The 283,981-nt window shown below is 52.2% G+C and overlaps 2 protein-coding genes across 2 annotated transcripts; one reads left to right on the top strand and one right to left on the bottom strand.

Annotated features, from left to right (window-relative positions):
- Positions 1-247,405: 247,405 nt before the first annotated feature.
- Positions 247,406-248,402, top strand: LOC136304098 (olfactory receptor 6F1-like; the record flags this gene model as incomplete). Its single annotated transcript, XM_066207758.1, is given in 4 exon segments — positions 247,406-247,818; positions 247,820-247,922; positions 247,924-247,954; positions 247,957-248,402. Coding segments are annotated over 4 exon segments (993 nt in total), but the record flags the coding sequence as incomplete, so codon positions are not given.
- Positions 248,403-263,657: 15,255 nt separating this feature from the next.
- Positions 263,658-264,799, bottom strand: LOC136304106 (olfactory receptor 14J1-like). Its single transcript, XM_066207766.1, has one exon. The coding sequence runs from the start codon at positions 264,797-264,799 to the stop codon at positions 263,843-263,845; it is 957 nt and encodes a 318-aa protein (XP_066063863.1). The 3' UTR covers positions 263,658-263,842.
- Between the last annotated feature and the right edge of the window lie 19,182 nt (positions 264,800-283,981).

Here is a 283,981-nt window from a genome sequence, read left to right as displayed (position 1 = left end):
GTCAGGATGCCGGCCAAGAGAGGTCCTGGAAGCTGAGGGAACCGATTTGAAGCTTGCGCGGGTGCCTACAGGTCAAGGCCAAGGGCGTTCCCTCAGGATAGAGCAGTCCTGAGAGGTCTCTACAATTCAAAGAAATCAGCAGACAAATGCATTGTCCACCAAAAGCTCTTTGATTGGCAGGAGGTTAGGGCTCTGCACCCCACCACAAGGCTTCTTTGCCACGTCCAAACTGCAGTGGCTTTCTGTAGGAATTCTATCAAAAATACCTTCCGTCTTTAGACTGCTGAGGTGATTCCATAGGCAGGGGCTTAGAAAGAAACACATTGCGTCAGAATCCTAGACTTGAAGCTAATGTCCACCTGCTGGCCAGGAGGAGTCTCAGCGCACCAAAGCAGCTCATCTTCCTCACCCCTTCCCTGCACAGGGCTGATTCTGTAGCCGCCCTTAGGTCTTTCCCAAGGCTATGTCTAAAGCTTTTTGTCAAGTCACTCTCTTGCCAAGTTAGCCTTCCAGGTTTTTCTTACATTAACTGTGCTAAGTACTTCTGGATATCTGTGCTAAGTACTCTTTCCTTCTGTCAATTGCCTGTGCTTCCTTACATCAAACAAAGGCCTTGTTTCCTTCCTAAATGTGCCTGATGCTGGCCCAAGTCTTTTGGCACTGCTTGCTTTCCTGTGGCATGTTCTACCTCCCCCGATAGTAAGGACGGAGCTGGAGAAGGAGCTTGCCAGGCTGCTCTCCATCCTTTACCAGCAGTCCTGCTTAAGCGGACAAGTCCGAGCTGAGTGCAAATGGAACAGCCGAGCACGGGAAGGGTGGGTGGGAAGGATGATCCAGGAACCGTAGGCCTGGCAGCCTGAGCTTGCTGCCGGGGAAGGCCTTGGAGCACATCCTCCTGAGTGCCATGCCACGGCACGTGCAGGGAACCAGGGGGTGGGAAAGCTCTGCGGAGGGATGGGGACAGCTGTGGGTCTTGGCAGGGCGTTGAGCTGGGGTTGGTGTTGCTGGGCGTGTTGGGGAAGGAGTCGTCTGGAAGAGGAGAGGTCTAGGCTGGAACTGGAGTCACTTTGAAGGCACCACCTGTGGTATGGCACAGCTTTGGTTATGGAGGACAGAAGGAATAGCTGAGACTTATCAAAAGCCTGATGTCTCTGTGGAAGTGAAGAACGACTCGAGAAAAATGCAGAACACTTCCACAAGCCAAACACAGGTCCCAAATGGGAAAACAAACAAACAAAACCTTGTGACCTCCAGAAGGAGCCCATGCACCCTTGGGCTAGAGCGCTGCAGAAGCCAAGACATAGAGCTTCACTGAGCCAGATGCTCACCTGGAGCACCAGCCCTTTGGTGCCTCAACACAGCAGATCAAAGCCCATTTCCCAGCTGGCACTGGCTGGGGCAAATGCTAGGTCCTGGCAGGATTGCAGCACTCAGGATCTTTAGCCAGCAGCAGCAAGTGCTGGCTGGGCAGAAACTTGCACCTCTGCCTTGCACTAAAGACAGCACCCTCCAGAACTGGCATTTACTATCTCAGGAAAATCTGACTCTGCTGTCACCACAGCTGTAGGGCTGTGGGAACTTTGCTCATTTTGCTCCTCTTTGGCCTCTTCTCCAGCAGAAGAGAGAGCCATCAGCACTGCAGGTGGCTGAGGAGCTACCACTAACTGTAGCAATGTATCTGCAGCAATGTATCTGCATAACTTGGAATACAAAGTGCTCAAGCCCAACTACCACCTAGAGATATTAGTTACAAGTAGCAGCTCTTTGGGAATATATCAAGGCCACAGAGACACAAACTGGTCTAAAAAGAAGAGGAGCCTGGGAAATTGAATACCAGGACAAGAAGAATGAGCTAGAGGCCATGAAGGCTCGGAATTATAGCCAATCAAATTGCCTAAGGGACGTGTCCTGAGCAAACAAAGCAGACAAACCAATCAAGAAAGGCATGAAGGTGTGAACAGTGGTCTTACAATCTATAAACATAGTGTAATGTAAATATGAAATGGCTTCTGCAGAAATCCTATCGGTTCTGTCATTCAGAGGTACCGAGCTCCCACAAGTATCATTCAGATGTGTTTTCTGGCAGCCAGAAATGAAAATTCAGGACTCAAGCTGTAGCCCGAAAGAGCAGGGAGATGCTCGAGGAGGCGCCACCTTTGTTTTAGCAATTCAGCAAGTGAGCGAGTCCTTCTGTGAAAGGAACCACTACCCTCCTTGCCTTCCTTCTGGCACCTGAGAAGGACAAAGACTGTCCCAAATGCAATTTGCAGGCTGCCACAAGTCTGTGCTTCTTGTGTCTTTTCAACACAGCTCTACCCAAAGCTGCAGCCACAGCTGACACCGGAGAGGAAAGCCCCTGAGAGCAGCAGAGTCTGTGTGGGCTGTTGGCATTTATCTCTCCTCCTGTGGCAGTGTTGAGTGCTTTACAAACCTCTCCAAAAGTCTGAGAAACAAAAGAGCCACAAAGAAAGGAGAAAGTGTTGTGATCGTGGAGTGCAAGCCAGCCCAGACTGGTGATCTCTGCTGGAAATGCCTAAAACCTGCAGGATGCAGAAGGGCTCTGTCAGAAGGCAGATGAGGCATTTTGCTCTCAAGTGCATGGCCACTGGGCCTGAAGCATTGAGGATTACTGCCTCAGCTCAGAAAGAGAGTTTCTTCTTTCTTCTTCGGTTTCAGTCTCTAAATTATGCAGTTCTAATCCTGACCATGGAGTATTTCCTTCAGCAAACTCTTGGAAAGAAATCTATGATAGGGGGTAGGTTTCTCTTTCAGGCAAGCAGGATTCTTCTCCCTCTGCACGTGTGGCCAGCTGATTATAGCTATACAAAAATGCAGAGGAAATTAACACACCCCTGTCCCACACTTGAGAGACCAGGAGATCTATCAGGTCCTGTTGCCTACTGCAGGCAAGACCTTGGCAGTGTGACAATTTCACAGTTTGACAAAGCCTTCTGGCCACGCTTACAAATTCTGACTGGTACTGAGAGATGGGACAATCTATCCTCAGTGTCTGAACATTTTTGCAGCTTGCCTGACTTCAGACTTGATAGATATTCTACCAGGAAAACACCTGGCCCATGGTTTTGTGGTTGGACTCACCCGCTGCCGATGTTTTGGACTTTGATGTATTTTGTCATGGGATTTTCCATGCTCACAATTGTCCCTGAGGACAACAAAATTCAAGAGACTCGCTTTGAAGCAGAGATCCCAGCTTCCAGGAGGCACAAAAAGGCAGCCCCATTGCTGGGGCTCTGAACACTTTGTGGTCAGCTGGGTAACAACAACAAAACAACCAGACAGACAGCTCTGAATCAGAAATGGCCAGCAGAGACTGATTTTCTAGAGAAGTTCTTCTGGGGAATCCTAAATGTCCCTGTGATATCAAACTGAGGAGGAACATTTGGTCCAGCTACGCTGCCACGTGCACACAATACGCTATCCTCCAGACAACAAATACACAAGACGTACTCAGTAGCTCCAGGGAGTCCTCCTCGATCTGCTGTTGCTGAGCAGCAGCTGTGTCAGCGCAGGAGATGAACCGACTGCCCGGGATCACCATCTCAGCTTGGGGAGCAAAGGCTCCTTGACACAATGCTCCTGCTGCAGCTGGTTTGGTGCAAGAGCCTGTGTAGATCTGGGAGAAGAAATGAGTTTGGTTCAGAAAGGTGGCTGGCAGGGATGACCCTGAGATGCCGTTCCAAATGCCAGCCCTTAGGAAGATGCTGTCAGCATGCCACATGCAGGGCTCTTCAAATGGATTTTTTGCACGTCCACTTCCCTTTGACTGGATGGCTCATAGCCAAAGACTGGTTTTACTGGAGTTCATGGCCAGATTCATCTTCCATTTTCATAGATTTTCTGAAGGAGGACTGCCACAAGGACCATATTCCACTTCCTCCCAAGGGCTCTTTTCCCCCTCCAAGGGCTGCAGACACTCTTGCAGTTCCTTGTTCAAATGTTCTACCTCCTCCCACGGAGTGCTCTTGTCCTCCACCACGTTCAGGTCATGCTCAACCGGCAGCACTTCTGGTGGAGACAGTTCCTGCGCCTCATGCTGACCTTGGGGCTCCTTCTTGCCAGTTATTTGCTGGAAGCCTTTGCAGGCTGCCTGGCGAGACGTCAACTCTTCCACCTCGAGTCAAACAGAAGAAAGCAGTCAGAGACTACAGCTCGTCCCTGTCAGCCAAGAGTCATCAGCTGTGAGCAAAGGGAAAGAAGAGATTTACAAGGGCTACAGACAGCTTGTTTCCATCCTTCGTCTTGGACACAAGGTTCCACTTTTAAAACACCTCAAGAAACAAGGAGAGCAGGAAGAGGCCAGCAGGAATCAGTTTGGATGACTGCTGGCCAAAAGGCCAAAGGACTACTTCCATTGTCCAGGGCAGCAGTTGAGATTCAAGATACCAAGAAATGTCCTTCAGAACGGCTGTGACAGACACGACAGAAGGATGGCCCTCAGAGGCATCACCCCAATCCCCTGCACATAGTTTCATATATTAAATCACTTCCACAAAATTAATTGCATCAGAATAGAGGTCGCTTTAAAAGTCTCTGGTGGTCATTTGGGAAAGATCTCATGCCTCAAATTCTCCTTTGATGGTCAAGAGCCTCTGAAAACAAATTTCTTCCCCTTAAATACATTGAAGCTATCTTTCCAGCAGGCCCACTCTCTTTATTCTCCCACCTAAGAAAACCACTTGCACTGCTAGGAGGGAATACAGGACTAACAACTGTCTGGTAAAGCTTAAGGAATTCACAGTTTGTTATAGTCAAACATTTTCCCAACATTTTCCACTGCACTCTCTTGCCAGCAGACATCACCAACCTGTTCCATTCCTCTTGCAGAACCCTGTACCTGCTATCCATGGGCAGCCACGAGGAGAGGCAGTCACAGAGGAGACGTAGCTGCCACACCAGGCAGCAACCAAAACCCTCTCGAGTCACAGCTGCAGGCCTGTAACTGCACAGAATGCTCTGGCTGCCCCACTCCTTCTGGCCTTTTGGCTGGAAGTGCATTTTCTGCCTCATGTAGAAGTACCACAGCTGTGCAAACAAGGGCAGATGGGCCATATTCCAAAGGCACCGCAGTGTGGAGGAAGTGGTGCCCTAATGACTGAAAAATAAAACAACACACTTTTGCGACATTACTGTAGCAGGTAATGTCAAATCTGGCCTTTAACTGGAGGCCTCCAGGGGCAGATATGGAAAAACACCCGCCCCACATAGGGCAAATGTGGTTTTACAAGTGTGGAACATTAGCGTAATTGACAAGAATTCCCAATTAGAAGCACAAATATTGAGGAAATATCCCTGCTTTGCTCCCACCTCCTCTGGAGCCCCTCTTTCTTGCTCCTAGCTGTACTGCCTATCAGTACTGCTGTTTCAACCTTGGCTCCCAGAGGAGGCAAGATAAGACAGGAGCCTTTGGAACGTGTTTTGTCTTTCTGCCTATCAGAGGAGGAAAAGTACTGAAGTTACCTAGGAACTATATAACTATACAACAGTAGTCTACAGAGCTAGGAATATATATGAAGGAAATAGAGAAGCAGAAATCATGTTGGCATTAGAAGGAGACCATTCCCCAATTCCTAACCATACCAAAATCACCATCAGCAGGATTTTCCATCTTGAAAAAACAATGGACAATTCAGAAAGGTAATGTAGATTTTATGCACAGGGTGACAAGGAAGGGAATCTTCCAATGGAGTTGAGGTTTGATAGAGTGTTTATTCTGACTCCCACTCAGGGCTTGAACTGGAGAGAGTCATCCTGAAATGGTCGTCACCACCTCCTGAACTGCCTGCATTGCTTCACTGCAATGATCAATGATGCCCATCTGGAGAGAGGCTCGGCTGGCATCAAATAGGGTTGCAGCACAAAGGGAAAACAACAATAACAACAGCAACAGCAACAACAACAGCAATAATGGAACCATTACTTTGCAAACTCAGTGCCTCAGAGGATCAAGAGAGATTCCCTGGTTTCCAGAAATATGCTGAAATAGGACTGGCAGGACACTCTGCACCTCTGCCTTCATGTCCAGGACCTTGCTATCACAGGCTCATATGGCCCACAATCCCACTAATCCATTCATCGAGGTGTCTTCAGCAGCAGCAGTGGCACAGCTGAAAAACGTCAGGCAGCAGTTCCCATTCCCTGTGCATGCATGGCAGTGGGGCCAGCACTGCCAGGGCCAGGGCCAGGGCCAGGGCAGAGAGCACAGGCAGCACCAATGCCGAGGAGCCACTGCTCTGACACTGCCAGTGGGACTTCCACTGAGATGAGGCATCTGGGCGTGCCATGAGCACTGAGATGGTTTTTGCAGTGCGGCGAGGCAGCTCAGGTGCCTACCTGAGCCTTGAGTAGGCAGCAGCTAGCTCTGCCAGCAGCACCATATGGCCAGAGAGCTGCTGTGTTTCAGACTCACAGCAAAGCCCACCCAGCAGGACAGTTTCCATGTCAGAACTGCAGAAGCGCTTTCCTCTTGTTACCTTGGTGCATCCCAGAGCAGAAGTTTGGACTCCATGACAGAGAATCTGCTCACCCAAGAGACTGACGACTCCGCTCACAAGGAGCTCAGCACAACCAGAGTGTTGGCAATCCCTGTGGGACCAGCTGAAGATGCCATTGCAGCCGAGGGGACAGCACCACTGCCTGGAAAAGGACAATTCTGGTGAAGTACTAAGGACTCAACAACAGGCCCTAAGTCAAACCTAACCTCCAGACGACCCTTCCAACCAAACATTGTATTTGTATTGGCTCATAAACAAAACAGGCATGACCATTACCGGTATGACAGATGAATCCGGTTGGTAGTGCAACAGGTGTTTACCTTTCCACACTTAGAAGCCAGACAAGGCCACGGAATCAGATCTGTGTGGTCTTGTTTGAAGATCTATGGTCAAAGCAGACTGCCTTGGTTCCTCTCTGAGCCCGGGCCGAGAGAAGGATGAAATCAGATGTTCCTGCACTAGAAGTTTTGGCAGCTTGTTTATTCAACAGAATAAAATCTGGGGCCTCTAACAGCAAAGTCTGCGGCCTGGCCTGTGGGTGGGCGAGCTGCATAGGAATCCCTGGTTCCTGGGAGTGCATTTCCAATCCTTTGGTGTGACAGGGGCTCGCCAGCTGACGAGTGTGTCAGGAGGATGACAAAGCATATGGGTAACTGGCGATGTACCTTTCTTAATCCCTACAGGCAGTCTTCTGCTGTAACAATCAGGTGCATTGCTTAGCTTATCCTTTGGTACTCCTTTGCTGCTTTGCACTCCAGCAAAAGCCGCTTATTCCTTACGCCGGTGTTGGCGTCTCTGGTGCTGACTGCTGGCAAAACAGCGACACGTTTGCTTCAGAGTTGGACTAGGTGGATGCACAAGATGGCAGCCAGGGCTGAGGCAGCCAAGAACAACATGGCGGCCAGGGCTGGAGCAGCCACGCCCAAGATGGCGGCCAGAGAGCAGAGGCAGCCACGCACAAGATGGCGGCTGGGGCAGGCCGAGCCCTCAGCCGTCTGTTGAAATGGACATTAACAGACACCCGGGAAACGGAGACGGCGTGGCGCCTCTGCTCTGCGCACACCGACATAGACCAGCCACTTTGGAACGTCGGCTGGCAGTATTTTGATGTCGAGGCAATTCAAATAGGTGAACAGAGGAAGAAACTCCAGGGTTTGAATGTTTTGAAATAAAAACTTTTCTTTTCTTTCCAGAAGAGGGCCAAAAGCATTTCCTGTGCAGATGGACTTGGTTTAGCATCAAGAAGCATCACAAGTGGTTTCGTCCAGGCAGGAGTCACAGTGACTGTGAGGCGATGAAAACGGAGATGGGATCCGCTTGAGGCGGATGGTGCAGTGGCTGCTCACCTGCCATGTGTATCCCTCGCGGTACCTCTTTACTTAGAACACTGTGAAGACCCTACAGAATAGAAATGCAAATCAAAACTGCAGCAGGAAGTGCAGTGCAGCTGAGGTTGTTCTTAATGGGATTCTTCAAGCTGAGCAGAGACATTCTGTTCAGCAGACGCACAGGCAGGGGCTTCTTGGACCGCTGCTGTGGCGCCCATTATTTGGAGTAGGGGATGGCTTTGGGGACAGTGGTGAGGATGGAGCCCAGGTCGGTGAGGGCCAGGTTGAGCAGGAAGAAGAACATGGGGCTGTGCAGGTGGTGGCCGCAGGCTACGGCGCTGATGACGAGGCCGTTGCCCAGGAGGGCAGCCAGGGAGATGCCCAGGAAGAGGCAGAAGTGCAGGAGCTGCAGCTGCCGCGTGTCTGCCAATGCCAGCAGGAGGAAGTGGCTGATGGAGCGGCTGTTGGACATTTCTTCACTCTGGGCATGGTGGACTGTTGAAAGAAGACATTGAGAAGCTGTGACAGATTTCCTTGATTCAATCCTATGTCTTATTAGGAATTCCCTCAAAAGTATTTCTGTTGTTTTGCAGAAAATTCAGTAAAGTTTTATTTTTGAGTTCATTTTTGTGCTGCTTAGTTACTGCCACATCTTCAGCATTGCTCTCAGCCTGAACACTGGGGAGCCCAGAGGGAAAACAGAGCCTGTGCCCCAGTGCAATCAGACCAGCTGGTCCTGCACAGGTACCCTTTGCTCATTACACCTCCCTCTACTTCACGGTGATTGGACTTAAACCTTTCTTGAAAAATAAAGTGGACTATCTGTAAGCTGCAATTTCAAAATTAATTTCCCTACACTTTTCTCTCCCTTTTTTTTCTGTGTTGTTGTATAGGAAGGGATATCCAGGGCTTGTCTTGCTCTCTACTACCTGGAGTTGTGCCTACTGGGAGCTGTTTCTCTCTATCCAAGCCTTGTCCCTGCCAGTGCTCCCAGAGCCCAGCCCAGCCCTGGGGGCTGAGCTCTGCCCTGCACACCCCTCCCAGCCCAGGCCACTGCCCAGGGGCATCTCCCTGGCAGCAGGGCCTTAAGGGCAGCTCAGACCAACAGAGATGCTGCAAGCCAAGGTGCTGCTGCTGCTGTCTGTAGGTAGAGGAGGGCGAGGAGGCACTTTCTGAGGGAGATCTGAGACAGATCTGCTGATGCCCAGGGTGACAGTGCAGGAGTCTCAGTGACACAGACAAAGCTGACAGCCCTTTCCCTTTCCTTTAGGACAAAGCTGAGAGCAGTCCTGGCCATGCAGCACCCTTTCCACAGCAGGAGGAGTCTGCCCTGCTGGGGTCACTCCTTCCACCTCCAACTTCACCCCACGGTCCATGAGGATCTCCAGGCAGGCTGAGAGCTGCCCTTGGCAGGTGGGAGATCCCCTGGCCTGGCCAAGAGCCCTCAGGGCTGCAGCACCTGCTCTGCACAACAACCATATTCCTAAGGAACCAGCAGCCCATCCCGATGAACAGGGTGAGTTACACTGATGGTTGTCAGCTCCATTTCCTGCCTAGAAATCCTGAAACTGCTTCTGAATTCTGCTCCCCTCAACTCTTGGACACCGAACCTCACAGAGCTGGGAAAAAAATCCCCTGGCCACTGGCTTACAAGTGAGTTATGTCAAAGTTAGAGCTCTGTAGGAAATCTCTATCCATCCCTATCCTTTTAAAATATCTGTATGTGGGGGTGTGCATAGATGTGTCTTGTATGGAAAGGAAGGAGTGCACAAGCAACATGACTGACACCTTCACTCTGTGTTCATTCCATAGCCAAGGGAACAAAGATGTTATGGAAACCCTTGTATAGATAGACCCTTCTGTCCATGGGTACAGAGACATCCCAGAGCCCCTGGCACACACAGACCCTTCTGTCCATGGGTACAGAGACATCCCAGAGCCCCTGGCACACACAGACCCTTCTGTCCATGGGTACAGAGACATCCCAGAGCCCCTGGCACACACAGACCCTTCTGTCCATGGGTACAGAGACATCCCAGAGCCCCTGGCACACACAGACCCTTCTGTCCATGGGTACAGAGACATCCCAGAGCCCCTGGCACACACAGACCCTTCTGTCCATGGGTACAGAGACATCCCAGAGCCCCTGGCACACACAGACCCTTCTGTCCATGGGCACAGAGACATCCCAGAGCCCCTGGCACACACAGACCCTTCTGTCCATGGGCACAGAGACATCCCAGAGCCCCTGGCACACACAGACCCTTCTGTCCATGGGCACAGAGACATCCCAGAGCCCCTGGCACACACAGACCCTTCTGTCCATGGGTACAGAGACATCCCAGAGCCCCTGGCACACACAGACCCTTCTGTCCCTGTAGGACGGAGCGCGGCGGGTGGGGGCGGTTGGTGAGCAGCGAGTCCCACACAGCAGGCGAGACCCGGCTCCAGCCCTGCCAGGCCCTGCCAAGGCTCAGTGCCGGCTCCTCTGGAATGGGAAAGCCCTTCAGCCTTGTCCCTGCACAGAGGGGCACTGCTGGCCTGGTAACACTCGTTGTCTTCCCCATGAGCTGCAGGAGATGAGAACACAACACTTGCAAACACTGACTGCAAGCCACAGCTCTGGCTGCTCCCCATGAACCTCAGCTCTGGCACCACTGTCTGCCCCAGGCTCCAGGGGATGCAGTGGGAGCCCGGCTGGGCTCTGCCCTGGGGCCATCCTGCAGGGACAGCTGCAAACAGGGAGCATTTGGCTGCCACAAACAGCCAAGCCAGGGGTGGAGGGCAGCTGGTCCAGCCCGGACTGCACTGCTGTGTGCTGTGCTCTGGGCTCCCCGCAGAGGCTACTGCACTGGTGTGCCAGAGGAGACAAAGAAGCTTCAGCTTCAGCCTAACTGAGGTGGGTGGGTGGGCCGGGAAGAGTGGGGTGGCTCACGGGACTTCACAGAGCTCATCCTGCTGGAAGGATGAGGAAAAGGGAGTGGGAACTCAGCAGTGAGGAGAGCTGAGGGCAAGAGAGCAGCTCTGAATGACACTAAAATGCCACCAGACCTCTGAGGCATTGCTGCCCCTCAGCCAGTGACAGGATGAGTCCCTAAACCTGGGGCTCGGTCTTCCTCATGGTGACGGGCACCAAGGATGGCAGTAGTGTGATGGAGACTGCAATCAGCTGGGCACTCACTGGGGGAAAATAGGGAGCAGTTGTGAAGGAAAATGCAGGTGGGGGACAGAACTGTTCAGAGAAGGGCTGAGCTACAGCTTGAGCAAGCTGAAAAATGTCATTTGGCATCACCCCAGATTGATTTCATTTCAGAAGGTATTAAACAAGTTTATTTTGGGGGGGTGTCATGTTATCCCTTGGAGATGCACCCTCTGCAAACTTGAGCTGCATTGCCGAAATGCTCAAGGCAAGTCTGCTGCAGGTCACACCGTTTCTTCTTTGGCTGATCCCGGCCCGGTGCTGAGCTCCAGCAGAGCCCGGGCAGAGCCCAGAGCAGCCTCAGCATCCGCAGAGCCCGGCTGCAAGGACAGAAACCAGAAACCGCCCGTCAGCTGAAGGCTCCTGTGCCCTTGTCCCAGCCGCCCGCGGTGCCCAGGCCATGCTGGCCGTGCTCAGAGCGGGGCCCAAAGCTGCCCATCATTGCTGCCTTTGGCGGCAGAGCAGGAGGGCAGGACACGTGCCCAGCCTGCAGCCAGTCAGGCCAGATCCACCTCCCCAGCAGCTGCCCAGAGCAGGATGCTCCTGTGCTGGCTGCCATCTCCCAAAAGCTCTTACCCTACCCGTGCCAACAAGACGGGGACACACCTCACGCCATCCGCCGCGCAAAGAAAAGCTGCTCCCAAACCACGTCCTCAGCCTTCTCCTTCATCCACTCCACAGCTGGTCCCAAGCACTTCCCAGTCAAGACTGGACACCACCTAGAAGGCTTCCTTTAGAAAAACAAACATCAAATTAACAAAAAGAGATTACAGACAAAAAAGGGAAAAAAGGGAAAAGGTAAAAGATCCTATCTCTGTCAGAGGTTGAGGAAGCCCCCATGCCCTGCATGCTAGGGAAAAACCCACCCACCAGTGAGGGAAGCCCATGCTTTCACTCTTCCCCCCCTACACTGCCCCCCAAACTAATGGTGATCCCAAAGAAAACAAAGGGAGTGGAGCAGCCCAAGTCCTTCCTTGCCGGCAAAGCAAAGCAGCCGAGCACAGGTTCTGGAGTCCCACCTCTGCTCCCACCTTGGGGCTTTGTTTGGGTCGGGCTGGCTGCCCCAGCCCCAGCCCAGGGCATGGTGGGGGGTGGCGGCTGTTGGCAGGGCCAGGAGCCGACTCCCATTTCAGAACCACCCCAGCCCATGCCCCCAGCCCTGCCAAAAAGCAGCTTGGCAGCCCACTGAACAATCAGTTGCATCAGCCCCAGTAAAGGGGGGAACCTTTGGTTCCCGGCCAGGCTGTGCAATGCCCAAATCTGGGAGCATCCCCCTGTGTGCGAACTCATCTGCAAATTGGCTGTGGAGCCTGACTTTGAAGAAGGTGCCAGAATTGAAGTTCATCACCTTCAATTGCTGGTGGCCAGGTTCAGGAAGAGGTTGTCATCCTTGTTGTCGTCCTCGCTGTCTCCAGCAGCAGCAGCCCCACCTGGTCCAGCTTCTCCAGGGGCTCCTTCTCCTTCCCTGGGGGGGAGACCAGGCTGTCAGTGTTCTGCCCAGGGCCCCAGCTGTCAGTGAACCAGCACATGCCAAAACAACTCGCACGGCAGCCACCAGTGGTGGGCAGAGCAGCTCAGCTCCAGCACAAGGGCTGCCTGTGCCCACCTGATGACCCCTGTGCAGTGACACAGGCAGCACAAAAAGTCTGGCTTTCTTTCCTTCTGATTGCCAAGGCATGTGTGCAGCTGGAACTTACCAGGGCCCTGCATCAAAATGAGCCTCTGGCTCTCTCCCTTCTTCTACTCCAGATGAATCTCCTGCATCCAAGGATCACCAAAAAGGTCTTCTAATGAAGGCCTTTCCATGTCATCCACGGCTAAATAGCACCTGATGAGATCCTTGCACTCTGGGAAGAGAAACCAGAAACTGCCAGTCAGTTGGAGAAGGCCCCTGGCTGCTTTGCCCCATATTCCCATGCCCAGGCCATGCTGGATGTGCTCAGAGCTGGGCCTAAACTTTCCCATCAATTCCCTGTTTTGGAGGAGAGCAGGAGAGCAGGACATGTGCCACCTCCTCAGCAGCTGCCAGAGCAGGACGCTCACGAGCCAACTGCTGTCTCCCAGCACTGGTATTCCCCCCGTGCCCAGAGATGAGGATCCACCTTGAGAGAGCCGTTGTGGCAGCGGGAGCTGGCCCCAGCTGATGTTCCAGCCGCTCCTGAAAGGGTGCTGCCCGCAGACCATCTGGTGCAGGAGCATGCCCAGGGACCAGATGGTAGCTGGCTCGCCATAGTACCAGCCAAAGTCGGTCCATTCTGGGGGGCTGTATGCTGGTGTTCCTGTGGAATACAGATGGAGTTCATCAGGGGGATGCTGCTGCTCCCAGAGCCTGGCCCCAGCATCCCTGGGCATGTGGGGACTGCCCCAGTAGCACATGGTGTGACCCGTTGCCCTCCCACCAGGATCTGGGCCTTGTGTGAAAAATTGCCATTGGAAAAGAAACCACTGGTGTAGGAAAAGGGCAGCAGAAGCCCTGGAAAGGCCTGACCAGAACAAGAAAAAACCCACTCAGAGCAGGAGGAAAACCATGCCTTCCTTCTCCCTGCCTGCATTGCCCCAAATAACATTATGAACACAAGGCAAAGAAGGCCAGAGGAGCAGTCCAAGCCCTTTCTCACCTGCACACCAAACTGGCTGGTGCACAGGTTCTGACTCCACGCTCTCTGACAGCCCCACCCACGGGTGTTTCTGTCGGGCTGGCTGCCCCAGCCCCAGTCCTGGGCAGAGTGGCTGGCAAAGGCTGCCAGCAGGGCTGGAAGCTGGGCCCCAACCCACCCCTGCTCAAAAGCAACTCAGCTGAAGTCTCAGTGCCATGACTGGCAGCAAAAGGGAGAATCCCCACTGCCACACCCAGGCTGGGCTGTGAGATGTTGGGCCATGAGATGTCAGGAGCTGGGAGCACATCCTTGCGTGGGCTCACCTGCAAACTGCGTGTATGCCGTGTCTTGAAGGTAGGTGCCACAGCCAAAATCGATCAATTTGGCCTGCCCGGTGGCCAGGTCAACCAGGATGTTCTCTGGTTTGATGTCTCTGTGCAGGACCCCGCAGCTGGTGCAGTGCCGCACGGCCTCCAGCACCTGGCGGAACAGCTCCCGCGCCACCTCCTCGGACAGGAACCTCCGTGCCCGAATGAAATGCTGGAGGTCCTGACACCGCTGCGGGCGCTCCAGCACCATCACGATTTCACTGGGGTGCTCAAGCCACTCCAGCAGCTGGACGACACCAGGGAAGCCAGTGTCCAGCAGCACGATCTCCAGCGGTGCGCTGGTGCCGTTGGGCTGTGGGATGACCACGATGCCGTCAGTGGGGCTGAGGCCGTGCCAGGGGTGGGGAAGCCCTCACCCAGCCTGGGATGTTCTGCACCCTCCGCTGGCCCCACGCCCGCTCTCCCTCGAGGCGTCCTGGCGCCTTCCACCCTGCCGGGCCTCGGCTCGTCCCCGCCCGGCACGCCCCGGCTTCTCCCGCTGGCCCCCGCTCACTCACCAGCTCTCCCCAGTGCCGGACGCGGTTCCGTGGCACCCTTTTGATGGCCACCTGCAAGCCAAGGGGAGCAGCGGGCTGAGCTCGCTGCCCACGCTGCCCACGCTGCCCAGCCCCATGCTCTTCCTCCTCCGCCCTCCTCCTCCTCCTCCTGCGCCCGCCGCCAGCCCCGCCGCTCACCGGTGCGCCGTCCGAGAGCCGCGTCCCTGCGAAGACTCTTCCGAAGCCACCGCGCCCCAGCAGCGAACCCAGCCGGTACTGCTCCTGGAGGCCCTGCTGCGCCTTCCCTGCCGGCGAGACGTGGCTGTCAGTGCTCGGCCCGGGGCCAGCAACGGCCCCCGAGCGCCCCTCAACCGCCCCGGGCCGGGAATCCCCAGGCGTTCGCTCCTGGCAAGGCGACAGCGGCAGCTCGGGGCCGGCGGCCACGCTGCCGAGCGGCGGAGCTCGGGCCGGGGAAGCCGCGGCGGAGGCCGCGGGAGTGGCCGCGCCACCTGTGTCCTCCGCGGGGCCCGGGAGGGGCCGGGGCCGGGGCCGGGGCCGGGGCCGGGGCCGGGGCCGGGGCCGGGGCCGGGCTCGGCACAGGCGGAGGCAAATGGCGGCGATGCCGCCGCAGCCCCAGGCACTGATCCTCGTCCGCCACCGCCATCGCCAGGACAGCCAGAGCCCGGCGGAGGCGAGACCGCGGCGGGAGGCCCGGGGCCGGGGGCGGTGACGGGGCAGCCCCAACCGGGGCCGGGGGCGGGCCGGGGCCATGGCCCGGCCCTGCAGGGGAGAGGGAGACTGCGAGAGGACGGGGACACCGGGACAGGGAGATCGGGAGAGGGTGCGGGACTAAGGGAGAGGGTGCGGGCCTGCGCGAGAGGGAGAGGAAAGGCAGGAGGAAGTCGACAAAAGTCGCTTTTTCTGCTGCTGCTGCTGCTGCTGCTGCCGCTGCTGCCGCTGCTGCTGTAGCAACTGAAGCCCCGGGGCCGTTTTTCCCCAGGTCCGTTTGTCCGTTGCCCGCTCAGCCCCACGCCGAGCCCCGCGCTCCCCGGGGGCAGCCCCGAGCCTGTCCAAACACGGGAACTTTGCCCACAGGAGCCAAGACCCAGAGTCTTGACTCCTGCACTGTGGCAGAGCATTCCCCTTGGTTGCTGCTGTGCATTGTCCCTGCTGAGGGTCAGACACTGTCAGAGCACGTTCCCTGAATGCAGAATTCGTACCTGGCCCAAGCACTGCACTTTTGTCTCCAGCATTGCTTTCCAAGAAAAACAGGGGAAGGCAAATTGTGTGTAGCTCATGGTATTTTACAGCATCTCAAACTTGCCAAATCATGGATCTTAAAGGTGAGATCCATTTGTAGTTCATGGGATGGAGAAGTAGTGCAAGATGGAAAAGGGGAGCATCAAAATCATTTGACAAGGACATCTTTGATTGCTTCTTTACATTTCCATTTCATTTCTTAAAAGATCCTTCAGTTTTCCCAGAATCTTCTCCACACTCCTGTCTGCTCTTTCCAAGAACACTTCCTGGAGAACGAGGTGCAGCTTCTGTCACAAGACGTGCCACCAACTGCAGCTTCCCTTGGCTTTCTACACTGTGTGTGCAGTAGGAGTCTTGCAGCAAAGCAGGACAAATATTTGAAGAACTTGACAGCTTGTCTGTTCTTTTCCTTGTGGACTTGGGAGTTGTGCCCTTGGTAAGGTTTTCATTGTTACCGTTGTACCCTAAGAAAACAGGACGGGGTACCGGGGGAACCTGCTGGGAGTCTGTTATCATCCACCCAGCCAGGAAGATGAGGTGGACAACTTAATCTATAAGCAGCTGGAGAATGTTTCAGGATCACCAGCCCTTGTTCTTGTAGGTGACTTTAAGCTGCCAGATATCTGCTGGGAACTTAATACAGCAGGAAAGAGGCAGTCCAGGAAGGTTTTGGAGTGTATGGAGGACAACTTTTTGTTGCAGCTGGTGAGTGAGCCCCACCAGGGGAGGGCTTATGTTCGACCTGATGTTTGCAAATAGAGAAGGGCTGGTGGGAGATGTGGTGGTTGGAGGCTCCTTGGGACACAGTGATGATGAAATTATAGAGTTCTCGATATTTGGTGAAATCAGGAAGAACATCAAGAAGACTTTTACACTGGACTTCCAATCAGCAGACTTTGGCCTATTTACGAGACTTTTTCAGGGAGTTGCTAGGGAAGCAGCCCTTAAAAACAAAGGAGTCCAGGGAAGGTGGGCGTGCTTCAAAGCAGAGATCTTGAGGGCAGAGGAACAGGCTTTCCCTGTGTGCCAAAAGATGAGCTGACGAGGCAAACGTCCAGCCTGGATGGGCAAGGAGGTTTTGAAGGAACTTAGGAATAAAAAGAGGATGTATCATCTTTGGAAGGAGGGTCAGGTCAAGGAGTATTTAAGGGGATTGCTAAGGCATGTAGGAAAAGTGTTTGGGAGTCCAAAGCTCAATTCAAACTTAATTTGGCAATTTTGTACAGGATATTAAAAAAAGTTTTTCAAATATATTAACTGCAATAGGAAGGCCAACTGCAATGGTTGGAGGACTTTCACGGACTTACACACACTGCGACTCGTGACCACGTTTCCCCGCTTGTGTTTTTCCCGAGACAGGTGCGAGGTGCTCCCCATCACTCCCCGTCCCCCGCAGCCCAACTTCCCTGCCTTGCCTGCTCCAGATGCCCTCGGCCCTCATGCCAGACCCTGCCAAGTCTGCCGCTGCAGCCCTTACACCTCGGCTCACGGGTCTCTGAGGGGACCCAGCTGGGACCTACGCCTGACAGGATCTCTGGATGAGGGATTTCAGTGGGCAAACAGCACTGACTCTTCCAGGCTGCAAAAGGACCTTCTCTCTTTCCTCACACCGGTGACACCACCTTACCTCATCCCCGCAGCGTTCCGACTCCAGCGGGTCTTGAGTTTGAAGTGTGTAGGCTTGGCTTAAAACCTTCACTGCAAAGTGGGGAAACATCTTGAAGTTACTTTGAGAGAGTTCAAGTTGTTCCCTGTAATCTTTTGTGATACAGAAAAGTGAACCGGTGAGAAGTTCAAGCAAATTGTCATTACTACCTGCGAAACTACCTTCAAATGTAATTTGGTGCTTCTTTTAAGGTATGAGGGACTCAAGGGGATAAATCAGGACACTCATTTCCCAGTTCTTGTAAGAGCTGTCCTCAGGAAAGAGAGCTTAGAACCAACTCTGAAAATGGGGAATGAAAGCATCTTTTCTTCCTGGGGCTGTGCTGTGGTATACAGTGGGTAAACATGAATATCCAACTGTTTACATTATGCTATGCATGTTCACACTGATCTTTCTCCTGAAAAAAAAAAAACAAAACCAAAACCCCATGAGTGAGTAGGTGAAAGACGATGGAACCAAACTAATTGTGTTAAAACTATTCCTCTCCTCCTGTTCCAGCTGAAGTTGGAATGCATCCAGATTTGAATTTCCAAAGTCTGGCACCTCTTTTCAGAGGTTACACTGAACTTTGACCAACTTGGTCTTCACGTTTGAATCTGAATCCACTTTTGTTCCTCACCTTGTCCCTCTTCACACCCAGAAAAACAACTGGGTATCACATATATCAGATTATTCCTCCTTAGTCTTGGGCAGATAAGAGCAAAACAGGTTTCACATGAACCTGTCTGAGGTCAGGGACATTCCATCAAGTGTTACTGAACTCAAATGGGATCAAAGATTCCCAAATAACAGTATAAAATCACTCTGAAACATCTGCAACTGCAAACACAGATGGGCAGAGAAAACAGTAGGTCTGCAGGTGAAACCCTTGCCTCAGATAAGGACAGTGTTTGCCTTTGAACTCAGTCAGTTACCCTCTGCCTTCCACCTGGGGAGCTGGAAGGAGACTTGTGGTAGTCTCCCCCTACTCTCCTTCTTTTTCCCCAGGACCTTGCCTTCAGGGTGATCATTCAGTTGGACACTTCCTGCACTTGCTGTCTCAGGTCAGTCCTGCCAAAGGCAGAAATGAATGCTGGGATGTGGCAATACACAAGACAAAGAGGAAGACACATTTAATTAGCACAGCTGGTTTGATAACCGGGATGCCATGGCAGGGACAAGCAGAATTTTGAGATTATGAGAAGATGAGATCAAACTTGCCTAGGGGAAGAGGATGCGCTGTATCGCATCTCAGCATCCCACATGTCAACACAAAGTGACTCTGCAAGGCAAAGACTGAATTTTAACAGGTCTCATTGATACTAGGCAAGCCTGATTGTTATCTCAAAAAGCCATTGGCCTAATGATTGGCCGTTAATGCCCGTCTCCCAGGCTCTTTCAGGGGTGGGTGGAAATAGTCAAAGCCTGCAAAGGACACTTAATGCAAATGGCTACAGTCAAACCTTTTGTACTGTCTGTCCCCCAGTTTTGTAGGGGAAGAATCTCTTAACACAGTGGGGTTTTAAAATTCAAACAAATTTTGTAGGAGGTCATTGAAGCTCAACCAATGCAGAAGAATGTAGACAGCATCAAAAATAACTGGGAAGTATCCCGTACTTGTGCTTGAAAGGCTTTGAATCAGAAGGTCTGCCAGGGCTGTTGCCTGATGAGTATTTGTGAATCTTCCCAGTGAGATAACGTAACTTCTTCTAGCCTGGTGATGCTGTAGGCAAAAGACCATCCCAAAGTGCAGGAATGAGCCTGGTATGCTTTTGGCACTGTGCAAGTATAACCCAAAGGCCAAGGCAGTTTCCAAGTGGAATGACTGAACTGGGAGAGGTTTGAAATGTAGGTAACCTCCAGAGAGGTGAAGCGGGGAGGGCTGAACGACAGCGCAAGAGGCAGCTGGGTGCTCCGGCTTGTACACATCTTCCAGGGAAGCCTTCCTGTGGAGAAGGAAAACTCACGGACACTGTGGCTGACAGGAACTGAAGACATGCTTTCAGTGGAATGGCACTGAGATATATATATACACTTTTTTTTCTTTTCCCGCTGAATGGGGGCTACTTTGCTATTCAACATTAACCTAAAAACCAACTACCCTAAAATATAGAAAGTATTTTTGCGAATCTCTGCTATCCCCTGTGATGGGTAGTGTGTGAATAGAAAACTTGGAGACAGTAGTGTAAAACACAAAGGCAGGAAGGGAGTGTTTATCATGATGTGCAGAATGCACCTCTTTGCTACAGCCTTGAAAGCTGCTTCTACAAGCTGGCAACATTCAGTTGCTGGAAGACAATATAACTAATCCAGACATGTTCAGCATGTAGAATTACAGTATCTCAGCCTTGTCCTTCCCTCACGAGCAACAGGAATTGGATTCATTTTTTCCCCAAAGAAAAAAAATCACTTGAAAGTCCAGAAGTTAGAATCCAAGAGAAATATCACATCTGCTTCAGAGAGTTTCTCTCTTTTGAACTTGGGGAGGAATTATTTTACTGTGCCAGAAATGCAGGAATTGTGTTGTTACATGGAAGCTTTAAAAAAGCAAAGCCAAAATTTGAGCACTTAACTTCTTTTTCTCCTTGTTATTCATTTTCCCCTGAATTTCAGCCAAACTGCCAATTCAAAACTCATATCATTGCTTAGTGTATGGAAATTCCGATAAAATTAGTGTGTCAGTTAAGAAGTAAACAATGTGAAATAAAGAAAGTGAATGTGAAAATAGTAATTGGAAATAAAATACTTCAGTTAGATGGCCTAAAATCTTCTATTAGTGAAAAAAAAAAATCACTAGATCTAATGTAGAATAACAAGAGTTGTCAGAAAAATATCTCAGAAATACTTTTTCACACACACACACACACACACACACACACACACACACACTCTCTCACTCTTCTGTGTGTGTGTACACTTCTCCCCATCCTACTGCTTTTTCTTCCTGCTTTCTCCCCTGTAATTTTTTAAGAGCTGATATTTGTCATTTTCATTCTATTCTCCCAGAATAAAATTTCCAAGAAGTTCCCTAATGTTCTTTTTGGCTTTTGAGGATTAAAACAAAACAAAACAAAACAAAACAAAAAAAAAAAATTAAGAGCAAAACCCCAGGCCTTTCCCACATTTTTAAAAGCTTTATATTTCTGCATTCTGACACAGACAGAATCCACAGGACAGTTCAAACAAGTGGGCTGTTATCCTCTCTCTGTTTCTATGGAAATGAGTGTCAGACCACTTAAAACAAAGCACATACTTTACAGTAATCACTGCATTTTCATTATTTGAAATAATAGAGCGCATTTTCCCCAATCCAACCTCTATTCCTATGGATACAAGCTGAAAATCGTTGTAGAGAAGCCTGTTCCATAGTTTTTTCCAATTCTGAATGTGTTTAGGATGCTGTTAAGTTCTCACAAGGTGCTATGGATGATACGATCTAACAAGAGCTTCAAGTGTGCTGTAATTTGAACTGGAGAGGACCAATTCTGTGAGCCAGAGTAAGGAAACACTCTTGTGTGTGTAAATAGAAATTGGAATGAATTCTGAGTGAAGTACTCCACCCAGCAGGTTTAGAAGGAGGGGAATGATTTGCTGTTTTCTGCTATTTTTTGACTTGCTTCAGAGAGAGTGAGCTGAGCTAAGCAAGTTCTGAGTTTGGTGATCATGAGCTGCTCCTTGGCCAAACTAGCCATAACACCATAGAGACCCCCACCACTTCACGAGACAGAAGATGTGACCCATGAAGTTTGCAAAGCCAATCACCTCACGTTTCATTTGGAATGAAACCTCACTCCATTTCCTCAGGAGAGGCAGCAGAACGTCCCCGCGCCTCACCCCCCTGAATGCTGCCAGTCTTGCTGGCACTTCTCCTGTACGCAGATTATTTTTTCTAGCAGTGCACCTGGCACTTGTATAGACATGAAGTAAGAGGCATGTCCCATCTCAGAGAGCTTACGCTGCAAACAAGAGAATGTCCCTGGTCACTTCCCGACATGATGTTTCAAAGACACCCTGGGAAAGACTGTGTGTCCTGCCCCTCAGATAGGAAGGACATTAGGCCACAGTTACTGGGTGGAGCACGGTCAGGGAAATCACCCTCTTTGTCAAAGTGCTTTACTACGGTTTTATGAGCCTGCCTCTGATGGGTCGTTATCATGACACTGTTCCCCTTCCGTAAGTATTTAAGACAAGATTTTCCAAAATGACCAATGACTACGTACTTGAAATTCAAGACAGAAGCTTTTTAAAGCCACAGAATCAATGTCAAAACACTGAAAAAACTGTGGCTTTTCCAAGAGCCTTGAAAAAATCGGGCTTCCAGATCTCTCAAGTTAGGTATGCAAAGGCATGCAAAACTGGTGGTGTTTCAGAAAAGAATAGCCCATATCAATATCTAATCAGTGAGAGTTAATAGTTTTGAGAACCAGACCTCAGGCTAATTCGACCTGAGCACAGTGAAATTAGAAGCATATAACAAAAATTTAAAACGATATTGCAGTGCTTGTAAGTGCCTGCTTTTCCCGTCAAGACTGTAAGGGCTCCCTGGTAAATTCTGTGACTCAGTGACTATGTCAAACTCAGACTGGATGATGCTTGAAGATTATTCCATGTGTATAAGGTGGGAAGGATTTCAGTACACTGAAATACCCGAGAATCGCAGTAGATACTCAGAGGTGCTCTCAGCAAATGCCTCCTCTGGCTCTGCACAGCCTGCTCATTGACACTTTTCTGTCCTCTTCCCTTTTTTTCTGGTCTTTCCACCCATCTTCAGCACCTGGGCATGCAGCCCAGTTCCAGAGTCTCACCATGCTCTGACTCAAACCCCTGATGCTCATAATGCCTGGTCAGCAGATCCTTCCATATCGACAGGCTCTAATATTCCTCGTGGGAGGAAGATAAATTGCCATTAGTCAGGCTTAAAATGCACTCCTTGCACTCCAGCTGAAATAACTACGGGATTGGAGGAGGAGGAAGAAGAGGAGGAGAGATGATTTTGTTTTACAGCATCTAGAATAAAAAAAGTTGTGGTTTTACCTCAGCCATGCCAGCCCACTCGTCTCCTGGGTCCATACACGGACCTTGCACATACCCTGGACTCCTCGATGCCAAATTCCTGGAATTCAAGCTCTGCAATGAATGTGTCCAAGTGTGTGAGCTGGCACTGGGCTGATCCCAGCAAGGATCATGGAGGTGCAGGGCACAGGGCATTTGGACATGTGATGACAAAGAAGTGATAGTGTTGGGAGCATTCCCTTCTTGGGAGGCCGTGCCGAGGAGGTGGTCCTGTCAGCCCATCTCTGGGCAGCGTCACCCTCTCTCCTTCTGTCATCCCATGCCTCAGGGTGCCAAAGGCTGGAAAGCAGGAAGATTTGACAAAGCGCTCTATATCACACTTGAAATTTGGGGAAAAACTGAAGGAAACTTTTCTGTGTAATAGTTGTGTAAACTGAGAGCGAACATTGAGAGCTACAGTTTTAAGGTGTGATTTTGGATTAAATGTATTCCCTCTGAATGCTTTCTATACTTAATTTATACATAAAATGAAACATTTATTTTAAGACACTAATGCATTTCTTACCAAAGGAGTGAAGGGTGGGAGATTGCAACTCACAGATGAAGTGAAGTGAAACCACCACAGGGGTTACTGTAACTGTAAGTGGGGTATCCCAACAGCAGGACAGGTTTGGGCTGGGATTAGCATGGGCTGTATAGCTGGGGTCATGCAAAGGTCTGTCTGCAGCCCTTCTCACAGTCCCTCATCTGCAGGGAGAGGCTGTAGGCCTGGAGATCAGGCTGAGTTTGGGAAGGGTCAGGAGGACACCGTCACGGAGTGATGTAAATGCGTATCAAGAGACTTGAGGGGTGGCAATGTCAGCTAGAGAACAGCAAGGATCCATGTCTAACGGCTGGAGATAGGGGCTTCCTGAGAAGGACAGGAGTGCTTAAGGCTGAAATCAGAAGAGAAACCTCGGTGAAGCTTTTGTGTTAGAAATGGTCTCATCTGCCCAATCAGATACTTGTCTTCAGGATTGCACGAGTAAGGAATCCCACAGCAAAGAAAAAGGTTCAGGTTTGGGAGCAAAGGCAAGTTGGGCAGGACTGCGGGGCTGGGGCTTGGCTGTTTACATTCTGTTCAGGACAGTAAAGGCCTCCGAGGTCGTAACTGAGGCAGGAAAGGGTCGCTTGGCTCAGTTAGTCTTGTATCTAGAACTGTTCCTTGAACAAGGGGGGGAGCTGAGGTTCATGCAAGGGACCAGGAATTGTTTTTTAGCCTTGAAAATGCCAGAGGGGTGTGTGTAACTTGGATATGATGATAAGTTCATCTGGCAAGAATCACAGAATATTTTGATTTACTGAAAAACCGGGCAGCTCAGAAGTTACTACTCAACTCATTGCTGCTCCCATCTGTTGCACACGTAAGCACAGCAGAACAGATGATTTTTTTCTGAGCCTGAGGTCTTCGACTGACCCTCCATAAATGCATCTTGCCAAAAAGCAGACTTGGGGGAGGAAAGTTGTCAGATATAATAGAGAAAGAAAAGGACACAGGCTTCAAAGTCCACTCCAGCAGAACATGGAAGTGACCTGGCTGGAAATGAAACCCGTAGTCTGCTTCCCCAGCCTCCTGGAAGCCTCTAACAGCTCCACAGGCAGTGAGGGGAGAGAATAATTGAACTTCAAGTTGAAATAAAAATAATTTTCAGTAGCATTCTGCAGTACTTTTAAAATACTAGAACCATGAAATATGATGTGATGATAACTATCAGGCTTGTAAGCCTGGTAACTAGGACTTTTACCTTGAAGATTTCAGTATGGGTACTTTAAGCCTTTTAAAACAGAGTTAAATCAATTTTTTTTCCCCCTAGTTCTGCTAGCACTAGCCTTTCTTTTCACCCCCTCAAAAGCAGAGCAACTCCCTCTTGAGAATGTTATTTACTTTCCATATTATGTGCTTACCAATTTCTGGAATTGCCAATGTATTTGGATACCTGCATAAATTTAAGTTTCAAGAAAACTGTAAGGCTGAAACAAAAGAGAGAGACTGCTGCAGATGGGATACTGGGAAGGAATTCTCGTCTGTGAGGGTGCTGAGGCCCTGGCACAGGGCCCAGAGAAGCTGTGGCTGCCCCGGGTCCCTGTGGCCTGACTGAACTAGAGGTAAAGCCGCCTGGGTGTCCTGCCCACGGCAGGGGGTGGGAAGGGATGGTGGAACGAGATTGAGGTGAATGTTTTGAGATTAATTTGTGAGTTTTTTATAATATACTTTATAAGCCTGTGTAGTAGATATTTTAGAGTTAGTTTGTGCTTTACTGGATAACATCACTTTCTTAAGCGTAAAGGAATGCGGGGTTCCCGGAAGACATTCCTCTGCCGAGAGGGAAGATCATCATCCATCGCGGAGAGAAAGGAGGGTGTGACCCCTGGCTGATGGAGCTGAGCACCGCCATCAGCCACCGTCAGCCGAGTGCTCAGCGCCCCACAGCCATCATCCCGACTCTCACAAGGACATACATCTCAATACCTGGTTCCGGCAAACCCGGACAAAAGCTTCTGTCTCCCCGGAAAAAACTATTCACCTGACTTGCAACCGTAAAAGACCCTAGATGAATATGAATCAAGAATCATACACACAAAGAACCGATGATGTAATCGGTTGCCCAAGCCCAAAAACTGTATAAAAACGGGCTCTGCACACTCTGAATTTGTGAACCAGAGGGGGATTCTGTGCCGTTCCATGGTAATTATTTTTAACTCTTGTTGCTCACCTGAGCCCCGGTCGCTGGGCAGGCCCGACAACTCGGCCGGGGCGGGACCGCAGGAGCACCACCCTGCCCGGGCCGCGATATCCCCGGGCCGCTGCCGCTCCCGCTCCGCCCGCCCCTGCCTGCGGGAGCAGCGGCGATTCCGGGGTGCCGCCGTGCCGGCTCCGAACCGGGCATGGCCGGGAAGCGGAGCGGGGAGCCTGCGGCCCGCGGGACGAGGAGTTCGATGGCGCCCGCCTCACGGCGCTGCTGCGGGACCCCGCGGCCGCCGCCAAAGGTGAGGGGCTCTGCGTGGCGGGGGAGGCGCGCCCTGAGGCGGCCGCGCTGGACAAAGGCGGCCGCGCCGTCCCGGGCTGAGGCGGCCGCGCCGTCCCGGGCTGAGGCGGCCGTCCCGTCCCGGGCTGAGGCGGCCGCGCCGTCCCGGGTGCATCGGGCTGAGGCGGCTGTCCCGGGGCACGTCGCAGGGGGTGGGTGGCACCGGCGCTGCTGCTGGCGGGGCCGGCGCACATGGCACCGCTCGGCCCCTCAGGGTCGCGGCCGGGCCGGAGCGGGCCCTGCACGGGGCGCCGGTGCCCCGGGTTGACGCTGCGCCTTTGCAGGGCTGGAGACGTTCGTGCCCGTTGCCAGGACGCTGCCATCGGCCCAAGTGTACGATGTCGTGGAGAGATACGTGAAAATTTCCATGGACTGTGCTGAGATATTCAAGCTTCTCAATGGAGAAAGGAGGCCTGAAAGTGAAGTAAGTTGGACAGGGGGCTTGTAATTCAGGGACTGGCGGCTGCAGTCCCAACAATCCCACCCTGGAGAAGAAGCGACAAAAGGTTGCCAGAAAATGGTCGCAGTGGCCAAGGCTGCCAGAGCTCCAGGAAGGTTTGGACAGCGCTGTCAGGCGTGGGACTGTTGGGGTGGCTGTGCAGGACCAGGAGTTGGACTGGATGATCCTTGTGGGTCCAGCTCAAGATATTCTGTGGTTCTGTGACTAAATGCTTTGTGGTGTATGTTATAGAGGAAATTTTGCACGGAATAGTCTGACACCGTTGCTTGTCCCAATCAAGGATTTTATTAATTACAGCAAGCGTAACAATAAGGTAATGCAGCGCTGGGCGACAGGGGGACCATTGTCCCGCCACTGCCGCGCCAGTCAGGGTTTTAGTTCTTCCTCTTATACAGTCCGGTTTCCGGCGTGCGTGACTTCCTGGAATAGTACTCTGCGCATGTGCGTCTCCGTTGCTGGGGTCTGCTCTTCCCCTGCCGCGTTTCAAGACTCAGAATCGCTGACTTCCTGGAAAATATTGCTTACAACCGCAAATTATGTGAGACTACCTTTATCACTTAACTTGTCACCCACATCCTGGATTTAATGAACAAACATATCAGTAACAATATCCCCCCTTTGTCTTTAGGTTAATTTATGTTGTGCATTAAATCGCTTAAGCTCTTGTCTGCTCCATTCCAATCCATCTCCCGTTTCTCCCTTTCTATTTTCTAAGTCCTCATATTTTGCTTGTACCAGCAGCAAGTGGGCAGCTTCCAGTCGCGCTTTTACTATTGTAATAAGTTTGTTAAAAATACAGGGACCAAAAGTTAATACAAGAACTAGTAAAAATATTGGTCCAGCTATGGTGGACAGTAAGGTAGTCAACCATGGGGAATGATTGAACCAACTCTCATACCAACTCTGATGGGATTCTCTTTCTCTTTCCCTTTTTTTTTCTAGTTGTTTTCTTAGTTCTCCTAGGGTGTCAAAGACTATTCCCGTTTGATCTATATAGGTGCAACACTCTTCTTTTAAGGCTACACAAAGTCCTCCCTGTTGCCAAAATAATAAATCCAGGCCCCGTCTGTTTTGTAAAACTACTTCTGATAATGAGCGTACTGACTTAGTTATGCAAGGGTGCTTTCTGCTGACTGGATATGGTTAGTGGGGAGGCTGTAGCCTCAGGGTGATTTGTAACCGGTGTTAGCTCTTCATCCTCCTCTAAAACTCTATTCGGTCCCATACCATAGGTATCAGCTGGGGCGGGTTCTTTCTTTATCACTATTAGGTTCCCTCTATCACGCCCAGGTTCCCAATGTCTAATTCCCCAATATTTTCCTAATACCCAGTCAGGGCTCTCTGGATCTGTAACATTTATATACACATATTCACAAGTTCCTAAGTAAGAAATTTCTCCAGATGGTCCTAACCAATGCTTTGCACACCCTGTGGGACCAAATCCTGCTCTAATAAATTGATCTGCACCTCCCCCTGGAGTCCAATCGGAAGCAATAGTCTCACAGCCCCAATACCCACAGTAATACTCCCCTGGGTAATTATAGTAGCTCTTTCCAGGATTTGAGGCCGGACACATATAAAACCCAGTTAAATTCAAAACTCTCCCGCACTATTCTATGTTTGTCATGTTGCATAACCCAGCCTTAAAGGCTGGGGTCTGACTGGTCACAAGGGAGTCTAAAATTTTGTAGTCATTCATACGAATCAAGGACCATTTGAAAGGCTGGTGTGTTTGACCTCTTGTCTGCCTTACCCATAGGGATAATAATAGTAGTGACAGTAACAGTTGTCTACAGGTGGCTTTTTCATTGTAACAGTGGCTTGTTCCCATCTCCTTTTCTTCTTCCCTGATTTTAGTCCCAGTCCTTGGGCATTTCATTTTCCATGACCTCCTGGTTCCACCTATCCCAGGGCGACTTCCTCCGCAGTTTTCTCTCCCTCTGCCTCGCCCGTCGACTCGGTTGCTGCGAGCCACGGGGAGACCCATCTTTTCGGCAGCAGGGATATTCTTCAGGAGGGGACTTTCGCCCTTTCTTTAAGGATCTCTGGATATAGGTGTTCCAGTTGTGGTCTTTAACCTGAGGAGCGTCACACCTTACTTCTTTTATCCGACGGCGACACACTCCAGCTATTATTTGTGCCACAAAAAGGACTGGTTCATTGGAATGGTAACAATATAGTTCGGGATTTATGCCTTCTGCAAATATGTCCCACCACTCTTTAGAGTCTACTTGTAATTCCCCTTGAGCTACTTTCTGAGCCAATACCAAATCAGTAAGCTCCCGCTGAATTTCTAGACAGAGGCAGCAAACACCTCTCGGGGGCCTGCCTCTGTGACAATGGGTCCACCACCTGTTTTCACAAACTAAACATTGGTAACATACAAAGGGGTAACAATTCCCATTACAATAAGAATCATTACATTTAATACAAACACAATCAGCATATATATTTCCCTTATGATCTCTTTCAAGCTCTAGTTGATATTCTATCCTAAAAGTTTTATACCAATATTTTCTATTCATCAAGAATGTCCTTTCTTAATTTCCTGTTGCAGTTCCCCGAGTGAGTTTCAACTTTAAGTCTCCGGCTGGGCAGATGACCTTCCACCTAGGCTCGGGCACTGGTCCTTTTATACGACTGGCGTGAGTCCATCCCCGCTCTGCTGTCCGTACTGCTGTATTTGTTGTGAGGAGCACCAGATATGGACCATCCCAATGGGGCTGGAGAGTAGTTTCTTTCTGAGTTTGGATTAAGACCCAGTCTCCCGGTTGCGCCTGATGTAGAGTAATATTTAAGGGTGGTCTCTGCAATATCTGCCCTTTTTCCCATAACTTCTTCCTAAAGGCCATCATCTCCGTTATAAATGCTTTCATTTGCTTATCTATTATTCCGGGATGGTCTCGAGGCATACCTGCATCATACGGCATCCCATACAGCATTTCAAAAGGAGATATCCCCACATCAGATCGGGGCAGAGTTCTGAGATTTAACAAGGCCAGGGGGAGACACTTAATCCAATTAAGTTTGGTTTCTAAAGTTAACTTCGTTAGCTGTTTCTTTAATTCTCCATTAACTCTCTCTACTAACCCCGAACTTTGAGGATGCCACGGGGTATGTTCTTCCCATCTTATTCCAAGGGCTTCTGACAAGGCCTTAATAACTTTTGATACAAAGTGTGGCCCTTGGTCTGAGTCTATACTTTCAGCTACTCCATACCTGGGCACAATTTGTTCTAGTAACACTTTGGCCACCGTGTGTGCAGTGGCCCTTGCGGTTGGAAATGCCTCTACGAAGTGGGTGAGGTGGTCTCTTAGTACTAACACATACTTCTATCTTCCCACCTTGGGAAGTTCAGTGAAATTTTTTAAGAGCCCGCAAGATGGCGTATAATTCACATGCTTGGGCTGACCATGACGGACTCAAGGGTCCTGCTTCTAATACCTCATAATCCTTCCCTGCTACTAGTGCATACCCTGATCTACGTCTTCCATCCACTATCCGGGATGAGCCATCCACAAAAATTACTTCTCCCTCTGAGAGCTCCTCCTCCTCTAAATCGGGCCTAATCTTAGTCTGTTCCTCAATAGTTCGGAGGCAATCGTGGGCCAGTTCTTCTGATGGTTTTGGTTCCCCAAATAAAAACTGAGCAGGGTTTTGTAAAGATGTAGTTTCTAATGTTAAATTCGGGGCCTCCAGCAAGATTCCCTCATATTTTAATAATCTGGAATCAGAGATCCATTTTTCAGCTTTTTGCTGCAAAACACTCCTCACATTGTGGGGGGATAATACCTTAATGGTACTATTGAAGGTTATTTTTCGAGCCTCCTCTGTCATTAAGGCACATCCAACAATGGCCTGTAAACATGTGGGCCAGCCCCTACTCACAGGGTCTAATAATTTAGACAAGTATCCTATGGGCTTCTTTTTCCCTGCCCAATCTTGGGTTAATACTCCATATGCTGTCCCATTCTCTATGTTGGCGAATAGATAAAATGATCGATTTAAGTCTGGCAAACTTAAAACTGGTGCATTTGCCAATTCTCTCCTTAATGCCCAGAGTTGCTCTTCATCTGTCTTTCCCCAGCTTATATGATTAGACTCGGTGAGCTTGGCATATAAAAATTTAACTTTACTACTGTAGTTTTCAATCCATAAGCGGCAATATCCCAATAGTCCTAACCATTGTCTAACCTGTTTTTTACTTGCTGGAGGGGGTAAAGATAAAATTCCCTGTACCCGTTCCGGGTCAATTGTCTTCTCTCCCTTCTCAATGTAGTGTCCTAAATACTTTACCTTTTCTTCTACAAATTGTAATTTAGATTTTGATACCTTCAGCCCCTTAAGCCCCAGAAAATTTAAAAGTTTTATGCTTTCTTTTCTGACTTGATTTTCCATTTTTCCTGCTATCAATAGGTCATCCACATACTGAATCAGAGTAATTTCTGGGTCTGGGGTAAAATCTTGAAGAATCTGTTCTAGGGCTTGTCCAAACAAATTAGGGCTTTCTGTAAACCCCTGTGGAAGCACGGTCCACCTCAATTGTTGTTTGTGCCCTGTGTCAGGGTCTTCCCATTCAAATGCAAAATAGTCTCTACAGCTTTCGTCTAAAGGGCAAGCCCAAAAAGCATCCTTTAAGTCTATTACACTGTACCACAAATTTTCTGGCCCCAATTTACTCAAAAGGGTATAGGGGTTTGCTACTACTGGGAATCTGGACATAGTGCGCTTATTGATTTCTCTTAAATCGTGCACTAGTCGATAAGTGCCATTGGGTTTCTTTACTGGTAAAATTGGGGTATTAAATGGGGACATACACGGTTCTAATAGTCCCTGAGATATTAATCTCTCAACTTCGGGTTTCAACCCCTTCCGCCCTTCTATAGACATAGAATATTGCTTAATTTGGACGGGGTTCTCCGGGTTCTTGAGGGTTACTTTAAATGGCGAGATGTTTAGTCTGCCCACGGTCTCAGGGGTATACCAGACTTCGGGATTAATTTCTTGTTCGTCTTCAACCCTAAGGGCACATATTTTAATTCCCAGCTCCCCTTTTTTAACTTCCAAACCTATTTCTAATTCTACCATCAAATCCCTTCCCAAAAGATTAAAATCGGCTTCTGGGACTAAGGGAAAATTTCCCATACCTAATTTAGATTCTGTTTCTATTAAAACTTGTTGTATAATCCCTACCTTGAAGGGTTCTCCCTTTGCTCCAACCACATGGGCAGTATCTTTAGATAATTTGCACCCAGGGGGTATTTGCTGGAGGGCAGACCTCTCAGCTCCTGAGTCTACCAAAAATTCTACCTCCTGTGACTGGGGACCTAGTTTCAGTTTTATCAAGGGCTCTTTGTTCGTACGGGTCCCCAATACATAGAGCCCCTGACCCCCCCCTAATCTTCTTTGAATGCCGCCTCATCCTTTATCCTCTGTCTGCAGTCTCTTTTCATATGTCCTTTCTCCTGCAGTAAACAAAATCCTCAAAATAGACTGTATTTCTTAACAGTATTTGAGTTCAAAGGGACAGATACAAATCCTAGTGGTGGCTGGGCTCCTCCTATTGGCACTTCCCTTAAGGGGAGTAACTCATGTTTTCTTTACTCCCTTCTCCTCCTTCTGACTGCGGCTCCGATACCTTCATCTCCAGGGGAGGGAGGGGGTGTAGGAGGAGGTAATATCTGAGGCGCCGGTGGTAATGGGGGAAGTGCATACGGGGGTGGTATTAGGGGAGCATCCTCCTCCTCCTGCAATTTTTTCAGTCTTTTTATCTTTATGCCCAAACTCCATTTGGGAGAGATTGAATATTGCTACTCCCTGGTCCCCTGGGCGGGTGACCCATACTGCAGCATAATCAGCCTCTTCCTGATTAAAGGGGACCTACCTAAGTAACCACTGATTCAAAAATCTCTGAACCCATAATTCTGATGACCCAAACCTGGGCCACCAAACTGCCTTGGAGATTTGTCCTCCCCAGACTTCTACACAAAAGTGTATCATCTTAACTTTGTCCTTGTCCCCCGTGGTGGGATAATATTTCCAATTCTCTAACATAAACCCCAGCGGTGAATCCCTAGGAATCGAAGGGGGTCTCATGGGTGGAGGGGGCTTGCTTTTCCCCTGTCCCATCTTCTGGAATACCCTCTTTCAGCCGTGTGTGTACTCACTCACTTCCCCTTTTTCGTGGCCCAGTCCCTCGCGGGCGATGGGAAACGCACTACTTAAGGGTCCGCACTCACTTGGAGAATCTGGCTGCCAGTTCTCCTCTCACTCACACGTACACACGTTGTATTCCAGGATCCCAACCCAGCCCGGACGGATTCCCCTGCACAATGGGCAGTTACTTACGCGTCTCCTGCGTCTTCGTCCGGACCTCGAGTGCACCGAGCTTATAGGGTTTTCCTTACCTTATTGTTACAAATTTGGGTTCGTCGGTAAGAGCAAGATCCCGACTTCAGAACCAGAGGCCGCCTGTACAGGCGGGGCGCCTCCCCTAGTCCCTCTGTCGGATCCGTATTCTTATCCGAGTCACGGCACCAAATTGTTATAGAGAAAATTTTGCACGGAATAGTTTGACACCGCTGCTTGTCCCAATCAAGGATTTTATTAATTACAGCAAGCGTAACAATAAGGTAATGCAGCGCTGGGCGACAGGGGGACCATTGTCCTGCCACTGCCGCGCCAGTCAGGGTTTTAGTTCTTCCTCTTATACAGTCCAGTTTCCGGCGTGCGTGACTTCCTTGAATAGTACTCTGCGCATGTGCGTCTCTGTTGCTGGGGTCTTGCTCTTCCCCTGCCGCGTTTCAAGACTCAGAATCGTTGACTTCCTGGAAAATATTGCTTACAACCGCAAATTATGCGAGACTACCTTTATCACTCAACTTGTCACCCACATCCTGGATTTAATGAACAAACATATCAGTAACATTTTGATTTACTGAAAAACCGGGCAGCTCAGAAGTTACTACTTGACTCATTGCTGCTCCCATCTGTTGCACACATAAGCACAGCAGAACAGATGGTTTTTTTCTGAGCCTGAGGTCTTCGACTGACCCTCCATAAATGCGTCTTGCCAAAAAGCAGACTTGGGGGAGGAAAGTTGTCAGATATAATAGAGAAAGAAAAGGACACAGGCTTCAAAGTCCACTCCAGCAGAACATGGAAGTGACCTGGCTGGAAATGAAACCCGTAGTCTGCTTCCCCAGCCTCCTGGAAGCCTCTAACAGCTCCACAGGCAGTGAGGGGAGAGAATAATTGAACTTCAAGTTGAAATAAAAATAATTTTCAGTAGCATTCTGCAGTACTTTTAAAATACTAGAACCATGAAATATGGTGTGATGATAACTATCAGGCTTGTAAGCCTGGTAACTAGGACTTTTACCTTGAAGATTTCAGTATGGGTACTTTAAGCCTTTTAAAACAGAGTTAAATCAATTTTTTTTCCCCCTAGTTCTGCTAGCACTAGCCTTTCTTTTCACCCCCTCAAAAGCAGAGCAACTCCCTCTTGAGAATGTTATTTACTTTCCATATTATGTGCTTACCAATTTCTGGAATTGCCAATGTATTTGGATACCTGCATAAATTTAAGTTTCAAGAAAACTGTAAGGCTGAAACAAAAGAGAGAGACTGCTGCAGATGGGATATTGGGAAGGAATTCTCGTCTGTGAGGGTGCTGAGGCCCTGGCACAGGGCCCAGAGAAGCTGTGGCTGCCCCGGATCCCTGTGGCCTGACTGAACTAGAGGTAAAGCCGCCTGGGTGTCCTGCCCACGGCAGGGGGTGGGAAGGGATGGTGGAACGAGATTGAGGTGAATGTTTTGAGATTAATTTGTGGGTTTTTTATAATATACTTTATAAGCCTGTGTAGTAGATATTTTAGAGTTAGTTTGTGCTTTACTGGATAACATCACTTTCTTAAGCGTAAAGGAATGCGGGGTTCCCGGAAGACATTCCTCTGCCGAGAGGGAAGATCATCATCCATCGCGGAGAGAAAGGAGGGTGTGACCCCTGGCTGATGGAGCTGAGCACCGCCATCAGCCACCGTCAGCCGAGTGCTCAGCGCCCCACAGCCATCATCCCGACTCTCACAAGGACATACATCTCAATACCTGGTTCCAGTAAACCTGGACAAAAGCTTCTGTCTCCCCAGAAAAAACTATTCACCTGACTTGCAACCGTAAAAGACCCTAGATGAATATGAATCAAGAATCATACACACAAAGAACCGATGACGTAATCGGTTGCCCAAGTCCAAAAACTGTATAAAAACGGGCTCTGCACACTCTGAATTTGTGAACCGGAGGGGGATTCTGTGCCGTTCCATGGTAATTATTTTTAACTCTTGTTGCTCACCTGAGCACCGGTCGCTGGGCAGGCCCGACAACTCGCAGGAGCAGCACCCTGCCCGGGCCGCGATATCCCCGGGCCGCTGCCGCTCCCGCTCCGCCCGCCCCTGCCTGCGGGAGCAGCGGCGATTCCGGGGTGCCGCCGTGCCGGCTCCGAACCGGGCATGGCCGGGAAGCGGAGCGGGGAGCCTGCGGCCCGCGGGACGAGGAGTTCGATGGCGCCCGCCTCACGGCGCTGCTGCGGGACCCCGCGGCCGCCGCCAAAGGTGAGGGGCTCTGCGTGGCGGGAGAGGCGCGCCCTGAGGCGGCCGCGCTGGGCAAAGGCGGCCGCGCCGTCCCGGGCTGAGGCGGCCGCGCCGTCCCGGGCTGAGGCGGCCGCGCCGTCCCGGGCTGAGGCGGCCGCGCCGTCCCGGGCTGAGGCGGCCGTCCCGTCCCGGGCTGAGGCGGCCGTCCCGTCCCGGGCTGAGGCGGCCGCGCTGGACAAAGGCGGCCGCGCCGTCCCGGGCTGAGGCGGCCGCGCCGTCCCGGGCTGAGGCGGCCGCGCCGTCCCGGGCTGAGGCGGCCGCGCCGTCCCGGGCTGAGGCGGCCGCGCCGTCCCGGGCGCATCGGGCTGAGGCGGCTGTCCCGGGGCACGTCGCAGGGGGTGGGTGGCACCGGCGCTGCTGCTGGCGGGGCTGGCGCACATGGCACCGCTCGGCCCCTCAGGGTCGCGGCCGGGCCGGAGCGGGCCCTGCACGGGGCGCCGGTGCCCCGGGTTGACGCTGCGCCTTTGCAGGGCTGGAGACGTTCGTGCCCGTCGCCAGGACGCTGCCATCGGCCCAAGTGTACGATGTCGTGGAGGGATACGTGAAAATTTCCATGGAGTGTGCTGAGATATTCAAGCTTCTCGATGGAGAAAGGAGGCCTGAAAGTGAAGTAAGTTGGACAGGGGGCTTGTAATTCAGGGACTGGCGGCAGCAGTCCCAACAATCCCGCCCTGGAGAAGAAGCGACAAAAGGTTGCCAGAAAATGGTCGCAGTGGCCAAGGCTGCCAGAGCTCCAGGAAGGTTTGGACAGCGCTGTCAGGCGTGGGACTGTTGGGGTGGCTGTGCAGGACCAGGAGTTGGACTGGATGATCCTTGTGGGTCCAGCTCAAGATAGTCTGTGGTTCTGTGAATAAATGCTTTGTGGTGTAGATAACTCTGATAATTGAATATGGCTTTGGTTTGGTTTTTTTCTTTTTTTCTGGAAGTAGCAGTGGCAGAAGCACCTACCGAGTGGGAGATGCTCTTTTCAGTTCATAGATGTTCCTGGATTTAATGACACACACAGCCAATAGTCCCGTCCAAATCAAGCTGTTAAAGTTCTTTAAATGTTATCAAAAGATCTTTTAGGAAATAAGGGGATCAATAAAAGCAGTTAAGTAAGCAAAACAATAGTCTGGTGAAAGTAAGTGTTTTTAGGTATCTCCCTGATATATCAGTATTTCTAGGAAGCCGCTGGTAAAGTTGACCTCATTTTTCTTATTTTAGCTGGACACAATTTATCCTCATCGGAATATGACGAATGAACAAAGAGTTCAGTAATTTTTCACTGTGAATGCTGGTGCAGCATTGCTGACTGCTTACAACATAGTACTGTATTGTGTGGCTTTTTAACCATCGCCTGCTATTCTTTGTCTTCCAGTATCATTTTTATCTGTGTCGTGTTCAGTGACAGCCTTCCCTCAATATCCCATTGCTCACAGGGGCTGGTGTTTGTAATGGGCGCAGCCCAGTGCTGTGTGGTTTCTGGATTCCTCTGTAGGGAAATAATTGCAAGACCGGAACAGCCCCAGTGTTTTTCTCCAGCGCATTTTGTTTTTTGTCGTCCACTTAGGAGCAGCCGTCTCTTGAAGCACTGATTCCTTGAAACTACATGCTCTCCAAAGTGATCTTTTCAGAGAGGAAGCATTAATTTGGGAGAGAATCTAGAAGTTAATGTCACTTTCATGTGTGGAAGCTTTCCTCTTGGGGTGGGGTTACCCTTTATTGATGGTGGTTATTACTATTTGCTCAGCTAATAATTTCAAGTCTTACCTGATCATTGTCAGATGCTAACATACTTTTTTATCCTGCAGATGCTGTTAGTCTTTCAAGCCCTAGAAGCCATTTTACTGAGGACAGCCAGCGACCGCTCACATTTGTGGGAATGAACATCGTCAGAAAGTTGATTCATTCCTATATGAGACTGGTCTATGCTGCTTTGTATTCTGAAAATCACAAGTAAGTCTTCTTGGTGCTCTGCTGGAGAATCTCTGTCAGTTGATCTGGAGGGACTGTACTGGACGTTGCAAAATTCATTTTGAGTTATTGCTAATAATCCACCTTTATTTAATAATCCTTTTCCACTTGTCATAAAATAATTGCCTGTGGAAGTCTTTGCAAAGTGAAAGCTCTGATGCATCATACAATCCAGTGCTGTAGGATAATTTCCTGAAGGTGTAGTTTTCATCGGTTGGGCCTGCCCTAGTGACAGCTAACACAGGTGGTACCTTGAGTCCTCTTACTTTATTGCTGCTTGATTTGTGGGGTGGAATGTACTGCGTGGAACAGGGCTGGGCAGTCTTCCTGTGACAGCAAAAAGAGCTGCTCTTGAGTTCTTTGTTTCCCTGTATTTTTTGGAGTCAGGTTGCCATGTTTATAATGGATTTTTCTCTTTCAGACTGGCTTTGCTTCTGTAATTTTTTCAGTCTCTTAAAACTGAGGTCATTTTAGGTTGTTCAATAACTGTTGTTATTTAGTCCAGACCAAACAATTTCTCGTGCTCCTGTGGATGGGGAAAAAAGTTGCAAATTCCAGAGACATTTCGGTACAAACCTGGGAGGAAGAGGGAAGTAGAGAAAAAAAACAGACTGAAATTGACTTGTCTGAGGCAAATGTCTCATCTTTCAGTCTTTGAGCAGAACTGGAAAACCTTTTCTCTGCTTGCCTAGTTCATAGGCACAGCTGTGCTTCCTGAGCTGTGCAGTTGATCTTATTGCAGCAGGCTTTTTAACCTGACAAAGAATCTCAAATCTGTATACGGGAAACAAATTTTGAGGCTGTGCAAGATGTGCGCTTCTGATAAAATGTTTAAAGATTGCAGGTTCTGGAGGAATCCTTCTAGAACCTGCACAGAGGGGGCTGTAGATTTCTGGTGGGAGATGCTCTGCATTTTCTGTGCAACCTCTTTGCTGTGCAGAGGGATTTTCTTTATTGCATGTCTAGATAGAATCTCTGCTTGAACCACACGGCTTTTTACAGATTGTCCATGACAGATGCACGATGGACAGGTTACAAATCTGTTCATGGTGGTGGCTGTTCAGATGATGGAGGTCTGCTGTCCTCTTACATATTCCTGTTGAAATAAATGGCAGACCTCTATGAATTTAGGAGTTCATAGAATCATAATTAAGGCTTGCGTAGTCCAGCCCCACTGCCATGTACGGGTCATCTTAGAGTTGGTCATTTTGGCACTTTCACCCTTTAAAACTATTTTATAAAGGGATTATCCAGCCTCACCTTATGGCTTAATTTTGGGGAAGAATATAAAAAGGCATTTCCTTCTCCCTTCTTGCCTCACCCCTCTTTCCCAGCTGCTGTTATTAGTGCCTAAAATAATTACTTTGATTATTTAACTTCCCTTCTATTTTTTCTCTAAGTTTTAATCTGTTGGTTTGGTGATTAGTATAACCATGATCCTGGAAATAACCTGCAGGTTTTCCCTCTGCTTTGTCTTTTTAGGGTGAGCCAGGGGTGCCTTACACTGCTGTCAGCAATGGTGGCTCTGGGCCCGGGTTCAGCAAGGGATGTATATAGTCATTTCGATATCAATGACAAATACCTGCCTGGATTGTTGGAAAGAAGATGCAAGAAGGTAAATTAAGGTCCTGCATGCAATGAAATGCTATGCCATGGCTCCACCAGCATTTTTAGCTAACTGTTGGGAACAAAGCTGTTGCCAATGTTTGTTGTATTTTCATCTGCAAGAACTTAACTCTCCCTTCCTGTCCTGTGTCAGGCTGAAGTCCTTGACTGTGCCTAACTGGGCACATGAAAATGCCTTACGTGTTGCCAACGAGCTGTGGAGAAACATAAATGTGCAGTTTCTGTGAACTGTCCTTCTGGTGTTTTAAACAGAGTGAAAGTGATAGTACACTCCTGAAAACTAGTCAGTCATTTTGCAGTTTGGTCCCACTGAAATAAATGGAAACTGGAGAGGGGATATTGCTCAGTACTAATACAGGGTAATTGTGTTTGAAAGCATAAACAGAATAATCCAAATTATCTCTAACTGGAAATCCTTAAGAGGAATATGTGAATGAGGGGAAGAAGTCACTCCTTTTTTCCTGAAGAAACTATCTCTTGTTTCCTCCCTGTTTGCTAAAAATAGTCAGGATTGATCCAAATCAGAACAAGAATATCTAAGTGTCATTCCAAATGCAAGTATAAAATAAATCCAGTGTTGGTTGCAATCTTGGTATATTGTTTCTAGATTTTAAAGATTACTTGCAGGGTGAATGTGTAAGTTTGTGTTAGGTTTGTGCCATCTGAGGTGAAAATTCAGACGTTTTCTTTATTAAGCAGTCAAAGGGAAGGCAAAAAACCAAACATCCCTTTTTCCCTGGAACCACCTTTTATAGTTCTGGAGCTGTCAGATTCCACAAGTTTTGACCTCACTGCAGGAGTTGTCTGCAGGAGTACCTCCACCCTTAATTTTAAATGCTTGGGTGCAGTCTTTTGACCGCAAGCTGCTCAAGTACTCCAGTAAGGTACAAGGAAAAAAGCATCCCAAAGGTCTTACTCTTGTACAGCTTTCAATGAAATCGTGTCACAGCTGGTTATCAGAGGTGAGTTTTTAACACAAAAATACCAGGCCCAAAGCTTCCAGCAAAATTTCGTTTGTTTCTCTTTATTTCTTCTTTCAGCCTTTTCATGAGTCCCTGCTGCCTTATCTTTTGCCTGCTCAGAATCATCTTTACATGCAGATTATTTTGCACAGCAGGTTTATAAAAAATTGTAAATCATGGGGGGACTCTGTCAGGGAGTGTAGTGAGTGGGCGAGGGATGAGGGTTTTTTTAAAAGAGGGTGTATTTACATAGGATATTGGGGGGAGATTCTTGGCCATGAGGGTGGTGAGACGCTGTCCAGCACAGGTTGCCCAGAGAAGCTGTCACTGCCCTGTCCCTGGAAGTGTCCAAGGTCAGGTTGGACAGGGCTTGGAGCACCCTGGGATAGTGGAAGCCATCTCTGCCCATGGCAGGAGGTGAATGAGGTGATCCTTAGGGTCCTTGCCAACTCGAACCGTTCCGTGATCTGTTGTTCATATCCTGTGGTGCTGTTACAGGTCAGGGTGTCGCTGCTTCCAGTGTGCCTGAGTTGGTAGTTTTATACTTGCCCCTTTTAATGGGCATTTTTGTGACCTGACCAAGCAGGGCACAAGGGAGGAAGTTCAGTGATGCAGGGTTTGGCATGAAACTGCTGTTAATGCTTCCTTTTTCTTTAGATCTGTGGCCTGGTCTCATATCTCCGGAATTGAAGAGCACGTGAACTAGCACATTTTCCTTTTTAGGTAAAAGTGATCTGCTTCATGCCAGAAGTGTTTTAGCTGAATACACTGTGGATGTATTGCATGTAAATGTGGGTCTGTGGCTGCATGCAGCATGTTTACAGAAGTTGTTTCATTTGCCCATTTGTGGCACTGGTACAGGTAATCAGCAGTTGCAGTATTGATTCTGCAGTTGGGTACAGCCTGTGTGCTGACAACTTTTTTTTTTTAATTTTATATTTACATTTTTATGTTTCCAGGGGAGAACAGATGCCCGCATGGCCTGTATTCAGTTTGCGCTCTCCTTTCTCATTGCTGGCGGCAATGCAGTCTTGGCACAGGTGCTGGAATTAAAAGGTACTTCATAATTGCATTTCGGTTTTTGTTTTCTAAGGCACGGTCATTTGCATGACCTAATTAAAATGCAAACCAGGTCGAGAGCACTGATGAGAAGCAAAATATATATATTTTCTTCTTATTACCTGAAAAGCTTTAAACTTCTTTGGTAGTTTAATAAATAAGTCTCCTGCTGGAGAGCAATACGCTAACTGCTAGAACTTTGCAAAAATAGAAAGTCTTTGGTGACGCAGATTAAAAAAAAAGTAAATCTAATGTAAAACTTTGAGGTCATAGAGTCAATAAACATAAAACAAATCATGGCCTCCAGTCTTGCTCATCAGACAGTAACAGTGGATATATTGCATTAATTTTCTATTGAAAAGTGTGTGCTTCAGTTGCCTTTCTGCCCTGTGAATTGTGACCCTTGGTAAAGTTATGGGAGAATTCAGGAGGGATGTAGAAATATTGCTTAAAAAAAAGGTCCTTCAGCCATTAGCTGGCAGCAGGTTATTTCTCCTGAGGCGGGGAACTGAGAACTGGCTGCAGTTGTCCTGGGCTGCTGATTTTCTTTAGGTGCTGGCAATTGTTCAGTTCTTTCAGGCTGGGGATTGCACACCCCGGCCCAGTCAGTACAGCTGGCTTTCATTCCCCTGTGAGAGCCCTGAGTTCTCTCTAAACTGAAGTTGTCTAACTTTGGGGTGCACAGGTGAGCCAAAGGATGATACATGTGGTTGGAGATGGAATCTCCAAACATTTGAGAATCACTCAGTGAAACAATTACAAGTGCTTCATTGGGAAGAATATGAATTTAGGTACGGCATTTCAGGGCCCAAAATGTGTTTAAAGTTGACAGATGCTGTAGCAGTGTTAATCAGCAAGTGGGCAAATTAGCCAGTCAAGATGAGAGTAGGTTTGGCAGCTTCAGTTGCTCATCACCGTAGTCAGACACATCATCCTTCTGAGCTCTGCTTGCTGTCTTTAGGTTCATCCTGGAATGTAACAGCAGGGTAAATAATGTGAGAACGAAGAGGAATGGCTGTGAATTCCCTGAAGCATTTTAGTATGAAAAGAGCTTTCACATTCTGACTTAACATTTGAAATGTCCTCTTAGATTTCATTCCAGATATTCTTCGCTCTGAAATAAAGGAAGACAGAGTTTCTACTGTCAATCTGTTACTTTCCACCCTGAGAACTAAGGTATGATACACCCTTGAAACTGTGTTGCCTCATGTTTTCTATTTTCCTCACAACAGGAAACAGTTTTGCAGTGATTTCTCTCAGTGTTCAGTTCTCAGGGCTGCTGGCAGTGTGCCGCTGCAGTGTCTGTGACTGGCAATATGTGTTGGGGGTTGGTAGCTTGGCTATATTACTGTCTCAGGGTTGAAAACAGGGAAGCAGGAATTGCTGAAGGGTGTGAGAGTTGGTTTAGTGGTGGCTGCCTTTCCTGTGCTCTGTCACCTTCTGAGCGTGGCCCTGCCTATTCCCTCGGATGCACTTGTTGCTTGTAGAGCAGCTGCACCTGAGATGTATTTTATTTCTTTAAAGATGTTTTTAGCTCCAGTATCTATGTTTTCTTAAAATACCTGTTCTGAACTGCTGTAGCAATGTTGCAGAAGCTGTTGGGTGAACATTTGGGGGAATGAAGAAGAAATAGTTTCAAATTTAGAGTGTAGCCACAAGAGCCTGTCTCAGACTTGGGCTTTTCACAACTGACCAATTAAAGCCAAAAATGTTCTTTCATTTTGCTGTTGCAATAACATGAAAAAGAAGGAGAATAAAAAAAGCTACCATTTAAATGTAAAATAAACCTCCTCGAAAACTTTGTTTTTCAAATGAAGCTTTTCCTGTATGGGAATCATGGGCCATTAGGTTATTGGTGGACCCTAGCACACTGTATGACTCTTTCAGCCTAGCAAGAAAAATCAGAATTAAAGCAATGCCAGCAGTAAAACACAGTAGAAGAACTTTTGAGGAACTTCTTTGGCTGTGTATTCCCTTTCATTCAAACTTCCTTTGTAGTAGCCTCTACCATGTCTGCTCCCAGGTTCCCGTGGTTGTAGTCTGTGGCTGTGATGCTGTAAACATGATCTGTGCTCCTCAGCCAAACGTGGACATCTGTCCTGTCCAGCGTGTGCAGGGCTTGCCGAGGTTGGTGTAGGGTCCAAGTGGAGCAGGAGCATGTCAGAGAAGTGTTGACAGGACAGGCAGACCCTTTCTTCTGCCCTGGTGAGGAAAGCCAGCTCTGTGTGTGCTAGAAGAATGAAGTGTTTTGTTATTTTGCCATGATTTTGTCATAACTTGCAATAACTAGAAGAGTTTGCTTTTTTCTCATTTTTTGGTAGTTCATAATAAAAGTATCAGTAAAAGGCGGAAGGTGCGTTTTTTCACAGTGGAAGTGTTGCTTCACATCGCTTCACTGTACTGTTGAAATGGGATTACTGATGTCAGCCCTGAGGATTTAAGGGTCTGTCATTATTTCTTTGTTACTCCTAGTCCTTCTGCTGCCTGTTTTTTACCCTGCCTCTTGCAGCCCACAGCTTTTGGAACAGCTCCCAATGGCTCTGAGCTTGATGAGTTCAAAAAGAGGAATCTACTGAGCCTGTTTAAAAAGAATCTCCCAAATTTCTGCTGCTTCTCGCTGGGTTTTGGCTACAGATCTTTTTACTCTTGTGTCTGCTCTCGTGTATTCCTCTACTAGATGCTTATGACTCCGCCACTCCCATCCTGATACACCGTAAACACCCTTTGGAGGAGATCTGTTTCTAGTAGGGGTCTGCTTGGAGCTGTGCAAATCTCTGACCCCATTCATAAGCATGCATTTCAGTTCTGAATAAGATTAAGTTGTTACAGTTCCTGGCAGTCCCTGTACGTCATGTGATTCGGGATTTCCCAGCCACACTTGTCAAGAGTCTCCTCATCCATAGGCATCTTGAGTTGTTCCAGATTTAGAAGGTTAATGGAATTTAGAATCACAGAATGGTTTGGGTTGGAAGGGACCTTCAGGTCCTGAAGCTTCTCTTCTTAATCTGAACAGAAGCCAAACTTTCTTTTAGTATTTCCCTAAGAGGAGCCATATGAAATGTAGAGTGCAGTTGATACCTGTGATGTCAAATCTCATATGCCTTTTTTACTCCTTTTTGGTTTTTAAAGGTGGCTCAAGGTTCTGAGGAAGTGGGAAAGGCAATGGTATGAGAGCTTGTGCATAGTTTCCTAATGGACCTCTGCTACTCTCTGAAACGTGGCATAACCTTCTATGATCCGAGTCTTGGAACTTCTGGCAAGTAAGTCACTGTGCGGCTGGGAGTGGGCATGGAATTTTTGCTAGAAGCAGAAGAGACCTCACTGGTTATCGTGTTTGCCCTAAAATGTGTGGTAGTAATTCACTGTTTGTCATGCAGAAAACGTGGAGGTAAATTAATTTCTTACTTCTCTGAGCGTAAACTCAGAAATTATGCCAGGAGGGTGAGAGATCTTGCCTTCAATTAACAGTTAGAGAAGCTGCAGAGTTCACATCCCATATAAAGTATCAAAATAAGGATTTCTTATTCAAAATAAATTTTTTGTCTTCAACAGGGGAGGAAATCTGGTACTTCTGCACTTCCTGCTTGGTTTAAAAACGACTACAGAAGATGAAATGGTTGCTGACCTCATGGTGAATATTTTCAAAGTATGCCCAGATTTACTGAATAGATACTTGTAGGAGACCCACTATTCCTTCGTTCCTAGAGCGATGTCTGCTTGGATGGACAACATGAAGTTACTCAAGAAGGTAAGAGTATGGATGATGGTAAAAAACCATGCTCAGAGCAGGAGGCTCTATAAACACTTCAACTGAACTGAGAAAGAAGGAATTTTGGTGTAAGAAACAGTGGAAAACATCACATCAGTGATGTATTTTTTGAGGCAGCAGCATCAAAGCTCAGCTAAAAGAACGTTCTGTCGTTTCCGAGTGTTCCGCTGCCTATTTGTTTAGATGAAAATGATCAAGTAGGATCTGGAATCTCTTGAAAAGGGATGGCCTTTAGCAGGGATGCTGGTTGCATACAGAGAGTGCATTTAGTTGAGTAGGACTCTGGAGGATGCTCTAGCATATTTGCCTAAAAATTGATATTTAATGATGCTGTTACTTCAGACAAGTCAAAATCCTTCTGTATAATGCTCCCCAGAAGAAGGAAGCTGTCATCTCTGGGAATGTACCAATGAGGCATAAATTTTATTTCTTTTCTTTCTTTTCTTTCAGATCTATGAGGCTCAACCAGAGATCTCCAAGTCTTCTAAGACTTCAGAATTTCTTCCTCTCCCCAGATTGCTTTCGATGGTGATGGTAACAACAGTCCCTGCAGTGTGCAATAAAATAATGTTCACCCAGGGGTTAAATGTAAGAGCAGTCTGTGGTATTTCAGTGACTTTTCTCTCCCAGTTAGTACTGTTTGATTTTGCTGTGGGATCATTGAAGAAATTTCTTCAGTTGGTTAATTACCTGTGTTTTGTATTGTCCGCCCCAGCAGAAATCTGGCTTGGGAAAGCACTGGAAAATGAATGAAAACCGCTGATAGTGATTCCAGGTGCCTTTCACAAGCACCAGTTCTTCCGCTGTCCGGTGGTAGTTTAGGCTGGGAATCTGAAAACCTATGGATTCTTTACTGCTAGCCAAGACCTAGAAAATAATTAATTCATTGACCAGTTTTAACACATTCAAAGTACAGGTTCTGTGCAAAGCATAACAGGAATCACTGAAATGTCTCTAACTGACTTCTTCTTTTATTTGCCCAGCACAGTGGTGAAGCACAGCATCCTGTCACTGGAATCCATGGTGCCGAGAAGAGCCCTGAGGAACACTGAGCACTGTTTGTCTGGAGGAACCTGGCAAAGGTCACAAATCTACACGCTGCCAACAATGCAGGAGTTGGTGCGGCTCTACAGAGAAGCTGTGAGCAAGGTAGAAAGAAAGAGACAACTGGGGGCTGACAGGAGGCATTTTGCAGGCGGCTGACAACTGCTTTCCTCTGTACTTTCTCCTCAAGTAGTTGAACCCTAGGAGCCAGGAGATGGTATCCTGGGGGAGGCTGTGGATGAAATGGTGCGGTAGGAGCTTGCGTTTCCTGACACATCTGTCTGACAGGAATGCAAATAAAATTCTGTGGTGAGATGATCTGTAACATTAATGACTCTTGAGCTGCAAATGCCTTTCAAGGCCAGGAAGCAAGTTCTCTTCCTGGTTCAAGTCAATGTAGCCCGCAGAGGTTACTCAGAACTTACTAAACAAAGGAGCACTTGAGTTGGAAATATACCATGAGAAGGAAGAACCAAACAAAATTTTCACGGGAAACCTTTTCAGTAAAATGTTCTTTCCAGTACTTTTGTTCTACAGAAGTGGAACTGCTTGATTTCAGGTCATTCCCTGATTGCACACAAGGTCAATTCTTACCTTTGTGAAGAGCAGCAGATCTTCCTGTTGGGTGTTTGGGGATGTATTTGTCGCAGGAGCTTTGTCTTACAAAGGAGAGCTGTTGCAATTTACCCGTTTTGCTTTTAGGTTTTACCGGACGTGAGTAGTATCATGGCTGTCTGGCAGTCTCTCCTGAAGGAAGAGAGACAACACAGCGACAGCCCAGCAGAGAAAAAAGGAAGGTGATGTCTCCACTGTGTGAGGGCAATGACCGAGACGGAAGTTGCTGAGCAGCATGGTAGGCAAAGCAGGTGGAGTTACAGCTTCCTATCTGTGTGGGAATGGGTGTTGTGAAATCCTCATTCCACCCTTCACTTCAGCAGAATCCAGATCTCACTTGTGTATTTACTGCTCACCCTTTCTTTGTTCATTTCTTCAGGGCATTAGAATTGCCTGAAAACACAGTTGAATGTGTAGGCTGCCACTGTTACTGGAAGGTTAAGCAGTTTGACTTTGCTGTCCTAGGATCACAGAGTGGTTGAGGCTGGAAGGCATCTCTGCAAATCATCTTGCCTGATACCTCTGCCTAATCCTGGTGGTTACCCAGGTCCATGTTCACACAGCTTTTGAACATCTCCAAAGATGGAGACCCCAGGACCTCTTTAGGCAACTTGTGTGGGTGCTCGATCGCCTTCATAGTCAGAGAGTGTTTCCTGGTGCTCAGAGTGTTCCTGTGTTTCACTTTGTGCCCAGTGTCTCTGCTCCTGTGCTGGGTGCTTCTGGGAGGAGCTTTGCAGCCTCACTTCAGGTGTTCATACATATTGATGAGGTGGCCCTGAGCCTTCTCTTCAGCCTGAACAGTCCTGGCTCTCCCAGCCGTTTCTCACAGGAGAGATGTTCCAGTCCCTTCAGCATTTTTGTGAGCCTTTGCCTGACTCCCTCCAGTGTCTTCATGTTCTGGGGAGTCCAGGCCTGAACACAGCACTCCTGGTTTGGCCTCCCCAGCGCTGAGAGGAGGGGAAGGAGATGCTCCCTGACGTCAGGACACCAGGGCCTTCAGATCCTTCCCTGGCAACCTGCTCTCCACTTGCACTGTGGAATGGGTCTGTTCCTTCTCAGGTGCAGGGCTCTGCTCTTCCTCCTGTTGAACTCAGCCCTCCTGCCCTTGACCTTTCCATGCTGGTGGCTGTTTCGCAGCCACAAAGGAAAACTCGCAGGGACACTCATATGCCTGAAAAATAATTTTTTGAGAGGTTTTTGTTTGTCCAGGGTATTTTACCAGGAGGTCATATTTGTTTTTTAGCAGTTAGGTACTGTGGCTACACAAATGCTTGTCTTGACGTAATACAGGAGTGGAATTGTGAGCGTTGGAAGAGGGATGTAGTGAAGGCTTCAGTTTTCCTCTCTCAAGCTCAGCATCCCTCCAGAAGGGCTTGCTTCCACAGTCCCACTGCTTCCCACAGCAGGGGATGGGAAGTTTCAGGATTGTCTGCATCTTGGCCACTGGCCTGTGAAGTTTTCCTTGTAGGCTGGAGATAAATCTGAAACCAGTTTCACCCTTCAGAGGGCATATTCCACAGAGACACTTCCTGGAGCAAAAGGTTTTTCAGTGGACGTCCTTCTGTGCCTCCCATTGGGCAGCAAAATGTCAGCACTGACAGTCCAAGGCTTGGAAACCAGTGGGGCAGCTGGGTTCTGTAGGACTGCAGCTGTAGTTCCTCAGCATTCTGTGGTCATGATGCTGTCGCTTACTCCCAGTTCACCTTTAACAGCTTTATTTGCATTGTGGCCTCTAGAGAATTCCTTTCTAATGGGAGCTGAGACTCAGGCAAACAAAGTTTATCCATGGCATTCATCCAGTTCTTTCTAGCTCCCCGCGGGAGATGAAGTTAACAGGGAAAAGTTAGGTGTTGATTGTTTTGGTCCATGTGCTTTGCTTGCTTTCATTAATGGCTGGATAACAGGTAGCTTTTATGCCTCCTCATGTTACAACTGAAACCTGAGATGGCTTTTCCTAGGAAGTGAACAGTTGCATTAAGTGCTACTGCTGTTTCTCTCGGACAGGTATTTGTTGTCTGCCTCTTGCCAAAAGCTTACGCTGACAAGCCTTATTTTGAAAGGGGAAAGGGAAAGAGAGAAATTTTTAAGTGAAATAATAAATTTGCCACAAACTGTAGTGTACTGTCTCGTGCACTTCCCCAGCCAAACCTACCTGACATTAGCTAAAAGTAGCGCGCCCAGAAATCAGCAGCATGACCATATCCTTTCCTTCGCTTTTTCCTGTTGTTCAGCCCTGCACTGAACAGCAGTGGGACTGGTGGGGTTCTTACAGTGAGTATTCAGATGTTCAGGTTGTGTTTTACATGTGTGAGCACTTGTGAGTCAAATTAGAAACGGCAGCTCTCGATCTAAGCACCGAATAAGTGGATTTAGTTTTGAAAGTATTCATACAGGAATGTGTGGGGAAGGAAACTGGGGATTCCGTGGGTGTTTTTCCCATTCCTGTTGGGAAGATGGCAGGTCATTTCCTAGGCAAGTCTGCTGGAAATAAAGTTGGTAATGCTCGTGCTGGGTAATGGAGGTGTGACACTTCACTCTTGCTGTGAAGGAAGGAGAAGCCAATTATGGTAATATTTTGTTTAGGTTCAGATGATGCTGAGATGCTGCTTCTGAAAGCTGCACTGCTTCAGGTCATGTCTTCATCAGAAGGTTGTGCCCCACTTGGTAGCACAGAGCAACTTTGATTTTAGCAAGCTGCTAAAAGGTATGTGATGGGGGTTTGTATTTCCTCCAGTGTTTTCTCTGGCTGTTTACAAAGTCCACAGCAGAAAGGAAGGTTTGCTTTTCTGTGGAGATAAAGGAACTGTTTTCTAAAAGTAGCCCATTTTAGTTTCTCTGTTATGTTTTTATTATTTATTAAGTTTTTGTTGTTTGGTCTTACTGTTGGATTGCCTTGGTGGTGACTTTTTAAAATGTGATGTTGTTTCTCGAATGAGGGCCACAAAGATCCTACACAGGCTCCGAGAGGCTCAGACACCAGTGCTTTGTGCTGCTGATGTCAGGTCAGATGGGGGCAGCTCAGGTTCTGATTGCACTGCGACAGCTCCCTGACCTGTCACAAGAATAAGTGAGGTTATTCATGAGCTGGTGATAGCAGGGATGCAGGGAGAGACATGAGTGTGAAGTTCCATTGTCTGGAGCAAGTATTGTCGTGGTACAAGCATTTGTTGAGTTAAATTCTGTATTTTGCTCTCCAGTTTGTCCATCCTTTGTCCTGCCTGTAGGTCACAGCTTTTCAAGGTTGCTGAGACTGACAGAAGAGATTTTATATTTCCATGCACGACCAGTGCTTTGTGCTGGGGTTAGCTGATGAAATCTCCCTCCGAGGGCTGGATTCCCACCTTGGGTTGGCCAGCCTTCGCTGCAGTGTGTCTGGGGATCCCATGACATGAAGATCTCTGAATTGCCAGCTTGTCTCACAGTTGTGTTCTAAACCCTAAAACAGGAGTGTTCTGAAGTCTCAGGCAGAGGAACCGAAGTGAAGTTTGTTTCTTGCGTTCACACCTCAGGTATCGTCACTGGAAAGGGCCTGCAGGAGGAGGTCCCTCCTCTTCTGCAGCACCATATCCTGAAAGTGGCTTTAGAACTTCCTGCCAGCAAGTTTGCCTGGTTCAGAGGACAGGTAAGAGGCTGGTGCAAAATTATGTTTGCTTGCTCTGTTGTCCTCAAATGTTTTCCTCTGGCATCGCCTAGTTTTAAATTAGTCCAGCCATTTTAGGGGTGACCCTTTTGTAAAGCAGCAGGAATTACAGTCTTAGCAGTAGTGAAAACTCCCTTCTGAGCTGGAAGGTTTTTTACAGGAAAAACATTTTTTGCCTCCCTGATGAACGGAGGAGAAGGTTGCTGTAGCTCTTTGTGTCTCTGGAGATGTTCCCTCACAAGAAAGAGTGTGCTGGTTTCCACTTGTCTGGAAAGCCTGAGCTGCAGACCAGGGAAATGAGCTACTGATGGGAGCCGTCCCACCTCTTCCCAAGGAGGATTCCAACATTTTTTAATGCTCTCCATAATTGGTGGAAACCATCAGGGCCCCAGCTCTATTTTACTGCAGGCTTGTCAAATAAGTACTCTGTCAAGACTTGGCTTGTCATGTCAGGAGAAAGGAGTGGACCTGGCTTTGAGGAGGTAGCAGGGATAGACATGGAATGATTAGGGAATGAAATATGATTGATGAGGGAAGTTGCTTTGTCTTGGGCCCTTTCAATAGTTGGGGGTTTCCGTTACTACGGTCTTCTTCCACTTTTCAGGAAAACATTTTGCAAATGAATGCAACGATGCTGGCTCATTGACTGCAAAGTAGTGTAAATGATCCCACTGGTTTCTGGCCTTGGGACTTTTGGGCAGGTCTGTAAAGTAACACGCTTACCTTGCGTATCATTATCAGTGCAACATAGTCCTATACAGTGTTGCTGTAGCAGAGGAATTCTAATACATTTTTCTTGCAGGACATCTCTGAAACAGAGAAGCTATCTGGTGAAAAATCAGTCTTCTATTTACTGATGAAAATGTTTGTTACAAGTACCCACTCTCATCTGAAAACTTCCAGCAAACAATTAATCATCAAGGTACATATTTGAATTGAAATATCGGGATATTCACTATATCCCACTGGTCTGAAATGCCAGGATGGTAAAATTTTTTCTTGAAGCAGCAGATACCTTTACTGCATGGTTGTGTGGTCGACACCTGATTCAGGTTTAATTTAGCGATGATTTTCTTTGTTAGATCAGTAGTTTTCTAAACTGTCCTACAGGCTGTTGTTAAGGCACACTTTTTTTCTGCCTGTGATGACATGAAGATGTACAACCCTCTGAAAGCAGTATAGCCTGCTTTCCAGAAATTATAGAGGTAAGGTTTTTAGTGTCCACTGTGCAGTTGACAAGTCCCACTAGTGAGTGGAAAGAAAAGGCCTCTTGAGTTGAGGGGGTGAGGAGAGTGGCAGGTACTTCTTTTCATCGACCTGCTCTTCCTCTTTTCTTTCCCAAAAGAAGGAATCATGAAGTTACTGTACAAAAAGATCTGCATCTCCTGGAGTTTTGTATTTGAGGTGCTTTGAGGTTTATTTACGCACCTCCCCCTTTGTTTCCTGGACAGGTTTTACGTGACAGTGGAGTGTTTGAGTACACATGGAAGGGAACTTTCAGTTTGGCTGGAACATTTGGATAATGCAACAGAAGACCAGAAGGAAGCAGTGATTCAGCTTTTGGAAAGGGTAACAGTGTTCAAATTAGCTGGATAAACAATGCAAAGAATAATGTTGGTGGGAGCTAGAGATTTTGTTCTTTTGTTGAGAAACCTGTCGAAGACCAGTGAATGGATTCTCAGAAAAGCATTGTTTGGGGTTCTTTATACAGAGGTGGCATCATTCTTGACTCGAATGGGAGGACAGGAAAATTATTTGCAGGAAAATGCAATCCAAAAGGATCAGTTATTATTACAGCATTGTTGGTATAAGTGTAGAGAGCCATATGTGTGGTATCTTTGATCTCCTCTTTAGGTGCCAAAATTATCAGACCTCAGTGAATTGTGATCTTTTACAAGGAAAGCTGACACTTGCTGTTACTCTTCAGGATGTTGAATGCCCAGTGCTTCATTTCCAGTGCGGTCTCCCCAGGGACTCAGTCTGTGGTAGCAATCTAGATGCCAAATTGCAGTGGACCTTTCTTTTTTCCGCTCCCATGCAGAGCAGGAACCGTAGACAGAATGCTGCAGAAGTGATATGGAAGTTGTCCTTCTGAAACCTGCCCATCTTCCAACACCTTTTTGCACACGGTCTTTCTTAGCAGCATATGCTTCCCCTGCGCTTGACAGCCAGCGCACTTACCTTCCTCTCCACCTTTGCTGACAGATCCTGCTGAAGCTGGTGCCAGAGCCCTGCCCCTGCACAGACAAGGCAGCAGACCTGGTTCAGGAAGCCAGCATGCTCCAGGTCGCCGTGTTTAATTAAACAGGACTCTGATAAACTCAGCATCCCCGTCTCTCACATTACTGGTATGTGGTGACGCCTCAAACACAATTCCACGACTTGGGGCTACATTTTCTAGCCCCAGTAAGCAAACTGGGGATGGATAACTATAGAAATCCTGTTAAGTAAGGACCTCCAGGACTCAGCCCTCCATGTGAACTTGGTATCAGAAGTAGAAGTTGGAGTTGCAGTTACCACTTTAACCCCCAAAAGTAATTTCTGATGTGGCTGTGCCACTTTAACGGTATTTGAAGTCTCTATTCATGCTCTTGCAGCAGCATTTTTGAACTAAAATGGAAATTTAGTCCTTCTGCCTGGGGCTGTTCATAGAATCGTGGAATCCCAGAATGGTTTGGATGGGGAGGCACCTTAAAGCTTGTCAGTTCCACCCCCTGCTATGGGCAGGGAGACCTTTCAGTAGCCCAGGGTGCTCCAAGCCCCATCCAGCCTGGCTTTGGGCACTGCCGTGGATCCGGGGGCAGCGACAGCTTCTCTGGGCAGCCTGTGCTGGACAGCAGCATTGACAGGCAGAGTGAAGTTCAGCTGTGATTTTTGTGTTGCACTTAACAATGTATTGCGTGACAAATGGGGCTTTCATCCTTTCTTTGACTTTTTTTTTTTTTTTTTTTGGAGGAATTGAATTTAAAAAAATTGCCTTGTATTTCTGGAGTGTTGCATTCTGCCTCTGTTGGTTTTCCAGTTAGTCTGGATCCTCTGCTTAGATTTTTTTCTTCACTTAGATGTCCTGATTATATGGTGGATGTCCTGATCGAGGGCAGTGATGGCTTAGATGAAGAAATCGGGTTCTCTTTAAATGAAGATGTGATTGTCCAAACATTTCCTTTCAGTGCTGTTGTCCCTGCTGTGTTAGAAGCCAAGAATATGCTGTTGCTTCAGTCTGAAACTGGAACAGGTTTTTTGGTTTAATGGGTCATTTCTACCAGTGGAGTGAGAAGTGGCATCATTTTTACCCATTTTTAATAATTTTTTTGCCATTTATCGTTTTTTAGCTTAAGACATGACGTTATCTTCCCTGCAAGCAGAAGGAGATTCAAATCCATGGTGTTTCTTGCTCAAGAGAGGCATTGAAGCTCTGTAGGTGCTTCTGCCATTTTTCCCTGACCTGAAGAGAAGAGACAGTGTCCCTGCATGGACAGTCTGGATCTGGAGGTAGTTGGCTTCAGTATCACAGTGTTTTAAAGGACAGAGTGTGGAGACCAGGAGAGGAAAGCGGTTTCCATGGCTGTAGGCAGCTCTTCCGAGATCAGGGAGAGAGGACTGCGCTGTTAAATAGGAAATGGATGCATTTTCCAAAGAAAACTATTTCAGAAATGAAGCTCTGGTGGCAAAGTTCTGCCACCTCCTTGAAGAAAGCGCTGGAGTCACAGGGGCATCAGGTGGGCTTGGAGCAGGACTTGCCAACTCCACAGCACCTCACTGCGTTCTCAGTGTGTATTTGGCGATCGAGTAGCACCGGGGGTGGACTGAAAGGGGGGTGCACATTGGCAGGCACTCTGTCAGGAAAGTGTAGCAGTGAACAGGAGACCCGGTGATCCATTGCAGGGCGTAACTATGGAGGAACTAATGGGGCTTGGTAATTTTTTGAGAACAGAAGCACAGGCAACTCTTGGTCCTTTTAAGTGTTGTGAAGTGATGCACCTGGTGCGGCAGGCATTAGACAGAATTAAAGAGCCAGGTGGGATCCCTGCATATATGGGAATAAAGCAAGGAAGGGATGAGGCTTTTGGACCATTTATAGATAAAGTAACTAATGCAATTAACCAAGCAGGAGTTCCTGAGTTTATGAAAGGTACACTATTAAAACAGTGTGCGCTGCAAAATAGCAATCAGGCTACAAAGAATGTACTAAATACTCTAGGGGCCAGTTGGTCTATAGAGGAAGCTCTGGAGCGAATGTCCAACATGCCCACGGGGAGTCAGGCTTTGGTAGTTGATGCTTTGAGAGAAATTGGAATAGGGTTGAAAAAACAAGCAGAGGCTACAACACAGCAGGTACTTGCCGCTCTTGCACCTTTACAAGCAACGGTAACCAGCACACCGCGTCCAACCACTAGTGGCGGGATGCGGTGCTATCGATGTGGAGGAGCTGGTCACATACGGCGAAACTGCCAGGCAAACAATGTCTGGTGCCAAAACTGCCGATCGGACACACACAGTCTCAGAGTCTGACGACGTCACTCGGGAAACAGGAAGACCGGCACGCCCCCCAGCCACCACACTCTGACACAAGTAGCTGCTGCGACCAACAACATGCAACAACCCTCCAGCCAGTCACCCCAGGAAGCCTCGGCTTGGACCTGGCAGCCGCAGTAAGGATAACTTTACTGACTATCCAACCGGCAAAAATACCAATGGGAATAAAAGGACCTATAGTAATAAAAGGACAAGCCATGGGAGCCCTATTATTGGGTCACTCATCTGCTACAATGATGGGACTGTTCGTTCTACCTGGAGTAATAGACGCTGATTATACAGGGGAAATCTGTATCATGGACACACTAATACTCCCCCAATTCAAATTGAGAAGGGGCAACGTATAGCTCAGCTGGTACCTTTGCCACAACTTACTAAGGCTTTACCTCCACACCACATGCTCAATCAAGAGGTGACCAAGGCTTTGGCTCCTCTGGAGGACTTACCCTGCTGACTATGGGCCTACACGATTGGCCAAGGCGTACGGTATCCATAGAATACCAAGGGGAGCAGAAAAGACTTGAAGGTCTTTTGGATACCAGTGCAGACACTAGCATAATTGCTCCAGAATATTGGCCGCAACATTGGCCACTGCAGTCGAGTACATCCAGTTACAGGGGTCGGTGTATTGACATTGGCACAAAAATTGCCATTACTATTGGTAAAGCTAGATAAAAAATTGGTGCAAACTGTGTTCTCAATTGTTGCTTTGCCTCCCACTGTGCAGTGTCTTATTGGCCATGATGTTCTGGCCCAGCTGGGAGTGGTGTTGACTAACGAGTACAAACAGGGTTAAGTTTGGATGGCTGGCTAAAATTATTGGGTTTGAGTGCATGGCTATGTTCTATTGTCAAATTTGCTATAATAGTTAGTATCGTGATTTTTTTTTTAGCTGTATTGATTTTACCATGTTGTTGTTTGTGCTTACAAAAAAATGATGCAAAAAATGGTGGATACTGCATTTAATACCACCCTTCTTGTCCAACAGAAAAACGGGGGAAGTGTGGAGAGTGTGATTGATAACTGGCTAGCTGCAAAAGGTCACGCAGACATGAGAGAGCTTTGCTGAGCACACAGGCACTCTCATGAGAACCAGCAAGGCAGTAAGCTTCGCATGTCCTTGAGCACAGCTGGGATACGATAACAAGGCCTTGTAGCTGAAAGATATGAGGGAGAAGCACGGTAAAACTAAAACTTACTCAAACTATGTAACCACAAAGAAATGTAGAAAGAGGCGTGGCTGACTTTTAGTCTGAGCACCAATCCTGAGCTTAACTTTTGCAATATGCATGAGCTTATTAGTGTTATTATAAAAGCATTGTGTGAATTAACAATAAACGAGATTTGCCGATCACGTATATTGAGTGCACATTTCTCCCGCCGCGGATTTCCCACAGTGTCACAATGTTCTTCTCCCTTCTGAGGTGTCACAATGGCCTCTGGCTTCCATGAGGCCCAGCAGGGTCACAGTGGCCCTTTGGTTCTGTGGGGCCCTGCAGTGTCACCATGGTCTCCATGATTCCATGTGGCCTTGCAATGTCACAATGGTCTCCATGGATCCACAGTGCCCTGCAGGATCACAATGGTTCACCTTTGGTTCCACCAGGCCCTGTAATGCAACAACGGCCTCTTGGTTCCACAAAGCCCTGCTGCTTCACACTGGCCCCTTGGTCCCATGGGGCCCAGCAGTGCCACAATGATCCCACTGGTTCCATGAGACCCTTAGGTGTCACAATGGCCCCTGGGATCCCTGGTACCCTGCAATGTCACTGTGGCCCCTTGGTTCCATGGGGTCCCCATCGTGTCACAATGGTCTCCATAGGAATGAAACAACCGAGCCCCAGTATCTCAGGGGCAGATGAGCAGCAGTCACCAGAGGCCAAGGGCAGCCAGATGAGATGGTGCTGGCACATTTTGTCTGGGAGCAATCCTTGGATATAGGGAACTTTATAGGCGGAATACCAGTTTTGTACATTACCACCTAGAGGAGAAGGATGGCTCTTTTCCATAGGAAGGAAAGCATGGAACACCAATGTTTCAGGGGCAGATGAAAGGCGGCCACCAGAGGCCAAGGCCAGCCAGACCTCTCTGTCCTGGTAGCTTTTGTCTGAAAGCAACCCTTGGATATAGGGAATTTTGGAGGTGGAATCCCACATTCGGACATTTCTGCGTTGATAAGTGGGATGGTTCTTTTCCACTGGAAGGAAAGCACAGAGCACAAGTGTTTCAAAGGCAGAAGAGGAGAGAGGTGGATCCTGGGATGCCAAGACAGCCAGAGCTGTTCGTCCTGGCAGCTTTTTCCTGGGAGGAATTCTTGGACATACAGAATTTGAGAAGAGGAATCTCAATTTTAGCCATGGACACCTTGACAAGAATGATGGTTCTTTTCCACTGGATGGAAAGCACTGAGCCCCAGTGTTTCAGAAGCAGGTGAGAAGCAGCCCCCAAGAGGCCAAGGGCAGCCTGACCTGTCTGTTGTGGCAGCTTTCCCTTGGGAGCAATCCTTGGATGTACGGAGTTTTGGAGGTGGAATCCCAGTTTCGGCCATGGGTGCCTGGTGGAAATGGATGGTTTTATCTGTAGGAAGGAAAAGCACGAAGTCCAAGTGTTTTGGAAGAAAGTGACAGGTGGCCACCCATAGGTCAGGCCAGTCAGACTTGTCTCCCCTTGGCACGTTTTGTCTTTTTGTCACCTTTTTGGGGCAATCCTTGGACATGGGAATTTTGGAGGTGGAATCTCAATTTTGGCCATAGCTGCTGGGGCAGGAAGAAGAGTACTTTATATTAGGAAGGAAAGCACAGAGCCCCAGTATTTCAAAGGCAGATGAGAACCACATCTGTGGAAGCCAAGGCCAGCCAGACTTGTCTCTCCTGGCAGCTCTGGTCTGGGAGCTATCCTTGGATATAGGGAATTCTGGAGGTGGATCCCCAACTTTGGCCATGGGCACCTTGAAGGGAAAGGTGCATTTTTCCCATAGAAAAAAGAAGCACATGGTCCCAGTGCTTGAATGGCAGATGTGAGATGGACCCCAGGTTTCCAGGCCAGCCAGATCAGTCTCTCCTGGCAGATGTCATCTGGGAACAATCTTTCCATTTAAGGAAATTTGGAGGAGGAATCGCAAATTTAGCCACAGGCCCTTGGAGGAGAAGGACAGCTCTTTTCCACAGAAGGAGAACACAGAGCCCCAGAGCTTCCGGGGCAGATGAGCAGCAGCCCTCAACATGCCAAGGTCAGCCAGACCTGTCCAGCAGCCCCCGGGAGGCCAAACCAGCCAGGCCTATTCCACGTTCCCTTGCTTCCATGGGGCCCCTGAGTTTCACAATGGTCTCCTTGATTCCATGAGGCACCACAGTGTCCCCATGGCCCCTCGGTTCTGTAGGGTTCTGTACTGTCAGCAATGGTCTCCTTGGCTCTGCAGTGTCACAGTGGCCACACAAAGGCCCAGGAGCTTAAAAGACGGATCACAAGCTCAGCCCATGGTGTGGACCCTCCTTCTCCTGGGGTTTGTGTCTCACCCACACTGGAACCCAAGCAGTTGCTAGCTATATGTGTGTCTTTGGATATAGATCTTCTGTCTTTCTCAATCTCTCCTTTTCTTCTCCTTCTAATCCTCTTTACCTGAAACATTTTTGGGAAATTTAACATCTTTATTGTTTAACGGTTTCCAGGTTATAAGGGTGTCTTGGTTTGGAAAAGACAGGTGTTTACTAGGGAGGGGCAGGGCCTCCCTTGGAATGGAGAACTCAAATCCCCTCCCTCCAAATTATTATAATTTTGAATTTTGAGGGGGCTCTTAGGCAAAGATATGGGGATAGGATAAACAGTTCTTTTCTAGTATGTATAACAAGGCAAACAAACAACAAGAACAACAGCATTAACAACAAAACAGAACCAGGAACCTTGAGCGTCTTTGTTTCAGAAAGCTTGGGGCAGTCTGATTTTGGTGCCCCTGCGGGACTCTGAGAGCACCAAGCTGAACAGTGAAAAATCCTGGGCTGGTGGGTAAGGTATATCAGAAGCTCCACGGTGGTAGCTGCATTGGCAGGGACGTCCCGGCAGGACAGGGGAGTGCAGGCCCACAGAGTAGCAAAAAGGGCTGTGCCGAAGAAGGGGCAGTGGTGAGACAGGGCCGGCCCAGCTCCAGCAGGGCAGGAGGAGGCAGCCCTGAATTCCTGGGAACACGAGGAGAGGGTAGATTTCCCAGGACCGGACTTGGTAGTGTCAGTGGATTCCTCCCACAGCATGCAGCAGCCTGGCCGTGTCCTCTCTCCTAAATACGAGGGCAAGAGACAGCGTAGCTGCCCCCAGCCCCATCCTCTACCTGCCCCCAAAACTCAGATTATCTTCCCCCTCCGAGGGAAACTCCCAGAGACAAAAGAAGTGTAGTCCAATGCTACACTTACTCTCCTGACTTTTGGCTACTGCTTAGTTTTAGTCAAGCACCCACAAGTACCCAGCAGTTAGTCTCCTGGCAACTTATCGGACAAAATTCTGTAAGCAAAAAAGAAACAAATCTAACCCCCAACGATATCCACCCCAATATTTTTCCCCATACCAACATATTACATTGAATTTAAACCTTTAAATAATATACATACATTCGCTACCTTAATTATATACATATATACATGCCAACATGGATACAGACACAGTGTCACGGGTAGTTCTCCCTAAAACAAGGGTCCCTTGAGGTATGCATCGGATCTCTCCATCCTTTTGCATCACCCACCAGCTGCAACTTTGTCCCTGAGCAAAGACAACCCCACGGATGGGATTGTCTTTGCTGAAGGCAGAATTAATCCAGTTTTTCCCAGCATATCTCTCATGTGTGCCACTGGAACCTTATCTCCATCTATTGTTCTCAGGGGCTCAGATTGGGCAGGGCTGCTCTGTTGGTGGAACCTCAAGAGTTCACCAACCAGGTGGCCTTTGCTAATTAATCTCCCAGTTCTTCAAAGTCTCCCCATCCAGTGCCTTCAAGATGGTTTTAAGCAGGTCATTGCACCATTCAACTTTCCCGGCCACAGGCGCGTGATAAGGAATATGGTACACCCACTCCATGCCATGTTCTCTAGCCCAGGTGTTGGTAAGGCTGTTCTTGAAATGAGTCCCATTGTCAGACTCGATTCTCTCAGGGGTGCCATGTCTCCACAGGACTTGTTTTTCCAGGCCCAGGATGGTGTTCTGGGCAGTAGCGTGAGGCACAGGGTGGGTCTCCAACCAGCCAGTGGTGGCTTCCACCATGGCCAGCACATAGCACTTTCCTTGGAGGGTTTGGGGAAGGGTGATGTAGTCAATCTGCCAGGCCTCCCCATGCTTATATTTGGACCACCGCCCACCATACCATAGGGGCTTCACCCACATGGCTTGTTTGACTGCAGCACACGTCTCACAGTCATGGATAACCTGAGAAATACTGTCCATGGTTAAATTCACCCCTCAGTCTCGTGCCCGCTTACAGGTGGCATCTCTGCCCTGATCACCTGAGGCATCATGGGCCCATCGAGCTAGGAACAACTCTCCCTTGTTTTGCCAATCTAAATCTATCTTTGACACCTCTATCTTTGCAGCCTGATCTCCCTGCTCCTCATTAGCCCGACTCTTGGGGACATGGGCATCTACATGGCGGACTTTCATAGGTAGCTTCTCTACCCAAGAAACATCTCACTGTTCTCTAGTGGCAATGTCTTTCCATTCATCAGCAGCCCAGATTGGTTTTCCCCTCTGCTGCCAGCTGGCCTTTTTCCACCTTTCCAGCCAGCCCCACAGAGCATTGGCTGCCATCCACAAATCAGTGTAGAGGTAGAGCTTCTCTCTTTCAGCAATGTCCAGGGCCAATTGAACAGCTTTCAGTTCAGCAAGTTGACTCGATCCACCTTCTCCTTCAGTAGCTTCAGCGGCCTGTCTCCATACTCCCCTGCCTGGGGCTCCACACAGCTGCCTTCCACCTCCAGTTCATCCCTACGATGCGACAGGAGCTGTCAGTGAAAAGAGCGTAGAGTGTTTCTTCTGCTGGCAGTTGGTTGGACAGAGGAGCTTCTTCAGCCTTTGTCACTTGTTTCTGCTCCTCTTCATCAGTGAGACCAAAGTTTTCACCTTCTGGTCAGCTTGTAATTTTCTGTGAGTTGGCTATAGAAACCTCATTAGGTAACACCATGTTGTCTAGCTTACCCTGGTTTGGATGGCACATGGTTGTGGCTGTATTCCTCCCATTTGCAGGCCCTTATCAAAACAGGGGCCCTATAACTAAGGCTACTGGGTCTGTTATCTAGTTTGTTTTATGGGTTGATAATGTCGGAGTCCAGGGCATTCCTCTGGATGCCCTGGGAGGCCACAGACCTGAGCAAGAGGGTTTGAGATCTGTACAGGGGGGTTTTGGAGCTGTACAGGGAGGTTGGAGACCCTGGCACGGAGCTCCGGAAGACACTGTCTTTGACTTCAGTCCATGGGAACGGCTTCCAACATTGAGGGAAGAATTCAAAACCACAAAGATGTGAAAAAAGTAGTTTAGTTTGGTATAGGATGAGAAATGATGTAGGTTTGAGTTTTTAGAATATAGGTACATTCGGGAAACAAGATGGAGGACTTAGGGTGTTGCCCTTAGTTCTTCCTTCTTCTCCCCTGGCCTCCATCTTTTGGTGACGGTGGCACAAAGTAGTTTAAGGAGATTGGATTAGAGTAAAGTTAACCGTTTTACTATAGGTGATAGGTATTGGAATATAAGTGTAAACAGGTGATCCGTAACTTTCTGTATAAAGGGACTGCGACGTCCCACTGTGGGGGGAGGCGCCTCGTGTCCCAGCTGCTGTTCAGATCTCAGCTGGGCACGGAGAACATTTTAAGATATGAAACAATAAACAACACGAAATATCAAGAGAACAAGACCTTGAGGACTCCGCTTCTTTCTTGCGACCCGGCTCGGGGCTTTCAGAGGGAAAAAAGGCTTTTTACCATCTTCAAGCTCAGGTCAGGAGACCAAACCCAACAGATAAGGTGAGGAATTCATGGATTTTTAACTTCTGCTTGAAGTTAAAGCACATAGATACATGGCTATCACACTCTAAGTGTATGTTTTTGGAGTTACTTTAAGAATGGTACTTTCTGTGAGGAAATGACAGCAGGGGAAGTTTCCTCCCAGCCCTTCAACCAGTTCTTTGTGCCTACCCCACCAGCTTCTGAAGGGCTCTGTCAGCCCCTGGAGTGGACACACAGGCTGAGCCAGAGGTGAGAATGGAAGAAGAGGCTGAGCTGAGAGGGACCCAGAGGAATGATGGAGTGCAGGCAATGGCAGCCTGGGCATCCCTGGGAGGGGTGTCCAAAGGCTCCTGGAGCTGCAGCAGCCTCGGGGCTGTGATCATTCCCCGGGAGCCTGGTCAGTGTCCCAGCCCCCTGTAGGGGAAGGAGCTTTTGCTGCTCTCTGGCCCGGAGCCAGCCTGGCCCAGCCCCAGCCGTTCCCTGGGCTGCTGTCCCTGCTCCCCCGGGGCCCAGGTGGAGCTGCCCCAGCGCCGGCCCTGGCAAGGAGCCGCAGCCCCCGGGGAGCTCCGAGCTGCGTCTGCTGGGCTGCGGCCGAAGGGAGGCAGCGGCCGCAGAGCTGCGGGGAAAGGTCCTGGCCCTGGCTCTGGGCCGGGGCCACGGGGAGAAAATCAACTTGCAGCTTGTGACCCACAGCAGGGAGGAGCAGTAATTGCTGGCTGAGAGAGACTCTTGCCAAGGGTCTGCAAGGAGAGGCCACAGGGAAGGGCTTTGTGCTGCCGGGGCCAGGCCGAGATGGGATGTGGGCATGGACTTGTACCCTGGGAGGGCGGTCGGGCCGTGGCCCAGGTTGGCCCGAGAGGCTGCGGCTGCCCCCGAATCCCTGGAAGGTTTTAAGTCCTGGTTGGAAGGGACTTCCTGCCCCGAAGTCATGGGATGGGATGGGATGGGATGGGATGGGATGGGATGGGATGGGATGGGATGGGATGGTGTAGGGTACCGTGGGGTAGGGTGGTGTGGAGCGGTGAAATGTGGGGATTGCACTGTGGGGGTGGTAAGGAACTTGGCAGGTGTAGGGATTGCAATGAGGTATTGGGTAGTTTTTGCTCTTGGAGTAGTGGGTCTAGAGGAAGGGAAAGCAAGAGGCACTTTTTGGAGGCTCCTGTTGCTTGTAGCAATTTTGGGGCCTAGAAGTGCATTCTGGGAGATCACAGTGAAATTGGGAAGGCAGAGGTAAAGGTCCCAAGCTGTGCAGGGCTGAGGTTACGTGGCAGTGATTTGGGGAGGATAAGGGCACCACATTACAGAAAGGGAGGAAGGAAGAAAGGAGGGAAGGAAGGAGAGAGAGAGAGAGAGAAAAAGAAAGAAAGGAAAGAAAGGAAGATTAAATAAAAGGGACGGCGGGACTACTCCCCAAGAAACTACTGGGTAAGATAATATTGGGCAAGAAACTAATCCCCAAGAAACTATTGGGCAGGAAACTACTCCTCTAAAAAGTACTGGGCAACAAAGTGTTTGAAGTGCAATCACTGTGCTGTATGGCAAGACTGCAGGAAAAAAGAAAGAAGCAGAGAAGGAAGGATAGAAATGTTTGTCTAGACTGTGAAACTATCACCCTTGTTTTTGCCATGTTCCTGTCTCAGCACGAAGAGCTGGAATTCTGCACCAGAAAATGCAACAGCAGTTACTGAGTTCATCCTAGAGGGTTTCCCAGAGCATGATCCAAGACTGCGGATGTTTTTATCTCAGGTCCTTCTGCTCATGTACCTGACAACAGTGATGGGGAGTGAAACCATCCTTTTCCTCCTGTGTGTGGATCACCACCTGCAAACCCCCATGGACGTTTTCATCTGCAGCCTGGCCTTCCCGGAAATCTGGTTTACATCCTCCACAAGCATCAAATGGTTTGTGATGCTGAGTTCTGGTCAGAACACTCTCTCACTCGGCAGCTGCTTTGCCCAAAACTATTTTTATTTTGCCCTGGGCTGCACAGAGTTTTTCCCTGGTTGTCATGTCCTTTGACCGCTGTGTTGCCATCTGCCACCCTTTGCTCTATGCTGACATCACAAAGCCTCAGCTCTGTGTCCACCTGGGTGTTGCTGCTTGGGTCCTCGGCTTTGTCCTGCTGAGCTACTGCTGCTCTTCCTCTCTGAGCTGTCTTTCTGTGGCTCCAAGATCCCCCATTTCCTCTGGGACAACTCCCCCTTGTTCAAACTGTCCTGCTCTGACACCAGCCTGCTCTGGGAAACAGACTCTGTCTTCTTACCGTGTGTCGTGCTGGGCTCCTTATGTTTGACTCTGGCATTTGACATCTGCGTCCTTTTCTGTGTTCTGCATCTTCCAGCAGCCTCTGGGAGGAAGAAAGCTTTGACCACGTGTTCTTCCCATCCCATCACCTTATCCATTGCCCGTGGGAGCTGTATTGCTCTCTACACGTGTCCTGCAGAAGATGTTTCCTTGAGGACCAACAGAACTGGAGCTCTGCTGAACACAGTCCTGAGCGATGGACACCTTGTCCCAGCTCCTTTCCTGGGACAGCCATCAGCCCTGCTTTGAAACCCCAAAGTTTGAAACCCCAAAGTCACCCTCCCAGTAAAGAAAGACTTTCTCCTGTGCAGTCTAAACCCTCCCTGGTACAGCTTTGAACCATTCTCACACGTTCCATCCCAGGATATCAGGGAGAAGAGAAAGGGAAATGCAGGGCAGAGCCAGGGGGGCAGCGAGATGGGAGTGTGCAGCCTGCAGGGACACAGCAGCAGCTGTGGGACAGCGCAGGACAAGCTGTGCTGGACGTGGCCAAGGGCCCGGCAGGGCTGGCAGTGCCCAGGAGAAGCCAAGTCTTGGTGCCCTGGGGCACAGCAGGGTCTGTGCCACCAAGGGCTGGGAGGGGACACCTTGTCCTGAGGCCCTGGGGCCTCCTGGCACAGCCCCAGCAAGGCTGGGCACTGTCACCCCCTTGTCCTGCCCTCAGCATCCCCCCACATCCCAGTGGCCCCAGGGATCTGCGGGGACCAGTCCCTGGGAACCTTGGTCAGGAATGGCCCTGGGGGGCTCCTCAGTGCTCCCAGGGACTGCAGGTTTTTCAGAGCACTTTGGGTTTTGCTTTTGCCTGGGAGTCTCTGAGGGGTTTGTGCAATCACGGCCTCCAATTGTCTGCTGTAATTAGTCCCTTGAGATGTTTTGTCACTAACAACACTCAGTGGGGCTCATTAATGCCTCAAGTTACTCAAGAGTCATTAAAGTACTACTTTTTGACACTGAATCACTCTGAGAGGTTTGTGCAGTCATGGCCTCCAATTATCTGCTGTAATTAGTCCCTAGAGAGGCTTTGTACTGACACTCCGTGGGGCTCATTAATGCTCTGAGATACTCAATGTCTTTTAAGGTACTTTGGGTTTTCCTTCCCACACTCCGTCTCTGAGAGGTTTCTGGGCACTCTTGGCCTCCAGTTCTCTCCTCCAAGGAGTCCATGAGGAGCCTGTGTTGGGGATGGACCTCAGTGGGACCCAGGAATGCTTTGAGACACGTTGGGTTTTTCCTCTGACTTGGACTCCTGGAAAGGTTTGTGCCATCTCCTCTCAGGCCCTGAGGGCTCAGCACCAAATGCACCACGGGGCTCTTTGGGATCAAGCAAGTCCTGACAAACCACGGCTCTGCCTTGACTTCCCTCTGCTCTGGTGCAGTTCATTAGGAAGGTTTTGTACTGCAGTTATGGAGAAAGATTTCAAAGAGCTTCTAAGAAATTCACATTCCTGTTATAAAGGGTGTGTTTTATTACTGTTCTCTTTGGAGCAGAGGTGATTGCAGCATTCTGTGATTGATGTCGATCCATGGTCCCTCCTTAGGTCTGGCCTGCTCAGAGAAGCTGTGCCTTGAGGTCTGACCCAGTGTGGACAACCTTGTTCCACATTCCCCAAGCCCATCCTGCCTGTCCTCACTCACCTGGGACCTGCTTTGCTCAGAGAGCTGCCTGCACTCAGGCAAAAAGGGCTTTTCTATTTTTGAAGCAACGTAAAACTCGTAATTTTCCCCACTGAAAACAGACACACTCCTCAAGTGTGTGCCAGTCCAAGGGGCCACCAAAACCACTCCAGCCCTGCCCTGGGCCGGCTGTGAGGGTGGATCAGCATCCCAACCTGCCCTGGGCCACTGCAAGGGGCTGTGGCCACGGACACTGCACTGACCCCACTGCTGGGTTTGGGAGCCACGGCAACCGGGAGCAGTTCAAATGTCCTTGGAAACACTGGGGAGGACTGGGACATACTGGGGGACACTGGGAACACTTTGGGAGACACTGGGACATATTTTGAGTGATACTGGGGGATACTGGGACAAACTGGGGACAATGGCAACACTGTGGGGAAGACTGGGGAATACTGGGGCGTTCCATGAAAGATATGGGGGGAAATTGGAAGGGAATGGGAATGAACTCAGGTGTATTGGGAGGGACTGGGCTGTACTGGTGATGAAATGGGCTGTAAAGGGGGGGACTGAAGGGGCACTGGGGTACAACTGGGCTGTACTGGGGATGAACTGGGCTGTACTGGGGATGAACTGGGCTGTACTGGGAAGGACTAGAGGGGTTGAATCGGCTGTTCCCGCCTCCGCAAACTCCCATTTGCCGAGGCTCCCGCCCGTCACCGCCAGCACCCAATCAGTGCCAGGAAACCGGGGCCTCGGGGCGGTGCCTGGTGTCGGTGCCACGTTTCGGTTTTGCCTTCAACTCCCGTCATGCACCGCGGCCCAATTGAGCCCCATTGCACCCCGGACTACAATGCCCGTCACGCCCCGCGCTCCACAGAACCCCGCCCCCGTATCCCCCCTCCCCCCCATGTGTACCCTACCTTTCCCCCAGACCCTCCAGGATCCCGAAGTGCCCCCTCAGTATTTATTTGGAACCCCCCAAAATCGTCCCCGACTCCCCTGAATGCTCCCAACCCCAGAGATGCCCGTTAGAGCCACTTCTGGGAATTCATCTCCGATCATCCCCCGTGCTCTCAGAGCTCTGCCCAACACAGTCTCGCGCCGAAAATTCCTGCTGTGCCCCGTGTCCTAAAGCGCCCGGTTCGAGCTCCCCAAGTTCCCCCCAATTTCCCCCAGAAATGTCTCCGTGGACCCCAAAGTGGCCCCTTTTACCCTGTCTGAGAAAACGATAAAGAAGATGACAAAAGGAGTAAAAGTAGGACTAATTAGCATAAAGAGGGAGGAATCAATAGCCAGATGTTGTCAATGAATTAATGAAGGGACTTGTGTTACTTAGAACCAATGACCAATAATTTTTTGCGTTGCTAAAATTGTATCAATTTTTTAAAATACATGTAAAACGTAGGTTAAAACATATATAATAACATTTTATATATTTATAAGTATTAATATAATTTCCTTATATTTTTTTAAAAAAAGAAAAATTCATAATTTACAAAAATTATTTCAGATGTCAGTTTTTGGTGGATGATTTCAGACACGGTGAGGTTGGGGTGAGGAGCAGGTTGTCCAAACAGGGTCAGCCTGCAAGGGGCTCATTCTCCATGCCCAGACCTCCTAAGGAGACACTCAGCATTAAGATCACTTGGGGAATGTTTCTTTCACCTCTTCAATGGACTGAAAAAAAAAAAAAAATGCAGCCTTGATTAGAAAAACAAATCAGGAGATGCACTATGAAATCTTCCTCCATAAGAGAACTCCAAACTGGCTCCAAGCAGCTGCACAAGCCCTGGAGACGAAGACAAGTGAAGGAAGAAAAGGAGGTCGTGACTGCTTTCTGGATTTGAATCAGCCCCATTCTGGATTTGGGGCTGAGTCCAGAAGCTCCAGGCACTGAGAGAAGGTTGAAGAAGCTGCTCAAGGAGGCAGAAGCAAAACTCCAAGTCCCTTGGAGCATCCCTGGGCCCCACTGAGGGCAGGGAGTGCCAAAGGCTCCCCAGGGACTGCTGAGAGCAGATCCTTGAGGCCAGGATTGCAGGGAGCCGCAGGCTGTGAGCAGGGAACTGCAATGCTGAGCAAGGCCTGGGCTGGTTGGAGGCAGCAGAAAGGCCAAGCCCTGAGCCCAGGCCTGGCACAGCAGGGCCTGTCCCTCCCGGGTGGCTCGGGGCTGCTTGTGGGGCAGTGGGATGGGAGGGGCAGCGAGGACAAATGGCACAAAGCTGTGTGACACTCCCGATCCTCATGGCACTGCGGGCCAGTGTGACACAGCAGGGCCTCATGGAAACAAGAGGCCGTAATGAGCCTGCGGGGCTGTAACACCCCAGAACACTGAAATAATGGGGGTACCCAAAGGTTCTCTTACTCGAGTTTGGTGCACAAGGAGAAATGCCAACCAGATAGTCTCAGGATGAACAGATGCACAGAATATTCTTATTTGCAAGGAACAGTCAAGGATCATAAGTCCAATTCTGAAGTTAATGGCCCATAGAGGGATGGAACCCTAAACCTCGGTGATATTAGCACCATATTTTAACCAACTGAGCTAAGAGGTCAAAGCAACACACAGCTCTACTGGCAAAATGGAGAAAATCAAGGAACTTGGAAAACCATTTAATGGTTTTTTTTGTGGAGCAGGCCCAGCTGAGACACTCTGAGAGGAGCCCAGCGCTCCTTGCCCCTCTCCGCAGACACGTCAGCGTTGTCTGCTTTCGGGATGACCCCGGCTGTGTCAGGGGGTGCTGCTACGTGGACACGAGACAGCCGGTCCTGTCCTGCTGGGTGCCAGCAGTGCCTCGCAGCAGTCCTGCATCCCCATCAGGATACCGGCCAAGAGAGGTCCTGGAAGCTGAGGGAGCCGATTTGAAGCTTGCGCGGGTGCCTACAGGTCAAGGCCAAGGGCGTTCCCTCAGGATAGAGCAGTCCTGAGAGGTCTCTAGAATTCAAAGAAATCAGCAGACAAATGCATTGTCCACCAAAAGCTCTTTGATTGGCAGGAGGTTAGGGCTCTGCACCCCACCACAAGGCTTCTTTGCCACGTCCAAATTGCAGCGGGTTTCTGTAGGAATTCTATCAAAAATACCTTCCGTCTTTAGACTGCTGAGATGATTCCATAGGCAGGGGCTTAGAAAGAAACACATTGCATCAGAATCCTAGACTTGAAGCTAATGTCCACCTGCTGGCCAGGAGGAGTCTCAGCGCACCAAAGCAGCTCATCTTCCTCACCCCTTCCCTGCACAGGGCTGATTCTGTAGCCGCCCTTAGGTCTTCCCCAAGGCTATGTCTAAAGCTTTTTGTCAAGTCACTCTCTTGCCAAGTTAGGCTTCCAGGTTTTTCTTATGTTAACTGGTGCTAAGTACTTCTGGATATGTGTGCTAAGTACTCTTTCCTTCTGTCAATTGCCTGTGCTTCCTTACATCAAACAAAGGCCTTGTTTGGTTCCTAAATGTGCCTGATGCTGGCCCAAGTCTTTTGGCACTGCTTGCTCTCCTGTGGCATGCTCTATCTCCCCCGAGAGTAAAGAGGGAGCTGGAGAAGGAGCTTGCCAGGCTGCTCTCCATCCTTTACCAGCAGTCCTGCTTAAGCGGACAAGTCCGAGCTGAGTGCAAATGGAACAGCCGAGCACGGGAAGGGTGGGTGGGAAGGATGATCCAGGAACCGTAGGCCTGGCAGCCTGAGCTTGCTGCCGGGGAAGGCCTTGGAGCACATCCTCCTGAGTGCCATGCCACGGCACGTGCAGGGAACCAGGGAGTGGGAAAGCTCTCCGGAGGGATGGGGACAGCTGCGGGTCTTGGCAGGGTGTTGAGCTGGGGTTGGTGTTGCTGGGCGTGTTGGGGAAGGAGTCGTCTGGAAGAGGAGAGGTCTAGGCTGGAACTGGAGTCACTTTGAAGGCACCACCTGTGGTATGGCACAGCTTTGGTTATGGAGGACAGAAGGAATAGCTGGGACTTTTTCTCTTAGTCATCCTGCTTCTCCTGCAGGGAAGAGGAGGGGAGAGCTGTGCTTTCTTGGCCACTTAGATATCTGTAGCAGGGGCAGGATTAGCCCTTTTGTAATCTAGTCATTTGTTTGGGCTGCTTTTGTAACACTGAGTGGACTTTCATTCGTGGAGAGCTTTTATTCCTTAAGAGAATTAGGCTCTTAACATGCCTTCCTAGAAAAATGTTTGAAAGCAAAGCAAGGCCTTTATTTTGCCTCTGTGTGGTCTTATGATTTGTAAAGTGACATTCAGTGGATGACCTTAAGGCAAATGTGTTACTACTTTGAGGTGGGAAGGAAACTTGCAAATCTATCAGGTTCTCAGGCCATTGCTATGAATTTAGGAAGTTTGCAACTTTTTGGAACTATTTGAGTTGAGTAATGGGAAGAAAAGCTTTCCTGAACTGAAGATTCTTAAATGCCAGATCCTTCTCAGCCTTTGCTGCCAGGGTGATTTTGTGCTTCAGGAAATGGCTCCAAGTAGAAAACAATTTCAGCATGGAGTAACAGCTTCTGACAGAGCGCAACAGTTGCCAGCACTTGCTCCAGGTGCTCCTGCCCACATGCCCTGTAGGAAGGAGCACGGCCCCCAGCACACGTTGGCTTTGGCTGCCCTGTGGCAGAGAAGCGCCCCGGGGCACAAGTCTCTGGGGCAGGAGATGACACCAGCACTGCCAGGGCTCGGGGGGCGGCAGCTCTGCTTGGGCGGGGGCTCTGTCACAGCTGCCGGTTTCAGCGCTCCCCTGGCCCCAGGGCTCAGAGCAGCATCCGTGCCCTGGCCCACACGTTCCTCGTCTGCGTCACACCCGCGGGTTTAGGACGGCCAGCGGATGGGGTCGTGTCCCAGGGAGGCCGTGCCAGCTTCTGTGCAAGGCCCCGTGGCCTTCCCGCTGCGGCCGCGTCGGCAGCCCTGGGGGCTCCTTCTGCTGCCCTGGGCCCGCAGAGCCGGGCAGCGTTTGCTCACGGTTTGAGCCGCTCCGAAAAATGCTGTCTCAGGGCTGTCTTTGACACTTGGGGTGAGGGATTCCTTCCAACCTGGGCCACCTTGGCTGGGCTGGGGGTGGCCCCAGGGCAGGTGGCAGTGTGTGCATTGGCCCTTTGTGACACGGTGCAGCAGCGGGGTCACCATGGCATGGAACGGGACAGGGTGTCAAAGGACCCTTTGTGACCCGTGGCGACATAGGTGCTGGCGGTGACACAGCCAGGCCACAGTGCTCGGAGCAGGCGACGGGACAGGACGGGATAGAGCGGTGTCGTGAGGAGCCCCCCCAAGGCACACTCATTCCCGTCTGGTCCGGAGCTTTTCCGAGGCGTTATTCCTACAGGTGACCTCGAAGCCAGACCACAGGACTTGGTGACCTGTGGCCTACCCGAGGCTTCTCTTCTGCACGTACCATCGAGGACTTGTTGACTCGGAGCTCTTCTGAGCCACCTCTCTAGAAGGCGCCCTCAACACCACACTCAGGCATGGCGGGCAGATTTCTTGGCCTCTTCAAAGTCTTCAGGGGGGAAAGAAAGCAAGGCCGTGGAGCACAACAGCCTGAAGAGCCAGAGCAGCTCCAGCCAGTGCAGGACGGTGAGTGGCAGAACTGGGCCACAGGGCTGATGGCTGCAGCCAGCTTGGCTCCGTCCTCTCCCACCTGTTGTGGACATGCCCAGGGACAGGACGGAAGAGGGGCTGGGGCTGAACCTGGCAGTGCCCAAACTCCATCCCCTGGGGCATCCCGGGGCAGTCCCAGCCCGGGGAGGACAGGGCTGGGCTGTGTTCTCCGGCCTCTCCCGCAGCCCCTCAGCTCTGCCTGCTCTCGCTCTTTGCCAGATGCAGCCACGGACGGCACACAAGAGCACAGGCCTGCCAGTGGCCGCTTCCGCAGGACACTGAAGGTACCTGCAGCCCTCCCCACCTGGGCTGGGCCTGCTGTCACTGCTCGGCCGAGCACCGCGCTTGGAGCGCTCCACGGAACATCCCTGGCTTTGTTCCCCTGCAGATGTTCCCGAAATTCCTGCGCATTCGGCGTAGGAACACCAGCAGCACTGCAACTGCAGGTACAGCCAAGCTAAACTCCAGGCTGACCAGCTGCCAGGAAGAGCCTGATGTCAGCACAAATTTGACTGCACACTCAGAAAATTTTGTCACTGCAGAGAATGATCTCCGGGCGAAGGCTGTCGTCATGGAAATGACCGAGGGCACGAGCATCACAGACACTGCCACCAGCATGACTCAAGGCCTCCCAAATACTGACAGCACCCCCACTCCCACCATGACTCATGCTCCCACCGTGGATTTTTTCAAGGAGCGTTCTGTTTCTCCTCAGCAGCGGGTAAGCAGCCTGGGGCCAGGGCTGGAGGCCTCCCAGGATTGTGTGTCCCCTCATGCCACTGGGTCCTCTCAGCCTCTGAAGCCATTAGAGTACTGTGGGAAGGGAAGCTGGAGAAGTTGCTCCCTTAGACAGTGCTCCAAGTCTTCCCCATGCCTCCTCCAGGTACCAGCCATTGTTAGGAATATTCACCAGAGACTAGCATCCCATGCTACTGTGGATGCCAGGATGCAAACTGACATTGTGAGGCTGGCTGAAGAACACCCAGCGGACGTGGTGCTGACCCTCCTGCGCTGTGCCCCAACATGTGACAGGTATGGGCTCACCTGCCTTGAGAGCTCAGGGCTCACCGGCCTTTAGGGCCGTGGCCCTGCATGGCCTGTGCAATGGGCTCTGCCAGACAGGCAGACAGGTCCAGGACCCTCAGGCCCCTCTGTTTCCCGAGCCTGCTGCCATGCTCCCTCCCTGCCCTTCAGGGCACCGGGGCTCTGTCCCCTGGCCCCCAGACCCGCACAGGGCATGGTAGTGTGGCTGAGATGTCCCTCTGACAAAGAGCTCTGATCCCACAGAGCTGCTGCCATGATGTGGAGAACCATAGGCTCATCGAGTTCCACGGTGGAGAAGGTGCTGCCAACACTCCTCAATGTGATGGAGGACTGGCCTCTGTCTCGCATGTTCACCTCTGATGGGGACAACGAGGACGTCTTTGCTCTGGCTGTGAGTTTCTGGGCATTTGCTCACCCCCAGGTCACCTCTCCAGCAGCTCTCCATCCTCTCCCTGCCTCAGGCCCTGGGCTGAAACCTGGGCCAAGGGCAGGCTCAGGGGGCACCAGGCCCGCTGCTCCCCCTGCGTCTCCCCGGGGGCCCTGCCACATGGACACCTCAGCACTGAGTGCTCTCCTTGGCAACTTCTTTTGCAGGCGACTCTGGTGGTGTGGGTGATTGTCCAGGTGCCTGAGTGCCACGAGGCACTGATCCTTTATTCCTCCCGCCTCTTTGTGGCTCTGCTTTTCCATGTTGTCATCACCACACAGCAGATGCCACCACAGGAAATCGATCGCTTCTGGAGAGCATGCCGAGAGGAACACCGCCTTCCCAGCGACCCCAACAGGTCTCCGCCCTCCTGTCCTTCCCATGTCCTTGTGGCCAGTGCCAGTGCTCCCAGTGTGACCCGGGCTTTGCTCTGCACACAGGTTTGCAGTGCAGGCCATGAAGTCCCTGCTCTGCCGGCTGGAGTGCGACAATGAGGTGATCGCTGTGGAGTCCAAGCATGGCTGGGACACGCTGCCCTGTGCTGACACCCAGCACTATGCTATGGCTCTGCTGGCCAGGTGAGACCCCCTTCTCCCTGTTGTCCCTGGAATTTGTGCCCTGTGCCCGGGCTGCCCCACACAGTCCCTGTGGTCGTGGGCCAGAGGGCCTCGTCACTTTAGGGATGGCCGAGCAGACTGGAAAAGGCTGGGAGAGGAGGGTGCACAGGAGTGGCCGCCTCCCAAAGCACCCACGTCCCCTGCAGGGATGCTGGGGAAAGACTGCCCCTCTATGAGTCAGTCCTGAGAAAAGTGTGCTCCCCCACCTAAGGCTCTTTGTTCCTTTTTGCCCCTGACAGGGAGATGCGCCATGTCTCAGTCCCTTTGTCTTCCTGCATTGCAACCCACTTGCTCCGGCTGCTCAGCACTGAGAAGCCAGGCTGCGATCTGCCTCTCCTGGCATTCCTTGTGGAGGTGAGCCTGAAGGCCAGCGCGGCCTCGCTGAGCTGCCTCCCAGCTCTCTGCCCTCTCGCAGCCGCATCCCTGGCCTGGTATGGCACCAGGGCCCTGTGCTGCTGCCTGGGGCTGGCCCTGTGCACTTCTGGGCTCCTGCCAGCCGGGCCCTGTGCCACTGCCCTCTGCCTTTCAGGTCCTGGAGTGCCTGGACTTTACTAAATGTGGTGGCTGGGTCCTGATAGTCGTGTCGAGTTACCTGCGGATCGAGTGCAGGCAGATGTGTCGCCTGGCGCTCAGAGGCCTCCTGGTGCTCAGCAAGGATCCCCTGATGGTGAGAAAGGGGCAGCAGCTGAAGCTGCACTGGGGAGAGCAGCCCCATGGGCTGGCTGGGCTTCAGGAGCTGAGGCAGCTGCTCCCAGCTCTCCTGCCTCAGCTGCCCGAGTGCTTTGGGATGGGCCTTTGGTCTCTGGGCCCTGCGGCAGCAGGCTGGGCTTGCAGTGCCAGGGCGCTGTCGCTGGTGCAGCTGCTGACGGCTTCACAGCGCAGCCTTGTGTTCCACACAGGCCAGAAGAATGTGCTGTCTGTCTCGAAGCTTTGTGGATCTGCTGGGTGATGAAGATGGAGTGGTGGTTGCCCTGACCCTGCGCGTGCTTACTAATATGCTGAAGAACGAAGACATCCTGATATCCAGCACCACCGCCCCAAAGCTGGCTGAGGCACTCCTGGCGCTCTTTAACAATGTAAGGTTCGGCAACTGAAGCCACAGGCATTGGGTGCTGCCCAGAAACTTTGTGCTGTCTGCATTTTCAGGCCTTTGCCTAGGTGGGCCTGGAGTAATTGGTGTAATCGGTGCTTAGGTTTTTTCCTTTCCTCTAGGAAAATAGCTTCATGCAACTGCTCTCCATTGACCTCTTCCGTAAGGTGATGGAGGTGGTAGTGGATGAGGGAAAAGAACCCCTGAAGACAATTGTCAACAAGAGCCTGCACCTCCTTTTAATCTACTGCCGTGATGAGAACCGGCGTGTGGCAAATGTGAGGTTTTGGGCATCCCTGGGAGGGGGCTCAGCCACCTCCTGCCCTGGTGCCACGCAGGCTGCGTCCTCCTCCAGGCCTTGGCACAGGGATGCGGGTCCTTGTGCCCTGGGCTGTGGTGCCATCTCTGCATCTCTGCTGCTCTTCAGGCCTCTCGGGAAACCGTGCATTGTGCGGCCAAGTTCCTGGAGAGGAGGGATCTGGAGGAGCTAGTGAGGAAGGAATATCCCTTGAATATCGATGAGTGTAAGGTAAGGATGGCTTGGAGAAGTGCCAGCCTCAGCCTGGAGAAGATCCGTGGCCGCGGGGCTGGCAGCCGTGGCCCCTGCCCAGCGCTGCACCCAGGGGCTCCGGCCTGCGCCCCACACGCCGCTCCCTTCCCTGGGCCCCGCGGGCTCTTCTCCAGGCTCCTGCGGCCCCGAGCCGGGTGCCCGTGGAGTCCCGGCCCAGCGGGGCTGCGGGGCGGGGCGGCAGCGCCGCTCCCCGGGCAGCAGCCGGCCCTCTGCCCCCTCCAGAGCCCGGCACCAGCGGCTGCTGGCCGCGCCTCAGGGCCGTGCGGGCAGGGGAGGCCGGGGCTGGGCGCGGCCAGAGCCCGGCCCAGGGGCTGAGCCCGCGCCCACCCTTCCCTCCTGTCGCTCTCTCCAGCTGGCAGACGACAGGAGCCGAGCGGCCGAGCACCTGCAGAACCCACAGCAGTCCCTGCTGGAGGCGGCCTTGCGGTTCATCGGTAAGCCACGAGCCCGGGCTCCCTCCCCGGCCCGCCGCAGCTCGGCCCCGGCCCCGGCTGCTGCCCCGGCTGCAGCGGCATCCGGGCCCGGCGCCGTGGAGCCCCGCCTGCCCTCGGGGCTGCTGCCGCCCTCTGGCAGCCGTGCCCTGGGGCGGCAGCAGGCGGCAAGGGCCCGGGCTGAGCCCTGCCGGGGCAGGAGGCCGTGTGGCCACAGGGCTGGCAGCGGCGCTGGCAGGGTGCCGTGCCTCTGGGGCCGTGACACGCTCTGTCTTCACAGGCATGGCCGTGCGGTTGATGAGGGTGTAGCAGGGAGAGCTCCAGCTCATCGCCAGGGGTGAGTGAGGGCAGCGGGTTGTCAGCGGCTCTGTCTGGCAGGGGAAGCTGCACTGCCTGGGCCGAGAGCTGCAGTCCCCGGCTGGGGAGGGCTTTGCTCCTTGTGTGGACGAGGGCTGGAGAGGGCACAACACACAGAGATTTCAGGGGCACGTGGGGGATTCGTGGCAAGCACCTTCTGGCTGATCCCAATGTCTCCTGCTTCCTTCTGGGTGGGATGGCCCTGGCCGGAAGATCTCCTAGGATTCCCACAGATCCCGGCTCTGACCATGGCTCTGTTCTTCTCTCTTCCAGTCCTTCAAACCCAGAGGCAAGACAACAGCCCGTCATGCTCTAAGCTGCAAGATGAAGCCCGGTTTCCTCAAAAAGCTCAACAACTGGGGACGTCTTCTGAAACCAGTGAACCAGTGTCCCAAGAACACACCAAAAGACACTGAAGAGGACACCATCTCTCAGTGCTGCTGGAGCTCCACGCACAGCTGAGGCTGAGCACAATTCCCATGGCTTCAGACCTTTCCCTGTTTGTAGTTAGCTCCCTCCCTCCAGCCCTCAGACCCTGCCCATGCCCTTTTTTTCCCTCCACTCTCCAACTCTTTTGACAGCTCTTTCCATCCCAGCCCTCAAACCCTGCCCATTCCCCCTTATTCCCTCCCAGCTCATCCCTTTCCTTCGACTTTCATTAATAAACACTTTGGCTTCTTCACTTCACCTGCATCTCTGTGGAGCTGAAGCGGCGTAAAAACCTGAGCCCTGGCACACACAGGCCCCTGCTGCCGTCCTCTTCCGCGCCGTGTTTTGTGCAGAGACACAGAGGAGCGAGGCCGCGTCAGGCTGGAAAGGTGCCTGTGCTGAAGGTCCAGTTCCACAACACTGTGGAGTTTAAGGTCCTACTGAGAAGCCTGAAGCTCCTGGATTTTGGAAGAGTCAACCTGAGTATGCTCTGGGCCCAGCTGTGAGGGATTCCATGGCAAGCATCTACAGAAGGCAAAGGAGCTTGGAATGCTGAAAGCTTTAAGAATAGCTTCCTGAAAGCACAGCAGTGCTCCATCCTTGCACAGGGTCAGGGAGAGGGCAGAAGCAGAGACCATCAGGCCTTAACAGGGAGCTTTGGGTGTGCCTAAGGGCAAGTGAAGCAGCAGCAGCATGGTGGCTGAGACTCAGACGCGTGACCGAGTCCATGGCCCCAGCGCCGTCAGGCAGTGCGGGGATCACAGCTGCGGTTCTGGTCCCCAGAGCTGAGGAATCGCAGCCCCTGCCTCAGAGCCTGTCAGAAAGCCAAGCAAGTGAGAGCAGAGGGAGGGCGGCCTTCCAGTCTCTCCTGGGCATGGCCACAAAGCAGCCCCTGCTTCTCCTTCCTCCACCTGCGTTTGGGGTGTGCTGATGGCAGCGCCAGCCAGGCTGTGCTCTGTGTACAAAGGCTGTGGAGAGCGGGCATGAAAAGTGCTGTGTGCACAGCGGAGAGTCCTGGAAGAAGCTGGCAGGAGCGTCCTGCGGGAACAGGGCTCTGGTCTCTGGCCAGGAAGAGCCTGGTTTTGCTGCTGTGAGCGCAGGCAGGCGTCGAGGCAGGTGAAGAGGCAGTGGGCAGCTTGTATTTGTAGAGGGCCTGGGGCTGCATGTGCGAACCTCCACCTGGAATCACACTGGGGGAAATCCCAGCTAGAGCTGGAGCGCCTGTCCAGAAAGCACCAGAAGGAATTCAGCCTTGCCAGGGTTTCTTAAGAGTGTGTTGGTGTTCCCCAGGAAAGGTAGACATTTGGGGAAACGCCTCTGGGGGAAAGGGGCTTGCTGCGGAAGGAAAGCGCTTTCCTAGGAGCTCCCGGTGCTGTCGGAGCAACTGTCCCCCTTTGGCTCTCTGTGGTCCTATCAGTCCTTGAGGCCCGTTGCATTTGGCAGATGGACAAGGGAAGGGAGAAGGCTGTGAAGAGCGGGTTTGGAATCCACCTGGACCTGCGGAGACCAAGGCCAGCACCTGCACCGGGGTGTGTTCCCCCCCTTTGGACACAGGTGTGAGCAGGAGCATCTCTGTCCAGCTGCCAGCCCCAAAGCTGTCTTTGAGAGCTGTGAATTCAAAGGCCTTCACGCACATACCTCTCACATCTTACCTGTCTGCTGTGTTTCAACTCTTGGCAATATGCATTTGCCTCTTGCTTGCTGGAAGCTGCTGCGGCCCAGAGGGTCCGCACCGAGCTGGGCTGTGTGGGCCAAGTGGCACGGAGAGTCTTGGCTGATCTTGGGGTGTCCGTGGCCTCAGAAAAGGCTTGGAAGGTTTTCCTCCCAAGGCGCCATGCTCACTGGCTCTCCCTGTGCACCTTGAAGAGAACAAGGCAGGCATTTCTGGCAGCTGGGCATTAGCAGGCCTTCAAACGGGGGCGTGTTGTGGAGCAGGCCCAGCTGAGACACCCTGAGAGGAGCCCAGCGCTCCTTGCCCCTCTCCGCAGACACGTCAGCGTTGTCTGCTGTCGGGATGACCCCGGCTGTGTCAGGGGGTGCTGCTACGTGGACACGAGACAGCCGGTCCTGTCCTGCTGGGTGCCAGCAGTGCATCGCAGCAGTCCTGCATTCCCGTCAGGATGCCGGCCAAGAGAGGTTCTGGAAGCTGATTTGAAGCTTGCGCGGGTGCCTACAGGTCAAGGCCAAGGGCGTTCTCTCAGGATAGAGCAGTCCTGAGAGGTGTCTAGAATTCAAAGAAATCAGCAGACAAATGCATTGTCCACCAAAAGCTCTTTGATTGGCAGGAGGTTAGGGCTCTGCACCCCACCACAAGGCTTCTTTGCCACGTCCAAATTGCAGCGGGTTTCTGTAGGAATTCTATCAAAAATACCTTCCGTCTTTAGACTGCTGAGATGATTCCATAGGCAGGGGCTTAGAAAGAAACACATTGCATCAGAATCCTAGACTTGAAGCTAATATCCACCTGCTGGCCAGGAGGAGTCTCAGCGCACCAAAGCAGCTCATCTTCCTCACCCCTTCCCTGCACAGGGCTGATTCTGTAGCCGCCCTTAGGTCTTCCCCAAGGCTATGTCTAAAGCTTTTTGTCAAGTCACTCTCTTGCCAAGTTAGGCTTCCAGGTTTTTCTTATGTTAACTGGTGCTAAGTACTTCTGGATATGTGTGCTAAGTACTCTTTCCTTCTGTCAATTGCCTGTGCTTCCTTACATCAAACAAAGGCCTTGTTTGGTTCCTAAATGTGCCTGATGCTGGCCCAAGTCTTTTGGCACTGCTTGCTCTCCTGTGGCATGCTCTATCTCCCCCGAGAGTAAAGAGGGAGCTGGAGAAGGAGCTTGCCAGGCTGCTCTCCATCCTTTACCAGCAGTCCTGCTTAAGCGGACAAGTCCGAGCTGAGCGCAAATGGAACAGCCGAGCACGGGAAGGGTGGGTGGGAAGGATGATCCAGGAACCGTAGGCCTGGCAGCCTGAGCTTGCTGCCGGGGAAGGCCTTGGAGCACATCCTCCTGAGTGCCATGCCACGGCACATGCAGGGAACCAGGGGGTGGGAAAGCTCTCCGGAGGGATGGGGACAGCTGCGGGTCTTGGCAGGGTGTTGAGCTGGGGTTGGTGTTGCTGGGCGTGTTGGGGAAGGAGTCGTCTGGAAGAGGAGAGGTCTAGGCTGGAACTGGAGTCACTTTGAAGGCACCACCTGTGGTATGGCACAGCTTTGGTTATGGAGGACAGAAGGAATAGCTGGGACTTTTTCTCTTAGTCATCCTGCTTCTCCTGCAGGGAAGAGGAGGGGAGAGCTGTGCTTTCTTGGCCACTTAGATATCTGTAGCAGGGGCAGGATTAGCCCTTTTGTAATCTAGTCATTTGTTTGGGCTGCTTTTGTAACACTGAGTGGACTTTCATTCGTGGAGAGCTTTTATTCCTTAAGAGAATTAGGCTCTTAACATGCCTTCCTAGAAAAATGTTTGAAACCAAAGCAAGGCCTTTATTTTGCCTCTGTGTGGTCTTATGATTTGTAAAGTGACATTCAGTGGATGACCTTAAGGCAAATGTGTTACTACTTTGAGGTGGGAAGGAAACTTGCAAATCTATCAGGTTCTCAGGCCATTGCTATGAATTTAGGAAGTTTGCAACTTTTTGGAACTATTTGAGTTGAGTAATGGGAAGAAAAGCTTTCCTGAACTGAAGATTCTTAAATGCCAGATCCTTCTCAGCCTTTGCTGCCAGGGTGATTTTGTGCTTCAGGAAATGGCTCCAAGTAGAAAACAATTTCAGCATGGAGTAACAGCTTCTGACAGAGCGCAACAGTTTCCAGCACTTGCTCCAGGTGCTCCTGCCCACATGCCCTGTAGGAAGGAGCATGGCCTCCAGTGCACATTGGCTTTGGCTGCCCTGTGGCAGAGAAGCGCCCCGGGGCACAGGTCTCTGGGGCAGGAGATGACACCAGCACTGCCAGGGCTCGGGGGGCGGCAGCTGTGCTTGGGCGGGGGCACCGTCACACCTGCCGATTTCAGCGCTCCCCTGGCCCCAGGGCTCAGAGCAGCATCCGTGCCCTGGCCCACACGTTCCTCGTCTGCGTCACACCCGCGGGTTTAGGACGGCCAGCGGATGGGGACGTGTCCCAGGGAGGCCGTGCCAGCTTCTGTGCAAGGCCCCGTGGCCTTCCCGCTGCGGCCGCGTCGGCAGCCCTGGGGGCTCCTTCTGCTGCCCTGGGCCCGCAGAGCCGGGCAGCGTTTGCCCACGGTTTGAGCCGCTCCGAAAAATGCTGTCTCAGGGCTGTCTTTGACACTTGGGGTGAGGGATTCCTTCCAACCTGGGCCACCTTGGCTGGGCTGGGGGTGGCCCCAGGGCAGGTGGCAGTGTGTGCATTGGCCCTTTGTGACACGGTGCAGCAGCGGGGTCACCGTGGCATGGAACGAGACGGGGTGTCAAAGGACCCTTTGTGACCCGTGGCGACATAGGTGCTGGCGGTGACACAGCCAGGCCACAGTGCTCGGAGCAGGCGACGGGACAGGACGGGATAGAGCGGTGTCGTGAGGAGCCCCCCCAAGGCACACTCATTCCCGTCTGGTCCGGAGCTTTTCCGAGGCGTTATTCCTACAGGTGACCTCGAAGCCAGACCACAGGACTTGGTGACCTGTGGCCTACCCGAGGCTTCTCTTCTGCACGTACCATCGAGGACTTGTTGACTCGGAGCTCTTCTGAGCCACCTCTCTAGAAGGCGCCCTCAACACCACACTCAGGCATGGCGGGCAGATTTCTTGGCCTCTTCAAAGTCTTCAGGGGGGAAAGAAAGCAAGGCCGTGGAGCACAACAGCCTGAAGAGCCAGAGCAGCTCCAGCCAGTGCAGGACGGTGAGTGGCAGAACTGGGCCACAGGGCTGATGGCTGCAGCCAGCTTGGCTCCGTCCTCTCCCACCTGTTGTGGACATGCCCAGGGACAGGATGGAAGAGGGGCTGGGGCTGAACCTGGCAGTGCCCAATCTCCATCCCCTGGGGCATCCCGGGGCAGTCCCAGCCCGGGGAGGACAGGGCTGGGCTGTGTTCTTCGGCCTCTCCCACAGCCCCTCAGCACTGCCTGCTCTCGCTCTTTGCCAGATGCAGCCACGGACGGCGCACAAGAGCACAGGCCTGCCAGTGGCCGCTTCCGCAGGACACTGAAGGTACCTGCAGCCCTCCCCACCTGGGCTGGGCCTGCTGTCACTGCTCGGCGGAGCACCGCGCTTGGAGCGCTCCACGGAACATCCCTGGCTTTGTTCCCCTGCAGATGTTCCCGAAATTCCTGCGCATTCGGCGTAGGAACACCAGCAGCACTGCAACTGCAGGTACAGCCAAGCTAAACTCCAGGCTGACCAGCTGCCAGGAAGAGCCTGATGTCAGCACAAATTTGACTGCACACTCAGAAAATTTTGTCACTGCAGAGAATGATCTCCGGGCGAAGGCTGTCGTCATGGAAATGACCGAGGGCACGAGCATCACAGACACTGCCACCAGAATGACTCAAGGCCTCCCAAATACTGACAGCACCCCCACTCCCACCATGACTCATGCTCCCACCGTGGATTTTTTCAAGGAGCGTTCTGTTTCTCCTCAGCAGCGGGTAAGCAGCCTGGGGCCAGGGCTGGAGGCCTCCCAGGATTGTGTGTCCCCTCATGCCACTGGGTCCTCTCAGCCTCTGAAGCCATTAGAGTACTGTGGGAAGGGAAGCTGGAGAAGTTGCTCCCTTAGACAGTGCTCCAAGTCTTCCCCATGCCTCCTCCAGGTACCAGCCATTGTTAGGAATATTCACCAGAGACTAGCATCCCATGCTACTGTGGATGCCGGGATGCAAACTGACATTGTGAGGCTGGCTGAAGAACACCCAGCGGACGTGGTGCTGACCCTCCTGCGCTGTGCCCCAACCTGTGACAGGTATGGGCCCACCTGCCTTGAGAGCTCAGGGCTCACCGACCTTTAGGGCCGTGGCCCTGCACGGCCTGTGCAATGGGCTCTGCCAGACAGGCAGACAGGTCCAGGACCCTCAGGCCCCTCTGTTTCCCAAGCCTGCTGCCATGCTCCCTCCCTGCCCTTCAGGGCACCGGGGCTCTGTCCCCTGGCCCCCAGACCCGCACAGGGCATGGTAGTGTGGCTGAGATGTCCCTCTGACAAAGAGCTCTGATCCCACAGAGCTGCTGCCATGATGTGGAGAACCATAGGCTCATCGAGTTCCACGGTGGAGAAGGTGCTGCCAACACTGCTCTGTGTGATGGAGGACTGGCCTCTGTCTCGCATGTTCACCTCTGATGGGGACAACGAGGACGTCTTTGCTCTGGCTGTGAGTTTCTGGGCATTTGCTCACCCCCAGGTCACCTCTCCAGCAGCTCTCCATCCTCTCCCTGCCTCAGGCCCTGGGCTGAAACCTGGGCCAAGGGCAGGCTCAGGGGGCACCAGGCCCGCTGCTCCCCCTGCGTCTCCCCGGGGGCCCTGCCACATGGACACCTCAGCACTGAGCGCTCTCCTTGGCAACTTCTTTTGCAGGCAACTCTGGTGGTGTGGGTGATTGTCCAGGTGCCTGAGTGCCACGAGGCACTGATCCTTTATTCCTCCCGCCTCTTTGTGGCTCTGCTTTTCCATGTTGTCATCACCACACAGCAGATGCCACCACAGGAAATCGATCGCTTCTGGAGAGCATGCCGAGAGGAACACCGCCTTCCCAGCGACCCCAACAGGTCTCCGCCCTCCTGTCCTTCCCATGTCCTTGTGGCCAGTGCCAGTGCTCCCAGTGTGACCCAGGCTTTGCTCTGCACACAGGTTTGCAGTGCAGGCCATGAAGTCCCTGCTCTGCCGGCTGGAGTGCGACAATGAGGTGATCGCTGTGGAGTCCAAGCATGGCTGGGACACCATGCTCTGCGCTCATACCCAGTACTATGCTGTGGCTCTGCTGGCCAGGTGAGACCCCCTTCTCCCTGCTGTCCCTGGAATTTGTGCCCTGTGCCCGGGCTGCCCCACACAGTCCCTGTGGTCGTGGGCCAGAGGGCCTCGTCACTTTAGGGATGGCCGAGCAGACTGGAAAAGGCTGGGAGAGGAGGGTGCACAGGAGTGGCCGCCTCCCAAAGCACCCACGTCCCCTGCAGGGATGCTGGGGAAAGACTGCACCTCTATGAGTCAGTCCTGAGAAAAGTGTGCTCCCCCACCTAAGGCTCTTTGTTCCTTTTTGCCCCTGACAGGGAGATGCGCCATGTCTCAATCCCTTTGTCTTCCTGCATTGCAACCCACTTGCTCCGGCTGCTCAGCATTGAGAAGCCAGGCTGCGATCTGCCTCTCCTGGCATTCCTTGTGGAGGTGAGCCTGAAGGCCAGCGCGGCCTCGCTGAGCTGCCTCCCAGCTCTCTGCCCTCTCGCAGTCGCATCCCTGGCCTGGTATGGCACCAGGGCCCTGTGCTGCTGCCTGGGGCTGGCCCTGTGCACTTCTGGGCTCCTGCCAGCCGGGCCCTGTGCCACTGCCCTCTGCCTTTCAGGTCCTGGAGTGCCTGGACTTTACTAAATGTGGTGGCTGGGTCCTGATAGTCGTGTCGAGTTACCTGCGGATCGAGTGCAGGCAGATGTGTCGCCTGGCGCTCAGAGGCCTCCTGGTGCTCAGCAAGGATCCCCTGATGGTGAGAAAGGGGCAGCAGCTGAAGCTGCACTGGGGAGAGCAGCCCCATGGGCTGGCTGGGCTTCAGGAGCTGAGGCAGCTGCTCCCAGCTCTCCTGCCTCAGCTGCCCGAGTGCTTTGGGATGGGCCTTTGGTCTCTGGGCCCTGCGGCAGCAGGCTGGGCTTGCAGTGCCAGGGCGCTGTCGCTGGTGCAGCTGCTGACGGCTTCACAGCGCAGCCTTGTGTTCCACACAGGCCAGAAAAATGTGCTGTGTGTCTGAAAGCTTTGTGGATCTGCTGGGCGATGAAGATGGAGTGGTGGTTGCCCTGACCCTCCGTGTGCTTACTGATATGCTGAAGAATGAAGACATCCTGATATCCAGCACCACCGCCCCAAAGCTGGCTGAGGCACTCCTGGCGCTCTTTAACAATGTAAGGTTCGGCAACTCAAGCCACAGGCATTGGATGCTGCCCAGAAACTTTGCGCTGTCTGCATTTTCAGGCCTTTGCCTAGGTGGGCCTGGAGTAATTGGTGTAATCGGTGCTTAGGTTTTTTCCTTTCCTCTAGGAAAATAGCTTCATGCAACTGCTCTCCATTGACCTCTTCCGTAAGGTGATGGAGGTGGTAGTGGATGAGGGAAAAGAACCCCTGAAGACAATTGTCAACAAGAGCCTGCACCTCCTTTTAATCTACTGCCGTGATGAGAACCGGCGTGTGGCAAATGTGAGGTTTTGGGCATCCGTGGGAGGGGGCTCAGCCACCTCCTGCCCTGGTGCCACACAGACTGCGTCCTCCTCCAGGCCTTGGCACAGGGATGCGGGTCCTTGTGCCCTGGGCTGTGGTGCCATCTCTGCATCTCTGCTGCTCTTCAGGCCTCTCGGGAAACCGTGCATTGTGCGGCCAAGTTCCTGGAGAGGAGGGATCTGGAGGAGCTAGTGAGGAAGGAATATCCCTTGAATATCGATGAGTGTAAGGTAAGGATGGCTTGGAGAAGTGCCAGCCTCAGCCTGGAGAAGATCCGTGGCCGCGGGGCTGGCAGCCGTGGCCCCTGCCCAGCGCTGCACCCAGGGGCTCCGGCCTGCGCCCCACACGCCGCTCCCTTCCCTGGGCCCCGCGGGCTCTTCTCCAGGCTCCTGCGGCCCCGAGCCGGGTGCCCGTGGAGTCCCGGCCCAGCGGGGCTGCGGGGCGGGGCGGCAGCGCCGCTCCCCGGGCAGCAGCCGGCCCTCTGCCCCCTCCAGAGCCCGGCACCAGCGGCTGCTGGCCGGGCCTCAGGGCCGTGCGGGCAGGGGAGGCCGGGGCTGGGCGCGGCCAGAGCCCGGCCCAGGGGCTGAGCCCGCGCCAACCCTTCCCTCCTGTCGCTCTCTCCAGCTGGCAGACGACAGGAGCCGAGCGGCCGAGCACCTGCAGAACCCACAGGAGTCCCTGCGAGAGGCGGCCTTGCGGTTCATCGGTAAGCCACGAGCCCGGGCTCCCTCCCCGGCCCGCCGCAGCTCGGCCCCGGCCCCGGCTGCTGCCCCGGCTGCAGCGGCATCCGGGCCCGGCGCCGTGGAGCCCCGCCTGCCCTCGGGGCTGCTGCCGCCCTCTGGCAGCCGTGCCCTGGGGCGGCAGCAGGCGGCAAGGGCCCGGGCTGAGCCCTGCCGGGGCAGGAGGCCGTGTGGCCACAGGGCTGGCAGCGGCGCTGGCAGGGTGCCGTGCCTCTGGGGCCGTGACACGCTCTGTCTTCACAGGCATGGCCGTGCGGTTGATGAGGGTGTAGCAGGGAGAGCTCCAGCTCATCGCCAGGGGTGAGTGAGGGCAGCGGGTTGTCAGCGGCTCTGTCTGGCAGGGGAAGCTGCACTGCCTGGGCCGAGAGCTGCAGTCCCCGGCTGGGGAGGGCTTTGCTCCTTGTGTGGACGAGGGCTGGAGAGGGCACAACACACAGAGATTTCAGGGGCACGTGGGGGATTCGTGGCAAGCACCTTCTGGCTGATCCCAATGTCTCCTGCTTCCTTCTGGGTGGGATGGCCCTGGCCGGAAGATCTCCTAGGATTCCCACAGATCCCGGCTCTGACCATGGCTCTGTTCTTCTCTCTTCCAGTCCTTCAAACCCAGAGGCAAGACAACAGCCCGTCATGCTCTAAGCTGCAAGATGAAGCCCGGTTTCCTCAAAAAGCTCAACAACTGGGGACGTCTTCTGAAACCAGTGAACCAGTGTCCCAAGAACACACCAAAAGACACTGAAGAGGACACCATCTCTCAGTGCTGCTGGAGCTCCACGCACAGCTGAGGCTGAGCACAATTCCCATGGCTTCAGACCTTTCCCTGTTTGTAGTTAGCTCCCTCCCTCCAGCCCTCAGACCCTGCCCATGCCCTTTTTTTCCCTCCACTCTCCAACTCTTTTGACAGCTCTTTCCATCCCAGCCCTCAAACCCTGCCCATTCCCCCTTATTCCCTCCCAGCTCATCCCTTTCCTTCGACTTTCATTAATAAACACTTTGGCTTCTTCACTTCACCTGCATCTCTGTGGAGCTGAAGCGGCGTAAAAACCTGAGCCCTGGCACACACAGGCCCCTGCTGCCGTCCTCTTCCGCGCCGTGTTTTGTGCAGAGACACAGAGGAGCGAGGCCGCGTCAGGCTGGAAAGGTGCCTGTGCTGAAGGTCCAGTTCCACAACACTGTGGAGTTTAAGGTCCTACTGAGAAGCCTGAAGCTCCTGGATTTTGGAAGAGTCAACCTGAGTATGCTCTGGGCCCAGCTGTGAGGGATTCCATGGCAAGCATCTACAGAAGGCAAAGGAGCTTGGAATGCTGAAAGCTTTAAGAATAGCTTCCTGAAAGCACAGCAGTGCTCCATCCTTGCACAGGGTCAGGGAGAGGGCAGAAGCAGAGACCATCAGGCCTTAACAGGGAGCTTTGGGTGTGCCTAAGGGCAAGTGAAGCAGCAGCAGCATGGTGGCTGAGACTCAGACGCGTGACCGAGTCCATGGCCCCAGCGCCGTCAGGCAGTGCGGGGATCACAGCTGCGGTTCTGGTCCCCAGAGCTGAGGAATCGCAGCCCCTGCCTCAGAGCCTGTCAGAAAGCCAAGCAAGTGAGAGCAGAGGGAGGGCGGCCTTCCAGTCTCTCCTGGGCATGGCCACAAAGCAGCCCCTGCTTCTCCTTCCTCCACCTGCGTTTGGGGTGTGCTGATGGCAGCGCCAGCCAGGCTGTGCTCTGTGTACAAAGGCTGTGGAGAGCGGGCATGAAAAGTGCTGTGTGCACAGCGGAGAGTCCTGGAAGAAGCTGGCAGGAGCGTCCTGCGGGAACAGGGCTCTGGTCTCTGGCCAGGAAGAGCCTGGTTTTGCTGCTGTGAGCGCAGGCAGGCGTCGAGGCAGGTGAAGAGGCAGTGGGCAGCTTGTATTTGTAGAGGGCCTGGGGCTGCATGTGCGAACCTCCACCTGGAATCACACTGGGGGAAATCCCAGCTAGAGCTGGAGCGCCTGTCCAGAAAGCACCAGAAGGAATTCAGCCTTGCCAGGGTTTCTTAAGAGTGTGTTGGTGTTCCCCAGGAAAGGTAGACATTTGGGGAAACGCCTCTGGGGGAAAGGGGCTTGCTGCGGAAGGAAAGCGCTTTCCTAGGAGCTCCCGGTGCTGTCGGAGCAACTGTCCCCCTTTGGCTCTCTGTGGTCCTATCAGTCCTTGAGGCCCGTTGCATTTGGCAGATGGACAAGGGAAGGGAGAAGGCTGTGAAGAGCGGGTTTGGAATCCACCTGGACCTGCGGAGACCAAGGCCAGCACCTGCACCGGGGTGTGTTCCCCCCCTTTGGACACAGGTGTGAGCAGGAGCATCTCTGTCCAGCTGCCAGCCCCAAAGCTGTCTTTGAGAGCTGTGAATTCAAAGGCCTTCACGCACATACCTCTCACATCTTACCTGTCTGCTGTGTTTCAACTCTTGGCAATATGCATTTGCCTCTTGCTTGCTGGAAGCTGCTGCGGCCCAGAGGGTCCGCACCGAGCTGGGCTGTGTGGGCCAAGTGGCACGGAGAGTCTTGGCTGATCTTGGGGTGTCCGTGGCCTCAGAAAAGGCTTGGAAGGTTTTCCTCCCAAGGCGCCATGCTCACTGGCTCTCCCTGTGCACCTTGAAGAGAACAAGGCAGGCATTTCTGGCAGCTGGGCATTAGCAGGCCTTCAAACGGGGGCGTGTTGTGGAGCAGGCCCAGCTGAGACACCCTGAGAGGAGCCCAGCGCTCCTTGCCCCTCTCCGCAGACACGTCAGCGTTGTCTGCTGTCGGGATGACCCCGGCTGTGTCAGGGGGTGCTGCTACGTGGACACGAGACAGCCGGTCCTGTCCTGCTGGGTGCCAGCAGTGCATCGCAGCAGTCCTGCATTCCCGTCAGGATGCCGGCCAAGAGAGGTTCTGGAAGCTGATTTGAAGCTTGCGCGGGTGCCTACAGGTCAAGGCCAAGGGCGTTCTCTCAGGATAGAGCAGTCCTGAGAGGTCTCTAGAATTCAAAGAAATCAGCAGACAAATGCATTGTCCACCAAAAGCTCTTTGATTGGCAGGAGGTTAGGGCTCTGCACCCCACCACAAGGCTTCTTTGCCACGTCCAAATTGCAGCGGGTTTCTGTAGGAATTCTATCAAAAATACCTTCCGTCTTTAGACTGCTGAGATGATTCCATAGGCAGGGGCTTAGAAAGAAACACATTGCATCAGAATCCTAGACTTGAAGCTAATGTCCACCTGCTGGCCAAGAGGAGTCTCAGCGCACCAAAGCAGCTCATCTTCCTCACCCCTTCCCTGCACAGGGCTGATTCTGTAGCCGCCCTTAGGTCTTCCCCAAGGCTATGTCTAAAGCTTTTTGTCAAGTCACTCTCTTGCCAAGTTAGGCTTCCAGGTTTTTCTTATGTTAACTGGTGCTAAGTACTTCTGGATATCTGTGCTAAGTACTCTTTCCTTCTGTCAATTGCCTGTGCTTCCTTACATCAAACAAAGGCCTTGTTTGGTTCCTAAATGTGCCTGATGCTGGCCCAAGTCTTTTGGCACTGCTTGCTCTCCTGTGGCATGCTCTATCTCCCCCGAGAGTAAAGAGGGAGCTGGAGAAGGAGCTTGCCAGGCTGCTCTCCATCCTTTACCAGCAGTCCTGCTTAAGCGGACAAGTCCGAGCTGAGCGCAAATGGAACAGCCGAGCACGGGAAGGGTGGGTGGGAAGGATGATCCAGGAACCGTAGGCCTGGCAGCCTGAGCTTGCTGCCGGGGAAGGCCTTGGAGCACATCCTCCTGAGTGCCATGCCACGGCACGTGCAGGGAACCAGGGGGTGGGAAAGCTCTGCGGAGGGATGGGGACAGCTGCGGGTCTTGGCAGGGTGTTGAGCTGGGGTTGGTGTTGCTGGGCGTGTTGGGGAAGGAGTCGTCTGGAAGAGGAGAGGTCTAGGCTGGAACTGGAGTCACTTTGAAGGCACCACCTGTGGTATGGCACAGCTTTGGTTATGGAGGACAGAAGGAATAGCTGGGACTTTTTCTCTTAGTCATCCTGCTTCTCCTGCAGGGAAGAGGAGGGGAGAGCTGTGCTTTCTTGGCCACTTAGATATCTGTAGCAGGGGCAGGATTAGCCCTTTTGTAATCTAGTCATTTGTTTGGGCTGCTTTTGTAACACTGAGTGGACTTTCATTCGTGGAGAGCTTTTATTCCTTAAGAGAATTAGGCTCTTAACATGCCTTCCTAGAAAAATGTTTGAAACCAAAGCAAGGCCTTTATTTTGCCTCTGTGTGGTCTTATGATTTGTAAAGTGACATTCAGTGGATGACCTTAAGGCAAATGTGTTACTACTTTGAGGTGGGAAGGAAACTTGCAAATCTATCAGGTTCTCAGGCCATTGCTATGAATTTAGGAAGTTTGCAACTTTTTGGAACTATTTGAGTTGAGTAATGGGAAGAAAAGCTTTCCTGAACTGAAGATTCTTAAATGCCAGATCCTTCTCAGCCTTTGCTGCCAGGGTGATTTTGTGCTTCAGGAAATGGCTCCAAGTAGAAAACAATTTCAGCATGGAGTAACAGCTTCTGACAGAGCGCAACAGTTTCCAGCACTTGCTCCAGGTGCTCCTGCCCACATGCCCTGTAGGAAGGAGCACGGCCCCCAGCGCACATTGGCTTTGGCTGCCCTGTGGCAGAGAAGCGCCCCGGGGCACAGGTCTCTGGGGCAGGAGATGACACCAGCACTGCCAGGGCTCGGGGGGCGGCAGCTGTGCTTGGGCGGGGGCACCGTCACACCTGCCGATTTCAGCGCTCCCCTGGCCCCAGGGCTCAGAGCAGCATCCGTGCCCTGGCCCACACGTTCCTCGTCTGCGTCACACCCGCGGGTTTAGGACGGCCAGCGGATGGGGTCGTGTCCCAGGGAGGCCGTGCCAGCTTCTGTGCAAGGCCCCGTGGCCTTCCCGCTGCGGCCGCGTCGGCAGCCCTGGGGGCTCCTTCTGCTGCCCTGGGCCCGCAGAGCCGGGCAGCGTTTGCCCACGGTTTGAGCCACTCCGAAAAATGCTGTCTCAGGGCTGTCTTTGACACTTGGGGTGAGGGATTCCTTCCAACCTGGGCCACCTTGGCTGGGCTGGGGGTGGCCCCAGGGCAGGTGGCAGTGTGTGCATTGGCCCTTTGTGACACGGTGCAGCAGCGGGGTCACCGTGGCATGGAACGAGACGGGGTGTCAAAGGACCCTTTGTGACCCGTGGCGACATAGGTGCTGGCGGTGACACAGCCAGGCCACAGTGCTCGGAGCAGGCGACGGGACAGGACGGGATAGAGCGGTGTCGTGAGGAGCCCCCCCAAGGCACACTCATTCCCGTCTGGTCCGGAGCTTTTCTGAGGCGGTATTTCTAGAGGTGACCTCGAGGCCAGACCACAGGACCTGGTGACCTGTGGCCTACCCGAGGCTTCTCTTTTGCAGGTACCATCGAGGACTTGTTAACTCAGAGCTCTTCTGAGCCATCTCTCTAGAAGGCGCCCTCAACACCACACTCTGGCATGGCGGGCAGATTTCTTGGCCTCTTCAAAGTCTTCAGGGGGGAAAGAAAGCAAGCCCGTGGAGCACAACGGCCTGAAGAGCCAGAGCAGCTCCAGCCAGTGCAGGACGGTGAGTGGCAGAACTGGGCCACAGGGCTGATGGCTGCAGCCAGCTTGGCTCCGTCCTCTCCCACCTGTTGTGGACATGCCCAAGGACAGGACGGAAGAGGGGCTGGGGCTGAACCTGGCAGCGCCCATGCTCCATCCCCTGGGGCATCCCGGGGCAGTCCCAGCCCGGGGAGGACAGGGCTGGGCTGTGTTCTTCGGCCTCTCCCACAGCCCCTCAGCACTGCCTGCTCTCGCTCTTTGCCAGATGCAGCCACGGACGGCGCACAAGAGCACAGGCCTGCCAGTGGCTGCTTCCGCAGGACACTGAAGGTACCTGCAGCCCTCCCCACCTGGGCTGGGCCTGCTGTCACTGCTCAGCGGAGCACCGCGCTTGGAGCGCTCCACGGAACATCCCTGGCTTTGTTCCCCTGCAGATGTTCCCGAAATTCCTGCGCATTCGGCGTAGGAACACCAGCAGCACTGCAACTGCAGGTACAGCCAAGCTAAACTCCAGGCTGACCAGCTGCCAGGAAGAGCCTGATGTCAGCACAAATTTGACTGCACGCTCAGAAAATTTTGTCACTGCAGAGAATGATCTCCGGGCGAAGGCTGTCGTCATGGAAATGACCGAGGGCACGAGCATCACAGACACTGCCACCAGAATGACTCAAGGCCTCCCAAATACTGACAGCACCCCCACTCCCACCATGACTCATGCTCCCACCGTGGATTTTTTCAAGGAGCGTTCTGTTTCTCCTCAGCAGCGGGTAAGCAGCCTGGGGCCAGGGCTGGAGGCCTCCCAGGATTGTGTGTCCCCTCATGCCACTGGGTCCTCTCAGCCTCTGAAGCCATTAGAGTACTGTGGGAAGGGAAGCTGGAGAAGTTGCTCCCTTAGACAGTGCTCCAAGTCTTCCCCATGCCTCCTCCAGGTACCAGCCATTGTTAGGAATATTCACCAGAGACTAGCATCCCATGCTACTGTGGATGCCGGGATGCAAACTGACATTGTGAGGCTGGCTGAAGAACACCCAGCGGACGTGGTGCTGACCCTCCTGCGCTGTGCCCCAACCTGTGACAGGTATGGGCCCACCTGCCTTGAGAGCTCAGGGCTCACCGACCTTTAGGGCCGTGGCCCTGCACGGCCTGTGCAATGGGCTCTGCCAGACAGGCAGACAGGTCCAGGACCCTCAGGCCCCTCTGTTTCCCAAGCCTGCTGCCATGCTCCCTCCCTGCCCTTCAGGGCACCGGGGCTCTGTCCCCTGGCCCCCAGACCCGCACAGGGCATGGTAGTGTGGCTGAGATGTCCCTCTGACAAAGAGCTCTGATCCCACAGAGCTGCTGCCATGATGTGGAGAGCCATAGGCTCATCGAGTTCCACGGTGGAGAAGGTGCTGCCAACACTGCTCTGTGTGATGGAGGACTGGCCTCTGTGTCGCATGTTCACCTCTGATGGGGACAACGAGGACGTCTTTGCTCTGGCTGTGAGTTTCTGGGCATTTGCTCACCCCCAGGTCACCTCTCCAGCAGCTCTCCATCCTCTCCCTGCCTCAGGCCCTGGGCTGAAACCTGGGCCAAGGGCAGGCTCAGGGGGCACCAGGCCCGCTGCTCCCCCTGCGTCTCCCCGGGGGCCCTGCCACATGGACACCTCAGCACTGAGCGCTCTCCTTGGCAACTTCTTTTGCAGGCAACTCTGGTGGTGTGGGTGATTGTCCAGGTGCCTGAGTGCCACGAGGCACTGATCCTTTATTCCTCCCGCCTCTTTGTGGCTCTGCTTTTCCATGTTGTCATCACCACACAGCAGATGCCACCGCAGGAAATCGATCGCTTCTGGAGAGCATGCCGAGAGGAACACCGCCTTCCCAGCGACCCCAACAGGTCTCCGCCCTCCTGTCCTTCCCATGTCCTTGTGGCCAGTGCCAGTGCTCCCAGTGTGACCCAGGCTTTGCTCTGCACACGGGTTTGCAGTGCAGGCCGTGAAGTCCCTGCTCTGCCGGCTGGAGTGCGACAATGAGGTGATCGCTGTGGAGTCCAAGCATGGCTGGGACACCATGCTCTGCGCTCATACCCAGTACTATGCTGTGGCTCTGCTGGCCAGGTGAGACCCCCTTCTCCCTGCTGTCCCTGGAATTTGTGCCCTGTGCCCGGGCTGCCCCACACAGTCCCTGTGGTCGTGGGCCAGAGGGCCTCGTCACTTTAGGGATGGCCGAGCAGACTGGAAAAGGCTGGGAGAGGAGGGTGCACAGGAGTGGCCGCCTCCCAAAGCACCCACGTCCCCTGCAGGGATGCTGGGGAAAGACTGCCCCTCTATGAGTCAGTCCTGAGAAAAGTGTGCTCCCCCACCTAAGGCTCTTTGTTCCTTTTTGCCCCTGACAGGGAGATGCGCCATGTCTCAATCCCTTTGTCTTCCTGCATTGCAACCCACTTGCTCCGGCTGCTCAGCATTGAGAAGCCAGGCTGCGATCTGCCTCTCCTGGCATTCCTTGTGGAGGTGAGCCTGAAGGCCAGCGCGGCCTCGCTGAGCTGCCTCCCAGCTCTCTGCCCTCTCGCAGCCGCATCCCTGGCCTGGTATGGCACCAGGGCCCTGTGCTGCTGCCTGGGGCTGGCCCTGTGCACTTCCGGGCTCCTGCCAGCCGGGCCCTGTGCCACTGCCCTCTGCCTTTCAGGTCCTGGAGTGCCTGGACTTTACTAAATGTGGTGGCTGGGTCCTGATAGTCGTGTCGAGTTACCTGCGGATCGAGTGCAGGCAGATGTGTCGCCTGGCGCTCAGAGGCCTCCTGGTGCTCAGCAAGGATCCCCTGATGGTGAGAAAGGGGCAGCAGCTGAAGCTGCACTGGGGAGAGCAGCCCCATGGGCTGGCTGGGCTTCAGGAGCTGAGGCAGCTGCTCCCAGCTCTCCTGCCTCAGCTGCCCGAGTGCTTTGGGATGGGCCTTTGGTCTCTGGGCCCTGCGGCAGCAGGCTGGGCTTGCAGTGCCAGGGCGCTGTCGCTGGTGCAGCTGCTGACGGCTTCACAGCGCAGCCTTGTGTTCCACACAGGCCAGAAAAATGTGCTGTCTGTCTGAAAGCTTTGTGGATCTGCTGGGCGATGAAGATGGAGTGGTGGTTGCCCTGACCCTCCGTGTGCTTACTGATATGCTGAAGAATGAAGACATCCTGATATCCAGCACCACCGCCCCAAAGCTGGCTGAGGCACTCCTGGCGCTCTTTAACAATGTAAGGTTCGGCAACTCAAGCCACAGGCATTGGATGCTGCCCAGAAACTTTGCGCTGTCTGCATTTTCAGGCCTTTGCCTAGGTGGGCCTGGAGTAATTGGTGTAATCGGTGCTTAGGTTTTTTCCTTTCCTCTAGGAAAATAGCTTCATGCAACTGCTCTCCATTGACCTCTTCCGTAAGGTGATGGAGGTGGTAGTGGATGAGGGAAAAGAACCCCTGAAGACAATTGTCAACAAGAGCCTGCACCTCCTTTTAATCTACTGCCGTGATGAGAACCGGCGTGTGGCAAATGTGAGGTTTTGGGCATCCGTGGGAGGGGGCTCAGCCACCTCCTGCCCTGGTGCCACACAGACTGCGTCCTCCTCCAGGCCTTGGCACAGGGATGCGGGTCCTTGTGCCCTGGGCTGTGGTGCCATCTCTGCATCTCTGCTGCTCTTCAGGCCTCTCGGGAAACCGTGCATTGTGCGGCCAAGTTCCTGGAGAGGAGGGATCTGGAGGAGCTAGTGAGGAAGGAATATCCCTTGAATATCGATGAGTGTAAGGTAAGGATGGCTTGGAGAAGTGCCAGCCTCAGCCTGGAGAAGATCCGTGGCCGCGGGGCTGGCAGCCGTGGCCCCTGCCCAGCGCTGCACCCAGGGGCTCCGGCCTGCGCCCCACACGCCGCTCCCTTCCCTGGGCCCCGCGGGCTCTTCTCCAGGCTCCTGCGGCCCCGAGCCGGGTGCCCGTGGAGTCCCGGCCCAGCGGGGCTGCGGGGCGGGGCGGCAGCGCTGCTCCCCGGGCAGCAGCCGGCCCTCTGCCCCCTCCAGAGCCCGGCACCAGCGGCTGCTGGCCGCGCCTCAGGGCCGTGCGGGCAGGGGAGGCCGGGGCTGGGCGCGGCCAGAGCCCGGCCCAGGGGCTGAGCCCGCGCCAACCCTTCCCTCCTGTCGCTCTCTCCAGCTGGCAGACGACAGGAGCCGAGCGGCCGAGCACCTGCAGAACCCACAGCAGTCCCTGCTGGAGGCGGCCTTGCGGTTCATCGGTAAGCCACGAGCCCGGGCTCCCTCCCCGGCCCGCCGCAGCTCGGCCCCGGCCCCGGCTGCTGCCCCGGCTGCAGCGGCATCCGGGCCCGGCGCCGTGGAGCCCCGCCTGCCCTCGGGGCTGCTGCCGCCCTCTGGCAGCCGTGCCCTGGGGCGGCAGCAGGCGGCAAGGGCCCGGGCTGAGCCCTGCCGGGGCAGGAGGCCGTGTGGCCACAGGGCTGGCAGCGGCGCTGGCAGGGAGCCGTGCCGCTGGGGCCGTGACACGCTCTGTCTTCACAGGCATGGCCGTGCGGTTGATGAGGGTGTAGCAGGGAGAGCTCCAGCTCATCGCCAGGGGTGAGTGAGGGCAGCGGGTTGTCAGCGGCTCTGTCTGGCAGGGGAAGCTGCACTGCCTGGGCCGAGAGCTGCAGTCCCCGGCTGGGGAGGGCTTTGCTCCTTGTGTGGACCAGGGCTGGAGAGGGCACAACACACAGAGATTTCAGGGGCACGTGGGGGATTCGTGGCAAGCACCTTCTGGCTGATCCCAATGTCTCCTGCTTCCTTCTGGGTGGGATGGCCCTGGCCGGAAGATCTCCTAGGATTCCCACAGATCCCGGCTCTGACCATGGCTCTGTTCTTCTCTCTTCCAGTCCTTCAAACCCAGAGGCAAGACAACAGCCCGTCATGCTCTAAGCTGCAAGATGAAGCCCGGTTTCCTCAAAAAGCTCAACAACTGGGGACGTCTTCTGAAACCAGTGAACCAGTGTCCCAAGAACACACCAAAAGACACTGAAGAGGACACCATCTCTCAGTGCTGCTGGAGCTCCACGCACAGCTGAGGCTGAGCACAATTCCCATGGCTTCAGACCTTTCCCTGTTTGTAGTTAGCTCCCTCCCTCCAGCCCTCAGACCCTGCCCATGCCCTTTTTTTCCCTCCACTCTCCAACTCTTTTGACAGCTCTTTCCATCCCAGCCCTCAAACCCTGCCCATCCCCCCTTATTCCCTCCCAGCTCATCCCTTTGCTTCGACTTTCATTAATAAACACTTTGGCTTCTTCACTTCACCTGCATCTCTGTGGAGCTGAAGCGGCGTAAAAACCTGAGCCCTGGCACACACAGGCCCCTGCTGCCATCCTCTTCCGCACCGTGTTTTGTGCAGAGACACAGAGGAGCGAGGCCGCGTCAGGCTGGAAAGGTGCCTGTGCTGAAGGTCCAGTTCCACAACACTGTGGAGTTTAAGGTCCTACTGAGAAGCCTGAAGCTCCTGGATTTTGGAAGAGCCAACCTGAGTATGCTCTGAACCCAGCTGTGAGGGATTCCATGGCAAGCATCTACAGAAGGCAAAGGAGCTTGGAATGCTGGAAGCTTTCAAGAATAGCTTCCTGAAAGCACAGCAGTGCTCCATCCTTGCACAGGGTCAGGGAGAGGGCAGAAGCAGAGACCATCAGGCCTTAACAGGGAGCTTTGGGTGTGCCTAAGGGCAAGTGAAGCAGCAGCAGCATGGTGGCTGAGACTCGGACGCGTGACCGAGCCAATGGCCCAAGCGCCGTCAGGCAGTGCGGGCATCACAGCTGCGGTTCTGGTCCCCAGAGCTGAGGAATCGCAGCCCCTGCCTCAGAGCCTGTCAGAAAGCCAAGCAAGTGAGAGCAGAGGGAGGGCGGCCTTCCAGTCTCTCCTGGGCATGGCCACAAAGCAGCCCCTGCTTCTCCTTCCTCCACCTGCGTTTGGGGTGTGCTGATGGCAGCGCCAGCCAGGCTGTGCTCTGTGTTCCAAAGGCTGTGGAGAGCGGGCATGAAAAGTGCTGTGTGCACAGCGGAGAGTCCTGGAAGAAGCTGGCAGGAGCGTCCTGCGGGAACAGGGCTCTAGTCTCTGGCCGGGAAGAGCCTGGTTTTGCTGCTGTGAGCGCAGGCAGGCGTCGAGGCAGGTGAAGAGGCAGCGGGCAGCTTGTATTTGTAGAGGGCCTGGGGCTGCATGTGCGAACCTCCACCTGGAATCACACTGGGGGAAATCCCAGCTAGAGCTGGAGCGCCTGTCCAGAAAGCACCAGAAGGAATTCAGCCTTGCCAGGGTTTCTTAAGAGTGTGTTGGTGTTCCCCAGGAAAGGTAGACATTTGGGGAAACGCCTCTGGGGGAAAGGGGCTTGCTGCGGAAGGAAAGCGCTTTCCTAGGAGCTCCCGGTGCTGTCGGAGCAACTGTCCCCCTTTGGCTCTCTGTGGTCCTATCAGTCCTTGAGGCCCGTTGCATTTGGCAGATGGACAAGGGAAGGGAGAAGGCTGTGAAGAGCGGGTTTGGAATCCACCTGGACCTGCGGAGACCAAGGCCAGCACCTGCACCGGGGTGTGTTCCCCCCCTTTGGACACAGGTGTGAGCAGGAGCATCTCTGTCCAGCTGCCAGCCCCAAAGCTGTCTTTGAGAGCTGTGAATTCAAAGGCCTTCACGCACACACCTCTCACATCTTACCTGTCTGCTGTGTTTCAACTCTTGGCAATATGCATTTGCCTCTTGCTTGCTGGAAGCTGCTGCGGCCCAGAGGGCCCGCACCAAGCTGGGCTGTGTGGGCCAGGCGGCACGGAGAGTCTTGGCTGATCTTGGGGTGTCCGTGGCCTCAGAAAAGGCTTGGAAGGTTTGCCTCCCAAGGCGCCCTGCTCACTGGCTCTTCCTGTGCATCTTGGAGAGAACAAGGCAGGCATTTCTGGCAGCTGGGCATTAGCAGGCCTTCAAATGGGGGCGTGTTGTGGAGCAGGCCCAGCTGAGACACCCTGAGAGGAGCCCAGCGCTCCTTGCCCCTCTCCGCAGACACGTGAGCCTTGTCTGCTTTCGGGATGACCCCGGCTGTGTCAGGGGGTGCTGCTACGTCGACACGAGGCAGCTGGTCCTGTCCTGCTGGGTGCCAGCAGTGCCTCGCAGCAGTCCTGCATCCCCATCAGGATGCCGGCCATGAGAGGTCCTGGAAGCTGAGGGAGCTGATTTGAAGCTTGCGCGGGTGCCTACAGGTCAAGGCCAAGGGCGTTCTCTCAGGATAGAGCAGTCCTGAGAGGTCTCTAGAATTCAAAGAAATCAGCAGACAAATGCATTGTCCACCAAAAGCTCTTTGATTGGCAGGAGGTTAGGGCTCTGCACCCCACCACAAGGCTTCTTTGCCACGTCCAGATTTCAGTGGCTTTCTGTAGGAATTCTATCAAAAATACCTTCCGTCTTTAGACTGCTGAGGTGATTCCATAGGCAGGGGCTTAGAAAGAAACACATTGCGCCAGAATCCTAGACTTGAAGCTAATGTCCACCTGCTGGCCAGGAGGAGTCTCAACGCACCAAAGCAGCTCATCTTCCTCACCCCTTCCCTGCACAGGGCTGATTCTGTAGCCGCCCTTAGGTCTTCCCCAAGGCTATGTCTAAAGCTTTTTGTCAAGTCACTCTCTTGCCAAGTTAGGCTTCCAGGTTTTTCTTATGTTAACTGGTGCTAAGTACTTCTGGATATCTGTGCTAAGTACTCTTTCCTTCTGTCAATTGCCTGTGCTTCCTTACATCAAACAAAGGCCCTGTTTGGTTCCTAAATGTGCCTGATGCTGGCCCAAGTCTTTTGGCACTGCTTGCTTTCCTGTGGCATGCTCTACCTCCCCTGAGAGTAAAGAGGGAGCTGGAGAAGGAGCTTGCCAGGCTGCTCTCCATCCTTTACCAGCAGTCCTGCTTAAGCGGACAAGTCCGAGCTGAGCGCAAATGGAACAGCCGAGCACGGGAAGGGTGGGTGGGAAGGATGATCCAGGAACCGTAGGCCTGGCAGCCTGAGCTTGCTGCCGGGGAAGGCCTTGGAGCACATCCTCCTGAGTGCCATCCCACGGCACGTGCAGGGAACCAGGGGGTGGGAAAGCTCTGCGGAGGGATGGGGACAGCTGCGGGTCTTGGCAGGGCGTTGAGCTGGGGTTGGTGTTGCTGGGCGTGTTGGGGAAGGAGTCGTCTGGAAGAGGAGAGGTCTAGGCTGGAACTGGAGTCACTTTGAAGGCACCACCTGTGGTATGGCACAGCTTTGGTTATGGAGGACAGAAGGAATAGCTGGGACTTTTTCTCTTAGTCATCCTGCTTCTCCTGCAGAGAAGAGGAGGGGAGAGCTGTGCTTTCTTGGCCACTTAGATATCTGTAGCAGGGGCAGGATTAGGCCTTTTGCAATCTACTCCTTTGTTTGGGCTGCTTTTGTAACACTGAGTGGACTTTCATTCGTGAAGAGCTTTTATTCCTTAAGAGAATTAGGCTCTTAACATGCCTTCCTAGAAAAATGTTTGAAACCAAAGCAAGGCCTTTATTTTGCCTCTGTGTGGTCTTCTGCTTTGTAAAGTGACATTCAGTGGATGACCTTAAGGCAAATGTGTTGCTGCTTTGAGGTGGGAAGGAAACTTCCAAATCTATCAGGTTCTCAGGCCATTGCTATTAATTTAGGAAGTTTGCAACTTTTTGGAACTACTTGAGTTGAGTAATGGGAAGAAAAGCTTTCCTGAACTGAAGATTCTTAAATGCCAGATCCTTCTCTGCCTTTGCTGCCAGGGTGATTTTGTGCTTCAGGAAATGGCTCCAAGTAGAAAACAATTTCAGCATGGAGTAACAGCTTCTGACAGAGCGCAACAGTTGCCAGCACTTGCTCCAGGTGCTCCTGCCCACATGCCCTGTAGGAAGGAGCACGGCCCCCAGCGCACATTGGCTTTGGCTGCCCTGTGGCAGAGAAGCGCCCCGGGGCACAGGTCTCTGGGGCAGGAGATGACACCAGCACTGCCAGGGCTCGGGGGGCAGCAGCTCTGCTTGGGCGGGGGCTCCGTCACACCTGCCGGTTTCAGCGCTCCCCTGGCCCCAGGGCTCAGAGCAGCATCCGTGCCCTGGCCCACACGTTCCTCGTCTGCGTCACACCCGCGGGTTTAGGACGGCCAGCGGATGGGGACGTGTCCCAGGGAGGCCATGCCAGCTTCTGTGCAAGGCCCCGTGGCCTTCCCGCTGCGCCTGCGTCGGCAGCCCTGGGGGCTCCTTCTGCTGCCCTGGGCCCGCAGAGCCGGACAGCGTTTGCCCACGGTTTGAGCCGCTCCGAAAGATGCTGTCTCAGGGCTGTCTTCGACACTTGGGGTGAGGGATTCCTTCCAACCTGGGCCACCTTGGCTGGGCTGGGGGTGGCCCCAGGGCAGGTGGCAGTGTGTGCATTGGCCCTTTGTGACACGGTGCAGCAGCGGGGTCACCGTGGCATGGAACGGGACAGGGTGTCAAAGGACCCTTTGTGACCCGTGGTGACATAGGTGCTGGCGGTGACTCAGCCAGGCCACAGTGCTCGGAGCAGGCGACGGGACAGGACGGGATAGAGCGGTGTCGTGAGGAGCCCCCCCAAGGCACACTCATTCCCGTCTGATCCGGAGCTTTTCTGAGGCGGTATTTCTAGAGGTGACCTCGAGGCCAGACCACAGGACCTGGTGACCTGTGGCCTACCCGAGGCTTCTCTTTTGCAGGTACCATCGAGGACTTGTTAACTCAGAGCTCTTCTGAGCCATCTCTCTAGAAGGCACCCTCAACACCACACTCTGGCATGGCGGGCAGATTTCTTGGCCTCTTCAAAGTCTTCAGGGGGAAAAGAAAGCAAGCCCGTGGAGCACAACGGCCTGAAGAGCCAGAGCAGCTCCAGCCAGTGCAGGACGGTGAGTGGCAGAACTGGGCCACAGGGCTGATGGCTGCAGCCAGCTTGGCTCCGTCCTCTCCCACCTGTTGTGGACATGCCCAGGGACAGGACGGAAGAGGGGCTGGGGCTGAACCTGGCAGTGCCCAATCTCCATCCCCTGGGGCATCCCGGGGCAGTCCCAGCCCGGGGAGGACAGGGCTGGGCTGTGTTCTCCGGCCTCTCCCGCAGCCCCTCAGCTCTGCCTGCTCTCGCTCTTTGCCAGATGCAGCCACGGACGGCACACAAGAGCACAGGCCTGCCAGTGGCCGCTTCCGCAGGACACTGAAGGTACCTGCAGCCCTCCCCACCTGGGCTGGGCCTGCTGTCACTGCTCGGCGGAGCACCGCGCTTGGAGCGCTCCACGGAACATCCCTGGCTTTGTTCCCCTGCAGATGTTCCCGAAATTCCTGCGCATTCGGCGTAGGAACACCAGCAGCACTGCAACTGCAGGTACAGCCAAGCTAAACTCCAGGCTGACCAGCTGCCAGGAAGAGCCTGATGTCAGCACAAATTTGACTGCACGCTCAGAAAATTTTGTCACTGCAGAGAATGATCTCCGGGCGAAGGCTGTCGTCATGGAAATGACCAAGGGCAGGAGCATCACAGACACTGCCACCAGAATGACTCAAGGCCTCCCAAATACTGACAGCACCCCCACTCCCACCATGACTCATGCTCCCACCGTGGATTTTTTCGAGGAGCGTTCTGTTTCTCCTCAGCAGCGGGTAAGCAGCCTGGGGCCAGGGCTGGAGGCCTCCCAGGATTGTGTGTCCCCTCAAGCCGCTGGGTCTTCTCAGCCTCTGAAGCCATTAGAGTACTGTGGGAAGGGAAGCTGGAGAAGTTGCTCCCTTAGACAGTGCTCCAAGTCTTCCCCATGCCTCCTCCAGGTACCAGCCATTGTAAGGAATATTCACCAGAGACTAGCATCCCATGCCACTGTGGATGCCGGGATGCAAACTGACATTGTGAGGCTGGCTGACGAACACCCAGCGGACGTGGTGCTGACCCTCCTGCGCTGTGCCCCAACATGTGACAGGTATGGGCTCACCTGCCTTGAGAGCTCAGGGCTCACCGGCCTTTAGGGCCGTGGCCCTGCACGGCCTGTGCAATGGGCTCTGCCAGACAGGCAGACAGGTCCAGGACCCTCAGGCCCCTCTGTTTCCCAAGCCTGCTGCCATGCTCCCTCCCTGCCCTTCAGGGCACCGGGGCTCTGTCCCCTGGCCCCCAGACCCGCACAGGGCATGGTAGTGTGGCTGAGATGTCCCTCTGACAAAGAGCTCTGATCCCACAGAGCTGCTGCCATGATGTGGAGAACCATAGGCTCATCGAGTTCCACGGTGGAGAAGGTGCTGCCAACACTCCTCAGTGTGATGGAGGACTGGCCTCTGTCTCGCATGTTCACCTCTGATGGGGACAACGAGGACGTCTTTGCTCTGGCTGTGAGTTCCTGGGCATTTGCTCACCCCCAGGTCGCCTCTCCAGCAGCTCTCCATCCTCTCCCTGCCTCAGGCCCTGGGCTGAAACCTGGGCCAAGGGCAGGCTCAGGGGGCACCAGGCCTGCTGCTCCCCCTGCGTCTCCCCGGGGGCCCTGCCACATGGACACCTCAGCACTGAGCGCTCTCCTCGGCAACTTCTTTTGCAGGCAACTCTGGTGGTGTGGGTGATTGTCCAGGTGCCTGAGTGCCACGAGGCACTGATCCTTTATTCCTCCCGCCTCTTTGTGGCTCTGCTTTTCCATGTTGTCATCACCACGCAGCAGATGCCATCACAGGAAGTCCATCACTTCTGGAGAGCATGCCGAGAGGAACACCGCCTTCCCAGCGACACCAACAGGTCTCCGTCCTACTGTCCTTCCCATGTCCTTGTGGCCAGTGCCAGTGCTCCCAGTGTGACCCGGGCTTTGCTCTGCACACAGGTTTGCAGTGCAGGCCGTGAAGTCCCTGCTCTGCCGGCTGGAGTGCGACAATGAGGTGATCGCTGTGGAGTCCAAGCATGGCTGGGACACGCTGCCCTGTGCTGACACCCAGCACTATGCTATGGCTCTGCTGGCCAGGTGAGACCCCCTTCTCCCTGTTATCCCTGGAATTTGTGCCCTGTGCCCGGGCTGCCCCACACAGTCCCTGTGGTCGTGGGCCAGAGGGCCTCGTCACTTTAGGGATGGCCGAGCAGACTGGAAAAGGCTGGGAGAGGAGGGTGCACAGGAGTGGCCGCCTCCCAAAGCACCCACGTCCCCTGCAGGGATGCTGGGGAAAGACTGCACCTCTATGAGTCAGTCCTGAGAAAAGTGTGCCCCCCCACCTAAGGCTCTTTGTTCCTTTTTGCCCCTAACAGGGAGATGCGCCATGTCTCAATCCCTTTGTCTTCCTGCATTGCAACTCACTTGCTCCGGCTGCTCAGCACTGAGAAGCCAGGCTGTGATCTGCCTCTCCTGGCATTCCTAGTGGAGGTGAGCCTGAAGGCCAGCGCGGCCTCGCTGAGCTGCCTCCCAGCTCTCTGCCCTCTCGCAGCCGCATCCCTGGGCTGGGATGGAACCAGGGCCCTGTGCTGCTGCCTGGGGCTGGCCCTGTGCAGTTCTGGGCTCCTGCCAGCCGGGCCCTGTGCCACTGCCCTCTGCCTTTCAGGTCCTGGAGTGCCTGGACTTTACTAAATGTGGTGGCTGGGTCCTGATAGTCGTGTCGAGTTACCTGCGGATCGAGTGCAGGCAGATGTGTCGCCTGGCGCTCAGAGGCCTCCTGGTGCTCAGCAAGGATCCCCTGATGGTGAGAAGGGGACAGCAGCTGAAGCTGCACTGGAGAGAGCAGCCCCATGGGCTGGCTGGGCTTCAGGAGCTGAGGCAGCTGCTCCCAGCTCTCCTGCCTCAGCTGCCCGAGTGCTTTGGGACAGGCCTTTGGTCTCTGGGCCCTGCGGCAGCAGGCTGGGCTTGCAGTGCCAGGGCGCTGTCGCTGGTGCAGCTGCTGACGGCTTCACAGCACAGCCTTGTGTTCCACACAGGCCAGAAAAATGTGCTGTCTGTCTGAAAGCTTTGTGGATCTGCTGGGCGATGAAGATGGAGTGGTGGTTGCCCTGACCCTCCGTGTGCTTACTGATATGCTGAAGAACGAAGACATCCTGATATCCAGCACCACCGCCCCAAAGCTGGCTGAGGCACTCCTGGCGCTCTTTAACAATGTAAGGTTCTGCAACCCGAGCCACAGGCATTGGGTGCTGCCCAGTAACTTTGCACTGTCTGCATTTTCAGGCCTTTGCCTAGGTGGGCCTGGAGTAATTGGTGCTTCGGTTTTTTCCTTTCCTCTAGGAAAATAGCTTCATGCAACTGCTCTCCATTGACCTCTTCCGTAAGGTGATGGAGGTGGTAGTGGATGAGGGAAAAGAACCCCTGAAGACAATTGTCAACAAGAGCCTGCACCTCCTTTTAATCTACTGCCGTGATGAGAACCGGCGTGTGGCAAATGTGAGGTTTTGGGCATGCCTGGGAGGGGGCTCAGCCGCCTCCTGCCCTGGTGCCACGCAGGCTGCGTCCTCCTCCAGGCCTTGGCACAGGGATGCGGGTCCTTGTGCCCTGGGCTGTGGTGCCATCTCTGCATCTCTGCTGCTCTTCAGGCCTCTCGGGAAACCGTGCATTGTGCGGCCAAGTTCCTGGAGAGGAGGGATCTGGAGGAGCTAGTGAGGAAGGAATATCCCTTGAATATCGATGAGTGTAAGGTAAGGATGGCTTGGAGAAGTGCCAGCCTCAGCCTGGAGAAGATCCGTGGCCGCGGGGCTGGCAGCCGTGGCCCCTGCCCAGCGCTGCACCCAGGGGCTCCGGCCTGCGCCCCACACGCCGCTCCCTTCCCTGGGCCCCGCGGGCTCTTCTCCAGGCTCCTGCGGCCCCGAGCCGGGTGCCCGTGGAGTCCCGGCCCAGCGGGGCTGCGGGGCGGGGCGGCAGCGCCGCTCCCCGGGCAGCAGCCGGCCCTCTGCCCCCTCCAGAGCCCGGCACCAGCGGCTGCTGGCCGCGCCTCAGGGCCGTGCGGGCAGGGGAGGCCGGGGCTGGGCGCAGCCAGAGCCCGGCCCAGGGGCTGAGCCCGCGCCAACCCTTCCCTCCTGTCGCTCTCTCCAGCTGGCAGACGACAGGAGCCGAGCGGCCGAGCACCTGCAGAACCCACAGCAGTCCCTGCTGGAGGCGGCCTTGCGGTTCATCGGTGAGCCACGAGCCCGGGCTCCCTCCCCGGCCCGCCGCAGCTCGGCCCCGGCCCCGGCTGCTGCCCCGGCTGCAGCGGCATCCGGGCCCGGCGCCGTGGAGCCCCGCCTGCCCTCGGGGCTGCTGCCGCCCTCTGGCAGCCGTGCCCTGGGGCGGCAGCAGGCGGCAAGGGCCCGGGCTGAGCCCTGCCGGGGCAGGAGGCCGTGTGGCCACAGGGCTGGCAGCGGCGCTGGCAGGGAGCCGTGCCGCTGGGGCCGTGACACGCTCTGTCTTCACAGGCATGGCCGTGCGGTTGATGAGGGTGTAGCAGGGAGAGCTCCAGCTCATCGCCAGGGGTGAGTGAGGGCAGCGGGTTGTCAGCGGCTCTGTCTGGCAGGGGAAGCTGCACTGCCTGGGCCGAGAGCTGCAGTCCCCGGCTGTGGAGGGCTTTGCTCCTTGTGTGGACGAGAGCTGGAGAGGGCATAACACACAGAGATTTCAGGGGCACGTGGGGGATTCGTGGCAAGCACCTTCTGGCTGATCCCAATATCTCCTGCTTCCTTCTGGGTGGGATGGCCCTGGCAGGAAGATCTCCTAGGATTCCCACAGATCCCGGCTCTGACCATGGCTCTGTTCTTCTCTCTTCCAGCCCTTCAAACCCAGAGGCATGACAGCAGCCCGTCATGCTCTAACCTGCAAAATGAAGCCCGGTTTCCCCAAAAAGCTCAACAACTGGGGACGTCTTCTGAATCCAGTGAACCAGTGTCCCAAGAACACACCAAAAGACACTGAAGAGGACACCATCTCTCAGTGCTGCTGGAGCTCCACGCACAGCTGAGGCTGAGCACAATTCCCATGGCTTCAGACCTTTCCCTGTTTGTAGTTAGCTCCCTCCCTCCAGCCCTCAGACCCTGCCCATGCCCTTTTTTTCCCTCCACTCTCCAACCCTTTTGACATCTCTTTCCATCCCAGCCCTCAAACCCTGCCCATCCCCCCTTATTCCCTCCCAGCTCATCCCTTTGCTTCGACTTTCATTAATAAACACTTTGGCTTCTTCACTTCACCTGCATCTCTGTGGAGCTGAAGCGGCGTAAAAACCTGAGCCCTGGCACACACAGGCCCCTGCTGCCATCCTCTTCCGCACCGTGTTTTGTGCAGAGACACAGAGGAGCGAGGCCGCGTCAGGCTGGAAAGGTGCCTGTGCTGAAGGTCCAGTTCCACAACACTGTGGAGTTTAAGGTCCTACTGAGAAGCCTGAAGCTCCTGGATTTTGGAAGAGCCAACCTGAGTATGCTCTGAACCCAGCTGTGAGGGATTCCATGGCAAGCATCTACAGAAGGCAAAGGAGCTTGGAATGCTGGAAGCTTTCAAGAATAGCTTCCTGAAAGCACAGCAGTGCTCCATCCTTGCACAGGGTCAGGGAGAGGGCAGAAGCAGAGACCATCAGGCCTTAACAGGGAGCTTTGGGTGTGCCTAAGGGCAAGTGAAGCAGCAGCAGCATGGTGGCTGAGACTCCGACGCGTGACCGAGCCAATGGCCCAAGCGCCGTCAGGCAGTGCGGGCATCACAGCTGCGGTTCTGGTCCCCAGAGCTGAGGAATCGCAGCCCCTGCCTCAGAGCCTGTCAGAAAGCCAAGCAAGTGAGAGCAGAGGGAGGGCGGCCTTCCAGTCTCTCCTGGGCATGGCCACAAAGCAGCCCCTGCTTCTCCTTCCTCCACCTGCGTTTGGGGTGTGCTGATGGCAGCGCCAGCCAGGCTGTGCTCTGTGTTCCAAAGGCTGTGGAGAGCGGGCATGAAAAGTGCTGTGTGCACAGCGGAGAGTCCTGGAAGAAGCTGGCAGGAGCGTCCTGCGGGAACAGGGCTCTAGTCTCTGGCCGGGAAGAGCCTGGTTTTGCTGCTGTGAGCGCAGGCAGGCGTCGAGGCAGGTGAAGAGGCAGCGGGCAGCTTGTATTTGTAGAGGGCCTGGGGCTGCATGTGCGAACCTCCACCTGGAATCACACTGGGGGAAATCCCAGCTAGAGCTGGAGCGCCTGTCCAGAAAGCACCAGAAGGAATTCAGCCTTGCCAGGGTTTCTTAAGAGTGTGTTGGTGTTCCCCAGGAAAGGTAGACATTTGGGGAAACGCCTCTGGGGGAAAGGGGCTTGCTGCGGAAGGAAAGCGCTTTCCTAGGAGCTCCCGGTGCTGTCGGAGCAACTGTCCCCCTTTGGCTCTCTGTGGTCCTATCAGTCCTTGAGGCCCGTTGCATTTGGCAGATGGACAAGGGAAGGGAGAAGGCTGTGAAGAGCGGGTTTGGAATCCACCTGGACCTGCGGAGACCAAGGCCAGCACCTGCACCGGGGTGTGTTCCCCCCCTTTGGACACAGGTGTGAGCAGGAGCATCTCTGTCCAGCTGCCAGCCCCAAAGCTGTCTTTGAGAGCTGTGAATTCAAAGGCCTTCACGCACACACCTCTCACATCTTACCTGTCTGCTGTGTTTCAACTCTTGGCAATATGCATTTGCCTCTTGCTTGCTGGAAGCTGCTGCGGCCCAGAGGGCCCGCACCAAGCTGGGCTGTGTGGGCCAGGCGGCACGGAGAGTCTTGGCTGATCTTGGGGTGTCCGTGGCCTCAGAAAAGGCTTGGAAGGTTTGCCTCCCAAGGCGCCCTGCTCACTGGCTCTCCCTGTGCATCTTGGAGAGAACAAGGCAGGCATTTCTGGCAGCTGGGCATTAGCAGGCCTTCAAATGGGGGCGTGTTGTGGAGCAGGCCCAGCTGAGACACCCTGAGAGGAGCCCAGCGCTCCTTGCCCCTCTCCGCACACACGTGAGCCTTGTCTGCTGTCGGGATGACCCCGGCTGTGTCAGGGGGTGCTGCTACGTGGACACGAGACAGCCGGTCCTGTCCTGCTGGGTGCCAGCAGTGCATCGCAGCAGTCCTGCATTCCCGTCAGGATGCCGGCCAAGAGAGGTTCTGGAAGCTGATTTGAAGCTTGCGCGGGTGCCTACAGGTCAAGGCCAAGGGCGTTCTCTCAGGATAGAGCAGTCCTGAGAGGTCTCTAGAATTCAAAGAAATCAGCAGACAAATGCATTGTCCACCAAAAGCTCTTTGATTGGCAGGAGGTTAGGGCTCTGCACCCCACCACAAGGCTTCTTTGCCACGTCCAGATTTCAGTGGCTTTCTGTAGGAATTCTATCAAAAATACCTTCCGTCTTTAGACTGCTGAGGTGATTCCATAGGCAGGGGCTTAGAAAGAAACACATTGCGCCAGAATCCTAGACTTGAAGCTAATGTCCACCTGCTGGCCAGGAGGAGTCTCAACGCACCAAAGCAGCTCATCTTCCTCACCCCTTCCCTGCACAGGGCTGATTCTGTAGCCGCCCTTAGGTCTTCCCCAAGGCTATGTCTAAAGCTTTTTGTCAAGTCACTCTCTTGCCAAGTTAGGCTTCCAGGTTTTTCTTATGTTAACTGGTGCTAAGTACTTCTGGATATCTGTGCTAAGTACTCTTTCCTTCTGTCAATTGCCTGTGCTTCCTTACATCAAACAAAGGCCCTGTTTGGTTCCTAAATGTGCCTGATGCTGGCCCAAGTCTTTTGGCACTGCTTGCTTTCCTGTGGCATGCTCTACCTCCCCTGAGAGTAAAGAGGGAGCTGGAGAAGGAGCTTGCCAGGCTGCTCTCCATCCTTTACCAGCAGTCCTGCTTAAGCGGACAAGTCCGAGCTGAGCGCAAATGGAACAGCCGAGCACGGGAAGGGTGGGTGGGAAGGATGATCCAGGAACCGTAGGCCTGGCAGCCTGAGCTTGCTGCCGGGGAAGGCCTTGGAGCACATCCTCCTGAGTGCCATGCCACGGCACGTGCAGGGAACCAGGGGGTGGGAAAGCTCTCCGGAGGGATGGGGACAGCTGCGGGTCTTGGCAGGGCGTTGAGCTGGGGTTGGTGTTGCTGGGCGTGTTGGGGAAGGAGTCGTCTGGAAGAGGAGAGGTCTAGGCTGGAACTGGAGTCACTTTGAAGGCACCACCTGTGGTATGGCACAGCTTTGGTTATGGAGGACAGAAGGAATAGCTGGGACTTTTTCTCTTAGTCATCCTGCTTCTCCTGCAGAGAAGAGGAGGGGAGAGCTGTGCCTTCTTGGCCACTTAGATATCTGTAGCAGGGGCAGGATTAGGCCTTTTGCAATCTACTCCTTTGTTTGGGCTGCTTTTGTAACACTGAGTGGACTTTCATTCGTGAAGAGCTTTTATTCCTTAAGAGAATTAGGCTCTTAACATGCCTTCCTAGAAAAATGTTTGAAACCAAAGCAAGGCCTTTATTTTGCCTCTGTGTGGTCTTCTGCTTTGTAAAGTGACATTCAGTGGATGACCTTAAGGCAAATGTGTTGCTGCTTTGAGGTGGGAAGGAAACTTCCAAATCTATCAGGTTCTCAGGCCATTGCTATTAATTTAGGAAGTTTGCAACTTTTTGGAACTACTTGAGTTGAGTAATGGGAAGAAAAGCTTTCCTGAATTGAAGATTCTTAAATGCCAGATCCTTCTCTGCCTTTGCTGCCAGGGTGATTTTGTGCTTCAGGAAATGGCTCCAAGTAGAAAACAATTTCAGCATGGAGTAACAGCTTCTGACAGAGCGCAACAGTTGCCAGCACTTGCTCCAGGTGCTCCTGCCCACATGCCCTGTAGGAAGGAGCACGGCCCCCAGCGCACATTGGCTTTGGCTGCCCTGTGGCAGAGAAGCGCCCCGGGGCACAGGTCTCTGGGGCAGGAGATGACACCAGCACTGCCAGGGCTCGGGGGGCGGCAGCTCTGCTTGGGCGGGGGCTCCGTCACACCTGCCGGTTTCAGCGCTCCCCTGGCCCCAGGGCTCAGAGCAGCATCCGTGCCCTGGCCCACACGTTCCTCGTCTGCGTCACACCCGCGGGTTTAGGACGGCCAGCGGATGGGGACGTGTCCCAGGGAGGCCATGCCAGCTTCTGTGCAAGGCCCCGTGGCCTTCCCGCTGCGGCCGCGTCGGCAGCCCTGGGGGCTCCTTCTGCTGCCCTGGGCCCGCAGAGCCGGACAGCGTTTGCCCACGGTTTGAGCCGCTCCGAAAGATGCTGTCTCAGGGCTGTCTTCGACACTTGGGGTGAGGGATTCCTTCCAACCTGGGCCACCTTGGCTGGGCTGGGGGTGGCCCCAGGGCAGGTGGCAGTGTGTGCATTGGCCCTTTGTGACACGGTGCAGCAGCGGGGTCACCGTGGCATGGAACGGGACAGGGTGTCAAAGGACCCTTTGTGACCCGTGGTGACATAGGTGCTGGTGGTGACTCAGCCAGGCCACAGTGCTCGGAGCAGGCGACGGGACAGGACGGGATAGAGCGGTGTCGTGAGGAGCCCCCCCAAGGCACACTCATTCCCGTCTGATCCGGAGCTTTTCTGAGGCGGTATTCCTACAGGTGACCTCGAGGCCAGACCACAGGACCTGGTGACCTGTGGCCTACCCGAGGCTTCTCTTTTGCAGGTACCATCGAGGACTTGTTAACTCAGAGCTCTTCTGAGCCATCTCTCTAGAAGGCGCCCTCAACACCACACTCTGGCATGGCGGGCAGATTTCTTGGCCTCTTCAAAGTCTTCAGGGGGGAAAGAAAGCAAGCCCGTGGAGCACAACGGCCTGAAGAGCCAGAGCAGCTCCAGCCAGTGCAGGACGGTGAGTGGCAGAACTGGGCCACAGGGCTGATGGCTGCAGCCAGCTTGGCTCCGTCCTCTCCCACCTGTTGTGGACATGCCCAGGGACAGGACGGAAGAGGGGCTGGGGCTGAACCTGGCAGTGCCCAATCTCCATCCCCTGGGGCATCCCGGGGCAGTCCCAGCCCGGGGAGGACAGGGCTGGGCTGTGTTCTCCGGCCTCTCCCGCAGCCCCTCAGCTCTGCCTGCTCTCGCTCTTTGCCAGATGCAGCCACGGACGGCACACAAGAGCACAGGCCTGCCAGTGGCCGCTTCCGCAGGACACTGAAGGTACCTGCAGCCCTCCCCACCTGGGCTGGGCCTGCTGTCACTGCTCGGCGGAGCACCGCGCTTGGAGCGCTCCACGGAACATCCCTGGCTTTGTTCCCCTGCAGATGTTCCCGAAATTCCTGCGCATTCGGCGTAGGAACACCAGCAGCACTGCAACTGCAGGTACAGCCAAGCTAAACTCCAGGCTGACCAGCTGCCAGGAAGAGCCTGATGTCAGCACAAATTTGACTGCACGCTCAGAAAATTTTGTCACTGCAGTGAATGATCTCCGGGCAAAGGCTGCTGTCATGGAAATGACCGAGGGCACGACCATCACAGACACTGCCACCAGAATGACTCAAGGCCTCCCAAATACTGACAGCACCCCCACTCCCACCATGACTCATGCTCCCACCGTGGATTTTTTCGAGGAGCGTTCTGTTTCTCCTCAGCAGCGGGTAAGCAGCCTGGGGCCAGGGCTGGAGGCCTCCCAGGATTGTGTGTCCCCTCAAGCCGCTGGGTCTTCTCAGCCTCTGAAGCCATTAGAGTACTGTGGGAAGGGAAGCTGGAGAAGTTGCTCCCTTAGACAGTGCTCCAAGTCTTCCCCATGCCTCCTCCAGGTACCAGCCATTGTAAGGAATATTCACCAGAGACTAGCATCCCATGCCACTGTGGATGCCGGGATGCAAACTGACATTGTGAGGCTGGCTGACGAACACCCAGCGGACGTGGTGCTGACCCTCCTGCGCTGTGCCCCAACATGTGACAGGTATGGGCTCACCTGCCTTGAGAGCTCAGGGCTCACCGGCCTTTAGGGCCGTGGCCCTGCACAACCTGTGCAATGGGCTCTGCCAGACAGGCAGACAGGTCCAGGACCCTCAGGCCCCTCTGTTTCCCAAGCCTGCTGCCATGCTCCCTCCCTGCCCTTCAGGGCACCGGGGCTCTGTCCCCTGGCCCCCAGACCCGCACAGGGCATGGTAGTGTGGCTGAGATGTCCCTCTGACAAAGAGCTCTGATCCCACAGAGCTGCTGCCATGATGTGGAGAACCATAGGCTCATCGAGTTCCACGGTGGAGAAGGTGCTGCCAACACTCCTCAGTGTGATGGAGGACTGGCCTCTGTCTCGCATGTTCACCTCTGATGGGGACAACGAGGACGTCTTTGCTCTGGCTGTGAGTTCCTGGGCATTTGCTCACCCCCAGGTCGCCTCTCCAGCAGCTCTCCATCCTCTCCCTGCCTCAGGCCCTGGGCTGAAACCTGGGCCAAGGGCAGGCTCAGGGGGCACCAGGCCTGCTGCTCCCCCTGCGTCTCCCCGGGGGCCCTGCCACATGGACACCTCAGCACTGAGCGCTCTCCTCGGCAACTTCTTTTGCAGGCAACTCTGGTGGTGTGGGTGATTGTCCAGGTGCCTGAGTGCCACGAGGCACTGATCCTTTATTCCTCCCGCCTCTTTGTGGCTCTGCTTTTCCATGTTGTCATCACCACGCAGCAGATGCCATCACAGGAAGTCCATCACTTCTGGAGAGCATGCCGAGAGGAACACCGCCTTCCCAGCGACACCAACAGGTCTCCGTCCTACTGTCCTTCCCATGTCCTTGTGGCCAGTGCCAGTGCTCCCAGTGTGACCCGGGCTTTGCTCTGCACACAGGTTTGCAGTGCAGGCCGTGAAGTCCCTGCTCTGCCGGCTGGAGTGCGACAATGAGGTGATCGCTGTGGAGTCCAAGCATGGCTGGGACACGCTGCCCTGTGCTGACACCCAGCACTATGCTATGGCTCTGCTGGCCAGGTGAGACCCCCTTCTCCCTGTTATCCCTGGAATTTGTGCCCTGTGCCCGGGCTGCCCCACACAGTCCCTGTGGTCGTGGGCCAGAGGGCCTCGTCACTTTAGGGATGGCCGAGCAGACTGGAAAAGGCTGGGAGAGGAGGGTGCACAGGAGTGGCCGCCTCCCAAAGCACCCACGTCCCCTGCAGGGATGCTGGGGAAAGACTGCACCTCTATGAGTCAGTCCTGAGAAAAGTGTGCCCCCCCACCTAAGGCTCTTTGTTCCTTTTTGCCCCTAACAGGGAGATGCGCCATGTCTCAATCCCTTTGTCTTCCTGCATTGCAACTCACTTGCTCCGGCTGCTCAGCACTGAGAAGCCAGGCTGCGATCTGCCTCTCCTGGCATTCCTAGTGGAGGTGAGCCTGAAGGCCAGCGCGGCCTCGCTGAGCTGCCTCCCAGCTCTCTGCCCTCTCGCAGCCGCATCCCTGGGCTGGGATGGAACCAGGGCCCTGTGCTGCTGCCTGGGGCTGGCCCTGTGCAGTTCTGGGCTCCTGCCAGCCGGGCCCTGTGCCACTGCCCTCTGCCTTTCAGGTCCTGGAGTGCCTGGACTTTACTAAATGTGGTGGCTGGGTCCTGATAGTCGTGTCGAGTTACCTGCGGATCGAGTGCAGGCAGATGTGTCGCCTGGCGCTCAGAGGCCTCCTGGTGCTCAGCAAGGATCCCCTGATGGTGAGAAGGGGACAGCAGCTGAAGCTGCACTGGAGAGAGCAGCCCCATGGGCTGGCTGGGCTTCAGGAGCTGAGGCAGCTGCTCCCAGCTCTCCTGCCTCAGCTGCCCGAGTGCTTTGGGACAGGCCTTTGGTCTCTGGGCCCTGCGGCAGCAGGCTGGGCTTGCAGTGCCAGGGCGCTGTCGCTGGTGCAGCTGCTGACGGCTTCACAGCACAGCCTTGTGTTCCACACAGGCCAGAAAAATGTGCTGTCTGTCTGAAAGCTTTGTGGATCTGCTGGGCGATGAAGATGGAGTGGTGGTTGCCCTGACCCTCCGTGTGCTTACTGATATGCTGAAGAACGAAGACATCCTGATATCCAGCACCACCGCCCCAAAGCTGGCTGAGGCACTCCTGGCGCTCTTTAACAATGTAAGGTTCTGCAACCCGAGCCACAGGCATTGGGTGCTGCCCAGTAACTTTGCACTGTCTGCATTTTCAGGCCTTTGCCTAGGTGGGCCTGGAGTAATTGGTGCTTCGGTTTTTTCCTTTCCTCTAGGAAAATAGCTTCATGCAACTGCTCTCCATTGACCTCTTCCGTAAGGTGATGGAGGTGGTAGTGGATGAGGGAAAAGAACCCCTGAAGACAATTGTCAACAAGAGCCTGCACCTCCTTTTAATCTACTGCCGTGATGAGAACCGGCGTGTGGCAAATGTGAGGTTTTGGGCATGCCTGGGAGGGGGCTCAGCCGCCTCCTGCCCTGGTGCCACGCAGGCTGCGTCCTCCTCCAGGCCTTGGCACAGGGATGCGGGTCCTTGTGCCCTGGGCTGTGGTGCCATCTCTGCATCTCTGCTGCTCTTCAGGCCTCTCGGGAAACCGTGCATTGTGCGGCCAAGTTCCTGGAGAGGAGGGATCTGGAGGAGCTAGTGAGGAAGGAATATCCCTTGAATATCGATGAGTGTAAGGTAAGGATGGCTTGGAGAAGTGCCAGCCTCAGCCTGGAGAAGATCCGTGGCCGCGGGGCTGGCAGCCGTGGCCCCTGCCCAGCGCTGCACCCAGGGGCTCCGGCCTGCGCCCCACACGCCGCTCCCTTCCCTGGGCCCCGCGGGCTCTTCTCCAGGCTCCTGCGGCCCCGAGCCGGGTGCCCGTGGAGTCCCGGCCCAGCGGGGCTGCGGGGCGGGGCGGCAGCGCCGCTCCCCGGGCAGCAGCCGGCCCTCTGCCCCCTCCAGAGCCCGGCACCAGCGGCTGCTGGCCGCGCCTCAGGGCCGTGCGGGCAGGGGAGGCCGGGGCTGGGCGCGGCCAGAGCCCGGCCCAGGGGCTGAGCCCGCGCCAACCCTTCCCTCCTGTCGCTCTCTCCAGCTGGCAGACGACAGGAGCCGAGCGGCCGAGCACCTGCAGAACCCACAGCAGTCCCTGCTGGAGGCGGCCTTGCGGTTCATCGGTAAGCCATGAGCCCGGGCTCCCTCCCCGGCCCGCCGCAGCTCGGCCCCGGCCCCGGCTGCTGCCCCGGCTGCAGCGGCATCCGGGCCCGGCGCCGTGGAGCCCCGCCTGCCCTCGGGGCTGCTGCCGCCCTCTGGCAGCCGTGCCCTGGGGCGGCAGCAGGCGGCAAGGGCCCGGGCTGAGCCCTGCCGGGGCAGGAGGCCGTGTGGCCACAGGGCTGGCAGCGGCGCTGGCAGGGAGCCGTGCCGCTGGGGCCGTGACACGCTCTGTCTTCACAGGCATGGCCGTGCGGTTGATGAGGATGTAGCAGGGAGAGCTCCAGCTCATCGCCAGGGGTGAGTGAGGGCAGCGGGTTGTCAGCGGCTCTGTCTGGCAGGGGAAGCTGCACTGCCTGGGCCGAGAGCTGCAGTCCCCGGCTGTGGAGGGCTTTGCTCCTTGTGTGGACGAGAGCTGGAGAGGGCATAACACACAGAGATTTCAGGGGCACGTGGGGGATTCGTGGCAAGCACCTTCTGGCTGATCCCAATATCTCCTGCTTCCTTCTGGGTGGGATGGCCCTGGCAGGAAGATCTCCTAGGATTCCCACAGATCCCGGCTCTGACCATGGCTCTGTTCTTCTCTCTTCCAGCCCTTCAAACCCAGAGGCATGACAGCAGCCCGTCATGCTCTAACCTGCAAAATGAAGCCCGGTTTCCCCAAAAAGCTCAACAACTGGGGACGTCTTCTGAATCCAGTGAACCAGTGTCCCAAGAACACACCAAAAGACACTGAAGAGGACACCATCTCTCAGTGCTGCTGGAGCTCCACGCACAGCTGAGGCTGAGCACAATTCCCATGGCTTCAGACCTTTCCCTGTTTGTAGTTAGCTCCCTCCCTCCAGCCTTCAGACCCTGCCCATGCCCTTTTTTCCCTCCACTCTCCAACCCTTTTGACAGCTCTTTCCATCCCAGCCCTCAAACCCTACCCATCCCCCCTTATTCCCTCCCAGCTCATCCCTTTCCTTCGACTTTCATTAATAAACACTTTGGCTTCTTCACTTTACCTGCGTCTCTGTGGAGCTGAAGCGGCGTAAAAACCTGAGCCCTGGCACACACAGACCCCTGCTGCCGTCCTCTTGCGCGCCGTGTTTTGTGCAGAGACACAGAGGAGCGAGGCCGCATCAGGCTGGAAAGGTGCCTGTGCTGAAGGTCCAGTTCCACAACACTGTGCAGTTTAAGGTCCAACTGAGCAGCCTGAAGCTCCTGGATTTTGGAAGAGCCAACCTGAGTATGCTCTGAACCCAGCTGTGAGGGATTCCACGGCAAGCATCTACAGAGGGCAAAGGAGCTTGGAATGCTGAAAGCTTTCAAGAATAGCTTCCTGAAAGCACTGCAGTGCTCTACCCCTGCACAGGGGCAGGGAGAGGGCAGAAGCAGAGGCCATCAGGCCTTAACAGGGAGCTTTGGGTGTGCCTAAGGGCAAGTGAAGCAGCAGCAGCACGGTGGCCGAGACTCGGATGCGTGACCGAGCCAATGACCCGAGCGCCGTCAGGCAGTGCTGGGATCCCGGCTGTGGTTCTGGTCCCCAGAGCTGAGGAATCGCAGCCCCTGCCTCAGAGCCTGTCAGAAAGCCAAGCAAGAGAGAGCAGAGGGAGGGCAGCCTTCCAGTCTCTCCTGGGCATGGCCACAAAGCAGCCCCTGCTTCTCCTTCCTCCGCCTGCGTTTGGGGTGTGCTGATGGCAGCGCCAGCCAGGCTGTGCTCTGTGTTCCAAAGGCTGTGGAGAGCGGGCATGAAAAGTGCTGGGTGCACAGCAGAGAGTCCTGGAAGGTGCTGGCAGGAGCGTCCTGCGGGAACAGGGCTCTGGTCTCTGGCCAGGAAGAGCCTGGTTTTGCTGCTGTGAGCGCAGGCAGGCGTCGAGGCAGGTGAAGAGGCAGCGGGCAGCTTGTGTTTGTAGAGGGCCTGGGGCTGCATGTGCGAACCTCCACCTGGAATCACACTGGGGGAAATCCCAGCTAGAGCTGGAGCGCCTGTCCAGAAAGCACCAGAAGGAATTCAGCCTTGCCAGGGTTTCTTAAGAGTGTGTTGGTGTTCCCCAGGAAAGGTACACATTTGGGGAAACGCCTCTGGGGGAAAGGGGCTTGCTGCGGAAGGAAAGCGCTTTCCTAGGAGCTCCCGGTGCTGTCGGAGCAACGGTCCCCCTTTGGCTCTCTGTGGTCCTATCAGTCCTTGAGGCCCGTTGCATTTGGCAGATGGACAAGGGAAGGGAGAAGGCTGTGAAGAGCGGGTTTGGAATCCACCTGGACCTGCGGAGACCAAGGCCAACAGCTGCAGCAGGGTGTGTTCCCCCCCTTGGACACAGGTGTGAGCAGGAGCATCTCTGTCCAGATGCCAGCCCCAAAGCTGTCTTTGAGAGCTGTGAATTCAAAGGCCTTCACGCACACACCTCTCACATCTTACCTGTCTGCTGTGTTTCAACTCTTGGCAGTATGCATTTGCCTCTTGCTTGCTGGAAGCTGCTGTGGCCCAGAGGGCCCGCACCGAGCTGGGCTGTGTGGGCCAGGCGGCACGGAGAGTCTTGGCTGATCTTGGGGTGTCCGTGGCCTCAGAAAAGGCTTGGAAGGTTTGCCTCCCAAGGCGCCCTGCTCACTGGCTCTCCCTGTGCATCTTGGAGAGAACAAGGCAGGCATTTCTGGCAGCTGGGCATTAGCAGGCCTTCAAATGGGGGCGTGTTGTGGAGCAGGCCCAGCTGAGACACCCTGAGAGGAGCCCAGCGCTCCTTGCCCCTCTCCGCAGACACGTGAGCCTTGTCTGCTTTCGGGATGACCCCGGCTGTGTCAGGGGGTGCTGCTACGTCGACACGAGGCAGCTGGTCCTGTCCTGCTGGGTGCCAGCAGTGCCTCGCAGCAGTCCTGCATCCCCATCAGGATGCCGGCCATGAGAGGTCCTGGAAGCTGAGGGAGCTGATTTGAAGCTTGCGCGGGTGCCTACAGGTCAAGGCCAAGGGCGTTCCCTCAGGACAGAGCAGTCCTGAGAGGTCTCTAGAATTCAAAGAAATCAGCAGACAAATGCATTGTCCACCAAAAGCTCTTTGATTGGCAGGAGGTTAGGGCTCTGCACCCCACCACAAGGCTTCTTTGCCACGTCCAAATTGCAGTGGCTTTCTGTAGGAATTCTATCAAAAATACCTTCTGTCTTTAGACTGCTGAGGTGATTCCATAGGCAGGGGCTTAGAAAGAAACACATTGCGTCAGAATCCTAGACTTGAAGCTAATATCCACCTGCTGGCCAGGAGGAGTCTCAGCGCACCAAAGCAGCTCATCTTCCTCACCCCTTCCCTGCACAGGGCTGATTCTGTAGCCGCCCTTAGGTCTTCCCCAAGGCTATGTCTAAAGCTTTTTATCAAGTCACTCTCTTGCCAAGTTAGGCTTCCAGGTTTTTCTTATGTTAACTGGTGCTAAGTACTTCTGGATATCTGTGCTAAGTACTCTTTCCTTCTGTCAATTGCCTGTGCTTCCTTACATCAAACAAAGGCCTTGTTTGGTTCCTAAATGTGCCTGATGCTGGCCCAAGTCTTTTGGTACTGCTTGCTCTCCTGTGGCATGCTCTACCTCCCCCGAGAGTAAAGAAGGAGCTGGAGAAGGAGCTTGCCAGGCTGCTCTCCATCCTTTACCAGCAGTCCTGCTTAAGCGGACAAGTCCGAGCTGAGCCCAAATGGAACAGCCGAGCACGGGAAGGGTGGGTGGGAAGGATGATCCAGGAACCGTAGGCCTGGCAGCCTGAGCTTGCTGCCGGGGAAGGCCTTGGAGCACATCCTCCTGAGTGCCATGCCACGGCACGTGCAGGGAACCAGGGGGTGGGAAAGCTCTCCGGAGGGATGGGGACAGCTGCAGGTCTTGGCAGGGCGTTGAGCTGAGGTTGGTGTTGCTGGGCGTGTTGGGGAAGGAGTCGTCTGGAAGAGAAGAGGTCTAGGCTGGAACTGGAGTCACTTTGAAGGCACCACCTGTGGTATGGCACAGCTTTGGTTATGGAGGACAGAAGGAATAGCTGGGACTTATCAAAAGCCTGATGTCTCTGTGGAAGTGAAGAAGGACTCGAGAAAAATGCAGAACACTTCCACAAGCCAAACACAGGTCCCAAATGGGAAAACAAACAAACAAAACCTTGTGACCTCCAGAAGGAGCCCATGCACCCTTGGGCTAGAGCGCTGCAGAAGCCAAGACATAGAGCTTCACCGAGGCAGATGCTCACCTGGAGCACCAGCCCTTTGGTGCCTCAACATGGCAGATCAAAGCCCATTTCCCAGCTGTCACTGGCTGGGGCAAATGCTAGGTCCTGGCAGGATTGCAGCACTCAGCATCTTTAGCCAGCTGCAGCAAGTGCTGGCTGGGCAGAAACTTGCACCTCTGCCTTGCACTAAAGACAGCACCCTCCAGAATTGGCATTTACTATCTCAGGAAAATCTGGCTCTGCTGTCACCACAGCTGTAGGGTTGTGGGAACTTTGCTCATTTTGCTCCTCTTTGGCCTCTTCTCCAGTAGAAGAGAGAGCCATCAGCACTGCAGGTGGCTGAGGAGCTACCACTAACTGTAGCAATGTATCTGCAGCAATGTATCTGCATAACTTGGAATACAAAGTGCTCAAGCCCAACTACCACCTAGAGATATTAGTTACAAGTAGCAGCTCTTTGGGAATATATCAAGGCCACAGAGACACAAACTGGTCTAAAAAGAAGAGGAGCCTGGCAAATTGAATACCAGGACAAGAAGAATGAGCTAGAGGCCATGAAGGCTCGGAATTATAGCCAATCAAATTGCCTAAGGGACGTGTGCTGAGCCAACAAAGCAGACGAACCAATCAAGAAAGGCATGAAGGTGTGAACAGTGGTCTTACAATCTATAAACACAGTGTAATGTAAATATGAAATGGCTTCTGCAGAAATCCTATTGGTTCTGTCGTTCAGAGGTACTGAGCTCCCACAAGTATCATTCAGATGTATTTGCTGGCAGCCAGAAATGAAAATTCAGGACTCAAGCTGTAGCTCTAAAGTGCAGGGAGATGCTCGAGGAGGCACCACCTTTGTTTTAGCAATTCAGCAAGCGAGCGAGTCCTTCTGTGAAAGGAACCACTACCCTCCTTGCCTTCCTTCTGGCACCTGAGAAGGACAAAGACTGCCCCAAATGCAATTTGCAGGCTGCCACAAGTCTGTGCTACTTGTGTCTTTTCAACACAGCTCTACCCAAAGCTGCAGCCACCGCTGACACCGGAGAGGAAAGCCCCTGAGAGCAGCAGAGTCTGTGGGGGCTGTTGGCATTTATCTCTCCTCCTGTGGCAGTGTCGAGTGCTTTATAAACCTCTCCAAAAGTCCGAGAAACAAAAGAGCCACAAAGAAAGGAGAAAGCATTTACATCTTGGAGTGCAAGCCAGCCCAGACTGGAGATCTCTGCTGGAAATGCCTAAAACCTGCAGGATGCAGAAGGGCTCTGTCAGAAGGCCGATGATGCATTTTACTCTCAAGTGCATGGCCACTGGGCCTGAAGCATTGAGGATTACTGCCTCAGCTCAGAAGGAGAGTTTCTTCTTTCTTCTCGGGTTTCAGTCTCTAAATTATGCAGTTCTAATCCTGACCATGGAGTATTTCCTTCAGCAAACTCTTGGAAAGAAAGCTATGATAGGGGGTAGGTTTCTCTTTCAGGCAAGCAAGATTCTTCTCCCTTTGTACGTGTGGCCAGCTGATTATAGCTATACAAAAATGCAGAGGAAATAGACACAGAGATGTCCCATGCTTGAGAGACCAGGAGATCTACCAGGTCATTTTCCTTGCTCCAGACAAGACGTTGGCAGTGTGACCATTTGAGAATTTGACAATGCCTTCTGGCCACGCTTACAAATTCTGACTGGTACTGAGAGATGGGACAGTCTAGCCTCAGTGTCTGAACATTTTTGCAGCTTGCCGGACTTCAGACTTGATAGATATTCTACCAGGAAAACACCTGGCCCATGGTTTGTGGTTGGACTCACCTGCTGCCGATATTTTTGACTTTGATGGATTTTCTCATGGGATTTTCCATGCTCACAATTGTCCCTGAGGAAAACAAAATTCCAGATGCTGACTTTCAAGCAGAGATCCCAGCTTCCAGGAGATACCTAAAAATGCAGCCCCCTTGCTGGGGCTCTGAACCCTTTATGGTCAGCTGGGTAACAGCAACAACAACAAGCAGACAGACAGACAGACAGCTCTGAAGCAGAAATGGCCAGCAGAGACTGATTTTCTCCAGAAGTTCCTCTGGGGAATCCTAAATGTCCCTGTGATATCAAACTGAGGAGGAACATTTGGTCCAGTTACGCTGCCACGTGCGCACAATACGCTATCCTCCAGACAACAAATACACACGACGTACTCAGTAGCTCCAGGGAGTCCTCCTCGATCTGCTGTTGCTGAGCAGCAGCTGTGTCAGTGCAGGAGATGAACCAACTGCCCGGGATCACCTTCTCAGCTTGGGGAGCAAAGGCTCCTTGACACAATGCTCCTGCTGCAGCTGGTTTGGTGCAAGAGCCTGTGTAGATCTGGGAGAAGAAATGAGTTTGGCTTAGAAAGGTGGCTGGCAGAGATGACCCTGAGATGCCATTCCAAATGCCAGCCCTTAGGAAGATGCTGTCAGCCTGCCACACGCAGGGCTCTTCAAATGGATTTTTTGCACGTCCACTTCCCTTTGACTGGATGGGCCAAAGCCAAAGGCTGGTTTTACTGGAGTTCATGGCCAGATTTATGTTCCATTTTTAGGGATTTTCTGAAGGAGGACTGCTACAAGGACCATATTCCACTTCCTCTCAAGGACCATATTTTACTTCCTCCCTCTTTTCCCCCTCCAAGGGCTACAGACACACTTGCAGTTCCTTGTTCAAATGTTCTACCTCCTCCCACGGAGTGCTCTTTTCCTCCACCACGTTCAGGTCATGCTCAACCGGCAGCACTTCTGGTGGAGGCAGTTCCTGTGGCTCACACCGATCCTGGGGCTCCTCCTCCTCAGTCATTTGCAGGAGGCCTTTGCAGGCTGCCTGGCCAGATGTCAACACTTCCACCTCGAGTCAAACAGAACGAAGCAGTCAGAGACTACAGCTCGTCCCTGTCAGCCAAGAGTCATCAGCTGTGAGCAAAGGGAAAGAAGAGATTTACAAGGGCTACAGACAGCTTGTTTCCATCCTCCGTCTTGGGCACCATGTTCCACTGTTAAAAGACCACAGGATCAGGAAGGGCAGAGCCATGGGGGAGGGAAATGCACAGGGACCCCCCCTGGGAGGGACCTCGGGAGGTTTCCAGGCCAGGCCAAAGCACAGTCAGTGGAGAAAGGGACACAGGGAGGGGTTGTCTGTGTGCTCTGCCATGGCAGGATGAGATGCAGAGCTGCACAGACACCCAGACCATGTGGATCGCTGCAGGAGCTGATCTCACTCAGTGGCTCCCAGGCCTCTGCTGCTCTCTGGTTGCTCTGGTTTGATGTTCCCTGGTGGTCACACCCAGCCCCACACACACCAGTGCTGTGTGCACACACACCAGTCTCAACAGTGCCTGGGCCCCAAAGGACACAGGACCTGATGGTTTGTGGTCCCCACGCCAGTATCTGGCACTTGGACATCCCTCAGTACCACGAGCAGAGAGAGCTCCCTTGTCCCAGTGTCCTGGGTTGAAGTATATTCTATCACCATCTTCATGAACTGTTGAAACCAGGTGAGGCAGTGCTCCCTGCCTCCTCCACTCTGGCTTATCTTCTGTTAATGGGCCATCAGCACCTTTGCTACACAGCTCACAGATAACCCCCTCCTGGACTACCTCCTGTTAATGGGCCCATCAGGCCTTATCACATGACGCACCATCCCATTGTGGGATGCTCCGCCCAGAGGGAGGAACCAAGCATTCCAGCCTGGATATGAGCTGAGACTCTGAACACCAGAGGGGCGCTTACCCACTGGATTCCCAGAGGACCCGAGCTACCAGACCTTTCTACAGGATCACTGCTTCAGGAAGACCACCTCATCTGGACTGCTTCCATCACTACGCTCAGGTTGTATTCTGACTCTGTCAGTGGTCTTTTGTATTATTGCATCTATTTTATTTTACTTTCTTTCCTTTTTTCCTATTAAATTGTATCTCTGACTTAGAACCTCTCATTTTTTTTTTGCTTTCAAACCACTACAATTTGTCTGTTGCTTCAAGCTGCTAGAGAAATATAATTATGTGGATTTCATGGTGTCAACATTACTTCCAATAAGAGAAACTCAATTGAGTTGTTCTCACAGAGTTGAATTTTGAACTGCTGCTGGTATCCTACTTCAGAACATTTTTCTTCCCTAGAAAATACCAATCCACAAAATGTTACGGCACAGTGAACAAATGTCTCTTTTAAAACAAACAAACAAACAAATACACCAAGGGGTTTTTTTCCTCATAGTTAAAAGCTAGACAGATGAGAGCAAGAACCCGCGCCTCTAGGCAGTAGAAAGGATACAGACCACAAGTACAAGTCACACTTATAAATAGTAATAATAACTTTTCACTATACGCTCTTCCCTGCTCCCCTTTGCAGTGCATCAAACAGATCCCATGAGGGAGCATCTTTGGGTTGTTACAAGCAAACACTGGGGTCTGGTGATGAACAAATGGGCTTAGGCCGAGGCGGAACTGCTGGCACAATTTAACACTTGCATTAAGGGAACAACAGAGATTACACGGGCAGGTGTTGGAAGCCTCCAGCAGTCTAGGAAGGAACTCTGGAAAGTTGTCAGAATGGTGGGGAGAGGAGGAGAGAGGAAAAGGGTTTAGGCTGTTGGGGTGGAGGCCTCACTGCACTTGGCAGCTGCAAGGCACTTTAAACAGGCCAGGTTTGTGGCCATGTATACTCAGCAGAGTTCAGGAAAATTGAGTTGCTGTTCCTGCCGAGGAAGAGAGCAAATAAGGAAAATCAGCAACTCCACAAACTCCTCTCGAAGCCGCTGTTATGGAGCTTGTAATTCTTTAACAGTGCTAAACAGCCCGGGGATGGCAGTGCGGGGCTCTGTCTCACCTCTGGCAGCTCCTGGTCCACAGCACCTGGTTTTGAAGCAGCTGAACACTTCTCCCTATGCTCTGGATGCATTGTTTAAAAAGGTTATGGTAACGTTTTAGTCTTTTCTGTCATTCTAGACTAGATCTCTAACTTAAAAGTAAAATGTGAGCAGATTTTGTTCTGGCCTGGGAACTTCCCAGTCTGCTGGGAATTCTGGAATCTGCTGTCCTTCTCTACGTCTTATTTACTGATACCTCTGCATATCATGTTTAATACTGATCTCAGGTGTGAGATAACTTTTTTCTCTGGTCATTCTACCTATTTGGAAAGCTCAGTGCACAATGAATACTGAAGAGAGCTGTGCTTTTGAAATTAATCACAGATACCTTTATCTAAATAACATCATTTGAAAAATGAACAGACTTTTATGAGAGGAACTTTCCTACATAAAGGGATAATTTTTAACTCAGTGGCTAGTTGAAAGGGACAATTTGAACATTTGTTTTATGTTATTGTGAAGAACCACCGTGTGATTCCAAAACTAACATCCCAAACCAGCAGTTAAGTAAAAAAACCCAAAGAATGGTACAGCAAGCATTTAAAAGCCTTTTACATGTGAAAGGAATTTAAGATGAGAAATGTAGCTTATCCAAGCACATAATTCTGGTCTTTATATTTTTTGGCTGCTTGCTTAGAAATTTTCATGCTTCTGGAGCCGGACACAATTTAAGAAATTACAAACTGTATTTTTCTCTTACTGAGGAAATATTTTCTACAGAACCATGACCAGCATTTTGAACTGTATCAACACAAACAATTTTAAAGTGCATAACAACACATTTTGGCTATTAATTATATGTTAACTTTTTTCCAGTGCACTCGACTGACTTTTGGGAAGTTCTGCTCTGTTCAATACGGGTCAGGTTTGCTTTCTGCCCTAGAGGCAGTTCCATAAGCTTCCAGCTGCCAGGAATATGCTGTGCTCCCTGTGACACATAGAAACAGCTCTTCTAAATAACTTTCTAACAGCAGTGGGATGTCCTGGAGCACTGGAAAAGGTACAAGAGTGCAGTTTTCACAAAGAATAGAGATTTCTTCCTCATCCTGATGGAAACAAGGATACTTTCCCAGTTCCTGCAGTCACTTCACTTTGCAGTGATGCAGCACCTTCCTAGGGATCACGTCTGTGATTTCTGGGCGAGAGCTGGTGCCTCAGCTCCCTGGGCAGGGACTACCCTCATCCTGGTGCTACGAGGCTTCCCTCCCAGCAGAGCGAAGTGCAGCACTTGTCCGCTCTCCAGGGCCCGACTCCAAGTCTCCAGGAGAAAGTGGGAACCTTTCAAGGGACTTCCACGCACTTTTGGTCAGGGCCTGGCCGATCCACGCCCAGCGTTCCCACCGCGCAACGACCGCTCAGCTCCTCGTGTCCCTTCCCACCCGGCCCCTCTGGAAGCCCTTAACCCTCTCCTCCTTCCTGCCTTTGCGGCGCATTGGAGCCGCGCTCCCCGGGGTGCAGGCCCGGGACACGGCCCCGCAGAGGGGGGACGGAACACGGAGCGCTCCGGCCGGGAGCCCGCGGCCCCTGCCCTGGATGTGGCGGGTCCCCCCGGGGCATTGTGGGGGGCTGACAGCCCCCGCCAGACCCTGCCCGTGCCGTGTCCACCTCTGCCCATGCCTTCAGAGCCCCGCAGCCCCCCGCACCCGGGAGCCCGTCACTCGGTGCCCGCCCCATACCTGAGAAGGCAAGAGCCGCGACCTCCACCCCGCACACAAGGACCGCGCAGGACAGGAGGCGGAGGAGCCGCCCGGGCTCTGCCTGTGCGCGGCGTGGGCGCTGCCCCGCATCCCCGTCCCTCATGGTGCGGGAGAGGGCGGCTCGGGGCGGGGGGCAGCCCCGCCGCTTCACACGGTGCTGCCGATCCCGGCTGGCGATGCATCTCCCCTGGGCCTCCGGGCACCCTCGGGGTTGCCCTTGCCCCGTGCGGGCGGAGGAGGAGAAGGGGCAGAAGGAGGGCGAGGGCGGAGCAGCCCTGCCAGCGGCCGTGGCAGGAGCAGGTCCAGCGGGCGTGGGCGCCCGCGACGCGGGGGCAGTGGGGAAGAGACGTGAAGGGACACGGGTTTCTGGCGGTGCCGTGCCGGGCACTGCCCTCCGCTCACATCGTGCGGCCGGGCTGACTCAGACCTGGCTGCACCTCGCCTGCCCTCTCCGGCTCTCCCCACCCCTCTCCGAGAAGTTTGCGCCTCCCTCTGCTCTAGAGGCTCGATCTCACCGTCTCCCCCATCATTCTTGCTTGGCAATGGTTGGAGGACTTTCACAGACTTACACACACCGCGACTCGTGACCGCGTTTCCCTGCTTGTGTTTTTCCCGAGACAGGTGCGAGGTGCTCCCCATCACTCCCCGTCCCCCGCAGCCCAACTTCCCTGCCTTGCCTGCTCCAGATGCCCTCGGCCCTCATGCCAGACCCTGCCAAGTCTGCTGCTGCAGTCCTTACACCTCGGCTCACGGGTCTCTGAGGGGACCCAGCTGGGACCTACGCCTGGCAGGATCTCTGGATGAGGGATTTCAGTGGGCAAACAGCACTGACTCTTCCAGGCTGCAAAAGGACCTTCTCTCTTTCCTCACACCGGTGACACCACCTTACCTCATCCCCGCAGCGTTCCGACTCCAGCGGGTCTTGAGTTTGAAGTGTGTAGGCTTGGCTTAAAACCTTCACTGCAAAGTGGGGAAACATCTTGAAGTTACTTTGAGAGAGTTCCAAGTTGTTCCCTGTAATCTTTTGTGATACAGAAAAGTGAACCGGTGAGAAGTTCAAGCAAATTGTCATTACTACCTGCTAAACTACCTTCAAATGTAATTTGGTGCTTCTTTTAAGGTATGAGGGACTCAAGGGGATAAATCAGGACACTCATTTCCCAGTTCCTGTAAGAGCTGTCCTCAGGAAAGAGAGCTTAGAACCAACTCTGAAAATGGGAAATGAAAGCATCTTTTCTTCCTGGGGCTGTGCTGTGGTATACAGTGGGTAAACATGAATATCCAACTGTTTACATTATGCTATGCATGTTCACACTGATCTTTCTCCTGAAAAAAAAAACAAAAACAAAACCCCATGAGTGAGTAGGTGAAGGACGATGGAACCAAACTAATTGTGTTAAAACTATTCCTCTCCTCCTGTTCCAACTGAAGTTGGAATGCATCCAGATTTGAATTTCCAAAGTCTGGCACCTCTTTTCAGAGGTTACACTGAACTTTGACCAACTTGGTCTTCACGTTTGAATCTGAATCCACTTTTGTTCCTCACCTTGTCCCTCTTCACACCCAGAAAAACAACTGGGTATCCCATATATCAGACTATTCCTCCTTAGTCTTGGGCAGATAAGAGCAAAACAGGTTTCACATGAACCTGTCTGAGGTCAGGGACATTCCATCAAGTGTTACTGAACTCAAATGGGATCAAAGATTCCCAAATAACAGTATAAAATCACTCTGAAACATCTGCAACTGCAAACACAGATGGGCAGAGAAAACAGTAGGTCTGCAGGTGAAACCCTTGCCTCAGATAAGGACAGTGTTTGCCTTTGAACTCAGTCAGTTACCCTCTGCCTTCCACCTGGGGAGCTGGAAGGAGACTTGTGGTAGTCTCCCCCTACTCTCCTTCTTTTTCCCCTGGACCTTGCCTTCAGGGTGATCATTCAGTTGGACACTTCCTGCACTTGCTGTCTCAGGTCAGTCCTGCCAAAGGCAGAAATGAATGCTGGGATGTGGCAATACACAAGACAAAGAGGAAGACACATTTAATTAGCACAGCTGGTTTGATAACCGGGATGCCATGGCAGGGACAAGCAGAATTTTGAGATTATCAGAAGATGAGATTAAACTTGCCTAGGGGAAGAGGATGCGCTGTATGGCATCTCAGCATCCCACATGTCAACACAAAGTGACTCTGCAAGGCAAAGACTGAATTTTAACAGGTCTCATTGATACTAGGCAAGCCTGATTGTTATCTCAAAAAGCCATTGGCCTAATGATTGGCCGTTAATGCCCGTCTCCCAGGCTCTTTCAGGGGTGGGTGGAAATAGTCAAAGCCTGCAAAGGACACTTAATGCAAATGGCTACAGTCAAACCTTTTGTACTGTCTGTCCCCCAGTTTTGTAGGGGAAGAATCTCTTAACACAGTGGAGTTTTAAAATTCAAACAAATTTTGTGGGAGGTCATTGAAGCTCAACCAATGCAGAAGAATGTAGACGGCATCAAAAATAACTGGGAAGTATCCCATACTTGTGCTTGAAAGGCTTTGAATCAGAAGGTCTGCAGGGGCTGTTGCCTGATGAGTATTTGTGAATCTTCCCAGTGAGGTAATGTAACTTTTTCTAGCCTGGTGATGCTGTAGGCAAAAGACCATCCCAAAGCGCAGGAATGAGCCTGGCATGCTTTTGGCACTGTGCAAGTATAACCCAAAGGCCAAGGCAGTTTCCAAGTGGAATGACTGAACTGGGAGAGGTTTGAAATGTAGGTAACCTCCAGAGAGGTGAAGCGGGGAGGGCTGAACGACAGCGCAAGAGGCAGCTGGGTGCTCCGGCTTGTACACATCTTCCAGGGAAGCCTTCCTGTGGAGAAGGAAAACTCACGGACACTGTGGCTGACAGGAACTGAAGACATGCTTTCAGTGGAATGGCACTGAGATATATATATACACTTTTTTTTTCTTTTCCCGCTGAATGGGGGCTACTTTGCTATTCAACATTAACCTAAAAAACAAGTACCCTAAAATATAGAAAGTATTTTTGTGAATCTCTGCTATCCCCTGTGATGGGTAGTGTGTGAATAGAAAACTTGGAGACAGTAGTGTAAAACACAAAGGCAGGAAGGGAGCAAGTGTTTATCATGATGTGCAGAATGCACCTCTTTGCTACAGCCTTGAAAGCTGCTTCTACAAGCTGGCAACATTCAGTTGCTGGAAGACAATATAACTAATCCAGACATGTTCAGCATGTAGAATTACAGTATCTCAGCCTTGTCCTTCCCTCACGAGCAACAGGAATTGGATTCATTTTTTCCCCAAAGAAAAAAATCACTTGAAAGTCCAGAAGTTAGAATCCAAGAGAAATATCACATCTGCTTCAGAGAGTTTGTCTCTTTTGAACTTGGGGAGGAATTATTTTACTGTGCCAGAAATGCAGGAATTGTGTTGTTACATGGAAGCTTTAAAAAAGCAAAGCCAAAATTTGAGCACTTAACTTCTTTTTCTCCTTGTTATTCATTTTCCCCTGAATTTCAGCCAAACTGCCAATTCAAAACTCATATCATTGCTTAGTGTATGGAAATTCCGATAAAATTAGTGTGTCAGTTAAGAAGTAAACAATGTGAAATAAAGAAAGTGAATGTGAAAATAGTAATTTGAAATAAAATACTTCAGTTAGATGGCCTAAAATCTTCTATTAGTGAAAAAAAAATCACTAGATCTAATGTAGAATAACAAGAGTTGTCAGAAAAATATCTCAGAAATACTTTTTCACACACACACACACACACACTCTCTCACTCTTCTGTGTGTGTGTACACTTCTCCCCATCCTACTGCTTTTTCTTCCTGCTTTCTCCCCTGTAATTTTTTAAGAGCTGATATTTGTCATTTTCATTCTATTCTCCCAGAATAAAATTTCCAAGAAGTTCCCTAATGTTCTTTTTGGCTTTTGAGGATTAAAACAAAACAAAACAAAACAAAACAAAGAAACAAAAAAAATTAAGAGCAAAACCCCAGGCCTTTCCCACATTTTTAAAAGCTTTATATTCCTGCATTCTGACACAGACAGAATCCACAGGACAGTTCAAACAAGGGGGCTGTTATCCTCTCTCTGTTTCTATGGAAATGAGTGTCAGACCACTTAACAAAGCACATACTTTACAGTAATCACTGCATTTTCATTATTTGAAATAACAGAGCGCATTTTCCCCAATCCAACCTCTATTCCTATGGATACAAGCTGAAAATCGTTGTAGAGAAGCCTGTTCCATAGTTTTTTCCAATTCTGAATGTGTTTAGGATGCTGTTAAGTTCTCACAAGGTGCTATGGATGATACGATCTAACAAGAGCTTCAAGTGTGCTGTAATTTGAACTGGAGAGGACCAATTCTGTGAGCCAGAGTAAGGAAACATTCTTGTGTGTGTAAATAGAAATTGGAATGAATTCTGAGTGAAGTACTCCACCCAGCAGGTTTAGAAGGAGGGGAATGATTTGCTGTTTTCTGCTATTTTTTGACTTGCTTCAGAGAGAGTGAGCTGAGCTAAGCAAGTTCTGAGTTTGGTGATCATGAGCTGCTCCTTGGCCAAACTAGCCATAACACCATAGAGACCCCCACCACTTCACGAGACAGAAGATGTGACCCATGAAGTTTGCAAAGCCAATCTCCTCACGTTTCATTTGGAATGAAACCTCACTCCATTTCCTCAGGAGAGGCAGCAGAACGTCCCCGCGCCTCACCCCCCTGAATGCTGCCAGTCTTGCTGGCACTTCTCCTGTACGCAGATTATTTTTTCTAGCAGTGCACCTGGCACTTGTATAGACATGAAGTAAGAGGCATGTCCCATCTCAGAGAGCTTACGCTGCAAACAAGAGAATGTCCCTGGTCACTTCCCGACATGATGTTTCAAAGACACAGTGGGAAAGACTGTGTGTCCTGCCCCTCAGTTAGGAAGGACATTAGGCCACAGTTACTGGGTGGAGCACGGTCAGGGAAATCAACCTCTTTTTCAAAGTGCTTTACTACGGTTTTATGAGCCTGCCTCTGATGGGTCGTTATCATGACACTGTTCCCCTTCCGTAAGTATTTAAGACAAGATTTTCCAAAATGACCAATGACTACGTACTTGAAATTCAAGACAGAAGCTTTTTAAAGCCACAGAATCAATGTCAAAACACTGAAAAAACTGTGGCTTTTCCAAGAGCCTTGAAAAAATCGGGCTTCCAGATGTCTCAAGTTAGGTATGCAAAGGCATGCAAAACTGGTGGTGTTTCAGAAAAGAATAACCCATATCAATATCTAATCAGTGAGAGTTAATAGTTTTGAGAACCAGACCTCAGGCTAATTCGACCTGAGCACAGTGAAATTAGAAGCATATAACAAAAATTTAAAATGATATTGCAGTGCTTGTAAGTGCCTGCTTTTCCCGTCAAGACTGTAAGGGCTCCCTGGTAAATTCTGTGACTCAGTGACTATGTCAAACTCAGACTGGATGATGCTTGAAGATTATTCCATGTGTATAAGGTGGGAAGGATTTCAGTACACAGAAATACCCGAGAATCGCAGTAGATACTCAGAGGTGCTCTCAGCAAATGCCTCCTCTGGCTCTGCACAGCCTGCTCATTGACACTTTTCTGTCCTCTTCCCTTTTTTCCTGGTCTTTCCACCCATCTTCGGCAGCTGGGCATGCAGCCCAGTTCCAGAGTCTCACCATGCTCTGACTCAAACCCCTGATGCTCATAATGCCTGGTCAGCAGATCCCTCCATATCGACAGGCTCTAATATTCCTCGTGGGAGGAAGACAAATTGCCATTAGTCAGGCTTAAAATGCACTCCTTGCACTCCAGCTGAAATAACTACGGGATTGGAGGAGGAGGAAGAAGAGGAGGAGAGATGATTTTGTTTTACAGCATCTAGAATAAAAAAAGTTGTGGTTTTACCTCAGCCATGCCAGCCCACTCGTCTCCTGGGTCCATACACGGACCTTGCACATACCTTGGACTCCTCGATGCCAAACTCCTGGAATTCAAGCTCTGCAATGAATGTGTCCAAGTGTGTGAGCTGGCACTGGGCTGATCCCAGCAAGGATCATGGAGGTGCAGGGCACAGGGCATTTGGACATGTGATGACAAAGAAGTGATAGTGTTGGGAGCATTCCCTTCTTGGGAGGCCGTGCCGAGGAGGTGGTCCTGTCAGCCCATCTCTGGGCAGCGTCACCCTCTCTCCTTCTGTCATCCCATGCCTCAGGGTGCCAAAGGCTGGAAAGCAGGGAGATTTGACAAAGCGCTTTGTATCACACTTGAAATTTGGGGAAAAACTGAAGGAAACTTTTCTGTGTAATAGTTGTGTAAACTGAGAGCGAACATTGAGAGCTACAGTTTTAAGGTGTGATTTTGGATTAAATGTATTCCCTCTGAATGCTTTCTATACTTAATTTATACATAAAATGAAACATTTATTTTAAGACACTAATGCATTTCTTACCAAAGGAGTGAAGGGTGGGAGATTGCAACTCACAGATGAAGTGAAGTGAAACCACCACAGGGGTTACTGTAACTGTAAGTGGGGTATCCCAACAGCAGGACAGGTTTGGGCTGGGATTAGCATGGGCTGTATAACTGGGGTCATGCAAAGGTCTGTCTGCAGCCCTTCTCACAGTCCCTCATCTGCAGGGAGAGGCTGTAGGCCTGGAGATCAGGCTGAGTTTGGGAAGGGTCAGGAGGACACGGTTACGGAGTGATGTAAATGCGTATCAAGAGACTTGAGGGGTGGCAATGTCAGCTAGAGAACAGCAAGGATCCATGGCTAACGGCTGGAGATAGGGGCTGCCTGAGAAGGAAGGAGTGTTTAAGGCTGAAATCAGAAGAGAAACCTCGGTGAAGCTTTTGTGTTAGAAATGGTCTCATCTGCCCAATCACACACTTGTCTTCAGGATTGCACGAGTAAGGAATCCCACAGCAAAGAAAAAGGTTCAGGTTTGGGAGCAAAGGCAAGTTGGGCAGGACTGCGGGGCTGGGGCTTGGCTGTTTACATTCTGTTCAGGACAGTAAAGGCCTCCGAGGTCGTAACTGAGGCAGGAAAGGGTCGCTTGGCTCAGTTAGTCTTGTATCTAGAACTGTTCCTTGAACAAGGGGGGGAGCTGAGGTTCATGCAAGGGACCAGGAATTGGTTTTTTAGCCTTGAAAATGCCAGAGGGGTGTGTGTAACTTGGATATGATGATAAGTTCATCTGGCAAGAATCACAGAATATTTTGATTTACTGAAAAACCAGGCAGCTCAGAAGTTACTACTCGACTCATTGCTGCTCCCATCTGTTGCACACATAAGCACAGCAGAACAGATGATTTTTTTCTGAGCCTGAGGTCTTCGACTGACCCTCCGTAAATGCGTCTTGCCAAAAAGCAGACTTGGGGGAGGAAAGTTGTCAGATATAATAGAGAAAGAAAAGGACACAGGCTTCAAAGTCCACTCCAGCAGAACATGGAAGTGACCTGGCTGGAAATGAAACCCGTAGTCTGCTTCCCCAGCCTCCTGGAAGCCGCTAACAGCTCCACAGGCAGTGAGGGGAGAGAATAATTGAACTTCAAGTTGAAATAAAAATAATTTTCAGTAGCATTCTGCAGACCTTTTAAAATACTAGAACCATGAAATATGGTGTGATGATAACTACCAGGCTTGTAAGCCTGGTAACTAGGACTTTTACCTTGAAGATTTCAGTATGGGTACTTTAAGCCCTTTAAAACAGAGTTAAATCAATTTTTTTTCCCCCTAGTTCTGCTAGCACTAGCCTTTCTTTTCACCCCCTCAAAAGCAGAGCAACTCCCTCTTGAGAATGTTATTTACTTTCCATATTATGTGCTTACCAATTTCTGGAATTGCCAATGTATTTGGATACCTGCATAAATTTAAGTTTCAAGAAAACTGTAAGGCTGAAACAAAAGAGAGAGACTGCTGCAGATGGGATATTGGGAAGGAATTCTCGTCTGTGAGGGTGCTGAGGCCCTGGCACAGGGCCCAGAGAAGCTGTGGCTGCCCCGGATCCCTGTGGCCTGACTGAACTAGAGGTAAAGCCGCCTGGGTGTCCTGCCCACGGCAGGGGGTGGGAAGGGATGGTGGAACGAGATTGAGGTGAATGTTTTGAGATTAATTCGTGGGTATTTTATAATATACTTTATAAGCCTGTGTAGTAGATATTTTAGAGTTAGTTTGTGTTTTACTGGATAACATCACTTTCTTAAGCCTAAAGGAATGCGGGGTTCCCGGAAGACATTCCTCTGCCGAGAGGGAAGATCATCATCCATCGCGGAGAGAAAGGAGGGTGTGACCCCTGGCTGATGGAGCTGAGCACCGCCATCAGCCACCGTCGGCCGAGTGCTCAGCGCCCCACAGCCATCATCCCGACTCTCACAAGGACATACATCTCAATACCTGGTTCCGGCAAACCCGGACAAAAGCTTCTGTCTCCCCGGAAAAAACTATTCACCTGACTTGCAACCGTAAAAGACCCTAGATGAATATGAATCAAGAATCATACACACAAAGAACCGATGACGTAATCGGTTGCCCAAGCCCAAAAATTGTATCAAAACGGGCTCTGCACACTCTGAATTTGTGAACCAGAGGGGGATTCTGTGCCGTTCCATGGTAATTATTTTTAACTCTTGTTGCTCACCTGAGCACCGGTCGCTGGGCAGGCCCGACAACTCGGCCGGGGCGGGACCGCAGGAGCAGCACCCTGCCCGGGCCGCGATATCCCCGGGCCGCTGCCGCTCCCGCTCCGCCCGCCCCTGCCTGCGGGAGCAGCGGCGATTCCGGGGTGCCGCCGTGCCGGCTCCGAACCGGGCATGGCCGGGAAGCGGAGCGGGGAGCCTGCGGCCCGCGGGACGAGGAGTTCGATGGCGCCCGCCTCACGGCGCTGCTGCGGGACCCCGCGGCCGCCGCCAAAGGTGAGGGGCTCTGCGTGGCGGGAGAGGCGCGCCCTGAGGCGGCCGCGCTGGACAAAGGCGGCCGCGCCATCCCGGGCTGAGGCGGCCGCGCCGTCCCGGGCTGAGGCGGCCGCGCCGTCCCGGGCTGAGGCGGCCGCGCCGTCCCGGGCGCATCGGGCTGAGGCGGCTGTCCCGGGGCACGTCGCAGGGGGTGGGTGGCACCGGTGCTGCTGCTGGCGGGGCTGGCGCACATGGCACCGCTCGGCCCCTCAGGGTCGCGGCCGGGCCGGAGCGGGCCCTGCACGGGGCGCCGGTGCCCCGGGTTGACGCTGCGCCTTTGCAGGGCTGGAGACGTTCGTGCCCGTCGCCAGGACGCTGCCATCGGCCCAAGTGTACGATGTCGTGGAGAGATACGTGAAAATTTCCGTGGAGTGTGCTGAGATATTCAAGCTTCTCGATGGAGAAAGGAAGCCTGAAAGTGAAGTAAGTTGGACAGGGGGCTTGTAATTCAGGGACTGGCGGCTGCAGTCCCAACAATCCCACCCTGGAGAAGAAGCGACAAAAGGTTTCCAGAAAATGGTCGCAGTGGCCAAGGCTGCCAGAGCTCCAGGAAGGTTTGGACAGCGCTGTCAGGCGTGGGACTGTTGGGGTGTTTGTGCAGGACCAGGAGTTGGACTGGATGATCCTTGTGGGTCCAGCTCAAGATATTCTGTGGTTCTGTGAATAAATGCTTTGTGGTGTAGATAACTCTGATAATTGAATATGGCTTTGGTTTGGTTTTTTTTCTTTTTTTCTGGAAGTAGCAGTGGCAGAAGCACCTACGGAGTGGGAGATGCTCTTTTCAGTTCATAGATGTTCCTGGATTTAATGACACACACAGCCAATAGTCCCGTCCAAATCAAGCTGTTAAAGTTCTTTAAATGTTATCAAAAGATCTTTTAGGAAATAAGGGGATCAATAAAAGCAGTTAAGTAAGCAAAACAATAGTCTGGTGAAAGTAAGTGTTTTTAGGTATCTCCCTGATATATCAGTATTTCTAGGAAGCCGCTGGTAAAGTTGACCTCATTTTTCTTATTTTAGCTGGACACAATTTATCCTCAGCAGAATATGACGAATGAACAAAGAGTTCAGTAATTTTTCACTGTGAATGCTGGTGCAGCATTGCTGACTGCTTACAACATAGTACTGTATTGTGTGGCTTTTTAACCATCGCTTGCTATTCTTTGTCTTCCAGTATCATTTTTATCTGTGTCGTGTTCAGTGACAGCCTTCCCTCAGTATCCCATTGCTCACAGGGGCTGGTGTTTGCAATGGGCGCAGCCCAGTGCTGTGTGGTTTCCGGATTCCTCTGCAGGGAAATAATTGCAAGACCGGAACAGCCCCAGTGTTTTTCTCCAGCGCATTTTGGTTTTCGTCGTCCACTTAGGAGCAGCCGTCTCTTGAAGCACTGATTCCTTGAAACTACATGCTCTCCAAAGTGATCTTTTCTGAGAGGAAGCATTAATTTGGGAGAGAATCTAGAAGTTAATGTCACTTTCATGTGTGGAAGCTTTCCTCTTGGGGTGGGGTTACCCTTTATTGATGGTGGTTATTACTATTTGCTCAGCTAATAATTTCAAGTCTTACCTGATAATTGTCAGATGCTAACATACTTTTTTATCCTGCAGATGCTGTTAGTCTTTCAAGCCCTAGAAGCCATTTTACTGAGGACAGCCAGCGACCGCTCACATTTGTGGGAATGAACATCGTCAGAAAGTTGATTCATTCCTATATGAGACTGGTCTATGCTGCTTTGTATTCTGAAAATCACAAGTAAGTCTTCTTGGTGCTCTGCTGGAGAATCTCTGTCAGTTGATCTGGAGGGACTGTACTGGACGTTGCAAAATTCATTTTGAGTTATTGCTAATAGTCCACCTTAATTTAATAATCCTTTTCCACTTGTCATAAAATAATTGCCTGTGGAAGTCTTTGCAAAGTGAAAGCTCTGATGCATCATACAATCCAGTGCTGTAGGATAATTTCCTGAAGGTGTAGTTTTCATCGGTTGGGCCTGCCCTAGTGACAGCTAACACAGGTGGTACCTTGAGTCCTCTTACTTTATTGCTGCTTGATTTGTGGGGTGGAATGTACTGCGTGGAACAGGGCTGGGCAGTCTTCCTGTGACAGCAAAAAGAGCTGCTCTTGAGTTCTGTGTTTCCCTGTATTTTTTGGAGTCAGGTTGCCATGTTTATAATGGATTTTTCTCTTTCAGACTGGCTTTGCTTCTGTAATTTTTTCAGTCTCTTAAAACTGAGGTCATTTTAGGTTGTTCAATAACTGTTGTTATTTAGTCCAGACCAAACAATTTCTCGTGCTCCTGTGGATGGGGAAAAAAGTTGCAAATTCCAGAGACATTTCGGTACAAACCTGGGAGGAAGAGGGAAGTAGAGAAAAAAAACAGACTGAAATTGACTTGTCTGAGGCAAATGTCTCATCTTTCAGTCTTTGAGCAGAACTGGAAAACCTTTTCTCTGCTTGCCTAGTTCATAGGCACAGCTGTGCTTCCTGAGCTGTGCAGTTGATCTTATTGCAGCAGGCTTTTTAACCTGACAAAGAATCTCAAATCTGTATACCGGAAACAAATTTTGAGGCTGTGCAAGATGTGCGCTTCTGATAAAATGTTTAAAGATTGCAGGTTCTGGAGGAATCCTTCTAGAACCTGCACAGAGGGGGCTGCAGATTTCTGATGGGAGATGCTCTGCATTTTCTGTGCAACCTCTTTGCTGTGCAGAGGGATTTTCTTTATTGCATGTCTAGATAGAATCTCTGCTTGAACCACACGGCTTTTTACAGATTGTCCATGACAGATGCACGACGGACAGGTTACAAATCTGTTCATGGTAGTGGCTGTTCAGATGATGGAGGTCTGCTGTCCTCTTACATATTCCTGTTGAAATAAATGGCAGACCTCTATGAATTTAGGAGTTCATAGAATCATAATTAAGGCTTGCGTAGTCCAGCCCCACTGCCATGTACGGGTCATCTTAGAGTTGGTCATTTTGGCACTTTCACCCTTTAAAACTATTTCATAAAGGGATTATCCAGCCTCACCTTATGGCTTAATTTTGGGGAAGAATATAAAAAGGCATTTCTTTCTCCCTTCTTCCCTCACCCCTCTTTCCCAGCTGCTGTTATTACTACCTAAAATAATTACTTTGATTATTTAACTTCCCTTCTATTTTCTTTCTAAGTTTTAATCTGTTGGTTTGGTGATTAGTATAACCATGATCCTGGAAATAACCTGCAGGTTTTCCCTCTGCTTTGTCTTTTTAGGGTGAGCCAGGGGTGCCTTACACTGCTGTCAGCAATGGTGGCTCAGGGCCCGGGTTCAGCAAGGGATGTACATAGTCATTTCGATTTCAATGACAAATACCTGCCTGGATTGTTGGAAAGAAGATGCAAGAAGGTAAATTAAGGTCCTGCATGCAATGAAATGCTATGCCATGGCTCCACCAGCATTTTTAGCTAACTGTTGGGAACAAAGCTGTTGCCAATGTTTGTTGTATTTTCATCTGCAAGAACTTAACTCTCCCTTCCTGTCCTGTGTCAGGCTGAAGTCCTTGACTGTGCCTAACTGGGCACATGAAAATGCCTTACGTGTTGCCAACGAGCTGTGGAGAAACATAAATGTGCAGTTTCTGTCAACTGTCCTTCTGGTGTTTTAAACAGAGTGAAAGTGATAGTACACTCCTGAAAACTAGTCAGTCATTTTGCGGTTTGGTCCCCCTGAAATAAATGGAAACTGGAGAGGGGATATTGCTCAGTACTAATACAGGGTAATTGTGTTTGAAAGCATAAACAGAATAATCCAAATTATCTCTAACTGGAAATCCTTAAGAGGAATATGTGAATGAGGGGAAGAAGTCACTCCTTTTTTCCTGAAGAAACTATCTCTTGTTTCCTCCCTGTTTGCTAAAAATAGTCAGGATTGATCCAAACCAGAACAAGAATATCTAAGTGTCATTCCAAATGCAAGTATAAAATAAATCCAGTATTGGTTGCAATCTTGACATATTGTTTCTAGATTTTAAAGATTACTTGCAGAGTGAATGTGTAAGTTTGTGTTAGGTTGGTGCCATCTGAGGTGAAAATTCAGACGTTTTCTTTATTAAGCAGTCAAAGGGAAGGCAAAAAACCAAACATCCCTTTTTCCCTGGAACCACCTTTTATAGTTCTGGAACTGTCAGATTCCACAAGTTTTGACCTCACTGCAGGAGTTGTCCGCAGGAGTACCTCCACCCTTAATTTTAAATGCTTGGGTGCAGTCTTTTGACCGCAAGCTGCTCAAGTACTCCAGTAAGGTACAAGGAAAAAAGCATCCCAAAGGTCTTACTCTTGTACAGCTTTCAATGAAATCGTGTCACAGCTGGTTATCAGAGGTGAGTTTTTAACACAAAAATACCAGGCCCAAAGCTTCCAGCAAAATTTTGTTTGTTTCTCTTTATTTCTTCTTTCAGCCTTTTCATGAGTCCCTGCTGCCTTATCTTTTGCCTACTCAGAATCATCTTTACATGCAGATTATTTTGCACAGCAGGTTTATAAAAAATTGTAAATCATGGGGGGACTCTGTCAGGGAGTGTCGTGATTGGGTGAGGGATGAGGGTTTTTTTAAAAGAGGGTGTATTTACATAGGATATTGGGGGGAGATTCTTGGCCATGAGGGTGGTGAGACGCTGTCCAGCACAGGTTGCCCAGAGAAGCTGTCACTGCCCTGTCCCTGGAAGTGTCCAAGGTCAGGTTGGACAGGGCTTGGAGCACCCTGGGATAGTGGAAGCCATCTCTGCCCATGGCAGGAGGTGAATGAGGTGATCCTTAGGGTCCTTTCCAACTCGAACCGTTCCGTGATCCGTTGTTCATATCCTGTGGTGCTGTTACAGGTCAGGGTGTCGCTGCTTCCAGTGTGCCTGAGTTGGTAGTTTTATACTTGCCCCTTTTAATGGGCATTTTTGTGACCTGACCAAGCAGGGCACAAGGGAGGAAGTTCAGTGATGCAGGGTTTGGCATGAAACTGCTGTTAATGTTTCCTTTTTCTTTAGATCTGTGGCCTGGTCTCATATCTCCGGAATTGAAGAGCACGTGAACTAGCACATTTTCCTTTTTAGGTAAAAGTGATCTGCTTCATGCCAGAATTGTTTTAGCTGAATACACTGTGGATGTATTGCATGTAAATGTGGGTCTGTGGCTGCATGCAGCATGTTTACAGAAGTTGTTTCATTTGCCCATTTGTGGCACTGGTACAGGTAATCAGCAGTTGCAGTATTGATTCTGCAGTTGGGTACAGCCTGTGTGCTGACAACTTTTTTTTTTTAATTTTATATTTACATTTTTATGTTTCCAGGGGAGAACAGATGCCCGCATGGCCTGTATTCAGTTTGCGCTCTCCTTTCTCATTGCTGGCGGCAATGCAGTCTTGGCACAGGTGCTGGAATTAAAAGGTACTTCATAATTGCATTTGGGTTTTTGTTTTCTAAGGCACGGTCATTTACATGACCTAATTAAAATGCAAACCAGGTCGAGAGCACTAATGAGAAGCAAAATATATATATTTTCTTCTTATTACCTGAAAAGCTTTAAACTTCTTTGGTAGTTTAATAAATAAGTCTCCTGCTGGAGAGCAATACGCTAACTGCTAGAACTTTGCAAAAATAGAAAGTCTTTGGTGACGCAGATTAAAAAAAAAGTAAATCTAATGTAAAACTTTGAGGTCATAGAGTCAATAAACATAAAACAAATCATGGCCTCCAGTCTTGCTCATCAGACAGTAACAGTGGATATATTGCATTAATTTTCTATTGAAAAGTGTGTGCTTCAGTTGCCTTTCTGCCCTGTGAATTGTGACCCTTGGTAAAGTTATGGGAGAATTCAGGAGGGATGTAGAAATATTGCTTAAAAAAAAGGTCCTTCAGCCATTAGCTGGCAGCAGGTTATTTCTCCTGAGGCGGGGGACTGAGAACTGGCTGCAGTTGTCCTGGGCTGCTGATTTTCTTTAGGTGCTGGCAGTTGTTCAGTTCTTTCAGGCTGGGGATTGCACACCCCGGCCCAGTCAGTACAGCTGGCTTTCATTCCCCTGTGAGAGCCCTGAGTTCTCTCTAAACTGAAGTTGTCTAACTTTGGGGTGCACAGGTGAGCCAAAGGATGATACATGTGGTTGGAGATGGAATCTCCAAACATTTGAGAATCACTCAGTGAAACAATTACAAGTGCTTCATTGGGAAGAATATGAATTTAGGTACGGCATTTCAGGGCCCAAAATGTGTTTAAAGTTGACAGATGCTGTAGCAGTGTTAATCAGCAAGTGGGCAAATTAGCCAGTCAAGATGAGAGTAGGTTTGGCAGCTTCAGTTGCTCATCACCGTAGTCAGACACATCATCCTTCTGAGCTCTGCTTGCTGCCTTTAGGTTCATCCTGGAATGTAACAGCAGGGTAAATAATGTGAGAAGGAAGAGGAATGGCTGTGAATTCCCTGAAGCATTTTAGTATGAAAAGAGCTTTCACATTCTGACTTAACATTTGAAATGTCCTCTTAGATTTCATTCCAGATATTCTTCGCTCTGAAATAAAGGAAGACAGAGTTTCTACTGTCAATCTGTTACTTTCCACCCTGAGAACTAAGGTATGATACACCCTTGAAACTGTGTTGCCTCATGTTTTCTATTTTCCTGACAACAGGAAACAGTTTTGCAGTGATTTCTCTCAGTGTTCAGTTCTCAGGGCTGCTGGCAGTGTGCCGCTGCAGTGTCTGTGACTGGCAATATGTGTTGGGGGTTGGTAGCTTGGCTATATTACTGTCTCAGGGTTGAAAACAGGGAAGCAGGAATTGCTGAAGGGTGTGAGAGTTGGTTTAGTGGTGGCTGGCTTTCCTGTGCTCTGTCACCTTCTGAGCGTGGCCCTGCCTATTCCCTGGGATGCACTTGTTGCTTGTAGAGCAGCTGCACCTGAGATGTATTTTATTTCTTTAAAGACGTTTTTAGCTCCAGTATCTATGTTTTCTTAAAATACCTGTTCTGAACTGCTGTAGCAATGTTGCAGAAGCTGTTCGGTGAACATTTGAGGGAATGAAGAAGAAATAGTTTCCAATTTAGAGTGTAGCCACAAGAGCCTGCCTCAGACTTGGGCTTTTCACAACTGACCAATTAAAGCCAAAAATGTTCTTTCATTTTGCTGTTGCAATAACATGAAAAAGAAGGAGAATAAAAAAAGCTACCATTTAAATGTAAAATAAACCTCCTCGAAAAATTTGTTTTTCAAATGAAGCTTTTCCTGTATGGGAATCATGGGCCATTAGGTTATTGGTGGACCCTAGCACACTGTATGACTCTTTCAGCCTAGCAAGAAAAATCAGAATTAAAGCAATGCCAGCAGTAAAACACAGTAGAAGAACTTTTGAGGAACTTCTTTGGCTGTGTATTCCCTTTCATTCAAACTTCCTTTGTAGTAGCCTTTACCATGTCTGCTCCCAGGTTCCCGTGGTTGTAGTCTGTGGCTGTGATGCTCTAAACATGATCTGTGCTCCTCAGCCCAACGTGGACATCTGTCCTGTCCAGCGTGTGCAGGGCTTGCCGAGGTTGGTGTAGGGTCCAAGTGGAGCAGGAGCATGTGAGAGAAGTGTTGACAGGACAGGCAGACCCTTTCTTCTGCCCTGGTGAGGAAAGCCAGCTCTGTGTGTGCTAGAAGAATGAAGTGTGTTGTTATTTTGCCATGATTTTGTCATAACTTGCAATAACTAGAAGAGTTTGCTTTTTTCTCATTTTTTGGTGGTTCATAATAAAAGTATCAGTAAAAGGCGGAAGGTGCGTTTTTTCACTGCGGAAGTGTTGCTTCACATCGCTTCACTGTACTGTTGAAATGGGATTACTGATGTCAGCCCTGAGGATTTAAGGGTCTGTCATTATTTCTTTGTTACTCCTAGTACTTCTGCTGCCTGTTTTTTACCCTGCCTCTTGCAGCCCACAGCTTTTGGAACAGCTCCCAATGGCTCTGAGCTTGATGAGTTCAAAAAGAGGAATCTACTGAGCCTATTTAAAAAGAATCTCCCAAATTTCTGCTGCTTCTCGCTGGGTTTTGGCTACAGATCTTTTTACTCTTGTGTCTGCTCTCGTGTATTCCTCTACTAGATGCTTATGACCCCGCCACTCCCATCCTGATACACCGTAAACACCCTTTGGAGGAGATCTGTTTCTAGTAGGGGTCTGCTTGGAGCTGTGCAAATCTCTGACCCCATTCATAAGCATGCATTTCAGTTCTGAATAAGATTGAGTTGTTACAGTTCCTGGCAGTCCCTGTACGTCATGTGATTCGGGATTTCCCAGCCACACTTGTCAGGAGTCTCCTCATCCATAGGCATCTTGAGTTGTTCCAGATTTAGAAGGTTAATGGAATTTAGAATCACAGAATGGTTTGGGTAGGAAGGGACCTTCAGGTCCTGAAGCTTCTCTTCTTAATCTGAACAGAAGCCAAACTTTCTTTTAGTATTTCCCTAAGAGGAGCCATATGAAATGTAGAGTGCAGTTGATACCTGTGATGTCAAATCTCATATGCCTTTTTTACTCCTTTTTGGTTTTTAAAGGTGGCTCAAGGTTCTGAGGAAGTGGGAAAGGCAATGGTATGAAAGCTTGTGCATAGTTTCCCAATGGACCTCTGCTACTCTCTGAAACGTGGCATAACCTTCTATGATCCGAGTCTTGGAACTTCTGGCAAGTAAGTCACTGTGCGGCTGGGAGTGGGCATGGAATTTTTGCTAGAAGCAGAAGAGACCTCACTGGTTATCGTGTTTGCCCTAAAATGTGTGGTAGTAATTCACTGTTTGTCATGCAGAAAACGTGGAGGTAAATTAATTTCTTACTTCTCTGAGCGTAAACTCAGAAATTATGCCAGGAGGGTGAGAGATCTTGCCTTCAATTAACAGTTAGAGAAGCTGCAGAGTTCACATCCCATATAAAGTATCAAAATAAGGATTTCTTATTCAAAATAAATTTTTTGTCTTCAACAGGGGAGGAAATCTGGTACTTCTGCACTTCCTGCTTGGTTTAAAAACGACTACAGAAGATGAAATGGTTGCTGACCTCATGGTGAATATTTTCAAAGTATGCCCAGATTTACTGCATAGATACTTGTAGGAGACTCACTATTCCTTCGTTCCTAGAGCGATGTCTGCTTGGATGGACAACATGAAGTTACTCAAGAAGGTAAGAGTATGGATGATGGTAAAAAACCATGCTCAGAGCAGGAGGCTCTATAAACACTTCAACTGAACTGAGAAAGAAGGAATTTTGGTGTAAGAAACAGTGGAAAACATCACATCAGTGATGTATTTTTTGAGGCAGCAGCATCAAAGCTCAGCTAAAAGAACGTTCTGTCGTTTCCGAGTGTTCCGCTGCCTATTTGTTTAGATGAAAATGATCAAGTAGGATCTGGAATCTCTGGAAAAGGGATGGCCTTTAGCAGGGATGCTGGTTGCATACAGAGAGTGCATTTAGTTGAGTAGGACTCTGGAGGATGCTCTAGCATATTTGCCTAAAAATTGATATTTAATGATGCTGTTACTTCAGACAAGTCAAAATCCTTCTGTATAATGCTCCCCAGAAGAAGGAAGCTGTCATCTCTGGGAATGTACCAATGGGGCATAAATTTTCTTTCTTTTCTTTCTTTTCTTTCAGATCTGTGAGGCTCAACCAGAGATCTCCAAGTCTTCTAAGACTTCAGAATTTCTTCCTCTCCCCAGATTGCTTTCGATGGTGATGGTAACAACAGTCCCTGCAGTGTGCAATAAAATAATGTTCACCCAGGGGTTAAATGTAAGAGCAGTCTGTGGTATTTCAGTGACTTTTCTCTCCCAGTTAGTACTGTTTGATTTTGCTGTGTGATCATTGAAGAAATTTCTTTAGTTGGTTAATTACCTGTGTTTTGTATTGTCCGCCCCAGCAGAAATCTGGCTTGGGAAAGCACTGGAAAATGAATGAAAACCGCTGATATTGATTCCAGGTGCCTTTCACAAGCACCAGTTCTTCCGCTGTCCGGTGGTAGTTTAGGCTGGGAATCTGAAAACCTATGGATTCTTTACTGCTAGCCAAGACCTAGAAAATAATTAATTCATTGACCAGTTTTAACACATTCAAAGTACAGGTTCTGTGCAAAGCATAACAGGAATCCCTGAAATGTCTCTAACTGACTTCTTCATTTATTTGCCCAGCACAGTGGTGAAGCACAGCATCCTGTCACTGGAATCCATGGTGCTGAGAAGAGCCCTGAGGAACACTGAGCACTGTTTGTCTGGAGGAACCTGGCAAAGGTCACAAATCTACACGCTGCCAACAATGCAGGAGTTGGTGCGGCTCTACAGAGAAGCTGTCAGCAAGGTAGAAAGAAAGAGACAACTGGGGGCTGACAGGAGGCATTTTGCAGCCGGCTGACAACTGCTTTCCTCTGTACTTTCTCCTCAAGTAGTTGAACCCTAGGAGCCAGGAGATGGTATCCTGGGGGAGGCTGTGGATGAAATGGTGAGGTAGGAGCTTGCGTTTCCTGACACATCTGTCTGACAGGAATGCAAATAAAATTCTGTGGTGAGATGATCTGTAACATTAATGGCTCTTGAGCTGCAAATGCCTTTCAAGGCCAGGAAGCAAGTTCTCTTCCTGGTTCAAGTCAATGTAGCCCGCAGAGGTTACTCAGAACTTACTAAACAAAGGAGCACTTGAGTTGGAAATATACCATGAGAAGGAAGAACCAAACAAAATTTTCACGGGAAACCTTTTCGGTAAAATGTTCTTTCCAGTACTTTTGTTCTACAGAAGTGGAACTGCTTGATTTCAGGTCATTCCCTGATTGCACACAAGGTCAATTCTTACCTTTGTGAAGAGCAGCAAATCTTCCTGTTGGGTTTGGGGATGTATTTGTCGTAGGAGCTTTGTCTTACAAAGGAGAGCTGTTGCAATTTACCCGTTTTGCTTTTAGGTTTTACCGGACGTGAGTAGTATCGTGGCTGTCTGGCAGTCTCTTCTGAAGGAAGAGAGACAACACAGCGACAGCCCAGCAGAGAAAAAAGGAAGGTGATGTCTCCACTGTGAGGGCAATGACCGAGACGGAAGTTGCTGAGCAGCATGGTAGGCAAAGCAGGTGGAGTTACAGCTTCCTATCTGTGTGGGAATGGGTGTTGTGAAATCCTCATCCCACCCTTCACTTCAGCAGAATCCAGATCTCACTTGTGTATTTACTGCTCACCCTTTCTTTGTTCATTTCTTCAGGGCATTAGAATTGCCTGAAAACACAGTTGAATGTGTAGGCTGCCACTGTTACTGGAAGGTTAAGCAGTTTGACTTTGCTGTCCCAGGATCACAGAATGGTTGAGGCTGGAAGGCATCTCTGCAAATCATCTTGCCTGATACCTCTGCCTAATCCTGGTGGTTACCCAGGTCCATGTTCACACAGCTTCTGAACATCTCCAAAGATGGAGACCCCAGGACCTCTTTAGGCAACTTGTGTGGGTGCTCGATCGCCTTCATAGTCAGAGAGTGTTTCCTGGTGCTCAGAGTGTTCCTGTGTTTCACTTTGTGCCCAGTGTCTCTGCTCCTGCGCTGGGTGCTTCTGGGAGGAGCTTTGCAGCCTCACTTCAGGTGTTCATACATATTGATGAGGTGGCCCTGAGCCTTCTCTTCAGCCTGAACAGTCCCGGCTCTCCCAGCCGTTTCTCACAGGAGAGATGTTCCAGTCCCTTCAGCATTTTTGTGAGCCTTTGCCTGACTCCCTCCAGTGTCTTCATGTTCTGGGGAGTCCAGGCCTGAACACAGCACTCCTGGTTTGGCCTCCCCAGCGCTGAGAGGAGGGGAAGGAGATGCTCCCTGACGTCAGGACACCAGGGCCTTCAGATCCTTCCCTGGCAACCTGCTCTCCACTTGCACTGTGGAATGGGTCTGTTCCTTCTCAGGTGCAGGGCTCTGCTCTTCCTCCTGTTGAACTCAGCCCTCCTGCCCTTGAACTTTCCATGCTGGTGGCTGTTTCGCAGCCACAAAGGAAAACTCGCAGGGACACTTATATGCCTGAAAAATAATTTTTTGAGAGGTTTTTGTTTGTCCAGGTTATTTTACCAGGAGGTCATATTTGTTTTTTAGCAGTTAGGTACTGTGGCGACACAAATGCTTGTCTTGACGTAATACAGGAGTGGAATTGTGAGCGTTGGAAGAGGGATGTAGTGAAGGCTTCAGTTTTCCTCTCTCAAGCTCAGCATCCCTCCAGAAGGGCTTCCTTCCACAGTCCCACTGCTTCCCACAGCAGGGGATGGGAAGTTTCAGGATTGTCTGCATCTTGGCCACTGGCCTGTGAAGTTTTCCTTGTAGGCTGGAGATAAATCTGAAACCAGTTTCACCCTTCAGAGGGCATATTCCACAGAGACACTTCCTGGAGCAAAAGGTTTTTCAGTGGACGTCCTTCTGTGCCTCCCATTGGGCAGCAAAATGTCAGCACTGACAGTCCAAGGCTTGGAAACCAGTGGGGCAGCTGGGTTCTGTAGGACTGCAGCTGTAGTTCCTCAGCATTCTGTGGTCATCATGCTGTCACTTACTCCCAGTTCACCTTTAACAGCTTTATTTGCATTGTGGCCTCTAGAGAATTCCTTTCTAATGGGAGCTGAGACTCAGGCAAACAAAGTTTATCCATGGCATTCATCCAGTTCTTTCTAGCTCCCCGCGGGAGATGAAGTTAACAGGGAAAAGTTAGGTGTTGATTGTTCTGGTCCATGTGCTTTGCTTGCTTTCATTAATGGCTGGATAACAGGTAGCTTTTATGCCTCCTCATGTTACAACTGAAACCTGAGATGGCTTTTCCTAGGAAGTGAACAGTTGCAATAAGTGCTACTGCTGTTTCTCTCGGACAGGTATTTGTTGTCTGCCTCTTGCCAAAAGCTTACGCTGAGAAGCCTTATTTTGAAAGGGGAAAGGGAAAGAGAGAAATTTTTAAGTGAAATAATAAATTTGCCACAAACTGTAGTGTACTGTCTCGTGCACTTCCCCAGCCAAACCTACCTGACATTAGCTAAAAGTAGCGCGCCCAGAAATCAGCAGCATGACCATATCCTTTCCTTCGCTTTTTCCTGTTGTTCAGCCCTGCACTGAACAGCAGTGGGACTGGTGGGGTTCTTACAGTGAGTATTCAGATGTTCAGGTTGTGTTTTACATGTGTGAGCACTTGTGAGTCAAATTAGAAACGACAGCTCTCGATCTAAGCACTGAATAAGTGGATTTAGTTTTGAAAGTGTTCATACAGGAATGTGTGGGGAAGGAAACTGGGGATTCCGTGGGTGTTTTTCCCATTCCTGTTGGGAAGATGGCAGGTCATTTCCTAGGCAAGTCTGCTGGAAATAAAGTTGGTAATGCTTAGTGTTTCTGTGCTGGGTAATGGAGGTGTGACACTTCACTCTTGCTGTGAAGGAAGGAGAAGCCAATTATGGAAATATTTTGTTTAGGTTCAGATGATGCTGAGATGCTGCTTCTGAAAGCTGCACTGCTTCAGGTCATGTCTTCATCAGAAGGTTGTGCCCCACTTGGTGGCACAGAGCAACTTTGATTTTAGCAAGCTGCTAAAAGGTATGTGATGGGGGTTTGTATTTCCTCCAGTGTTTTCTCTGGCTGTTTACAAAGTCCACAGCAGAAAGGAAGGTTTGCTTTTCTATGGAGATAAAGGAACTGTTTTCTAAAAGCCCATTTTAGTTTCTCTGTTATGTTTTTATTATTTTTTAAGTTTTTGTTGTTTGGTCTTACTGTTGGATTGCCTTGGTGGTGACTTTTTAAAATGTGGTGTTGTTTCTCGAATGAGGGCCACAAAGATCCTACACAGGTTCCAAGAGGCTCAGACACCAGTGCTTTGTGCTGCTGATGTCAGGTCAGATGGGGGCAGCTCCGGTTCTGATTGCACTGCGACAGCTCCCTGACTTGTCACAAGAATAAGTGAGGTTATTCATGAGCTGGTGATAGCAGGGATGCAGGGAGAGGCATGAGTGTGAAGTTCCATTGTCTGGAGCAAGTATTGTCGTGGTACAAGCATTTGTTGAGTTAAATTCTGTATTTTGCTCTCCAGTTTGTCCATCCTTTGTCCTGCCTGTAGGTCACAGCTTTTCAAGGTTGCTGAGACTGATAGAAGAGATTTTATATTTCCATGCACGACCAGTGCTTTGTGCTGGGGTTAGCTGATGAAATCTCCCTCCGAGGGCTGGATTCCCACCTTGGGTTGGCCAGCCTTCGCTGCAGCGTGTCTGGGGATCCCATGACATGAAGATCTGTGAATTGCCAGCTTGTCTCACAGTTGTGTTCTAAACCCTAAAACAGGAGTGTTCTGAAGTCTCAGGCAGAGGAACCGAAGTGAAGTTTGTTTCTTGCGTTCACACCTCAGGTATCGTCACTGGAAAGGGCCTGCGGGAGGAGGTCCCTCCTCTTCTGCAGCACCATATCCTGAAAGTGGCTTTAGAACTTCCTGCCAACAAGTTTGCCTGGTTCAGAGGACAGGTAAGAGGCTGGTGCAAAGTTATGTTTGCTTGCTCTGTTGTCCTCAAATGTTTTCCTCTGGCATCGCCTAGTTTTAAATTAGTCCAGCCATTTTAGGGGTGACCCTTTTGTAAAGCAGCAGGAATTACAGTCTTAGCAGTAGTGAAAACTCCCTTCTGAGCTGGAAGGTTTTTTACAAGGAAAACATTTTTTGCCTCCCTGATGAACGGAGGAGAAGGTTGCTGTAGCTCTTTGTGTCTCTGGAGATGTTCCCTCACAAGAAAGAGTGTGCTGGTTTCCACTTGTCTGGAAAGCCTGAGCTGCAGACCAGGGAAATGAGCTACTGATGGGAGCCGTCCCACCCCTTCCCAAGGAGGATTCCAACATTTTTTAATGCTCTCCATAATTGGTGGAAACCATCAGGGCCCCAGCTCTATTTTACTGCAGGCGTGTCAAATAAGTACTCTGTCAAGACTTGGCTTGTCACGTCAGGAGAAAGGATTGGACCTGGCTTTGAGGAGGTAGCAGGGATAGACATGGAATGATTAGGGAATGAAATATGATTGATGAGGGAAGTTGCTTTGTCTTGGGCCCTTGGGCCCTTGGGGGTTTCCGTTACTACGCTCTTCTTCCACTTTTCAGGAAAACATTTTGCAAATGAATGCAACGATGCTGGCTCATTGACTGCAAAGTAGTGTAAATGATCCCACTGGTTTCTGGCCTTGGGACTTTTGGGCAGGTCTGTAAAGTAACACGCTTACCTTGCGTATCATTGTCAGTGCAACATAGTCCTATACAGTGCTGCTGTAGCAGAGGAATTCTAATACATTTTTCTTGCAGGACATCTCTGAAACAGAGAAGCTATCTGGTGAAAAATCAGTCTTCTATTTACTGATGAAAATGTTTGTTACAAGTACCCACTCTCATCTGAAAACTTCCAGCAAACAATTAATCATCAACGTACATATTTGAATTGAAATATCGGGATATTCACTATATCCCACTGGTCTGAAATGCCAGGATGGTAAAATTTTTTCTTGAAGCAGCAGATACCTTTACTGCATGATTGTGTGGTTGACACCTGATTCAGGTTTAATTTAGCGATGATTTTCTTTGTTAGATCAGTAGTTTTCTAAACTGTCCTACAGGCTATTGTTAAGGCGCACTTTTTTTCTGCCTGTGATGACATGAAGATGTACAACCCTCTGAAAGCAGTATAACCTGCTTTCCAGAAATTATAGAGGTAAGGTTTTTAGTGTCCACTGTGCAGTTGACAAGTCCCACTAGTGAGTGGAAAGAAAAGGCCTCTTGAGTTGAGGGGGTGAGGAGAGTGGCAGGTACTTCTTTTCATCGACCTGCTCTTCCTCTTTTCTTTCCCAAAAGAAGGAATCATGAAGTTACTGTACAAAAAGATCTGCATCTCCTGGAGTTTTGTATTTGAGGTGTTTTGAGGTTTATTTACACACCTCCCCCTTTGTTTCCTGGACAGGTTTTACGTGACAGTGGAGTGTTTGAGTACACATGGAAGGGAACTTTCAGTTTGGCTGGAACATTTGGATAATGCAACAGAAGACCAGAAGGAAGCAGTGATTCAGCTTTTGGAAAGGGTAACAGTGTTCAAATTAGCTGGATAAACAATGCAAAGAATAATGTTGGTGGGAGCTAGAGATTTTGTTCTTTTGTTGAGAAACCTGTCGAAGACCAGTGAATGGATTCTCAGAAAAGCATTGTTTGGGGTTCTTTATACAGAGGTGGCATCATTCTTGACTCGAATGGGAGGACAGGAAAATTATTTGCAGGAAAATGCAATCCAAAAGTATCAGTTATTATTACAGCATTGTAGGTATAAGTGTAGAGAGCCATATGTGTGGTATCTTTGATCTCCTCTTTAGGTGCCAAAATTATCAGACCTCAGTGAATTGTGATCTTTTACGAGGAAAGCTGACACTTGCTGTTACTCTTCAGGATGTTGAATGCCCAGTGCTTCATTTCCAGTGCGGTCTCCCCAGGGACTCAGTCTGTGGTAGCAATCTAGATGCCAAATTGCAGTGGACCTTTCTTTTTTCCGCTCCCACGCAGAGCAGGAACCGTAGACAGAATGCTGCAGAAGTGATATGGAAGTTGTCCTTCTAAAACCTGCCCATCTTCCAACACCTTTTTGCACACGGTCTTAGCAGCATATGCTTCCCCTGCGCTTGACAGCCAGTGCACTTACCTTCCTCTCCACCTTTGCTGACAGATCCTGCTGAAGCTGGTGCCAGAGCCCTGCCCCTGCACAGACAAGGCAGCAGACCTGGTTCAGGAAGCCAGCATGCTCCAGGTCGCCATGTTTAATTAAACAGGACTCTGATAAACTCAGCATCCCCGTCTCTCACATTGCTGGTATGTGGTGACTCCTCAAACACAATTCCACGACTTGGGGCTACATTTTCTAGCCCCAGTAAGCAAACTGGGGATGGATAACTATAGAAATCCTGTTAAGTAAGGACCTCCAGGACTCAGCCCTCCATGCGAACTTGGTATCAGAAGTTGGAGTTGCAGTTACCACTTTAACCCCCAAAAGTAATTTCTGATGTGGCGGTGCCACTTTAACAGTATTTGAAGTCTCTATTCATGCTCTTGCAGCAGCATTTTTGAACTAAAATGGAAATTTAGTCCTTCTGCCTGGGGCTGTTCATAGAATCATGGAATCCCAGAATGGTTTGGATGGGGAGGCACCTTAAAGCTTGTCAGTTCCACCCCCTGCTATGGGCAGGGAGACCTTTCGGTAGCCCAGGGTGCTCCAAGCCCCATCCAGCCTGGCTTTGGGCACTGCCGGGGATCCGGGGGCAGCGACAGCTTCTCTGGGCAGCCTGTGCTGGACAGAGGCATTGACAGGCAGAGTGAAGTTCAGCTGTGATTTTTGTGTTGCACTTAACAATGTATTGCGTGACAAATGGGGCTTTCATCCTTTCTTAGACTTTTTTTTTTTTTTTTTGGAGTAATTGAATTAAAAAAAAATGCCTTGTATTTCTGGAGTGTTGCGTTCTGCCTCTGTTGTTTTCCCAGTTAGTCTGGATCCTCTGCTTAGATTTTTTTCTTCACTTAGATGTCCTGATTATATGGTGGATGTCCTGATCGAGGGCAGTGATGGCTTAGATGAAGAAATCGGGTTCTCTTTAAATGAAGATGTGATTGTCCAAACATTTCCTTTCAGTGCTGTTGTTCCTGCTGTGTTAGAAGCCAAGAATATGCTGTTGCTTCAGTCTGAAACTGGAACAGGTACAGATTTTTTGGTTTAGTGGGTCATTTCTACCAGTGGAGTGAGAAGTGGCATCATTTTTACCCATTTTTAATAATTTTTTTGCCATTTATCGGTTTTTAGCTTAAGACATGACATTATCTTCCCTGCAAGCAGAAGGAGATTCAAATCCATGGTGTTTCTTGCTCAAGAGAGGCATTGAAGCTCTGTAGGTGCTTCTGCCATTTTTCCCTGACCTGAAGAGAAGAGACACTGTCCCTGCATGGACAGTCTGGATCTGGAGGTAGTTGGCTTCAGTAACACAGTGTTTTAAAGGACAGAGTGTGGAGACCAGGAGAGGAAAGTGGTTTCCATGGCTGTAGGCAGCTCTTCCGAGATCAGGGAGAGAGGACTGCGCTGTTAAATAGGAAATGGATGCATTTTCCAAAGAAAACTATTTCAGAAATGAAGCTCTGGTGGCAAAGTTCTGCCACCTCCTTGAAGAAAGCGCTGGAGTCACAGGGGCATCAGGCGGGCTTGGAGCAGGACTTGCCAACTCCACAGCACCTCACTGCGTTCTCAGTGTGTATTTGGCGATCGAGTAGCACCGGGGGTGGACTGAAAGGGGGGTGCACATTGGCAGGCACTCTGTCAGGAAAGTGTAGCAGTGAACAGGAGACCCGGTGATCCATTGCAGGGCGTAACTATGGAGGAACTAATGGGGCTTGGTAATTTTTTGAGAACAGAAGCACAGGCAACTCTTGGTCCTTTTAAGTGTTGTGAAGTGATGCGCCTGGTGCGGCAGGCATTAGACAGAATTAAAGAGCCAGGTGGGATCTCTGCATATATGGGAATAAAGCAAGGAAGGGATGAGGCTTTTGGACCATTTATAGATAAAGTAACTAATGCAATTAACCAAGCAGGAGTTCCTGAGTTTATGAAAGGTACACTATTAAAACAGTGTGCGCTGCAAAATAGCAATCAGGCTACAAAGAATGTACTAAATACTCTAGGGGCCAGTTGGTCTGTAGAGGAAGCTCTGGAGCGAATGTCCAACATGCCCACGGGGAGTCAGGCTTTGGTAGTTGATGCTTTGAGAGAAATTGGAATAGGGTTGAAAAAACAGGCAGAGGCTACAACACAGCAGGTACTTGCCGCTCTTGCACCTTTACAAGCAACGGTAACCAGCACGCCGCGTCCAACCACTAGTGGCGGGATGCGGTGCTATCGATGTGGAGGAGCTGGTCACATACGGCGAAACTGCCAGGCAAACAATGTCTGGTGCCAAAACTGCCGATCAGACACACACAGTCTCAGAGTCTGACGACGTCACTCAGGAAACGGGAAGACCGGCACACCCCCCAGCCGCCACGCTCCGACACAAGTAGCTGCTGTGACCAACAACATGCAACAACCCTCCGGCCAGTCACCCCAGGAAGCCTCGGCTTGGACCTGGCAGCCGCAGTAAGGATAACTTTACTGACTACCCAACCGGCAAAAATACCAACGGGAATAAAAGGACCTATAGTAATAAAAGGACAAGCCATGGGAGCCCTATTATTGAGTCGCTCATCTGCTACAATGATGGGACTGTTCGTTCTACCTGGAGTAATAGACGCTGATTATACAGGGGAAATCTGTATCATGGACACACTAATACTCCCCCAATTCAAACTGAGAAGGGGCAACGTATAGCTCAGCTGGTACCTTTGCCACAACTTACTAAGGCTTTACCTCCACACCATGCTCAATCAAGAGGTGGCCAAGGCTTTGGCTCCTCTGGAGGACTTACCCTGCTGACTATGGGCCTACACGATCGGCCAAGGCGTACGGTATCCATAGAATACCAAGGGGAGCAGAAAAGACTTGAAGGTCTTTTGGATACCGGTGCAGACACTAGCATAATTGCTCCAGAATATTGGCCGCAACATTGGCCACTGCAGTCGAGTACATCCAGTTACAGGGGCCGGTGGATTGACATTGGCACAAAAATTGCCATTACTATTGGTAAAGCTAGATAAAAAATTGGTGCAAACTGTGTTCTCAATTGTTGCTTTGCCTCTCACTGTGCAGTGTCTTATTGACATGATGTCCTAGCCCAGCTGGGAGTGGTGTTGACTAACGAGTACAAACAGGGTTAAGTTTGGATCGCTAGCTAAAATTATTGGGTTTGAGTGCATGGCTATGTTCTATTGTCAAATTTGCTATAATAGTTAGTATAGTGATTTTTTTTTAGCTGTATTGATTTTACCATGTTGTTGTTTGTGCTTACAAAGAAATGATGCAAAAAATGGTAGATACTGCATTTAATACCACCCTTCTTGTCCAACAGAAAAACGGGGGAAGTGTGGAGAGTGTGATTGATAACTGGCTAGCTGCAAAAGGTCACGCAGACATGAGAGAGCTTTGCTGAGCACACAGGCACTCTCATGAGAACCAGCAAGGCAGTAAGCTTCGCATGTCCTTGAGCACAGCTGGGATACGATAACAAGACCTTGTAGCTGAAAGATATGAGGGAGAAGCACGGTAAAACTAAAACTTACTCAAACTATGTAACCACAAAGAAATGTAGAAAGAGGCGTAGCTGACTTTTAGTCTGAGCACCAATCCTGAGCTTAACTTTTGCAATATGCATGAGCTTATTAGTGTTATTATAAAAGCATTGTGTGAATTAACAATAAACAAGCTTGGTTGACGACCACCTGGTGTCTGCCTCTCCCTTCTCCAACACAAGCTCTGCTGCCCAGTAGGGTCCTGTAGTGCAGGGGTTTGCAGATGGACACGTAGCGGTCGTAGCACATGATGGTCAGGAGGGAAACCTCTGCTGAAATGAAAAACACAAACAGAAAGAGCTGTGCAGCACATCCTTCATAGGAGATGGTCCTGGTGTCCCAGAGGGAATTGTGCATGGCTTTGGGGACAGTGGTGAGGATGGAGCCCAGGTCGCTGAGGGCCAGGTTGAGCAGGAAGAAGAACATGGGGCTGTGCAGGTGGTGGCCGCAGGCTACGGCGCTGATGACGAGGCCGTTGCCCAGGAGGGCAGCCAGGGAGATGCCCAGGAAGAGGCAGAAGTGCAGGAGCTGCAGCTGCCGCGTGTCTGCCAATGGCAGCAGGAGGAAGTGGCTGATGGAGCTGCTGTTGGACATTTGCTGTGTCTGGCCATGGGGGCCTGTTCAAGGAGAAAAGATCAGTGACAGGTTAGGAGAAAGTTCTTTCAGTAAAATCAAAGCCTTTTCCCACAGACCATTCTTCTGTATCACACTGACAGCCTTTTGATTTTCTAGCAGATTTTCCTTAAACTCCAACTGGGGAGCCCTGGTTGGTGCTGGCTGAGTGGGTCTTCAGGTTCAGGGCAATTACATGCAGGGTTTTTACAATTCAGCCTTGCCGTGCAGACGTGAGAGGGGGACAGGGAACCCGTCCTCGTGTTCCACTTTGAAACCCTGTTGATACAGAAGTCTCTGTCAGCTTGTACTCTCACTGCCAGTGACCAGGAATGGTAAAGTCTGTTTAAATGTTCTAGAGTTTTTTCAACAGCTTTTCTTCATCTCCACTTGACTATTTTTGATGTCAGAAACTCTCAGCATTTCTGCTGCTGCGCTCAGGGAGAACAGAGCAAGTTCTCTGAGGCAAGGTGGTGCATGGAGAATGAGGGGAGAAGGTTTGTCACCCTGTCCTGTTCCAGGATTCTCTGGGCTTTCACCTGTTCCCTACACGGGATGATCACCCTCCCATGTTTCCTTTAAAAACCGTCCTGACACTGCTTAGAGCTGATGGATCCACCACAGTCCACCCAATGTCCATCCTCTTCTCAAGGGCTCAGCCCCACATTTGTACCCAAGGACACACGGGACTCATTCCACCAACCCAACAGCATTTTCTCCATCACAGAACTTGTGTGTCTCACCGTGGGGCTTTCAGATAAGACAAAGATGCTACAGGGCAGGTTTGCATTGTGGAGGGAAGCCGGAAGCTTGGAAGGAAATCTCAGGGAGACTTTCAAGTGTCCTAATGATGGCACTGGATTAAATGAGATGGAGCTCCTTCCCTGGCTGCACTGACAGCATTGCCCACAGCCGGCCACTGGGGACAGAGTCACCCTGAGCCACGTGTGCCCCCTCCCAGAGCCCCCCCGTGCCAGGCAGCTGCTCCCAGCCCTGTGCTCTGCAGAGGGAACTGGGCCCGGGGCTGCAGAGCTGCCCTACACTGGGCTGTACTGGGGATGAACTGGGCTGTACTGGGAAGGACTAGAGGGGTTGAATCGGCTGTTCCCGCCTCCGCAAACTCCCATTTGCCGAGGCTCCCGCCCGTCACCGCCAGCACCCAATCAGTGCCAGGAAACCGGGGCCTCGGGGCGGTGCCTGGTGTCGGTGCCACGTTTCGGTTTTGCCTTCAACTCCCGTCATGCACCGCGGCCCAATTGAGCCCCATTGCACCCCGGACTACAATGCCCGTCATGCCCCGCGCTCCACAGAACCTCGCCCCCGTATCCCCCCTCCCCCCCATGTGTCCCCTACCTTTCCCCCAGACCCTCCAGGATCCCTAAGTGCCCCCTCAGTATTTATTTGGAACCCCCCAAAATCGTCCCCGACTCCCCTGAATGCTCCCAACCCCAGAGATGCCCGTTAGAGCCACTTCTGGGAATTCATCTCCGATCATCCCCCGTGCTCTCAGAGCTCTGCCCAACACAGTCTCGCGCCGAAAATTCCTGCTGTGCCCCGTGTCCTAAAGCGCCCGGTTCGAGCTCCCCAAGTTCCCCCCAATTCCTCCCGAACCGCACACGTTTCCCCCGAGGGCCTCAAGTCGCGACTCGGACGCAGAAGTGTCCGCCAAGCGCCTTCCCGGACCCGCCACAGCTCGGCTTTATGCACTTCCGGGACTACAGCTCCCAGCATGCTCCGCGGCGCACACAGAGCCCTATTCCAGCCGTGACTCCATCTCCCGTCATGCCCCGCGCCCCACCGACAGCCATTGGAGCCGCGCCTCGAACTCCCGTGATGCTCCGCGGCCCCGTTACACCGTGTTCTACCCGCGCCTACAACTCCCATCATCCCCCGCGCCCCAGAGAGTCCCCTCAGGGCCCCCAAGTGCCCGCCCGGACCCCGAAGGGCCCCAGATTCCCCTCCCTGACCTCCAAGTGCCCACCCGCCTCCCCCAGATGTCCTTCAGACCCCAAATTTTCTTCAGATTCCATCCCCAGGTTTAGAACTGCCCCAAATGTGCCCCAGAAATGTCTCCGTGGACCCCAAAGTGGCCCCTTTTACCCTGTCTGAGAAAACGATAAAGAAGATGACAAAAGGAGTAAAAATAGGACTAATTAGCATAAATAGGGAGGAATCAATAGCCAGATGTTGTCAATGAATTAATGAAGGGAATTGTGTAACTTAGAACCAATGACCAATAATTTTTTTGGTTGCTAAAAATGTATCGATTTTTTTAAATAAACGTAAAACTTAGGCAAAAACATATATAATAATATTTTATATATTTAAAAGTATTATTATAATTTCCTTATAATTCTTTTTTTAAAAAGTAAAATTCATAATTTACAAAAATTATTTCGGATGCCAGTTTTTGGTGGATGATTTCAGACACGGTGAGGTTGGGGTGAGGAGCAGGTTGTCCAAACAGGGTCAGCCTGCAAGGGGCTCATTCTCATGCCCAGACCTCCTCAGGAGACACTCAGCATTAAGATCACTTGCGGAATGTTTCTTTCACCTCTTCAATGGACTGAAAAATAAAGAAAAAAATGCAGCCCTGATTAGAAAAACAAATCAGGAGATGGACTTTGAAATTTTCCTCCATAAGAGAACTCCAAACTGGCTCTAAGCAGCTGCACAAGCCCTGGAGATGAAGACAAGTGAAGGAAGAAAAGGAGGTCGTGACTGCTTTCTGGATTTGAATCAGCCCTGTGCAGGGAAGGGGTGAGGAAGATGAGCTGCTTTGGTGCGCTGAGACTCCTCCTGGCCAGCAGGTGGACATTAGCTTCAAGTCTAGGATTCTGACGCAATGCCTTTCTTTCTAAGCCCCTGCCTATGGAATCACCTCAGCAGTCTAAAGACGGAAGGTATTTTTGATAGAATTCCTACAGAAAGCCACTGAAATCTGGACGTGGCAAAGAGGCCTTGTGGTGGGGTGCAGAGCCCTAACCTCCTGCCAATCAAAGAGCTTTTGGTGGACAATGCATTTGTCTGCTGATTTCTTTGAATTCTAGAGACCTCTCAGGACTGCTCTATCCTGAGGGAACGCCCTTGGCCTTGACCTGTAGGCACCCGCGCAAGCTTCAAATCGGCTCCCTCAGCTTCCAGGACCTCTCTTGGCCGGCATCCTGACTGGGATGCAGGACTGCTGCGATGCACTGCTGGCACCCAGCAGGACAGGACCGGCTGTCTCGTGTCCACGTAGCAGCACCCCCTGACACAGCCGGGGTCATCCCGACAGCAGACAAGGCTCACGTGTCTGCGGAGAGGGGCAAGGAGCGCTGGGCTCCTCTCAGGGTGTCTCAGCTGGGCCTGCTCCACAACACGCCCCCATTTGAAGGCCTGCTAATGCCCAGCTGCCAGAAATGCCTGCCTTGTTCTCTCCAAGATGCACAGGGAGAGCCAGTGAGCATGGCGCCTTGGGAGGAAAACCTTCCAAGCCTTTTCTGAGGCCACGGACACCCCAAGATCAGCCAAGACTCTCCGTGCCGCCTGGCCCACACAGCCCAGCTCGGTGCTGGCCCTCTGGGCCGCAGCAGCTTCCAGCAAGCAAGAGGCAAATGCATATTGCCAAGAGTTGAAACACAGCAGACAGGTAAGATGTGAGAGGTGTGTGCGTGAAGGCCTTTGAATTCACAGCTCTCAAAGACAGCTTTGGGGCTGGCATCTGGACAGAGATGCTCCTGCTCACACCTGTGTCCAAAGGGGGGGAACACACCCCGGTGCAGGTGTTGGCCTTGGTCTCCGCAGGTCCAGGTGGATTCCAAACCCGCTCTTCACAGCCTTCTCCCTTCCCTTGTCCATCTGCCAAATGCAACGGGCCTCAAGGACTGATAGGACCACAGAGAGCCAAAGGGGGACAGTTGCTCCGACAGCACCGGGAGCTCCTAGGAAAGCGCTTTCCTTTCGCAGCAAGCCCCTTTCCCCCAGAGGCGTTTCCCCAAATGTCTACCTTTCCTGGGGAACACCAACACACTCTTAAGAAACCCTGGCAAGGCTGAATTCCTTCTGGTGCTTTCTGGACAGGCGCTCCAGCTCTAGCTGGGATTTCCCCCAGTGTGATTCCAGGTGGAGGTTCGCACATGCAGCCCCAGGCCCTCTACAAACACAAGCTGCCCGCTGCCTCTTCACCTGCCTCGACGCCTGCCTGCGCTCACAGCAGCAAAACCAGGCTCTTCCCGGCCAGAGACCAGAGCCCTGTTCCCGCAGGACGCTCCTGCCAGCACCTTCCAGGACTCTCCGCTGTGCACGCAGCACTTTTCATGCCCGCTCTCCACTGCCCTTGGAACACAGAGCACAGCCTGGCTGGCGCTGCCATCAGCACACCCCAAACACAGGCGGAGGAAGGAGAAGCAGGGGCTGCTCTGTGGCCATGCCCAGGAGAGACTGGAAGGCTGCCCTCCCTCTGCTCTCACTTGCTTGGCTTTCTGACAGGCTCTGAGGCAGGGGCTGCGATTCCTCAGCTCTGGGGACCAGAACCACAGCCGGGATCCCGGCACTGCCTGACGGCGCTGGGGCCATGGACTCGGTCACGCGTCCGAGTCTCGGCCACCGTGCTGCTGCTGCTTCACTTGCCCTTAGGCACACCCAAAGCTCCCTCTTAAGGCCTGATGTCCTCTGCTTCTGCCCTCTCCCTGACCCTGTGCAAGGATGGAGCACTGCTGTGCTTTCAGGAAGCTATTCTTGAAAGCTTTCAGCATTCCAAGCTCCTTTGCCCTCTGTAGATGCTTGCCATGGAATCCCTCACAGCTGGGTTCAGAGCATACTCAGGTTGGCTCTTCCAAAATCCAGGAGCTTCAGGCTTCTCAGTAAAACCTTAAACTACACAGTGTTGTGGAACTGGACCTTCAGCACAGACACCTTTCCAGCCTGATGTGGCCTCGCTCCTCTGTGTCTCTGCACAAAACACGGCGCGGAAGAGGATGGCAGCAGGGGCCTGTGTGTGCCAGGGCTCAGGTTTTTACGCCGCTTCAGCTCCACACAGATGCAGGTGAAGTGAAGAAGCCAAAGTGTTTATTAATGAAAGTCGAAGGAAAGGGATGAGCTGGGAGGGAATAAGGGGGGATGGACAGGGTTTGAGGGCTGGGATGGAAAGAGGTGTCAAAAGGGTTGGAGAGTGGAGGGAAAAAAAAGGCATGGGCAGGGTCTGAGGGCTGGAAAGAGGGAGCTAACTACAAACAGGGCGAGGTCTGAAGCCGTGGGAATTGTGCTCAGCCTCAGCTGTGCGTGGAGCTCCAGCAGCACTGAGAGATGGTGTCCTCTTCAGTGTCTCCTGGTGTGTTCTTGGGACACTGGTTCACTGGATTCAGAAGACGTCCCCAGTTGTTGAGCTTTTTGCGGAAACCGGGCTTCATCTTGCAGCTTAGAGCATGACGGGCTGCTGTCATGCCTCTGGGTTTGAAGGGCTGGAAGAGAGAAGAACAGAGCCATAGTCAGAGCCGGGATCTGTGGGAACCCTAGGAGATCTTCCTGCCAGGGCCATCCCACCCAGAAGGAAGCAGGAGACATTGGGATCAGCCAGAAGGTGCTTGCCACGAATCCCCCACGTGCCCCTGAAATCTCTGTGTGTTGTGCCCTCTCCAGCCCTCGTCCACACAAGGAGCAAAGCCCTCCCCAGCTGGGGACTGCAGCTCTCGGCCCAGGCAGTGCAGCTTCCCCCGCCAGACAGAGCCGCTGACAACCCGCTGCCCTCACTCACCCCTGGCGATGAGCTGGAGCTCTCCCTGCTACATCCTCATCAACCGCACGGCCATGCCTGTGAACACAGAGCGTGTCACGGTCCCAGCGGCACGGCTCCCTGCCAGCGCCGCTGCCAGCCCTGTGGCCACACGGCCTCCTGCCCCGGCAGGGCTCAGCCCGGGCCCTTGCCGCCTGCTGCCGCCCCAGGGCACGGCTGCCAGAGGGCGGCAGCAGCCCCGAGGGCAGGCGGGGCTCCACGGCGCCGGGCCCGGATGCCGCTGCAGCCGGGGCAGCAGCCGGGGCCGGGGCCGAGCTGCGGCGGGCCGGGGAGGGACCCCGGGCTCGTGGCTTACCGATGAACCGCAAGGCCGCCTCCAGCAGGGACTCCTGTGGGTTCTGCAGGTGCTCGGCCGCTCGGCTCCTGTCGTCTGCCAGCTGGAGAGAGCGGCAGGAGGGAAGGGTTGGCGCGGGCTCAGCCCCTGGGCCGGGCTCTGGCCGCGCCCAGCCCCGGCCTCCCCTGCCCGCACGGCCCTGAGGCGCGGCCAGCAGCCGCTGGTGCCGGGCTCTGGAGGGGGCAGAGGGCCGGCTGCTGCCCGGGGAGCGGCGCTGCCGCCCCGCCCCGCAGCCCCGCTGGGCCGGGACTCCACGGGCACCCGGCTCGGGGCCGCAGGAGCCTGGAGAAGAGCCCGCGGGGCCCAGGGAAGGGAGCGGCGTGTGGGGCGCAGGCCGGAGCCCCTGGGTGCAGCGCTGGGCAGGGGCCACGGCTGCCAGCCCCGCGGCCACGGATCTTCTCCAGGCTGAGGCTGGCACTTCTCCATGTCATCCTTACCTTACACTCATCGATATTCAAGGGATGTTCCTTCCTCACTAGCTCCTCGAGATCCCTCCTCTCCAGGAACTTGGCCGCACAATGCAGGGTTTTCCGAGAGGCCTGAAGAGCAGCAGAGATGCAGAGATGGCACCACAGCCCAGGGCACAAGGACCCGCATCCCTGTGCCAAGGCCTGGAGGAGGACGCAGCCTGCGTGGCACCAGGGCAGGAGGCGGCTGAGCCCCCTCCCAGGGATGCCCAAAACCTCACATTTGCCACATGCCGGTTCTCATCACGGCAGTAGATTAAAAGTAGCTGCAGGCTCTTGTTGACAATTGTCTTCAGGGGTTCTTTTCCCTCATCCACTACCAACTCCATCACCTTACAGAAGAGGTCAATGGAGAGCAGTTGCATGAAGCTATTTTCCTAGAGGAAAGGAAAAAACCTAAGCACCAATTACCCCAGGCCCACCTAGGCAAAGGCCTGAAAACGCAGACAGCACAAAGTTTCTGAGCAGCACCCAATGCCTGTGGCTCGGGTTGCAGAACCTTACATTGTTAAAGAGCGCCAGGAGTGCCTCAGCCAGCTTTGGGGCGGTGGTGCTGGATATCAGGATGTCTTCATTCTTCAGCATATCAGTAAGCACACGGAGGGTCAGGGCAACCACCACTCCATCTTCATCGCCCAGCAGATCCACAAAGCTTTCAGACAGACAGCACATTTTTCTGGCCTGTGTGGAACACAAGGCTGCACTGTGAAGCCGTCAGCAGCTGCACCAGCGACAGCGCCCTGGCACTGCAAGCCCAGCCTGCTGCCGCAGGGCCCAGAGACCAAAGGCCTGTCCCAAAGCACTCGGGCAGCTGAGGCAGGAGAGCTGGGAGCAGCTGCCTCAGCTCCTGAAGCCCAGCCAGCCCATGGGGCTGCTCTCCCCAGTGCAGCTTCAGCTGCTGCCCCCTTCTCACCATCAGGGGATCCTTGCTGAGCACCAGGAGGCCTCTGAGCGCCAGGCGACACATCTGCCTGCACTCGATCCGCAGGTAACTCGACACGACTATCAGGGCCCAGCCACCACATTTGGTCAAGTCCAGGCACTCCAGGACCTGAAAGGCAGAGGGCAGTGGCACAGGGCCCGGCCGGCAGGAGCCCAGAAGTGCACAGGGCCAGCCCCAGGCAGCAGCACAGGGCGCTGGTTCCATCCCAGGCCAGGGATGCGGCTGCGAGAGGGCAGAGAGCTGGGAGGCAGCTCAGCGAGGCCACGCTGGCCTTCAGGCTCACCTCCACAAGGAATGCCAGGAGAGGCAGATCGCAGCCTGGCTTCTCAGTGCTGAGCAGCCGGAGCAAGTGGGTTGCGACGCAGGAAGACAAAGGGATCGAGACATGGCGCATCTCCCTGTCAGGGGCAAAAAGGAACAAAGAGCCTGAGGTGGGGGGGCACACTTTTCTCAGGACTGACTCATAGAGGGGCAGTCTTTCCCCAGCATCCCTGCAGGGGACGTGGGTGCTTTGGGAGGCGGCCACTCCTGTGCACCCTCCTCTCCCAGCCTTTTCCAGTCTGCTCGGCCATCCCTAAAGTGATGAGGCCCTCTGGCCCATGACCACAGGGACTGTGTGGGGCAGCCCGGGCACAGGGCACAAATTCCAGGGACAGCAGGGAGAAGGGGATCTCACCTGGCCAGCAGAGCCATAGCATAGTGCTGGGTGTCAGCACAGGGCAGCGTGTCCCAGCCATGCTTGGACTCCACAGCAATCACCTCATTGTCGCACTCCAGCCGGCAGAGCAGGGACTTCATGGCCTGCACTGCAAACCTGTGTGCAGAGCAAAGCCCGGGTCACACTGGGAGCACTGGCACTGGCCACAAGGACGTGGGAAGGACAGGAGGATGGAGACCTGTTGGGGTCGCTGGGAAGGCGGTGCTCCTCTCGGCATGCTCTCCAGAAGCGATCGACTTCCTGTGGTGGCATCTGCTGTGTGGTGATGACAACATGGAAAAGCAGAGCCACAAAGAGGCGGGAGGAATGAAGGATCAGTGCCTCGTGGCACTCAGGCACCTGGACAATCACCCACACCACCAGAGTTGCCTGCAAAAGAAGTTGCCAAGGAGAGCGCTCAGTGCCGAGGTGTCCATGTGGCAGGGCCCCAGGGGAGACGCAGGGGGAGCAGCAGGCCTGGTGCCCCCTGAGCCTGCCCTTGGCCCAGGTTTCAGCCCAGGGCCTGAGGCAGGGAGAGGATGGAGAGCTGCTGGAGAGGCGACCTGGAGGTGAGCAAATGCCCAGAAACTCACAGCCAGGGCAAAGACGTCCTCGTTGTCCCCATCAGAGGTGAACATCCGACACAGAGGCCAGTCCTCCATCACACTGAGGAGTGTTGGCAGCACCTTCTCCACTGTGGAACTCGATGAGCCTATGGTTCTCCACATCATTGCAGCAGGTCTGTGGGATCAGAGCTCTGTGTCAGGGATGTCTCAGCCACACTACCATGCCCTGTGCGGGTCTGGGGGCCAGGGGACAGAGCCCCGGTGCCCTGAAGGGCAGGGAGGGAGCATGGCAGCAGGCTCGGGAAACAGAGGGGCCCGAGGGTCCTGGACCTGTCTGCCTGTCTGGCAGAGCCCATTGCACAGGTTATGCAGGGCCACGGCCCTAAAGGCCGGTGAGCCCTGAGCTCTCAAGGCAGGTGAGCCCATACCTGTCACATGTTGGGGCACAGCGCAGGAGGGTCAGCACCACATCCGCTGGGTGTTCTTCAGCCAGCCTCACAATGTCAGTTTGCATCCCGGCATCCACAGTGACATGGGATGCTAGTCTCTGGTGAACATTCCTAACAATGGCTGGTACCTGGAGGAGGCATGGGGAAGACTTGGAGCACTGTCCAAGGCAGCAACTTCTCCAGCTTCCCTTCCCACAGTACTCTAATGGCTTCAGAGGCTGAGAGGACCCAGTGGCTGGAGGGGACACACAATCCTGGGAGGCCTCCAGCCCTGGCCCCAGGCTGCTTACCCGCTGCTGAAGAGGAACAGAACTCTCCTTGAAAAAATGCACGGTGGGAGCATGAGTCATGGTGGGAGTGGGGGTGCTGTCAGTATTTGGGAGGCCTTGAGTAATTCTGGTGGCAGTGTCTGTGATGGTCGTGCCCTCGGTCATTTCCATGACAGCAGCCTTTGCCCGGAGATCATTCACTGCAGTGACAAAATTTTCTGAGCGTGCAGTCAAATTTGTGCTGACATCAGGCTCTGCCTGGCAGTTGGTCAGCCTGGAGTTAAGCTTGGCTGTACCTGCAGTTGCAGTGCTGCTGGTGTTCCTACGCCGAATGCGCAGGAATTTCGGGAACATCTGCAGGGGAACAAAGCCAGGGATGTTCCATGGAGCGCTCCAAGCGCGGTGCTCGGCCGAGCAGTGACAGCAGGCCCAGCCCAGGTGGGGAGGGCTGCAGGTACCTTCAGTGTCCTGCGGAAGCGGCCACTGGCAGGCCTGTGCTCTTGTGTGCCATCCGTGGCTGCATCTGGCAAAGAGCGAGAGCAGGCAGAGCTGAGGGGCTGCGGGAGAGGCCGGAGAACACAGCCCAGCCCTGTCCTCCCCGGGCTGGGACTGCCCCGGGATGCCCCAGGGGATGGAGCATGGGTGCTGCCAGCTTCAGCCCCAGCCCCTCTTCCGTCCTGTCCCTGGGCATGTCCACAACAGGTGGGAGAGGACGGAGCCAAGCTGGCTGCAGCCATCAGCCCTGTGGCCCAGTTCTGCCACTCACCGTCCTGCACTGGCTGGAGCTGCTCTGGCTCTTCAGGCTGTTGTGCTCCACGGCCTTGCCTTCTTTCCCCCCTGAAGACTTTGAAGAGGCCAAGAAATCTGCCCGCCATGCCTGAGTGTGGTGTTGAGGGCGCCTTCTAGAGAGATGGCTCAGAAGAGCTCCGAGTCAACAAGTCCTCGATGGTACGTGCAAAAGAGAAGCCTCGGGTAGGCCACAGGTCACCAAGTCCTGTGGTCTGGCCTCGAGGTCACCTGTAGGAATAACGCCTCGGAAAAGCTCCGGATCAGACGGGAATGAGTGTGCCTTGGGGGGGCTCCTCACGACACCGCTCTATCCCGTCCTGTCCCGTCGCCTGCTCCGAACACTGTGGCCTGGCTGTGTCACCGCCAGCACCTATGTCGCCACGGGTCACAAAGGGTCCTTTGACACCCCGTCCCGTTCCATGCCACGGTGACCCCGGTGCTGCACCGTGTCACAAAGGGCCAATGCACACACTGCCACCTGCCCTGGGGCCACCCCCAGCCCAGCCAAAGTGGCCCAGGTTGGAAGGAATCCCTCATCCCAAGTGTCGAAGACAGCCCTGAGACAGCATCTTTCGGAGCGGCTCAAACCGTGGGCAAACGCTGCCCGGCTCTGCGGGCCCAGGGCAGCAGAAGGAGCCCCCAGGGCTGCCGACGCGGCCGCAGCGGGAAGGGCACGGGGCCTTGCACAGAAGCTGGCACGGCCTCCCTGGGACACGTCCCCATCCGCTGGCCGTCCTAAACCCGCGGGTGTGACGCAGACGAGGAACGTGTGGGCCAGGGCACGGATGCTGCTCTGAGCCCTGGGGCCAGGGGAGCGCTGAAACCGGCAGATGTGACGGAGCCCCCGCCCAAGCAGAGCTGCTGCCCCCCGAGCCCTGGCAGTGCTGGTGTCATCTCCTGCCCCAGAGACTTGTGCCCCGGGGCGCTTCTCTGCCACAGGGCAGCCAAAGCCAACGTGCGCTGGGGGCCGTGCTCCTTCCTACAGGGCATGTGGGCAGGAGCACCTGGAGCAAGTGCTGGCAACTGTTGCGCTCTGTCAGAAGCTGTTACTCCATGCTGAAATTGTTTTCTACTTGGAGCCATTTCCTGAAGCACAAAATCACCCTGGCAGCAAAGGCTGAGAAGGATCTGGCATTTAAGAATCCTCAATTCAGGAAAGCTTTTCTTCCCATTACTCAACTCAAATAGTTCCAAAAAGTTGCAAACTTCCTAAATTAATAGCAATGGCCTGAGAACCTGATAGATTTGGAAGTTTCCTTCCCACCTCAAAGCAGTAACACATTTGCCTTAAGGTCATCCACTGAATGTCACTTTACAAAGCAGAAGACCACACAGAGGCAAAATAAAGGCCTTGCTTTGGTTTCAAACATTTTTCTAGGAAGGCATGTTAAGAGCCTAATTCTCTTAAGGAATAAAAGCTCTCCACGAATGAAAGTCCACTCAGTGTTATAAAAGCAGCCCAAACAAATGAGTAGATTGCAAAAGGGCTAATCCTGCCCCTGCTACAGATATCTAAGTGGCCAAGAAAGCACAGCTCTCCCCTCCTCTTCTCTGCAGGAGAAGCAGGATGACTAAGAGAAAAAGTCCCAGCTATTCCTTCTGTCCTCCATAACCAAAGCTGTGCCATACCACAGGTGGTGCCTTCAAAGTGACTCCAGTTCCAGCCTAGACCTCTCCTCTTCCAGACGACTCCTTCCCCAACACGCCCAGCAACACCAACCCCAGCTCAACGCCCTGCCAAGACCCGCAGCTGTCCCCATCCCTCCGCAGAGCTTTCCCACCCCCTGGTTCCCTGCACGTGCCGTGGCATGGCACTCAGGAGGATGTGCTCCAAGGCCTTCCCCGGCAGCAAGCTCAGGCTGCCAGGCCTACAGTTCCTGGATCATCCTTCCCACCCACCCTTCCCGTGCTCAGCTGTTCCATTTGCGCTCAGCTCAGACTTGTCCGCTTAAGCAGGACTGCTGGTAAAGGATGGAGAGCAGCCTGGCAAGCTCCTTCTCCAGCTCCTTCTTTACTCTCAGGGGAGGTAGAACATGCCACAGGAAAGCAAGCAGTGCCAAAAGACTTGGGCCAGCATCAGGCACATTTAGGAACCAAACAGGGCCTTTGTTTGATGTAAGGAAGCACAGGCAATTGACAGAAGGAAAGAGTACTTAGCACACATATCCAGAAGTACTTAGCACCAGTTAACATAAGAAAAACCTGGAAGCCTAACTTGGCAAGAGAGTGACTTGACAAAAAGCTTTAGACATAGCCTTGGGGAAGACCTAAGGGCGGCTACAGAATCAGCCCTGTGCAGGGAAGGGGTGAGGAAGATGAGCTGCTTTGGTGCGCTGAGACTCCTCCTGGCCAGCAGGTGGACATTAGCTTCAAGTCTAGGATTCTGACGCAATGTGTTTCTTTCTATGGCCCTGCCTATGGAATCACCTCAGCAGTCTAAAGACGGAAGGTATTTTTGATAGAATTCCTACAGAAAGCCACTGAAATCTGGACGTGGCAAAGAGGCCTTGTGGTGGGGTGCAGAGCCCTAACCTCCTGCCAATCAAAGAGCTTTTGGTGGACAATGCATTTGTCTGCTGATTTCTTTGAATTCTAGAGACCTCTCAGGACTGCTCTATCCTGAGAGAACGCCCTTGGCCTTGACCTGTAGGCACCCGTGCAAGCTTCAAATCGGCTCCCTCAGCTTCCAGGACCTCTCTTGGCCGGCATCCTGACGGGGATGCAGGACTGCTGCGATGCACTGCTGGCACCCAGCAGGACAGGACCGGCTGTCTCGTGTCCACGTAGCAGCACCCCCTGACACAGCCGGGGTCATCCCGACAGCAGACAAGGCTCACGTGTCTGCGGAGAGGGGCAAGGAGCGCTGGGCTCCTCTCAGGGTGTCTCAGCTGGGCCTGCTCCACAACACGCCCCCATTTGAAGGCCTGCTAATGCCCAGCTGCCAGAAATGCCTGCCTTGTTCTCTCCAAGATACACAGGGAGAGCCAGTGAGCATGGCGCCTTGGGAGGAAAACCTTCCAAGCCTTTTCTGAGGCCACGGACACCCCAAGATCAGCCAAGACTCTCCGTGCCGCCTGGCCCACACAGCCCAGCTCGGTGCTGGCCCTCTGGGCCGCAGCAGCTTCCAGCAAGCAAGAGGCAAATGCATATTGCCAAGAGTTGAAACACAGCAGACAGGTAAGATGTGAGAGGTGTGTGCGTGAAGGCCTTTGAATTCACAGCTCTCAAAGACAGCTTTGGGGCTGGCATCTGGACAGAGATGCTCCTGCTCACACCTGTGTCCAAAGGGGGGGAACACACCCCGGTGCAGGTGTTGGCCTTGGTCTCCGCAGGTCCAGGTGGATTCCAAACCCGCTCTTCACAGCCTTCTCCCTTCCCTTGTCCATCTGCCAAATGCAACGGGCCTCAAGGACTGATAGGACCACAGAGAGCCAAAGGGGGACAGTTGCTCCGACAGCACCGGGAGCTCCTAGGAAAGCGCTTTCCTTTCGCAGCAAGCCCCTTTCCCCCAGAGGCGTTTCCCCAAATGTCTACCTTTCCTGGGGAACACCAACACACTCTTAAGAAACCCTGGCAAGGCTGAATTCCTTCTGGTGCTTTCTGGACAGGCGCTCCAGCTCTAGCTGGGATTTCCCCCAGTGTGATTCCAGGTGGAGGTTCGCACACGCAGCCCCAGGCCCTCTACAAACACAAGCTGCCCGCTGCCTCTTCACCTGCCTCGACGCCTGCCTGCGCTCACAGCAGCAAAACCAGGCTCTTCCCGGCCAGAGACCAGAGCCCTGTTCCCGCAGGACGCTCCTGCCAGCACCTTCCAGGACTCTCCGCTGTGCACGCAGCACTTTTCATGCCCGCTCTCCACTGCCCTTGGAACACAGAGCACAGCCTGGCTGGCGCTGCCATCAGCACACCCCAAACACAGGCGGAGGAAGGAGAAGCAGGGGCTGCTCTGTGGCCATGCCCAGGAGAGACTGGAAGGCTGCCCTCCCTCTGCTCTCACTTGCTTGGCTTTCTGACAGGCTCTGAGGCAGGGGCTGCGATTCCTCAGCTCTGGGGACCAGAACCGCAGCCGGGATCCCGGCACTGCCTGACGGCGCTGGGGCCATGGACTCGGTCACGCGTCCGAGTCTCGGCCACCGTGCTGCTGCTGCTTCACTTGCCCTTAGGCACACCCAAAGCTCCCTCTTAAGGCCTGATGTCCTCTGCTTCTGCCCTCTCCCTGACCCTGTGCAAGGATGGAGCACTGCTGTGCTTTCAGGAAGCTATTCTTGAAAGCTTTCAGCATTCCAAGCTCCTTTGCCCTCTGTAGATGCTTGCCATGGAATCCCTCACAGCTGGGTTCAGAGCATACTCAGGTTGGCTCTTCCAAAATCCAGGAGCTTCAGGCTTCTCAGTAGGACCTTAAACTACACAGTGTTGTGGAACTGGACCTTCAGCACAGGCACCTTTCCAGCCTGATGTGGCCTCGCTCCTCTGTGTCTCTGCACAAAACACGGCGCGGAAGAGGATGGCAGCAGGGGCCTGTGTGTGCCAGGGCTCAGGTTTTTACGCCGCTTCAGCTCCACACAGATGCAGGTGAAGTGAAGAAGCCAAAGTGTTTATTAATGAAAGTCGAAGGAAAGGGATGAGCTGGGAGGGAATAAGGGGGGATGGACAGGGTTTGAGGGCTGGGATGGAAAGAGGTGTCAAAAGGGTTGGAGAGTGGAGGGAAAAAAAAGGCATGGGCAGGGTCTGAGGGCTGGAAAGAGGGAGCTAACTACAAACAGGGAGAGGTCTGAAGCCGTGGGAATTGTGCTCAGCCTCAGCTGTGCGTGGAGCTCCAGCAGCACTGAGAGATGGTGTCCTCTTCAGTGTCTCCTGGTGTGTTCTTGGGACACTGGTTCACTGGATTCAGAAGACGTCCCCAGTTGTTGAGCTTTTTGGGGAAACCGGGCTTCATTTTGCAGGTTAGAGCATGACGGGCTGCTGTCATGCCTCTGGGTTTGAAGGGCTGGAAGAGAGAAGAACAGAGCCATGGTCAGAGCCGGGATCTGTGGGAACCCTAGGAGATCTTCCTGCCAGGGCCATCCCACCCAGAAGGAAGCAGGAGACATTGGGATCAGCCAGAAGGTGCTTGCCACGAATCCCCCACGTGCCCCTGAAATCTCTGTGTGTTGTGCCCTCTCCAGCCCTCGTCCACACAAGGAGCAAAGCCCTCCCCAGCCGGGGACTGCAGCTCTCGGCCCAGGCAGTGCAGCTTCCCCCGCCAGACAGAGCCGCTGACAACCCGCTGCCCTCACTCACCCCTGGCGATGAGCTGGAGCTCTCCCTGCTACACCCTCATCAACCGCACGGCCATGCCTGTGAACACAGAGCGTGTCACGGTCCCAGCGGCACGGCTCCCTGCCAGCGCCGCTGCCAGCCCTGTGGCCACACGGCCTCCTGCCCCGGCAGGGCTCAGCCCGGGCCCTTGCCGCCTGCTGCCGCCCCAGGGCACGGCTGCCAGAGGGCGGCAGCAGCCCCGAGGGCAGGCGGGGCTCCACGGCGCCGGGCCCGGATGCCGCTGCAGCCGGGGCAGCAGCCGGGGCCGGGGCCGAGCTGCGGCGGGCCGGGGAGGGACCCCGGGCTCGTGGCTTACCGATGAACCGCAAGGCCGCCTCCAGCAGGGACTGCTGTGGGTTCTGCAGGTGCTCGGCCACTCGGCTCCTGTCGTCTGCCAGCTGGAGAGAGCGGCAGGAGGGAAGGGTGGGCGCGGGCTCAGCCCCTGGGCCGGGCTCTGGCCGCGCCCAGCCCCGGCCTCCCCTGCCCGCACGGCCCTGAGGCGCGGCCAGCAGCCGCTGGTGCCGGGCTCTGGAGGGGGCAGAGGGCCGGCTGCTGCCCGGGGAGCGGCGCTGCCGCCCCGCCCCGCAGCCCCGCTGGGCCGGGACTCCATGGGCACCCGGCTCGGGGCCGCAGGAGCCTGGAGAAGAGCCCGCGGGGCCCAGGGAAGGGAGCGGCGTGTGGGGCGCAGGCCGGAGCCCCTGGGTGCAGCGCTGGGCAGGGGCCACGGCTGCCAGCCCCGCGGCCACGGATCTTCTCCAGGCTGAGGCTGGCACTTCTCCATGTCATCCTTACCTTACACTCATCGATATTCAAGGGATGTTCCTTCCTCACTAGCTCCTCGAGATCCCTCCTCTCCAGGAACTTGGCCGCACAATGCAGGGTTTTCCGAGAGGCCTGAAGAGCAGCAGAGATGCAGAGATGGCACCACAGCCCAGGGCACAAGGACCCGCATCCCTGTGCCAAGGCCTGGAGGAGGACGCAGCCTGCGTGGCACCAGGGCAGGAGGCGGCTGAGCCCCCTCCCAGGGATGCCCAAAACCTCACATTTGCCACATGCCGGTTCTCATCACGGCAGTAGATTAAAAGTAGCTGCAGGCTCTTGTTGACAATTGTCTTCAGGGGTTCTTTTCCCTCATCCACTACCAACTCCATCACCTTACAGAAGAGGTCAATGGAGAGCAGTTGCATGAAGCTATTTTCCTAGAGGAAAGGAAAAAACCTAAGCACCAATTACCCCAGGCCCACCTAGGCAAAGGCCTGAAAACGCAGACAGCACAAAGTTTCTGAGCAGCACCCAATGCCTGTGGCTCGGGTTGCAGAACCTTACATTGTTAAAGAGCGCCAGGAGTGCCTCAGCCAGCTTTGGGGCGGTGGTGCTGGATATCAGGATGTCTTCATTCTTCAGCATATCAGTAAGCACACGGAGGGTCAGGGCAACCACCACTCCATCTTCATCGCCCAGCAGATCCACAAAGCTTTCAGACAGACAGCACATTTTTCTGGCCTGTGTGGAACACAAGGCTGCACTGTGAAGCCGTCAGCAGCTGCACCAGCGACAGCGCCCTGGCACTGCAAGCCCAGCCTGCTGCCGCAGGGCCCAGAGACCAAAGGCCTGTCCCAAAGCACTCGGGCAGCTGAGGCAGGAGAGCTGGGAGCAGCTGCCTCAGCTCCTGAAGCCCAGCCAGCCCATGGGGCTGCTCTCCCCAGTGCAGCTTCAGCTGCTGCCCCCTTCTCACCATCAGGGGATCCTTGCTGAGCACCAGGAGGCCTCTGAGCGCCAGGCGACACATCTGCCTGCACTCGATCCGCAGGTAACTCGACACGACTATCAGGGCCCAGCCACCACATTTGGTCAAGTCCAGGCACTCCAGGACCTGAAAGGCAGAGGGCAGTGGCACAGGGCCCGGCCGGCAGGAGCCCAGAAGTGCACAGGGCCAGCCCCAGGCAGCAGCACAGGGCGCTGGTTCCATCCCAGGCCAGGGATGCGGCTGCGAGAGGGCAGAGAGCTGGGAGGCAGCTCAGCGAGGCCACGCTGGCCTTCAGGCTCACCTCCACAAGGAATGCCAGGAGAGGCAGATCGCAGCCTGGCTTCTCAGTGCTGAGCAGCCGGAGCAAGTGGGTTGCGACGCAGGAAGACAAAGGGATCGAGACATGGCGCATCTCCCTGTCAGGGGCAAAAAGGAACAAAGAGCCTGAGGTGGGGGGGCACACTTTTCTCAGGACTGACTCATAGAGGGGCAGTCTTTCCCCAGCATCCCTGCAGGGGACGTGGGTGCTTTGGGAGGCGGCCACTCCTGTGCACCCTCCTCTCCCAGCCTTTTCCAGTCTGCTCGGCCATCCCTAAAGTGATGAGGCCCTCTGGCCCATGACCACAGGGACTGTGTGGGGCAGCCCGGGCACAGGGCACAAATTCCAGGGACAGCAGGGAGAAGGGGATCTCACCTGGCCAGCAGAGCCATAGCATAGTGCTGGGTGTCAGCACAGGGCAGCGTGTCCCAGCCATGCTTGGACTCCACAGCAATCACCTCATTGTCGCACTCCAGCCGGCAGAGCAGGGACTTCATGGCCTGCACTGCAAACCTGTGTGCAGAGCAAAGCCCGGGTCACACTGGGAGCACTGGCACTGGCCACAAGGACGTGGGAAGGACAGGAGGATGGAGACCTGTTGGGGTCGCTGGGAAGGCGGTGCTCCTCTCGGCATGCTCTCCAGAAGCGATCGACTTCCTGTGGTGGCATCTGCTGTGTGGTGATGACAACATGGAAAAGCAGAGCCACAAAGAGGCGGGAGGAATGAAGGATCAGTGCCTCGTGGCACTCAGGCACCTGGACAATCACCCACACCACCAGAGTTGCCTGCAAAAGAAGTTGCCAAGGAGAGCACTCAGTGCCGAGGTGTCCATGTGGCAGGGCCCCAGGGGAGACGCAGGGGGAGCAGCAGGCCTGGTGCCCCCTGAGCCTGCCCTTGGCCCAGGTTTCAGCCCAGGGCCTGAGGCAGGGAGAGGATGGAGAGCTGCTGGAGAGGCGACCTGGAGGTGAGCAAATGCCCAGAAACTCACAGCCAGGGCAAAGACGTCCTCGTTGTCCCCATCAGAGGTGAACATCCGACACAGAGGCCAGTCCTCCATCACACTGAGGAGTGTTGGCAGCACCTTCTCCACTGTGGAACTCGATGAGCCTATGGTTCTCCACATCATTGCAGCAGCTCTGTGGGATCAGAGCTCTGTGTCAGGGATGTCTCAGCCACACTACCATGCCCTGTGCGGGTCTGGGGGCCAGGGGACAGAGCCCCGGTGCCCTGAAGGGCAGGGAGGGAGCATGGCAGCAGGCTCGGGAAACAGAGGGGCCCGAGGGTCCTGGACCTGTCTGCCTGTCTGGCAGAGCCCATTGCACAGGTTATGCAGGGCCACGGCCCTAAAGGCCGGTGAGCCCTGAGCTCTCAAGGCAGGTGAGCCCATACCTGTCACATGTTGGGGCACAGCGCAGGAGGGTCAGCACCACGTCCGCTGGGTGTTCTTCGGCCAGCCTCACAATGTCAGTTTGCATCCCGGCATCCACAGTGACATGGGATGCTAGTCTCTGGTGAACATTCCTAACAATGGCTGGTACCTGGAGGAGGCATGGGGAAGACTTGGAGCACTGTCCAAGGCAGCAACTTCTCCAGCTTCCCTTCCCACAGTACTCTAATGGCTTCAGAGGCTGAGAGGACCCAGTGGCTGGAGGGGACACACAATCCTGGGAGGCCTCCAGCCCTGGCCCCAGGCTGCTTACCCGCTGCTGAAGAGGAACAGGACTCTCCTTGAAAAAATGCACGGTGGGAGCATGAGTCATGGTGGGAGTGGGGGTGCTGTCAGTATTTGGGAGGCCTTGAGTAATTCTGGTGGCAGTGTCTGTGATGGTCGTGCCCTCGGTCATTTCCATGACAGCAGCCTTTGCCCGGAGATCATTCACTGCAGTGACAAAATTTTCTGAGCGTGCAGTCAAATTTGTGCTGACATCAGGCTCTGCCTGGCAGTTGGTCAGCCTGGAGTTAAGCTTGGCTGTACCTGCAGTTGCAGTGCTGCTGGTGTTCCTACGCCGAATGCGCAGGAATTTCGGGAACATCTGCAGGGGAACAAAGCCAGGGATGTTCCATGGAGCGCTCCAAGCGCGGTGCTCGGCCGAGCAGTGACAGCAGGCCCAGCCCAGGTGGGGAGGGCTGCAGGTACCTTCAGTGTCCTGCGGAAGCGGCCTCTGGCAGGCCTGTGCTCTTGTGTGCCGTCCGTGGCTGCATCTGGCAAAGAGCGAGAGCAGGCAGAGCTGAGGGGCTGCGGGAGAGGCCGGAGAACACAGCCCAGCCCTGTCCTCCCCGGGCTGGGACTGCCCCGGGATGCCCCAGGGGATGGAGCATGGGTGCTGCCAGCTTCAGCCCCAGCCCCTCTTCCGTCCTGTCCCTGGGCATGTCCACAACAGGTGGGAGAGGATGGAGCCAAGCTGGCTGCAGCCATCAGCCCTGTGGCCCAGTTCTGCCACTCACCGTCCTGCACTGGCTGGAGCTGCTCTGGCTCTTCAGGCTGTTGTGCTCCACGGCCTTGCCTTCTTTCCCCCCTGAAGACTTTGAAGAGGCCAAGAAATCTGCCCGCCATGCCAGAGTGTGGTGTTGAGGGTGCCTTCTAGAGAGGTGGCTCAGAAGAGCTCCGAGTCAACAAGTCCTCGATGGTACGAGCAAAAGAGAAGCCTCGGGTAGGCCACAGGTCACCAAGTCCTGTGGTCTGGCCTCGAGGTCACCTGTAGGAATAACGCCTCGGAAAAGCTCCGGATCAGACGGGAATGAGTGTGCCTTGGGGGGGCTCCTCACGACACCGCTCTATCCCGTCCTGTCCCGTCGCCTGCTCCGAACACTGTGGCCTGGCTGTGTCACCGCCAGCACCTATGTCGCCACGGGTCACAAAGGGTCCTTTGACACCCCGTCCCGTTCCATGCCACGGTGACCCCGGTGCTGCACCGTGTCACAAAGGGCCAATGCACACACTGCCACCTGCCCTGGGGCCACCCCCAGCCCAGCCAAAGTGGCCCAGGTTGGAAGGAATCCCTCATCTCAAGTGTCGAAGACAGCCCTGAGACAGCATCTCTCGGAGCGGCTCAAACCGTGGGCAAACGCTGCCCGGCTCTGCGGGCCCAGGGCAGCAGAAGGAGCCCCCAGGGCTGCCGACGCAGCCGCAGCGGGAAGGGCACGGGGCCTTGCACAGAAGCTGGCACGGCCTCCCTGGGACACGTCCCCATCCGCTGGCCGTCCTAAACCCGTGGGTGTGACGCAGACGAGGAACGTGTGGGCCAGGGCACGGATGCTGCTCTGAGCCCTGGGGCCAGGGGAGCGCTGAAACCGGCAGATGTGACGGAGCCCCCGCCCAAGCAGAGCTGCTGCCCCCCGAGCCCTGGCAGTGCTGGTGTCATCTCCTGCCCCAGAGACCTGTGCCCCGGGGCGCTTCTCTGCCACAGGGCAGCCAAAGCCAACGTGCGCTGGAGGCCGTGCTCCTTCCTACAGGGCATGTGGGCAGGAGCACCTGGAGCAAGTGCTGGCAACTGTTGCGCTCTGTCAGAAGCTGTTACTCCATGCTGAAATTGTTTTCTACATGGAGTGATTTCCTGAAGCAAAAAATCAACCTGGCAGCAAAGGCATAGAAGGATCTGGCATTTAAGAATCCTCAGTTCAGGAAAGCTTTTCTTCCCATAACTCAAGTAGTTCCAAAAAGTTGCAAACTTCCTAAATTCATAGCAATGGCCTGAGAACCTGATAGATTTGAAAGTTTCCTTCCCACCTCAAAGCAGTAACACATTTGCCTTAAGGTCATCCACTGAATGTCACTTTACAAAACATGAGACCACACAGAGGCAAAATAAAGGCCTTGCTTTGGTTTCAAACATTTTTCTAGGAAGGCATGATAAGAACCTAATTCTCTTAAAGAATAAAAGCTCTCCACGAATGAAAGTCCACTCAGTGTTACAAAAGCAGCCCAAACAAAGGAGTAGATTGCAAAAGGGCTAATCCTGCCCCTGCTACAGATATCTAAGTGGCCAAGAAAGCACAGCTCTCCCCTCCTCTTCTCTGCAGGAGAAGCAGGATGACTAAGAGAAAAAGTCCCAGCTATTCCTTCTGTCCTCCATAACCAAAGCTGTGCCATACCACAGGTGGTGCCTTCAAAGTGACTCCAGTTCCAGCCTAGACCTCTCCTCTTCCAGACGACTCCTTCCCCAACACGCCCAGCAACACCAACCCCAGCTCAACGCCCTGCCAAGACCCGCAGCTGTCCCCATCCCTCCGCAGAGCTTTCCCACCCCCTGGTTCCCTGCACGTGCCGTGGCATGGCACTCAGGAGGATGTGCTCCAAGGCCTTCCCCGGCAGCAAGCTCAGGCTGCCAGGCCTACGGTTCCTGGATCATCCTTCCCACCCACCCTTCCCGTGCTCGGCTGTTCCATTTGCGCTCAGCTCGGACTTGTCCGCTTAAGCAGGACTGCTGGTAAAGGATGGAGAGCAGCCTGGCAAGCTCCTTCTCCAGCTCCCTCTTTACTCTCGGGGGAGATAGAGCATGCCACAGGAAAGCAAGCAGTGCCAAAAACTTGGGCCAGCATCAGGCACATTTAGGAACCAAACAAGGCCTTTGTTTGATGTAAGGAAGCACAGGCAATTGACAGAAGGAAAGAGTACTTAGCACAGATATCCAGAAGTACTTAGCACCAGTTAACATAAGAAAAACCTGGAAGGCTAACTTGGCAAGAGAGTGACTTGATAAAAAGCTTTAGACATAGCCTTGGGGAAGACCTAAGGGCGGCTACAGAATCAGCCCTGTGCAGGGAAGGGGTGAGGAAGATGAGCTGCTTTGGTGCGCTGAGACTCCTCCTGGCCAGCAGGTGGACATTAGCTTCAAGTCTAGGATTCTGATGCAATGTGCTTCTTTCTAAGCCCCTGCCTATGGAATCACCTCAGCAGTCTAAAGACGGAAGGTATTTTTGATAGAATTCCTACAGAAACCCACTGCAATTTGGACGTGGCAAAGAGGCCTTGTGCTGGGGTGCAGATCCCATACCTCCTGCCAATCAAAGAGCTTTTGGTGGACAATGCATTTGTCTGCTGATTTCTTTGAATTCTAGAGACCTCTCAGGACTGCTCAATCCTGAGGGAACGCCCTTGGCCTTGACCTGTAGGCACCCGCGCAAGCTTCAAATCGGCTCCCTCAGCTTCCAGGACCTCTCTTGGCCGGCATCCTGACTGGGATGCAGGACTGCTGCAAGGCACTGCTGGGACCCAGCAGGACAGGACCGGCTGTCTCGTGTCCATGTAGCAGCACCCCCTGACACAGCCGGGGTCATCCCGAAAGCGGACAACTTTCACGTGTCTGCGGAGAGGGGCAAGGAGTGCTGGGCTCCTCTCAGGGTGTCTCAGCTGAGCCTGCTCCTCAACACGCCCCCGTTTGAAGGCCTGCTAATGCCCAGCTGCCAGAAATGCCTGCCTTGTTCTCTCCAAGATGCACAGGGAGAGCCAGTGAGCAGGGCGCCTTGGGAGGCAAACCTTCCAAGCCTTTTCTGAGGCCACGGACACCCCAAGATCAGCCAAGACTCTCCGTGCCGCCTGGCCCACACAGCCCAGCTCGGTGCGGGCCCTCTGGGCCGCAGCAGCGTCCAGCAAGCAAGAGGCAAATGCATATTGCCAAGAGTTGAAACACAGCAGACAGGTAAGATGTGAAAGGTGTGTGCGCGAAGGCCTTTGAATTCACAGCTCTCAAAGACAGCTTTGGGGCTGGCAGCTGGACAGAGATGCTCCTGCTCACACCTGTGTCCAAACGGGGGGGAACACACCCTACTGCAGGTGCTGACCTTGGTCTCCGCAGGTCCGGGTGGATTCCAAACCTGCTCTTCACAGCCTTCTCCCTTCCCTTGTCCATCTGCCAAGTGCAACGGGCCTCAAGGACTGAAAGGACCACAGAGAGCCAAAGGGGGACAGCTGCTCCTACATCACTGGGAGCTCCTAGGAAAGCGCTTTCCTTTCGCAGCAAGCCCCTTTCCCCCAGAGGTGTTTCCCTAAATGTCTACCTTTCCTGGGGAACACCAACACACTCTTAAGAAACCCTGGCAAGGCTGAATTCCTTCTGGTGCTTTCTGGACAGGCGCTCCAGCTCTAGCTGGGATTTCCCCCAGTGTGATTCCAGGTGGAGGTTCGCACATGCAGCCCCAGGCCCTCTACAAACACAAGCTGCCCGCCGCCTCTTCACCTGCCTCGACGCCTGCCTGCGCTCACAGCAGCAAAACCAGGCTCTTCCCGGCCAGAGACCAGAGCCCTGTTCCCGCAGGACGCTCTTGCCAGCACCTTCCAGGACTCTCCGCTGTGCACACAGCACTTTTCGTGCCCGCTCTCCACAGCCTTTGGAACACAGAGCACAGCCTGGCTGGCGCTGCCATCAGCACGCCCCAAACGCAGGCGGAGGAAGGAGAAGCAGGGGCTGCTCTGTGGCCATGCCCAGGAGAGACTGGAAGGCTGCCCTCCCTCTGCTCTCACTTGCTTGGCTTTCTGACAGGCTCTGAGGCAGGGGCTGCGATTCCTCAGCTCTGGGCACCAGAACCGCAGCCGGGATCCCGGCACTGCCTGACGGCGCTCGGGCCATTGGCTCGGTCACGCGTCCGAGTCTCGGCCACCGTGCTGCTGCTGCTTCACTTGCCCTTAGGCACACCCAAAGCTCCCTGTTAAGGCCTGATGGTCTCTGCTTCTGCCCTCTCCCTGCCGCTGTGCAGGGGTGGAGCACTGCTGTGCTTTCAGGAAGCTATTCCTGAAAGCTTTCAGCATTCCAAGCTCCTTTGCTCTCTGTAGATGCTTGCCGTGGAATCCCTCACACCTGGGCCCAGAGCATACTCAGGTTGGCTTTTCCAAAATCCAGGAGCTTCAGGCTGCTCAGTTGGACCTTAAACTCCACAGTGTTGTGGAACTGGACCTTCAGCACAGGCACCTTTCCAGCCTGATGCGGCCTCGCTCCTCTGTGTCTCTGCACAAAACACGGCGCGGAAGAGGACGGCAGCAGGGGCCTGTGTGTCCCAGGGCTCAGGTTTTTATGCCGCTTCAGGTCCACAGAGATGCAGGTAAATTGAAGAAGCCAAAGTGTTTATTAATGAAAGGCAAAGCAAAGGGATGAGCTGGGAGGGAATAAGGGGGGATGGGCAGGGTTTGAGGGCTGGGAGGGAAGGAGCTGTCAAAAGGGGTGGAGAGTGGAGGGAAAAATAGGGCATGGGCAGGGTCTGAGGGCTGGAGGGAGGGAGCTAACTACAAACAGGGAGAGGCCTGAAGCCGTGGGAATTGTGCTCAGCCTCAGCTGTGCGTGGAGCTCCAGCAGCACTGAGAGATGGTGTCCTCTTCAGTGTCTTTTGGTGTGTTCTTGGGACACTGGTTCACTGGATTCAGAAGACGTCCCCAGTTGTTGAGCTTTTTGCGGAAACCGGGCTTCATCTTGCAGCTTAGAGCATGACGGGCTGTTGTCTTGCCTCTGGGTTTGAAGGACTGGAAGAGAGAAGAACAGAGCCATGGTCAGAGCCGGGATCTGTGGGAATCCTAGGAGATCTTCCGGCCAGGGCCATCCCACCCAGAAGGAAGCAGGAGACATTGGGATCAGCCAGAAGGTGCTTGCCACGAATCCCCAATGTGCCCCTGAAATCTCTGTGTGTTGTGCCCTCTCCAGCCCTCGTCCACACAAGGAGCAAAGCCCTCCCCAGCTGGGGACTGCAGCTCTCGGCCCAGGCAGTGCAGCTTCCCCCGCCAGACAGAGCCGCTGACAACCCGCTGCCCTCACTCACCCCTGGCGATGAGCTGGAGCTCTCCCTGCTACACCCTCATCTACCGGCTGGCCATGCCTGTGAAGACAGAGTGTGTCACAGCCCCAGAGGCACGGCTCCCTGCCAGCGCCACTGCCAGCCCTGTGGCCACACGGCCTCCTGCCCCGGCAGGGCTCAGCCCGGGCCCTTGCCGCCTGCTGCCGCCCCAGGGCACGGCTGCCAGAGGGCGGCAGCAGCCCCGAGGGCAGGCGGGGCTCCACGGCGCCGGGCCCGGATGCCGCTGCAGCCGGGGCAGCAGCCGGGGCCGGGGCCGAGCTGCGGCGGGCCGGGGAGGGACCCCGGGCTCGTGGCTCACCGATAAACCCCATGGCCGTCTCTCGCAGGGACTGCTGTGGGTTCTGCAGGTGCTCGGCCGCACGGCTCCTGTCGTCTGCCAGCTGGAGAGAGCGACAGGAGGGAAGGGTTGGCGCGGGCTCAGCCCCTGGGCCGGGCTCTGGCCGCGCCCAGCCCCGGCCTCCCCTGCCCGCACGGCCCTGAGGCGCGGCCAGCAGCCGCTGGTGCCGGGCTCTGGAGGGGGCAGAGGGCCGGCTGCTGCCCGGGGAGCGGCGCTGCCGCCCCGCCCCGCAGCCCCGCTGGGCCGGGACTCCACGGGCACCCGGCTCGGGGCCGCAGGAGCCTGGAGAAGAGCCTGCGGGGCCCAGGGAAGGGAGCGGCGTGTGGGGCGCAGGCCGGAGCCCCTGGGTGCAGCGCTGGGCAGGGGCCACGGCTGCCAGCCCCGCGGCCACGGATCTTCTCCAGGCTGAGGCTGCCACTTCTCCAAGCCATCCTTACCTTACACTCATCGATATTCAAGGGATGTTTCTTCCTCACTAGCTCCTCGAGATCCCTCCACTCCAGGAACTTGGCCGCACAATGCAGGGTTTCCCGAGAGGCCTGAAGAGCAGCAGAGATGCAGAGATGGCACCACAGCCCAGGGCACAAGGACCCGCATCCCTGTGCCAAGGCCTGGAGGAGGACGCAGCCTGCGTGGCACCAGGGCAGGAGGCGGCTCAGCCCCCTTCCCAGGCATGCACAAAACCTCACATTTGCCACACGCCGGTTCTCATCACGGCAGTAGATTAAAAGTAGCTGCAGGCTCTTGTTGACAATTGTCTTCAGGGCCTTTTTTCCCTCATCCACTACCAACTCCATCACCTTACGGAAGAGGTCAATGGAGAGCAGTTGCATGAAGCTATTTTCCTAGAGGAAAGGAAAAAACCTAAGCACCAATTACTCCAGGCCCACCTAGGCAAAGGCCTGAAAATGCAGACAGCACAAAGTTTCTGGGCAGCACCCAGTGCCTGTGGCTCGGGTTGCAGAACCTTACATTGTTAAAGAGCGCCAGGAGTGCCTCAGCCAGCTTTGGGGCGGTGGTGCTGGATACCAGGATGTCTTCATTCTTCAGCATATTAGTAAGCACACGCAGGGTCAGGGCAACCACCACTCCATCTTCATCGCCCAGCAGATCCACAAAGCTTCGAGACAGACAGCACATTTTTCTGGCCTGTGTGGAACACAAGGCTGTGCTGTGAAGCCGTCAGCAGCTGCACCAGCGACAGCGCCCTGGCACTGAAAGCCCAGCCTGCTGCCGCAGGGCCCAGAGACCAAAGGCCTGTCCCAAAGCACTCGGGCAGCTGAGGCAGGAGAGCTGGGAGCAGCTGCCTCAGCTCCTGAAGCCCAGCCAGCCCATGGGGCTGCTCTCCCCAGTGCAGCTTCAGCTGCTGCCCCCTTCTCACCATCAGGGGATCCTTGCTGAGCACCAGGAGGCCTCTGAGCGCCAGGCGACACCTCTGCCTGCACTCGATCTGCAGGTACCTGGACATGATCTCCAGGAGGTTGTCACCGCAGTTAGCCAAGTTCATGTACTGCAGGACCTGAAAGGCAGAGGGCAGTGGCACAGGGCCCGGCTGGCAGGAGCCCAGAAGTGCACAGGGCCAGCCCCAGGCAGCAGCACAGGGCCCTGGTTCCATCCCAGGCCAGGGATGCGGCTGCGAGAGGGCAGAGAGCTGGGAGGCAGCTCAGCGAGGCCGCGCTGGCCTTCAGGCTCACCTCCACTAGGAATGCCAGGAGAGGCAGATCGCAGCCTGGCTTCTCAGTGCTGAGCAGCCGGAGCAAGTGGGTTGCGACGCAGGAAGACAAAGCGATCGAGACATGGCGCATCTCCCTGTCAGGGGCAAAAAGGAACAAAGAGCCTGAGGTGGGGGGGCACACATTTCTCAGGCCTGACTCATAGAGGGGCAGTCTTTCCCCAGCATCCCTGCAGGGGACGTGGGTGCTTTGGGAGGCGGCCACTCCTGTGCACCCTCCTCTCCCAGCCTTTTCCAGTCTGCTCGGCCATCCCTAAAGTGACGAGGCCCTCTGGCCCACGACCACAGGGACTGTGTGGGGCAGCCTGGGCACAGGGCACAAATTCCAGGGACAGCAGGGAGAAGGGGATCTCACCTGGCCAGCAGAGCCATAGCATAGTGCTGGGTGTCAGCACAGGGCAGCGTGTCCCAGCCATGCTTGGACTCCACAGCGATCACCTCATTGTCACACTCCAGCCGGCAGAGCAGGGACCTCACGGCCTGCACTGCAAACCTGTGTGCAGAGCAAAGCCCGGGTCACACTGGGAGCACTGGCACTGGCCACAAGGACATGGGAAGGACAGTAGGACGGAGACCTGTTGGTGTCGCTGGGAAGGCGGTGTTCCTCTCGGCATGCTCTCCAGAAGCGATCGACTTCCTGTGGTGGCATCTGCTGCGTGGTGATGACAACATGGAAAAGCAGAGCCACAAAGAGGCGGGAGGAATAAAGGATCAGTGCCTCGTGGCACTCAGGCACCTGGACAATCACCCACACCACCAGAGTCGCCTGCAAAAGAAGTTGCCGAGGAGAGCGCTCAGTGCCCAGGTGTCCATGTGGCAGGGCCCCAGGGGAGACGCAGGGGGAGCAGCGGGCCTGGTGCCCCCTGAGCCTGCCCTTGGCCCAGGTTTCAGCCCAGGGCCTGAGGCAGGGAGAGGATGGAGAGCTGCTGGAGAGGCGACCTGGGGGTGAGCAAATGCCCAGGAACTCACAGCCAGAGCAAAGACGTCCTCATTGTCCCCATCAGAGGTGGACATGCGAGACAGAGGCCAGTCCTCCATCACACAGAGCAGTGTTGGCAGCACCTTCTCCACCGTGGAACTCGATGAGCCTATGGTTCTCCACATCATGGCAGCAGCTCTGTGGGATCAGAGCTCTGTGTCAGAGGGACATCTCAGCCACACTACCATGCCCTGTGCGGGTCTGGGGGCCAGGTGACAGAGCCCCGGTGCCCTGAAGGGCAGGGAGGGACCATGGCAGCAGGCTCGGGAAACAGAGGGGCCCGAGGGTCCTGGACCTGTCTGGCAGAGCCCATTGCACAGGCCGGGCAGGGCCATGGCCCTAAAGGCCGGTGAGCCCTGAGCTCTCAAGGCAGGTGGGCCCATACCTGTCACATGTTGGGGCACAGCGCAGGAGGGTCAGCACCACGTCCGCTGGGTGTTCGTCAGCCAGCCTCACAATGTCAGTTTCCATTCCGGCATCCACAGTGGCATGGGATGCTAGTGTCTGGTGAATATTCCTAACAATGGCTGGTACCTGGAGGAGGCATGGGGAAGACTTGGAGCACTGTCCAAGGCAGCAACTTCTCCAGCTTCCCTTCCCACAGTACTCTAATGGCTTCAGAGGCTGAGAGGACCCAGTGGCTGGAGGGGACACACAATCCTGGGAGGCCTCCAGCCCTGGCCCCAGGCTGCTTACCCGCTGCTGAGGAGAAAAAGAACTCTCCTTGAAAAAATGCACGGTGGGAGCATGAGTCATGGTGGGAGTGGGGGTGCTGTCAGTATTTGGGAGGCCTTGAGTCATTCTGGTGGCAGGGTTTGTGATGGTCGTGCCCTCGGTCATTTCCATGACAGCAGCCTTTGCCCGGAGATCATTCACTGCAGTGACAAAATTTTCTGAGTGTGCAGTCAAATTTGTGCTGACATCAGGCTCTGCCTGGCAGCTGGTCAGCCTGGAGTTAAGCTTGGCTGTACCTGCAGTTGCAGTGCTGCTGGTGTTCCTACGCCGAATGCGCAGGAATTTCGGGAACATCTGCAGGGGAAAAAAGCCAGGGATGTTCCATGGAACGCTCCAAGCGCGGTGCTCCGCCGAGCAGTGACAGCAGGCCCAGCCCAGGTGGGGAGGGCTGCAGGTACCTTCAGTGTCCTGCGGAAGCGGCCTCTGGCAGGCCTGTGCTCTTGTGTGCCGTCCGTGGCTGCATCTGGCAAAGAGCGAGAGCAGGCAGAGCTGAGGGGCTGCGGGAGAGGCCGGAGAACACAGCCCAGCCCTGTCCTCCCCGGGCTGGGACTGCCCCGGGATGCCCCAGGGGATGGAGCATGGGTGCTGCCAGCTTCAGCCCCAGCCCCTCTTCCGTCCTGTCCCTGGGCATGTCCACAACAGGTGGGAGAGGACGGAGCCAAGCTGGCTGCAGCCATCAGCCCTGTGGCCCAGTTCTGCCACTCACCGTCCTGCACTGGCTGGAGCTGCTCTGGCTCTTCAGGCCGTTGTGCTCCACGGCCTTGCTTTCTTTCCCCCCTGAAGACTTTGAAGAGGCCAAGAAATCTGCCCGCCATGCCAGAGTGTGGTGTTGAGGGCGCCTTCTAGAGAGATGGCTCAGAAGAGCTCCGAGTCAACAAGTCCTCGATGGTACCTGCAAAAGAGAAGCCTCGGGTAGGCCACAGGTCACCAAGTCCTGTGGTCTGGCCTCGAGGTCACCTGTAGGAATACCGCCGCGCAAAAGCTCCGGATCAGACGGGAATGAGTGTGCCTTGGGGGGGCTCCTCACGACACCGCTCTATCCCGTCCTGTCCCGTCGCCTGCTCCGAGCTCTGTGGCCTGGCTGTGTCACCGCCAGCACCTATGTCGCCACGGGTCACAAAGGGTCCTTTGACACCCTGTCCCGTTCCATGCCACGGTGACCCCGCTGCTGCCCCGTGTCACAAAGGGCCAATGCACACACTGCCACCTGCCCTGGGGCCACCCCCAGCCCAGCCAAGGTGGCCCCGGTTGGAAGGAATCCCTCACCCCGAGTGTCGAAGACAGCCCTGAGACAGCATCTTTCGGAGCGGCTCAAACCGTGGGCAAACGCTGCCCGGCTCTGCGGGCCCAGGGCAGCAGAAGGAGCCCCCAGGGCTGCCGACGCGGCCGCAGCGGGAAGGCCACGGGGCCTTGCACAGAAGCTGGCACGGCCTCCCTGGGACACGTCCCACCCGGTGGCCGTCCTAAACCCGTGGGTGTGACACAGACGAGGAACGTGTGGGCCAGGGCACGGATGCTGCTCTGAGCCCTGGGGCCAGGGGAGCGCTGAAATCGGCAGGTGTGACGGAGCCCCCGCCCAAGCAGAGCTGCCGCCCCCCGAGCCCTGGCAGTGCTGGTGTCATCTCCTGCCCCAGAGACCTGTGCCCCGGGGCGCTTCTCTGCCACAGGGCAGCCAAAGCCAACGTGCGCTGGGGGCCGTGCTCCTTCCTACAGGGCATGTGGGCAGGAGCACCTGGAGCAAGTGCTGGAAACTGTTGCGCTCTGTCAGAAGCTGTTACTCCATGCTGAAATTGTTTTCTACTTGGAGCCATTTCCTGAAGCACAAAATCACCCTGGCAGCAAAGGTAGAGAAGGATCTGGCATTTAAGAATCTTCAATTCAGGAAAGCTTTTCTTCCCATTACTCAACTCAAATAGTTCCAAAAAGTTGCAAACTTCCTAAATTCATAACAATGGCCTGAGAACCTGATAGATTTGGAAGTTTCCTTCCCACCTCAAAGCAGCAACACATTTGCCTTAAGGTCATCCACTGAATGTCACTTTACAAAGCAGAAGACCACACAGAGGCAAAATAAAGGCCTTGCTTTGGTTTCAAACATTTTTCTAGGAAGGCATGTTAAGAGCCTAATTCTCTTAAGGAATAAAAGCTCTCCACGAATGAAAGTCCACTCAGTGTTACAAAAGCAGCCCAAACAAAGGAGTAGATTGCAAAAGGCCTAATCCTGCCCCTGCTACAGATATCTAAGTGGCCAAGAAAGCACAGCTCTCCCCTCCTCTTCTCTGCACGAGAAGCAGGATGACTAAGAGAAAAAGTCCCAGCTATTCCTTCTGTCCTCCATAACCAAAGCTGTGCCATACCACAGGTGGTGCCTTCAAAGTGACTCCAGTTCCAGCCTAGACCTCTCCTCTTCCAGACGACTCCTTCCCCAACACGCCCAGCAACACCAACCCCAGCTCAACACCCTGCCAAGACCCGCAGCTGTCCCCATCCCTCCGGAGAGCTTTCCCACCCCCTGGTTCCATGCATGTGCCGTGGGATGGCACTCAGGAGGATGTGCTCCAAGGCCTTCCCCGGCAGCAAGCTCAGGCTGCCAGGCCTACGGTTCCTGGATCATCCTTCCCACCCACCCTTCCCGTGCTCGGCTGTTCCATTTGCGCTCAGCTCAGACTTGTCCGCTTAAGCAGGACTGCTGGTAAAGGATGGAGAGCAGCCTGGCAAGCTCCTTCTCCAGCTCCCTCTTTACTCTCGGGGGATGTAGAGCATGCCACAGGAAAGCAAGCAGTGCCAAAAGACTTGGGCCAGCATCAGGCACATTTAGGAACCAAACAAGGCCTTTGTTTGATGCAAGGAAGCACAGGCAATTGACAGAAGGAAAGAGTACTTAGCACACATATCCAGAAGTACTTAGCACCAGTTAACATAAGAAAAATCTGGAAGCCTAACTTGGCAAGAGAGTGACTTGACAAAAACTTTAGACATAGCCTTGGGGAAGACCTAAGGGCGGCTACAGAATCAGCCCTGTGCAGGGAAGGGGTGAGGAAGATGAGCTGCTTTGGTGCGCTGAGACTCCTCCTGGCCAGCAGGTGGACATTAGCTTCAAGTCTAGGATTCTGACGCAATGTGTTTCTTTCTAAGCCCCTGCCTATGGAATCACCTCAGCAGTCTAAAGACGGAAGGTATTTTTGATAGAATTCCTACAGAAAGCCACTGCAATTTGGACGTGGCAAAGAAGCCTTGTGGTGGGGTGCAGAGCCCTAACCTCCTGCCAATCAAAGAGCTTTTGGTGGACAATGCATTTGTCTGCTGATTTCTTTGAATTCTAGAGACCTCTCAGGACTGCTCTATCCTGAGGGAACGCCCTTGGCCTTGACCTGTAGGCACCCGCGCCGGCTTCAAATCAGCTCCCTCAGCTTCCAGGACCTCTCTTGGCCGGCATCCTGACGGGGATGCAGGACTGCTGCGAGGCACTGCTGGGACCCAGCAGGACAGGACTGGCTGTCTCGTGTCCACGTAGCAGCACCCCCTGACACAGCCGGGGTCATCCCGAAAGCAGACAAGGCTCACGTGTCTGCGGAGAGGGGCAAGGAGTGCTGGGCTCCTCTCAGGGTGTCTCAGCTGGGCCTGCTCCACAAAAAAACTATTAAATGGTTTTCCAAGTTCCTTGATTTTCTATATTTTGCCAGTAGAGCTGTGTGTTGCTTTGACCTCTTAGCTCAGTTGGTTAAAGTATGGTGCTAATATCACCGAGGTTTAGGGTTCCATCCCTCCATGGGCCATTAACTTCAGAATTGGACTTATGATCCTTGACTGTTCCTTGCAAATAAGAATATTCTGTGCATCTGTTCATCCTGAGACTATCTGCTTGGCATTTCTCCTTGTGCACCAAACTCGAGTAAGAGAACCTTTGGGTACCCCCATTATTTCAGTGTTCTGGGGTGTTACAGCCCCGCAGGCTCATTACGGCCTCTTGTTTCCATGAGGCCCTGCTGTGTCACACTGGCCCGCAGTGCCATGAGGATCAGGAGTGTCACACAGCTTTGTGCCATTTGTCCTTGCTGCCCCTCCCATCCCACTGCCCCACAAGCAGCCCCGAGCCACCCGGGAGGGACAGGCCCTGCTGTGCCAGGCCTGGGCTCAGGGCTTGGCCTTTCTGCTGCCTCCAACCAGCCCAGGCCTTGCTCAGCATTGCAGTTCCCTGCTCACAGCCTGCGGCTCCCTGCAATCCTGGCCTCAAGGATCTGCTCTCAGCAGTCCCTGGGGAGCCTTTGGCACTCCCTGCCCTCAGTGGGGCCCAGGGATGCTCCAAGGGACTTGGAGTTTTGCTTCTGCCTCCTTGAGCAGCTTCTTCAACCCTCTCTCCATGCCTAAGCGTCCTGGACTCAGCCACAAATCCAGTGTGGGGCTCATGAAAATACAGAATACCTTCACGAGCTCTTTCTCTCTCTTCAGTTGTCTTCATGTCTCCAATGTAAGAAATAAAATACAAATTTCTAAACGCAGTTAAAGATTTCTACTGTAAGGTGCCTTCTCTCAGTTTAAATACTGGTGACCTTGTTATCTTGTACCTATTGAAAGGTCTCTTTTGTTAAATACCGTTTACCCCATACCTGCCTTCTCTCGTTAAAGGCTACTTATCACAGTATCTCGTACCTATTGAAAGGTCTGCTTTGTTAAATACTGTTTACCCCATACCCATTGTTATTGTAATGCTTTCCCTGGTAAATGCTATTTACCTCAAAGTCTCTTCCTTTAGAACTGTATTCTTCCCCGTCGAGTACCTGTTCCTGCCCTGCCGGCTCCCGCCCTGCTGGCTCCCGCACGGCAACCGGTGACTCCACCCGGTATGTAAATGAAGAAGACGCCCACGGACCTCAGTGCCCAGAAGGAGCGGAAAAAAACCCTAAAAACAATGAGCCGACATGAAACCAAGGGCTAAGACAAACCACTCTGGGTCGGTAGAACCATAGAGAACCTGACAGCAATCAAAGCCAGATTCTGCCTCATCACCATAACTTGAACAGCACTCGACCAGACAGGCATCTCTAGCCCACGAGTTATGAGTGTTTTTCCTGGGGTTCTGTCCAAGGGACTTTCGCGAGGGTGGAAAGCCTGGCTCTGCCCTGTGGCAATGGTGATTAGCATCTTCCCTGCGTTATTCGTCGGGGGCAGTGGCGGTGGGCGCAGCTCTTCGAGCCCCCCACACCCATAGCTGATCTTAGTAAAGGCATTGAGAAGGAGCTGGTCTCCTTGCCCGTCCTTATCATTTAAGGCTTGTGCAGCTGCTTGGAGTCAGTTTGGAGTTCTGTTAAGGAGGAAGATTTCCAAGTGTGCTTTTCTTTATTTCTTGTATTTTTTTTTTTAATCAAGGACACATTTTTTATATTTCAGTTCATTGAAGAAGTGACAGAAGCATTCCCCAAGTGATCTTAATTCGGAATGTCTCCTTAGGAGGTCTGGGCATGGTGAAGAATGAGCCCCTTGCAGGCTGACCTTGTTTGGACAACCTGCTCCTCACCCCAACCTCACCATATCTAACCTCACCCACCACGGACTGACATCCCAAAACATAAAAAAAATTACGTTAAAAAATAAAATGTAATTAATTTTAAAATTATAATTATATTTTCCAGATTTATGTTATTATTGTTCTTTACATACCTAATTTTAGATTTATATTGAAAAAGGTACACATGTTTAGCAACTAAAGACAATATTGGTCATTTGTTATAAGTAACACAATTCCCTTCCTTAATTCATTGACCTCTATTGGCTATTGATTTGTCCCTTCTTATGCTAATTAGTCCTGTTTTTAGTCCTTTTGTAATCGTATTCATCATTTTCTAAGACAGGGTAAAAGGGGCTACTTTGGGGTCCACGGAGACGTTTCTGGGGCACATTTGGGGATGTTTTGGAGCTGGGGAAGGAATTTCTAGAGAACTTAAGGGTCTGGAGGACACATGGGGGAGCCGCGTGGGCCCTTGGCGGGGCACTAAAGGATTCTGTCGGATAATTCGGGGTCCGGGCGGGCACTTGGGGGGCCCTGTGTTTGATGGAGACTGCAATCAGCTGGGAACTCACTGGGGGAAAATAGGGAGCAGTTGTGAAGGAAAATGCAGGTGATGGACAGAACTGTTCAGAGAAGGGTTGAGCTACAGCTTGAGCAAGCTGAAAAATGTCATTTGGCGTCACCCCAGATTGATTTCATTTCAGAAGGTATTAAACAAGTTTATTTTGGGGGGGTGTCATGTTATCCCTTGGAGATGCACCCTCTGCAAACTTGAGCTGCATTGCCGAAATGCTCAAGGTAAATCTGCTGCAGGTCACACCGTTTCTTCTTTGGCTGATCCCGGCCTGATTCTGAGCTCCACAGAGCCCTGGCAGAGCCCAGAGCAGCCTCAGCATCCGCAGAGCCCGGCTGCAAGGACAGAAACCAGAAACCGCCCGTCAGCTGAAGGCTCCTGTGCCCTTGTCCCAGCCGCCCGCGGTGCCCAGGCCATGCTGGCCGTGCTCAGAGCGGGGCCCAAAGCTGCCCATCATTGCTGCCTTTGGCAGCAGAGCAGGAGGGCAGGACACGTGCCCAGCCTGCAGCCAGCCAGGCCAGATCCACCTCCCCAGCAGCTGCCCAGAGCAGGATGCTCCTGTGCTGGCTGCCATCTCCCAAAAGCTCTTACCCCACCCGTGCCAACAAGACGGGGACACACCTCACGCCATCCGCCGCGCAAAGAAAAGCTGCTCCCAAACCACGTCCTCAGCCTTCTCCTTCATCCACTCCACAGCTGGTCCCAAGCACTTCCCAGTCAAGACTGGACACCACCTAGAAGGCTTCCTTTAGAAAAACAAACATCAAATTAACAAAAAGAGATTACAGACAAGAAAGGGAGAAAAGGGAAAAGGTAAAAGATCCTATTTCTGTCAGAGGTTGAGGAAGCCACCATGCCCTGCATGCTAGGGAAAAACCCACCCACCAGTGAGGGAAGCCCATGCTTTCACTCTTCCCCCTCTACACTGCCCCCCAAACTAATGGTGATGCCAAAGAAAACAAAGGGAGTGGAGCAGCCCAAGCCCTTCCTTGCCGGCAAAGCAAAGCAGCCGAGCACAGGTTCTGGAATCCCACCTCTGCTCCCACCTTGGGGGTTGGTTTCTGTCGGGCTGGCTGCCCCAGCCCCAGCCCAGGGCATGGTGGGGGGTGGCGGCTGTTGGCAGGGCCAGGAGCCGACTCCCATTTCAGAACCACCCCAGCCCGTGCCCCCAGCCCTGCCAAAAAGCAGCTTGGCAGCCCACTGAACAATCAGTTGCATCAGCCCCAGGAAAGGGGGGAACCTTTGGTTCCTGGCCAGGCTGTGCAATGCCCAAATCTGGGAGCATCCCCCGCTGTGTGAACTCATCTGCAAATTGGCTGTGGAGCCTGACTTTGAAGAAGGTGCCAGAATTGAAGTCCATCACCTTCAATTGCTGGTGGCCAGGTTCAGGAAGAGGTTGTCATCCTTGTTGTCGTCCTCGCTGTCTCCAGCAGCAGCAGCCCCACCTGGTCCAGCTTCTCCAGGGGCTCTTTCTCCTTCCCTGGGGGTGAGACCAGGCTGTCAGTGTTCTGCCCAGGGCCCCAGCTGTCACTGAACCAGCACATGCCAAAACAACTCACACGGCAGCCACCAGTGGTGGGCAGAGCAGCTCAGCTCCAGCACAAGGGCTGCCTGTGCCCACCTGATGACCCCTGTGCAGTGACACAGGCAGCACAAAAAGTCTGGCTTTCTTTCCTTCTGATTGCCAAGGCATGTGTGCAGCTGGAACTTACCAGGGCCCTGCATCAAAATGAGCCTCTGGCTCTCTCCCTTCTTCTACTCCAGATGAATCTCCTGCATCCAAGGATCACCAAAAAGGTCTTCTAATGAAGGCCTTTCCATGTCATCCACGGCTAAATAGCACCTGATGAGATCCTTGCACTCTGGGAAGAGAAACCAGAAACTGCCAGTCAGTTGGAGAAGGCCCCTGGCTGCTTTGCCCCATATTCCCATGCCCAGGCCATGCTGGATGTGCTCAGAGCTGGGCCTAAACTTTCCCATCAATTCCCTGCTTTGGAGGAGAGCAGGAGAGCAGGACATGTGCCACCTCCTCAGCAGCTGCCAGAGCAGGACGCTCACGAGCCAACTGCTGTCTCCCAGCACTGGTATTCCCCCCGTGCCCAGAGATGAGGATCCACCTTGAGAGAGCCGTTGTGGCAGCGGGAGCTGGCCCCAGCTGATGTTCCAGCCACTCCTGAAAGGGTGCTGCCCGCAGACCATCTGGTGCAGGAGCATGCCCAGGGACCAGATGGTAGCTGGCTCGCCATAGTACCAGCCAAAGTCGGTCCATTCTGGGGGGCTGTATGCTGGTGTTCCTGTGGAATACAGATGGAGTTCATCAGGGGGATGCTGCTGCTCCCAGAGCCTGGCCCCAGCATCCCTGGGCATGTGGGGACTGCCCCAGTAGCACATGGTGTGACCCGTTGCCCTCCCACCAGGATCTGGGCCTTGTGTGAAAAATTGCCATTGGAAAAGAAACCACTGGTGTAGGAAAAGGGCGGCAGAAGCCCTGGACAGGCCTGACCAGAACAAGAAAAAACCCACTCAGAGCAGGAGGAAAACCATGCCTTCCTCCTCCCTGCCTGCATTGCCCCAAATAACATTATGAACACAAGGCAAAGAAGGCCAGAGGAGCAGTCCAAGCCCTTTCTCACCTGCACACCAAACTGGCTGGTGCACAGGTTCTGACTCCACGCTCTCTGACAGCCCCACCCACGGGTGTTTCTGTCGGGCTGGCTGCCCCAGCCCCAGTCCTGGGCAGAGTGGCTGGCAAAGGCTGCCAGCAGGGCTGGAAGCTGGGCCCCAACCCACCCCTGCTCAAAAGCAACTCAGCTGAAGTCTCAGTGCCATGAGTGGCAGCAAAAGGGAGAATCCCCACTGCCACACCCAGGCTGGGCTGTGAGATGTTGGGCCATGAGATGTCAGGAGCTGGGAGCACATCCTTGCGTGGGCTCACCTGCAAACTGCGTGTATGCCGTGTCTTGAAGGTAGGTGCCACAGCCAAAATCGATCAATTTGGCCTGCCCGGTGGCCAGGTCAACCAGGATGTTCTCTGGTTTGATGTCTCTGTGCAGGACCCCGCAGCTGGTGCAGTGCCGCACGGCCTCCAGCACCTGGCGGAACAGCTCCCGCGCCACCTCCTCGGACAGGAACCTCCGTGCCCGAATGAAATGCTGGAGGTCCTGACACCGCTGCGGGCGCTCCAGCACCATCACAATTTCACTGGGGAGCTCAAGCCACTCCAGCAGCTGGACGACACCAGGGAAGCCAGTGGAGACCCTGTCCAGCAGCACGATCTCCAGCGGTGCGCTGGTGCCGTTGGGCTGTGGGAGGACCACGATGCCGTCAGTGGGGCTGAGGCCGTGCCAGGGGTGGGGAAGCCCTCACCCAGCCCGGGATGTTCTGCACCCTCCGCTGGCCCCACGCCCGCTCTCCCTCGAGGCGTCCTGGCGGCTTCCACCCTGCCGGGCCTCGGCTCGTCCCCGCCCGGCACGCCCCGGCTTCTCCCGCTGGCCCCCGCTCACTCACCAGCTCTCCCCAGTGCCGGACGCGGTTCCGTGGCACCCTTTTGATGGCCACCTGCAAGCCAAGGGGAGCAGCGGCCTGAGCTCGCTGCCCACGCTGCCCACGCTGCCCAGCCCCATGCTCTTCCTCCTCCGCCCTCCTCCTCCTCCTCCTGCGCCCGCCGCCAGCCCCGCCGCTCACCGGTGCGCCGTCCGAGAGCCGCGTCCCTGCGAAGACTCTTCCGAAGCCGCCGCGTCCCAGCAGCGAACCCAGCCGGTACTGCTCCTGGAGGCCCTGCTGCGCCTTCCCTGCCGGCGAGACGTGGCTGTCAGTGCTCGGCCCGGGGCCAGCAACGGCCCCCGAGCGCCCCTCAACCGCCCCGGGCCGGGAATCCCCAGGCGTTCGCTCCTGGCAATGCGACAGCGGCAGCTCGGGGCCGGCGGCCACGCTGCCGAGCGGCGGAGCTCGGGCCGGGGAAGCCGCGGCGGAGGCCGCGGGAGCGGCCGCACCGCCTGTGTCCTCCGCGGGGCCCGGGAGGGGCCGGGGCCGGGGCCGGGGCCGGGGCCGGGGCCGGGGCCGGGGCCGGGGCCGGGGCCGGGGCCGGGCTCGGCACAGGCGGAGGCAAAGGGCGGCGATGCCGCTGAAGCCCCAGGCACTGATCCTCGTCCGCCACCGCCATCGCCAGGACAGCCAGAGCCCGGCGGAGGCGAGACCGCGGCGGGAGGCCCGGGGCCGGGGGCGGGGATGGGGAAGCCCTGCCCGGGGCCGGGGGCGGGCCGGGGGCATGGCCCGGCCCTACAGGGGAGAGGGAGACTGCGAGAGGACGGGGACACCGGGACAGGGAGATCGGGAGAGGGTGCGGGACTAAGGGAGAGGGTGCGGGCCTGCGGGAGAGGGAGAGGAAAAGCAGGAGGAAGTCGCCAAAAGTCGCTTTTTCTGCTGCTGCTGCCGCTGCTGCTGCCGCTGCTGCCGCTGCTGCCGCTGCTGCTGTAGCAACTGAAGCCCCGGGGCCGTTTTTCCCCGGGTCCGTTTGTCCGTTGCCCGCTCAGCCCCACGCCGAGCCCCGCGCTCCCCGGGGGCAGCCCCGAGCCTGTCCAAACACGGGAACTTTGCCCACAGGAGCCAAGACCCAGAGTCTTGACTCCTGCACTGTGGCAGAGCATTCCCCTTGGTTGCTGCTGTGCATTGTCCCTGCTGAGGGTCACACACTGTCAGAGCACGTTCCCTGAATGCAGAATTTGTACCTGGCCCAAGCACTGCACTTGTGTCTCCAGCATTGCTTTCCAAGAAAAACAGGGGAAGGCAAATTGTGTGTAGCTCATGGTATTTTACAGCATCTCAAACTTGCCAAATCATGGATCTTAAAGGTGAGATCCATTTGTAGTTCATGGGATGGAGAAGTAGTGCAAGATGGAAAAGGGGAGCATCAAAATCATTTGACAAGGACATCTTTGATTGCTTCTTTACATTTTCATTTCATTTCTTAAAAGATCCTTCAGTTTTCCCAGAATCTTCTCCACACTCCTGTCTGCTCTTTCCAAGAACACTTCCTGGAGAACGAGGTGCAGCTTCTGTCACGAGACGTGCCACCAACTGCAGCTTCCCTTGGCTTTCCACACCGTGTGTGCAGTAGGAGTCTTGCAGCAAAGCAGGACAAATATTTGAAGAACTTGACAGCTTGTCTGTTCTTTTCCTTGTGGACTTGGGAGTTGTGCCCTTGGTAAGGTTTTCATTCTTACCGTTGTACCCTAAGAAAACAGGACGGGGTACCAGGGGAACCTGCTGGGAGTCTGTTATCATCCACCCAGCCAGGAAGAAGAGGTGGACAACTTAATCTATAAGCAGCTGGAGAATGTTTCAAGATCACCAGCCCTTGTTCTTGTAGGTGACTTTAAGCTGCCAGATATCTGCTGGGAACTTAATACAGCAGGAAAGAGGCAGTCCAGGAAGGTTTTGGAGTGTATGGAGGACAACTTTTTGTTGCAGCTGGTGAGTGAGCCCCACCAGGGGAGGGCCTATGTTCGACCTGTTGTTTGCAAATAGAGAAGGGCTGGTGGGAGATGTGGTGGTTGGAGGCTCCTTGGGACACAGTGATGATGAAATTATAGAGTTCTCGATATTTGGTGAAATCAGGAAGAACATCAAGAAGACTTTTACACTGGACTTCTGATCAGCTGACTTTGGCCTATTTACGAGACTTTTTCAGGGAGTTGCTAGGGAAGCAGCCCTTAAAAACAAAGGAGTCCAGGAAAGGTGGGCGTGCTTCAAAGCAGAGATCTTGAGGGCAGAGGAACAGGCTTTCCCTGTGTGCCAAAAGATGAGCTGACGAGGCAAACGTCCAGCCTGGATGGGCAAGGAGGTTTTGAAGGAACTTAGGAATAAAAAGAGGATGTATCATCTTTGGAAGGAGGGTCAGGTCAAGGAGTATTTAAGGGGATTGCTAGGGCATGTAGGAAAAGTGTTTGGGAGTCCAAAGCTCAATTCAAACTTAATTTGGCAATTTTGTACAGGATATTAAAAAAAGATTTTCAAATATATTAACTGCAATAGGAAGGCCAACCTTTGTTCTGTACTGGATGTGGGAGGGAACTTAGTGTCTAGGAGGAAGCAGTCAGAGAACTGCTGAGCTGCTTGGATGTTCATAGATCAATGGGCCCAGGTGGGATCCACCCCAGGGTGATGAGGGAGCTGGCAGATGAGCTTGTGAAGCCGCTCTCCATCATTTACCAACAGTCCTGGCCCACTGGTGAGATTCCAGATGACTGGAAGCTGGGCAATGTGACACCCATTCACAAGAAGGTTGGGAAGGAGGATCCTGGTAATTATAGGCCAGTTAGCCTGACCTCAGTACCTGGTAAAGGTCATGGAGCAGTTTATATTGTGTCATGGCCAGGGTATCAGAGCCAGCCAGCATGGGTTTAGGAGGGGTAGGTCATGTTGACCAGTTTTTATGTCTCCTTTTCTGGCCAGGTGACTTGTGTGGTGGATGTGGGAAAGGCTGTGGATGTTGTCTGTTGGGACTTCAGCAAGGCCTTAGGCACTGTCTCCCACAGCACGCTCCTGGAAAAGCTGGCAGCCCACGGCTTGAACAGGAGCACTCTTTGCTGGGTTAACAACTGGCTGCATGGCCGGGCCCAGAGAGTGGTGGGGAAGGGTGCTGCATCCAGCTGGCAGCCAGTCACCAGGGGTGTTCCTCAGGGGTCTGTGCTGGGGCCAGCTCTGTTCAACATTTGTATTCACGACATGGATGGGGCTATTGAATCTCTTATTAGTCAATTTTTAGATGACACTAAGCTGGGAACATTTGTCAATCTGTTGGCAGGTAGGAGGGCTCTGCAGAGAGACCTGGAACAGTTGGATGGGTGGGCAGAGTGCAACAAGGTGAAGTTTATTAAGTCCAAGTGCTGAGTCCTGCATTTTGGCCACAATAACCCCTGCAGTGCTCTAGGCTGGGGATGGTGTGGCTGGACAGTGCCCAGGCAGAAAGGGCCCTGGGGGTTCTGGTCGACAGGCAACTGAACATGAGGCAGCAGTGTGCCCAGGTGGCCAAGAAGGCCAATGGCACCTGGCCTGGATCAGGAATGGTGTGGCCAGCAGGAGCAGGGAGGTCATTCTTCTCCTGTACTCGGCACTGGTGAGGCCACACCTCGAGTGCTGTGTCCAGTTCTGGGCCCTCAGTTAAGAATAACCTTGAGATGTTTAAATGTGTCCGGAGGAGGCAACAAGGCTGGTGAGGGGCTTGGAACACAACTCCTGTGAGGAATGACTGAGGGAGCTGGGGTTGTTTAGCCTGGAGAAAAAAGGAGACTCAGAGGTGACCTTATCACTCTCTACAACTCCCTGAAAGGTGTTTGTAGTCAGGTGGGGCTTGGTCTCTTTCTCCAGGCAGCCACTGACAGAATGAGAGGACAGAGTTTTAAGGCTGCACAAAGGGAAATATAGGTTGGAAATTAGGAAAAAGATTTTTACGGAAAGGGTGATAAAGTTCTGGAATGATCTGACTGGAGAGGTGGTGGCATCACCATCTCTGGATGTGTTTTAAAAAAGACTGGATGTGGCACTAGGTGCCATGGCTTAGGTGAGGTGTTGGGACATGGGTTGAACTCAATGATCTTGGAGGTCTCTTCCAATTTGGTCATTTTGTCATTCTGTAATTCTGTAAAGGTTTCCAGGTCAAATGGGCTAAGTCAATGAAGCTACTGCTATGATAAGAGTTTTATTTTGAGTTGGATGTTTTATTAAATGGTTTTCCAAGTTCCTTGATTTTCTCTATTTTGCCAGTAGAGCTGTGTGTTGCTTTGACCTCTTAGCTCAGTTGGTTAAAGTATGGTGCTAATATCACCGAGGTTTAGGGTTCCATCCCTCTATGGGCCATTAACTTCAGAATTGGACTTATGATCCTTGACTGTTCTTTGCAAATAAGAATATTCTGTGCATCTGTTCATCCTGAGACTATCTGCTTGGCATTTCTCCTTGTGCACCAAACTCGAGTAAGAGAACCTTTGGGTACCCCCATTATTTCAGTGTTCTGGGGTGTTACAGCCCCGCAGGCTCATTACGGCCTCTTGTTTCCATGAGGCCCTGCTGTGTCACACTGGCCCGCAGTGCCATGAGGATCGGGAGTGTCACACAGCTTTGTGCCATTTGTCCTTGCTGCCCCTCCCATGCCACTGCCCCACAAGCAGCCCCGAGCCACCCGGGAGGGACAGGCCCTGCTGTGCCAGGCCTGGGCTCAGGGCTTGGCCTTTCTGCTGCCTCCAACCAGCCCAGGCCTTGCTCAGCATTGCAGTTCCCTGCTCACAGCCTGCGGCTCCCTGCAATCCTGGCCTCAAGGATCTGCTCTCAGCAGTCCCTGGGGAGCCTTTGGCACTCCCTGCCCTCAGTGGGGCCCAGGGATGCTCCAAGGGACTTGGAGTTTTGCTTCTGCCTCCTTGAGCAGCTTCTTCAACCCTCTCTCCATGCCTAAGCGTCCTGGACTCAGCCCCAAATCCAGTGTGGGGCTCATGAAAATACAGAATACCTTCACGAGCTCTTTCTCTCTCTTCAGTTGTCTTCAAGTCTCCAGGGCTTGTGCAGCTGCTTGGAGTCAGTTTGGAGTTCTGTTGAGGGAGATTTGAAAGTGCATCTCATGATTTTGTTTTCTTGGTTTTTTGTTGGTTTTTTTTTTTTTTTTTTTTTTTTTTTTTTTTTTTTTTTAATCAAGGGCACATTTTTAATATTTCAGTTCATTGAAGCAGTGACAGAAGGATTCCCCAAGTGATCTTAATTTGAATGTCTCCTTAGGAGGTCTGGGCATGGTGAAGAATGAGCCCCTTGCAGGCTGACCTTGTTTGGACAACCTGCTCCTCACCCCAACCTCACCATATCTAACCTCACCCACCAAGGACTGATATCACAAAACATAAAAAAATTATGTTTTTTAAAAAATAAAATGTAATTATTTTTCAAATATAATTATATTTTCCAGATTTATAATGTTATTACTGTTCTTTACATACCTAATTTTAGATTTATATTGAAAAAGGTATACATTTTTAGCAACTAAAAAAATATTGGTCATTTGTTCTAAGTAACACAATTCTCTTCATTAATTCATTGACCTCTATTGTCTATTGATTTGTCCGTTCTTATGCTAATTAGTCCTGGTTTTAGTCCTTTTGTAATCGTGTTCATCATTTTCTCAGACAGGGTAAAAGGGGCTACTTTGGGGTCCACGGAGACGTTTCTGGGGCACATTTGGGGATGTTTTGGAGCTGGGGAAGGAATTTCTAGAGAACTTAAGGGTCTGGAGGACACTTGGGGGAGCCGCGTGGGCCCTTGGCGGGGCACTAAAGGATTCTGTCGGATAATTCGGGGTCCGGGCGGGCACTTAGGGGCCCTGAGGGGACTCTCTGGGGCGCGGGGGATGATGGGAGTTGTAGGCGCGGGTAGAACACGGTGTAACGGGGCCGCGGAGCATCACGGGAGTTCGAGGCGCGGCTCCAATGGCTGTCGGTGGGGCGCGGGGCATGACGGGAGATGGAGTCACGGCTGGAATAGGGCTCTGTGTGCGCCGCGGAGCATGCTGGGAGCTGTAGTCCCGGAAGTGGCTCGAACGGGGCGTTTGGGGTCCGGGAAGGCGCTTGGGGGACACTTTTGTGTCCGAGCCGTGACTTGAGGTCCTCGGGGGAACGTGTACGGTTCGGGAGCACTTGGGGGGAGCTTGGGGAGCTGTAACCGGGCTCTTGAGGCCACGGGGCATGGCAGGAATTTTAGGCGCATATCCGTGTTATGAGGGGCTCCGAGGCCAGGGGGGATGATTGGAGATGAATTCCCTGAAGTCGCTCCAACGGGAATCGGTGGGGTTGGAGCATTCAGGGAATCCAGGGATGCTTTTGGTGGGGGGGGTGTGTGCTAAATGGACGCTGAGGGAACAGTTAGGGATCCTGGAGCGTCTGGGGGACAATTGTTCACTTCAACGTGTTTATTTGCTCGTGAAACATACGTATTGTATTTAAAACTTAATATTCCATAGGCGTAGGTTCCATAGGCATAGACATCAATAGGTCTAAGTTCAAAAGCAAATGTTCCATGTAACAGAATGATGTTCTCTACTGTTAAAAGCAAAATTAACCAAAACAAACAAAAAATAGAGTGTTAACAATTGATGAGAAAGGAACAGAAAAGTTTGTTATGCCACTGTAAACTTTGACTCTGAGTCTACATTTCAAATAACAAAGGTGACCCATCTGAAGGAGGATTTCTCCTCAGGATAAATGTCTTTCTAAAAGTTTTCTTTGTTGCAAGGAGCTGCCTCTGTGGCAGGAGCCCAGGCCAGCTCAGCAGCACAGACACAGCACAAGGACTTTAATGACTCTCCCGTGGATTTGGTGTTTACATTCAACTCTGTCCCTGAGAGAGTGTTCAAAAAACTTGTCAAGTGCTCAGTTAAATTGAAACACTGAAGTTCCTTGAAGTTTTAATGGGACCCACAGAGAGACCAAATGGAGAAAGTGTCCCCAGGTTCCATCACTGCAGGCAGTGATGACAGGTGGGGACAAACAAGGCAAAGGTGTTTCTGATGCTGAGCAAACCTGCATGTATTTCAGGAATGACAGGGGCCAAGGCCCAAACCCATCCTGCCTGTCCTCACTCACCTGGGACCTGCTTTGCTCAGAGAGCTGCCTGCACTCAGACAAAAAGGGCTTTTCTATTTATAAAGCAATGTAAAACTCGTAATTTTCCCCACTGAAAACAGACACACTCCTCAAGTGTGTGCCAGCCCAAGGGGCCACCAAAACCACTCCAGCCCTGCCCTGGGCCGGCTGTGAGGGTGGATCAGCATCCCAACCTGCCCTGGGCCACTGCAAGGGGCTGTGGCCACGGACACACTGGGACAAACTGGGGACAATGGCAACACTGTGGGGAAGACTGGGGAATACAGGGGCGTGCTATGGAAGATACTGGGGGGAAGTGGAAGGGAATGGGAATGAACTCAGGTGTATTGGGAGGGACTGGGCTGTACTGGTGATGAAATGGGCTGTAAAGGGGGGCACTGAAGGGCCACAGGGGTAGAACTGGGCTGTACTGGGGATGAACTGGGCTGTACTGGGAAGGACTAGAGGGGTTGAATCGGCTGTTCCCGCCTCCGCAAACTCCCATTTGCCGAGGCTCCCGCCCGTCACCGCCAGCACCCAATCAGTGCCAGGAAACCGGGGCCTCGGGGCGGTGCCTGGTGTCGGTGCCACGTGTCGGTTTTGCCTTCAACTCCCGTCATGCACCGCGGCCCAATTGAGCCCCATTGCAGCCCGGACTACAATGCCCGTCATGCCCCGCGCTCCACAGAACCCCGCCCCCGTATCCCCCCTCCCCCCCATGTGTACCCTACGTTTCCCCCAGACCCTCCAGGATCCCGAAGTGCCCCCTCAGTATTTATTTGGAACCCCCCAAAATCGTCCCCGACTCCCCTGAATGCTCCCAACCCCAGAGATGCCCGTTAGAGCCACTTCTGGGAATTCATCTCCGATCGTCCCCCGTGCTCTCAGAGCTCTGCCCAACACAGTCTCGCGCCGAAAATTCCTGCTGTGCCCCGTGTCCTAAAGCGCCCGGTTCGAGCTCCCCAAGTTCCCCCCAATTCCTCCCGAACCGCACACGTTTCCCCCGAGGGCCTCAAGTCGCGACTCGGACGCAGAAGTGTCCGCCAAGCGCCTTCCCGGACCCGCCACAGCTCGGCTTTATGCACTTCCGGGACTACAGCTCCCAGCATGCTCCGCGGCGCACACGGAGCCCTATTCCAGCCGTGACTCCATCTCCCGTCATGCCCCGCGCCCCACCGACAGCCATTGGAGCCGCGCCTCGAACTCCCGTGATGCTCCGCGGCCCCGTTACACCGTGTTCTACCCGCGCCTACAACTCCCATCATCCCCCGCGCCCCAGAGAGTCCCCTCAGGGCCCCCAAGTGCCCGCCCGGACCCCGAATTATCCGACAGAATCCTTTAGTGCCCCGCCAAGGGCCCACGCGGCTCCCCCAAGTGTCCTCCAGATCCTTAAGTTCTCTAGAAATTCCTTCCCCAGCTCCAAAACATCCCCAAATGTGCCCCAGAAATGTCTCCGTGGACCCCAAAGTGGCCCCTTTTACCCTGTCTGAGAAAACGATAAAGAAGATGACAAAAGGAGTAAAAGTAGGACTAATTAGCATAAATAGGGAGGAATCAATAGCCAGATGTTGTCAATGAATTAATGAAGGGACTTGTGTTACTTAGAACCAATGACCAATAATTTTTTGCGTTGCTAAAATTGTATCAATTTTTTAAAATACATGTAAAACGTAGGTTAAAACATATATAATAACATTTTATATATTTATAAGTATTAATATAATTTCCTTATATTTTTTTAAAAAAAGAAAAATTCATAATTTACAAAAATTATTTCAGATGTCAGTTTTTGGTGGATGATTTCAGACACGGTGAGGTTGGGGTGAGGAGCAGGTTGTCCAAACAGGGTCAGCCTGCAAGGGGCTCATTCTCCATGCCCAGACCTCCTAAGGAGACACTCAGCATTAAGATCACTTGCGGAATGTTTCTTTCACCTCTTCAATGGACTGAAAAATAAAAAAAAAATGCAGCCTTGATTAGAAAAACAAATCAGGAGATGCACTATGAAATCTTCCTCCATAAGAGAACTCCAAACTGGCTCCAAGCAGCTGCATAAGCCCTGGAGACGAAGACAAGTGAAGGAAGAAAAGGAGGTCGTGACTGCTTTCTGGATTTGAATCAGCCCCATGCTGGATTTGGGGCTGAGTCCAGAAGCTCCAGGCACTGAGAGAAGGTTGAAGAAGCTGCTCAAGGAGGCAGAAGCAAAACTCCAAGTCCCTTGGAGCATCCCTGGGCCCCACTGAGGGCAGGGAGTGCCAAAGGCTCCCCAGGGACTGCTGAGAGCAGATCCTTGAGGCCAGGATTGCAGGGAGCCGCAGGCTGTGAGCAGGGAACTGCAATGCTGAGCAAGGCCTGGGCTGGTTGGAGGCAGCAGAAAGGCCAAGCCCTGAGCCCAGGCCTGGCACAGCAGGGCCTGTCCCTCCCGGGTGGCTCGGGGCTGCTTGTGGGGCAGTGGGATGGGAGGGGCAGCAAGGACAAATGGCACAAAGCTGTGTGACACTCCCGATCCTCATGGCACTGCGGGCCAGTGTGACACAGCAGGGCCTCATGGAAACAAGAGGCCGTAATGAGCCTGCGGGGCTGTAACACCCCAGAACACTGAAATAATGGGGGTACCCAAAGGTTCTCTTACTCGAGTTTGGTGCACAAGGAGAAATGCCAACCAGATAGTCTCAGGATGAACAGATGCACAGAATATTCTTATTTGCAAGGAACAGTCAAGGATCATAAGTCCAACTCTTATGTGAATGGCCCATAGAGGGATGGAACCCTAAACCTCGGTGATATTAGCACCATATTTTAACCAACTGAGCTAAGAGGTCAAAGCAACACACAGCTCTACTGGCAAAATGGAGAAAATCAAGGAACTTGGAAAACCATTTAATGGTTTTTTTGTGGAGCAGGCCCAGCTGAGACACTCTGAGAGGAGCCCAGCGCTCCTTGCCCCTCTCCGCAGACACGTCAGCATTGTCTGCTTTCGGGATGACCCCGGCTGTGTCAGGGGGTACTGCTACGTGGACACCAGACAGCCGGTCCTGTCCTGCTGGGTGCCAGCAGTGCCTCGCAGCAGTCCTGCATCCCCGTCAGGATGCCGGCCAAGAGAGGTCCTGGAAGCTGAGGGAGCCGATTTGAAGCTTGTGCGGGTGCCTACAGGTCAAGGCCAAGGGCGTTCCCTCAGGATCGAGCAGTCCTGAGAGGTCTCTAGAATTCAAAGAAATCAGCAGACAAATGCATTGTCCACCAAAAGCTCTTTGATTGGCCGGAGGTTAGGGCTCTGCACCCCACCACAAGGCTTCTTTGCCACGTCCAAATTGCAGTGGGTTTCTGTAGGAATTCTATCAAAAATACCTTCCGTCTTTAGACTGCTGAGATGATTCCATAGGCAGGGGCTTAGAAAGAAACACATTGCATCAGAATCCTAGACTTGAAGCTAATGTCCACCTGCTGGCCAGGAGGAGTCTCAGCGCACCAAAGCAGCTCATCTTCCTCACCCCTTCCCTGCACAGGGCTGATTCTGTAGCCGCCCTTAGGTCTTCCCCAAGGCTATGTCTAAAGCTTTTTGTCAAGTCACTCTCTTGCCAAGTTAGGCTTCCAGGTTTTTCTTATGTTAACTGGTGCTAAGTACTTCTGGATATGTGTGCTAAGTACTCTTTCCTTCTGTCAATTGCCTGTGCTTCCTTACATCAAACAAAGGCCTTGTTTGGTTCCTAAATGTGCCTGATGCTGGCCCAAGTCTTTTGGCACTGCTTGCTCTCCTGTGGCATGCTCTATCTCCCCCGAGAGTAAAGAGGGAGCTGGAGAAGGAGCTTGCCAGGCTGCTCTCCATCCTTTACCAGCAGTCCTGCTTAAGCGGACAAGTCCGAGCTGAGTGCAAATGGAACAGCCGAGCACGGGAAGGGTGGGTGGGAAGGATGATCCAGGAACCGTAGGCCTGGCAGCCTGAGCTTGCTGCCGGGGAAGGCCTTGGAGCACATCCTCCTGAGTGCCATGCCACGGCACGTGCAGGGAACCAGGGGGTGGGAAAGCTCTGCGGAGGGATGGGGACAGCTGCGGGTCTTGGCAGGGTGTTGAGCTGGGGTTGGTGTTGCTGGGCGTGTTGGGGAAGGAGTCGTCTGGAAGAGGAGAGGTCTAGGCTGGAACTGGAGTCACTTTGAAGGCACCACCTGTGGTATGGCACAGCTTTGGTTATGGAGGACAGAAGGAATAGCTGGGACTTATCAAGAGCCTGATGTCTCTGTGGAAGTGAAGAAGGACTCGAGAAAAATGCAGAACACTTCCACAAGCCAAACACAGGTCCCAAATGGGAAAACAAACAAACAAAACCTTGTGACCTCCAGAAGGAGCCCATGCACCCTTGGGCTAGAGCGCTGCAGAAGCCAAGACACAGAGCTTCACTGAGCCAGATGCTCACCTGGAGCACCAGCCCTTTGGTGCCTCAACATGGCAGATCAAAGCCCATTTCCCAGCTGTCACTGGCTGGGGCAAATGCTAGGTCCTGGCAGGAGTGCAGCACTCAGCATCCTTAGCCAGCAGCAGCAAGTGCTGGCTGGGCAGGAACTTGCACCTCTGCCTTGCACTAAAGACAGCACCCTCCAGAATTGGCATTTACTATCTCAGGAAAATCTGACTCTGCTGTCACCACAGCTGTAGGGTTGTGGGAACTTTGCTCATTTTGCTCCTCTTTGGCCTCTTCTCCAGTAGAAGAGAGAGCCATCAGCACTGCAGGTGGCTGAGGAGCTACCACTAACTGTAGCAATGTATCTGCAGCAATGTATCTGCATAACTTGGAATACAAAGTGCTCAAGCCCAACTACCACCTAGAGATATTAGTTACAAGTAGCAGCTCTTTGGGAATATATCAAGGCCACAGAGACACAAACTGGTCTAAAAAGAAGAGGAGCCTGGGAAATTGAATACCAGGACAAGAAGAACGAGCTAGAGGCCATGAAGGCTCGGGATTATAGCCAATCAAATTGCCTAAGGGACGTGTGCTGAGCCAACAAAGCAGACGAACCAATCAAGAAAGGCATGAAGGTGTGAACAGTGGTCTTACAATCTATAAACATAGTGTAATGTAAATATGAAATGGCTTCTGCAGAAATCCTATCGGTTCTGTCGTTCAGAGGTACCGAGCTCCCAAAAGTATCATTCAGATGTATTTTCTGGCAGCCAGAAATGAAAATTCGGGACTCAAGCTGTAGCCCGAAAGAGCAGGGAGATGCTCGAGGAGGCACCACCTTTGTTTTAGCAATTCAGCAAGCGAGCGAGTCCTTCTGTGAAAGGAACCACTACCCCCCTTGCCTTCCTTCTGGCACCTGAGAAGGACAAAGACTGTCCCAAATGCAATTTGCAGGCTGCCACAAGTCTGTGCTTCTTGTGTCTTTTCAACACAGCTCTACCCAAAGCTGCAGCCACAGATGACACCAGAGAGGAAAGCCCCTGAGAGCAGCAGAGTCTGTGGGGGCTGTTGGCATTTACCTCTCCTCCTGTGGCAGTGTTGAGTGCTTTACAAACCTCTCCAAAAGTCCGAGAAACAAAAAAAAACACAAAGAAAGGAGAAAGCGTTTAGATCTTGGAGTGCAAGCCAGCCCAGACTGGAGATCTCTGCTGGAAATGCCTAAAACCTGCAGGATGCAGAAGGGCTCTGTCAGAAGGCAGATGAGGCATTTTGCTCTCAAGTGCATGGCCACTGGGCCTGAAGCATTGAGGATTACTGCCTCAGCTCAGAAGGAGAGTTTCTTCTTTCTTCTCGGGTATCAGTCTCTAAATTATGCTGTTCTAATCCTGACCATGGAGTATTTCCTTCAGCAAACTCTTGGAAAGAAAGTTATGATAGGGGGTAGGTTTCTCTTTCAGGCAAGCAAGATTCTTCTCCCTCTGTACGTGTGGCCAGCTGATTATAGATATACAAAAATGCAGAGGCAATTAACACACCGCTGTCCCACACTTGAGAGACCAGGAGATCTACCAGGTCCTGTTGCCTACTGCAGGCAAGACCTTGGCAGTGTGACCATTTGACAATGCCTTCTGGCCACGCTTACAAATTCTGACTGGTACTGAGAGATGGGACAGTCTAGCCTCAGTGTCTGAACATTTTTGCAGCTTGCCTGACTTCAGACTTGATAGATATTCCACCAGGAAAACACCTGGCCCATGGTTTTGTGGTCGGACTCACCCGCTGCTGATATTTTTGACTTTGATGGATTTTCTCATGGGATTTTCCATGCTCACAATTGTCCCTGAGGAAAACAAAATTCCAGATGCTGACTTTCAAGCAGAGATCCCAGCTTCCAGGAGATACCTAAAAATGCAGCCCCCTTGCTGGGGCACTGAACCCTTTGTGGTCAGCTGGGTAACAGCAACAACAACAAGCAGACAGACAGACAGACAGCTCTGAAGCAGAAATGGCCAGCAGAGACTGATTTTCTCCAGAAGTTCCTCTGGGGAATCCTAAATGTCCCTGTGATATCAAACTGAGGAGGAACATTTGGTCCAGCTACGCTGCCACGTGCGCACAATACGCTATCCTCCAGACAACAAATACACAAGACGTACTCAGTAGCTCCAGGGAGTCCTCCTCGATCTGCTGTTGCTGAGCAGCAGCTGTGTCAGCGCAGGAGATGAACCGACTGCCCAGGATCACCGTCTCAGCTTGGGGAGCAAAGGCTCCTTGACACAATGCTCCTGCTGCAGCTGGTTTGGTGCAAGAGCCTGTGTAGATCTGGGAGAAGAAATGAGTTTGGTTCAGAAAGGTGGCTGGCAGAGATGACCCTGAGATGCCATTCCAAATGCAAGCCCTTAGGAAGATGCTGTCAGCCTGCCACACGCAGGGCTCTTCAAATGGATTTTTTGCACATCCACTTCCCTTTGACTGGATGGCTCAAAGCCAGAGGCTGGTGTTACTGGAGTTCATGGCCAGATTCATCTTCCATTTTCAGGGATTTTCTGAAGGAGGACTGCCACAAGGACCATATTCCACTTCCTCCCTCTTTTCCCCCTCCAAGGGCTACAGACACACTTGCAACTCCCTGTTCAAATGTTCTACCTCCTCCCACGGAGTGCTCTTGTCCTCCAGCACGTTCAGGTCATGCTCAACCGGCAGCACTTCTGGTGGAGGCAGTTCCTGTGGCTCACACCGACCCTGGGGCTCCTCCTTCTCAGTCATTTGCAGGAGGCCTTTGCAGGCTGCCTGGCCAGATGTCAACACTTTCACCTCGAGTCAAACAGAACAAAGCAGTCAGAGACTGCAGCTTGTCGCTGTCAACCAAGAGTCATCAGCTGTGAGCAAAGGGAAAGAAGAGATTTACAAGGGCTACAGACAGCTTGTTTCCATCCTCCGTCTTGGGCACCATGTTCCACTGTTAAAACACCACAGGATCAGGAAGGGCAGAGCCATGGGGGAGGGAAATGCACAGGGACTCCCCCTGGGAGGGACCTCGGGAGGTTTCCAGGTCAGGCCAAAGCACAGTCAGTGGAGAAAGGGACACAGGGAGGAGCTGTCTGTGTGCTCTGCCATGGCAGGATGAGATGCAGAGCTGCACAGACACCCAGACCATGTGGATCCCTGCAGGAGCTGATCTCACTCAGTGGCTCCCAGGCCTCTGCTGCTCTCTGGTTGCTCTGGTTTGATGTTCCCTGGTGGTCACACCCAGCCCCACACACACCAGTGCTGTGTGCACACACACCAGTCTCAACAGTGCCTGGGCCCCAAAGGACACAGGACCTGATGGTTTGTGGTCCCCACGCCAGTATCTGGCACTTGGACATCCCTCAGTACCACGAGCAGAGAGAGCTCCCTTGTCCCAGTGTCCTGGGTTGAAGTATATTCTATCACCATCTTCATGAACTGTTGAAACCAGGTGAGGCAGTGCTCCCTGCCTCCTCCACTCTGGCTTATCTTCTGTTAATGGGCCATCAGCACCTTTGCTACACAGCTCACAGATAACCCCCTCCTGAACTACCTCCTGTTAATGGGCCCATCAGGCCTTATCACATGACGCACCATCCCATTGTGGGATGCTCCGCCCAGAGGGAGGAACCAAGCATTCCAGCCTGGATATAAGCTGAGACTCTGAACACCAGAGGGGCGCTTACCCACTGGATTCCCAGAGGACCCGAGCTACCAGACCTTTCTACAGGATCACTGCTTCAGGAAGACCACCTCATCTGGACTGCTTCCATCACTACGCTCAGGTTGTATTCTGACTCTGTCAGTGGTCTTTTGTATTATTGCATCTATTTTATTTTACTTTCTTTCCTTTTTTCCTATTAAATTGTATCTCTGACTTAGAACCTCTCATTTTTTTTTGCTTTCAAACCACTACAATTTGTCTGTTGCTTCAAGCTGCTAGAGAAATCTAATTATGTGGATTTCATGGTGTCAACATTACTTCCAATAAGAGAAACTCAATTGAGTTGTTCTCACAGAGTTGAATTTTGAACTGCTGCTGCTGGTGTCCTACTTCAGAACATTTTTCTTCCCTAGAAAATACCAATCCACAAAATGTTACGGCACAGTGAACAAATGTCTCTTTTAAAACAAACAAACAAACAAATACACCAAGGGGTTTTTTTCCTCATAGTTAAAAGCTAGACAGATGAGAGCAAGAACCCGCGCCTCTAGGCAGTAGAAAGGATACAGACCACAAGTACAAGTCACACTTATAAATAGTAATAATAACTTTTCACTGTACGCTCTTCCCTGCTCCCCTTTGCAGTGCATCAAACAGATCCCATGAGGGAGCATCTTTGGGTTGTTACAAGCAAACACTGGGGTCTGGTGATGAACAAATGGGCTTAGGCCGAGGCGGAACTGCTGGCACAATTTAACACTTGCATTAAGGGAACAACAGAGATTACACGGGCAGGTGTTGGAAGCCTCCAGCAGTCTAGGAATGAACTCTGGAAAGTTGTCAGAATGGTGGGGAGAGGAGGAGAGAGGAAAAGGGTTTAGGCTGTTGGGGTGGAGGCCTCACTGCACTTGGCAGCTGCAAGGCGCTTTAAACAGGCCAGGTTTGTGGCCATGTATACTCAGCAGAGTTCAGGAAAATTGAGTTGCTGTTCCTGCCGAGGGAGAGAGCAAATAAGGAAAATCAGCAACTCCACAAACTCCTCTCGAAGCCGCTGTTATGGAGCTTGTAATTCTTTAACAGTGCTAAACAGCCTGGGGATGGCAGTGCGGGGCTCTGTCTCACCTCTGGCAGCTCCTGGTCCACAGCACCTGGTTTTGAAGCAGCTGAACACTTCTCCCTATGCTCTGGATGCATTGTTTAAAAAGGTTATGGTAACGTTTTAGTCTTTTCTGTCATTCTAGACTAGATCTCTAACTTAAAAGTAAAATGTGAGCAGATTTTGTTCTGGCCTGGGAACTTCCCAGTCTGCTGGGAATTCTGGAATCTGCTGTCCTTCTCTATGTCTTATTTACTGATACCTCTGCATATCATGTTTAATACTGATCTCAGGTGTGAGATAACTTTTTTCTCTGGTCATTCTACCTATTTGGAAAGCTCAGTGCACAATGAATACTGAAGAGAGCTGTGCTTTTGAAATTAATCTCAGATAACCTTATCTAAATAACATCATTTGAAAAATGAACAGACTTTTATGAGAGGAACTTTCCTACATAAAGGGATAATTTTTAACTCAGTGGCTAGTTGAAAGGGACAATTTGAACATTTGTTTTATGTTATTGTGGAGAACCACCCTGTGATTCCAAAACTAACATCCCAAACCAGCAGTTAAGTAAAAAAACCCAAAGAATGGTACAGCAAGCATTTAAAAGCCTTTTACATGTGAAAGGAATTTAAGATGAGAAATGTAGCTTATCCAAGCACATAATTCTGGTCTTTATATTTTTTGGCTGCTTGCTTAGAAATTTTCATGCTTCTGGAGCCGGACACAATTTAAGAAATTACAAACTGTATTTTTCTCTTACTGAGGAAATATTTTCTACAGAACCATGACCAGCATTTTGAACTGTATCAACACAAACAATTTTAAAGTGCATAACAACACATTTTGGCTATTAATTATATATTAACTTTCTTCCAGTGCACTTGACTGACTTTTGGGAAGTTCTGCTCTGTTCAATACGGGTCAGGTTTGCTTTCTGCCCTAGAGGCAGTTCCATAAGCTTCCAGCTGCCAGGAATATGCTGTGCTCCCTGTGACACATAGAAACAGCTCTTCTAAATAACTTTCTAACAGCAGTGGGATGTCCTGGAGCACTGGAAAAGGTTCAAGAGTGCAGTTTTCACAAAGAATAGAGATTTCTTCCTCATCCTGATGGAAACAAGGATACTTTCCCAGTTCCTGCAGTCACTTCACTTTGCAGTGATGCAGCACCTTCCTAGGGATCACGTCTGTGATTTCTGGGCGAGAGCTGGTGCCTCAGCTCCCTGGGCAGGGATTCCCCTCATCCTGGTGCTACGAGGCTTCCCTCCCAGCAGAGAGAAGTGCCGCACTTGTCCGCTCCCCAGGGCCCGACTCCAAGTCTCCAGGAGAAAGTGGGAACCTTTCAAGGGACTTCCACGCACTTTTGGTCAGGGCCTGGCCGATCCACACCCAGCGTTCCCACCGCGCAACGACCGCTCAGCTCCTCGTGTCCCTTCCCACCCGGACCCTATGGAAGCCCTTAACCCTCTCCTCCTTCCTGCCTTTGCGGCGCATTGGAGCCGCGCTCCCCGGGGTGCAGGCCCGGGACACGGCCCCGCAGAGCGGGGACGGAACACGGAGCGCTCCGGCCGGGAGCCCGCGGCCCCTGCCCTGGATGTGGCGGGTCCCCCCGGGGCATTGCGGGGGGCTGACAGCCCCCGCCAGACCCTGCCCGTGCCGTGTCCACCTCTGCCCATCCCTTCAGAGCCCCGCAGCCCCCCGCACCCGGGAGCCCGTCACTCGGTGCCCGCCCCATACCTGAGAAGGCAAGAGCCGCGACCTCCACCCCGCACACAAGGACCGCGCAGGACAGGAGGCGGAGGAGCCGCCCGGGCTCTGCCTGTGCGCGGCGTGGGCGCTGCCCCGCATCCCCGTCCCTCATGGTGCGGGAGAGGGCGGCTCGGGGCGGGGGGCAGCCCCGCCGCTTCACACGGTGCTGCCGATCCCGGCTGGCGATGCATCTCCCCTGGGCCTCCGGGCACCCTCGGGGTTGCCCTTGCCCCGTGCGGGCGGAGGAGGAGAAGGGGCAGAAGGAGGGCGAGGGCGGAGCAGCCCTGCCAGCGGCCGTGGCAGGAGCAGGTCCAGCGGGCGTGGGCGCCCGCGACGCGGGGGCGGTGGGGAAGAGACGTGAAGGGACACGGGTTTCTGGCGGTGCCGTGCCGGGCACTGCCCTCCGCTCACATCGTGCGGCCGGGCTGACTCAGACCTGGCTGCACCTCGCCTGCCCTCTCCGGCTCTCCCCACCCCTCTCCGAGAAGTTTGCGCCTCCCTCTGCTCTAGAGGCTCGATCTCACCGTCTCCCCCATCATTCTTGCTTGGCAATGGTTGGAGGACTTTCACAGACTTACACACACTGCGACTCGTGACCGCGTTTCCCCGCTTGTGTTTTTCCCGAGACAGGTGCGAGGTGCTCCCCATCACTCCCCGTCCCCCGCAGCCCAACTTCCCTGCCTTGCCTGCTCCAGATGCCCTCGGCCCTCATGCCAGACCCTGCCAAGTCTGCTGCTGCAGCCCTTACACCTCGGCTCATGGGTCTCTGAGGGGACCCAGCTGGGACCTACGCCTGGCAGGATCTCTGGATGAGGGATTTCAGTGGGCAAACAGCACTGACTCTTCCAGGCTGCAAAAGGACCTTCTCTCTTTCCTCACACCGGTGACACCACCTTACCTCATCCCCGCAGCGTTCCGACTCCAGCGGGTCTTGAGTTTGAAGTGTGTAGGCTTGGCTTAAAACCTTCACTGCAAAGTGGGGAAACATCTTGAAATTACTTTGAGAGAGTTCAAGTTGTTCCCTGTAATCTTTTGTGATACAGAAAAGTGAACCGGTGAGAAGTTCAAGCAAATTGTCATTACTACCTGCGAAACTACCTTCAAATGTAATTTGGTGCTTCTTTTAAGGTATGAGGGACTCAAGGGGATAAATCAGGACACTCAATTCCCAGTTCCTGTAAGAGCTGTCCTCAGGAAAGAGAGCTTAGAACCAACTCTGAAAATGGGGAATGAAAGCATCTTTTCTTCCTGGGGCTGTGCTGTGGTATACAGTGGGTAAACATGAATATCCAACTGTTTACATTATGCTATGCATGTTCACACTGATCTTTCTCCTGAAAAAAAAAACAAAAACAAAACCCCATGAGTGAGTAGGTGAAAGATGATGGAACCAAACTAATTGTGTTGAAACTATTCCTCTCCTCCTGTTCCAACTGAAGGTGGAATGCATCCAGATTTGAATTTCCAAAGTCTGGCACCTCTTTTCAGAGGTTACACTGAACTTTGACCAACTTGGTCTTCACGTTTGAATCTGAATCCACTTTTGTTCCTCACCTTGTCCCTCTTCACACCCAGAAAAACAACTGGGTATCACATATATCAGACTATTACTCCTTAGTCTTGGGCAGATAAGAGCAAAACAGGTTTCATATGAACCTGTCTGAGGTCAGGGACATTCCATCAAGTGTTACTGAACTCAAATGGGATCAAAGATTCCCAAATAACAGTATAAAATCACTCTGAAACATCTGCAACTGCAAACACAGATGGGCAGAGAAAACAGTAGGTCTGCAGGTGAAACCCTTGCCTCAGATAAGGACAGTGTTTGCCTTTGAACTCAGTCAGTTACCCTCTGCCTTCCACCTGGGGAGCTGGAAGGAGACTTGTGGTAGTCTCCCCCTACTCTCCTTCTTTTTCCCCTTGACCTTGCCTTCAGGGTGATCATTCAGTTGGACACTTCCTGCACTTGCTGTCTCAGGTCAGTCCTGCCAAAGGCAGAAATGAATGCTGGGATGTGGCAATACACAAGACAGAGAGGAAGACACATTTAATTAGCACAGCTGGTTTGATAACCGGGATGCCATGGCAGGGACAAGCAGAATTTTGAGATTATGAGAAGATGAGATTAAACTTGCCTAGGGGAAGAGGATGCGCTGTATCGCATCTCAGCATCCCACATGTCAACACAAAGTGACTCTGCAAGGCAAAGACTGAATTTTAACAGGTCTCATTGATACTAGGCAAGCCTGATTGTTATCTCAAAAAGCCATTGCCTAATGATTGGCCGTTAATGCCCCTCTCCCAGGCTCTTTCAGGGGTGGGTGGAAATAGTCAAAGCCTGCAAAGGACACTTAATGCAAATGGCTACAGTCAAACCTTTTGTACTGTCTGTCCCCCAGTTTTGTAGGGGAAGAATCTCTTAACACAGTGGGGTTTTAAAATTCAAACAAATTTTGTAGGAGGTCATTGAAGCTCAACCAATGCAGAAGAATGTAGACAGCATCAAAAATAACTGGGAAGTATCCCGTACTTGTGCTTGAAAGGCTTTGAATCAGAAGGACTGCTCAACCAATGCAGAAGAATGTAGACAGCATCAAAAATAACTGGGAAGTATCCCATACTTGTGCTTGAAAGGCTTTGAATCAGAAGGTCTGCCAGGGCTGTTGCCTGATGAGTATTTGTGAATCTTCCCAGTGAGATAACGTAACTTCTTCTAGCCTGGTGATGCTGTAGGCAAAAGACCATCCCAAAGTGCAGGAATGAGCCTGGCATGCTTTTGGCACTGTGCAAGTATAACCCAAAGGCCAAGGCAGTTTCCAAGTGGAATGACTGAACTGGGAGAGGTTTGAAATGTAGGTAACCTCCAGAGAGGTGAAGCGGGGAGGGCTGAACGACAGCGCAAGAGGCAGCTGGGTGCTCCGGCTTGTACACATCTTCCAGGGAAGCCTTCCTGTGGAGAAGGAAAACTCACGGACACTGTGGCTGACAGGAACTGAAGACATGCTTTCAGTGGAATGGCACTGAGATATATATATACACTTTTTTTTCTTTTCCCGCTGAATGGGGGCTACTTTGCTATTCAACATTAACCTAAAAACCAACTACCCTAAAATATAGAAAGTATTTTTGCGAATCTCTGCTATCCCCTGTGATGGGTAGTGTGTGAATAGAAAACTTGGAGACAGTAGTGTAAAACACAAAGGCAGGAAGGGAGCAAGTGTTTATCATGATGTGCAGAATGCACCTCTTTGCTACAGCCTTGAAAGCTGCTTCTACAAGCTGGCAACATTCAGTTGCTGGAAGACAATATAACTAATCCAGACATGTTCAGCATGTAGAATTACAGTATCTCAGCCTTGTCCTTCCCTCACGAGCAACAGGAATTGGATTCATTTTTTCCCCAAAGAAAAAAATCACTTGAAAGTCCAGAAGTTAGAATCCAAGAGAAATATCACATCTGCTTCAGAGAGTTTCTCTCTTTTGAACTTGGGGAGGAATTATTTTACTGTGCCAGAAATGCAGGAATTGTGTTGTTACATGGAAGCTTTAAAAAAGCAAAGCCAAAATTTGAGCACTTCACTTCTTTTTCTCCTTGTTATTCATTTCCCCCTGAATTTCAGCCAAACTGCCAATTCAAAACTCATATCATTGCTTAGTGTATGGAAATTCCGATAAAATTAGTGTGTCAGTTAAGAAGGAAACAATGTGAAATAAAGAAAGTGAATGTGAAAATAGTAATTTGAAATAAAATACTTCAGTTAGATGGCCTAAAATCTTCTATTAGTGAAAAAAAAAATCACTAGATCTAATGTAGAATAACAAGAGTTGTCAGAAAAATATCTCAGAAATACTTTTTCACACACACACACACACACTCTCTCACTCTTCTGTGTGTGTGTACACTTCTCCCCATCCTACTGCTTTTTCTTCCTGCTTTCTCCCCTGTAATTTTTTAAGAGCTGATATTTGTCATTTTCATTCTATTCTCCCAGAATAAAATTTCCAAGAAGTTCCCTAATGTTCTTTTTGGCTTTTGAGGATTAAAACAAAACAAAACAAAACAATACAAAAATTGAGAGCAAAACCCCAGGCCTTTCCCACATTTTTAAAAGCTTTATATTCCTGCATTCTGACACAGACAGAATCCACAGGACAGTTCAAACAAGGGGGCTGTTATCCTCTCTCTGTTTCTATGGAAATGAGTGTCAGACCACTTAAAACAAAGCACATACTTTACAGTAATCACTGCATTTTCATTATTTGAAATAACAGAGCGCATTTTCCCCAATCCAACCTCTATTCCTATGGATACAAGCTGAAAATCGTTGTAGAGAAGCCTGTTCCATAGTTTTTTCCAATTCTGAATGTGTTTAGGATGCTGTTAAGTTCTCACAAGGTGCTATGGATGATACGATCTAACAAGAGCTTCAAGTGTGCTGTAATTTGAACTGGAGAGGACCAATTCTGTGAGCCAGAGTAAGGAAACATTCTTGTGTGTGTAAATAGAAATTGGAATGAATTCTGAGTGAAGTACTCCACCCAGCAGGTTTAGAAGGAGGGGAATGATTTGCTGTTTTCTGCTATTTTTTGACTTGCTTCAGAGAGAGTGAGCTGAGCTAAGCAAGTTCTGAGTTTGGTGATCATGAGCTGCTCCTTGGCCAAACTAGCCATAACACCATAGAGACCCCCACCACTTCACGAGACAGAAGATGTGACCCATGAAGTTTGCAAAGCCAATCTCCTCACGTTTCATTTGGAATGAAACCTCACTCCATTTCCTCAGGAGAGGCAGCAGAACGTCCCCGCTCCCCACCCCCCTGAATGCTGCCAGTCTTGCTGGCACTTCTCCCGTACGCAGATTATTTTTTCTAGCAGTGCACCTGGCACTTGTATAGACATGAAGTAAGAGGCATGTCCCATCTCAGAGAGCTTACGCTGCAAACAAGAGAATGTCCCTGGTCACTTCCCGACATGATGTTTCAAAGACACACTGGGAAAGACTGTGTGTCCTGCCCCTCAGTTAGGAAGGACATTAGGCCACAGTTACTGGGTGGAGCACGGTCAGGGAAATCACCCTCTTTGTCAAAGTGCTTTACTACGGTTTTATGAGCCTGCCTCTGATGGGTCGTTATCATGACACTGTTCCCCTTCCCTAAGTATTTAAGACAAGATTTTCCAAAATGACCAATGACTACGTACTTGAATTTCAAGACAGAAGCTTTTTAAAGCCACAGAATCAATGTCAAAACACTGAAAAAACTGTGGCTTTTCCAAGAGCCTTGAAAAAATCGGGCTTCCAGATCTCTCAAGTTAGGTATGCAAAGGCATGCAAAACTGGTGGTGTTTCAGAAAAGAATAGCCCGTATCAATATCTAATCAGTGAGAGTTAATAGTTTTGAGAACCAGACCTCAGGCTAATTCGACCGGAGCACAGTGAAATTAGAAGCATATAACAAAAATTTAAAATGATATTGCAGTGCTTGTAAGTGCCTGCTTTTCCCATCAAGACTGTAAGGGCTCCCTGGTAAATTCTGTGACTCAGTGACTATGTCAAACTCAGACTGGATGATGCTTGAAGATTATTCCATGTGTATAAGGTGGGAAGGATTTCAGTACACAGAAATACCCGAGAATCGCAGTAGATACTCAGAGGTGCTCTCAGCAAATGCCTCCTCTGGCTCTGCACAGCCTGCTCATTGACACTTTTCTGTCCTCTTCCCTTTTTTTCTGGTCTTTCCACCCATCTTCAGCACCTGGGCATGCAGCCCAGTTCCAGAGTCTCACCATGCTCTGACTCAAACCCCTGATGCTCATAATGCCTGGTCGGCAGATCCTTCCATATCGACAGGCTCTAATATTCCTCGTGGGAGGAAGATAAATTGCCATTAGTCAGGCTTAAAATGCACTCCTTGCACTCCAGCTGAAATAACTACGGGATTGGAGGAGGAGGAAGAAGAGGAGGAGAGATGATTTTGTTTTACAGCATCTAGAATAAAAAAAGTTGTGGTTTTACCTCAGCCATGCCAGCCCACTCGTCTCCTGGGTCCATACACGGACCTTGCACATACCCTGGACTCCTCGATGCCAAACTCCTGGAATTCAAGCTCTGCAATGAATGTGTCCAAGTGTGTGAGCTGGCACTGGGCTGATCCCAGCAAGGATCATGGAGGTGCAGGGCACAGGGCATTTGGACATGTGATGACAAAGAAGTGATAGTGTTGGGAGCATTCCCTTCTTGGGAGGCCGTGCCGAGGAGGTGGTCCTGTCAGCCCATCTCTGGGCAGCGTCACCCTCTCTCCTTCTGTCATCCCATGCCTCAGGGTGCCAAAGGCTGGAAAGCAGGAAGATTTGACAAAGCGCTCTATATCACACTTGAAATTTGGGGAAAAACTGAAGGAAACTTTTCTGTGTAATAGTTGTGTAAACTGAGAGCGAACATTGAGAGCTACAGTTTTAAGGTGTGATTTTGGATTAAATGTATTCCCTCTGAATGCTTTCTATACTTAATTTATACATAAAATGAAACATTTATTTTAAGACACTAATGCATTTCTTACCAAAGGAGTGAAGGGTGGGAGATTGCAACTCACAGATGAAGTGAAGTGAAACCACCACAGGGGTTACTGTAACTGTAAGTGGGGTATCCCAACAGCAGGACAGGTTTGGGCTGGGATTAGCATGGGCTGTATAGCTGGGGTCATGCAAAGGTCTGTCTGCAGCCCTTCTCACAGTCCCTCATCTGCAGGGAGAGGCTGTAGGCCTGGAGATCAGGCTGAGTTTGGGAAGGGTCAGGAGGACACGGTTACGGAGTGATGTAAATGCGTATCAAGAGACTTGAGGGGTGGCAATGTCAGCTAGAGAACAGCAAGGATCCATGGCTAACGGCTGGAGATAGGGGCTTCCTGAGAAGGACAGGAGTGTTTAAGGCTGAAATCAGAAGAGAAACCTCGGTGAAGCTTTTGTGTTAGAAATGGTCTCATCTGCCCAATCAGATACTTGTCTTCAGGATTGCACGAGTAAGGAATCCCACAGCAAAGAAAAAGGTTCAGGTTTGGGAGCAAAGGCAAGTTGGGCAGGACTGCGGGGCTGGGGCTTGGCTGTTTACATTCTGTTTAGGACAGTAAAGGCCTCCGAGGTCGTAACTGAGGCAGGAAAGGGTCGCTTGGCTCAGTTAGTCTTGTATCTAGAACTGTTCCTTGAACAAGGGGGGGAGCTGAGGTTCATGCAAGGGACCAGGAATTGTTTTTTAGCCTTGAAAATGCCAGAGGGGTGTGTGTAACTTGGATATGATGATAAGTTCATCTGGCAAGAATCACAGAATATTTTGATTTACTGAAAAACCGGGCAGCTCAGAAGTTACTACTTGACTCATTGCTGCTCCCATCTGTTGCACACATAAGCACAGCAGAACAGATGATTTTTTTCTGAGCCTGAGGTCTTCGACTGACCCTCCACAAATGCGTCTTGCCAAAAAGCAGACTTGGGGGAGGAAAGTTGTCAGATATAATAGAGAAAGAAAAGGACACAGGCTTCAAAGTCCACTCCAGCAGAACATGGAAGTGACCTGGCTGGAAATGAAACCCGTAGTCTGCTTCCCCAGCCTCCTGGAAGCCTCTAACAGCTCCACAGGCAGTGAGGGGAGAGAATAATTGAACTTCAAGTTGAAATAAAAATAATTTTCAGTAGCATTCTGCAGTACTTTTAAAATACTAGAACCATGAAATATGGTGTGATGATAACTATCAGGCTTGTAAGCCTGGTAACTAGGACTTTTACCTTGAAGATTTCAGTATGGGTACTTTAAGCCTTTTAAAACAGAGTTAAATCAATTTTTTTTCCCCCTAGTTCTGCTAGCACTAGCCTTTCTTTTCACCCCCTCAAAAGCAGAGCAACTCCCTCTTGAGAATGTTATTTACTTTCCATATTATGTGCTTACCAATTTCTGGAATTGCCAATGTATTTGGATACCTGCATAAATTTAAGTTTCAAGAAAACTGTAAGGCTGAAACAAAAGAGAGAGACTGCTGCAGATGGGATATTGGGAAGGAATTCTCGTCTGTGAGGGTGCTGAGGCCCTGGCACAGGGCCCAGAGAAGCTGTGGCTGCCCCGGATCCCTGTGGTCTGACTGAACTAGAGGTAAAGCCGCCTGGGTGTCCTGCCCACGGCAGGGGGTGGGAAGGGATGGTGGAACGAGATTGAGGTGAATGTTTTGAGATTAATTTGTGGGTTTTTTATAATATATTTTATAAGCCTGTATAGTAGATATTTTAGAGTTTGTTTGTGTTTTACTGGATAACATCACTTTCTTAAGCCTAAAGGAATGCGGGGTTCCCGGAAGACATTCCTCTGCCGAGAGGGAAGATCATCATCCATGGCGGAGAGAAAGGAGGGTGTGACCCCTGGCTGATGGAGCTGAGCACCGCCATCAGCCACCGTCAGCCGAGTGCTCAGCGCCCCACAGCCATCATCCCGACTCTCACAAGGACATACATCTCAATACCTGGTTCCGGCAAACCCGGACAAAAGCTTCTGTCTCCCCGGAAAAAACTATTCACCTGACTTGCAACCGTAAAAGACCCTAGATGAATATGAATCAAGAATCATACACACAAAGAACCGATGACGTAATCGGTTGCCCAAGCCAAAAACTGTATAAAAACGGGCTCTGCACACTCTGAATTTGTGAACCGCAGGGGGATTCTGTGCCGTTCCATGGCAATTATTTTTAACTCTTTTTTGCTCACCTGAGCACCAGTCGCCGGGCAGGCCCGACAACTCGGCCGGGGCGGGACCGCAGGAGCAGCACCCTGCCCGGGCCGCGATATCCCCGGGCCGCTGCCGCTCCCGCTCCGCCCGCCCCTGCCTGCGGGAGCAGCGGCGATTCCGGGGTGCCGCCGTGCCGGCTCCGAACCGGGCATGGCCGGGAAGCGGAGTGGGGAGCCTGCGGCCCGCGGGACGAGGAGTTCGATGGCGCCCGCCTCATGGCGCTGCTGCGGGACCCCGCGGCCGCCGCCAAAGGTGAGGGGCTCTGCGTGGCGGGAGAGGCGCGCCCTGAGGCGGCCGCGCTGGACAAAGGCGGCCGCGCCGTCCCGGGCTGAGGCGGCCGCGCCGTCCCGGGCTGAGGCGGCCGCGCCGTCCCGGGCTGAGGCGGCCGCGCCGTCCCGGGCGCATCGGGCTGAGGCGGCTGTCCCGGGGCACGTCGCAGGGGGTGGGTGGCACCGGTGCTGCTGCTGGCGGGGCTGGCGCACATGGCACCGCTCGGCCCCTCAGGGTCGCGGCCGGGCCGGAGCGGGCCCTGCACGGGGCGCCGGTGCCCCGGGTTGACGCTGCGCCTTTGCAGGGCTGGAGACGTTCGTGTCCGTCGCCAGGACGCTGCCATCGGCCCAAGTGTACGATGTCGTGGAGGGATACGTGAAAATTTCCATGGAGTGTGCTGAGATATTCAAGCTTCTCGATGGAGAAAGGAAGCCTGAAAGTGAAGTAAGTTGGACAGGGGGCTTGTAATTCAGGGTCTGGCGGCAGCAGTCCCAACAATCCCACCCTGGAGAAGAAGCGACAAAAGGTTGCCAGAAAATGGTCGCAGTGGCCAAGGCTGCCAGAGCTCCAGGAAGGTTTGGACAGCGCTGTCAGGCGTGGGACTGTTGGGGTGGCTGTGCAGGACCAGGAGTTGGACTGGATGATCCTTGTGGGTCCAGCTCAAGATAGTCTGTGGTTCTGTGAATAAATGCTTTGTGGTGTAGATAACTCTGATAATTGAATATGGCTTTGGTTTGGTTTTTTTCTTTTTTTCTGGAAGTAGCAGTGGCCGAAGCACCTACCGAGTGGGAGATGCTCTTTTCAGTTCATAGGTGTTCCTGGATTTAATGACACACACAGCCAATAGTCCCGTCCAAATCAAGCTGTTAAAGTTCCTTAAATGTTATCAAAAGATCTTTTAGGAAATAAGGGGATCAATAAAAGCAGTTAAGTAAGCAAAACAATAGTCTGGTGAAAGTAAGTGTTTTTAGGTATCTCCCTGATATATCAGTATTTCTAGGAAGCCGCTGGTAAAGTTGACCTCATTTTTCTTATTTTAGCTGGACACAATTTATCCTCATCAGAATATGACGAATGAACAAAGAGTTCAGTAATTTTTCACTGTGAATGCTGGTGCAGCATTGCTGACTGCTTACAACATAGTACTGTATTGTGTGGCTTTTTAACCATCGCTTGCTATTCTTTGTCTTCCAGTATCATTTTTATCTGTGTCGTGTTCAGTGACAGCCTTCCCTCAATATCCCATTGCTCACAGGGGCTGGTGTTTGTAATGGGCGCAGCCCAGTGCTGTGTGGTTTCTGGATTCCTCTGCAGGGAAATAATTGCAAGACCGGAACAGCCCCAGTGTTTTTCTCCAGCGCATTTTGGTTTTTGTCGTCCACTTAGGAGCAGCCGTCTCTTGAAGCACTGATTCCTTGAAACTGCATGCTCTCCAAAGTGATCTTTTCAGAGAGGAAGCATTAATTTGGGAGAGAATCTAGAAGTTAATGTCGCTTTCATGTGTGGAAGCTTTCCTCTTGGGGTTGGGTTACCCTTTATTGATGGTGGTTATTACTATTTGCTCAGCTAATAATTTCAAGTCTTACCTGATAATTGTCAGATGCTAACATACTTTTTTATCCTGCAGATGCTGTTAGTCTTTCAAGCCCTAGAAGCCATTTTACTGAGGACAGCCAGCGACCGCTCACATTTGTGGGAATGAACATCGTCAGAAAGTTGATTCATTCCTATATGAGACTGGTCTATGCTGCTTTGTATTCTGAAAATCACAAGTAAGTCTTCTTGGTGCTCTGCTGGAGAATCTCTGTCAGTTGATCTGGAGGGACTGTACTGGACGTTGCAAAATTCATTTTGAGTTATTGCTAATAATCCACCTTTATTTAATAATCCTTTTCCACTTGTCATAAAATAATTGCCTGTGGAAGTCTTTGCAAAGTGAAAGCTCTGATACATCATACAATCCAGTGCTGTAGGATAATTTCCTGAAGGTGTAGTTTTCATCGGTTGGGCCTGCCCTAGTGACAGCTAACACAGGTGGTACCTTGAGTCCTCTTACTTTATTGCTGCTTGATTTGTGGGGTGGAATGTACTGCGTGGAACAGGGCTGGGCAGTCTTCCTGTGATAGCAAAAAGAACTGCTCTTGAGTTCTGTGTTTCCCTGTATTTTTTGGAGTCAGGTTGCCATGTTTATAATGGATTTTTCTCTTTCAGACTGGCTTTGCTTCTGTAATTTTTTCAGTCTCTTAAAACTGAGGTCATTTTAGGTTGTTCAATAACTGTTGTTATTTAGTCCAGACCAAACAATTTCTCGTGCTCCTGTGGATGGGGAAAAAAGTTGCAAATTCCAGAGACATTTCGGTACAAACCTGGGAGGAAGAGGGAAGTAGAGAAAAAAAACAGACTGAAATTGACTTGTCTGAGGCAAATGTCTCATCTTTCAGTCTTTGAGCAGAACTGGAAAACCTTTTCTCTGCTTGCCTAGTTCATAGGCACAGCTGTGCTTCCTGAGCTGTGCAGTTGATCTTATTGCAGCAGGCTTTTTAACCTGACAAAGAATCTCAAATCTGTATACGGGAAACAAATTTTGAGGCTGTGCAAGATGTGCGCTTCTGATAAAATGTTTAAAGATTGCAGGTTCTGGAGGAATCCTTCTAGAACCTGCACAGAGGGGGCTGCAGATTTCTGGTGGGAGATGCTCTGCATTTTCAGTGCAACCTCTTTGCTGTGCAGAGGGATTTTCTTTATTGCATGTCTAGATAGAATCTCTGCTTTAATGACACGGCTTTTTACAGATTGTCCATGACAGATGCACGATGGACAGGTTACAAATCTGTTCATGGTAGTGGCTGTTCAGATGATGGAGGTCTGCTGTCCTCTTACATATTCCTGTTGAAATAAATGGCAGACCTCTATGAATTTAGGAGTTCATAGAATCATAATTAAGGCTTGCATAGTCCAGCCCCACTGCCATGAACAGGTCATCTTAGAGTTGTTAATTTTGGCACTTTCACCCTTTAAAACTATTTTATAAAGGGATTATCCAGCCTCACCTTATGGCTTAATTTTGGGGAAGAATATAAAAAGGCATTTCCTTCTCCCTTCTTCCCTCACCCCTCTTTCCCAGCTGCTGTTATTACTACCTAAAATAATTACTTTGATTATTTAACTTCCCTTCTATTTTCTCTCTAAGTTTTAATCTGTTGGTTTGGTGATTAGTATAACCATGATCCTGGAAATAACCTGCAGGTTTTCCCTCTGCTTTGTCTTTTTAGGGTGAGCCAGGGGTGCCTTACACTGCTGTCAGCAATGGTGGCTCAGGGCCCGGGTTCAGCAAGGGATGTATATAGTCATTTCGATTTCAATGACAAATACCTGCCTGGATTGTTGGAAAGAAGATGCAAGAAGGTAAATTAAGGTCCTGCATGCAATGAAATGCTATGCCATGGCTCCACCAGCATTTTTAGCTAACTGTTGGGAACAAAGCTGTTGCCAATGTTTGTTGTATTTTCATCTGCAAGAACTTAACTCTCCCTTCCTGTCCTGTGTCAGGCTGAAGTCCTTGACTGTGCCTAACTGGGCACATGAAAATGCCGTACGTGTTGCCAACGAGCTGTGGAGAAACATAAATGTGCAGTTTCTGTCAACTGTCCTTCTGGTGTTTTAAACAGAGTGAAAGTGATAGTACACTCCTGAAAACTAGTCAGTCATTTTGCAGTTTGGTCCCACTGAAATAAATGGAAACTGGAGAGGGGATATTGCTCAGTACTAATACAGGGTAATTGTGTTTGAAAGCATAAACAGAATAATCCAAATTATCTCTAACTGGAAATCCTTAAGAGGAATATGTGAATGAGGGGAAGAAGTCACTCCTTTTTTCCTGAAGAAACTATCTCTTGTTTCCTCCCTGTTTGCTAAAAATAGTCAGGATTGATCCAAACCAGAACAAGAATATCTAAGTGTCATTCCAAATGCAAGTATTAAATAAATCCAGTATTGGTTGCAATCTTGACATATTGTTTCTAGATTTTAAAGATTACTTGCAGAGTGAATGTGTAAGTTTGTGTTAGGTTGGTGCCATCTGAGGTGAAAATTCAGACGTTTTCTTTATTAAGCAGTCAAAGGGAAGGCAAAAAACCAAACATCCCTTTTTCCCTGGAACCACCTTTTATAGTTCTGGAGCTGTCAGATTCCACAAGTTTTGACCTCACTGCAGGAGTTGTCTGCAGGAGTACCTCCACCCTTAATTTTAAATGCTTGGGTGCAGTCTTTTGACCGCAAGCTGCTCAAGTACTCCAGTAAGGTACAAGGAAAAAGCATCCCAAAGGTCTTACTCTTGTACAGCTTTCAATGAAATCGTGTCACAGCTGGTTATCAGAGGTGAGTTTTTAACACAAAAATACCAGGCCCAAAGCTTTCAGCAAAATTTTGTTTGTTTCTCTTTATTTCTTCTTTCAGCCTTTTCATGAGTCCCTGCTGCCTTATCTTTTGCCTACTCAGAATCATCTTTACATGCAGATTATTTTGCACAGCAGGTTTATAAAAAATTGTAAATCATGGGGGGACTCTGTCAGGGAGTGTAGTGAGTGGGCGAGGGATGAGGGTTTTTTTAAAAGAGGGTGTATTTACATAGGATATTGGGGGGAGATTCTTGGCCATGAGGGTGGTGAGACGCTGTCCAGCACAGGTTGCCCAGAGAAGCTGTCACTGCCCTGTCCCTGGAAGTGTCCAAGGTCAGGTTGGACAGGGCTTGGAGCACCCTGGGATAGTGGAAGCCATCTCTGCCCATGGCAGGAGGTGAATGAGGTGATCCTTAGGATCCTTTCCAACTCGAACCGTTCCGTGATCCGTTGTTCATATCCTGTGGTGCTGTTACAGGTCAGGGTGTCGCTGCTTCCAGTGTGCCTGAGTTGGTAGTTTTATACTTGCCCCTTTTAATGGGCATTTTTGTGACCTGACCAAGCAGGGCACAAGGGAGGAAGTTCAGTGATGCAGGGTTTGGCATGAAACTGCTGTTAATGTTTCCTTTTTCTTTAGATCTGTGGCCTGGTCTCATATCTCCAGAATTGAAGAGCACGTGAACTAGCACATTTTCCTTTTTAGGTAAAAGTGATCTGCTTCACGCCAGAAGTGTTTTAGCTGAATACACTGTGGATGTATTGCATGTAAATGTGGGTCTGTGGCTGCATGCAGCATGTTTACAGAAGTTGTTCCATTTGCCCATTTGTGGCACTGGTACAGGTAATCAGCAGTTGCAGTATTGATTCTGCAGTTGGGTACAGCCTGTGTGCTGACAACTTTTTTTTTTAATTTTATATTTACATTTTTATGTTTCCAGGGGAGAACAGATGCCCACGTGGCCTGTATTCAGTTAGCGCTCTCCTTTCTCATTGCTGGCGGCAATGCAGTCTTGGCACAGGTGCTGGAATTAAAAGGTACTTCATAATTGCATTTGGGTTTTTGTTTTCTAAGGCACGGTCATTTACATGACCTAATTAAAATGCAAACCAGGTCGAGAGCACTAATGAGAAGCAAAATATATATATTTTCTTCTTATTACCTGAAAAGCTTTAAACTTCTTTGGTAGCTTAATAAATAAGTCTCCTGCTGGAGAGCAATACGCTAACTGCTAGAACTTTGCAAAAATAGAAAGTCTTTGGTGATGCAGATTAAAAAAAAAGTAAATCTAATGTAAAACTTTGAGGTCATAGAGTCAATAAACATAAAACAAATCATGGCCTCCAGTCTTGCTCATCAGACAGTAACAGTGGATATATTGCATTAATTTTCTATTGAAAAGTGTGTGCTTCAGTTGCCTTTCTGCCCTGTGAATTGTGACCCTTGGTAAAGTTATGGGAGAATTCAGGAGGGATGTAGAAATATTGCTTAAAAAAAAGGTCCTTAAGCCATTAGCTGGCAGCAGGTTATTTCTCCTGAGGCAGGGGACTGAGAACTGGCTGCAGTTGTCCTGGGCTGCTGATTTTCTTTAGGTGCTGGCAATTGTTCAGTTCTTTCAGGCTGGGGATTGCACACCCCGGCCCAGTCAGTACAGCTGGCTTTCATTCCCCTGTGAGAGCCCTGAGTTCTCTCTAAACTGAAGTTGTCTAACTTTGGGGTGCACAGGTGAGCCAAAGGATGATACATGTGGTTGGAGATGGAATCTCCAAACATTTGAGAATCACTCAGTGAAACAATTACAAGTGCTTCATTGGGAAGAATATGAATTTAGGTACGGCATTTCAGGGCCCAAAATGTGTTTGAAGTTGACAGATGCTGTAGCAGTGTTAATCAGCAAGTGGGCAGATTAGCCAGTCAAGATGAGAGTAGGTTTGGCAGCTTCAGTTGCTCATCACCGTAGTCAGACACATCATCCTTCTGAGCTCTGCTTGCTGCCTTTAGGTTCATCCTGGAATGTAACAGCAGGGTAAATAATGTGAGAAGGAAGAGGAATGGCTGTGAATTCCCTGAAGCATTTTAGTATGAAAAGAGCTTTCACATTTTGACTTAACATTTGAAATGTCCTCTTAGATTTCATTCCAGATATTCTTCGCTCTGAAATAAAGGAAGACAGAGTTTCTACTGTCAATCTGTTACTTTCCACCCTGAGAACTAAGGTATGATACACCCTTGAAACTGTGTTGCCTCATGTTTTCTATTTTCCTCACAACAGGAAACAGTTTTGCAGTGATTTCTCTCAGTGTTCAGTTCTCAGGGCTGCTGGCAGTGTGCCGCTGCAGTGTCTGTGACTGGCAATATGTGTTGGGGGTTGGTAGCTTGGCTATATTACTGTCTCAGGGTTGAAAACAGGGAAGCAGGAATTGCTGAAGGGTGTGAGAGTTGGTTTAGTGGTGGCTGCCTTTCCTGTGCTCTGTCACCTTCTGAGCGTGGCCCTGCCTATTCCCTGGGATGCACTTGTTGCTTGTAGAGCAGCTGCACCTGAGATGTATTTTATTTCTTTAAAGACGTTTTTAGCTCCAGTATCTATGTTTTCTTAAAATACCTGTTCTGAACTGCTGTAGCAATGTTGCAGAAGCTGTTGCGTGAATATTTGAGGGAATGAAGAAGAAATAGTTTCAAATTTAGAGTGTAGTCACAAGAGCCTGCCTCAGACTTGGGCTTTTCACAACTGACCAATTAAAGCCAAAAATGTTCTTTCATTTTGCTGTTGCAATAACATGAAAAAGAAGGAGAATAAAAAAAAGCTACCATTTAAATGTAAAATAAACCTCCTCGAAAACTTTGTTTTTCAAATGAAGCTTTTCCTGTATGGGAATCATGGGCCATTAGGTTATTGGTGGACCCTAGCACACTGTATGACTCTTTCAGCCTAGCAAGAAAAATCAGAATTAAAGCAATGCCAGCAGTAAAACACAGTAGAAGAACTTTTGAGGAACTTCTTTGGCTGTGTATTCCCTTTCATTCAAACTTCCTTTGTAGTAGCCTTTACCATGTCTGCTCCCAGGTTCCCGTGGTTGTAGTCTGTGGCTGTGATGCTCTAAACATGATCTGTGCTCCTCAGCCCAACGTGGACATCTGTCCTGTCCAGCGTGTGCAGGGCTTGCCGAGGTTGGTGTAGGGTCCAAGTGGAGCAGGAGCATGTGAGAGAAGTGTTGACAGGACAGGCAGACCCTTTCTTCTGCCCTGGTGAGGAAAGCCAGCTCTGTGTGTGCTAGAAGAATGAAGTGTGTTGTTATTTTGCCATGATTTTGTCATAACTTGCAATAACTAGAAGAGTTTGCTTTTTTCTCATTTTTAGGTGGTTCATAATAAAAGTATCAGTAAAAGGCGGAAGGTGCGTTTTTTCACTGCGGAAGTGTTGCTTCACATCGCTTCACTGTACTGTTGAAATGGGATTACTGATGTCAGCCCTGAGGATTTAAGGGTCTGTCATTATTTCTTTGTTACTCCTAGTACTTCTGCTGCCTGTTTTTTACCCTGCCTCTTGCAGCCCACAGCTTTTGGAACAGCTCCCAATGGCTCTGAGCTTGATGAGTTCAAAAAGAGGAATCTACTGAGCCTATTTAAAAAGAATCTCCCAAATTTCTGCTGCTTCTCGCTGGGTTTTGGCTACAGATCTTTTTACTCTTGTGTCTGCTCTCGTGTATTCCTCTACTAGATGCTTATGACCCCGCCACTCCCATCCTGATACACCGTAAACACCCTTTGGAGGAGATCTGTTTCTAGTAGGGGTCTGCTTGGAGCTGTGCAAATCTCTGACCCCATTCATAAGCATGCATTTCAGTTCTGAATAAGATTAAGTTGTTACAGTTCCTGGCAGTCCCTGTACGTCATGTGATTCGGGATTTCCCAGCCACACTTGTCAGGAGTCTCCTCATCCATAGGCATCTTGAGTTGTTCCAGATTTAGAAGGTTAATGGAATTTAGAATCACAGAATGGTTTGGGTTGGAAGGGACCTTCAGGTCCTGAAGCTTCTCTTCTTAATCTGAACAGAAGCCAAACTTTCTTTTAGTATTTCCCTAAGAGGAGCCATATGAAATGTAGAGTGCAGTTGATACCTGTGATGTCAAATCTCATATGCCTTTTTTACTCCTTTTTGGTTTTTAAAGGTGGCTCAAGGTTCTGAGGAAGTGGGAAAGGCAATGGTATGAGAGCTTGTGCATAGTTTCCTAATGGACCTCTGCTACTCTCTGAAACGTGGCATAACCTTCTATGATCCGAGTCTTGGAACTTCTGGCAAGTAAGTCACTGTGCGGCTGGGAGTGGGCATGGAATTTTTGCTAGAAGCAGAAGAGACCTCACTGGTTATCGTGTTTGCCCTAAAATGTGTGGTAGTAATTCACTGTTTGTCATGCAGAAAACGTGGAGGTAAATTAATTTCTTACTTCTCTGAGTGTAAACTCAGAAATTATGCCAGGAGGGTGAGAGATCTTGCCTTCAATTAACAGTTAGAGAAGCTGCAGAGTTCACATCCCATATAAAGTATCAAAATAAGGATTTCTTATTCAAAATAAATTTTTTGTCTTCAACAAGGGAGGAAATCTGGTACTTCTGCACTTCCTGCTTGGTTTAAAAACGACTACAGAAGATGAAATGGTTGCTGACCTCATGGTGAATATTTTCAAAGTATGCCCAGATTTACTGCATAGATAATTGTAGGAGACTCACTATTCCTTCGTTCCTAGAGCGATGTCTGCTTGGATGGACAACATGAAGTTACTCAAGAAGGTAAGAGTATGGATGATGGTAAAAAACCATGCTCAGAACAGGAGGCTCTATAAACACTTCAACTGAACTGAGAAAGAAGGAATTTTGGTGTAAGAAACAGTGGAAAACATCACATCAGTGATGTATTTTTTGAGGCAGCAGCATCAAAGCTCAGCTAAAAGAACGTTCTGTCGTTTCCGAGTGTTCCACTGCCTATTTGTTTAGATGAAAATGATCAAGTAGGATCTGGAATCTCTTGAAAAGGGATGGCCTTTAGCAGGGATGCTGGTTGCATACAGAGAGTGCATTTAGTTGAGTAGGACTCTGGAGGATGCTCTAGCATATTTGCCTAAAAATTGATATTTAATGATGCTGTTACTTCAGACAAGTCAAAATCCTTCTGTATAATGCTCCCCAGAAGAAGGAAGCTGTCATCTCTGGGAATGTACCAATGAGGCATAAATTTTCTTTCTTTTCTTTCTTTTCTTTCAGATCTATGAGGCTCAACCAGAGATCTCCAAGTCTTCTAAGACTTCAGAATTTCTTCCTCTCCCCAGATTGCTTCCGATGGTGATAGTAACAACAGTCCCTGCAGTGTGCAATAAAATAATGTTCACCCAGGGGTTAAATGTAAGAGCAGTCTGTGGTATTTCAGTGACTTTTCTCTCCCAGTTAGTACTGTTTGATTTTGCTGTGTGATCATTGAAGAAATTTCTTCAGTTGGTTAATTACCTGTGTTTTGTATTGTCCGCCCCAGCAGAAATCTGGCTTGGGAAAGCACTGGAAAATGAATGAAAACCGCTGATAGTGATTCCAGGTGCCTTTCACAAGCACCAGTTCTTCCGCTGTCTGGTGGTAGTTTAGGCTGGGAATCTGAAAACCTATGGATTCTTTACTGCTAGCCAAGACCTAGAAAATAATTAATTCATTGACCAGTTTTAACACATTCAAAGTACAGGTTCTGTGCAAAGCATAACAGGAATCACTGAAATGTCTCTAACTGACTTCTTCTTTTATTTGCCCAGCACAGTGGTGAAGCACAGCATCCTGTCACTGGAATCCATGGTGCCGAGAAGAGCCCTGAGGAACACTGAGCACTGTTTGTCTGGAGGAACCTGGCAAAGGTCACAAATCTACACGCTGCCAACAATGCAGGAGTTGGTGCGGCTCTACAGAGAAGCTGTCAGCAAGGTAGAAAGAAAGAGACAACTGGGGGCTGACAGGAGGCATTTTGCAGCCGGCTGACAACTGCTTTCCTCTGTACTTTCTCCTCAAGTAGTTGAACCCTAGGAGCCAGGAGATGGTATCCTGGGGGAGGCTGTGGATGAAATGGTGAGGTAGGAGCTTGCGTTTTCTGACACATCTGTCTGACAGGAATGCAAATAAAATTCTGTGGTGAGATGATCTGTAACATTAATGGCTCTTGAGCTGCAAATGCCTTTCAAGGCCAGGAAGCAAGTTCTCTTCCTGGTTCAAGTCAATGTAGCCCGCAGAGGTTACTCAGAACTTACTAAACAAAGGAGCACTTGAGTTGGAAATATACCATGAGAAGGAAGAACCAAACAAAATTTTCACGGGAAACCTTTTCAGTAAAATGTTCTTTCCAGTACTTTTGTTCTACAGAAGTGGAACTGCTTGATTTCAGGTCATTCCCTGATTGCACACAAGGTCAATTCTTACCTTTGTGAAGAGCAGCAGATCTTCCTGTTGGGTGTTTGGGGATGTATTTGTTGCAGGAGCTTTGTCTTACAAAGGAGAGCTGTTGCAATTTACCCGTTTTGCTTTTAGGTTTTACCGGACGTGAGTAGTATCGTGGCTGTCTGGCAGTCTCTTCTGAAGGAAGAGAGACAACACAGCGACAGCCCAGCAGAGAAAAAAGGAAGGTGATGTCTCCACTGTGAGGGCAATGACCGAGACGGAAGTTGCTGAGCAGCATGGTAGGCAAAGCAGGTGGAGTTACAGCTTCCTATCTGTGTGGGAATGGGTGTTGTGAAACCTTCATCCCACCCTTCACTTCAGCAGAATCCAGATCTCACTTGTGTATTTACTGCTCACCGTTTCTTTGTTCATTTCTTCAGGGCATTAGAATTGCCTGAAAACACAGTTGAATGTGTAGGCTGCCACTGTTACTGGAAGGTTAAGCAGTTTGACTTTGCTGTCCCAGGATCACAGAATGGTTGAGGCTGGAAGGCATCTCTGCAAATCATCTTGCCTGATACCTCTGCCTAATCCTGGTGGTTACCCAGGTCCATGTTCACACAGCTTTTGAACATCTCCAAAGATGGAGACCCCAGGACCTCTTTAGACAACTTGTGTGGGTGCTCGATCGCCTTCATAGTCAAAGAGTGTTTCCTGGTGCTCAGAGTGTTCCCGTGTTTCACTTTGTGCCCAGTGTCTCTGCTCCTGCGCTGGGTGCTTCTGGGAGGAGCTTTGCAGCCTCACTTCAGGTGTTCATACATATTGATGAGGTGGCCCTGAGCCTTCTCTTCAGCCTGAACAGTCCCGGCTCTCCCAGCCGTTTCTCACAGGAGAGATGTTCCAGTCCCTTCAGCATTTCTGTGAGCCTTTGCCTGACTCCCTCCAGTGTCTTCATGTTCTGGGGAGTCCAGGCCTGAACACAGCACTCCTGGTTTGGCCTCCCCAGCGCTGAGAGGAGGGGAAGGAGATGCTCCCTGACGTCAGGACACCAGGGCCTTCAGATCCTTCCCTGGCAACCTGCTCTCCACTTGCACTGTGGAATGGGTCTGTTCCTTCTCAGGTGCAGGGCTCTGCTCTTCCTCCTGTTGAACTCAGCCCACCTGCCCTTGACCTTTCCATGCTGGTGGCTGTTTCGCAGCCACAAAGGAAAACTCGCAGGGACACTCATATGCCTGAAAAATAATTTTTTGAGAGGTTTTTGTTTGTCCAGGTTATTTTACCAGGAGGTCATATTTGTTTTTTAGCAGTTAGGTACTGTGGCTACACCAATGCTTGTCTTGACGTAATACAGGAGTGGAATTGTGAGCGTTGGAAGAGGGACGTGGTGAAGGCTTCAGTTTTCCTCTCTCAAGCTCAGCATCCCTCCGGAAGGGCTTGCTTCCACAGTCCCACTGCTTCCCACAGCAGGGGATGGGAAGTTTCAGGATTGTCTGCATCTTGGCCACTGGCCTGTGAAGTTTTCCTTGTAGGCTGGAGATAAATCTGAAACCAGTTTCACCCTTCAGAGGGCATATTCCACAGAGACACTTCCTGGAGCAAAAGGTTTTTCAGTGGACGTCCTTCTGTGCCTCCCATTGGGCAGCAAAATGTCAGCACTGACAGTCCAAGGCTTGGAAACCAGTGGGGCAGCTGGGTTCTGTAGGACTGCAGCTGTAGTTCCTCAGCATTCTGTGGTCATGATGCTGTCACTTACTCCCAGTTCACCTTTAACAGCTTTATTTGCATTGTGGCCTCTAGAGAATTCCTTTCTAATGGGAGCTGAGACTCAGGCAAACAAAGTTTATCCATGGCATTCATCCAGTTCTTTCTAGCTCCCCGAGGGAGATGAAGTTAACAGGGAAAAGTTAGGTGTTGATTGTTTTGGTCCATGTGCTTTGCTTGCTTTCATTAATGGCTGGATAACAGGTAGCTTTTATGCCTCCTCATGTTACAACTGAAACCTGAGATGGCTTTTCCTAGGAAGTGAACAGTTGCATTAAGTGCTACTGCTGTTTCTCTCGGACAGGTATTTGTTGTCTGCCTCTTGCCAAAAGCTTACGCTGACAAGCCTTATTTTGAAAGGGGAAAGGGAAAGAGAGAAATTTTTAAGTGAAATAATAAATTTGCCACAAACTGTAGTGTACTGTCTCGTGCACTTCCCCAGCCAAACCTACCTGACATTAGCTAAAAGTAGCGCGCCCAGAAATCAGCAGCATGACCATATCCTTTCCTTCGCTTTTTCCTGTTGTTCAGCCCTGCACTGAACAGCAGTGGGACTGGTGGGGTTCTTACAGTGAGTATTCAGATGTTCAGGTGGTGTTTTACATGTGTGAGCACTTGTGAGTCAAATTAGAAACGGCAGCTCTCGATCTAAGCACCGAATAAGTGGATTTAGTTTTGAAAGTATTCATACAGGAATGTGTGGGGAAGGAAACTGGGGATTCCGTGGGTGTTTTTCCCATTCCTGTTGGGAAGATGGCAGGTCATTTCCTAGGCAAGTCTGCTGGAAATAAAGTTGGTAATGCTCAGTGTTTCTGTGCTGGGTAATGGAGGTGTGACACTTCACTCTTGCTGTGAAGGAAGGAGAAGCCAATTATGGTAATATTTTGTTTAGGTTCAGATGATGCTGAGATGCTGCTTCTGAAAGCTGCACTGCTTCAGGTCATGTCTTCATCAGAAGGTTGTGCCCCACTTGGTAGCACAGAGCAACTTTGATTTTAGCAAGCTGCTAAAAGGTATGTGATGGGGGTTTGTATTTCCTCCAGTGTTTTCTCTGGCTGTTTACAAAGTCCACAGCAGAAAGGAAGGTTTGCTTTTCTGTGGAGACAAAGGAACTGTTTTCTAAAAGTAGCCCATTTTAGTTTCTCTGTTATGTTTTTATTATTTTTTAAGTTTTTGTTGTTTGGTCTTACTGTTGGATTGCCTTGGTGGTGACTTTTTAAAATGTGGTGTTGTTTCTCGAATGAGGGCCACAAAGATCCTACACAGGCTCCGAGAGGCTCAGACACCAGTGCTTTGTGCTGCTGATGTCAGGTCAGATGGGGGCAGCTCAGGTTCCGATTGCACTGCGACAGCTCCCTGAGCTGTCACAAGAATAAGTGAGGTTATTCATGAGCTGGTGATAGCAGGGATGCAGGGAGAGACATGAGTGTGAAGTTCCATTGTCTGGAGCAAGTATTGTCATGGTACAAGCATTTGTTGAGTTAAATTCTGTATTTTGCTCTCCAGTTTGTCCATCCTTTGTCCTGCCTGTAGGTCACAGCTTTTCAAGGTTGCTGAGACTGATAGAAGAGATTTTATATTTCCATGCACGACCAGTGCTTTGTGCTGGGGTTAGCTGATGAAATCTCCCTCCGAGGGCAGGATTCCCACCTTGGGTTGGCCAGCCTTCGCTGCAGTGTGTCTGGGGATCCCATGACATGAAGATCTCTGAATTGCCAGCTTGTCTCACAGTTGTGTTCTAAACCCTAAAACAGGAATGTTCTGAAGTCTCAGGCAGAGGAACCGAAGTGAAGTTTGTTTCTTGCGTTCACACCTCAGGTATCGTCACTGGAAAGGGCCTGCGGGAGGAGGTCCCTCCTCTTCTGCAGCACCATATCCTGAAAGTGGCTTTAGAACTTCCTGCCAGCAAGTTTGCCTGGTTCAGAGGACAGGTAAGAGGCTGGTGCAAAGTTATGTTTGCTTGCTCTGTTGTCCTCAAATGTTTTCCTCTGGCATCGCCTAGTTTTAAATTAGTCCAGCCATTTTAGGGGTGACCCTTTTGTAAAGCAGCAGGAATTACAGTCTTAGCAGTAGTGAAAACTCCCTTCTGAGCTGGAAGGTTTTTTACAAGGAAAACATTTTTTGCCTCCCTGATGAACGGAGGAGAAGGTTGCTGTAGCTCTTTGTGTCTCTGGAGATGTTCCCTCACAAGAAAGAGTGTGCTGGATTCCACTTGTCTGGAAAGCCTGAGCTGCAGACCAGGGAAATGAGCTACTGATGGGAGCCGTCCCACCTCTTCCCAAGGAGGATTCCAACATTTTTTAATGCTCTCCATAATTGGTGGAAACCATCAGGGCCCCAGCTCTATTTTACTGCAGGCTTGTCAAATAAGTACTCTGTCAAGACTTGGCTTGTCATGTCAGGAGAAAGGAGTGGACCTGGCTTTGAGGAGGTAGCAGGGATAGACATGGAATGATTAGGGAATGAAATATGATTGATGAGGGAAGTTGCTTTGTCTTGGGCCCTTTCAATAGTTGGGGGTTTCCGTTACTACGGTCTTCTTCCACTTTTCAGGAAAACATTTTGCAAATGAATGCAACGATGCTGGCTCATTGACTGCAAAGTAGTGTAAATGATCCCACTGGTTTCTGGCCTTGGGACTTTTGGGCAGGTCTGTAAAGTAACACGCTTACCTTACATATCATTGTCAGTGCAACATAGTCCTGTACAGTGTTGCTGTAGCAGAGGAATTCTAATACATTTTTCTTGTAGGACATCTCTGAAACAGAGAAGCTATCTGGTGAAAAATCAGTCTTCTATTTACTGATGAAAATGTTTGTTACAAGTACCCACTCTCATCTGAAAACTTCCAGCAAACAATTAATCATCAAGGTACATATTTGAATTGAAATATCGGGATATTCACTATATCCCACTGGTCTGAAATGCCAGGATGGTAAATTTTTTTCTTGAAGCAGCAGATACCTTTACTGCATGATTGTGTGGTCGACACCTGATTCAGGTTTAATTTAGCGATGATTTTCTTTGTTAGATCAGTAGTTTTCTAAACTGCCCTACAGGCTATTGTTAAGGCGCACTTTTTTTCTGCCTGTGATGACATGAAGATGTACAACCCTCTGAAAGCAGTATAACCTGCTTTCCAGAAATTATAGAGGTAAGGTTTTTAGTGTCCACTGTGCAGTTGACAAGTCCTTCTAGTGAGTGGAAAGAAAAGGCCTCTTGAGTTGAGGGGGTGAGGAGAGTGGCAGGTACTTCTTTTCATCGACCTGCTCTTCCTCTTTTCTTTCCCAAAAGAAGGAATCATGAAGTTACTGTACAAAAAGATCTGCATCTCCTGGAGTTTTGTATTTGAGGTGTTTTGAGGTTTATTTTCACACCTCCCCCTTTGTTTCCTGGACAGGTTTTACGTGACAGTGGAGTGTTTGAGTACACATGGAAGGGAACTTTCAGTTTGGCTGGAACATTTGGATAATGCAACAGAAGACCAGAAGGAAGCAGTGATTCAGCTTTTGGAAAGGGTAACAGTGTTCAAATTAGCTGGATAAACAATGCAAAGAATAATTGTTGGGGGTTAGGTTTGTTCCTTCTTTCTCTAAAGAATTTTTTCCCACAAGTTACCAAGGAGACCAAGTGTTGGATACTTGAGAGTACTTAACTGAAACAAAGAGGTGGACAAAGGTGGAAGGGGGAGATAATGCAGGTAAAAGACAGAGCTTGAGGCAGCTGCGGGCTCTTCTTTTTCCTGCGTTTGGGGAGAGAGAGAGAATGGCTGTTGCTGGCTGGAAAAGTTTCACTGTGGCCAAAAGGATCCAGTCCTGGAAAATCTACTATCATCAGTTCTGCCTCGCCTTCGGCTTCTTCTTTGCTAGATGAGGATTGGAGAGTTTTTAGCAATTGAGAGGAAGGATACAAACAAGAGATAAGAAAATTAACAGCAGTAGTAAGGGAAGAAGAAAAAGGGAGATGTGGACAAGGACCACCAAAGCAAGGACCACCCCGACTAGGGAAAGACCAGTGTGCATTCTGTAAGAAATTTGGAAGCTGGAAGAACCAGTGCCCAGAACAAAGAAAAGGCGATGGTTAAAGGAGACTGAAAAGGGGAGGGGGTGGTTGCTCACATCAAAGAAGACTGAGGAGGACCAGAGGATTTTACCCTAGGGGAGCCTCTGGTTGTAATCAAGATAGGGAACAAAGGAAAGGAAATGAAATTTTGGGGGGACACAGGGACAACGTACTCAGTGTTAAATAAAGCTTTAATACCTATAACAGATGATTATGGTATGGTGAAGGAGGCAATTGGCCAACCTGAAAGTGTATTTATGTAGACCACTGAAATATAAACTTGGGAAACAATGGGGAATTCGTAAGTTTTTATACATGCCCAATGCCCCATCAGCACTTTTGAGTAGAGATTTATTGGAGCAACTAGAAGCAAAGATAATATTCAAAAATGGAGAGATTATTTTGGAGGTTAAGGATTGACAATATGTGGAATGGTTAAGCTTAGTGTCAATAGCCAATGGGACCAAAACTAAAAGTGAAGAAGAGACTAGCAGAAAAGGAATGGATCAGGTATTTCCTGGGGTATGGGCTTCTAACATACCATTGAGGGCAAAGAATGCACCTCTAGTGCAAATTGAACTTAAAGAAGGAAAACAACCAGTTGGAGTTAAACAGTATCCCTTTAAAAAAGGAAGACAGGGAAGGGATTAGCCCAGTAATTGAAAACTTTTTGCAGATAGGGCTATTAAAAGAGTGTCAGTCTGATTTTAATACTCCTATTTGGCCTGTTAAAAAGCCTGATGGGTCAGACTGAGTAGTATACAGGATTTGCAGGCTGTTAATAGGCTAATTGAAAATTTGTACCCACTGATTGCCAACCCCTACACATTGTTAACCCATTTAACACCTGAACTAATTTGGTTTACCATTTTAGATTTGAAAGATGCTTTCTTTTGCCTTCCTCTCCATGAAGCCAGCCAGACAATTTCTGCATTTGAATGGGAAAGACCCAAGAATGGGCGCAAAACTCAGCTCGCATGGACAGTTTTAACCCAAGGATTCAAACACTCTTCCATGATATTTGAAGAACAGCTTGAAAAATACTTGGAATCCTGGGAAGGCCCATCAGGAGAAGGACAGCTGTTTCAGTATGTAGATGACCTCCGGATAGCTACTTGAACTGAAGAGACATGCGTGGATCGGACAGTAAGCCTCCTAAACTTTTTGGGTCTACAAGGGTATCGAGTATCCCAGAAGAAAGCTCAGATAGTGAGGCAAAGAGTTTTCTACCTGGGCTACGAAGTCAGTGCTGGACAAAGGATCTTAGGGCAGGATGGCAAGGAAGCAACATGCCAGACCCCAAAACCCCAGACAGTAAAGGAACTGAGAACCTTTTTGGGCCTGACAGGCTGGTGTAGACTGTGGATTTACAATTGTGGATTTATAATCCCCTATATGCCTTGGTTATAGAAGGAACCAGAGACCTCCAACGGACAAAAGAAGCAACACGAACCTTCAACCACCTAAAGAAGGCCCGCATGTCAGCTCCAGCCCTGGGACTTCCAGATGTGAGTAAACCATTCTTTTTATTTTCTCACAAAAAGCAGGAGATTGCTTTGGGAATACTGGCACAAGACCTCGGCCTGTGTCACAGGGCAGTCACCTACTTTGCCAAGCAGCTGGATGCAGCAGCCAAGGGATGGCCAGGGTGCCTCAGAGCTGCAGTGGTGATGAACATTCAGGAAGCACACAAGTTCACCCTAGGCCAGAAGATGACTGTGTCCCACAGTCATGCTAGAAGATGCTAGCAGATCTAGAAGACACTAGTGTCCCACACAGTGTCTGCAGTCCTGCAGGTAAAAGGCAGACATTGTCTTTCCACACAGAGGTTCCAGAAATACCAAGCCATAATGGTAGAGCAAGATCATGTAGAAATTGTGGTAACTAATCTTGTGAACCCAGCTTCCTTTGTCAGTGGGGATACGGGAGAACCAGTGATCCATGATTGCTGGAGACCATCAAAGCCACCTACTCCAGTCGCCCAGATCTGGAGGACACCCCTCTCGAGGACCCTGAGACTTGATTTACTGATGGAAGCAGCTGTGTGATCAGTGGAAAAAGACATGCTGGGTATGCAGTTACCACGAGCAGAGAAGTAATAGAGTCTGGACCATTACCAACCAACACCTCTGCACAGAAGGCTGAAATAATTGCCCTAACCTGGGCTTTAGGACAGGCAAAAGGAAAGAAAATTATTATTTATACAGACTCAAAGTATGCATTTGGGATGGCTCATGCTCATGGAGCCATCTGGAAAGAAAGAGGACTGTTGAACTCACCAGGGAAAAGTATTAAACATTCCCAGGAGATAATAAAACTATTGGCGGCAGTCCTGCTACCTGAAAAAGTAGCCATCATGCACATCAAGGAAATGAGCAGGTGGACAGAAAGGCAAAAGAAGCAGCTAAAGGTGAGGTGATTATTGAGACAGTTGAGGCAGCCTTAATTCCAGATGGACAGATTTCTACTGAAGGTAAGTCAAGGTATAGCAAAAAAGAACAAGATGCTAACTGAGCAAGAAAATGGAAGTTATAACCAAGAAGGGTGGGCAATCACAGATGAAGGAAAAGGAAGACTTGTGATTCCCTATTACATGCCATGGTCATTGGTGAAAGAGGAACATGAGAAAACACACTGGGGAATAGACACTCTGTATAACTATTTGAAGGACAGAATCATAGCCAGAATTTTGCAAACAACAGTAATTCCAGTGACTCGCCAATGTAGCCTTTGCCTCCAAACTAATCCCAAAACTATTCCTAAACCAAAGCTTGGACAAACTGGGAAAGGTTATGGGCCTGAGCAGCAATGACAAATTGATTTTTCAGAACTACCCAGGATGGGGAGGGTATCGATATTGGCATTTACAGAAACCTCTTCAGGGTGGCCAGAAGCTTTCCCTACCAGAACTGCCAAAGCACAAGAAGTAACCAAAGCATTGTTACAGGAAATAATACCGTGTTTTGGAGTCCCAGGCACAATGTCTTCAGACAGGGGCCCACATTTTATTTCAAAACTTGAGCAGCAAATTAGCCGGCACCTAGGCATAGTCTGGGAACTTCATATCCCATATCATCCTCAGTCAAGTGGCCAGGTGGAAAAAATGAACCATCTGATTAAGCAGCAAATTGTAAGACAGGACAAGAAGCAAAGTTACCTTGGCCTAAAGCTCTTCCAGTAGCATTATTACGAATTCAGACGAAGCCAAGAACAAAAGAAAAATGAAGTTCTTTTGAAATATTGTATAGAAGATCATATGGGGTCCAAGAAGGAACAACACCTACCCAAGTAGGGGAAGAAACCCTACACGGGTGGTCCTAAACAGAGAAATTGAGAAACATGTGGCTGGGGCTCAAAGGAGAGAACTAGATGGGCCAGTACATAACATACAGCCAGGGGATTATGTATATGTTATGTCTTTTGCAGAAAAGACTCTGGAACCCCAGTGGGAAGGACCATTCCAGGTGCTCCTCACCACCTTTACTGCAATCAAGATCAGAGAGCAAAATGCCTGCATTCATCACACTCGAGTGAAGAAGGCTCCTGAAGTGATCTGGAGAGCCACACCAGCTGATAATGAACTAAAACTGAAGCTTATTCGGGAAAGTGAATGGTGTGTGTAAAATGTTAGAATAGGTCAATAACTTTTGAAGAATAGAAAGATTTGTAGTTGTTATGGAAAATCAAACAGGCATAGTTTGGAGAATTGTGGCCTTTGCAACCATCGTTATAGCCACCGCTGGGGTTAAGGCAACACCACGCACATATAGTGTGACAGGTATATAGAGGTGTAGTAGTTTCAAGGCAAAACAAATGAGAGGCTCCAAGTCAGAGATACAATTTAATAGGAAAAAAGAAAAAAAAAGGAAAGAAAGTAAAATAAAATCAATGCAATAATACAAAAGACCACTGACAGAGTCAGAATACAACCTGAGCGTAGTGATGGAAGCAGTCCAGATGAGGTGGTCTTCCTGAAGCAGTGATCCTGTAGAAAAGTCTGGTAGCTCGGGTCCTCTGGGAATCCAGTGGGTAAGCGCCCCTCTGGTGTTCAGAGTCTCAGCTTATATCCAGGCTGGAATGCTTGGTTTCTCCCTCTGGGCGGAGCATCCCACAATGGGATGGTGAGTCATGTGATAAGGCCTGATGGGCCCATTAACAGGAGGTAGTCCAGGAGGGGGTTATCTGTGAGCTGTGTAGCAAAGGTGCTGATGGCCCATTAACAGAAGATAAGCCAGAGTGGAGGAGGCAGGGAGCACTGCCTCACCTGGTTTCAACAGTTCTTGAAGATGGTGATAGAATATACTTCAACCCAGGACATTATCCACCCCTTATTCTATTACCATCTACATCATCCCAAATCAATACCTTCCTTAAACTACACACACACACATATATATATATAATGAAATCCTACACACAGTTCTCACTTAAAATAAGGTCTCCTTGTGGTACACAGTGGGTGTCCCCATCCTTTTGCATCACCCACCAAGTGTAACCAGGTCCTTGTGCAAAGACAACCCCACGGATGGGTTTGCCCTTGCCCGAGGTGGGATTAATCCAAACAGTCTTTCCTAACATACCTCTCATGTGTATCACAGGGACCCTATCTCCATCCACTGTATGCAAGGATTCAGACTGGGCAGGACCAGCTCGATTGATGGACCCTCGGGTATTGACCATCCAGGTGGCCTTCGCTAAGTTCTGTTCTCAATTTTTGAAGGTCCCTCCACCAAGTGCCTTAAGGGTAGTTTTAAGCAGTCCATTGCAGCGTTCCACCTTCCCAGCAGCTGGTGCATGGTATGGGATATGGTATATCCATTCGATTCCGTGTTCTCTGGCCCAAGTGCTTATGAGGCCATTCTTGAAATGAGTCCCGTTGTCTGACTCAATTCTCTCAGGGGTGCCATGTCTCCACAGGACCTGCTTTTCCAGGCCCAAGATGGTGTTCCGGGCAGTAGCATGAGGCACAGGGTAGGTCTCCAGCCATCCAGTGGTTGCTTCCACCATGGTGAGCACGTAGCGCTTGCCTTGGCGGGTTTGGGGAAGGGTGATGTAGTCAATTTGCCAGGCTTCCCCATACCTATACTTTGACCATCGTCCGCCATACCACAGAGGCTTCACTCGCTTGGCCTGTTTGATCGCAGCACAGGTCTCGCAGTCATGGATAGCCTGGGAGATGCTGTCCATAGTAATGTCCACCCCTCGGTCACGAGCCCATCGATATGTTGCATCTCTCCCTTGATGACCAGAGGCATCATGAGCCCAACGAGCTAGGAACAATTCTCCTTTGTGCTGCCAGTCTAGATCAACCTGAGATACTTTCACCTTGGCAGCTCGATCCACCTGCTCGTTGTTGTGATGTTCTTCATTAGCCCGACTCTTGGGTACATGCGCATCCACGTGTCGAACCTTCACGGTCAGCCTTTCTACTCGGGTGGCGATGTCCTGCCAAATCTCAGCAGCCCAGATGGGTTTCCCTCTGCGCTGCCAGTTGGCCTTTCTCCAGCGGTCCAGCCATCCCCACAGAGCATTAGCTACCATCCATGAGTCAGTGTAGAGATAGAGCCTTGGCCACTTCTCTCGTTCAGCAATATCCAAAGCCAGCTGGACAGCTTTAAGCTCTGCGACCTGACTCGATCCACCTTCTCCCTCGGTAGCCTGTGCAACTCGTCGTGTGGGGCTCCATACAGCAGCTTTCCATTTCCGGTTAGCACCTACAATTCGGCAGGAACCGTCGGTGAAAAGGGCATATCGTCTCTCACTCTCTGGTAGCTCGTTATATGGTGGGGCTTCCTCGGCCCGTGTCACTTGCTCCTCCTCTTCTTCAGAGGATAATCCAAAGGTCTCACCTTCAGGCCAGTTTGTTATAATTTCCAGAATCCCAGGGCGATTCAGGTTTCCAATACGGGCGCGCTGCGTGATCAGGGCGATCCATTTGCTCCACGTGGTGTCGGTGGCGTGATGTGTGGTAGGAACCTTTCCCTTGAACATCCACCCCAGCACCGGTAGTCGAGGTGCCAGAAGCAGCTGTGCTTCAGTACCAATCACCTCTGAGGCAGCTTGGACTCCTTCATAGGCGGCTAAGATTTCCTTCTCTGTGGGAGTGTAGTTGGCTTCGGATCCTCTGTAGCTTCGGCTCCAGAATCCCAGTGGTCGTCCCCGAGTCTCACCCGGCACCTTCTGCCAAAGGCTCCATGACAGACCATGGCTCCCGGCTGCAGAGTAAAGCACATTCTTCACCTCTGATCCCGTCCTGACTGGGCCAAGGGCTACCGCATGAGCGATTTCCTGCTTGATCTGGGCGAAAGCTTGCTGCTGTTCTGGGCCCCAGTGGAAATCATTCTTCTTGCGGGTGACCAGGTAGAGAGGGCTCACAATTTGGCTATACTCGGGAATGTGCATCCTCCAGAAACCTATGGCACCTAGGAAAGCTTGTGTTTCCTTCTTGTTGGTCGGTGGAGACATTGCAGTGATCTTATTGATGACTTCAGTGGGAATCTGACGCCGTCCATCTTGCCACTTCACTCCCAGGAACTGGATCTCTCGAGCAGGTCCCTTGACTTTGCTCCTCTTGATGGCGAAGCCGGCCTTCAGGAGAATCTGAATGATCTTCTCTCCCTTCTCAAAGACTTCTGTTGCGGTGTTTCCCCACACGATAATGTCGTCAATGTATTGCAGGTGTTCTGGAGCCTCACCCTTTTCCAGTGCAGCCTGGATCAGTCCATGGCAAATGGTGGGACTGTGCTTCCACCCCTGGGGCAGTCGGTTCCAGGTGTACTGCACGCCCCTCCAGGTGAAGGCAAACTGAGGCCTGCATTCTGCTGCCAGAGGAATGGAGAAAAAGGCATTTGCAATATCAATGGTCGCATACCATTTTGCTGCCTTGGATTCCAGCTCATACTGAAGCTCCAACATGTCTGGTACGGCAGCGCTCAGTGGTGGTGTGACTTCATTCAGGCCACGGTAATCCACTGTCAGTCTCCATTCTCCACTGGACTTACGCACGGGCCATATAGGGCTATTAAAGGGTGAACGAGCCTTGCTTACCACCCCTTGGCTCTCCAGCTCACGAATCATCTTATGGATGGGGACCACAGAGTCTCTGTCGGTGCGATATTGCCGACGGTGCACTGTTGCTCGGGCGATCGGCACCTGTTGTTCTTCAACTTTCAGTAGTCCCACAGCAGAGGGGTCGTCTGAGAGTCCAGGCAAGGTACTCAGTTGTCTGATGCCTTCTGTCTCTAGAGCAGCTATGCCAAAAACCCAGCGGTATCCTCTTGGGTCTTTGAAATACCCATTTCTGAGATAGTCTATGCCCAAAATGCATGGGGCCTCTGGACCAGTCACAATGGGGTGTTTCTGCCATTCTTTCCCAGTTAGACTTACTTCAGCTTCCAGTACAGTCAGCTCCTGGGATCCTCCTGTCACCCCAGAAATGGAAATGGGTTCTGCTCCCACGTACCTTGATGGCATCAGAGTACACTGAGCACCGGTATCAACCAGAGCCGTATATCTTTGTGGGTCAGATGTTCCAGGCCATCGGATCCACACAGTCCAGTAGATCCGATTGTCCCTTTCCTCTACCTGGCTAGAGGCAGGGCCCCCCTATTCCTGGTCATGGCATACATTGCTCTCTTCTTGTAAATATGTTTCTGAGGTTCCTTCAAGAGGATCAGTCATATCGTCATTCCTGTACCGTCTGGAGTTCTGTGCACGAGAGACCGGAGCAACATTGATTCTAGATGGGCTCTTTGTGGTAGGTGTTTCTCTTTTCAGTTCACGTACCCGGGCTGCTAAGGAGGAGGTGGGTTTTCCATCCCACTTCCTCATGTCTTCTCCATGCTCCCGAAGAAAAGACCAGAGGTTACCTCGGGGTGTGTATCCTCTCTCCCTGGCTGGGGAGCGCCTGCTCCTAATGGCAGAGACTCTCATTGGCTCTGGCTGGATATGGTAAATTTCTTCCTTAAGTTCTTTTTTCAGTTTCTGATGGCCTTCTTCAATCAAGTTCCGGACTTGCTCAGCCAGTCTTGTTTCCACAGATGAGACATGGGTACGAACTGGGGCAGTGACAGTGTCCTCGTAAATTCTTAGTTTATTAGCCAAGACACCTACCCTGTCCTCACCTTCCCTCCATTGCAGTGTTGCCAGGTAACGTGAGTACATCTCGGGTCCAAGCCGTGCAAATCTCAACCACATCCGTGATGTGCACTGGACACCATCTGGGTTTTTAGGAAATCTCTCATCTTCTGAAAAAATGATTTCCAACACAGCCAATTCCCTCAGGCATCGGATACCTTGTTCTATTGTGTTCCATTTTCCTTGGTGCACTTGGAGGTCTTCTTTACAAAGGTATCTATCCTTCACACTTGTTAGCAGTCGCTGCCAGAGGCTGAGAGGTTCTTGGCTTTTCCCAATCCCCTGGTCAATGACCACATCCCGGGACAACGATCCCAGTTGCCTGGCCTCACTTCCATCCAGAATGGTGTCATTGGCTGCAGCGTCCCAGATGCGGAGCAGCCAGGTCAGGATGGACTCGTTGGTCTGGCGGGTGAATTCCCTTCGCAGGTCACGCAGCTCACCCAGAGATAGAGAGCGAGTGATGATTTCTGGCTCTGTCTCTTCTGCTGATTGTGAAGGTCCTGCTGCACCCTCATCAGTCACTATGCGGACTGATTTGGTCCTTGATTTCTTCTTCTGAACGGGGGCAACTGCTACTGGTTTAGGCTGTTCCGGTTCGGTGATGGTTTGTGTGGAGATGCTGATGGCACCCTTAGTCCTTTTCTCCTCTGTGACAGTCTGCGTAGATGTGGACACTGTTGCCTCACTTTTGGCTTCTTTCTCCTCTGTGACGGTCTGTGTAGATGAGGACACTGTTGCCTTGCCTTTGGTTCCTTTCACCTCTGTGACACTCTGTGTAGACACTGATATTGTTGCTCTGCTTCTTTTTCCCTCTTCCTCTTCCTTCAGAACACGCTGTATCACACCATGTAGTGTTTTGATTCTAAGCATGGTGCGGGCCGTGCAGAGAAGACAAAACAGGACTAACAACAACATCATGCTGTCCTTGGCATCCAGAGGGTATTCCATATCTTCAAAAACTGCTGTGTCATGCCTGAAAAGCTGGAAAAAATCATTCTTCACCCCTCCCCACAGGGGCTGGGTGAGATTGTTGAGGCCCCAGATGTAGCATCCTAGACCAGAACAAGAAAACAAAACTGGGTGTATATTCTGAATAATGTTCATTGCCTCAGAGTTTATCAAGCAATGGACATAATAGACTACTAAAGCAATTTTAGTACCATACCCTGGTCTGTGCAGGAGCATTAAGACTGGCAGATAGTACCCCAGTTGTGGAAAAATATAGAGAGATAGATATAAGACACATGTAAGCATGTTGAGCATCATAGCGAACAGGTGTCTTCTTCAATACAAAATTGTAATTCTGACTTTTCTCAGTGCCTTGTGCCCCACGCTGGGCGCCAAAAATGTAGTAGTTTCAAGGCAAAACAAATGAGAGGCTCCAAGTCAGAGATACAATTTAATAGGAAAAAAGAAAAAAAAGGAAAGAAAGTAAAATAAAATCAATGCAATAATACAAAAGACCACTGACAGAGTCAGAATACAACCTGAGCGTAGTGATGGAAGCAGTCCAGATGAGGTGGTCTTCCTGAAGCAGTGATCCTGTAGAAAAGTCTGGTAGCTCGGGTCCTCTGGGAATCCAGTGGGTAAGCGCCCCTCTGGTGTTCAGAGTCTCAGCTTATATCCAGGCTGGAATGCTTGGTTTCTCCCTCTGGGCGGAGCATCCCACAATGGGATGGTGAGTCATGTGATAAGGCCTGATGGGCCCATTAACAGGAGGTAGTCCAGGAGGGGGTTATCTGTGAGCTGTGTAGCAAAGGTGCTGATGGCCCATTAACAGAAGATAAGCCAGAGTGGAGGAGGCAGGGAGCACTGCCTCACCTGGTTTCAACAGTTCTTGAAGATGGTGATAGAATATACTTCAACCCAGGACAAGAGGTGTCAAGGAAAAGCCTATGATTTTCACTCCAGTAGGTTTTTGGGGCATATGTTGAAGGTTACAAAGGCAATTTCTAGGAAAGGAAAAAACATTTGGGGATATGAATACATGTGCTCAGGACACATTCCATTAGTCTTAGCAAGAACCCATGAAACACATCCAAATTGGTCCTGAATGTTGTGACAAATGTTCAGGCAATGGCAGCCTGGGCATCCCTGGGAGGGAGGGAGGGAGGGAGGGACGGAGGGAGGGAGGGAGGGAGGGAGGGAGGGAGGGAGGGAGGGAGGGAGGGAGGGAGGGAGGGAGGGAGGGAGGGAGGGAGGGAGGGAGGGAGGGAGGGACTGCTACCCAAGAAGCTACTGGGCAAGATAATACTGGGCAAGAAACTAATCTCCAAGAAACTACTCCCCAGGACACTACTGACCAAGAAATACTCCCCTAGGAAGTACTGGGCAACAAAGTGTTTGAAGTGCAATCACTGTGCTTTATGGCAAGACTGCAGGAAAAGAAAGAAGCAGAGAAGGAAGGATAGAAATGTTTGTCCAGGCTGTGAAATTATCGCCCTTGTTTTTGCTATGTTCCTGCCCCAGCACGAAGAACCAGAATTTTGCACCAGAAAATGCAACAGCAGTTACTGAGTTCATCCTAGAGGGTTTCCCAGAGCATGATCCAAGACTGCGGATGTTTTTATCTCAGGTCCTTCTGCTCATGTACCTGACAACAGTGATGGGGAACGAAACCATCCTTTTCCTCCTGTGTGTGGATCACCACCTGCAAACCCCCATGGACGTTTTCATCTGCAGCCTGGCCTTCCTGGAAATCTGGTTTACATCCTCCACAAGCATCAAATGGTTTGTGATGCTGAGTTCTGGTCAGAACACTCTCTCACTAGGCAGCTGCTTTGCCCAAAACTATTTTTATTTTGCCCTGGGCTGCACAGAGTTCTTCCCTGGTTGTCATGTCCTTTGACCGCTGTGTTGCCATCTGCCACCCTTTGCTCTATGCTGACATCACAAAGCCTCAGCTCTGTGTCCACCTGGGTGTTGGTGCTTTGGGTCCTCGGCTTTGTCCTGCTGAGCTACCGCTGCTCTTCCTCACTGAGCTGTCTTTCTGTGGCTCCAAGATCCCCCATTTCCTCTGGGACAACTCCCCCTTGTTCAAACTGTCCTGCTCTGACACCAGCCTGCTTTGGGAAACAGACTCTGTCTTCTTACCGTGTGTCGTGCTGGGCTCCTTGTGTTTGACTCTGGCATTTGACATCTGCGTCCTTTTCTGTGTTCTGCATCTTCCAGCAGCCTCTGGGAGGAAGAAAGCTTTGACCACGTGTTCTTCCCATCCCGTCACCTTATCCATTGCCCGTGGGAGCTGCATTGCTCTCTGCACGTGTCCTGCAGAAGATGTTTCCTTGAGGACCAACAGAACTGGAGCTCTGCTGAACACAGTCCTGTTCCCGTTCCTAAATCCATTCATCTGCAGCCTTGGGAACAAATCTGTGATCCTGGTCCTGAACAAATCCATTGCCAGGCCAAGAACAAAGCCTTTCCTCTAAGCAAGGTGCATTTCTGGAAAGCCATCCCAAGGATCTGGTATCATCTGTTACACAAAACCAGTGCCTGTGTGTGCAGCCTCCAAACACGGCTGCCTCAGGAGATTGATGCTCCTGCTGGGTTGTGTCAGGTTAAGAGAGAAGAGACTCATCTGCACTCCCAGACAGGGCACCAACAATGGCAGCAGGACAAACTCAGTTCATTCTCTGCCCAGGCTGCTCCCGGGCCCATCTCAGGAGAGCCACCAGCTCATTAAGAGCCCATCTCTGGAACAGAGAAGAGCTCAGAGGAACAGTGGCAAGTGACAATCCAAATTACAGCTCCTGAGCGATGCACACCTTGTCCCAGCTCCTTTCCTGGGACAGCCATCAACCCTGCTTTGAAACCCCAAAGTTTGAAACCCCAAAGTCACCCTCCCAGTAAAGAAAGACTTTCTCCTGTGCAGTCTAAACCCTCCCTGGTACAGCTTTGAACCATTCTCACACGTTCCATCCCAGGATATCAGGGAGAAGAGAAAGGGAAATGCAGGGCAGAGCCAGGGGGGCAGCGAGATGGGAGTGTGCAGCCTGCAGGGACACAGCAGCAGCTGTGGGACAGCGCAGGACAAGCTGTGCTGGACGTGGCCAAGGGCCCGGCAGGGCTGGCAGTGCCCAGGAGAAGCCAAGTCTTGGTGCCCTGGGGCACAGCAGGGTCTGTGCCACCAAGGGCTGGGAGGGGACACCTTGTCCTGAGGCCCTGGGGCCTCCTGGCACAGCCCCAGCAAGGCTGGGCACTGTCACCCCCTTGTCCTGCTCTCAGCATCCCCCCACATCCATCCCAGTGGCCCCAGGGATCTGCTGGGACCAGTCCCTGGGGAGCCTTGGTCAGGAATGGCCCTGGGGGGCTCCTCAGTGCTCCCAGGGACTGCAGGTTTTTCAGAGCACTTTGGGTTTTGCTTTTGCCTGGGAGTCTCTGAGGGGTTTGTGCAATCACGGCCTCCAATTGTCTGCTGTAATTAGTCCCTTGAGATGTTTTGTCACTAACAACACTCAGTGGGGCTCATTAATGCCTCAAGTTACTCAAGAGTCATTAAAGTACTACTTTTTGACACTGAATCACTCTGAGAGGTTTGTGCAGTCATGGCCTCCAATTATCTGCTGTAATTAGTCCCTAGAGAGGCTTCGTACTGACACTCAGTGGGGCTCATTAATGCTCTGAGATACTCAATGTCTTTTAAGGTACTTTGGGTTTTCCTTCCCACACTCCGTCTCTGAGAGGTTTCTGGGCACTCTTGGCCTCCAGTTCTCTCCTCCAAGGAGTCCATGAGGAGCCTGTGTTGGGGATGGACCTCAGTGGGACCCAGGAATGCTTTGAGACACGTTGGGTTTTTCCTCTGACTTGGACTCCTGGAAAGGTTTGTGCCATCTCCTCTCAGGCCCTGAGGGCTCAGCACCAAATGCACCACGGGGCTCTTTGGGATCAAGCAAGTCCTGACAAACCACGGCTCTGCCTTGATTTCCCTCTGCTCTGGTGCAGTTCATTAGGAAGGTTTTGTACTGCAGTTATGGAGAAAGATTTCAAAGAGCTTCTAAGAAATTCACATTCCTGTTATAAAGGGTGTGTTTTATTACTGTTCTCTTTGGAGCAGAGGTGATTGCAGCATTCTGTGATTGATGTCGATCCATGGTCCCTCCTTGGGCCTGGCCTGCTCAGAGAAGCTGTGCCTTGGGGTCTGACCCAGTGTGGACAACCTTGTTCCACATTCCCCAAGCCCATCCTGCCTGTCCTCACTCACCTGGGACCTGCTTTGCTCAGAGAGCTGCCTGCACTCAGGCAAAAAGGGCTTTTCTATTTTTGAAGCAACGTGAAACTCGTAATTTTCCCCACTGAAAACAGACACACTCCTCAAGTGTGTGCCAGCCCAAGGGGCCACCAAAACCACTCCAGCCCTGCCCTGGGCCGGCTGTGAGGGTGGATCAGCATCCCAACCTGCCCTGGGCCACTGCAAGGGGCTGTGGCCACGGACACTGCATTGACCCCACTGCTGGGTTTGGGAGCCACAGCAACCAGGAGCAGTTCAAATGTCCTTGGAAACACTGGGGAGGACTGGGACATACTGGGGGACACTGGGAACACTTTGGGAGACACTGGGACATATTTTGAGTGATACTGGGGGATACTGGGACAAACTGGGGACAATGGCAACAGTGTGGGGAAGACTGGGGAATACTGGGTCGTGCTATGGAAGATACTGGGGGGAACTGGAAGGGAATGGGAATGAACTCAGGTGTATTGGGAGGGACTGGGCTGTACTGGTGATGAAATGGGCTGTAAAGGGGGGGACTGAAGGGGCACTGGGGTACAACTGGGCTGTACTGGGGATGAACTGGGCTGTACTGGGAAGGACTAGAGGGGTTGAATCGGCTGTTCCCGCCTCCGCAAACTCCCATTTGCCGAGGCTCCCGCCCGTCACCGCCAGCACCCAATCAGTGCCAGGAAACCGGGGCCTCGGGGCGGTGCCTGGTGTCGGTGCCACGTTTCGGTTTTGCCTTCAACTCCCGTCATGCACCGCGGCCCAATTGAGCCCCATTGCAGCCCGGACTACAATGCCCGTCATGCCCCGCGCTCCACAGAACCCCGCCCCCGCATCCCCCCTCCCCCCCATGTGTACCCTACGTTTCCCCCAGACCCTCCAGGATCCCTAAGTGCCCCCTCAGTATTTATTTGGAACCCCCCAAAATCGTCCCCGACTCCCCTGAATGTTCCCAACCCCAGAGATGCCCGTTAGAGCCACTTCTGGGAATTCATCTCCGATCATCCCCCGTGCTCTCAGAGCTCTGCCCAACACAGTCTCGCGCCGAAAATTCCTGCTGTGCCCCGTGTCCTAAAGCGCCCGGTTCGAGCTCCCCAAGTTCCCCCCAATTCCTCCCGAACCGCACACGTTTCCCCCGAGGGCCTCAAGTCGCGACTCGGACGCAGAAGTGTCCGCCAAGCGCCTTCCCGGCCCCGCCACAGCTCGGCTTTATGCACTTCCGGGACTACAGCTCCCAGCATGCTCCGCGGCGCACACGGAGCCCTATTCCAGCCGTGACTCCATCTCCCGTCATGCCCCGCGCTCCACCGACAGCCATTGGAGCCGCGCCTCGAACTCCCGTGATGCTCCGCGGCCCCGTTACACCGTGTTCTACCCGCGCCTACAACTCCCATCATCCCCCGCGCCCCAGAGAGTCCCCTCAGGGCCCCCAAGTGCCCGCCCGGACCCCGAAGGGCCCCAGATTCCCCTCCCTGACCTCCAAGTGCCCACCCGGCTCCCCCAGATGTCCTTCAGACCCCAAATTTTCTTCAGATTCCATCCCCAGGTTTAGAACTGCCCCAAATGTGCCCCAGAAATGTCTCCGTGGACCCCAAAGTGGCCCCTTTTACCCTGTCTGAGAAAACGATAAAGAAGATGACAAAAGGAGTAAAAATAGGACTAATTAGCATAAATAGGGAGGAATCAATAGCCAGATGTTGTCAATGAATTAATGAAGGGAATTGTGTAACTTAGAACCAATGACCAATAATTTTTTTGGTTGCTAAAAATGTATCGATTTTTAAAATAAATGTAAAACTTAGGTAAAAACATATATAATAATATATTATATATTTATAAATATTATTATAATTTCCTTATAATATTATAAAAAAAGAAATATTCATACTTTACAAAGATTATTTCAGATGTCAGATTTTAATGGATGATTTCAGACACGGTGAGGTTGGGGTGAGGAGCAGGTTGTCCAAACAGGGTCAGCCTGCAAGGGGCTCATTCTCCATGCCCAGACCTCCTAAGGAGACACTCAGCATTAAGATCACTTGGGGAATGTTTCTTTCACCTCTTCAATGGACTGAAAAATAAAAAAAAAATGCAGCCTTGATTAGAAAAACAAATCAGGAGATGCACTTTGAAATCTTCCTCCATAAGAGAACTCCAAACTGGCTCCAAGCAGCTGCACAAGCCCTGGAGACGAAGACAAGTGAAGGAAGAAAAGGAGGTCGTGACTGCTTTCTGGATTTGAATCAGCCCCATGCTGGATTTGGGGCTGAGTCCAGGACGCTTAGGCATGGAGAGAAGGTTGAAGAAGCTGCTCAAGGAGGCAGAAGCAGAACTCCAAGTCCCTTGGAGCATCCCTGGGCCCCACTGAGGGCAGGGAGTGCCAAAGGCTCCCCAGGGACTGCTGAGAGCAGATCCTTGAGGCCAGGATTGCAGGGAGCCGCAGGCTGTGAGCAGGGAACTGCAATGCTGAGCAAGGCCTGGGCTGGTTGGAGGCAGCAGAAAGGCCAAGCCCTGAGCCCAGGCCTGGCACAGCAGGGCCTGTCCCTCCCGGGTGGCTCGGGGCTGCTTGTGGGGCAGTGGGATGGGAGGGGCAGCGAGGACAAATGGCACAAAGCTGTGTGACACTCCCGATCCTCATGGCACTGCGGGCCAGTGTGACACAGCAGGGCCTCATGGAAACAAGAGGCCGTAATGAGCCTGCGGGGCTGTAACACCCCAGAACACTGAAATAATGGGGGTACCCAAAGGTTCTCTTACTCGAGTTTGGTGCACAAGGAGAAATGCCAAGCAGATAGTCTCAGGATGAACAGATGCACAGAATATTCTTATTTGCAAGGAACAGTCAAGGATCATAAGTCCAATTCTGAAGTTAATGGCCCATAGAGGGATGGAACCCTAAACCTCGGTGATATTAGCACCATACTTTAACCAACTGAGCTAAGAGGTCAAAGCAACACACAGCTCTACTGGCAAAATAGAGAAAATCAAGGAACTTGGAAAACCATTTAATAAAACATCCAACTCAAAACTCTTATCATAGCAGTAGCTTCATTGACTTAGCCCATTTGACCTGGAAACCTTTACAGAATTACAGAATGACAAAATGACTAGATTGGAAGAGACCTCCAAGATCATTGAGTTCAACCCATGTCCCAACACCTCACCTAAGCCATGGCACCTAGTGCCACATCCAGTCTTTTTTAAAACACATCCAGAGATGGTGATGCCACCACCTCTCCAGTCAGATCATTCCAGAACTTTATCACCCTTTCCGTAAAAATCTTTTTCCTAATTTCCAACCTATATTTCCCTTTGTGCAGCCTTAAGACTCTGTCCTCTCATTCTGTCAGTGGCCGCCTGGAGAAAGAGACCAAGCCCCACCTGACTACAAACACCTTTCAGGGAGTTGTAGAGAGTGATAAGGTCATTTCTGAGTCTCCTTTTCTCCAGGCTAAACAACCCCAGCTCCCTCAGTCGTTCCTCACAGGAGTTGTGTTCCAAGCCCCTCACCAGCCTTGTTGCCTCCTCCGGACACATTTAAGCATCTCAAGGTTATTCTTAACTGAGAGCCCAGAACTGGACACAGCACTCGAGGTGTGGCCTCAGCAGTGCCGAGTACAGGAGAAGAATGACCTCCCTGCTCCTGCTGGCCACACCATTCCTGATCCAGGCCAGGTGCCATTGGCCTTCTTGGCCACCTGGGCACACTGCTGCTCATCTGCCAGCTCCCTCATCACCCTGGGGTGGATCCCACCTGGGCCCATTGATCTATGAACATCCAAGCAGCTCAGCAGTTCTCTGACTGCCTCCTCCTAGACACTAAGTTCCCTCCCACATCCAGTACAGAACAAAGGTTGGCCTTCCTATTGCAGTTAATATATGTGAAAAACTTTTTTTAATATCCTGTACAAAATTGCCAAATTAAGTTTGAATAGAGTTTTGGATTCCCAAACACTTTTCCTACATGCCCTAGCAATCCCCTTAAATACTCCTTGACCTGACCCTCCTTCCAAAGATGATACATCCTCTTTTTATTCCTAAGTTCCTTCAAAACCTCCTTGCCCATCCAGGCTGGACGTTTGCCTCGTCAGCTCATCTTTTGGCACACAGGGAAAGCCTGTTCCTCTGCCCTCAAGATCTCTGCTTTGAAGCACGCCCACCTTCCCTGGACTCCTTTGTTTTTAAGGGCTGCTTCCCTAGCAACTCCCTGAGAAAGTCTCGTAAATAGGCCAAAGTCTGCTGATTGGAAGTCCAGTGTAAAAGTCTTCTTGATGTTCTTCCTGATTTCACCAAATATTGAGAACTCTATAATTTCATCATCACCGTGTCCCAAGGAGCCTCCAACCACCACATCTCCCACCAGCCCTTCTCTATTTGCAAACAACAGGTCGAACATAGGCCCTCCCCTGGTGGGGCTCACTCACCAGCTGCAACAAAAAGTTGTCCTCCATACACTCCAAAACCTTCCTGGACTGCCTCTTTCCTGCTGTATTAAGTTCCCAGCAGATATCTGGCAGCTTAAAGTCACCTACAAGAACAAGGGCTGGTGATCCTGAAACATTCTCCAGCTGCTTTTAGATTAAGTTGTCCACCTCTTCTTCCTGGCTGGGTGGATGATAACAGACTCCCAGCAGGTTCCCCCGGTACCCCGTCCTGTTTTCTTAGGGTACAACAGTAACAATGGAAACCTTACCAAGGGCACAACTCCCAAGTCCACAAGGAAAAGAACAGACAAGATGTCAAGTTCTTCAAATATTTGTCCTGCTTTGCTGCAAGACTCCTACTGCACACATGATGTGGAAAGCCAAGGGAAGCTGCAGTTGGTGGCACGTCTTGTGACAGAAGCTGCACCTGGTTCTCCAGGAAGTGTTCTTGGAAAGAGCAGACAGGAGTGTGGAGAAGATTCAGGGAAAACTGAAGGATCTTTTAAGAAATGAAATGAAAATGTAAAGAAGCAATCAAAGATGTCCTTGTCAAATGATTTTGATGCTCTTCTTTTCCATCTTGCACTACTTCTCCATCCCATGAACTACAAATGGATCTCACCTCTAAGATCCATGATTTGGCAAGTTTGAGATGCTGTAAAATACCATGAGCTACACACAATTTGCCTTCCCCTGTTTTTCTTGGAAAGCAATGCTGGAGACACAAGTGCAGTGCTTGGGCCAGGTACGAATTCTGCATTCAGGGAACGTGCTCTGACAGTGTGTGACCCTCAGCAGGGACAATGCACAGCAGCAACCAAGGGGATTGCTCTGCCACAGTGCAGGAGTCAAGACTCTGGGTCTTGGCTCCTGTGGGCAAAGTTCCCGTGTTTGGACAGGCTCGGGGCTGCCCCCGGGGAGCACGGGGCTCGGCGTGGGGCTGAGCGGGCAACGGACAAACGGACCCGGGGAAAAACGGCCCCGGGGCTTCAGTTGCTACAGCAGCAGCGGCAGCAGCGGCAGCAGCGGCAGCAGCAGCAGAAAAAGCGACTTTTGGCGACTTCCTCCTGCTTTTCCTCTTCCTCTCCTGCAGGCCCGCACCCTCTCCCTTAGTCCCGCACCCTCTCCCGATCTCCCTGTCCCGGTGTCCCCGTCCTCTCGCAGTCTCCCTCTCCCCTGCAGGGCCGGGCCATGCCCCCGGCCCGCCCCCGGCCCCGGGCAGGGCTTCCCCATCCCCGCCCCCGGCCCCGGGCCTCCCGCCGCGGTCTCGCCTCCGCCGGGCTCTGGCTGTCCTGGCGATGGCGGTGGCGGACGAGGATCAGTGCCTGGGACTGCGGCAGCATCGCCGCCCTTTGCCTCCGCCTGTGCCGAGCCCGGCCCCGGCCCCAGCCCCGGCCCCAGCCCCGGCCCCGGCCCCGGCCCCGGCCCCGGCCCCGGCCCCGGCCCCGGCCCCGGCCCCTGCCGGGCCCCGCGGAGGACACAGGCGGCACAGCCGCTCCCGCGGCCTCCGCCGCGGCTTCCCCGGCCCGAGCTCCGCCGCTCGGCAGCGTGGCCGCCGGCCCCGAGCTGCCGCTGTCGCCTTGCCAGGAGCAAACGCCTGGGGATTCCCGGCCCGGGGCGGTTGAGGGGCGCTCGGGGGCCGTTGCTGGCCCCAGGCCGAGCACTGACAGCCACGTCTCGCCGGCAGGGAAGGCGCAGCAGGGCCTCCAGGAGCAGTACCGGCTGGGTTCGCTGCTGGGGCGCGGTGGATTCGGAAGAGTCTTCGCAGGGACGCGGCTCTCGGACGGCGCACCGGTGAGCGGCGGGGCTGGCGGCGGGCGCAGGAGGAGGAGGAGGAGGGCGGAGGAGGAAGAGCATGGGGCTGGGCAGCGTGGGCAGTGTGGGCAGCGAGCTCAGGCCGCTGCTCCCCTTGGCTTGCAGGTGGCCATCAAAAGGGTGCCACGGAACCGCGTCCGGCACTGGGGAGAGCTGGTGAGTGAGCGGGGGCCAGCGGGAGAAGCCGGGGCGTGCCGGGCGGGGACGAGCCGAGGCCCGGCAGGGTGGAAGCCGCCAGGACGCCTCGAGGGAGAGGGGGCGTGGGGCCAGCGGAGGGTGCAGAACATCCCAGGCTGGGTGAGGGCTTCCCCACCCCTGGCACGGCCTCAGCCCCACTGACGGCATCGTGGTCATCCCACAGCCCAACGGCACCAGCGCACCGCTGGAGATCGTGCTGCTGGACAGGGTCTCCACTGGCTTCCCTGGTGTCGTCCAGCTGCTGGAGTGGCTTGAGCTTCCCAGTGAAATTGTGATGGTGCTGGAGCGCCCGCAGCGGTGTCAGGACCTCCAGCATTTCATTCGGGCACGGAGGTTCCTGTGCCTGCTGCCTGTGTCACTGCACAGGGGTCATCAGGTGGGCACAGGCAGCCCTTGTGCTGGAGCTGAGTTGCCATGCGAGTTGTTTTGGCTTGTGCTGGTTCACTGACAGCTGGGGCCCTGGGCAGAACACTGACAGCCTGGTCTCACCCCCAGGGAAGGAGAAGGAGCCCCTGGAGAAGCTGGACCAGGTGGGGCTGCTGCTGCTGGAGACAGTGAGGACGACAACAAGGATGACAACCTCTTCCTGAACCTGGCCACCAGCAATTGAAGGTGATGAACTTCAATTCTGGCACCTTCTTCAAAGTCAGGCTCCACAGCCAATTTGCAGATGAGTTCGCACACAGGGGGATGCTCCCAGATTTGGGCATTGCACAGCCTGGCCAGGAACCAAAGGTTCCCCCCTTTCCTGGGGCTGATGCAACTGATTGTTCAGTGGGCTGCCAAGCTGCTTTTTGGCAGGGCTGGGGGCACGGTCTGGGGTGGTTCTGAAATGGGAGTCGGCTCCTGGCCCTGCCAACAGCCGCCACCCCCCACCATGCCCTGGGCTGGGGCTGGGGCAGCCAGCCCGACAGAAACCAACCCCCAAGGTGGGAGCAGAGGTGGGACTCCAGAACCTGTGCTCGGCTGCTTTGCTTTGCCGGCAAGGAAGGGCTTGGGCTGCTCCACTCCCTTTGTTTTCTTTGGCATCACCATTAGTTTGGGGGGCAGTGTAGGGGGGGAAGAGTGAAAGCATGGGCTTCCCTCAGTGGTGGGTGGGTTTTTCCCTAGCATGCAGGGCATGGGGGCTTCCTCAACCTCTGACAGAGATAGGATCTTTTACCTTTTCCCTTTTTTTCCTTTTTCGTCTGTAATCCCTTTGTGAATTTTATGTTTGTTTTTCTAAAGGAAGCCTTCTAGGTGGTGTCCAGTCTTGACTGGGAAGTGCTTGGGACCAGCTGTGGAGTGGATGAAGGAGAAGGCTGAGGACGTGGTTTGGGAGCAGCTTTTCTTTGCGCGGCGGATGGCGTGAGGTGTGTCCCCGTCTTGTTGGCACGGGTGGGGTAAGAGCTTTTGGGAGATGGCAGCCAGCACAGGAGCATCCTGCTCTGGGCAGCTGCTGGGGAGGTGGATCTGGCCTGGCTGGCTGCAGGCTGGGCACGTGTCCTGCGCTCCTGCTCTGCCGCCAAAGGCAGCAATGATGGGCAGCTTTGGGCCCCGCTCTGAGCACGGCCAGCATGGCCTGGGCACCGCGGGCGGCTGGGACAAGGGCACAGGAGCCTTCAGCTGACGGGCGGTTTCTGGTTTCTGTCCTTGCAGCCGGGCTCTGCGGATGCTGAGGCTGCTCTGGGCTCTGCCAGGGCTCTGCTGGAGCTCAGCACCGGGCCGAGATCAGCCAAAGAAGAAACGGTGTGACCTGCAGCAGACTTGCCTTGAGCATTTTGGCAATGCAGCTCAAGTTTGCAGAGGATGCATCTCCAAGGGATAACATGACACCTCCCCAAAATAAAATTGTTCAATACCTTCTGAAATGAAATCTATCTGGGGTGACGCCAAATGACATTTTTCAGCTTGCTCAAGCTGTAGCTCAGGCCTTCTCTGAACAGTTCTGTCCCCCACCTGCATTTTCCTTCACAACTGCTCCCTATTTTCCCCCAGTGAGTGCCCAGCTGATTGCAGTCTCCATCACACTATTGCCATCCTTGGTGCCCGTCACCATGAGGAAGACCAAGCCCCAGGCTTAGGGACTCATCCTGTCACTGGCTGAGGGGCAGCAATGCCTCAGAGGTCTGGTGGCATTTTAGTGTCATTCAGAGCTGCTCTCTTGCCCTCAGCTCTCCTCACTGCTGAGTTCCCACTCCCTTTTCCTCATCCTTCCAGCAGGATGAGCTCTGTGAAGTCCCATGAGCCACGCCACTCTTCCCGGCCCACCCACCCACCTCAGTTAGGCTGAAGCTGAAGGGTCTGTGTGTGCCAGGGGCTCTGGGATGTCTCTGTACCCATGGACAGTAGGGTCTGTGTGTGCCAGGGGCTCTGGGATGTCTCTGTACCCATGGACAGAAGGGTCTGTGTGTGCCAGGGGCTCTGGGATGTCTCTGTACCCATGGACAGAAGGGTCTATCTATACAAAGGTTTCCATAACATCATTGTTCCCTTGGGTATGGAATGAACACAGAGTGAAGGTGTCAGTCATGCTGCTTGTGCACTCCTTCCTTTCCATACAAGACACATCCATGCACACCCCCACATACAGATATTTTAAAAGGATAGGGATGGATAGAGATTTCCCACAGAGTTCTAACTTTGGCACAACTCACTTGTTTGCTGATGGTCAGGGAATTTTTTTCCCAGCTCTTTGTGAGTAGGTTTCCAAGAGCTGAGGGGAGCCGCATTCAGAAGCAGTTTCAGGATTTCTAGGCAGGAAATGGAGCTGACAACCATCAGTGTAACTCGCCCTATTCATTGGGATGTGCTGCTGGTTCTTTAGGAATATGGCACGATGGAGCCACTAGACTTGGAAAAATCCCAGCTCTCTGTGGATCTGTGGAAAGGGGGGAGCAGCCGGAAAACTTTGTATCTGCTTTGGGGGCCACAAGGTCCAAGTAGCTGCGGTGGCAGAGGGTGACCAGGGCTGGTGGCAGGTGAAGTCCCATTTCATGACATTCACGAATGGAACAGGACGAAGTTCCAAGCACCCCCAATCCCACTGATGAAGTCTTTGTGATGCTGCACATGCTCAAGGGAAAGCTGCTGTCACACAATCTACTGAGATTTATATATCTTATTTTTTTGCAATACTTTATGTCTAAGTTTCAAACTGCAAAATTTTTACACTCACGATGCAGTCATGCACATTCCATCTTTCAATTTCCTATTGCTCCAATCCACTATTTAAATTAACTTAATATTGGTTAAAAAGCCCAAAATCTGCCAAAGGAATTCAGCTGACGGATTTTTTCCACCAGCACATTAACAAAGTAAGTCACTGAGTTGTCTGTTCAAAAACTCAGTTACCTCTTTCCTAATCCAAAGTTACAGAAGACTTTTCACTAAACATTTGGGGTAGTTTTTATCTTTTATATATTTTCTAATCTTTTCTTTTTCTTTTTTCTTTTTTTTTTTTTCAAAACATAAAACACATCCTATAAAAGGCATTTCCTTTGCTCCTGGTTCCCCTGTGGAGCTGCTCCCTTCCTGGTGGCCGAGCTGCTCAGGCAGAGCCCGGCAGCTCCTGGCCCTGCAGGGCTGAGGCTTTTCCCCGTTGCTGGGCACAGACTGATGGAGCAGCACTGCTGAACACGGGGACACACAGAGGGAGCAGAAGCAGCTGCCTTTGTCCACCTGAAGCTCCAAGGCCCAAACTCTGAGCAGACAGGGCCAGAAGAGACTGGCAGGCTCCCTGTTTGCTGTGCTGCCCCACTTGTGCCCGGCCCAGCTCTGCGGGAGGCAGAGGGAGAACAAGGGGCAGCTCCTGCCAGCCCCCAGCCCAGGGACCCCTCCGGCCCCGGCCCCTGGGGCACTGTCAGCACCCGCTGCTCCAGCCACGGCTTCTGCTGGCCCTGACAGCAACAACCAAATTGTGCCTGATCCCCAGGGAGCAGCAGCAGGGCCTGCATCTGATCCCTCAGTCTGGGGCAGGGCTGGACAAATGACCCCCACAGCAGCAGCAGCAGCAGCAGCACATGGAGCTGACTTTGAGCACAGCCCCTGCCACTGTTCCCTCCCGTGGGCAGTGGTGTCACAGCAGCCTGAGGCACCCGGGAGCCCTCAGGGCCAGCAGGGACTTGAGATGGCAGCCCTGGGCTCCTGGGGGTTGTGAAAGGAAGAGAGGTGGGGACTCCTTCTCCACGTAGAGCTTACCAGATGGAAAAGGCTGCTGTGAGCAGGCAGCTGCAAGGGCAGAGAAAGGAGGGTCTCCACCACTGGATCTGTGCCAGTTCCACAGTCCTGGGCAGCAGCCACCGAGCACAGGGGGAACAGAGGGCACAGCAAGAGGGACAAAACCAGGCAAGGTCAGAGACTGGGAAGAGCCGGACCTGGGAGCAGGAGCAGCTGCTTCATTGCACTCTTGGAGAAAGCTCTTGGCTGCTTCAAAGTGCTGAAAGGCATGAGGCAGGGAGGAGGCCACACCAAACAGTGCTCCTGTTTTCACACCCTCCCCTCTCAGTGTCCCAGAAGGAATTGGATGAACTGTATTCTTCTCTCCGAGTCGTTTCGTTCAGTGTGAGCAGCTTAGCAGCAGGAGCTGAAGGAGCTGAAGCCTTAGGCCACAAGCACTGACCAAGAGGAAATTCTTGAGTCAAGTAATGCTGCTAACATGGACCTAACTGAATCCAGCAGATGGAATCCTGGAATTATAGAATTCTTTCTGTTGGGAAAGACCTCTGAGCACATCAAGTCCAGCCGTTCACCCAGCAGTGTCAAGCCCAACACTAAACCTGGTCCCTGAAGTACCAAGGCTGGACAACAGGCCCTGAGCCAAGGTGTCCTCTGGATGTAACTTCCAACCAAAGATTATCTTTGTATGTGCTCATTAATGAAATATGCATGGTCATTAGTGCTGTGATAGACGTATCCCCTCATCAGTGAAACATGGATTGATCTTTCTGTATTTAGAAACTGGACAAGGCCATGAAATCCGACATCTGGCCTTGTTTGGGGGTGGATGGTATTGGTTATTGGTTATATTTGAGCTCTGACCAGGCTTTGGAACAAACCCAAGAGGAGAATAAAACCAGATGTTCCCGCACCAGAAGTGCTGTCAGTTTGTTTATTCAGCGCTGTCAGAGCTGGGCCCTCTCACAGCCGGGTTGGAGCCTCACCTGTGGCTGGAGGCACCTGCAGGAATTCCCAGTGTCCGGGAGTGGCTCTGCAGTCCTTGGCTGTGACAGCTTCCCCCAGCTGATGTGTGGATCTGGTTGATGGGAAAGTCTGAGAGTAACAGGTACATCTTTTTTCATAATCACTGCAGGCAATCTTTGGTAGTGACGATTGGGTGCATTGCTGAGCTTCCCCTTTTGTCATTCTTTGCAGTTTTGCGTTATAATAAATCACACCATACCTGAACCTTGTGTCTGTGTTTTTGGTGCCGACCCTGCTCAGTGGCAGAACAGACACTGCAGCCCCACAGAACCAAGGGTACATTGTGACACTGCGGGGCCTGGTGTGACCAAGGGGACCAGAGTGACACCGTGGGGCCCCATGGAACCAAGGGACCGGTGTGAAACTGCGGGGACTCTTATAATCAAGGGCCCATTGTTTTCTTCTCCCTGCCCCAGCCCTGCAGAGCAGCCCAGTCCAGTCTGGCCCAGCAGCAGGAACTGGAGGCACTGGAGGTCATGGACAGCCACTCTGTGTCTGCAATGCTCAGGAGATGCTCAGCTCAGGCAGCTCCTGCAGCCCCAGGGCCAGCCCCGCTGCCCAGCACAGCAGCAGAGAGTTGGCCCCGGGGCTCCTCAGGCTGCTGCTGCTGCCCCAGGGACAGGGCAGCCTCTTGCCAGGGCTCCTCTGCACACCCACGGGCTCCTGCTCTGCTCCTGGCACACGGCAGCTGCCCACAGAGCCTTTCCCAGGGGAACACGTCTGTGCTGGCCTGAGCAGCCATTGCTGCAGCCCCTGCCCTGCTGCCCACAGCCCCGAGCTGGGGCTGCTGCTCTGCAGAGCACGGGGGCTGTGCTGCCCGGGGCCCTGGGCTGCCTCTGCTGGGCTCTGCTGCTCAGCCCGGGAGACAGAGGCAGCTGATGGTGCTCCCTGCACTGACCCCCTCCCACACAGGCTCTGCTGGGGCCGTGGAGGCTGCTCAGAGCTGCCTGCCTTGTTCCAGGGCTGCCACATGGCCTTGGGGCTGCCCTGGATCCTCCTGGGGAAGTTCCCTGAGGGCCAGAGCAGTCAGTGCCCAGACTCCTCTCCCTGTGCCTGCTGTGTCCCCTGGGGCTGCAGAGCTCTCCTGGCTCACAGCAGACATTCAGTCCTTGATCTCGGGGTGACCCCACCCTGGCCAGGCCTGTGCCCAGGGAGCTCCACTCCCTGCTGATCCCTGGCACACGCTGTCCCTGCAGCTCCCCTGTGTTCTCCTGGCAGCTGCCAAGGCCCTCCAGACAAACATTCCCCTGCCATCAGCCCTGGCACAAGCTGCAGAGCCCCAGGAAGGTTCAGCACAGGCCATTCACCATCTGATGGGCCCTGGCCACCAACAAGCAGAACCTGAGGCAGCCCTGAGTCCCCTGAAGGCCACGCTGGGACCCTGATGTCATCCCACTGAGCCCTGGGAGAAAAAGGAGCACAAGGAGCCTCTTCAGAGTCTGTTCCTTGGGCCTGTTCCTGAGAGTGACTCTGCAGGGAGAGCAAAGCCTTCCTGCCCTGCCCTCCCTGTGCTGCTGGAGCTGCTGTGCTGGAGCCCAGCTGTGTCCCAGCACTGCCCATGGCCAGTCCCTGCCTGTGGTCACAGCAGGGACACGCAGCAGGACAGTGACCAATGTGCCAGAGCACTGCGGCCTTACAGCCACAGAAGGGCTGGGAAGGAGAGGCTGGAGCTGGGAAGAGCAGCACTGAAAGGACCAAGCACTGCTGCTCCCTGGCAGTGTAGCTGTGCTGGGACTCTTTTCCCCTTCTCGCCTCTAACTTCATGCAGGTTACAAAGATGGGATCCCAGGAAAAACAAGCACTGCAAGGTAGTTTATTTTCTTGAAATGTAGCAATACAGTAAATCCTGGTTTACAGAGCTTCTGGATAAAATTCAAGAGGCAGACAGTGAATTAGATGGGGGTGATTAAAAAAATTTCACTGGGGATAATTTTCTGACAGAAAAACCCATTGAACACTACCAAAGACCTGGGAAGGCCTTTTGAGCCTGTCATGAGTTCCATTCTGAAAATTATGGCCAAGAAAACAGGCAGTTTGTTGCTCCTGAAAAGCATCTACTCATCATTTTCCTCAGGGCATCCTTGAGCTCCTGGTTCCTCAGGCTGTAGATGAGGGGGTTCAGGGCTGGAGGCACCACCGAGTACAGAACTGACAATGCCAGATCCAGGGATGGGGAGGAGATGGAGGGGGGCTTCAGGTAGGCAAATGTGCCAGTGCTGAGGAACAGGGAGACCACAGCCAGGTGAGGGAGGCAGGTGGAAAAGGCTTTGTGCCGTCCCTGCTCCGAGGGGATCCTCAGCACAGCCCTGAAGATCTGCACATAGGAGAAAACCGTGAACACAAAACAACCAAGACATAAACAGATGGAAAACAAAAGAAGCCCAAGTTCCCTGAGTTTGGAGTGTGAGCAGGAGAGCTTGAGGATGTGTGGGATTTCACAGAAGAACTGGCCCAGGGCATTGCCATGGCACAGGGGCAGGGAAAATGTATTGGCTGTGTTCAGCAGAGCATTGAGAAAGGCACTGGCCCAGGCAGCTGCTGCCATGTGGGCACAAGCTCTGCTGCCCAGGAGGGTCCCGTAGTGCAGGGGTTTGCAGATGGACACGTAGCGGTCATAGCACATGATGGTCAGGAGGGAAACCTCTGCTGAAATGAAAAAGACAAACAGAAACACCTGTGCAGCACATCCTTCATAGGAGATGGTCCTGGTGTCCCAGAGGGAATTGTGCATGGCTTTGGGGACAGTGGTGAGGATGGAGCCCAGGTCGCTGAGGGCCAGGTTGAGCAGGAAGAAGAACATGGGGCTGTGCAGGTGGTGGCCGCAGGCTACGGCGCTGATGACGAGGCCGTTGCCCAGGAGGGCAGCCAGGGAGATGCCCAGGAAGAGGCAGAAGTGCAGGAGCTGCAGCTGCCGCGTGTCTGCCAATGTCAGCAGGAGGAAGTGGCTGATGGAGCTGCTGTTGGACATTTGCTGTGTCTGGCCATGGGGGCCTGTTCAAGGAGAAAAGATCAGTGACAGGTTAGGAGAAAGTTCTTTCAGTAAAATCAAAGCCTTTTCCCACAGACCATTCTTCTGTATCACACTGACAGCCTTTTGATTTTCTAGCAGATTTTCCTTAAACTCCAACTGGGGAGCCCTGGTTGGTGCTGGCTGAGTGGGTCTTCAGGTTCAGGGCAATTACATGCAGGGTTTTTATAATTCAGCCTTGCCGTGCAGACGTGAGAGGGGGACAGGGAACCCGTCCTCGTGTTCCACTTTGAAACGCTGTTAATACAGAAGTCTCTGTCAGCTTGTACTCCCACTGCCAGTGACCAGGAATGGTAAAGTCTGTTTAAATGTTCTAGAGTTTTTTCAACAGCTTTTCTTCATCTCCACTTGACTATTTTTGATGTCAGAAACTCTCAGCATTTCTGCTGCTGCGCTTAGGGAGAACAGAGCAAGTTCTCTGAGGCAAGGTGGTGCATGGAGAATGAGGGGAGGACCTCTGTCACCCTGTCCTGTTCCAGGATTCTCTGGGCTTTCACCTGTCCCCTACACAGGATGATCACCCTCCCATGTTTCCTTTAAAAACCGTCCTGACACTGCTGAGAGCTGATGGATCCACCAAAGTCCACCCAATGTCCATCCTCTTCTCAAGGGCTCAGCCCCACATTTGTACCCAAGAACACACGGGACTCATTCCACCAACCCAACAGCATTTTCTCCATCACAGAACTTGTGTGTCTCCCCGTGGGGCTTTCAGATAACACAAAGATGCTACAGGGCAGGTTTGCATTGTGGAGGGAAGCTGGAAGCTTGGAAGGAAATCTCAGGGAGACTTTCAAGTGTCCTAATGATGGCACTGGATTAAATGAGATGGAGCTCCTTCCCTGGCTGCAGTGACAGCATTGCCCACAGCCGGGCACTGGGGACAGGGTCACCCTGAGCCAGCTGTGCCCCCTCCCAGAGCCCCCCAGTGCCAGGCAGCAGCTCCCAGCCCTGTGCTCTGCAGAGGGAACTGGGCCCGGGGCTGCAGAGCTGCCCCATGGCTCTGCTGCAGCTCTGCCTGCACAGGAGGGGCTTCATGCCTTGGACCCTCTCTTGGTTTGGGAAGACAGGTATCTGCTAGGTAATAATAAAAACAACAACTGCAGTTTCTTTTGGGATGGAGAGTGTAACCCCCCCCCCCTTCACTCTCTTTTTTTTCTTTTTTAATTATAAATTACAATCAGAGGCTCTTAGGCAAAGATTTGGGAAATAGGAATAGCAGTTTTTTATTAGTATGTATTACAAAGTAAACAAACACAAAAAAACCCTCACCAAACAACTACAGCATTAATAATAAACGAAAACAGTACCAAGATCCTTGAGGGTTTTGTTTCACAAAAAATAGGGCAGTTTGGTTTCGGTGTCTCTGCAGGATCCTCAGAGCACCAAGCTGAAACTTTTCCAGCCAGCAACAGCCGTTCCCTCTCCCCCCGAACGCCGAAAAAAGAAGAGCCCGCAGCTGTCTCAAGCTTTGTCTTTTACCTGCATTATCTCTTCCTTCTAACTTTGTCCACCTCTTTGTTTTGGTTAAGTACCCTCAAGTATCCAACACTTGGTCTCCTTGGTAACTTCTGGGGAAAAAATTCTTTAGAGAAAGAAGGAACAAACCTGACCCCCAACAGACCCCCAGCCCTGAGGGCAGAGGCTTGGCTGGGGGACAAGAGGGAGGGGGCTTGTTTCGAGGGAGGGGCTGCACTGGAAAGGATCCTCTGGAGATCTCTCCCTGCCACAGCATTTCTGGGTTTTGTTTTCTCTCATTGCCTGATCTTCTCTCTGCTTCCTGGAGATTTTTCTCCTGGAGGTATTTCCCTGTTCCTGATCTCTCCCTGCCAGCACTCACAGACCCCAAATCTCTGTGCACTCTCCTTGGCCCTACAGAAACCTGCCTGTTTGCAGGGCACTGGCTGGGGGCAGGTTCTGTTTGGAGCTTGGAGAAAGGACAGGTCAGACTAAGCCTGATGGCTCCAGTGAAGGTGATGCTGGTGCTGTCCATGGGCAAAGGAGTGGATGAAAGCACTTTTGGGAGCCCATGAATAGCACTGGAGGTATAGTTCAGATGCCTTAGGGACTTTTAAACATGAAGTTGTTTATTATTTATCCCCCCCGTTCACCAGGAGTAAGAAACTGAAAACAATGACTCAGTAAATTTTATCTTTATAAAAATTATTGTCCTGGAAATATTCCTGGAGTGAGCAGAAGCCCTGAGCATGTCCACATGGTTACAGCAGAGATAGTCTGAGTTGTACTTACAGAATCCATAATGGGATGTTCCTGCTTTAGGAGATCATTGCAGGAGCTGCAGCTGCATTGTCCTGCAGCCAGAGGCTTCCAGTGTCAAGGGCTGGAAATGATTCTAGCCCAGTCAGTCCTCAGCATCTTCCCAGCCCTGAGTGATTGAAGCTCTCTGTGCCTGTGTGCTGGGCCCAGGGTGGCTGCAAGCAGTGCCCCAGCCCTGCTGGGCTGTGCACAGGAGCCACTTTGATGGAGAAATGCCTTTTTGAAGCTCATCTTGGTTGCCAGGAGGTGCCTCTGTGTCAGGAGCCCGGCCCAGCTCAGCAGCACAGACACAGCACAAGGATGTTAATGAGCCTCTCAGGGATTTGCTGTTGTTTACATCAGACTCAGTCCCTGAGAGAGTGTTCAAAAAACTTCTCAAGGACTCAAAGTCAGATTAAAAACGCCAAAGTTTCTTGAAGTTTTAAATGGGTCCCATTGAGGGACACGCCTGAGAAAGTGTCCCCAGGTTCCAGTTAGAGCAGAACACCGCAGGCACTGATGACAGGTGGGGACAAACAAGGCAAAGGTGTCTCTGATGCTGAGCAAACCTGCATGTGTTTCAGGAATGCAAAAGGCCAAGGCCTGAGCTCCAGCCCCTGGCAAGGCAGATGCTGTCCCTTCCTGTGGTGGTTTTATGTTTGCTGAATTTTGTTTACTAGCTGGGAGATAAGATTTTGGGAGAAAAAGCTGAAAGAGGCTCAACCTAAAAGTAAAAACAGATAGATTTTATTAGCATACACTAAGAAAAGAGAAAAAGGAAAAATGAGACATTCAAACATCTTTCCACTTTCCACAAATCGTTCACTTTCCCACTCAACAGAGAGAAAACTATGATTTTTAGCCAGTTGCAGCTATTTAAACACAATCCTGCATCACCTTGGGAGAGGAGCCTCTCTAGAGTTTATGGAGATACATGCCACAGGAAAAGGTCTGGTGGTTCTCATGGTCACAAATCTGCAACCACACGGAATTTTTGCAGATTCTGTGCAGTCCCACCCATATAACAGGTTCCCAAGCTGCTTATGGGCCTCTGCATGTTTGGGGTACCATTTTAAGAATGCTTTTCTAATATAAAGCAAGGATTCTCTTCTTCTTTCTCTAAAATCATCACTATCTCAAAAGAAATAGAGACCTCCTTTTATGCCTAGGAGCCGGAACTTCAAAATTACTTCCTTTCTAGAAGCATCTTCGTCTCAAAGGCTGAGACTTCCTTATTTTTTCCCAGGAGCTGGGTATATTTTCTATTCAAAATCCTAAATTAAATCTCATTCATATCAGTACATACAACTGTTTGACTAGAACTTGCGTTCTCCCAAACAGCATTATAATAATCTATTTTTCTGTAATTCACATCCAGAGAAGTCTGGTCAGAAATATCCACGTCTTCCAATAATCTGGAACAGTTGGATGGGTGGGCAGAGTCTAACAAAATGAAGTTTAATGAGTCCAAGTGTCGATTCCTGCATTTTGGCCACAATAACCCCCTGCAGCATTATAGGCTGGGGACGGTGTAGCGGGACAGTGCCCAGGCAGAAAGGGCCCTGGGGGTTAGCTTCAAAATCCCCCATTTCCTCTGGGACAACTCCCCCTTGTTCAAACTGTCCTGCTCTGACACCAGCCTGCTTTGGGAAACAGACTCTGTCTTCTTACCGTGTGTCGTGCTGGGCTCCTTATGTTTGACTCTGGCATTTGACATCTGTGTCCTTTTCTGTGTTCTGCATCTTCCAGCAGCCTCTGGGAGGAAGAAAGCTTTGACCACGTGTTCTTCCCATCCCATCACCTTATCCATTGCCCGTGGGAGCTGCATTGCTCTCTGCATGTGTCCTGCAGAAGTTGTTTCCTTGAGGACCAACAGAACTGGAGCTCTGCTGAACACAGTCCTGTTCCCATTCCTAAATCCATTCATCTGCAGCCTTGGGAACAAATCTGTGATCCTGGCCCTGAAGAAATCCATTGCCAGGCCAAGAACAAAGCCTTTCCTCTAAGCATGGTGCATTTCTGGAAAGCCATCCCAAGGATCTGGTATCATCTGTTACACAAAACCAGTGCCTGTGTGTGCAGCCTCCAAACACGGCTGCCTCAGGAGATTGACGCTCCTGCTGGGTTGTGTCAGGTTAAGAGAGAAGAGACTCATCTGCACTCCCAGACAGGGCACCAACAATGGCAGCAGGACAAACTCAGTTCATTCTCTGCCCGGGCTGCTCCCGGGCCCATCTCAGGAGAGCCACCAGCTCATTAAGAGCCCATCTCTGGAACAGAGAAGAGCTCAGAGGAACAGTGGCAAGTGACAATCCAAATTACAGCTCCTGAGCGATGGACACCTTGTCCCAGCTCCTTTCCTGGGACAGCCATCAGCCCTGCTTTGAAACCCCAAAGTTTGAAACCCCAAAGTCACCCTCCCAGTAAAGAAAGACTTTCTCCTGTGCAGTCTAAACCCTCCCTGGTACAGCTTTGAACCATTCTCACACGTTCCATCCCAGGATATCAGGGAGAAGAGAAAGGGAAATGCAGGGCAGAGCCAGGGGGGCAGCGAGATGGGAGTGTGCAGCCTGCAGGGACACAGCAGCAGCTGTGGGACAGCGCAGGACAAGCTGTGCTGGACGTGGCCAAGGGCCCGGCAGGGCTGGCAGTGCCCAGGAGAAGCCAAGTCTTGGTGCCCTGGGGCACAGCAGGGTCTGTGCCACCAAGGGCTGGGAGGGGACACCTTGTCCTGAGGCCCTGGGGCCTCCTGGCACAGCCCCAGCAAGGCTGGGCACTGTCACCCCCTTGTCCTGCCCTCAGCATCCCCCCACATCCCAGTGGCCCCAGGGATCTGTGGGGACCAGTCCCTGGGGAGCCTTGGTCAGGAATGGCCCTGGGGGGCTCCTCAGTGCTCCCAGGGACTGCAGGTTTTTCAGAGCACTTTGGGTTTTGCTTTTGCCTGGGAGTCTCTGAGGGGTTTGTGCAATCACGGCCTCCAATTGTCTGCTGTAATTAGTCCCTTGAGATGTTTTGTCACTAACAACACTCAGTGGGGCTCATTAATGCCTCAAGTTACTCAAGAGTCATTAAAGTACTACTTTTTGACACTGAATCACTCTGAGAGGTTTGTGCAGTCATGGCCTCCAATTATCTGCTGTAATTAGTCCCTAGAGAGGCTTCGTACTGACACTCAGTGGGGCTCATTAATGCTCTGAGATACTCAATGTCTTTTAAGGTACTTTGGGTTTTCCTTCCCACACTCCGTCTCTGAGAGGTTTTTGGGCACTCTTGGCCTCCAGTTCTCTCCTCCAAGGAGTCCATGAGGAGCCTGTGTTGGGGATGGACCTCAGTGGGCCCCAGGAATGCTTTGAGACACGTTGGGTTTTTCCTCTGACTTGGACTCCTGGAAAGGTTTGTGCCATCTCCTCTCAGGCCCTGAGGGCTCAGCACCAAATGCACCACGGGGCTCTTTGGGATCAAGCAAGTCCTGACAAACCACGGCTCTGCCTTGATTTCCCTCTGCTCTGGTGCAGTTCATTAGGAAGGTTTTGTACTGCAGTTATGGAGAAAGATTTCAAAGAGCTTCTAAGAAAGTCACATTCCTGTTATAAAGGGTGTGTTTTATCACTGTTCTCTTTGGAGCAGAGGTGATTGCAGCATTCTGTGATTGATATTGATCCAGGGCCTCTCCTCCAAAGGCCTGGCCTGGCCAGAGAAGCTGTGCCTTGAGGTCTGACCCAGTGTGGACAACCTTGTTCCACATTCCCCAAGCCCATCCTGCCTGTCCTCACTCACCTGGGACCTGCTTTGCTCAGAGAGCTGCCTGCACTCAGGCAAAAAGGGCTTTTCTATTTTTGAAGCAACGTAAAACTCGTAATTTTCCCCAGTGAAAACAGACACACTCCTCAAGTGTGTGCCAGCCCAAGGGGCCACCAAAACCACTCCAGCCCTGCCCTGGGCCGGCTGTGAGGGTGGATCAGCATCCCAACCTGCCCTGGGCCACTGCAAGGGGCTGTGGCCACGGACACACTGGGACAAACTGGGGACAATGGCAACAGTGTGGGGAAGACTGGGGAATACTGGGGCGTGCTATGGAAGATACTGGGGGGAACTGGAAGGGAATGGGAATGAACTCAGGTGTATTGGGAGGGACTGGGCTGTACTGGTGATGAAATGGGCTGTAAAGGGGGGGACTGAAGGGGCACTGGGGTACAACTGGGCTGTACTGGGGATGAACTGGGCTGTACTGGGAAGGACTAGAGGGGTTGAATCGGCTGTTCCCGCCTCCGCAAACTCCCATTTGCCGAGGCTCCCGCCCGTCACCGCCAGCACCCAATCAGTGCCAGGAAACCGGGGCCTCGGGGCGGTGCCTGGTGTCGGTGCCACGTTTCGGTTTTGCCTTCAACTCCCGTCATGCACCGCGGCCCAATTGAGCCCCATTGCAGCCCGGACTACAATGCCCGTCATGCCCCGCGCTCCACAGAACCCCGCCCCCGTATCCCCCCTCCCCCCCATGTGTACCCTACGTTTCCCCCAGACCCTCCAGGATCCCGAAGTGCCCCCTCAGTATTTATTTGGAACCCCCCAAAATCGTCCCCGACTCCCCTGAATGCTCCCAACCCCAGAGATGCCCGTTAGAGCCACTTCTGGGAATTCATCTCCGATCGTCCCCCGTGCTCTCAGAGCTCTGCCCAACACAGTCTCGCGCCGAAAATTCCTGCTGTGCCCCGTGTCCTAAAGCGCCCGGATCGAGCTCCCCAAGTTCCCCCCAATTCCTCCCGAACCGCACACGTTTCCCCCGAGGGCCTCAAGTCGCGACTCGGACGCAGAAGTTTCCGCCAAGCGCCTTCCCGCACCCGCCACAGCTCGGCTTTATGCACTTCCGGGACTACAGCTCCCAGCATGCTCCGCGGCGCACACGGAGCCCTATTCCAGCCGTGACTCCATCTCCCGTCATGCCCCGCGCCCCACCGACAGCCATTGGAGCCGTGCCTCGAACTCCCGTGATGCTCCGCGGCCCCGTTACACCGTGTTCTACCCGCGCCTACAACTCCCATCATCCCCCGCGCCCCAGAGAGTCCCCTCAGGGCCCCCAAGTGCCCGCCCGGACCCCGAAGGGCCCCAGATTCCCCTCCCTGACCTCCAAGTGCCCACCCGGCTCCCCCAGATGTCCTTCAGACCCCAAATTTTCTTCAGATTCCATCCCCAGGTTTAGAACTGCCCCAAATGTGCCCCAGAAATGTCTCCGTGGACCCCAAAGTGGCCCCTTTTATCCTGTCTGAGAAAACGATAAAGAAGATGACAAAAGGAGTAAAAATAGAACTAATTAGCATAAAGCGGGATAGAATCAATAGCCAGATGTTGTCAATGAATTAATGAAGGGAATTGTGTTACTTAAAACCAATGACCAATAATTTTTTGGGTCGCTAAAAATGTATCAATTTTTTTAAATACATGTAAAACATAGGTTAAAACGTATATAATAATATTTTATATATTTATAAGTATTATTATAATTTCCTTATAATTTTTTGAAAAAAGAAAAATTGCTAATTTACAAAAATTATTTCAGATGTCAGTCCTTGGTGGGTCATTTCAGACACGGTGAGGTTGGGGTGAGGAGCAGGTTGTCCAAACAGGGTCAGCCTGCAAGGGGCTCATTCTCCATGCCCAGACCTCCTAAGGAGACACTCAGCATTAAGATCACTTGTAGAATACGTCTTTCATGTCGGCAATGATCTGAAAAATTAAAAAAAATGCACCCTGGATTAGAAAAAACTCAGGAGGTGCACTTTGAAATCTTCCTCCATAAGAGAACTCCAAACTGGCTCCAAGCAGCTGCACAAGCCCTGGAGACGAAGACAAGTGAAGGAAGAAAAGGAGGTCGTGACTGCTTTCTGGATTTGAATCAGCCCCATGCTGGATTTGGGGCTGAGTCCAGAAGCTCCAGGCACTGAGAGAAGGTTGAAGAAGCTGCTCAAGGAGGCAGAAGCCAAACTCCAAGTCCCTTGGAGCATCCCTGGGCCCCAGTGAGGGCAGGGAGTGCCAAAGGCTCCCCAGGGACTGCTGAGAGCAGATCCTTGAGGCCAGGATTGCAGGGAGCCGCAGGCTGTGAGCAGGGAACTGCAATGCTGAGCAAGGCCTGGGCTGGTTGGAGGCAGCAGAAAGGCCAAGCCCTGAGCCCAGGCCTGGCACAGCAGGGCCTGTCCCTCCCGGGTGGCTCGGGGCTGCTTGTGGGGCAGTGGGATGGGAGGGGCAGCGAGGACAAATGGCACAAAGCTGTGTGACACTCCCGATCCTCATGGCACTGCGGGCCAGTGTGACACAGCAGGGCCTCATGGAAACAAGAGGCTGTAATGAGCCTGGGGGGCTGTAACACCCCAGAACACTGAAATAATGGGGGTACCCAAAGGTTCTCTTACTCGAGTTTGGTGCACAAGGAGAAATGCCAACCAGATAGTCTCAGGATGAACAGATGCACAGAATATTCTTATTTGCAAGGAACAGTCAAGGATCATAAGTCCAACTCTTATGTGAATGGCACACAGAGGGACTGAACCCACAACCTTAGTGATATTAGCACCATACTTTAACCAACTGAGCTAAGAGGTCAAAGCAACACACAGCTCTACTGGCAAAATAGAGAAAATCAAGGAACTTGGAAAACCATTTAATAAAACATCCAACTCAAAACTCTTATCATAGCAGTAGCTTCATTGACTTAGCCCATTTGACCTGGAAACCTTTACAGAATTACAGAATGACAAAATGACTAGATTGGAAGAGACCTCCAAGATCATTGAGTTCAACCCATGTCCCAACACCTCACCTAAGCCATGGCACCTAGTGCCACATCCAGTCTTTTTTAAAACACATCCAGAGATGGTGATGCCACCACCTCTCCAGTCAGATCATTCCAGAACTTTATCACCCTTTCCGTAAAAATCTTTTTCCTAATTTCCTACCTATATTTCCCTTTGTGCAGCCTTAAGACTCTGTCCTCTCATTCTGTCAGTGGCTGCCTGGAGAAAGAGACCAAGCCCCACCTGACTACAAACACCTTTCAGGGAGTTGTAGAGAGTGATAAGGTCACCTCTGACTCTCCTTTTCTCCAGGCTAAACAACCCCAGCTCCCTCAGTCGTTCCTCACAGGAGTTGTGTTCCAAGCCGCTCACCAACCTTGTTGTCTCCTCCGGACACATTTAAGCATCTCAAGGTTATTCTTAACTGAGGGCTCAGAACTGGACACAGCACTCGAGGTGTGGCCTCACCAGTGCCGAGTACAGGAGAAGAATGACCTCCCTGCTCCTGCTGGCCACACCATTCCTGATCCAGGCCAGGTGCCATTGGCCTTCTTGGCCACCTGGGCACACTGCTGCCTCATGTTCAGTTGGCTGTCGACCAGAACCCCCAGGGCCCTTTCTGCCTGGGCACTGTCCAGCCACACCGTCCCCAGCCTAGAGCACTGCAGGGGTTATTGTGGCCAAAATGCGGAACTCAGCACTTGGACTTAATAAACTTCACCTTGTTGCACTCTGCCCACCCATCCAACTGTTCCAGGTCTCTCTGCAGAGCCCTCCTACCTGCCAACAGATCGACAAATGTTCCCAGCTTAGTGTCATCTAAAAATTGACTAATAAGAGATTCAATAGCCCCATCCATGTCGTGAATACAAATGTTGAACAGAGCTGGCCCCAGCACAGACCCCTGAGGAACACCCCTGGTGACTGGCTGCCAGCTGGATGCAGCACCCTTCCCCACCACTCTCTGGGCCCGGCCATGCAGCCAGTTGTTAACCCAGCAAAGAGTGTTCCTGTTCAAGCCGTGGGCTGCCAGCTTTTCCAGGAGCGTGCTGTGGGAGACAGTGCCTAAGGCCTTGCTGAAGTCCCAACAGACAACATCCACAGCCTTTCCCACATCCACCACACAAGTCACCTGGCCATAAAAGGAGACATAAAAACTGGTCAAACATGACCTACCCCTCCTAAACCCATGCTGGCTGGCTCTGATACCCTGTCCATGAAACAATATAAACTGCTCCATGACTTTTACCATGTACTGAGGTCAGGCTAACTGGCCTATAATTACCAGGATCCTCCTTCCCACCCTTCTTGTGAATGGGTGTCACATTGCCCAGCTTCCAGTCATCTGGAATCTCACCAGTGGGCCAGGACTGTTGGTAAATGATGGAGAGCGGCTTCACAAGCTCATCTGCCAGCTCCCTCATCACCCTGGGGTGGATCCCACCTGGGCCCATAGATCTATGAACATCCAAGCAGCTCAGCAGTTCTCTGACTGCCTCCTCCTGGACACTAAGTTCCCTCCCACATCCAGTACAGAACAAAGGTTGGCCTTCCTATTGCAGTTAATATATTTGAAAAACTTTTTTTAATATCCTGTACAAAATTGCCAAATTAAGTTTGAATTGAGCTTTGGACTCCCAAACACTTTTCCTACATGCTCTAGCAATCCCCTTAAATACTCCTTGACCTGACCCTCCTTCCAAAGATGATACATCCTCTTTTTATTCCTAAGTTCCTTCAAAACCTCCTTGCCCATCCAGGCTGGACGTTTGCCTCGTCAGCTCATCTTTTGGCACACAGGGAAAGCCTGTTCCTCTGCCCTCAAGATCTCTGCTTGAAGCACGCCCACCTTCCCTGGACTCCTTTGTTTTTAAGGGCTGCTTCCCTAGCAACTCCCTGAATAAGTCTTGTAAATAGGCCAAAGTCTGCTGATTGGAAGTCCAGTGTAAAAGTCTTCTTGATGTTCTTCCTGATTTCACCAAATATCGAGAACTCTATAATTTCATCATCACCGTGTCCCAAGGAGCCTCCAACCACCACATCTCCCACCAGCCCTTCTCTATTTGCAAACAACAGGTCGAACATAGGCCCTCCCCTGGTGGGGCTCACTCACCAGCTGCAACAAAAAGTTGTCCTCCATACACTCCAAAACCTTCCTGGACTGCCTCTTTCCTGCTATATTAAGTTCCCAGCAGATATCTGGCAGCTTAAAGTCACCTACAAGAACAAGGGCTGGTGATCCTGAAACATTCTCCAGCTGCTTTTAGATTAAGTTGTCCACCTCTTCTTCCTGGCTGGGTGGATGATAACAGACTCCCAGCAGGTTCCCCTGGTACCCCGTCCTGTTTTCTTAGGGTACAACGGTAACAATGAAAACCTTACCAAGGGCACAACTCCCAAGTCCACAAGGAAAAGAACAGACAAGCTGTCAAGTTCTTCAAACATTTGTCCTGCTTTGCTGCAAGACTCCTACTGCACACACAGTGTGGAAAGCCAAGGGAAGCTGCAGTTGGTGGCACGTCTTGTGACAGAAGCTGCACCTCGTTCTCCAGGAAGTGTTCTTGGAAAGAGCAGACGGGACTGTGGAGAAGATTCTGGGAAAACTGAAGGATCTTTTAAGAAATGAAATGAAAATGTATAGAACCAATACTAAGATGTCCTTGTCAAATGATTTTGATGCTCCCCTTTTCCATCTTGCACTACTTCTCCATCCCATGAACTACAAATGGATCTCACCTCTAAGATCCATGATTTGGCAAGTTTGAGATGCTGTAAAATACCATGAGCTACACACAATTTGCCTTCCCCTGTTTTTCTTGGAAAACAATGCTGGAGACACAAGTGCAGTGCTTGGGCCAGGTACAAATTCTGCATTCAGGGAACGTGCTCTGACAGTGTCTGACCCTCAGCAGGGACAATGCACAGCAGCAACCAAGGGGAATGCTCTGCCACAGTGCAGGAGTCAAGACTCTGTGTCTTGGCTCCTGTGGGCAAAGTTCCCGTGTTTGGACAGGCTCGGGGCTGCCCCCGGGGAGCGCGGGGCTCGGCGTGGGGCTGAGCGGGCAACGGACAAACGGACCTGGGGAAAAACGGCCCCGGGGCTTCAGTTGCTACAGCAGCAGCGGCAGCAGCGGCAGCAGCGGCAGCAGCAGCGGCAGCAGCAGCAGAAAAAGGACTTTTCTAGACTTCCTCCTGCTTTTCCTCTTCCTCTCCTGCAGGCCCGCACCCTCTCCCTTAGTCCCGCACCCTCTCCCGATCTCCCTGTCCCGGTGTCCCCGTCCTCTCGCAGTCTCCCTCTCCCCTGCAGGGCCGGGCCATGCCCCCGGCCCGCCCCCGGCCCCGGGTGGGGCTGCCCCGTCCCCGCCCCCGGCCCCGGGCCTCCCGCCGCGGTCTCGCCTCCGCCGGGCTCTGGCTGTCCTGGCGATGGCGGTGGCGGACGAGGATCAGTGCCTGGGGCTGCGGCGGCATCGCCGCCATTTGCCTCCGCCTGTGCCGAGCCCGGCCCCGGCCCCGGCCCCGGCCCCGGCCCCGGCCCCGGCCCCGGCCCCGGCCCCGGCCCCGGCCCCGGCCCCATCCCCGGCCCCGGCCCCGGCCCCGGCCCCGGCCCCTGCCGGGCCCCGCGGAGGACACAGGCGGTGCGGCCGCTCCCGCGGCCTCCGCCGCGGCTTCCCCGGCCCGAGCTCCGCCGCTCGGCAGCGTGGCCGCCGGCCCCGAGCTGCCGCTGTCGCCTTGCCAGGAGCGAACGCCTGGGGATTCCCGGCCCGGGGCGGTTGAGGGGCGCTCGGGGGCCGTTGCTGGCCCCGGGCCGAGCACTGACAGCCACGTCTCGCCGGCAGGGAAGGCGCAGCAGGGCCTCCAGGAGCAGTACCGGCTGGGTTCGCTGCTGGGGCGCGGCGGCTTCGGAAGAGTCTTCGCAGGGACGCGGCTCTCGGACGGCGCACCGGTGAGCGGCGGGGCTGGCGGCGGGCGCAGGAGGAGGAGGAGGAGGGCAGAGGAGGAAGAGCATGGGGCTGGGCAGCGTGGGCAGCGTGGGCAGCGAGCTCAGGCCGCTGCTCCCCTTGGCTTGCAGGTGGCCATCAAAAGGGTGCCACGGAACCGCGTCCGGCACTGGGGAGAGCTGGTGAGTGAGCGGGGGCCAGCGGGAGAAGCCGGGGCGTGCCGGGCGGGGACGAGCCGAGGCCCGGCAGGGTGGAAGGCGCCAGGACGCCTCGAGGGAGAGCGGGCGTGGGGCCAGCGGAGGGTGCAGAACATCCCGGGCTGGGTGAGGTCTTCCCCACCCCTGGCACGGCCTCAGCCCCACTGACGGCATCGTGGTCATCCCACAGCCCAACGGCACCAGCGCACCGCTGGAGATCGTGCTGCTGGACAGGGTCTCCACTGGCTTCCCTGGTGTCGTCCAGCTGCTGGACTGGCTTGAGCTCCCCAGTGAAATCGTGATGGTGCTGGAGCGCCCGCAGCGGTGTCAGGACCTCCAGCATTTCATTCGGGCACGGAGGTTCCTGTCCGAGGAGGTGGCGCGGGAGCTGTTCCGCCAGGTGCTGGAGGCCGTGCGGCACTGCACCAGCTGCGGGGTCCTGCACAGAGACATCAAACCAGAGAACATCCTGGTTGACCTGGCCACCGGGCAGGCCAAATTGATCGATTTTGGCTGTGGCACCTACCTTCAAGACACGGCATACACGCAGTTTGCAGGTGAGCCCACGCAAGGATGTGCTCCCAGCCCCTGACATCTCATGGCCCAACATCTCACAGCCCAACCTGGGTGTGGCAGTGGGGATTCTCCCTTTTGCTGCCACTCATGGCACTGAGACTTCAGCTGAGTTGCTTTTGAGCAGGGGTGGGTTGGGGCCCAGCTTCCAGCCCTGCTGGCAGCCTTTGCCAGCCACTCTGCCCAGGACTGGGGCTGGGGCAGCCAGCCCGACAGAAACACCCATGGGTGGGGCTATCAGAGAGCGTGGAGTCAGAACCTGTGCACCAGCCAGTTTGGTGTGCAGGTGAGAAAGGGCTTGGACTGCTCCTCTGGCCTTCTTTGTCTTGTGTTCATAATGTTATTTGGGGCAATGCAGGCAGGGAGAAGGAAGGCATGGTTTTCCTCCTGCTCTGAGTGGGTTTTTTCTTGTTCTGGTCAGGCCTTTCCAGGGCTTCTGCTGCCCTTTTCCTACACCAGTGGTTTCTTTTCCAATGCCCGTTTTTCACACAAAGCCCAGGTCCTGGTGGGAGGGCAGCGGGTCACACCATGTGCCACTGGGGCAGTCCCCACATGCCCAGGGATGCTGGGGCCAGGCTCTGGGAGCAGCAGCATCCCTCTGATGAACTCCATCTGTATTCCACAGGAACACCAGCATACAGACCCCCAGAATGGACCGACTTTGGCTGGTACTACGGCGAGCCAGCTACCATCTGGTCCCTGGGCATGCTCCTGCACCAGATGGTCTGCGGGCAGCACCCTTTCAGGAGCGGCTGGAACATCAGCTGGGGCCAGCTCCCGCTGCCACAACGGCTCTCTCAAGGTGGATCCTCATCTCTGGGCACGGGGGGAATACCAGTGCTGGGAGACAGCAGTTGGCTCGTGAGCATCCTGCTCTGGCAGCTGCTGAGGAGGTGGCACATGTCCTGCTCTCCTGCTCTCCTCCAAAGCAGGGAATTGATGGGAAAGTTTAGGCCCAGCTCTGAGCACATCCAGCATGGCCTGGGCATGGGAATATGGGGCAAAGCAGCCAGGGGCCTTCTCCAACTGACTGGCAGTTTCTGGTTTCTCTTCCCAGAGTGCAAGGATCTCATCAGGTGCTGTTTAGCCGTGGATGACATGGAAAGGCCTTCATTAGAAGACCTTTTTGGTGATCCTTGGATGCAGGAGATTCATCTGGAGTAGAAGAAGGGAGAGAGCCAGAGGTTCATTTTGATGCAGGGCCCTGGTAAGTTCCAGCTGCACACATGCCTTGGCAATCAGAAGCAAAGAAAGCCAGACTTTTTGTGCTGCCTGTGTCACTGCACAGGGGTCATCAGGTGGGCACAGGCAGCCCTTGTGCTGGAGCTGAGTTGCCATGCGAGTTGTTTTGGCTTGTGCTGGTTCACTGACAGCTGGGGCCCTGGGCAGAACACTGACAGCCTGGTCTCACCCCCAGGGAAGGAGAAGGAGCCCCTGGAGAAGCTGGACCAGGTGGGGCTGCTGCTGCTGGAGACAGTGAGGACGACAACAAGGATGACAACCTCTTCCTGAACCTGGCCACCAGCAATTGAAGGTGATGAACTTCAATTCTGGCACCTTCTTCAAAGTCAGGCTCCACAGCCAATTTGCAGATGAGTTCGCACACAGGGGGATGCTCCCAGATTTGGGCATTGCACAGCCTGGCCAGGAACCAAAGGTTCCCCCCTTTCCTGGGGCTGATGCAACTGATTGTTCAGTGGGCTGCCAAGCTGCTTTTTGGCAGGGCTGGGGGCACGGGCTGGGGTGGTTCTGAAATGGGAGTCGGCTCCTGGCCCTGCCAACAGCCGCCACCCCCCACCATGCCCTGGGCTGGGGCTGGGGCAGCCAGCCCGACACAAACCAACCCCCAAGGTGGGAGCAGAGGTGGGACTCCAGAACCTGTGCTCGGCTGCTTTGCTTTGCCGGCAAGGAAGGGCTTGGGCTGCTCCACTCCCTTTGTTTTCTTTGGCATCACCATTAGTTTGGGGGGCAGTGTAGGGGGGGAAGAGTGAAAGCATGGGCTTCCCTCAGTGGTGGGTGGGTTTTTCCCTAGCATGCAGGGCATGGGGGCTTCCTCAACCTCTGACAGAGGCAGGATCTTTTACCTTTTCCCTTTTTTCCCTTTTTTGTCTGAAATCTCTTTTTGTTAATTTTATGTTTGTTTTTCTAAAGGAAGCCTTCTAGGTGGTGTCCAGTCTTGACTGGGAAGTGCTTGGGACCAGCTGTGGAGTGGATGAAGGAGAAGGCTGAGGACGTGGTTTGGGAGCAGCTTTTCTTTGCGCGGCGGATGGCGTGAGGTGTGTCCCCGTCTTGTTGGCACGGGTGGGGTAAGAGCTTTTGGGAGATGGCAGCCAGCACAGGAGCATCCTGCTCTGGGCAGCTGCTGGGGAGGTGGATCTGCCCTGGCTGGCTGCAGGCTGGGCACGTGTCCTGCCCTCCTGCTCTGCTGCCAAAGGCAGCAATGATGGGCAGCTTTGGGCCCCGCTCTGAGCACGGCCAGCATGGCCTGGGCACCGCGGGCGGCTGGGACAAGGGCACAGGAGCCTTCAGCTGACGGGCGGTTTCTGGTTTCTGTCCTTGCAGCCGGGCTCTGCGGATGCTGAGGCTGCTCTGGGCTCTGCCAGGGCTCTGCTGGAGCTCAGCACCGGGCCGAGATCAGCCAAAGAAGAAACGGTGTGACCTGCAGCAGACTTGCCGTGAGCATTTCGGCAATGCAGCTCAAGTTTGCAGAGGGTGCATCTCCAAGGGAAAACATGACACCCCCCAAAATAAACTTGTTTAATACCTTCTGAAATGAAATCAATCTGGGGTGACACCAAATGACATTTTTCAGCTTGCTCAAGCTGTAGCTCAGCCCTTCTCTGAACAGTTCTGTCCCTCACCTGCATTTTCCTTCACAACTGCTCCCTATTTTCCCCCAGTGAGTTCCCAGCTGATTGCAGTCTCCATCACACACAGGGCCCCCCAAGTGCCCGCCCGGACCCTGAATTATCCGACAGAATCCTTTAGTGCCCCGCCAAGGGCCCACGCGGCTCCCCCAAGTGTCCTCCAGACCCTTAAGTTCTCTAGAAATTCCTTCCCCAGCTCCAAAACATCCCCAAATGGGCCCCAGAAACGTCTCCGTGGACCCCAAAGTAGCCCCTTTTACCCTGTCTGAGAAAATGATGAATACGATTACAAAAGGACTAAGAACAGGACTAATTAGCATAAGAAGGGACAAATCAATAGCCAATAGAGGTCAATGAATTAATGAAGGGAATTGTGTTACTTAGAACAAATGACCAATATTGTCCTTAGTTGCTAAACATGTATACCTTTTTCAATTTAAATCTAAAATTAGGTATGTAAAGAACAATAATAACATAAATCTGGAAAATATAATTTTAAAATTAATTACATTTTATTTTTTAACGTAATTTTTTTTATGTTTTGGGATGTCAGTCCTTGGTGGGTGAGGTTAGATATGGTGAGGTTGGGGTGAGGAGCAGGTTGTCCAAACAAGGTCAGCCTGCAAGGGGCTCATTCTTCACCATGCCCAGACCTCCTAAGGAGACATTCTGAATTAAGATCACTTGGGGAATGCTTCTGTCACTTCTTCAATGAAGTGAAATATTAAAAATGTGCCCTTGGTTAAAAACAAAACAAAACAAAACCAAAAACCCCACACTTGGAAATCTTCCTCCTTAACAGAACTCCAAACTGACTCCAAGCAGCTGCACAAGCCTTAAATGATAAGAACGGGCAAGGAGACCAGCTCCTTCTCAATGCCATTACTAAGATCAGCAATGGGTGTGGGGGGCTCAAAGGGCTGCGCCCACTGCCACTGCTCCCGACGAATAACGCAGGGAAGAAGCTATTCCCCACCGCCGCAGGGCAGAGCCAGGCTTTCCACCCTCGCGACAATCCCTTGGTCAGAACCCCAGGAAAAACACTCATAACTCGTGGTCTAGAGATGCCTGTCTGGTCGAGTGCTGTTGCAGTTATGGTGACGAGGTGGAATCCAGCACTGATTGCTGTCAGGTTCTCTATGGTTCTGCCGACCCAGAGGGGTTTGTCTTAGCCCTTGGTTTCATGGCGGCTCATTGCTTTTAGGGGTTTTTTCCGCTCCTTCTGGGCGCTGAGGTCCGTGGGAGTCTTCTTCATTTACATACCGGGTGGAGTCACCGGTTGCCGTGCGGGAGCCAGCAGGGCGGGAGCCGGCAGGGCAGGAACAGGTACTCGGCGGGGAAGAATACAGTTCTAAAGGAAGAGACTTTGAGGTAAATAGCATTTACCAGGGAAAGCATTACAAAAACAATGGGTATGGGGTAAACAGTATTTAACAAAGCAGACCTTTCAATAGGTACGAGATAATACGATAAGTAGCCTTTAACGAGAGAAGGCAGGTATGGGGTAAACGGTATTTAAAAAAAGAGACCTTTCAATAGGTACAAGATAACAAGGTCACCAGTATTTTAACTGAGAGAAGGCACCTTACAGTAGAAATCTTTAACTGCGTTTAGAAATTTGTATTTTATTTCTTACATTGGAGACATGAAGACAACTGAAGAGAGAGAAAGAGCTCGTGAAGGTATTCTGTATTTTCATGAGCCCCACACTGGATTTGGGGCTGAGTCCAGGACGCTTAGGCATGGAGAGAGGGTTGAAGAAGCTGCTCAAGGAGGCAGAAGCAAAACTCCAAGTCCCTTGGAGCATCCCTGGGCCCCACTGAGGGCAGGGAGTGCCAAAGGCTCCCCAGGGACTGCTGAGAGCAGATCCTTGAGGCCAGGATTGCAGGGAGCCGCAGGCTGTGAGCAGGGAACTGCAATGCTGAGCAAGGCCTGGGCTGGTTGGAGGCAGCAGAAAGGCCAAGCCCTGAGCCCAGGCCTGGCACAGCAGGGCCTGTCCCTCCCGGGTGGCTCGGGGCTGCTTGTGGGGCAGTGGGATGGGAGGGGCAGCAAGGACAAATGGCACAAAGCTGCAAGCCCTGCCAGCCTCCTCAGGGAGGGGCCGGGCAGGAGCAAAGTGCAGCCCCTGAAAGGAAAGTTCCTTCTGTGGGGCCTGCAGAGGCGCTGGCAGAGCCCAGGGGACAAAGGCCTGGGTGCCTGTGGCCCTGCCAGCCCTGCCCAGCCCTTGGCCATGTGTCCTGCAGGCTGTGCCCCCTGTGCGTGCTGCTGCTGTGCCCTGGCCGGCTGCACACGCCCATCTCGCTGTCCCCCCAGCATTTCTCAGCCCAGCATTTCTGTGCCCTCCCTGGGCTCCCTGCACCCAGCGCTGCCGGCTCCTGGCACACAGAGCCAGGCCATGGCCCGGCCTCACGCTGGGACACCTCCTGCACCAAAATTCTGCCCTGGAGGGACTTTTCTTTTTGCTCACCTCCAGACTGAACCTTTCAAGCTTTGGGGAGGTTTCCTT

This window comes from Chamaea fasciata, unplaced genomic scaffold, assembly GCF_029207755.1.
Source record: "Chamaea fasciata isolate MVZ Bird 193981 ecotype frontalis unplaced genomic scaffold, bChaFas1.0.hap1 SCAF_50, whole genome shotgun sequence".
Taxonomy (NCBI): domain Eukaryota; kingdom Metazoa; phylum Chordata; class Aves; order Passeriformes; family Sylviidae; genus Chamaea; species Chamaea fasciata.
The sequence above is the reverse complement of the archived record's forward strand: the minus strand, read 5'-3'. Positions and strand labels throughout refer to the sequence as shown.

Excerpts from the sequence above, each read along its gene's own strand:
- LOC136304106 (XM_066207766.1), bottom strand. The coding sequence starts at position 264,799 with ATGTCCAACAGCAGCTCCATCAGCCACTTCCTCCTGCTGACATTGGCA.